At 39.4% G+C, this 247,560-nt stretch overlaps 9 protein-coding genes and 1 long non-coding RNA gene across 14 annotated transcripts; 4 read left to right on the top strand and 6 right to left on the bottom strand.

The window, feature by feature from the left end:
• Positions 1-442: 442 nt before the first annotated feature.
• Positions 443-38,777, bottom strand: fgf11b (fibroblast growth factor 11b). The gene is made up of 5 exons (XM_032577075.1): positions 37,770-38,777; positions 19,344-19,454; positions 17,055-17,158; positions 7,367-7,565; positions 443-7,281 (listed from the first exon to the last, which is right to left on the bottom strand). Exons 1-5 carry the CDS (start codon positions 37,960-37,962, stop codon positions 7,145-7,147), a joined length of 744 nt encoding a protein of 247 aa, XP_032432966.1. The 5' UTR covers positions 37,963-38,777; the 3' UTR covers positions 443-7,144.
• A 22,754-nt stretch (positions 38,778-61,531) lies between these two features.
• Positions 61,532-64,596, bottom strand: LOC116728347 (uncharacterized). Its single transcript, XR_004340982.1, has 2 exons — positions 64,491-64,596; positions 61,532-62,091 (listed from the first exon to the last, which is right to left on the bottom strand). It is a non-coding gene; the product is annotated as an uncharacterized LOC116728347 (long non-coding RNA).
• A 739-nt stretch (positions 64,597-65,335) lies between these two features.
• Positions 65,336-149,224, top strand: nlgn2b (neuroligin 2b). Of its 3 annotated transcripts, none has more exons than XM_032576391.1 (9): positions 65,336-65,566; positions 92,226-92,968; positions 108,992-109,045; positions 118,137-118,286; positions 132,808-132,993; positions 137,748-138,013; positions 138,131-138,284; positions 140,271-140,631; positions 142,715-149,224. In XM_032576391.1, the coding sequence occupies exons 2-9, from the start codon at positions 92,479-92,481 to the stop codon at positions 143,643-143,645; spliced, it is 2,592 nt and encodes an 863-aa protein (XP_032432282.1). In that variant the 5' UTR covers positions 65,336-65,566; positions 92,226-92,478; the 3' UTR covers positions 143,646-149,224. The 3 variants fall into 3 exon arrangements, with proteins under 3 accessions (XP_032432282.1, XP_032432280.1, XP_032432283.1); XM_032576389.1 differs by having other exon boundaries at positions 65,337-65,566; positions 140,265-140,631; XM_032576392.1 differs by lacking the exons at positions 65,336-65,566; positions 92,226-92,968 and adding an exon at positions 104,696-104,699 and having other exon boundaries at positions 140,265-140,631.
• A 2,624-nt stretch (positions 149,225-151,848) lies between these two features.
• LOC116727997 (endonuclease domain-containing 1 protein) lies at positions 151,849-152,992 on the bottom strand. The gene is made up of 2 exons (XM_032575707.1): positions 152,646-152,992; positions 151,849-152,528 (listed from the first exon to the last, which is right to left on the bottom strand). Exons 1-2 carry the CDS (start codon positions 152,940-152,942, stop codon positions 151,920-151,922), a joined length of 906 nt encoding a protein of 301 aa, XP_032431598.1. The 5' UTR covers positions 152,943-152,992; the 3' UTR covers positions 151,849-151,919.
• A 4,607-nt stretch (positions 152,993-157,599) lies between these two features.
• On the top strand, positions 157,600-185,038 carry LOC116728548 (lysine-specific demethylase 6B-like). 2 transcript variants are annotated; one of them, XM_032576753.1, is made up of 22 exons: positions 157,600-157,802; positions 161,919-162,035; positions 164,847-164,903; positions 166,378-166,501; positions 169,284-169,340; positions 169,566-169,764; positions 169,844-170,089; positions 170,220-170,357; positions 170,445-170,723; positions 170,821-173,348; positions 173,441-173,567; positions 173,929-174,034; positions 174,223-174,428; positions 175,485-175,663; positions 175,764-175,832; positions 175,931-176,079; positions 176,829-176,943; positions 177,023-177,210; positions 177,336-177,477; positions 177,555-177,681; positions 179,231-179,401; positions 181,600-185,038. In XM_032576753.1, the coding sequence occupies exons 4-22, from the start codon at positions 166,383-166,385 to the stop codon at positions 181,621-181,623; spliced, it is 5,169 nt and encodes a 1,722-aa protein (XP_032432644.1). In that variant the 5' UTR covers positions 157,600-157,802; positions 161,919-162,035; positions 164,847-164,903; positions 166,378-166,382; the 3' UTR covers positions 181,624-185,038. The 2 variants fall into 2 exon arrangements, with proteins under 2 accessions (XP_032432644.1, XP_032432646.1); XM_032576755.1 differs by lacking the exon at positions 157,600-157,802 and adding an exon at positions 158,153-158,437.
• Positions 185,039-187,621: 2,583 nt separating this feature from the next.
• On the top strand, positions 187,622-190,914 carry tmem88a (transmembrane protein 88 a). The gene is made up of 3 exons (XM_032575603.1): positions 187,622-187,989; positions 189,800-190,108; positions 190,427-190,914. The coding sequence occupies exons 2-3, from the start codon at positions 189,815-189,817 to the stop codon at positions 190,703-190,705; spliced, it is 573 nt and encodes a 190-aa protein (XP_032431494.1). The 5' UTR covers positions 187,622-187,989; positions 189,800-189,814; the 3' UTR covers positions 190,706-190,914.
• A 1,908-nt stretch (positions 190,915-192,822) lies between these two features.
• pcolcea (procollagen C-endopeptidase enhancer a) lies at positions 192,823-200,015 on the bottom strand. Its single transcript, XM_032577291.1, has 9 exons — positions 199,754-200,015; positions 196,242-196,350; positions 195,909-196,167; positions 195,343-195,467; positions 194,090-194,226; positions 193,708-194,003; positions 193,542-193,619; positions 193,237-193,407; positions 192,823-193,131 (listed from the first exon to the last, which is right to left on the bottom strand). The coding sequence occupies exons 1-9, from the start codon at positions 199,840-199,842 to the stop codon at positions 193,001-193,003; spliced, it is 1,395 nt and encodes a 464-aa protein (XP_032433182.1). The 5' UTR covers positions 199,843-200,015; the 3' UTR covers positions 192,823-193,000.
• A 3,238-nt stretch (positions 200,016-203,253) lies between these two features.
• On the bottom strand, positions 203,254-213,357 carry vamp2 (vesicle-associated membrane protein 2). The gene is made up of 5 exons (XM_032577292.1): positions 212,887-213,357; positions 208,771-208,876; positions 208,006-208,164; positions 207,810-207,861; positions 203,254-207,724 (listed from the first exon to the last, which is right to left on the bottom strand). Coding segments are annotated over exons 1-5 (336 nt in total). The 5' UTR covers positions 212,889-213,357; the 3' UTR covers positions 203,254-207,707.
• A 3,036-nt stretch (positions 213,358-216,393) lies between these two features.
• On the bottom strand, positions 216,394-226,515 carry mpp1 (MAGUK p55 scaffold protein 1). Its single transcript, XM_032577293.1, has 12 exons — positions 226,150-226,515; positions 222,789-222,917; positions 222,626-222,704; positions 222,347-222,432; positions 222,202-222,270; positions 220,643-220,839; positions 220,418-220,521; positions 220,259-220,339; positions 219,997-220,077; positions 219,679-219,881; positions 219,079-219,153; positions 216,394-217,076 (listed from the first exon to the last, which is right to left on the bottom strand). The coding sequence occupies exons 1-12, from the start codon at positions 226,270-226,272 to the stop codon at positions 216,900-216,902; spliced, it is 1,404 nt and encodes a 467-aa protein (XP_032433184.1). The 5' UTR covers positions 226,273-226,515; the 3' UTR covers positions 216,394-216,899.
• A 3,922-nt stretch (positions 226,516-230,437) lies between these two features.
• tmlhe (trimethyllysine hydroxylase, epsilon) lies at positions 230,438-237,280 on the top strand. Of its 2 annotated transcripts, none has more exons than XM_032577319.1 (7): positions 230,438-230,967; positions 231,051-231,227; positions 232,757-233,036; positions 233,163-233,282; positions 233,445-233,681; positions 233,766-233,904; positions 236,937-237,280. In XM_032577319.1, the coding sequence occupies exons 1-7, from the start codon at positions 230,829-230,831 to the stop codon at positions 236,979-236,981; spliced, it is 1,137 nt and encodes a 378-aa protein (XP_032433210.1). In that variant the 5' UTR covers positions 230,438-230,828; the 3' UTR covers positions 236,982-237,280. The 2 variants fall into 2 exon arrangements, with proteins under 2 accessions (XP_032433210.1, XP_032433209.1); XM_032577318.1 differs by having other exon boundaries at positions 230,489-230,967; positions 233,997-237,280.
• The last annotated feature ends 10,280 nt before the right edge of the window (positions 237,281-247,560 follow it).

Genomic DNA, 247,560 nt, shown 5'->3' on the forward strand with positions numbered 1-247,560 from the left:
TAAGTATATCATTCTCTAATGCATCAGTCACTCTTAAGAGCAATACTTATAAATATTTCTGTGTTTCTGTGTCCATTTAATGTTGCCTAACCTTCTACTGCAGTAGTTAAGCTTTTTAGAACCAGTTTTGTTAGCTCTGTATTACCCTGAAAAGGAGCAGAATCACATTAAAGTACCATTTTTGTAACTTTTGGAAAATTCAAACAATAATGCAATAACACATCCATCACAAATCAGCTGCACTATGCTTTGACAGGTGAAAGTGTTTCACCTGTCATCGGTCAGCCGGGATCTTCCACTGCTGTTACAGTTAAATCTCCCTTTTCTTTCCATTAGAAGTGTTAGACTCTTGGATTATCTTTTTTATTTCTTCAGCTGCAGGCAAAACTAATCAAATGTTAGGAAAGCCCCCAAAAATAAGACGAAAAGTGATCACAAAACGTTACAATCATACAAATATATGTTAATTTATTGATTAATATATCAGAATAATACATTTCCCTTTGATTCATGTAGAGGTGGTAGAAATGTACACAGGTCAAAGTGGAGAGAGGGTGAATCGAGGGCTTGTCTCTGTAGATACTGAGAGGGAGTCATCCTTAAAGAGCCAAAGTATGCATGCTTTAAAATAAAAAGAGTCTGGAAAATTGTTAGATGGCCTTATAGGTTTACTTGATCTCCTTGAGTGCAGGCTGGTAGTTCTTGTTGCATATTGCTGGTCTTCGGTTTTTGCTTCTCTTTCACTGAAGAGTGTTCAAGAAAGCCGGTACATGAGGACCGTTGGTGCGTCTTTGGGCTCTTGGCGAGAGCAGTCCAACATGTGGCTTAGTCCCTGGTTACACTCATGAAGCGTCTTCGAAGTCTGTCCTGCTCTCTAACCACAGCCAAGGCCTTTTAAAAAGGAACAAAAAAAAAATGTCATGGCTTTCTTTGTTGGTTTGTTGAATAGAAAAGTAGGAGTTAGTGCTTTTGGAAGACAACACGATTGGTCTGAGAGAGCGGGAGAGAAGTCAAACGTCTGTAAGAGCAAAGGGGGGCGGTGAGGGAAGGGGGCCATTAGGGCAAACACCCACAATGAGGCAAAGCATTGGCCCCACAACAATGCATCACTCATACACAGCTTACCCACGCGGCAGAATTAGCTTTGGATTCGTTTTCGCTCAGGATTTCATACAATTTTGGATACAACAGTGCTGACCGAACACATTAAACACGTTTATAAATGATATAGACACACCGAACAGGAGCAGCTTTTCTGCCTTCCGCTGAGAGATTTGCATTACCAGAGGCAAACAAACAACCAAACAAAAAAAACCTTTTAACAGAAATGGCAACACGGATAAGCTCATTTCAGAGAATTAAAAAAATAGACAGAGAAAAAATACGCCAGATATACAAACACTGTATTATTGGCAGAACAAGCAGCAGTCCATTCATTTTACACATTAGGACAGATGTTGTTGCCCCGAAGCACACTTTTTTTTTTTTTGTAATCTCAAACTGAGATTCCACACATTTTGAAAATTCCTAAGTACACTTACAAGAATAAGCAGAAGCAAACCTGCAGCAAAGTCTCATTTACAACTTTGAATATTTAAAATTTCCAATTATACCACCCGTGACAATGTGTCAGGACTGATTATTTCTTTGACATTCGGGTCATTTAATTGGCTTAATCTGCCCTCTAAATATTTTTGTGACCATACAATGCTGTCATTTTGCTGGGCATTTCTCCGCATTATCTTTCATTTCTTTCTTTCATAAAGTCTTTTCCTAAATTTCAGTAAATAACTGCTGTTTGTAGAATTAGTGACATTTTAGGGCGAAATCAAGTGGCTTTATAGGACAGATTTAAATTCAACATGACTTTCTGAATACAAATGCCATGATGTTATGCTGTCAAATTTGCTCTGATTGTGTGTAATTCCGATGACAGACATTTCTCAATGCAGCAAAAGACATGAACCCGTCCTTTCATAATTATGCCATTAGAGGGAGCTATAGTCGCACATAGTTTTACACGGTAACTGAACTGCGTGTGACAGAAGTTCTTGCAAAAGTCTAATGAAAGTGACTATTGGACCATGTGTCCACAGAGATGAGCTGCTTTTTAATCACAAGAGCCAGCGGTACAGCCGGGTATAATGGTTTCTCATGAGCTTTGAACAACTCACCCAAAAGATCCTTGAGAACATTAACAGTCTTTTTTTCAGTGCTTGAAATCAAAAACATGCATAGCTCACACCGGTTTCAGTAGGTGCACCAAAAGCACCGCGGTATTCTCACGCAACGTTGTTGTGTGATCATAACGTCGGGTTGATTGTTTACGATGGACTTCAAATCAAAGACCTGACTGTCTTTTAAAAAGGTTCCCTGGATGTTGGTTGTTCAGTGCAGTATAGCTTTGGGTTCTCAAACACCTCTGCTGAATCGACGCAGGTGTGGTGTTCATTATTGCCTGTTAGTCCCGTTGTATGGTGATGAAGTCAAAATGCTTTAAGAAGCCTGTCAACATGATGAGGTAAACCTCAAGATATCTTAAATAATTCCCATTTCTTCTAAGGTGCAATATGCTCCTATTGTGAAATCTTTAAAAAAAAAAATTTATTTGCAATAGATAAAGAAACTCACTTTTGATTAAATGTTTTTCTGCTTTTTGAGTTGGAGTTTATTCATTTCTTGCTTTATTCAATCTGTTGATGACTGTCTCACTCTTATGCTCCCTTTCTTTTTGTTTCGTCCTCCCATTACTCATTGACGCACGCAACCACGCAACCATACAGAGCTTTATAAAGAAGCTGTAAGTATACGCCTACACAGGCAACATAATGTTGAAGAGAGAGTTAATGGGGTGTAGATGCTGCTGTTCAGGAGATGAAAAGCTCATGTGTGGGCATACGAACTAAAGTGTTTTTGTTTTCCTTGTTAACACCTCACTGTTTGTTTTTGTCCAGTTCATGTATTTTCGCTGTCAGATCTCGTCAAACCAAAAATACCATCTTAATACTCCAGCTGTTTTTTGTTTCTTCTCACCTACAACACCATCCCATCTAACAACTTTCAACCTTTTCCCTCCTAAACTCTCTCTCTTACTTTCAGTTTCTTTTCATCATCCTGACATTCTTTGTTGCCGTCTGTCTACTTACAAAATCAAAAACAAACAACTTACTGCAGCATTCTTCACTCTTGCACAGTTAAGGACTCGCTGCTCTTTAGGGCTTGGCATGCTTCCCAGCAATTGCACGTCCAAACCGTCACCGCCTTAATGGCATGTTCACATACCTGTTTGCCTTGTTTTTAGGGTCAGCTGTGCCATTCAACTAACTTCACTTTCATTTCTTACCGACAGGTGGTGATAGTGTGCCAATTCAAAAGAAGAAGAAGAAACTTTGTGATTTCACACCATCAACATTGAAGTTTTTTGTGTGTTTTTGTCCTCAGTGTGACGAATCATAGGTGTTGCAAATATCCGAACGCATAATTTTTTTTAAAGCATGCAAGTTCTTTTGTGTTGGGAAAAACATTTAAACTAGGAGTTTTACAATTGTGTAGTCTGTGGAGTCCTTGAAATTGTTAGAAGACAGTAGGTATATCTACAGAAGACGAGTAAACTATGAAAAGGAATATACATTGAATTTAATCTTGTAATTCTGACCTGAATTACAGAATTACCTGAAAAAAGATTTTTTCCAGTACCCCTAATCTTCCTCCGTATAGATCACACAAGTTTTGTGGTGAGGCAGATATTTTAGTAACCATAAACCATGAAGCAAATACTTCATGCAGTATTCTAAATTCCTAAGTTGCAAGTCGTGAAAGTCAATTTCAACCTTTCTTGTAATTTGGACTTAAAATTATTCTTTAGGTCATTACCAACTTTGCCACCAAAATCCAATATGACTGGCCACACTTAGCCAATTACTGGGAAGAAAATGTGTAAATTTCTCCAGTTTTTCATAATTACAAGTGTAATAAAGTTGGGCATCATCACACCTTTCATCATGCTAATGTTACAATTTGTGTTTAGTGAGAACAGGGTGTGGTTTTGTCGTTGCTATAATCTTTTTATTCCTAATACAATTGGCAATTGTTCCCTTCTAAAGAGAAAATACAACCGTATTTGTTAGGTTTTTTTTTTTTAATTACCTCAAGTCAATTCACTCTTTTGCCAATTTTAAGGCTCATTTCCTACCTCCATCTTTTCCACTTCCTACCAGGAAAAAAACTATTTCATTAAAAAATATACCTATAAAATGCTCAACTTCCAAGCATAAGACAATGAGCTAAAAACATTCAGTTACTGGATATTAAACAGACTCCAATTTCTGTTTTGACCAGTTGACTTAAAATATTATGCCCCCTAATCAAATGAAACTGAATCAAAGTGAACTCCCTGTGGTAGATTATTGGAATCCTATGACCATATTTCTTTACAGGTAACTGGGAGTACACAACAAAAAAAAACCTTGTAAACTGCAAAAGTGGCAAAGGAGTGAAATGGCCAGCACCCATGCACTTCCACATATTTGCTGTGAGTCTGAAAGTTATATAACGTTATATGGAGAAAAACATATAACTTAACTTAAATGAAATTCATTTAATCATCCGACTCTGAGATCCATAATAACTCAAAGAGTTAATGTAAAAAAAAAAACCAGAAAAGAATTAGCTGGATGCTAACTACATCTTATCAAGCAAAGTAAATCGTAAACAACCCCCTACTCTTTGTATGTAATTATCATATTTATCATTGTAGTGATTCTGTATGCACGAAGAGTAAAATTTTGGCTCTAAAAGAATCTTTTGATGTCACTGCTTTGTGCCTCCAAATACTTTCATATCTTCAGCTTATGGGCATCTTAGAAATATACAACCGTGAGCTAACCGCTGTGCAAACACTTTGATATTATACAGTGGTTGGTGATGCACAGCTAGAACTCAGTTTGAGTATGCTAAATTCCCCAGAGAGAGGGAGCTGTGTTCAAAAATAGAGATTTGAAGGTCTGTGCTGCTGCTGTATTTTCCACATGGATAAAATATCCCAATGCTAAGCGAGGGACTGTTTTCCTGCAAACACTCCCAAAAATGCAAAGACTTAGCAAAGGGGGAGGGTTGAGTGAAGCCCTTCAACTAATTCTCTCCAACTACGCTCCATGTTATGAACTGAATGCAATGTCTCTCTGTCTCATTGTCATATCTACATGCTGCAAGTCGAACCTCTCCTGCTTCCTCTGCAGCACAACTTTCTTATCGACATTCCCCAAGAATACACCTGCTAATCCTTCACACTTCCCAACTAACCGCCAATGCATCTTTTGCATTTTCACTCTTTTATTCCAGACTTGCTTTCACCCTCTGTAGTGCACATTCATAAGTCTTCTATGTCACATTCTGTAACCCTTCCTCACATTAATTTACCACCTTAGACACATAATGAGCATATTTTCTTGTTTGTTCTCTGCACTTTCCACTCACTATTTTCCTGGCAAAACAAGGTTTTGTGTTAATATTGTGCTGATAAACACATATGCTGATGACTCTGCTTTTATAGCCTAAAGTTTCTAAAAAAAAAGAAAAGTTACTTAATTGAACGAAATACATTCTCAGTCCGATGCACTGAGGCGGCCCTGAAACAATGCTATTTTAAATCGTGCGTTGGACAAGAGTCACTGCGAATGGTTCACAAGACAGATGAAATATCACTTACTCACAGGAGCCGACGTATCGAAGACACGACGCTGAGCTTAGTGTGAAGGACACAGAAGATGCTACCCACATTTCCTCCATCTATCCCCCTGCACAGGCTCTCATTCACTCTAACTGTCCATCTACACACATCCACTCGCTGGGGTTAAAACACTGTCACACCAGGACATTCACTCAGACAACTCCATTTTTTTTTTCCTTTCCTTTTTTTTTTTAGGGCAATTCTTCCAAGGTGATTTGATAAAGTGAGTGAGTGGATAAGCTGCCAGACGTCCTCGGAATAACAAGTGCTCCGGCTCATAGGCTGCGTGGCTTTGATGTTGGGCTTCAAACCTGGATTTATGCTGACAGCAGATGCTGACTGAACTATACATTAGTGCACCTTTTTCCATGCGTCTGAACTCAGATCCGCCCCGGGTTTAACTTTGCGTCCGGGTTGCTCATTTGTTGTCTTTGATGAGCGCGCGCAGTAATTAGCGATGGTGTGGTAGCGATCACAGGAAGGACCGCGTTTTCCTCTTTTATTATTTCTCTGAATGTAATTTTTTTTTAACAATTTCCTTGAGAAATATTAATCAAATTGTTTAGAGTTTTGTCATGGCTTTAGTTGCTTTATTTTGTTTGCATTGTATTTTTTTGTTCTGTCTGACTGGGATTGTTATAGCACCTTTTTTGTTTTAACTCGAGTAATCAACAATTTTATCATCTTTCTTACATTTGACAGGCTGAAGTCATCATCACTTTGAACTTTTATAAGATACACAGGAACAACAAGAAAAAAAAAAACCAAAAAGAAAACCTTTTGACAACAGGTTTTAGTTTTTGATGTGATAAACTTGCTTTGCTTACGTTGGCGTGCTGGTATGACCTGACTCAGGCTCCCTGCTGATTGCTTTCCCCTCTGATCCGTTTCATCTCGATTTAAGCTTTAGAGGACCCTGGTTATTACTTTAGCTGGTGGGCAGATGGTGGGTGGAGAGCTTGGGTGAGGCAGAACCACGCTGTCACCAACTTTGAGGCTCAATAGGAGCTCCCCATGGGTTAGGATTATGACGCCGAGTCAGGAGGGAAATTTGTTAGGGTTGAACATTGAGTACAACAGAGCGAATAGAAAAAGAAGCTTGAGTCCGGCAGGAAAATAAAGGGACATGTGAATTATGACGTCACAGGAGACATAGTGAAAGAGGGAGAGAGATATATTTGAGGAAGTTGGGTGGGTTGTTACAAATCCGGGGCTTTCTTTCTGTGGCTTCAGGTGAGGGCGGGGACTCCTCTCTCTCAGGCCTTCTCCTGGCTCTTTAACTCTCAGCATCTGGAAGCGCAATTCTGGGTCACGGTGGCCGGCAGGAGCCGTTTCTTCAGCCACGCTCAATGCATTATGGGCAACCGAGTTCCCAGTGTCACTTCTGCCCTTTTGTCCCACCCTCAATCTCCTGTGCTATGAGGCGTCTGCCTGGGGAGACTCTTTCCGTCCATTCTTGAGCGTTGGCGAGTCTGACGTCTTCGCTGTCTTCCGAGGAGGACTCACCGGTTCGCTGGCGAGCTCATGCAGCGACGGCTCCTTGTACATTGCGACTGTATTAAGAAATAGCAATGTGTGTTAAAAACGCATACTTGAAAAAAAAAACAAACAAAAAAAAAAAACATCCAAGACACAAACCTTCTATGACTTTCGGTAAGAAATGTGCGGCCCCCTTGGTCTTCTTCACCCGATTGCCCTTCATGATGTGACCATCCCTGTTAATGCCGATATACCAGGAGCGTCCGGACTGGGTCTGGCGGTAGAGCATGGACGAGTACGTAACATAGTAGTTCTCAAACACGCTCTCCTTGAACTTACACTCGGGAGTGAAGTGTTCCTAAAAGAAAGCAGAAGGAAGGAAAATCGTGTGGAGAGATCATAAGAGATCCGGATGTTCTCTGAATTGTATTCTGTTCTTCGTGCACTAGCATTGAGTTCTTGTAGAGTAGTATTGTTCTTTTCAACTTGCTTTGTAGTTTCTTTGAGTCTCAGTTCGGCTGCTTGGTGTTAATTATTCATCTTCCGTTAGTCTACCTGTCTACCTTCTCGAGCAAAATTTTAAAATCATACACACTTCTCACACACAGCAGAAAAATACCCAATGGAAACTTTTCAGAAGCGAGAATCATCTGACATGGTCTGTTTGTCTGGCTGTACTCTACCTGCCCTGTACGTCTTGGTCCGGTTAGTTTTCCATTTTATCATTAAAACATTGTCATTATGCTCACTTTGAGCTTCTGTTTTCACTTTGGCCTCGTTTCAACTGCACATATTACAACAGAGTGGATCTTTATGAAGAAAATTGTTCACTATTCTTCTTTAACAAACCCCATAAACTTTGCTTCCTTCCCAATCTTATTTTCATTTCTGTTCACCTATTTAAACAGAGTGTGCTTTTAGAAGCAAGGACATGGAAAAGGGGAAACCAGACAAATACAAAATATAGAGCTTTAGAAAAACAATCTACAGCCGATAAATCTGGTCTGAAAGTCTTTATAAGTAGGCTGTAGCCCAGCAGAAAGCTGATCCAGAATCTGAGAGATGACCGTCTACTGTGTGCCAAGTTTTCAGCTAATGGTTCTTTGGAAACATCCTGCTGGTGATAGAATGCTATTTTGTGTTTGCCAAATTATGTAAGTCTACAAACCATTTTTTGGGATGGTTTGTGGATTTAATTAAAGAAATGGAAGCAATTGGTGTCTTTGTGACTAACACACTGCATACAAATCTAAATTAAAGCTGTTTTTTTAATACATTTTTTATTTTTTGCTACAGCTGCAGTTGTGTCAAGGTTAAAGAGCTTTTTGTTTATAAAGACTAAATAGTTTATAGGTCAGAGCTAGAATACTTTAATTTAGGTTCTGTTGGAACAATACATGGAGTTAATATGTGATCTGCAGTAGGTAGCTGTCACCACATTTTCATTTAATATAAACCCAGCTTAACTTATCCCAGAGGCTGAAGCTAACTGTTGGTAAAAAAAAAAAAATCCAAATAAGTTAAAGTAGTTGTTTATTAAAATAGAGATAGATTATATTTTTTGACACGTGCATGTCAAATTTTTATTTAAAATGTCCACATGTCCAATTTTTTGGACATTTCTTGATTTATTGAATCATGGCAAGTTTGGCTTTCCATACATGGTGTTGGTAAGGTATTTTAGGCTGCCGCTACTGTTTATGTGCTATTTTAAGGCGGACCAGCGTTCTCTGTTTTGGTCTACACCAGAGTTTGGTTACACCTTCACATCTTTTCAAACAAACCAGACTTTCTACTCAAATGAACCACAGTTCGATTAAAATGGACTAAACATGGCTGGAGCTGGAGGGCCCCGTTCTGAGCACCCTGCTACCAACATGAACCCCGCTAAATGTAAAGATATGAGGAGTAGCTTTACATTTCTGCACATTTTAGTGGTTTTATTTATATATTTTTGGATTAATTTAGTTAATCATTTTACTGAATAAGCTGTAGGTACATTATGCACCACAAATTATCTTCAGTGCAATTTTTAATCAGGTTAAAAAAAACCTGATTAACCTGAACTTGGCGCCTTGGACAGAATACACATGAGGCACAAAGTAGAAAATATTAATGAATAAGGCTACAATTAAATAATCGTTCCCGATACTCATAACATTTTCATCATATTGACATGCTTTCAATGACTCATGAAAAAGAAAACAAAGCAAACAGTTGAAGCTGGAAGTACGTTTCCTTACAATTGTGATTTACATATTTTGACATAATCATTTGGTTATAAAAAGTTGTTGCCAATTCAATTAGCTGATTAAGATGATCCATGAATCATATCCTAAGCTGTATCCTAGATTGGTCTTGGCTTGGATTGTCCCTTTTTAAGCAGCTTTGGACAGACGCCAGAACAGTAAATGTTGATGTAAATGACTGAAATTAAAACACTTGGCAGGTTGGTTTAAAACAAAGCCTGGTGGCTTGTGATTTTGGACTTTGGTTTAAATTAAAATGACTGTGAGCCGCTGCGTTTCCGTTGGTATTCAGAAACAAATTTTACTCCATTCACCATATATCTAATCCATTGTGGGGAGCACAGATGCGGCGGAAGGAAGCTGCTGTTGGGCAAGAGACATTTTCCATTTTGGAACCGTCGCTGACTCGCTGCATGCGCGGTCACACTCATGACCGCTTTAGAATACCCCGCACGTCTTCGGATCGCACCACCGACCACCACAGTCCAACTGAAATCCATCATTTTCCAGTCACCCAAAGGAGAAGTAATAGAAAACCCTCTTGGGTTCTGTCAGATTTTTTTATTATTTTTTTGCCTTACTGGCCAAATGTATAGAGGCAGAATAAAATCAAGTTAGCAGAACTTGGACCAAATCCAGTCACGGTAACTGATCACGTTCCAGCAGCCGTACCCTTCCCTTTCTGTCCTCAACATAACGGCTACGGTACCCTGCATAATGTTGACCGGTGATATTAACCAACAGAGACAGACATACATCTCTCTTAGCCTCCATCAGGGTCTCGACAGGGTCCTTCCTTTGTCAGGGAGCAAAGCCAATCTGCTGGATTGATTAAGTAAGAGCAGCAGGGCAGAAATGGCTGAGTACAGAATTTCTCGGAGAGTCGGGACAACACGGGAGGCCTGGAGGTTCACAGCTTGCTACAGACAAGCTTCAATAAAGAGCCGGAAGGAGAGCGAGATGCCAGTTTCACACCTATCACGGATCATCCCTTTCTCCTTCAAAAAGGAAGCATCCCTTTTCTTGGTCCGCTCTCCTGTTATTTCACAACTTTCCTCTCACTGAAGGGAAAAGATTAAAAAAAAAAACTACCCTTAACCCAACAAATGCCATCATTGCCCTCACATGGCAGAGCTATATTAAGATCCCCTGACAGGTTTGATATCTTCTGCTGCACTAACACAGAGGATGGGATCGATAGATGATCCGCTTCATTCATTATTAATCAGGCCAGAGCGAGAAAGAGGATTAGGAAGCGCAGGAGCCAGAGGGGAAAGGTAGGAGAAACAGGAAGGAGAGCAGAAGATCACTCAGAGGGGACTGAATGGGGTTTCTGGATAAGGAAGTGAATCAAAGTAAAGCGGGATCTCCTTCTATGCTGGGACTGAGAGCTGAAGTGCCGGTGCAATGAGGTCCTCAGGGGCCCTGGATCCAACACTTACGTGGATCTGTGGCAGAAAGACACTTTTTAAGCACAACCTATTTAAAAAAAAGAAGTTCTGGTTAGAACAGCTCTCCCAAGACACCATGTTGTAATGCTCTACAATCATTTCACTGAAAGAATAGAATAGAGTGAATTCAGTTTGACAAATTGTGTACAACTTACACCTTTTAAATTTGTAAGTGAACTAATTCTGTTACAACTTTGTGAAATATTTATAGACTAAATGGAATTAAGTGTGTTTGCAAAAGTAGCAGCTTATCTATTAATCGTTAGTTGATTGATAAGATCAGTCAACATTAGGTTAACTCACGAATCGATATCTTGCATCCCTAACTTATTTTGGTAAAATTCTTCAACTTATCTTCCTGCACGACCTGAAAGCACACAATGCAATCCTACTGCACTGTTGTTTTACCCGCTTTCCTAAGTATCACATTAAATTACCCATAGCAAGCAGAATAATTGTCCTTAAAGCACACGATGAGGATATCCCTCAAACTGGCTCAGATGAATTCCCGCTGACATTTTGTTAAGAGTTGCACTTTTTACAGATGAGGGATGAAGGAATAAATTAATGTAAATTCTGGCTGCTTGGAATAGAAATTAATCAAATACCTCTGTCTTCAAAGTGACTCAGGTAAGCCACTGTATTTCCTCCTGTATGCCCGGAGCTAAAAATGAACTTGAATGACAGCAGATGTGAAAGGTAATATCTGTTGTCCGTGCTGAGAATCCCTAAGACGGGAAGAACCTTTTTGTGATGCGGAGTATCGTCCCGACCGCCCTGCGCCCACACACACCACCTCCCTTTTCATCCCGTGTGTCTGATTACATCTATTCTGCTTTGGAAAGCTTTGCCGCCGTACAATGGAAAGTGTAGTTACCAACAAAGCGCCATTAGCAGAGAAGGACAGGGAACATTTCCAAAAATCTAACATCTTTTCCTAATTAGTGTATAATAAACAAGCGGGAGTGTGTTGCGTGTCACCGATGTTCTACATCTTGTTTACTTTAACTTCACCATGCACACGCTTGCATGAAATCAATGTAAATACACCCTGAAAATTGCAACTCGTGCTTCTCCAATTCAAAGGGACACACTTCTGCTTTCGTGATGAGCAGTTATTTGCAGTCCCCCGTGCGGACAGCAGGGGTCACAGGCTTTCTGTGTGGTGTTTGACTGTCCCGTCAGCTCCTCAAGTAATCTGGGAGCTGCTGTGAAATCTGCCCAGCTGCACCAAGCCGTCTCGTTTCTACTGCGGCGATCTCTTGCTTTCATGTAAAGCTTGTTGGGAGCAACCCCGCCCCGCTCCCCTATAACGCAGACACACGGCCAGAGAGGGACGCCACCAGAAGGGCATGTTGATGATGCTGTTGCCGTAGAGCCACATGTAGACGCACAATAACACGCCACGTTACATAAGTCAGTGGGGCTGAGATGTGCTTATTATGAGGACTTTGTAGAGGATGAAACTGGGAGCTAATACCATCTACGCATGTTTGCTCTGGTCCCTGGCGCTCCGTAAAACAAATTGTGCTCTCAAGACATGAGCCGAGTGGATGATAATGTGAGACTTATTGCTCAGCTTTGCAGATTGCTAGATGAAGATCCCTGTCGATACACTTCTGTTCAGAGCTGACAATGACTGATGTTACTCCTTACCCAAAAAAAAAGCTCCTCAGCTTTAAGTTTTCTGAAACTTTAGAGAATCCTGTCTATTTTTGGACAATTAGTTATTTCACGCCTCAGCAAATTGCATGCACCACTTTCCAATATAGCCCTGAGCAATTGTGGAAGTTAATACAAAAAAGATTATGACTGTACCATAAAGATTAAATCTTGCAATTCCTTAGGTCTATTCTTATATATATACGGTATCTTTCTTGATGTTTTTGTTACTCTAAAGAGATCTCAATTTGTTTTGTTCTCTCGTTCTGATCACAAATTGACCTAATGTTTCTTGCTCACATTTTCCCCTCTTTTGTTACAAAAGTAAATAGACATTGGAAATCAAAGAAAGGACCTCTTATACCCTTTTACTTCATTTCTTTTCATATTTCCCATTTTCTTCTTCTGCTTGAAACACCGCGTTTCCCAAACGCAGAAAACACCATTTGTTTTGGTCTCTTATCTTCCTCCGTTACAATGAAAGCAATTCAGCATGGTCATATAGCAAAATATTTTTTCTCCCCATGGACATGAGTTTTGTATAGCTGGCACTCAAAATATAAATGCTTCATTTTGAGTTGGTTGGAGGGCAGAAATTAACCTCAATAGTGAATCTGGGCTAGAAGAGTTTATCATCTATAAACTGCCTTTAAAAAGAAACCTTAAAACCGTTCCTAAGCGGCAGAGAACATTGACTTTGAGAGGAATTTGTTCTCTTTCACTTCAGTTTAAGGTGCAAGTTGCCAACTACAGGGAACAATCTGTACAAATATGATTTTGTCCTAAGTGGAATTAAAGCTCTTAATCATTGCTTGGCACATTTTAGAATTTTTAACGCTTTTATTCCTTGTTGATATGTTTGATTTTTATTAAGTGTGAAAATTGTGTTGACATGTGGATTATGCCTTGACTGTCTTTGATTGCTGCTGCACAGGACCACAGTTCCTTATTGCTCCCTAGTGGGAGGTTCCAGATTTGATCTTCATAAAATGTACAATCTCTGAAGTTGATATTAGTATATTAGAGTTATCACCAGCTAGCGGTTCAGCAGTTGCAGGATCCTCACCCTGTTTCCAAATTGTTTGTGTTTCGTGTGTCACTCTACTACAGACAAATGATTTTAAACTAGTAGTGGGTGCTTCTTCGGTGCTTCTGCTTTGTGTTGTTAAGTTTATTGAGAAGTCTTTGTTACGCCTACTTCACACGGCAAGATTTTTATGCTGGTTTTTGCAACTATCTTAAGGACACACCAATTATCAGGATGTGGTTTGAGATAATCTCATGAGATATGACTTTCAGTGTGTGGTGTGTTAAGAGCGATCGGGTCTGAATGGAAAAATGTCGACACCGCTCCGATGTAAAACTGGGCTGACAGAAGTTGTGGGCATGGTGGACCAGAAGGTTTGGTGGATGTGGGAAATGTCTTTCTACAAACCATCGCCATTGCATCTTCCCAGTCGGCCATGTTTGTTTAATCTACCCCCTGACCTTTCAGCATCAATTTGTGGTCTTCTCCCAATGAGCTTTTCAACTAACTTTGCAACATCTGTCAAGTTAATGGACTCACTTTTCTCTGAGTTCCCAAGCTTCTTTCTTTTCTTTATGGTTATCCTACTTGTCTTTTATAATATTCGCCTCAACAGTTTTACATATTCACTTTATTACACGGTTAGATTGAATAAATAGACATGTACGACAGCAGAACTGTGAACTCATTGTGGGCAGAGTGTATGACTTTGTTTGCTAAAAGCCATAAACTGCATGACTCAAAGTTCGAGTGCAACAACAAAACTGAGCCAAGCGCACGAGTCAGCAAAGAAAAACACACAATTAATAATAAGAAACATCTGTGTAGAATAAGGTAATTTCAAGAAGAAAAAAAAATACATGACTGAGTAAAACAAAGGGCTAAAAATACATCACCCAAGATGGAAAGCATGAAGACTGCAAACCAGACAAAACAAACATAGCAGCAAGGTGCTCGAAATCCTCCAGATCTAGGAATCAGTTTACAAGTTGCAAGGAGGCCTTCTTCACAGATCATGTGTGCAAAGGAAAGATTTCTGGAGCTGATAAAAAATGTGAACAAAGTGAATTTTTAGTTCATATTAATTAGATTCTAAAGGTTTAAATGACTCGGTATGAAAACTAATGTGGAGGAACTGATGATACATTACTAAGTGACAAACAAATGAATAACACTGCCCTTCATTAAGCTCGTCTTTTAGTCTCTCTGTAAGGATTTCCCACATCTGTTTCCGTTCTAGCCGTGATTGTCTTTGTTATTTTGACATCTCAGTTCTTTTTGGAGTTTTCTTTTTTTTTCTTTTCTTTTCTAGTTCTTGTTCACATTTTGCTAGGACTTCTTTAAGCTTTCTGTTTGAAACTGGTTTGTTGTCTCCGTTACCTGCATGTGTCTGCATCTATGATACCACATCTAACAGATGCAATTTCAGAAAGCATCTTTACCTTCAATGTCCCCTCGTTATCCCCCCCCCCTCTCTATGCGCAGTGTGTCAGTGTATGGAGTACTATTGATTGATTTCTTCTGCTTGTTTGAGGCTGAAATTTTTGGCCAGCAAATCTGCAAGCAATAGGCATGAAGGAGCAAAAAGTAAAAAATAATTTATTATAATTAGGTATACTAAGAAAAAAAAAATGTTGTCAGGTGTCCTTGTGTGCAAATAAATGTCAAATAAAAAAACAGATAAAAACAGTTACTGCCTCTGTTTGTCACTGAAATCACTGACAAATATATGGCTACATGAAATGAAACACGTAAAAATGTGCGTAAAGCGTGCTCTTTTTGTGGTGCCACGCCTATAAACTCAGCAGTGCGACTGTGCATGAGAGGAATTTCTTTGTTAAAGGTCAGTGCAGGACGCAGTTTAACTACTGATTGTTTCTGAGGAAATCCCTGTTCCAGTCGGTTCACAGGAGCAAGCAGCCACAGCCTATCCATGCTAAGCAGCTCGACACAAGATAAGGGAAGGTAGTGTGGTCTGTCCCATAATTCACAATTCACTGTACCTCAAACACACACACATACACACGCCTACCTCGATGTACACCGGGTGTCTTTTACACGGCAGGTTTATGTTTGTTAGTTTGTAAAATTTAAGGGTGGAAATGATCAGAATTAATTAGCTTGAAGATATTCTCCCCCTTAAGCTTGGTTATGTGTAGCTTAGTTGTGGAAACACCATTTAGGAACTCTGCCCCTGAAGTCTCTACCACTGGCATTTATTATTATTGTATTTTGATATCAATCATTTAATGAAAGAGGTTCTCAATTAGTTTTGTGCATCATTATGGAAATAGAATAACTAATCACGATTAATCACTGTGCTTAATTTTGTAAGCTTGAAATGTATATGCACGTTTGCAAAAAGTGCTTCACTGGTCTCAAACCAAATTTTCAGTTTTCCAGGTTTTTGTATTTAGAAAGGTTAAAAAGAAATCACTTTATTTTACATGTACTGTACATATTACCTTGGTCTTATTCAAATTTCCATCAGAATGTTTTTTTAAAGCAAAATTTGCCACCACTCTCCTTGCTTATCTTTTCACATGGGTTTGCGACTGTGTATTGTTGACCGCAGTGCAACACGGTTGCGCTGCTGTAAATTAGGTAACATTTTGAAACAGAGAGCCCTTCAGTTCAAATAGGTCCCAAACGTTCCAAATTAATCGCACGCGCTAACGGATAAACGCGTTAACGTTGACGGCCCTAATTTAAAGGGTTGCATCGTTTTCCTTCTATTTCACAGTCATGCTCCACTTTGTGTTGGTGTGTCTTAAAATCCTAACAAAATACAGGGAGTTTGTGATTGTAATGTGAGAAATTGGGAGAATGTGTGCTGTTGCCAATTGTGACACAAACGCTCCCCAAGGTTATAATGAAATCTGAAACATCCATGAAACAGCTGCTTCATGTTTATGTCATAAAGCATGTTTGGGTTGGCGTGATGTTTTTTTGTTTTTGCATAAGTTTAATCACACAGTGTACCCAGTACTGTATAATGAGTTGAAACTAATACTTTTTACATTAGTTTTTTTTCTTCTTCTTCTTAGAACAGTAAAGCATCATCTGACATCCATTTGTTTCACATTATCCTACATTTTTATTTTGTAATTTTGGATTAAGTGACATTATCCAGCCGCCTCATGACCACACACAACATCACAGTCATTTTAACTGAAAGTGTTTTAGTTCTTATCTGGCTTTTATTTCAACAACTGTCATCTATTAGACAATGAGGAATGCATCTCATGCTCTTGCTTAGTTGGGAACAATATTTTAGTGATTGCTAAAGTGTATGTACCACTTCAGCTTGGTTATAGCTTCTGTAATATGGCTAATGAATCAAGACTTGAGGACAAAAATGTGCATCATACTCAAAACAGTACTTTTACTGATCTAGCATCACGTTTGCATGCTTTACGGTGTTGTGTTGTGCTTAAAGATGTCCAGCCTGTGCTTACCGAGGTATAGAGGTATCCTTCGCTGTTCATGGCGAGGTACAACCCTGTTTTTGTCCCCTGAATTGCCACAATCCGCAGTCCCACCGGGATTAAGTTGAACTGTGCTAAATTAGGGAGTAAAGTATGAGCCAGAGAGAGAGAGAGAGCATGACAAAGGGAAACAGGAGAAAGTCAGAGGTTTGTGAAGGCAACCTGCAGTACCACGGAGCAACACATTCTGTGTTCACTGTTGGAGGCGGCGTGGCTCCAGTGTCACCGCTCTGTGCTGCATCTCTCCTATGCCCAAATGCTGTGACCTCTCAGAGTTCATGTTTATGGAAACAATACACCATGTCACCTTCATTGTGCTTTTCACATCCTCTAAACCTGGAAGAATAACTAAAATAGCAGCGACTAAAAATACAGCCGACACAGTAAGTGCACACAGTTACAGCAGCAGTAATTGAGCGGCTATTTAACCCAAAACCAAGACACATCTTATCATAAAATATAAAGTAAATAAATGTGCTTCCCTTTCATAGAATTGTTCCTATTTTGTCACGGGTTTTTTTTGTTTGTTTTGTTTTACATCATCTATAAAATTTAATATCAGACAAACATAACCTGAGTAAATATAAAACTAGGTTTTAAAAATAGATTTTCTTTTATTAAAGAAAAATATAGGGGCGGCACTCTCATGTTGTGGGGTTGTTTTCCTGCAGGAAGGACTGATGCACTTTATAATATGGATGGCATCATGAGGAGAGGACATATGTGGAAATATTGAAGCAACATCTCATGACATCAGACAGGAAGTTAACGCTTGGAGACAAATGGGTCTTCAAGATGAACAATGCTACGAAATTAATCACAAAATAGTTTGAGGAGAGCATAATCAGTGTTTTGGAGGGGCCAACACAAAGCCCTGATCTCAGTTCCATAGACAGTAGGTGGGCAAACATTTTAGCATGTCAAGATAAAATTAGTACCGGGCCACAGAAGCTTTTGTTTTATTCATAGAAAAACTAAAATGACTTAATTATTGAATTATTTGTTTTCATCTGGTCACTATATTTTAATGATCAAACAAAGTAGTTTAGTTTCTGTAGAAAATGAATCTGTAAATAATAAAAAAAAAGTATCTTGCATGCGTTCCTCTTTAAGTATGACAAAAGAAAAAGAAAAATATAGTACAATTTCCACAAATTGTATCAGAAAATGTTCCCAAATTGTGTGGAAGTTTTTATGGTTTTCAATTAGCTTCATCTAGATGTATTTTGTGGAGTCAACAAAACATTCAGTCCTTGTTCAAAAGTTGCCTGAGATTGAGAGTTTATAGTAATGGCTTTATTTTAGGAAGATCATAATTTGTCTAAATGGCCAGAGACACTTTTTGGGCAAAGCAGAAAAGGTGTGTGTAAGCACTTCAGCCTACAAACATAACTACACCAGTTGTGCCAGAAAGAATGGGGCAAAATTCCCAAAACGTTTGACCTAAGCTGTTCAGCTCAAAAGGAAAATCCACCAAATACTAAAGGAATCTAAATAAACTTCAGAATTTGAAGACATTAAGAGAAATGTTGCCATTAAGTTTGGCATTTAGCATAATAATTTTAGTAAGCGGAACTAAAAATTTCTATTTTATGCAATGTATATACATTGTGTATATATATATATATATATATATATATATATATATATATATATATATATATGTCTGATTCCATTTGTAAGTCCTGAAAGTCAGCAAATGCATGAAAGTTGTCCAGGAGTCAGACGAACGCTGTGCAGTTTTTGGTCTGTAAACCACACTTTCTTTGCAAAAGGTCAGGATCCGTGCTCACGCAATCTTGGCACTGACAATGCCACTGCCTTTTATTGTTAGCAGCTTTCAGCAAGAGAAATCCAGAGCCAGTGTGATTCACTGTCTGTAATCCATGCCTTTCAGAGCAAGGTAGCAGTAAATTGGCAAAGTTTGACAGCCACTTTTGGCAAGACGCTCCATTCTCATTCAAAGTAAAAAAAAAAACAACAGTATTAATTTAAACACATTTGTCAGTTGAGCTGTGAAAATCCAAAGTTTCTCCAAAGCTCTTGAGCCTCGAGGCCCCTGTCGCACGATCAGGCAGCTGCTGCAGCTATGTTTAGTTTGATGCACACAGTGCAGCAGGCTCCAAATGAGAGCCTGAGCTGTTCCACCTAATTACACCGATAGTCAAAAAGACAGTTACCTGAATTTTGTTTGCTGCGCTCACTTTTAATTCCTGTAACCGGCGCAAACGACCAAACAGGAAAATCTAGCACACTTACAAAATGCGCTGCTTTCGTCCTTCGTGCTGCCCAAGGTGCCGTCAGGCTGCATCTGCAGGTAGAAACCATGTTGGCTGTACAGTCGAGTAACAATGCCTTTTAGTTGCGGCTCTGCAACAGAACAAAAAGGGAAGCAGAGCATTAGACAGATGCTGCGGCCGCATGTTGACGGAAGAGAACGCATTCACAAAACGCATAAAATACACCCTTACAAAATGAAAGTTGTGATTCAAATGTCTCAGTGTTGATTAGAAGACTGGCACAGTTTGATTTTAGAGTGTGTCGTAACAATTAGCACACATTTTAAGATTATTTGATTATCTAAAACTGGTTACTTACTCACTAACTTTTCATCTGAAGATTGTGAGATTTCTGATTCAGTAATCCCAATCTTCATTGTCTTAAAAAAATGTAAGAAAGCCATGTCTGTGAAGGCAATGCCTTCTGGCATTTACAACTCCCTGATAAAGCTGAAAAACACATGTAGAAACATGGTTCAGTAATCTCACTATTTTCTTTGGATTCAAGACATACTGAGTGGAAAATGAGTATCTGTGGTAGCATGTGGTTCAATACTGAACACAATCTAATTTTCACATCTTGCCATGCACATTTGTAAAAGAACTGTGGGATGTAATTTGGTGGTACACATGCTTTACATATATTCTTTTAAAGAGAATATCTTAAAGAATATCGTTAAGATTACAATTCTGGTTTTAAGTAAGTTTTTCAGAAAGTATATCAAAGTTTTTCGGCTTTGATATAAATTTTGACCCCTGACAAACTATGATCCTATTTTCTTTCAAGCAAATCAATACACGATACGTTACAAAACAGACTAAACCAGGTTTCAACATGCATAGACACAATGTTTTCAAGATGCTGGTAACAGAAGTCCTGAAACAGTAACACATTTATGCAAAAGAAGCTTTTTCTAGAAATTGTGACAAATGTGTATATAAAAAATAGAAATCAGCTGTTGAAAGAAATAGGTTAGTCTTTAACATGTTGACAGAAGCTAACCAGTCAGACAAAAGATAACCATCCAATCTTTTTTCAGACACGCACTATGCTTATGGTTGTGCTAGCAACAATATCATTTGTGGATGTTTCTTTTTTCAGCATCAGTGAGGTGTTCAAAAGTAAAGCCAGAAGAAGGAAAATGATGTCAAACGAAATATAGAAGGAAAGGAAACTAAATTTCCTATGTAAATTTAAGACATATTTGCGATCTTCTTTTAAGCTGCAAGAGAAGGCAAAACTTAAAGCAGACAACAGGAAGACTGATTAGAGAGGAGCATCTGGTCAACTCCCTGTTTTAAAATTGTTTGGATTTGTAAATGTTGACAAACAAGGTAAGAATCTATATTCTCAACACAGATAAATTAAGAGGCTAGCAATGCTAGCAGCGACAACAAGATGCAAAAGCCAGTCAGAAAACACTGATTTGTGCGAATTTCAACATTAGCAACACAAAAGTGTTCCCTGGAATGTCCTAATCTAACCTTCAAACCACGAAATTTAGTAATTAAAAGCAGCCTAAAAAACTCTTCTGAAAAGAAGCACATCTATGGGATTGTTTCTGAAAGAATTCTATAAAATATGAGATTTCCCTGAGGCCACATAGCTAGGTCTGTGGTAATACATCTAGTTATCTAGACACAAATGTGTTGTGTCTCAGGCTTTACAGTGTATGAGACAGTCTGCAAATGATTGGAAGATTGGCTAATAAGTGAGATGTAAAATGTATTACAGGATCAAAAGAGAAAAACCAATCACCTTGAATTCAAACACTTGGGAGCACGCAGAAAATACAGAATTCTCTACAAACCTCAACACAAAAACACACTTTTCATGCAACAAAAAGTAGAAACATGAAAAAACTGTTTTTAACATCGACTTTAACAATCCTGGAAAATCCAAGCCCTCTGAAGAATTTAAATGTAATTAAAGACCTTTTTTTGTAAAAAATATAATAAAAACGGCTGTTTCTAGAAAGAAATATTACATCACAAAACAGACATGAGAGACTCATTACTCAGCAATCTCAAAGGTTTGAACCTCTCAAATTCAGTTTGGCATGATCCTGACTGACATCAAAAGAGCTGCCTCAGGCCTTCAAAAAAGAAAAAAAGGTAGTAGCCTATGTATTTGGTAAAAGATTCAGAAAGGTCTCAAGAGAATCTGAAAACAGCCGTTCTACTGCCTGGAAAACAGTCCCCACAGTAGAGGACATTCAAAACAGCTGACAACATACAAGGCTGTTCAAGAACGTTTACCCTAAAAGCAGACCAAAAGATGCTAAATGAAGTCCCCAAAATCCCCAGCATGTTGTCACAGGAGATATAGCCCTTCTCTCCACTGTTGATGTGAAAGTGTATGCCTTTACAATCAGGGAAAAAAAAAGGTGGGATAAGGTTAACTTTGAGGAGAAAAATTTTGCTCTCTAAAAAAAAAAATCGTCACAGGCTAGAAGGATGTTTCCATGTGAACACTTCCGGGAAGTTTGGAGTTATGGTGAAACATGGAAGTGTCAAGTTATGGGAATGCCTTGCTGCTACATGATCTAGCCAGCTTACCATCACATGGTAATATACCTTGTATCAACATATTTTTTTTTTCTGGAAAATGTGAAAGCATCTATTAAAATAAAAAAGTCAACTAAAGCTGAGCCAAACCACGTTAAATAATAATAACCCAAAACACATCAGAACATCCACCAAGAACCACAGGAGATTTAGGGAATGGAAAGTCCTAAACGGCTGCCCAAAACTGCTGCTCTTTACAAATTCAAATAGTGATGGGACAATGCAGGTGTGTTTTTCTCCCCAAAAACTGGACTTAACTTGGCCTATAGCTGCTAACGTAACACAATAAAGATTTTCTGATTTCCAGGAAACAAATAAGACCAAAAATACATAAAACAGGGAGTTTGCTTCTGAAGGGTAAAGCGGTTCCAGCTCTGCAGCAAGAAGACATAAACATCATCTGCAAGAATTCTTTCGAGACCTCTGACATGGCTCCGCACAATTTCATTTAGTCCGGCAAATGAAGTGACAAGTCATCTTTACTGCGGCTTTAACAAGGAAGTGTAAACACTGGGAGGAGGTTTAGGACACTGCAGTGAGTCATGCAGGAGTTTCCTCTCAATTAAACTCCTCCCATGTCTTCACACACACTCCCAGGAGAAATACCTACAGGGCACAGCTCAATCTACCAGTCTTCCTTGGACTAGCACAGTGAGGAGGGGTGGAGAAGAGTGGCAGGGGAGGAAATGATGAGATCTGTAGCACTATTTCTCAGAGGAACTGTGCCAGGGTTGATAACATCAGTGAAAGTGTGACCTACTCTCATTGTTTTTCTCTCAGCTCACACTCAACCTCTCTCTTTCAAAGGTGCATGTCGAAAAAAAACATTATCACTAATTTTTCACTGCCCTGGTCATACTCGTGTTCTTTTCTTCTTCTTTTTTTTGTTGAATCCATAACCTTTGAGTTATGTTCTTTTTCATCTCACCTAATAACACAATACATCATCCAATTAGACCACGCAAGCCTGTCATTACTCGTCCCCGAAGAGGCGAGCCATGGAGATGATAGAGTGAGACGGAAGGAGGAATGGGAGGATGAGGGGCGGAGAGACGGAGCAGAGGGGCCAGAGAGAGAGAGAGAAGAGAGAGAGAGACCATGCAGTCATTAAGAGTGGCAGCTGCGTGTGCGCAGGCATAGTCTGTTAAACTTTAGTAAGAAATGTAGTTGACAGTTTGTAATCAAGCCTTCAGAACATTGCAATAAAGGTAATAAACCAAAAGGGTTTCCCTGAAGCGGACAGGTCTTCCCTAACAGCATAGTTCATGTCTGTGGAAGCCAATTAAAAACTCAGTATCACATAATGACACGGTTATATGTGGAAATTATTTAAAAATCTGAAAGGTGTGACATGTATTTGCATTTAACATGCTTCACTTTGATACTCTTTAAAATTTTAGAGAAACCTTTCAGAACTCATAATATAGTCTACCTTGTTTTATTTAATCTCACTGCAAATCAGGCTAAGAGGGTTGCTTTTAAAATATTAGTGGAAAAAAACAGCATTATGAAGACAGAGGAGAACGGCAGACAAGCCAGGGGAAGTGATGGGGAGAGGTATACATCAGGGTCAGGTTATAAAACAACAGCCTGAGCACTAAAAAACTCAAGTTTTGTTCTCTGAACCCACCAAGATGGGGAAAGAGTAAGGAGGAGCTACCAAGATCAACAGCTCGGGTGGGAAAATTTGTCATCAGGATAACAATAAGTCATTCAGTCCACAATTATGAAAAAGATAAAAAAAAAATACTTTTAGAATCCATGGTAAGGCCTGAAAATTGATGTTCACAGATGCCCATTACAAACTGAATTAAATGAATCTCTTTCCTCAAAATTCTACACGCAAATTCCCTAATTACGACAATGTATGAAAAAGGTTTTTGAGATTTTTGCAAATTTATTAAAAATAGAAAACAAAGAAAATACATTTGCCATGAAGTTCAAAATTAAGTTGTTTCCACTGGTTATTTTAATTTGCTGCTCTTTAATACAGCCCACCTTCTGATATTTGAACATTTTATTAAACAGCAGATGTATCGCATATTTCACAGCTGTGTTCAGATTTGAACTCTTCTACCTTCCCAAACCCATTTTTCACAGTGTTTAGAGAAACATTCATAATTACAATGCTTGATTTTTCAGACCTTTTTTTAGTTCCAGGTGTGGCTCCGTTACAAAAAAAAATTGCTACATAAAAATGAAAACGTCACATATCTGAAAATGCAAAGAAACCCCTCTCGAGTCAGATCCACCTCTCCGTCTTACAGGAGTGAAGGCTCTATCGCTGGGTAGCGCTCCTTGCTGGATGTAAACTTAATTGCCTGAGTTAATCTGGAAGCAGAACGTTCCAAACTCGATGGTTTGTGACCAACCCCGAGCAGAGAGAACACAAATTATTCAGCAAGTCGACTTGTTTTCCTCATTATGCGCACTTAAGGAGCAAACTGTCAGATAGTGACACACTCTGACAGCAGTCTAACTCTGCCTGGATTAGCAGACACACTGAGTTGTTTGCATGAGCAAAAAGCCCTGGTTTTGCATCATGAGGGGCCGCACATGGAGTCTGCTCTGAGAGAGGAAACAGAGCTGGTGATGGAGATGATTTCGTAAAGGACCCATTTCTTTGCTTTGGTATGCTTGAAAACGGCTGATTTCAAGGTGGAGAATGTTTGATGTTTCAAGAGGCAAATGGAGTATCAAACATTTCTGTTATTTTAATTCGAACCTCTAATATTCATCTAAACATAACCAGATGTACCCACAATTATTAAGACTCCGTAGTTTTCATCAACTCCGAGGTTTTTTTGTTTTTTTTTAAGTTGCCCGACTCTATCTCATTTACTTACAATGGAACAGAACCAGTTGCACACTCTTGCATCAGCATTGCCAATTTAATGTGATAACTAAGATTGTGAAGTCATTGGGGATATTAATACATAATGCTTAAAGTCACTGGAAATTTTTTCTTGTTTATATTATTTATTTCCTTACTTGTATTTCTTTATGCTGTAGCAGCATGTGAATTCATTTTCTATCACAGCTTTAAGCAATTTAAACGTTTACAAAAATGATCCACCATTTGCTCTAACATATTTGGAAGGAAATTGTAGTTAGGAACCTCAAATACTTATACGCAACGCAACTTCACACACTACTCTATGGCGTTTGCAAAGCACCAATTCTTTCTGTGGAAGTGCTAAGATGCTACCCATTGTGTATATTAATAAATATTCTGGTATATTTGATGTTTGAATTACCAGAATAGGCAGTTATAGAGAATTTTTAAAGGGGGGAAAAGGGGTATGTTTTCTCAAATTTAAGCTATCCACTAGTGGTTGTGGTTCCAAACCTGTGAGAATACCAGGGGTACACTGTACATCAGATGATGTTCAAGAAATACAACATAAAGTTACATGTACAGTTGTATTACTTTTTTATTTATTGAAGGGAGTAGGAGTGTGCGGTTAGATTTACCATAATAAATCATGAATGCATCATCTTTTATATGAACATCACTATCATGTCATTAGATAGTAGAAATTTGCATTGATGTATAACAGCATTTTCAAAAGTAACTATTTACAAAAAGCTGAAGCCGCTACCCCCGCGACCCGACCCCAGCTAGGCTAGGCTAGGCTAGGCTAGGCTAGGCTGGCTGGCTGGCTTATTTACAAAATAGTTAAGTATACTTAAAGTTTAAGTCCTTTTAGCAGAAGAAGAAAAGCTACAAGCAGTAGCTTAATAAACAAGCTCATCTTTGTTTACTCTAATAGATTAGAACGGTCATTAATCAAGTTTGGGTCAAAATCTGATCAATATATAAATACAATAGATCATGTCAAGATCTGTATACCTGACCGCACCTAAGTTATAATTTTTTTTATGAAACACTTGCATCACTTCCTACTTGTTTTAGTGCAATGAATCTACTTGGCTAGCATGAAGTAAGGTTAAATTACTGGTAAAAAGATGCTATTCTGGAGCCTCCAGATGTTACCCGACTGAGTCTTAGGTTATATATTTTCATCTGGTTGTCATTCCCTTCATAAACGCACAACCCGTATGGTTTTTTTTTTTTTAGGAAAACACATGTTTGCCAGATACACAATGTGTGTCCACTTTATCTACCTTAGAGAGGTAAATCACTTCAGGGACATGTGTGTGTGTGTGTGTGTGTGTGTGTGTGTGTGTGTGTGTGGGCTTGAGTGACAGAAAACATTCGCTGATCCAGGTCAGCGGAGAGTGGGTCAAAGAGCTCAACGTCTGTTTATGTGCATTTGCACGCAGGTGTTGTCGCCGCTTCCGACAACATGTTGACTCATCAGCGGCTCGCATCCAAGTGACCTCTTCCCACACGAGGGAAAATGGGATTTGCAGCTTACATGCAGAAATGTGTGGGGTGTCATGCAGAAAGTGATGCGATTCCTAAAAGCGGTGTGGGTTGTACAGCAAATTATCATTTCACATAATATGACAATAAAATTTATATTTGTTCTTATGTCTTTGTAGAGATATACTACAATACTTAACTAGCCTCAGTGCTAAGATTTAAGAAATACATTTCCCTTTACAAATTCACTGTTTTACTTCTTTGTCATGTTTTAGTGTTTCACATCATCAAAATAAATTTTAATATAGGTGGAAAATAACTAAAGTAAATGCAAATGTTGTTTTCTGTTATGATTTCATTTATAGAAAAAAAAACAGCTGAAAAAAAACCCCATATTGACCCTAAGTAAAAGAAATAATGCTTCCCTTGTTAAATCAAAAATCACCTGTTATTAACCACACCTGATTTGAGTTTCTAGCCTGAGTTGCAGAATGAAAAAAATCACTTAAATAGAACCTATCAAACAACACGAAATAGGCAAAAAAAAAAATCTCTAAAAGCAACATCGTCCAACCCAAAGAAGCTCAACAATAAATGAGAAACAAAGTCATTACCATTTATTGCTGTGAAAAGGTTTGCTAAGCTATTTCCAGGGCTTTGGGATTCCAACAAATCATGCTAAGAGCCATTGTCCACAAATGGAGAAAACATGGAAGGGTGGGGAATCTTATGCCTGGACGTCACAAAACTAAATAATTTAAATCTTTACACATGCCCCAGTTAGGGGTAATATTCATAACATAAAAAGAAGAAAGCAAAACTTGGTCAAAGAGGCCAAAACTTCAGCTAAACACAAAGGCCCGTCTCACATTTGCCAAAAGTCATCTTGATGATTTTCAAAGGCGCGCCTCTTCTCATCCAATGACTGCTAGAGAAAACAAATGGACGGATTTCAAAAAACGGTGATCAAAATGATAGTCAAACGAGGTCATGTGATGGTCTAGGGCTGCTTTGCTTTTTCAGGACCTGACATGTTGTAATGAAAGGAATTTAAGTATCATGCCTGGTCATCAGTCTGTGGTCTTAAACTCAAGCACACATTGGTAAAAGAGCAGAACGATGATCTGAGTACACATGCATGTCCTTAAACATCAAAACAGGAAAAATGAAGATTTCAGAGTGGCCTAGTCAATGTCAAGATTGAAATCTGAGTGACAACAGGAAAAAAAAAACACATCAGTAAACACCGGTTACTAGGTTTGGGCATTCAGTCAAGGTATATTTGATATTAACAACTAATAAAAATCAGCAAGGGGGAACATATTATCATTAATGTCATTTCATTTCCAACTGACATAAACACTGAAGGAATTAGGTTTAGTTGAACACCGCAGGAGATCATATTTACGAGTGTGTTTTGTTTATTAAATTGTGAGTGCCTCTTATCCCTACAAACCAAACTCCAACAAGGTTTACAAAGGGATGCCCCCTTCATCCAATTTACATTTGGCATTAACGATCATCTTGAAAATCACCCGGGGTGGGGGGACGGTGCCTCGCCTCCCAGTATGACCCTTTCACACAGCAATTATGTGTGTCTCTGTTTAAATGAGGTCAGAGCACATAAGAACCCGATCTAATCGCCGTGTGGCTCACGGCTGCCATCAAGGACACTCAGACCCCTTCTCTGCAATGTAATTGCGCCGGTAAAAATAAGCAGCAGTCTTTACAGCTGGCTCAGTGTTGGTGTTGTTGTTTCGCTAAGGTATTTTATCTTACTTGATTCGAGCACCGTTTTTTATTTTGTTTTCTTTTTCACAGGAGATCTTTCTGTAACTGAGCTCCTCCTGGTAAAAGCTGGAGGTAATTACCAGTGGGGGGGCTGCATGACTGAGCAACCAAGGGCATTTCTTCTTCTCTCACTTTGACTGAACCAAACAACAGGGGTTTTCCTCGATTTGTGCAGTCAGGACTCCCACGACTCTCCCTTTGTGCTCTCACGGTTGCCTCTGTTTTAGCTGCACGCAGCTGGATCGGGTGCGCGTGTGCACATATGTTCGTTTGTCCTGCATGCTGCATGCAAAGGAGTGCGTCTCTCGTGTCATGTTTGATTCTGTGTCAAATAAAGTGAGGATCTGATTTCTCTCCCTCTTTTTTTTTTTCTCTTTTCTAAACTGGGCCACAAGCTCTTCTGTGCTGGCGTTAATTATCAACCTAATGGGGAGATGGAGCGAGGCTAGCAAACATCTTTGAGGAATGCTCCATGTTTGTCCAGCAGTAAAAGAGGGAAGGGCAGGGAAGAGGAAGGGTAAAGGCCAATGATGGAGTGCCAGAGTGCTATAAAGACACACAGCGTGACAAGCTTTAAAGGAAGTGCAGAAGAATGATGCAGGTAGAAGAAGAAGAAGAAGAAGAGAGCCAATGGGATGAGGCGAGGTTAAAAAAAGAATACGAACGGACTGGGTAGCAGCTTCAACAATGACCTCCTAATATGAATTCAAGGCCTCTTGAATCATTTAACGTGACGGTGGGAGCCGTTCTCAAACTTGGGCCGGAGCTACTGCAGCTTATTAATGCTGCTGACAAGAGCATGTCAAACACAGACGGGAGCAAATAGGACTCGCACTGACTCCCTGACACACATTCAATAATCACATATGCGCTTCATTAGCATTGTGACAAGACCATATCGGTGACGGCTAGCAATATGCTCCGACAGGCGCTGCAGCAGACTTTTAAATTAAACTTGGTGAAAATTTTTACAGATGCGAGGAAGAAAGTTGTTGGTGACAGAAACCAGACAAATTTTCTGTTTGATTTGTATTAACTTAATGTCCAACCAGTTAAAAACTCAGAAATTTTGTCATCAGGATAACATATATATATATATATATATATATATTTTTTTTTTTTTTCTTTTCAGGACCACAATGAGTGTTAGCTGGTCAACATTCCTCTGTGCCGAAATGCTTATGGAGGAAAGAGTCATGTCTGTGGTCCATTGAGAGAGTGAGATAGAGATAGAGAGAGATGTTTAGCAGATAACAGGAAGGCTTCTCTCTTTAATCCTGTTGAGCTTTAAAACTCTCTCAATCATTGAACTTGGTGGATTTGGAAATAATTGCATTTTGGAAAGCTCACAGGTAACATCAGCATCAACATTTGCTAAAATATACACATGGGCATCAATACTTTAGTTATGCTAGTAACTGCATTGACTGTGTTAGCTGACAATAATGTACTATTCTAAATCTACATTCAAATATCAATAATTTTTTTTCTTTTTTTAGAAAAGAATGACACCCTCTTTTACTGCTTCTGTTCCCTCATACACGCTTCTATCCTGACATAAACAGTTATGTATTTTAAAACATTTAGTAGCTCTTTGGCAGTAATTGGATTCAGTTGAAAACCACACCAGCATGTCAGGGCTTTACAAAAACTGAACTTGTGACTGATGCATCTCTAAAAATCATTGAGCAGTCTTTATGTGTTTGCTTTGAAATCTTTTTTCTCTTTTTTTTTTTCCACATGAACTACATATCACACAAGCACAAGAACCTGTCCGCCACGCCGCTACCCTCACACATCCCTTTGTTCCACGGAGCCTCCAGCAAAGACATAAATAGGCCCTTTAATGCATGCAGAACAAACAAATAGGAGCGTCATCAGCAGTGCTAAGGGCTTCGAACCTCTGTCAGAAAGTGTGACGATCACACTGTTGCAAACTCAACACGTTAACAAACCACAAACCGAATGACTTGTATTTGCTTCGATTTAGTCAGTCAGTCTAAAAAAAAGTATATAAACCTTCACTGACAACAGGTAGAGGCAACTTGTCACTGGAGGAGAAACACAAAATAAGTTAAATAAAATAAAAGCAGCAACCTGAGAAGACTAAGTTGACTGTTTCTTTGTTCAGCGCAGCCTCTTCTATCGACAGCGGTATTTTGACCTTTGCTTCAAGTTATAGCAGATGTTAATCATGTTTAAAGTCTAGATCCCACATTGTGTTAAATTTAGATTTATTGATTTTTGTTTAAACTGCGTTTTATTTAAATGACCTTGCGTGTAGTTATGAATACCAATACCAGAAACAAATCCATTAATATGCTATTCTAGATCCTATGTTACTCGGTGTTATATGTTCATCTGATTGTTATTCCTTCCATAAATATACAATCCATGTGTATTGTATTGTCATAAAAATTTACAGTTTAAATATTCAAATTGTCCATGTTGGAGTGAATAGGGCTTCAATGTTCAAAATGTAGTGCCATTAAGCTGCTTTGGCTTCCATTGTTTTTTCTTTTTTTTTTCTTAAATTTGTTTCACACTGCTTAAAATTTCTACTTAGGCTTAGAATCCTGTTGCATGACACAAATCTCAACCAAGCTTCAGCCTTTCCACACTTCGAGATAAAGTCCCTATCTACGCTAACAATTGTAATTAGCAAAATTGATATGTTATCCTATATTTGTGACTTTTGTCCATGCACAGAGATCTTAGTGAGAAAAAAAGGATAAAAAAGAAAACACTTCCAAAGAGATTTCTGAAACATTGTGCAGCAAATTGCACAAATATTTGAATGATCAGCTTAAATTTGGCTGTCAATGATGTTGACATTGTTACCGCCTGCTGGTGTGGTATAGATATCACGGCATTTTTTATTTTTTTTAAAATTATGTCCACGTCCCACACCAGCAAAAAAATGTAAGGGTTGTCCGAAAAAGTGTACCTCATCATTGTCTTAACTCAGCGACTGTGAGTTGGTCAGATCCTATCGCTGCAGAACAATTTGAAACCAGCAGGTGTTTCACACAGCGCCGTGCTAAAATCCAATCGGTTCCCGTTGAGCTATTTTTGCTGTTTCTCAAAGCATTACAGCACTACAGGCTTCACTTGAACTTGCTCTGCTTTTAGGAAATTTTTTAAAAGAAATTCTCCAGTTTATCTTTTAATAGTTTGAACTCAGTGACGTGCGGTGAGGTTCATGGCTGGTGAGGCACTGCATGCTATTGTTTATGTAGAGGGGTGAAAAACAAGTTGTTAGTAAACAAAACCAAGAAGTAAGAAAATAGGCACCCCAACATAATTTTTCATTTTGTATCTTTAATTTCTCATCGTAATAAGTTCTGTAGTGTTATTTCAGTTAGTCCGTGTAATTCTACACATGGCCGCTAGGGGCGCTGACGCGTTAGTGACCAAGAAAAGATTGAGCACGCCAGAAGAATAAATCTTCCTGTTGAAGTTAAAAGGAGCTCAGCGTGTGTCTCGTCTTTTCTATATCGCAGGTCAGTAAAAATGTATTTTGATGCATAAATGTGGTGTCCGTTAAGAGTTAAGAGGTTATGGACTCGAGAGTCAACTGGTGGGTCACTTTGTGCAGCTTTGGATTGACATTGTGTAGAAAACGGGACGTATTTCGGGAGGCTAACTAATGCTAATGCGAGCGAACATTGTACATACAGTATGTGTTGAGCTAGCTGAGAAACAGTTGAAGGACTAGAGATTGAGTTCATTTTGAACTTATTGTATTTTTCACTTTTGAAATGGTAAAAGACATTTTTCTGGTGTCTTTTCTTTATGGGTTATTTAAAAAAAACACAGAAACAATGTTGTTGTAAAACTCAATGAGTAAATGGTTGCATGAAGAGACAGTATTAACGGAGCAGTTTGTAGTTTTTTTGTGTAAGAGATAAAATACTGTAATGTTGTTAAAACAGTGGATACAGTTAAAAGCTACATTGCTTAAATATTAAAGTATATGTTGTGCAAAATAAAAATTGTAAAAGCTATTAAAATAGTTAAAAGCAAATCCATATATTTTTATTTTGACAGTTAAAAATACAAAAGGTCTGAGGAAAAGGGACAAGATATTTGAGTTGAAACAAAACTAATTGATTTGGAGAATTTATCTGCCATTATTTATCTATAATCCATTCCCTAACATTCTTGTATATTCTGTATAATCTGTGCATATAGCTCCCATATTTATATTTATACACAATATCTATATCTCTTGCTATAACCCCTTATAGTCCATACATACATAGTCTTGTACATCTGTAAATAAATATTTATATCTCGTAGAGCACTTCTGGATAGATGCAAACTACATCTCGTTGCTTGTACTTGTGACAGTGCAATGACAATAAAGTTGAATTCTATTCTATTCTATTCTAAAGCTATCTAAAATATTTTGTCATTCAATAAAATTCATGATGGAGCATGTTAAAATAATTCTCGTTCGGTTTAAAGGGATATTGCAGTCATTTGTAATGTACTGAATCGAAGGGTTATTTGTTGAAGTTATACAGTGATACATGAAGTATTGATATGAAGTATTGCATATGTAGTGTTGTATATGGAGTACGGTCATCACGAGAAGAATAAATCTTCCTGTTGAAGGTAAAAGGAGCTCAACGTGTGTGTCTTGTCTTTTCTATATCGCAGCATCACACGTTGAGGGAAGATCATCTACTACATTACCCTCAGCCATCCGAGGTTGTAGGGTAACATGTACAATTTCGAGCATGCGGACAACATTGAAGGGCAAAAAGACTATACTTTCACATGCCACCCATAGCCTTGCTGCCATGTTAGAAAAATTCCGTTAACTCAACGAAACTTGGAAATACAGATCTTATTAATTTAGTGCTATGCTGCACAGGAAAGGGAAACTCGTTGAAGTATAACTCAAAACCACCTTTTTCTCGCTCTCTGCATTGGTCAAGCTACACGTAGACTTGTTGCGTGTAGCTTCACTTATTTATTGTATGGCTAGCTCACTGTCTCTTACTCTGCAGTTGTGGAGTCACAATGTCTGGGATCATGAGCTCCCTTGTTACTCCACCTTGTAGATTGACTAACTTGGTCAGAAATGGTCTCTCTTCCCAGACTTATTAGCTGACACAAATTTAAAAATTAAGTGGAAATAAATGTTTCCTTTTACCTTTTTAATTCCAATTGAAACAATACCCTTTTTACACTTTTCAATCAAAGTAATTACTGATGTTCTAATAACTTCCGGATGTGTTTTTTTATATATATTTTCATCTAAATACTTACTGTGCCTTCCCTTCTTTATCCTCTCATCATTACCCCAACAGAGGTTCTCTATCCTCCTTCTCTCTCTCTCATGTTGGAGGTAAATTTAATCTAACTTTGTCAGCCTTAATGAAAGAATCCACATATCTCATTTAGTGGGTATGTGTGGGAGGTTAAAGTAGGGCCTTCGGGAGGATAACAAAACAACACAGTATTCATTTTATGCACATCTCTCATGCCCCTATTGCTCCGACTGGGATGTATTTTAGACAACAGGAATTATTTAGATTAAAAAAAAAAAAAAAATCACAGATCAACTCCAGAAATCTAAGTCCCATTTCCAGTTCGCTCCCACATGAGAAAACCGTAGATAAACAGTTGTGCAAAATTTTTTTAACCACATGGAGAATTCTGTTTATCGCTTATGTTTTTTTTTTCTTATGTAACAGAACACCGAAGGATTAAATTAACTTTAGCTTTCAGTGGGAATTTAATCTGATCGGTGTATCTCAGGCAAACATTTTGGAGATAAGCTACATCATCTGCTTTTCCCCATAAACAGCTGCAACCACAACATCTGTTTCCTGACAGTTTGGATCCCCATGGTGAGCTAAGGGTTGTCTAAAGCTGAAAAATCCTAAGAAGCTGGTGGCATGAGTTCAACAGTAATCAAGTGTTAATCTTTTGTTCGTCTTGATGTTAAATACTTCAAATTTGATGAACACTAGTCGCAAAGAGGCAGTTTAGCTTCATTGAGGCAAAAGAAATGTAATAACTTGCAAACAGGGAAATAAGAGAAATATTAAAGCTCTTTGTTCTTGTTAATATTCCATCAGTCTGCGCTACAGTCAAACAATAATGTGAATTGTTATTACAAAAACCATCATAATGCAGTTGCAGTGCTTTGTACAATGCAACGCCGTGTATTTCACAAGAAATGTAATTAATGTAAAGCTGCCCAAGAAAAGTTGTCTTTTTCTACAAGAGCAAATGATTTTAGATTTAAATTTTTTTTTTTTAAATTTAAAGTAATGTTTTATTTGGTTGTTTTAACATAGCTAAGTAGTTTCAGCTTTTGGAACTAATTTGGTCTCATTCCCAAGTTCTCAGAACAAGCTGTGGTTCTTGAACCTAAATGTTCACACTGCACTTTTGTGAAGAAGAAAAAAAGGTCAAAATTTCTGTTTTAAGAAGTACAACGATGGTAGCTACTTACTCCTAAATGCTAATTGGCGCAGCAAACTGTTGCTGTATAAAATATTTCCAGTGGGATGAATAAAAATGCTCAACACATTTTTCAAATTTTCATCAAAAACCACATTTCATTACACTACCACTTTAATGTTACGTACTATTTTCCCTTAGTTTATTGTAAAATGTCACCATAAAACATACATATGTTTTTTGCTGTAAGACACGACCGACTGTGAAAAAAGGTCAGAGTATTTTCACTTTTGCAGTTCACTGTAGAGTGATTTTGCTGAGCCCTTTACTTGTCTCAACATGAGCCTTGAAAGCCACCTGCACTTTCTTTGGACGAGGATTCCTCTAAAAATCAGTCAATCACTGTTTTTCTCCTTAGTCTGATATTTACCCCACAAAGATTTGTGTCTTTCCCCCCTGCACTCAGTCTATATCTCTGACCCCTGCCACAGTCAGTAAAGTTCTGATGGGAAGCTACATAACACTGCATTGTCTGATCAGGTGTTGTTGAGTAAGCAAGTTTGCCAGCCTGATCTCTTGGGGTCAGCTTAATCCTATCCTGTGCTGGATGTCTCCTTGTAACCCGGTCTGCTGTCCGCCAGCCGGGGCCTACGTTTGTGTTCCAACACTCGACTGGCCCCTCGGATGCTTACTCCTACAACATACTACTGCACCTCTCCATGCCAAACAGCTGCAAGATGTCTAGGTTAGCACAATGTTTGCATGCTCTGGTTTGTAATGACTCAGCTAACAGTTTTTGTTGTCCCTTTTGAGGTTTTGACACTGCAAGGCGTTTCAGCAGTCACTGCAAACATTTTTGTGTATATAAACCATGTCAAAACAAAGCGGTGGTGGTGACGCAGACGTTATAGTCTGATAAGCCAGCCAGAGTCCGCCTTGAGTAAAACGAGAGGTGGGTTATTGATAAATCGCTATACATTAATGAGCTGAATTGCTCGCAAAAGAGGGCAAGACCGCAGATCACTGACGGCGAAAGGGTCACCCCTTCAAAGGGCCCTTTTTCAAAGTACGGAGATCGCACTGGACCTCTGGTGGAGGTTGATGAGGAGGACAGAAGCATTTAAAATAAGGCTGGTGTTGTGCTTTGGCACTGATCTCGTTCCATCACAGATTTGTGCTAGGCTTGCAGCAGGTTTTATGGCTGTCCTTACAGTTGTGGAAGCCTGTTGCTTTATGGTAGTAGTAAATATGAGGGAGATTTTTTTTCTTCTTCTTTTAAAGATCAGGAGGGCACATTTCTGACGTGACACTAATATGACAGGTTAAACTCTGCTACTTAAAATGTAGGACCCTGCAAGTTGTTTGCTGCGTAAGAGAATACATTACCATATTTTCACTCTAAGAAGATGCTTGTGTAGTGACAAAATATCCCTTAATCTGTTTTTACTTTACCCTGTGTAAAGTTTCAAGCGTTCTTTCATTAATTGATGTTCCATTAAAAGTTAACCAGGTGCCGTGCTCTACCTGGTACTCTTAGTAAAAAAACCAAAAAACTAATAATACAAAAAAGACATAATGTCACACCAATAAGCATCTCACTCCCAATGTTAAGGATGGTAGATGATCCGTAAAAAGCCTTGGAAACCTTTATCTGAGTGCATTGCAAAGGGGACTCTTAAAAATCTGGTGGACTCTACCTATAAACTGAAACTGTTATTGATCAACATATTTGATGTGTATTGATGAGTTTACTGATGGCACTTGACAAAATGCAATGTCTATTACTTGCTTTTCAGGTGTTGACTATATGATGTGTTTTCATGATGTAAAGCACTTTGAGTTGCCTTGTTGCTCAAATGTGCTATACAAATTAACCTGATTGATTGATCAAAGAAAAATATGGCCAACACATAAACTGTTCATCAGTAAAATAATAAATATTTAATGTTTCCTAACAGTAAGAGTTCCCAAAGTCAATCAGGTACACAAACATGTGGATGACCTGTAGAAAAGAGAGCAGAGGAAAAGACCTAGGTTGAACTGAAGAGATGGTGGAAAGACATATTGTCAAAGATCCCTTGGTTTTTACAAAATAGGGCTGTGTACTAAATTAAATTTAACGTTTCAATTTTGGCACCAGTATCTCTTGCCTGATGCACATTTTAAACTTTTCAAAGTTGAAGCCACAAACTGAGGGTGTGAGGGTCGTCACGTATTCATGTCAGCTCAAGTGGAGATGACAGATAAGGAAAGGATGAGTGGCAGCAGCATCATTTGTCAATTTAACATGGAATTGTCTTTTATTGGCTTTGTTACCCATTTAATATTTATATATATATATGTATTCAAAAACAAAGACAATAAAACTTCCTGAAATGTAGTCTACTAAATTAGTTCGAGAATTTGCAAAAATTTGGTAATGAATCATTAATCCTGCAAATGATAAGGTTCAATATTACATGATAAAATATATTTGTGAAAATTCATCATGATTTGAATTGAACAGCATTTCTGAATGCAGCCTCAGTCTTCTCTTGAGTCTTTTCTGTCACAAATAAACTTCTAATGCTATTTACATAGACAGAAAATAGACACGAGCCGTAGCTGCAGCGTATTGTACCGAACCCTTTTTCATCCTTTATCCCACACACAATTGGGAATCTAAATCCACTCCCAAGGATCTCTCAGTATATCTGTACCCTTAAAAAGCTAATGCACCTCACATAACCCCAGCAGCTAGCACAGAGAGCGGGACATCCCAGGAAATGTTGACGTTTTCATGGAAGCATAATTATAATGCAGTAACTCTGTGTAGAGCTTAGAAGCATTTGATTCATGTCCACATGTCCCCTCCCCGCCTCTGCCGCCACCCCACCCTACCCCGCCTCTGTTGGCACCGCAATGCCAGCCAAACATCTGGTATGATTATGTAAACAGTCAGTTTTTTTCTGAAAGCCATGGATTTCTGAGTTTGTCTGAAAGGGAAGCAAAAAATGCTTATACTAAGAGAAATGACTGCCACATAATATAATTTTATAATTTTATGTCACATGGATAAGTCTGTTGTGGTGTTGTAACAACACAAATGAGTTATGGGGATTTTAATGGCGCAATGGCTTTTGATTGGCTGAAGATTATTACTGTATGCATAAGAGCTCTTTTTAAACTAGTAAAACCACAATAACCACAACAGACAAATCTATTAACTATGGCTTTTAAAGCAACTTTAAAAACTCTATCTCCAAATTTAAAAAGCAATTACCAAGAAAGACGAGAAAAACATGAGTAACTCACCTGGTCTTTTCTCGTTACGACCTTTCCGACCCCCGCATAGTCGAACCTTGGATATCAACACCAGAATCTGTTTCTGGCACAAGGACTTGTTGCTCTTGGGACAGGGCTTGCGCTTGTTGGCGACTGGTCGGTTGGCTTGGTCGTCCTTTACTGCCCGTTTCTGTCTGATGAGAGAGCTGGCGAGAGCTGCCATCTTCTGCCCCCCTCACACCTTTGGGAGGGGGGTGTCTTCTTTCCCTGTGCTCCCTGTGCTGATGTGTCTTTTTGCTTTCCTCAAGAAAACTAGAGTAGGACAGATGTTTGAAGGAAACCCCCAAAGGGGAGATTGGGCAACTAAGTGGGTTAACAGCAAAGAGTTTAACTTGACAGTTCCCTTGGAGAGGGAAGATCTGTAAAATCAGATGTAGTCCACCGTATAGAGTCCAGTCAAGGACAAAAGTAATAAAAATATATATGTATCGAAGAGCACAAAAATGTGCTACAGTCACATTTTTAGAACAAGGTTAGAACTGACTTCTGAGAGGGGGGGAGATGGAGACATGTTTCTAACCTTCTTCCCCACTCATCTTTCACATCAGGAGGTGCCTCACAAGCCAAGTTCAAAATGTTATATTCCCAAATAGCTAACCTACTTTTAAACAGACAAAAGCAAAAGAGAAGGCGCTCAATTTGTGTTACGTATAAAAACTCTTCGACTGAAGAAAAGTGAGGTCATCCTGGATGCTAGGAAACTCTGAAAAGCGCAAGAAAAGCCAAAGTGTTTGTCACCCATTGTGCAGTCCACAGAGGTCCAACTTTGCCTCCCATCCGAACGTGGCAGCGCGGAATGATGAGAGGATAGTCCCGGTGGTATTCCGGCCGACTTAAATCCAGAGGTTTGAGAACAGCAGCAGGCGGGACGCTGGAGGTCTTTGTCAGAACAAAGCGGAGACATGGACACAGACAGACAAGAGACTCCTCTTCTGCCTCCGGATGGCACGCTCCTTTCCCACAGCCCTCACAGATCCCCCCCTCCCCACCCTCGCCTCCTCCTCCTCTCTTCCCCCTCCCATTCAAAGTCAGCGAGCGCTTGCAAGAGTATGTGTGTGGATTTCGGCAGCCACCATCAGTAGAGGTGACATTCATGAGAAAGAGAGAGAGCAAAAGAGAGAGAGCGAGAGAAAGAGAGATGTGGGGTGTTGTGGCGGGGGGATATACGGGGGAAGCAAGGATGAGGGGAGGTTGTCATGTGTAGGAAAAGAGCTTGCCTAGAAAAGGGATAAAAATGAGGGAGGAAGACGGGAAACGGCGCAAAGAGCACAATTGTGTTATTTTACAGAAATGTACCCTTAGAAAAAAAAAAGGCTTAAATCATTTTGACTGCCAGACTGAAACAGAGGGGGTGGGGCGTACACGAGGAGGGAGGAGAGGATAGAGGAGCAGATTGTGACAATTTTCTGTCTCCTCAAGAGGAACAGCTTCACCCTGAGATACCTTTCCAACACGTTCCTGAATCAGAGGGCAGTATCATCATACAGATATCAATCTCCATCTCCATTTATTGTTTATCCTAAATTCTTTGACCCTTATTCCCACAGTGGTAGCCTTCCCTGCGCTCCATATCCCATTTTGAAGTTAGGGTTAGGATAAATCAAGTAATTTTGCTTCCTAATATTGATCGGTGATTTACCTTAACACTGACAACAGCACAAATTTGGACAGATCCAGTGTGACAGCTAAGAAAAACAAACGTACAAACTTAACACAGATCACCCCCTGATCAATGTAAGCAACTGGAGAGTAGCAAATTACCCACTCAAAAACAAATATTCACACAGAACGCAATGGAAGGTCCTCGTGTTAAATTCTCAAGACTTCGAGGTCAAATATAATAGATGATTTCGGAAATTCAACCAAAGACCCATCACAAACACCAGAACAACAAAAGGGTGGCCCAAGCCGTCCCACACCAGCCAGGAGTGGCAACATGGCGGCCAAGAAAACACAGCAGTCCGTTCTTGGTACATACGACAAAGAAAGCTCTGCAAGAATTACTAGAGCACGCACATAGTGCTTAATTGACATTTATTTAAGGATTTTTAAAGCAAATTCTGCTAAAAATTCTGTTAATATCTTACCTACATACCTAGATAGACCTCTTGGTGTCTTGATTAAATATAAATCCAGACTAGCTGAGGCTAAGAGCTAGTCTAGCAGGTGTCAAGATCCAAGGAGACCTATGTAAACTAAAATAACTACATAAAAAAAACCCACCAAAGCAGTTATATGCTTAAGCAGAATGTAAACAGAATTTAATTAACCATGCTGTCACATTTGTATTGGACTGTTATTTACAGAGAAGCTGTTGATTATTTACACAAAGGGGGAAAAAAGCAAGGCAGCAGTGTGCCAGCAATGATCTTTCTGTGAAATGTGCTTGGAACTGAACATGTAAATCTTTTCCTGTTAGAGCAACAAGCTAATAAAATGTAAAAAACAATTAAACACTGTTCACTTAAAAGCTATATTTTTGGGGGTGTTTTACACCACTTTCATTTATTTGAGAAAGTTACTCAGAATTTCCCCTTTTGTGGGACAATAAAGACAATTTCTATTCTACTCAAACCAATTTCTGAGCAGTCTTTTTATGCCAATCTTTAGTTTCCCTGTTTAATTGTCCTAAGCAAACAGGATTTATATTTTTTATTTCCACCAAACAATAGCTGACCAATCAAATGAAGCAACGACAATCTAGATTCCAAGTAAAAACTTAAATCTTTTGATGAAATAGTAAATGTAGTCATAGACACAATGCAAGTACCTCATTATGGAATCTGATACAGAGCTCAACACTGGAAAAAAATTTGCTCCTTCTTGTCTTAACCCTTAAACTACAACCCGATAAATCAGCTTAACGGAGGTCTAATCAATCCCATTTTATGTGGCTTGGGATCTCCTTCACAAGCCAATTTCCAGGGAAACCAGCAGCGGGCATGACTTAAAAAAGCAAGATCAATCGGAATAGTTTCTAACAATGCCAAACAAGGTCGCAGGCTGTCAACACTTGATTGGCAGGTGACAGTAGATGTTCCATTTCTTTGGGAGGACGAGGGTACGGTGGGGTTAGCGGAAAGGGAACCGCAGATGAAGGAATTTAATTTGTATTGATGTGGAAAAAGTAACTTTTTTTTTTCTCTCTCCCTTTCTAATGACGTCTCCACCCCTCCCTGCCACCATTCACCAACCGTCCCCCCAGTCACTCACTTGTCTTCCTGCTTTGGGTTGAGAATCAATCTCCTAATGGACATTGCTACGCACATTGCCAAAAGTTGTTCTCTGTCTTGATTGTTTCTGCTCGCAAGTACACGCCAAGTTACACCAAACGAAAGCTAAGTAGGGACTCTTCAGGCATCAGACTGTCTCAAGGGTAAGAAATGTTTCCATCATTCTAATGAAATTTTGTGACAAAAAGCAAGTGAACACATTGAGAATGAAACCATCTTGTACTTTTCCAAAAGATCAAGAGCCTCTCTGAGCACATTACACCTAACAGCTACAAACTCGCCATGTTGTGACTCTGTACAGTATAAATTATTTGATTTGACATCAAACTTAGACACGTAAATCTGCCTAAATACACATCTGGTCACTGATCCATGCTCTACAGCATCCCAAAACTTTGGATAATCATAATAGAAGTTTCTTTAAAATGGAGAAAATTCAGCAGACATCACTTTGAAAGTAAGAAATATAGCAAATGAATGTTACATCATGTGTCTCTATGAATTGTCTTCATCTAATATTAAAAGGCGATTAAATGAAGATGTTTTGCTAAAAACAACCCATTCCCCCAGCAAGCTCAGAGTATTAACAGCACATCCTCTTTTAAGGGGCTTAATAATGTCAAATCTGTTCCGTGTGGTCCATGTTACCTAACGCAGACATTCGTTATCTTTACTAAATGTCATAAACCAGATAGTATTTATTCTGAATGCTGAATTATTTTATTTCCAAATCCTAATGAGAAAATGTTTCTGTTTGTATTTATAGGAAGAAACACTTCCACATTCTTTTTTGTCTTTTTTTTGACTATGCTGAATGCCCCGAGAAATTAAACCAACACTTGATTTTCAAGATTCACAGATACAAAAAAAGAGGAAAGTTAGGCAATTAGTTCAATTTTGATTATGTGACGCCAAAAGGTCAAATGTTATCTAAGGAAACGCAGTTGTTCTCCATTAATTTGTCATCTAAACAAGATGTGGCGAGAGAGGAAAGGGATGACAATACATGATAGTACAAGATGGTTTTGTTCCTTTTACCAGAAAGAAACCTCCAGACCAGCAGAACCAGGTTCATTATGAGCCTTCATGTGTCATAACTGAATGTGGAAAAGTTTTGAGAGGAGCAGGGAACTGAGACAAATGAAGTGAAATAACAAAGCAAAATTAACACAAGAATATCTAAACTATGACCAACATATGTAAGCATTAAAGAAACACGGAGAGCCAAAGGACAAAATAATCTCAATACAAGACAGGAATCTTTCTCAAGAAGAGAAAACTAAACTCAGAAGTCCTATGGATCATGACACAATTGTGTAAATTTACAGTTCAATCTTTACTCAACGCTTGAAAACAAAAGTGCGTGGGTGCCCTTATATAACCATATTTAATTTTTAATATGCCCTACTAGAAGTTGTCCTGAGTGATTTTTAGAAATGGGAGGGGAGCCGAAGGGGACACACACAAGCACCCATTAAAGTGGTCTGAACAGGTTAGCCATTGCTTACATTCATGTGCGATCAGTCGGGGTTTGATACTCCAGAGTTATGATTAGACTACTTGCTGCTGGATTACAAACTTCCCCCAAAATCTTTCATAATTTCTGGTATTTTAACTGATTGGAGGAACAGTCAAGTAAGAGGCACCAACCCAGGGTTCCTTTCATGCAAGAGCCTCCGCCCTGAAGACAACCTTAAGACACCATGCTTACCCAAAAGGAAACCGTTGCCAATGTACAAGTACCAGCATTGCTGTCCAGAAGGTGTAAAAAGGCATTTTCTATCTGATGGGTAAGTGTTCCAGCATCACTTGACTTAACCCATTGTACTTAAAGATTTACATGATTCACCACCTCCCTGAAATCTTTGTACTGGCTGTTAGACAAAGACCTTAGAGAGCTCATTAGATCTCAACAGGGTTTTATTTCACATCTCAACAGCAGAGAGAATGCCAGGACATTAATTTCAACAGTTTAAGAAGATAAGTTACTTATTCTTTTCTAGGCCATTCACAATAATAAATTTTGGATGATAAATTGTCCCAGAACTTATGGTGATAAACAACAATATTGTTGTTTTGAGACCATTTTCAAGTAATATGATAGCAATAATGGCATAATAATGCAGGAACACATTCTCAAGGATCGATAAACTTTAAGCACTGGAACAGGAAGACATTTTAAAAATCCAAATTAAAGAAAAAAAAAACAACAGAATCAAAAAAATAAAATGAATCATGAAGTCTATGTAAACAAAATTATCTTTCAAACGAAGGGATAGTTGAGACCAAAGCACCAGACTGAAGACTTTTATCATTCAGTTTTTGATGGAAATAAAGACAAACAATAACTCAAGCAAGTGGAAATTATTGAGTTTCTTTTAAGATTTCATGTGATTAATTGATTTATTGTTTATTGTGACAGGCCTTGTTGTTACTCCTAAAAGAGGTATTCCTGCCCTTGAATGTTTTAAGCTAATACCTGTGTCTGGCAGGTATTAGCTTGCCAAACACATTAACTGGTTAATCAGTGTCCGGCTAACATTACAGCATGGAGCACAAAAGAGCACTTCAAGAAAATTGTGTTAGCACTTGATGATCAAATACATTTTGTTTCTCACATTGGATGAACTTGATACCGATTACGCTGCTCCATGAAGAGCCACGTTGTATGTTACGTAGCCCGGTGCTCCTGTGTGTGCGAAATATGCCGGCAAAGACACTCTAATGTCACATCGTTGTAATTTCGCGTCCACGTTGTCACACTTTACGGCACTTTTCTATTACATGGTACATTACAGTTCAGGGCTGATGGTTGTTCCGTGGTACATAGTACCACTTTACTGATACTTTGTGGCAGTTATTTTATGTATTTCCTCGGCCAAGTTTCTGAGAGCCAAACCAATGACACGGTGGGTGACATGAAAATACTGTAGAGCAATATTACTTGTGGGTGAGAATAGCATTTCAGCTGCGAATCACATAACTTCGCTGGTTGCCTCAGCCCCTAAAATAAAGCATAAATCATGGAACGTTTTATTTGTGCACACGGTTGGAATGTTGTGTGCATGACTAATGAGTGTAACGCTGTTGCGAGCTCATTTGGTGCAATAACTACGCCCCGCTCCTACAATCCTCAATCATAAATCGCTTTGGGTAAAACTGTAATTTAATGTAACAAATAGATGCACATACAGGGATGCTGTGTGTCTTACCTGAGCACATCTTTAAATGTGTTGTGATGAAGAAATGGTCCTTCCTAATGATACGGAAGGCAAACTGTCAGCTTAATAAGATGAACCCAGCAAGACTTGCGGAGTCCAATCATCAGATTGCAATGTAATGAAAAAACAGCTTTACATATTTGCTTGGAGTAAGGCATCTTCAATATAATGAGTCAGTGGCATGTTTAATTATTGCAGAGGTAAATGAGTTCTTTATGCAGACTTTTTTGTTTGTTTTTTTTGTATAGCAATAACAGATACAGCAAAACAGAACAATACTGTTTTGTAGTATTTTGAAGGAGGTTTGACCTGTTCAAATCTCAAACCCTCAGTTTCCCAATGAGGGGCAGACCTGATATCAATGTTAAAGCTACAGCCTGTGCAGACTCCATTTTGCAATGAGTAACTGGTAAATCTATTCATAGCCATAATTTCAACTTGGATATTTTGTGAAGGTTTAGAAGAGTAATATAGACTTTTAAGTAAGGTCTGTAAAAAAGACAGACCTAAAGAAGGCATCAACTGAATAGTAAAAATGGAAAAGTGCAAAGAAAGTATGTATTTTTTTTTCTCACTTATGGGATTACAATACAGAGATACATAGATGTGTACAGTACACATAAACAGCACTGACAGATGGAATCAAACATTTGCATTTTAAGAGTCATTTAACAATCAAGCTGCACAGGATGTGATCTAACAGCTAGATGCCTCCTCTGTACGAATGGCCAAATTTAAGTTTGTTGCCATAAGTCATATGTCAGTTCTACAACAGGAGACATAATGAACTCCAGTGATAAAGAATGACTGAATTTCTTCAAAGTAAATGATGAACAGAGTTTAAAAAAATTCTTAACAATGTCATCGTATCCATGATAAAAACTTACTATGTGTAAGATTAGAACATTATATATACCCGTATTTCTGAAGATGTGCGAAGAAGGCAGAGGAGCTCAATTTTTTTCACAGATTATCTATCATATTACACTATCAAGACATTGTGGCAGTTTTAGCAAACATGTAAAAAACATTTTGTTTTCAACGGACTTAAGTCGCACAGAAATGCTCAATTGAAGGCATTCATGCACAACGAGAATGGACACTAAGGCTGATAAAACAACCTATAAATTTGGTAACATTTCTTACATTTGCAAAAATATCTACAAATTGTTGGACACAAAGGAACAAAAGGGGAATTCCTTCACAAAAAAAGAACAGGCAGTTACAAGATGTTTAAGTCAGTCTGGTATGTAAAGTTTCCACTTAAAGGGGAACTATTTTCGACTGTGTTTACAGATAGATGAATATGCATGTGAAGCCAAAGGGAAAGTTAACTGCATTTAAAACAATTGGCCTAGTTCTGTCTGTTCCTCAATCCTCTCTTCATCACTCTCTCTCCTTCAATCCCCTCTCAGCTCATCATACTGTCCAGAGATGACAGGAGGTATTCTTTGTTAATCCTCCCTCTATTATGCGGCCATACGAAATCTGTATGCAAGAAAGGCTGGCTTCTTGAAATAATATTTCCTGTGACCGTGACCCTTGCTCGAGTTACTCATTAGTTTTTAGTGGAACACATTACCGGGTTTCATTTTTTATTAAGCCCTGTTCAGATCACACTCCGATAATTAGGTTTTATTCATTACTCAGTACTGGATGAGGATTCGCTCTCTTATTTTTTCCTTCATTGTGTAACACTTGACTAGGGCTCATTGTTGCACTGAGTGGCAGTAGATAACCATGTTAAAACTAGGATAGATGTTTTTCCTTTATTATTCAGCCTTTTTCCACATGTTGTAAAATGTTAATTAAATGGTAATTATTTGTCACTGTTTTGCTAATCTATTTAGAATAGTTTTTTTGTTTGATTTTTGTTTATTTTTTTGTTGACCTTGTGTTTTATGACATAACAGGCCAACTGGAAAGCTTATGTGGAACCACCTGCTCGGGCTCGCCAAAGCCAAACTAATCTCTAATATTTTGTCCAAGCCACAAAGCAAACTCATTCAGAGATGACACGGATGAAGAGAATGTAGGAAGACAGATGAAAACTAAGTAGGACTCATTTATTAAAGACGAAGTTTAACATTTGACTCTATAAACTATTTTTGATATTTACCTATCAACATTTAGATGCTGATAAATGTGGCAAACCTTCACTATCATACTATCATTTACATACCACTACGTTGTTTATGTTACGTTTGGGGAACTTCAGCCACAGACTTTAATAAATAGGTGAACAAGGACAGTCTTCCAGTCTCTCTGTATGAAGCAGAGCGTATAACAAGTGGGTGGTTTTTACCAATACAACATCTGGCTTTACAAAGGATGAGAAAAAGGGTCTAAAACTTTTTCATGTTTTATTTTTGGCAAAGTATCTTTTATCCAATTTCTGTCAAAAGTTTTACTTAAAGCATCTTTTCAGTAAATTGTAAAGACAGGTTTAGAGTACTTCTACATTTCCTTTGCACCTGTATGCAATCTTGTCTTACTTTTTCATCATTTGTTCTTGAGGTGAAGTCTTTGCAGTTAAACCTGTGAGATTAAACTTGCCTATTTTTTTTTCTTCTCTAGGATTAACGAAGATGCCTTGGTGAATATAGAGTGTCGGAAGCCCTGCTTTTTGGTGATTTTAAATCACACCTCTCACCTGACGAGTCTCTTGTCTGCTTTTTTCTGACTTCAGTTTGTTTTTGGGACCGCTACACTTTACCTGACAATTGCTCGATTTCAACAGTGCTCAATGCAAAGTTGATAAACAAAAATCATGTCTTAAGAATATGCTGTCTCTATCTCATATGTTTCTCTGCAAATTTCAACCCAACTCTTTTAGGGAAGGGAGTTTGGCTCTGCAGTGCACTACAGTGGATTTGTACAGTTTGCTGTATGACCAGAAAGCTATTTGACTGCTTCCCTTTTAGGATCTATTTGATCTCTACTGGACGTTTGAGGTTGAGTGTGGACAGGGAGGCGAGTTATCATATCTGGAACAAATTAGTAGAACCTACAGCTTCACTGGATCGAAGCGATTTTACCACTTAAGTACTGCAACCGTGTTTTGAGCTGGAAAATGATTTGAAGATGAGCTAAGGTAGTTTCAAGTTATTCCTTAACCACAAGGAAACAGTTAGTACTTAGTTTTTTGTTACCTTCATGTTTAGAAGCGACAAGTTAAGCTTGTAATTAACCTCCTTACTTCAAAAATAAATGTGGTCAGGAAAACACCACTGAATAAACAAAAATGAGACAAATAATATCAGTACATTTCACTTGCATTATAAAAATGGGTGAAAAACTACAATAAGACAAAGAAGTGAAAGTTGTGAGTTGTAAGCTACACACTTTGGACTCCGCAACTGTAGCTACATTGTCTGAATTGTCACATGATGATTGATAGGTTGGTTTCCTTGCTGTGAAAGTTCAATGTTATCTGTAATATGAGGGTAAAGGGGTGAAGGGTGTCGTTATTCTGGGTTAGATGAATATTTTTCTTATAAAATATAGAGGGTCTGCCATGAAGCTCAATAGTAGACCAATTCTAAAGATATTTTACCAATACCAACCCTTGTTTTGAGGGTGGCAATCCTTGCTGTCCTGGGTTTGATTCCTTCCTCTTCCTCTTCTCTCTCTGTCGTTCTTCCTGTCCAGCTGTTATTGAGTAAAGGTCACTAATGCCACAAAACCTTAAAAATAACCTCTGAAAAGGACTTGATGATTTTGCTTTTTTTTTTCCTTTTAAATAACAATTGATTGACTTATAAAGCACAATACACAAAATATGATACTCAGCACAGTATTATGTATCCACTTTTTTAGCTTGGTTTTGGATAGCATGAAACAATATAGATGACTACATTGTAAACCCTAATTAAAAGATTTTAAAAAAATAAATAAATACTGTTGTCTTTGCAGTACTTTAATGAGACCATTAGAGAACAGGGGAGCAGAGGCAAAGAACTGATTTAACCGTTCACATTTCATCTATGCATAGGTCACTTTAATCAAACCAGCTCTAATTGTGTCTATTGGTGAAGTCCAGTGACTCCTCTCCAGCTTGGTAGATAGCTGTGAGCCAAGAGCTCCTCGTTTCATTGCTACTCTTTAACAGAGCGCTCCCTTTGATGTTGCACAGTTCTGCTGCAAGACAGCTTTTGAATCTGTGGGAAACTGCAGTGGATTAATGGATATTGCAGTCAAGTCTTTTGCTGGGGGCTTTTGTGAGCCAACCATGCAGATCTTTCTTATCAGCTTACTATAAGTCACGTCTCGCATATGGCCCAGCCTGGAAAAATTAACATGGGGATCCCGGTGTTTGTTTTTCACTGGCTAAAGATTTGTTGCTAATTATTATGTGGCGTGGCTAAGCTGAGGGTCATTGTTAGCAACCTGAATTAAAATAAAAAAGACACATGGTTTTTTTTTTTCAAAATAAAAGTAGGAGAGCATTTGTAGGGTATTTTTGTACTGTACTCTGATACACCTGGATAAAATCCAGTGTAACCAACTATTGTGATCTGGTTAAACAAGACCAAATTTGAACTTGTTGGCCTTCACCCAAAACTCTATGTGTGGTGCACAAGGAACACGGCAAGAACATATTATCCCTGCCGTGAAACATGGTTCTGGCAGCATCATCCTTCTGCGGGGATGATTTTCTTTGCCAAAGACTGGGGAGCAGGTCAGAGGTCTTTGGAAGATCTGAGAACGGAAAAGGCGACAACTCCGGACATACAGCATGAGCTGCAATGAACAGCTTAAATCAAAACATCATGATCTGTTAGAATGGTCCAGTCATCATCTGGACCTGAATCTGATTGAGAATCGGTAAAAATAAATCTTGAGAATTGTTGTTCACTGGTGGTCCTCATCCAGTCTTTGCTAAAGTTTAACTAACTATGCATCAGTCATTGCAAAGATAGAAGACATACCCAAAATGACTTATAGGTTCAGCATTAAGTATTTCCCAGCCACATAAAATCACTTTGTAGTGCAATCAAGTGTCTATGTTACCTTCAGTTATAATACAAATGCTGTACATATCAAATATCACTTAAAAGAAATATGACTTTGTAATTTAACGCCTTGAAATTGGGCCTCTGTTTCTTTAAGAAAATGTTGCTCTTTCTGACACTTAAAACGTTGCTCCTCTGTTAACACTTTAACAACCTTGCACTGAGATGTAGCTCGTACAATGCGCACTTCCAGCAGGTGTTTGCTAATTGCTGCTGGCTAGACTGAAGGAGCTGAGTGGGGGATTTACAGACGAGGGCTGCTCTGTAAAGCGGAAACTTATCTGCAGCTCAGAGGAGCTGCAGATCGTCCTTGAAGGCGGTGCTCAGTCCCACCACGTGTTTTGCACAGTGGTGGGACTTATTTCTTTGATTACATCCAAGAAATAATCAAAGCAACACTGCAGGTATGGTCTTTGATGAGAGAAAAACATTAGCAAGAAGATGTAAAACTAAAAAAATATCAATTTTGCATAATACCCCTTTAACTCATTTCTCTACTTTGTCTATCATAAAATCCTTACAAAATTATTTAAACTTTGTGGTTGTAATGTGGCACAATGTGAAAATTTTTTTTTATTTAGGAGTAGATATGTTTTTGTAAGTGGCTATATTTGCATTTTAAATAATCCCCCTTTTCTCTAGATTGTCTTTCTGGCTGACGCCATCGGTCTTGCGTCTCTGCTTTGAAAAGTGAAAATATGGAACTGACTCTGAATGAAAAAGCACAATTTTGCTGCCATATGACAATTAGCCTCCTGCTGAGATATAAACACAAGCCACCCGCTGACCCACACACACACCCTCCTATCTACACACATACAAATCTCATCTCTTACAAAAACAGTTATTTATTTGCTGTGGAAGATGCACCCGCCCGGTGAAAACTCACTGTCCCATCTGTAGGGTCCACTGTGCAACGTTTCTAGTTTTTTTTCTAATGTGAAAATAACTGTCAGCTCCTAAAAACCATGCCTGGCTCTACCTGCTGTCTTGGGAGCCATAGTGCATTGAAGTGAGGTGTGCTATGTTTAATCTAGCGGTCAAAAGCTGCTGTTTTTGTCATGTGAGCCAACTTTAAATCCGGCACGCCAGGTCCAAGCTTGTATTTTTACACACCGCACACATATCCAGTAAAAGCTTGTGCCAATCGCTTATACGTAATTTAATTCCAACTTAGAAATTGGAGGATTCTGTCCAGGGTCAGCAAAGATCAAAGCATGATAAAGATTATGTAACAGATTAGTCTTTTTTTTTTTTAGAGACGTGTGTCCTTGTTAAACGCATTGTGTGACTAAAATAAGACAATGACATGCTTTATACTTACCTCGCAGAGGGCAGGAGCTTATCCCAGCATGCACTTGGCAGGCTAGCAGTCAATTACAAGGCTGGAACCGGTTAACGCCATCACGGTCATAGTCTCACCTCTGAGGAAACAGCATCTTCACGCTGCGAGGCAACAGAGCGAATCAGTGACCCACTAGAGTCTGTCACCACAGCTTAATTAGCACCTGTATATTGCCTGAAGATGGCAAAAAGAATAAACCTGTGAAGTGACAGGATTTCCCTTCACTCGTCCTGAAATCAGGATACATTATGTTCAGTTGTCGCCGTTTTATCAAGTAGGTTCCAATCAGTCTTTTAATATTTGCAGGCAAAGGTACCACAGAGCCAAAACTGTGTTTAAATCCACCAACTGTGTCCTCTCAATTCCTATGGAGGACAGCCAAATCCCTGTTTACCCCTAACCCTCATCTGTCACTGCAATAAGCTCGTCTCACACAGAAGCGCCAGAACAGTGGGTGATTAAAATATTAATATGATACCTTTTACTCCCACCATTAGACACGTCCCCACAGATGGGTCTCGCTGACATTGATATGAGCGGATTGTTTGATGGCAGCGTTCAATGTGCAGATGTTGCTGAATACCCACAGAAACTGATGCAGACCGAGTGGACGCATGTTAGAGAGAAAGAGGAGGCTGATTTCTTTGTAAGAGGAGGAAAATTTCATATTTTTTTAAAGGAATTAACAAATATATAGATTTATGACAGAGGGATATATTTCAGTCGTTTATTTTTCTTAATTTTGATAATTAGAGGTAACTAAAGCCAGCAGCAGTCATTGGAACCATCAGCAAAAGAAGGGTAAGAGAAACGATCGTTGCTGAAGAGATAGTGGCCGCATGAGTTTTTGTTACATAAATACTGGAAACCAAATGGCTTGCTCATAATAAACTAAAAAATTCAATACAAGTTGTCTCAACGCTATTTAAGTCAACTGACTAAATGCAATTTTACCATCATTTATTCAAGTTAAACTGTAATGACTGGGACATCATATGCAACGTTTAGTCTTCAGAGTCCTTGGAAATCATACTAATTAGAACTGACAAAGGTTTAGTAACATTACTTCCTATTGCTCTCAGCAGAAAAAGTATACTGTAATTAGGTTTCACATTGCATTGCAAAAGTGGTGGAAACATGTTTGAGAATGGGGATGTGTTGTTGTTTTTTTTTTTTCAGGGCCAGGTGCAGAGTTAGTTATCAATCATGTCTCATGTTGTTGTATTTCACATCTGCTACAGGCACCTTCTCCTAGGATATAAATGTCTATATTCTTGGAAAAACGCATTTTAATAGCAAGTAGATCAAAACTGACACAATCTTTATAAAGCAACAGAGTTGCCAATAGCCATGCTTATTATCCATGTGTCTGGCAAAATACAATATTTGTGGTGATATAAGAACGATTTCACATGTTTTCTGTGTTATAAGCGCTTCCATATCTTTCATTTAATTTTAAAAGGTAGGTTAGTAAAGGGTGAATCCACAGAAATTCTTCATCAAGTCATCCATCCATCCGTTTATCTTTGAGCTACTTTATTTTGACAAGTTTTCTAGGGTGATCCAGGCAGCACTAGAGAAAGCATGGAAGCAGAACATGCTGCTTTTGTACGACATACATAATCTGAGTTGATTCTTTACCTATCCAGTCTGATATTTTGTATATCATGCCGTCAGCTAATAATTCATATGTCTGTGATTTATTTCCAGCACATTCAGCAATTATTCACAAATATGGCAAAAACATCTGACAGTTGTTTGCATTCAAATAACTGTATTTTTTATTTTTTCAGTAAATAAAAAATTTACGTCTCTTAAAGTTAAGAGACGTTTAACATTTGGTAGGGAAAAAGTAATTCCACGATAAGAAATAATAAATTTAACAAACTCACGGCTCCCACACAGACTCCCAACTCTTATAAAATTAATGTAACTGAATCAGCTTTTAAATGTCATCCGAAATTTCTTGTAGTAAGAACATAGCGTTATCTTCCTAAAATAATGGTCTATGTCATTTTTTGCCAAAAGTGATATTTTTTGCCTATAACATCTTTTGAGAAGAAAGAGGTGGTGATTTTAGGCCAATTATTTTATTGTAGCAAAAATAAAATTTAACATTGTTTTTTTCCCCCCCCCTCTTCTGAATAAATGTTATCAAAATAAAAGTTTTATTTCAAATGTTTAGTGTAAAGTTAGACTATTATAATAATACAAGATGAATTTATTTTAAGGCTTTTTTTTCACACATCTAATTCAATGCTGTCAATAAGTGATGCTGTGTCCCTTGGCAGGGATACGACATCATAATGTAAACTGTGACTGCCTATTGCCATAATATGGCTATTGAATATCTAAAATATAGGAAACAAAGCAGAGACTAAAGAGCACTGGTAAGACAGCTCTACAGAGTGAAATAGATGACGCAAACAGAGAGAAAGTAAGAAAGAAGTCGAAAAAGTCTGAGAGCAAAAGTTGATATAGAAAGAAAAACTGATTACTTATTACCCCCTTGACTCTTAATCCAGTTTACAATGGTCGACTTCACCCAAGTAATTTTACTTCAAAGGTTCTGAGCCATGGCCAATTATGTTGCATCCAAAACTTCCTTTTTGAACTGAAAAAAAAAAAATCACAGTCAAATAGAATACTAATTAATCGAGCCAGAGCCAGAACACTATTTATTTCAGCTTGTTAGCAAACTTGAAAATATTCAACATTGGCCTTCAAAACAAGACTAGGAGATAAAGGCTGCCGGAGAGCTGCACACTTCATGGTATTGCTCTTTTAGAGGTTCATACTCTGGCTTTGTTCTACAGGGAGAAATGTATCACTACTGTCCTCTTTTGCTCCATTTACTATGGACTATGTTTAAAACTTTTTTTTTTTTTTAATTCTGCCTTATATTAGAAAAGTTGAATGTTTTCATCACCAATTTGTTTTTTGTCTACCCCTTAATTGGCATCTTTGAGTCAATACAGCCTACCTTCTCGTCATGGTTTTAAGTGTCATTCAGTTAGAAGCAAAAAATAGTCTCTGTAAATGTCACAGTCTACTCTTGCCAGAGAATCTATCTAGCATACCCAAACCCTGTTTGTTAGGTAAATCCTTCTCAGTCATTTCTGATTAGTTGGCATTAGCAATTCCAGTTTGATATGCCTAATGTTAACTCATCAAGAACGACAGATAAGTTAAACATGGCGGCTTTTTTGCGTCAGTTATTGCTGTACTCAAAAATATGCATCAGGTTTTTCTCATCCTATTTGATAAATACACTAATAAAACATATGGTAAACTATGAGTTCTATTCAACATCACTAGAAGGGAGGTTTGAAATGGCATGATTAGGCAAAAATCCAAATTCGTAAAGGAGTGATCTGAAACAAAGTTCTTTGATTTAGGTGGAATAAGTGCAACAAGATGTGGCTGAAAAGAAATGTGGGCAGGTGGAGTGAATGACAAATGTTCATTCATCCATTTTCTCCATTCCTTAGAGTGTCCTTTGGGGAAGCTGATGCCTATCTCAATGGTCAAGGGTCACTGAGCAAGAGGAATGGTACATTTTGGAGAGGTTGCCAGTTCATCATAAAGGCAAAAAAGAAACACAACACAGACAGGAGAATCTAGTGACCAACTAACCTAACAAGGATGTTTTTGGACCCTGAAAAGAAGGCAGTGTATCTTGAGAAACACTTGCACAGAGGCACAATGGAGACTCTACACAGAAACGCCCTGGTTGGGTTTTGATCCCGAGACCTTTTTTGGGACAAGGAAGTGCTGCCAGTGAATATTCCATATGAGCAAAATCCAAGTCATCACAAAATGTGTGCTTTTGGGATGACCTTGTCTCTGTGGAGGAGCTGAAATCCAGTCCAACGCTAGTTGTGTGGGCTGGTTAAGCAAATGGAACTTTTTGAGACCATTTGTGGCTGCGTTTGAATAAAAAAGGGCCCGTAATCTTGTACTGAGTGGGCATCGTAGGGTACACACGAAAGGGTGGGGCCATGCTTATGTAAGTTATAGAAGATCAGAGCTTCCCTGCCTGATTCCAAGGACTGCAGAAGAGACACATAGAGAGACAGACAGTGTTTTGTGCAAGTGGGGGTGGATGGGTGGTGCCAGTGAGGGGGTACAGCAGAGAACGTTCCAGGAAACTCAGAAGCATAATCTTCTTATCCATGGCAGATTGGTTCAATGTGTGATGTGCACATTTATGTGTGTGCATCCATGTAGGGTTTATGTTTAAGAGCTTTGATTTCCCTCCTTTATGTGAATGCCACTCCTTTATTTCCCCATCTTTCTTGTTTTTGTCACTCTTCTATGCAGTCTTCCCACTTCTTTGCATCACATACATCACCAAGCATCTAAGCATTCGCTGGTTTGTCCTACTCCTGCAACTGCTTCTCTTTAAAGTGACCCCAAACAGAGAGGAGATTTCTCACTGAAACCGCTGGGTTTTCCTCTAGCCCAGGCCAGCCAGCGGGGGTTTGAGGAATCGCGTGAGCGGCGGGACACGGGAGGAGGTCATGGAGTTAAAGACCATATTCTGCTGATTGTGGGAAATTATACCCCTTCCCCCCAAAATTTCACCTGCAACTCCAAGAGACAGAGAGAAAGGGATAAGGAGGTATTTCACAGGGTGATGAGGGGAAAACAGAGAACAGAGAGAGGGGGGAAGGAGGGAGAGGACAGAGATGGAGGGAGGGATGTAACAGTAGAGCAAGGTTTGGTCTGTAGCCAGCGAGGGAAGACAAGAAAAGAGAACAGAAAGAAGAGAGGCTGCCACTGAGAAGAAAAGTGGCTCAACTAAAGCAAACCATGTCCTTCAGAATCATTCATCCAACTTGAGAACACATACTCACACTTAAACAGGCCTGCACACACATCTGTGCACCCCCACAACACTTTTACACTCCATCACCCCGCTCCCTCCTTCATTTTAACACCTTGGTAAAGCACCATTTGCCTTGCCCGGTGCCCGTGTATCCTCCCATCTTCCTCGTCGATCCCGGTTTCCCTCTCCTCCTTGATAGTCTTACCCACAGACCGTGACTATCTCCTGCTTACAGAACTGCCATGGATTAGAGCGAGATGACGAGAGCGAAGCGCAGTCAGCCAGCACCGCCTGCTGCACAGGAAGTGCCAGTGACTCTCAGTGCCGCCTGCTGCACCCTTGAAGAGCGCAACAAGGGCATTCCTCCAATCAATAATTGGCTCGTTTGTTCATCAGTTTCTTGCAATTCACTACACGTGTCTCTATGGCATCATGGCACAGAGAGGGTGAAACAAACGTGAGAAAATTGGAATATTATTTCAAGGATCTCGTTGTTAATTGTTATTTACAATTTGCGAGTACAAAAACTAGTATAACCATGCAGCTTAATTACCAAGTGTATGGAAATATTTTGTGAAATTCAATGTGGCAAGATATGAAGGGTGTCTTAAAGTCACAAGCAGGTGAACGGAAGCAAGTAAATTCATCCAAAAATTAGCATAGTTTGTAAAATACACATGAATGACCCACATTGATAGCCACTCAAATATAACCCAAAACCTCAGGCGAGTTTTTTGCTTCCGCAGAACGGCACTTGTAACCCTTTTTATTGCCGTCTGACTGGATGCGAACTGATTCAAAAGGTCTTCTGCAAATGTGGACACAATGATGAAACTGGGACACGCCGGCACGCTTTGTTCCCTCTCTGTTTCACACTTCTGATTGCTCGGGATTGGCTTCTCAGAAGCAGGCAGTCGTTGCATTTTTTATTTCCTCCAAAGACCGATCCGTCAGAGTTTATGATTCTGTCTGAGACTGGTTAATTCGCTCGCTAGAGACCCTCATCATTGTATCTGTGGGTAAAAGACACACTGATACAAGGTTTGTAGTTGCTCTTTAGTTTAGCTGCAGTGTTTTTTTTTTTGTTTTGTTTTTTTTAGTCTGGATCAGTGGATTTGAACAGAGCTAGCCAATGCTAAGTAGTTCAGGGAGGAGAGAGACTGTTTCAGAGGTGGAGGGGGTTTAACGGGGGAATCACGAAATGAATGAGAGACTGAACGACACAGAGACATCTTGGCAAAGCTGCAGCTTCTCACTGCAGAGGTTTTAAATCCTTTAACATGATTTTCCCTCATCCTGTTAAAGACATAGCTATGGATGAGGAGAGAGTAAAGTGTTCCTTCAGAGGAAGGAGGGGGTTGTATGAGGAGAGGAAGAAAAAGAAGAGGAAAAAAACAGGAGGGGGAGAAAAAAAATAACCGAGTGTTAAATATAAGGAAGCATATTATCATTCCACTCACACCTCTCTGCTATCTCAGTTCTAAATGTTATCATATCATAGCGACCGGGTGGAAGGAACTTCAATTATTTGACTTTTTATTGCACAGACGTGAATACAGTCCCAAAGTTAATGTTTTAACAGACCAAAACATTCATAAACATCTAATTTATAACAACATTGGGAGCATTTTTTTTTTCTCAAAAGACTTGGCACATCTTGCTTAAATAGGTCAGGTCACTTCTGTTTTAAAGTAAATGGTTTGATTTGTATCTCAGTGATCTGATACTTTTTGTGACAGAAAAGCAAAGGGACTGTGACTGCATGTTGACAGATTTAAGATTTCTCACATGGCAGCCCATTCTCTGTTTAATCTGATGCGACTGCTTGTCTGAGCCTTAGTCAGACAGATGGCCTCACAGTGGTCTCAAAACTTTGTTTGACCCAATGAATATAAAATGCCCACGTTCTGTCGCTACGAATGAAGCCCAAGCAGCAGCTCCCTCTGTCACTTTTACTCCACAGTTGCGCAGAGTTGTGCAGAACATGGCAAATAAAACCCAAATAGGTCTAACCAGCCTAAGTAGTATTTTTCTTTTCGCCTTATGATTCGTTCAACATAGACATATGGGGTTTTTTTTACGAGGAAATGAGACAGGAATCTCTCAAAAATAGTAAAACGAGTAAACAACAAATTAAGAATGGATGGAAAAATATACATTGCAGAAATCAAACCCTTATCGCTTACAGGATTTATGCATGTTTCCACTGGTGATGTGACAATTTATCCTTGATAATTACCAGTCACTGAGCTTTTTAATTATATTGCCTTTAATTTAGAATTGTATTTATTTATTTATTTTGAATAAATAATAAGAAAGCAGTCAAGACAAAACCAAATAACTTGCATTGAACAGCAGTCTGGAACTAAACATAATGCAATTAATTTTTACATTGGATTGTGCTATCCATATTTCACACAGTAATAAAATTGGGGTGTTTTGCTTTGCACCTACTATAGCACCAAAATATTCTTTCTGCACATTTACATTGTTTACATTAACACACACTGCTTATTTAAAGCACTAATGTTGGATCTTTTTGTGGGATGAGGCTGGAAATGAATCAATTCATATTTCCCATTAGCACAGAGGGAAGCAGGAATCAATTTAAATCGTACCCACGGCGAGAAAAAAAAAATCAATTTTGAACCATTATCTAGAACTGATAGTTTTGATCAGGTAACATTTGGGATCGTTTTATCTGAAGAGGCTGATTTTTAACAGCTTTTGTTTGTGAAAAACAAACAAAACTTGAGCAAATTCATAATTAAACAACCACAATGTTTGGAGGAAAAAATGATAATAATAATAACAACATAAGGCTATGCTGTGTGTTTGTCCCAAAGTGACGTTTCTTTGCTAAATGAGTGAGACTGTTTCTCCATGCAACAATCTTTTTGAAGCAGAGCCAAATTCAGGAAGCTTTGAGAGTGCTGTTGTCAAGGCAACAAATCTGCATTTCATATGAAGAAAGAGTCGCTCTGCCTCAGCTTGTATTATGACTGCCATTTGAGATTTTCTGATTTTCCTTTTTTTTCACTGTCAGATGTCACAGACTAGAAAGACAACAACCATCAAATGTATAATTTATCCAGTCTGGTTTGGATCGCGGTAACATCATCTTCCCCTGATTCATTTTCTCTTTCAGACATAAAAAAAATAAAAAATAAAAAAAAAATAATTTCACTGGATTTTTTTCCTGCCTCGTGTACTTTGCATTGATTTGGCATGACTTTCCATGATTGTCACCTTGCTTTGGAATCCGTAGCAATGCAACATCAGCTTTGATCCACCAGAGTGAGCTATTCTCCAACACTTAGACCGTATTTCTCCCCTCAGCTCTGAGCTGGGAAATGTGGCCTCCTCTGTGTTTCCTTGATGCACATGAAGACTATCAGTTACAATAGCAACCCTCTCTTTGAACCCTAAGTGGTCTAATGGAAATAGAGACTGTATAACTGCTTCAGCTTGGTATTTTTATTTCAGGTATGGCTTTATATACTGGAAAAATAATATGTTAACCAGTGTAGGTCAAAGTATTGGTACCTGATAAGAACCATATGAAATTGTCATTGATGTAAAGTTAAATTTCACAATTTAAAGGCATGACTTCAAAGCAAACGTCTAAACTATTTGATAAATGCGACAATGTTTGGAGAGAAAGAATATGTCAAAGATTTAATTACGAATGTCTTTGAAATAAGATATTTACCTATAGAGGGAAATATAGGTAAATATAAACCTTTAAATATTTACCAGATATTTAGAGGTAAATATCTGATACTGATATTCAAATACCTATGTATGATTAATGTCTCTTTAAACAGTGAGGGAAAGCCCGGCTGATGATGTCATTGCTTTGGAAACTTCAGGTGCAAGTACAGACATGATGGGAATCTCCAGCCATCATAACACACAGGAAAGGAGACAGGCTCTGTGTCCCAGAGATGAACGTGTTGTGGTCTGAAATCCAAATCCAAATCCACCGCAGAGTAAAAGCCAGACGCCTCGTCAAAATGCTGCCAGGAGCCGGTATGAAGAACAGTATGCGAAAGTTTCGAAGAACCATCTAAATAGATCAGCCAGGAAGTTAAAGGTAAGGCACAAATGAGTCTTCCAAATGGACAGTGACCAATAAAATAAGCCAGTGTTTTAACCTGGCCATCACAAAGTCCTGATCTCAGTCTGAGAGATCCAAAAAGGTGTGTGTGTGTGAGCAAACCTTATTCAGTTAACCCAGTCCTGTCAGGAGGAAAGAGCCAGAACTCCAGCAAACGATCATCAGAAGCAAACCAAAAAATATTTGACCCAAGTCGTATAGTTGAAAGGCAAAAACCAACCAAATACTACTCCTTTACCTACTTCTTTTCGAGCATGTTAAGATTATTGTGGGACATAATTCATTTTTATTTATTTATTTTATTTATTTCGAACATGATGGCAGTATAAAATAAACACACATGAACAAGGAATGCAAAAGACATTATTATTTTCTAGGTCACTCTTGTTTGTGGCATAACCTTGCTGACCCCTCTGATCCAAAAACACAACCTCAACCCAACGACCTACACTCCCCACAGGGAACATCGAGCTGATTTCCAGGTACTCCATCATAAATGTTTTTTTTTTCACTCTTCCTCCATCTAAAACATGCTCTTGTGACTTATGGAGGAGAAGAAAAAAAAAAAAACACACACACACACACACAGCCCCTCCCCCCCCCACCCACACTCTCCCATTCAGTGACGGTTTACCTCCAGGCTGCTCAGATTCTCCTGAGCTGTTGTGCTCCAAGCCGACTAAAAAGAAGACGCTTTTGAAATCCGGGGCTCCTTTTAACCTCTCCGTGACCTCTGCTAAGTGGTCAGTTGCTTGGTGACCTTGCCCTGGTTTCCTGTACAGCCTCTTCCATCCCACTCTAACAGGACACATGAGATCTGCCCTCTGCACAAGGACCATTGAGACAATGTTCATCTTCCAGCTGAACTACCACGAGTTACGTGTCATTGAACAAATTTTGTGGAACATGAAAGCTTTTTAGCAGCTACATGACGAGGGGCTTTTTACATTTAGTTAACATACGAGTAATAATTCAAAGCAAAATTAACAAGATTGACTTCCGAATAACTGACTGAACTTGTTGTAATCTGACTTTCTCTATAGGGAAGCAATTAAAAAGTTAAAGAGCTCATGATGAGTCAGCTTACAGACTCTTAAAGCTGCTCATCAGGGATGAGAAAACATTATTATTCATCTTAGCGGAGTTTTAAAATGGAATATGATAATTAAAAAAAGATTTAGATTTCTGCAATAAGAAACATTAAAGCAGTTACAGCAATTGGGTTATAATTAATGGTATAAATATTTTTGTAAAACGAGGCAGAATTAAAGTTTCATAAAAACAGTTTCTAGGGTCGCAGTTTGAAATGGAACTGGTTCATGTTCATAGATCACCAGCTAAACATTATGAGTTAAATTCACAACCCTAATATGATATTGTTTGGAGGTTTTTTTCTAATAATGGTAATGGCTTCATGTGCCAGTTTGTACATTGCTTAAGTAATTACATAGGATGTGCAAACTCGGATTTCCAAGCTTATTTAAATCAGTTCAATTCTCTCCTGTCCTCTTTGCCCAAATGCTACAATTTAGTTGTGCGCTTAGAAAACTGTTAAAATTAACAAATGCTTGACTCTCAGAAAAAAACAAAAATTACTATAGTTTTGGCTGAAAATGGAACTTTGTAACACTTGCGCCGCTTTCAATGGACATTACCGATTTGCATCTTTATAAAAATCCTGACGGAGTCTCACGTCAGGTGACGAAATTCCATCTATCCATCCATTTTCTCACACCCTTGTCCCTGGTGGGGTCAGGAGGGGTTCTGGTGTCTATCTCCAGCTATAACGTTCCGGGCGAGAGGCGGGGTTCATCCTGGACATGTCGCCAGTCTGTCGCAGTGACGAAATTCCCACTTTGATAAAACATCAGGGCTATGATTTATGAGATTCTTCTTCTGCTTTTGCTTATTTGTCCCACCTACAAGCGTCAGATGAAACATAAAAATAACTTAAGTAAACACAAAAGGCAGTTTGCAAAGAAGCATTTACTGTAATTTGTAAAAGAAAACTGGTTACCCAAACCAACCTGGTCGCATTCGAAGACATAATTGTCCAATAAATCATTAAATTAACTATTCCTATCCTCATGGCTGAATAAGCTGAATTCAATTTCAATTCCCAAACCCATGACTGCTTATTGCAAGACTGGTATTATTCTTAAATCACATTAATATGACCTGTTTGATAACAAGAAGAGGTCTCAAAAAGCAACACATCATGTCCTGACTTAAAAGGTCAGTGTTCAGCATTCAGTATGAGAAAGAGACTGAGTAAAAATGGCTTCCACGGATGAGTTCCTAGAATCTGGAGGACTTGCTATTATTGATGAAGCCATGAATTCTTCTCTCTAGAAGAACAAGTCCCAAAAGAGAATGTTTGTGACCTTAAGCTCAAAGTACACGCTTGAGCTTAAGGTCACAAAAAACAGAAGAAAACCTGTGTTTAATTTCAGATGGTTGGAGAGACAAGTTGGAAGTGACTGAATGCTGTCGTTTCTTTCCCTTGCTCATCTCTGCTGTGCTGTACCTGCAGCGGACACAGACAGAGCACCAATAAAAAAAAAATTAAAAAAAACTGCATAATATATCAATTTCATAATTTTATATTTCTGCGGTTTAATAAAAAGAATTATTTCTAAATTTATCCATCCATCCATCCATCCATCCATCCATCCATCCATCCATCCATCCATCCATCAATCATGGTAGAAAGCCGTCAGTTTTTTTCTCCTCGGTCATATATATATTTTTTTTATTGATTTAACCAGCACTGCTCTCAGATCAAATGGGAAATCTGATTTCCCTCTTGAGTGCTCTCTGTTTTTTTTTTTGCTGTTGTTTTTTTGTCCAGTTCTCCTTCCTGCTAAAACCAGAGGAATACAGAGACTCCAGTGGCCAGCATCATTAGATCGCTAATTTGGCTGCACAGACTTTATTAAAGTTTATTATCTATATTGTACGTCTCTAATGAGTCAGTCATCCTTGGAACGGAGATTTTTTTTTTTTTTTTTATCTATCTGCCCCGTTCATTTTCTAGTGGCTAAAAGAGCTCAGAAGTAGGTGTGTACATTCAAAACAAAAGAAAAATACTACTTCTACAAAAAAGAAATATATACACCATCCAGCAGGTGTGCAAACAGGCATAGCAAGAATATTCATGCACTTTGAACCTTCTCATGTTTTGTCATATTAACCTCTATGTATTTTATTTGATTTTAGATGCAAATAATAAGATGAAGGGAAAATGATCCAAAATTTTCATTTTTATTTATTTATTTATTTTTTATACAAATGAAAATCTGAAAATGTATTGCTTGAAATCCACCTGCATGTACTTGTATCTGCATATAAACACAAGTGTTTTGCCAGAGATTTGTCTTAGAAGAATATTGAACAGAGTTAAGTGCCACACCAGAAAAGTCAGTGGTAGCGTTTTGAAGAAGCGTAAACCAGGGTCAAAGTGGAAGACAATATTAGAAAATGGACAACAAAAAAAAAATCTGCAAATCTGCAGAGACATGACAAATTGTCAGGCCAGACATAGAGAACAGAAGCTGGTTACTCTGGATGAGCAGCAGAGATTCACGCCTGAAGAGGTAGAATCTGTTGACAATAATAAAAAAAAACATGCCATTGATACATGTAGGTAACACTGCAGACATCTAGTCAAGTCAGATGAAGCCTAAGCTGAACTTTACGTGCAGAACACAAAGTGTTGCTAAAACCCAACGGTGCAACACCCTGAACACACCACCGCTAAGAAAAAAACATTTTTTGGAAGTATTATGCAACAGGGAATCGTTTTCTCTTTAGAAGGTTCAAGAATACTGAAGACAGTTGACGGAGCTACAAACAGGGCAATCCTCGAAGAAAACAGTTGCTGGAGTTTCACAGCAACCGAGAGCATACAGCCAGAGCTCTGTCCACATTCAGATTAAACGACATACAGGCAGAGATCAAAAGCTTAACCGGATGATAAAATAGCCCAGTCAAAGTCCAGAACAAAGTCCAATTGAGAAGCTATGGCCCATGAATGTTCACATGCTTTCCATTAAGCCTGACTGAGTCTGACCTCTTTTGTAAAAAGAAGTAAATAAATAAATAGGTTAAAATTTCAGTGTGTGGCTACTCAAAGCAAACAGAGACCTCTACCCCCCCCCCACCCCAAAAAAGACTTGCAGCTGTATCTGTTGTGAAAGGTGGTTCTGAAGTACCGGTTCAGAGTTCAGAGTATCTGGATACAAATGGATACCTGATTTTTCCTGATTTCTAGCATAAAAAGATGGTTTAAAACGTTGTAAATTATACACCACCTTGAGCTGTCTCATCTGTATATTCCAAAATAAAACACACTGAAAGTTGTGGCTGTAACAGGACAAAAGGTTAGCCAACATAGCCGCTTTCTTCAAATCTACTGATAAAAAGAGCAGCAGCGTTTGGCAGCCCTAAAAGCACCGAGATTTCCCGCAGGAGCCCGCGGAGCACAAACGGAATGTAATCGAGAGCAATTATCGGCCTCGGGGGTCATCAAAGAATCAATTGATAAGATGACTGATGGCTCGGCCGTCGGCTTGATTTTGCTGCCCTCAAGCGGCCAAATAGTTGAAAGTGAGCATTAGATTTATCTCAGGAAATGTTTATAATTATGAATATAGCTACAGCTGATGCAGCAGAGACATGCTTTAATAATTTATAATAATAACAATACAAATATTGTGCAGTTTGAGGTCGATAATAATAATAATAATAATAATAATAATAATAATAATAATAGTGAGCAGGTTGACACATGACGACCCAAAGCAACCAAATATAAATAAGAATAATGATATATATATATATATATATATATATATATATATATATATATATATATATATATATATAAGGTAAAAGCAGCAGCGTCTATCGCGTTATGCGTCGCACCTCGTCGTCACGAAGCCCACAGTAAGCCGTGAGGCTGAGATATTACACGCGTGTGTCCTATAAGCGAAGGGAGTCGATGAGACCGCACTGACGGAAGGGGGAGAGGTGGGCTCTTCAGAACGACGAGCCGTGGAGATCTGCGCCGGTGCGGGCATCGACGGACTTCACATCACTTTCCTGCCCGATTCCCCCCGAAACGTTTGATCGCGCCTCCTCTCTCTCTCTCTCTCTCTCTCTCTCTCTCTCTCTCTCTCTCTCGCGTTTTCTCTCTCACACACACACCATGAGGTCCAAGCGGAGGATGCCCGCTCTGTTTGTTGTTCCAGCCGAGAGAGAGCATCACGCAAGCTCGTAAAAGAAGAAGAAGATCGAACACCTTTTGGAGCGCTCTTTCATATTTCAGGACAAAACCCTCCGGTGTTTCTTTTATTTTTCTTTCTCTTTCTGTCTCTCTCCAAGGGCCGCAGCGAGTGCGCGCATCCCACCTTGGATTATCATCAGCGTGGACATATGGGGGAAAAGAGGACACATCAGTGCGTTCACTTTTGAAGCAAAGCTCAGGGTCTTGACGCTATTGCGTTACGCATCTGTTTCCCTGCGAGTCTCTTTTTTTTTCTCTCTCTCTCTCTCTCTCTCTCTCTCTCTACCCCTCAAGAGATCCCCGTTGAAATTGGGTTCTCTGCAGCATTTCTTTTTAGCCTCAGAAAAGTCAAATATCGGTGGTTAAATAGGGAGGTCGGGGGGGGGGGAAACAGACCGAGGTGTGTGTATAGTCTGAGAGGACCGACAGGAGCAGGAGCAAGAGGAGGAGGCGGTGGTGGTGGTGGAGGAGGAGGACGGAGGGGGTGCAGAATGAGGTGTGTTTTCTCTCTTTTTTGGGAAAAGCCGGAGAAAGACGGGAGAAGGTGTATAAGCCAGCTGCTCTCTTGAGAAATAACGGCGATCTGAGGAGGAAATGGCCTAGCTAAAGCAACAAAATAATAAAGAGCAGAGGACAGAAGAATCGTGCTGTGGATGGACGGGCCAGCGTCATCGACATCATCCTAAATCCCCGGCGCTCGCATCGCCTCTTTAAGGTAAACCCATATGTTGACCAGCGCATCCTAAACCCTCTCCCCTCGCCCTCCCCTTCCTAGATCTTCCTCCTCCTCTTCCTCCTTCTTCTTCCCCTTCTGTCTGTCATCGTTCTAATATGTGCGCAATATTGGTGACTTTGCACATTGCGCACCTTACTCATCTTGACGCACTGAGATGATGAGGTTTCAGTGGAAGTGGTTGCTACAGCACACATTTCCTTCCTTACAGGAGTGTAAAGGGGTGGTTGGGGTGGTGGTGGTGGAGGGGCGCCTTGGATTGGCCTTGCCTGTTGATAAGTTGTCACATCCCAACATGATCAGCTTACTTTGTATAAGCAGCGTGCGGCCACCAACAAGAAGACATCAGAGTGATTTAATTGGAATCAGCTCATCATCAGTCAGACCGGTTGCTCTTCTCAGCAGGACCCTCATTTCCCTCAGATGTGAGGGTATAGATCATTCTGATAGGGATTTTTATTGCGCCGAATGATGACAGCTTAATTAGACTCGCAATGCTCCTGAGCTGCAACATAACTAATCTTTAGCAGGGGTGTGTGTGTGTGTGCGTGTGTGTGTGTGTTTGTTTGTTGATTCAGAAGATACACCTCTGAAACCCACAGAAGCGTCCCCTTCCTTCTCCTCCGCCTCCCCTAAGACTAGAAGATGCAGATCGGGGTTTGTGAATTAAATGCACACACTCCCATTAATATTCAGCTGTGGTTGGGCAGCGCTCGGTTAATGGCAGACAACAGGACCTCTGTTCTGACAGGTCACGGATGAGAAATGGTGTCTTAGATTTGGTGGAAGGGCACTTTTAAAATATATATGTATATATATATATATGTATATTATTATCGTTATCATGATTATTTTTCATAGCTTCACTAAAAAGTAGCAGTAGAAAGTGGATTTTTTTTTCTCTTTTTTTTGTAGGACTGGGCAGAAGCTGAATAAGACTGAGGGGTCTGGAATACAAACAGACAAACAAACAATACATTCCAGAATGATTGCGTTTCCTTTTCCGAAAAAAACGTGGTGCCTTTAGCTTTACATGGAAGTGACATTTAAAATCCATCAAACAAAAAAAGCTATAATAAAGTACCTTTATAGACTTTGTGGAGGATTTCTCCTGGCGCTCTCGGTGAAGTGTTGAAAGAGCTGTGATTGCTCTCCGTAGGCCGTCATCATGTCAGGCTGGTGGATGGCGTTTGGCCTCTTACTCAGTTGCAAAGCGAGGATTGGTTTTTATATGTTAGAAAGAAAGATGAAGTAGAGTTTTAGTTCTTAATTGGGGTCCAAACAATTGCCATTAATGTACTTTCATTGGTATTTTGTTGTGACAGACTGACACATATTTTCAGAAAAAATCATAAATATCTTTTAGATGTTCTTTTATGGAAATGGAACAAGGGTGGCATGTGCTGGGATTCAGCCCCCTCTACTCAATTCAATTCAGTTTATTTATATGTTACCAGTTCATAGCAAATGTCTCGAGGCACTTTACCAAAAAAAAAACTATTTCAATTCACGCATACATTCTAAGTATCCCTTGATTTGCATCATTCTTTTCTTTAGCATTAGCATTTAGCGACAGTAGACAATGGCTTGCATTGTGTAGTTGACTTTATATAGCAATCCTTCATACAACGCATGCATGTAGCGATAGTGGAGAGGAAAATTCACCTTTAAAAGAAACCAACAGCAGAACCTGGTTCAGTACAAGCGTCCATTCGCCACGATGCTCCCAAATGAAAGCCAGTGCAAACTACTGCATCTAATTGTCACCTAATTGATAAAAAGGATACTTTTTGTGTGTAATTTAATATAATTATAAATCAAGGCGTGGAGGTTTGCAGGAGAACATTAGTGAACAAACAGGATCATGAAAACCAAGGAGCTCAGCAGATCAGGGATTAGGTCGTAGGGATGTTTTAATTAGGGCTATAAAGCCATTTCTAGAGCTGTGGATGATTGAGGGAAGTACTGTTCAATAAATCACCCAAAACAGGAAAGAATGTGGAAAGAATAAAACCATTAAAAGTTTGCAATAAGCAGAATAGCAGACAGGACATCGTAGAAGAAGGTGCTCCGGTGAGGTCAAGAAACTGTAAGTATTTTTTTAATGTTAACTCCCAAACTAATGTTGATCATGACCCTGAACACAACATCTCTACATAGATTCATTTGGGTTGTTGTATTGTAGCTTTTGGGATGCTCATGTTTATGGGAAGATAAAAACATAGAGGAGTCTTCTTGGAAGAAAACCTGTTGACTGCAGAGGACTGTGAGAGCTGAGCAGAAAGTCAGATCAGAGCGTTATTCAAGTGTAAGAGGTACCTAATCTTTTTTTTTTTTTTTACAAGTTTTTACCTCCTTCTAAAGAAGGAACTGGTAGCAAAAGAAAAATATCAACATCTGAGATTCTCTCCATCCAATCTGATGGAGCTTTTTTTTTGAGTTATTATGCAAAGAATAGAAAAATGTAAGTCTCTAGGTGTTCAGAGATGGTAGAGACATAAAAAAAATCAATAACTTTGAAGGACAGAATACAACTACAGGCCACACTTTAGCAGGTTTAGAATTATGAAACAATTTCAAAACCATGTATTGTTTCTTCTTTTTTGGTTCATTACATACAATCTCAACAAAATACTCTGTAGGTTTTTGGTTTTAATGTCTCAAAATGCAAACAACTCCAAGGGGCACGGAAACTTGTGCAAAGGGGATGCATATATCTGTGAAAAACAGCAATATTCGGAAACCGGTGTCATCCACTGTGCCTCAGGGAACATGTGCAAGTCCAGTGTTAGAACATAAAACCCTGTTCTTAGCCATTTTCCACTCACCCAGAAGAGAACACGGCGATCAGCATCGTTCTCAGACCACAGCAAAAACCCGGCAGAGCCACTATTGTGGCACGCACAGTGTCAGCCGGTTTCCAGAGAGCATACGGAGGTTAAGTGAAGATAGATGGAGAGAAAAAGAAAGAATGACTGTTTAATGGATTGGATGACAACATTAGGGGGAGACTTACAACCCAGAACAAAATGTGTCAACTTAATGAGGTATGTTTGGCTGATATGGCTGTGAGTAAGGTGAAGTGTTCAAAAGGGTAGTTTGCTCGCAAATGCAAAAGGGAGTTGATGCTTATTTGTTGGGCTGTTTGTGTAGTTTCTTTTCTTTTAATAGTCAGTTCCTTCGTAATACCTTTAATTTGTAGACAGGAATTCTGTTGATTTTTTATAAATATAAATTGCACTGTGCTATTTCTAAGTTTAGTTGAAAAGAAATATTTTTCCCACATATACAGTATTTTATGCTTAGCTAAAGAGAGGAATATCGAGATAAATAGGTAGGTAAGATGTATAACAGATGTCAGGTTAGCTTCCTGAGCCTGTAGACCTGCACACTGTAATTGAGAGGCTGCCAGCAGTAAAGCACCACAGCCATGAGTTGTAAATCCTAAAAGTTCACGTAACACGTGGTTGTAAATTTGACTGATTGACTGAAAATGTATCTGTTGGACACAAAACAAACTGAAAGAAAACATCACATTTGAGCGAGTGTGTTCGAAAGTCATAAAATGTTTGGATAACTAACAGCACCAGATTCTGCACCTATGCTGCTCAGGGTAGGATTGTTTCTTCGACAGTATTTTCGTAACTTGATTCTCAGGATGTTTTGGGTATTTTTCTATAACCTTCTCAAAGTAGTTTGTGAGAATTTTGGCCCATTCCTCCTGACAGAACTGCTGTAACTGAGTCCAGTTTGTAGGGGTTCTTGTTCACATTCAACTTTTCAGCTCATCCCACAAATTTTCTTTGGGGCTGAAATTTGAGGCTTTGTAATGGCCAAAACTTTGATTTTGTTGTCCTTAAAGCTGCAGTATGTAACTTTTATAAAAATGTTTTTTTTCAACACCAAAGTAATCTCCTTCCAGAAGAGTATGATGGCTGGTGTAAACATTCGAAGTGATGAACGTGGCCTTCAAACATCTAAGTAATTGCTCCCCCGGATGAACAGTACTTGTCGAGGTTCACTATTCTTTTTTTCATTATTTCTCGGCTGGTTTGATTTAGGCTTCCCATGATGCCGCACAAGTACCGGGTGTGTTTGGGTTTCCCTCATCCTTTCTGTTTGTATTTTATGTCACAATACAGTGAAATGTGAGCCGGTCCCAGAAGGACCGTCAGCATGATTGTGTCAGGAGTTGCTTCCGTGGTTTTTATGTTTGCATTGTCCAGCCTCTGGTGTCATGTTTTTTTTTTTTTTCATATATATATATATATATAAGTTCACTTACGTTTGTCTTAGTGTTGTTGGTGGTGTTTGCAATTTACCACTCCTCTGCGGTAGTTGTATCCTATTTCCATGCTCTGAAACCCAGTTACTTCCCTTTTAAGTGCCAGTTTATGTGCTTCTTGTAAAACCTCACACCTTAGCACTGTTCTGTTGCCTATCGCCAGCTGTGTGCGGGATTCTTTGTTTTCTATCTTTTTGTTTCTGGACGTCTGTGTTTGCCTTTTGCCTCTGTTCCTCTTCTGTTTTTTTTGTTTTTGTTTTTTTTTGGGGGGGGATTTATGTTTGTTTTCTGGGTTCCCTGCCCTGCGGTGTCTTTAGTTATTAAAGTTTCTGTGGTTATTTAATTTGCCAGGCTCCTGCTCTGCTACTCTGTGTTTGGGTCCTTCACTTCAACAAGGCTGCTTGACAGATTTCGAACTCACATGTATACGTGTCAATCCCATGCCTCTGAAAACCCACGAGAAACCACTCGTGAATAGAAGAAGGCTGTTGTGCATGTCTTGAGCTGTCAACAGATCATCTGAATAATTTTTGATTTGGAGGTTGAATATTTGGATTAAACTTTAACTGGTTTTTTTTTTTTTTACCCAAAACAATGCATCTGAATGTTTTTAGGTAGCCATTTATATTTATACATTCTCTTACATGACTGGCCTGGTTTCCACACAGAGCTTCCACATCTTTAAATGATTTATTTACTTCATACTGGGATGTAGTAGTCGTGCCAGCAAGGGCTCTGAGATTTTAATTTCAACATGAAGATGTCAAAAGGCAAGTTAAAGTGACCCAGCTCTCAGTCACGTCGCCATGGAGGAGAGGCGCAGGAGAATAGCTTGACCTGACCCATTATCCTTGAGCAAAGTAGAACCACAGAAACGCCCATTCAGACGCCATGGTAACCGCCTCGTGTAACCTCCTTCGTGCAGCGTCACATTTACAGTCGTCCATAAGAGAAACCAGGATAAGTGCCATCCTGTCCTCTTCATACTGGGAAGACTCACACCCAACCCCATTAAAGTATCACTAAATTTAATGTGCCTTTTGTTAGCACCGCAAGCGAAAGCTCATTAAACGTGGCACCAAGACAGAGTTCTCTTCTTCAGTTCTTTAAGCATGATCCATTAAGCGTGCCGTGCCATTTTATTCTGGGGATATTTTCGGCCAGTTATACAGGAGCTGGAGCCGGTGTTCAGACCTGGCATGGGTTCTTGGAAAAAATATTTATTCCTTACAAGCTGTGGTGGTGTGTCATTGAACTACACTTCCAAGGCAGCTGGTCCTCTTGTGAAAGGTGTGGGACGTTCTGCTGCTTTTACACCTCTCATCTCTATGCAAACTGTGCTTTTGCTTAGAAAAGGAGAGAGTTTTAGAAATCCCCTTCAAAATGGAAGGTTTTTTTTTTTCTTTTTAAAGTCTGTTGTTGGTTGACGTGTCCTTGGCACACAAAGGTTTAGAAGGAATCTAGGTCATCTTAGCCTAGTTACTGCATCGCTTGCTATGTTGCACAGGTACACCTTTAAAAAATCAGAGTATTAAGAAAAAGTTCAATATTTTTCATTACAAATAGAGTTACACATCTTGGAAACTCGTGGTGGCACAATAGACAGCGGAAAAACTCAAAACACCTGCAACGGATTTCCCCTGGGCTTTTATCATGGAAAATCATATTTTTTTAGCCCGTAAAACATTTTTTGTATACAGTTAGTACTTTTGGGGTCATATTTTTTAGTCTGTTCATTTTTCTCTATTCCCTGCTATGTTTTCTTGTCTATTATGTCACCACATTTGCTGTGGAACTGCTAAACAAGCTCTTGGACTTCCGACTAATCAGTTTTGTGAATCCAAATTTGTTTTTTCCTCGCTGCAGTGTTGAAGTCCAAGTTCAGATATGCCGAAGTTGCAAGTAGACAGGTCAAAATGTTTGGTTCGTGGGTGTCCTAACCCACACGATTCCTTACGTCATCAGAGCTCCTTTGAAGTGTCTGGTTAAATTTTGTTTTCCTTGGGAATGTAACCAGATCAGAGGGGAAAGCCAGTTGACGCGGTGCACTTATGGATGAGTGCTTCAGCAACCTCCACCAGTCTCAGGAGGAATTTTCCGAAATGCTTCGTCCAATTGAGGGTCAGCTCCTTCACTCTACGGAAACGAGAGACACAGCAAAGCAGTGAGAAGCTAGTAATGCTCAAATGACCTCAAAGCTTATTTTAGGCATGAATTTTGTGTGTTGATAATGACGTCCCGACCATTGGTTTGATGGCACTGAGCCTTCTGCTTCTGTTAGCGTTGTGTGCTAGCTTTTAGTTGAATTTAGTTGAATTCAGACCAAAGCATTGCAGTTCTATTTTATATAGATGCTAGTTGAATGATTTACATGTGAAAAGATAGGATTTAAATGCATGATACGTCCACTTTAAAGTGTTCTTCCAATCTCCGCCAATAGACTTCACAATCATGGGGAAAACTGCTGAGTCTGCAGATGTCCGGAAGACAGTTATTGACACCCTCCACAGAAGGGTAGGCCGCAAAGGTCATCGCTGAAGAAGCTGGTTGTTCACAGGGTAACACTTTAATGGAACGTTGAGTGGAAGGCAAAAGGACTTTGCACCTGCCTGCACTGCCAAAGTTGCCAAAAGCTGATTCAGTGAATATGGCATTACTGTGCTTGACTGCACATCAAACTTACTTGAATTGTCAAGAGGAAGATGAGAGATACCAGACCCAACAATGCAAGATGATCTGAAGCTATCAAAGCAATTTGAGCTTTTACTACAGCTTAGCAAAACCACAAGCTGATCACCTCCCTGCCATGCCAGTAATTTATCTAAAAGCGCACCCAACCAAGTTTTGAATGCATAAAAATGAATATGATTCTCAGAAACGTTCATTTCCCCCTGACCTTATATAATCTTCAAATTTTTTGAGACACTGCATTTTTCATTTTAATCAGTCATCTGTTGGCCATAGTCATGAAAATTACAAGAAATTGAGGCTTGAAAGATTTACTCTATGGATAATAAATTCATGGAATATATGAGTTTCACTTGCTGAAAGTGACATTTTTGTTTTTACTTTTTCACAATATTCTAATTCTTTTAAATGTAGCTGTGTGGACGATATGCAGGAAAACAAATCTGCATTTGTTCTGTTATTGCTGTTGTATTGCAGACCTTCCTAGATTTATCTAGACCTTGTTGTGGTTAAACTTTGGCCATGCACCTAAAGGCGCAGTCCTGCTGTTTTATGATGTTCTCTTAACATCTGAAAGCAGCTGACTCTTGGTCAAGTTGTTGAAGTTGTTTGGATCTATCTTAACCTGAATGCCCACATTCGATAATATTTTTAGGTTTGCTTTAGTCCAGTGTTTCACTCAGAAGTATGACGACTTTTTTCTGCAGCATCACAGAGCTGTGATGGAAGAAGGTTTTTTGATTGTCTTAGAGAAGAAAAAGAAAAAAAAAAACAGCCAAAAGAAGAACCCTAGAGTGAGAATTATAGTTAAGAGGTGGGTATACAGATGCATGCTAACAGTACAGATGGAGAAGTTTACATCACACAGGCTTAGAGTAAGAGTGAATGATATTAATACTGCCTTCCTTTTACCTTATCAAGTTGTTTCAGTTGCAAGTCAGAATTTCTGTAAGCTTTTCTTGATATTTTGCTCTGTCACAAAAATAACTGTTGTTCTTAAAGCAAGAATCAATTATGTATTTATCACAGTTTTGATGCATTCAAACACCGTAGCAGCATTTCTTCAAATAGTTGCTGTCCAGAACCATATGATCTGTAAATCAGACGCCATGTTGGATTTAGTGGTTTGGGGAGAAACCTTTGAGTTTTTAAATTTTATTTTATTTATTTATTTATTTATTTTATTTCAGGGAGGTTTAAGCCCCTCAAATGACCTGCTCCCAACTTTTACATTGGATGTTAGTTTACTTGATCTCACCCCAAGTCCCTGGCAAAAGTGATTCCTTGCTTTTAGGTGATTCTTTGCTATAGACGCAAAGACTTGATGCTTCGGTAGTTCCTGTTTTTAAAGCTAATTAATTTGGGGATCACTTAGGGAAAAAAATGCAACTAATACACTTGTCCAAATTAGAATGAAAAAGTGGAAAGACAAAAATATTAAGAAGTTTGAGTTTAATGCCAAATTCCTCCGTTCTTAGTAAAGTGGAGTCCAACCAAAGAGCCAAAACCTCTTATTAGTCGCAACCCGCATTGCTTGGCGTCCTCCAACCTCTTTGTTCATGACCTAAAGTGTCATTTAATGATCCAGCCAAAGAGTCACTCATCTAATTTATCAAGAACCTGGTCATGACCTCTTAAATTTGCGCATTTCCTAAAATATCTTTTATTGCACTCATGTTTTTCAGTCACATGTAACCTCCACATGGTCTCTTGAGCCATTTTTAAATGTCATTGAGAAAATTTGCTTCCTTGTAGCTTTTACCTCATTTTTGTGGTTAGTCTGTCTTCCTTCAACTCATTTTTTTTTTGTGTGTGTAATTTTTCCAATATTGTTGATTTTGGTATGGTTAGGTATTTAAAACTTTTCACATATTATGAAAATGAAATATTGAATGAATGAATGAATGAATGAATATAATTTATTAATCCCAGAGGGAAATTCACGTTAAGTGACTTGTTGGGAAAAAAAACGTACCACTGTTAGTTTCTTTATTTAGATATAAGACAAAGATGGCATTAAATGGGATTAACATTAATATACTTCCCTCCTGGTAGCCCTGTAGTTCCACCTGGTATTACTTTTTTTTGTATTTCTGTCTGCTGTTTTGTACTTACATCTGCTGTTGAAAACAGAGCAATGTAAGCCTATGTAACAGTTATAAATACTGTGCGTTAACAAGCTGAGCGTCGCCAAAGTGTCAAATTTTGAAACAGCTATTTTAAAAGCAGATTAGAATTGATTGACCAGAACAACAACAGGATGGAGTGCATCTAATATCTCCCCTACACTTCATCACAGTGACAGCGCAAATATCTTATATATATTGGCAGCCACGTGGAAACCGTGATGTCCGGATGAGGGACACTACAAGTCAATAAGAGTTACGGGGTGCTTAGAGAAACAATCTATATAAAGATGTCATGTGAAGGCTGTGTGACCCTCAATTTCGTTTGGCTGGAAATTGATAGATTTTGATCCAGTTTTGAAGCATTTTATAATTTAAGGCACAGAGATTAATCTCACCAAGACAGTGTGTGAAAAACACACAGAGAAAATATACAGTTTCATTATTCTGTTTTTTTATTATTATTATTAATATTATTGGATTGTGATGAAAAAAGAAAGCATATAAATAATGAAGAATGACATTAAGATGTACATCAGGAGAAAAAAAAAACAACAACAATCCAACTGTGAGCGAACGAAGCAGGACTAATATCCATCCTGGTGAACTCTTACAATACAAAGAGGGCGCGCATGCTGTGTTAGGTTTAGCAAAGTCTTCTTGAAGTGAAAATGGCTGCCCAATATTATAAATGTCTGTGCCAAAAAAATAGTATACATGCTCTCCTGTATTTTCAACATCATCCCTTCTTAGGATGTTGTCAAGGTTCGTATTCCCACATAAAAGTGTCAGCTCCTTCCTCACTCCAGCTGGGCTCTGACTTCAGCTATACTGTCTGAGATAAAAAGGGCTTTCTTTATTGCTGTGGGCCACAGCTATAATGTTGACTTGCTGTGTGTATTGACTGGTTTTCGTCAGAGTCGAACAGCTCTTCATCCGCAGTGCTGTATGTATTTTGTCTCCAGCAGTAAAGCCGATCCTATAGGCTGCTCGAGTTTATGAATTATAAATGTAAAAGCATACGACCGTGAGCTGTTGATGCGGGCAGAAGCATCGTCACTGTAAAACTCTGCTAAATCCTGAATCAGCTCCTGTTACTATGTGCTTCATAGTCCTGTGGGAAGGACTTCTGATGCTGCATTTAAACATGGAGACGGAGCTGTGCTAAGTGCAAAGCATTAATGTTAACTTAGCAGGGATGGCAGGTATTTTTAAAAACAGCATTTTTGAAAATAATAAACTGTCATATTGTTTTTTTTTGTTTTACTTTCCATCACATCACTTTTAATTTTAGCAGAGAACACGGAGAGCCAGTTAGCCGTTAGATGAAGAGCTGATTATGACAGATTGCATATTTGTAACTCCTCGCTGAGGTAACCTCCCGCTGCTGTGTAAAGACCTACTTGCACCGTGTGCGCCATTAAATCAGATCATGATTTTGCATTATTTTAAAAGGCAGCTTATTGTCTGGCATTTTTGATTAAAACAGCAGGGGTCCGTTGAGCCCGCTCTGTTAACACATTCGTCATTTTCTTTCCAGTTGCCTTAGGAAGTCTAAAACCACAAACGACGTTTATAAAGTAAGCACATTTGTTTGCTAATTAGGCGGTCCTGAATCTTAATAATTACAGCATTGATCTTAGACCGGGACTTTTGCTGCAGCATTCTGTTATACCGCTGGAGAATGTTTGCTTCAGTGGCTCTGATCTGTCAAATCAAGTGCTAACAACACAGCTAACTTTACAGCCTAAAGTTTTAGCTGTTTTAGTGTTTCAAATGAAGCCAGTTGAAACACAAAAGCTGTAAGGAGCTTGTAGAATGCAAACTGTTTTCTACAGAGGCTGTTTATTGAGAATGCTACAATAGGGAGTTAACAAGAAGCTAACAGTTTAGCAAAGTTGCTCAGTTTTATCCCTTTGTTGAATCCAATTCTATCTGTCATTGAAGACACTGGATTTGGAAATGTTGTCAGACCCTTTTGGACATGCCACAGTTAAAATAAGGGTCTGACGAATATAAAAAGAATACACAGTGTAATGTTAACTGTATTAAACTGGCTAATCCTAATCCTTAATGAACCTAAGATCTCAAAAATGTAATCTTTTTGTTTCTCAAAATAACAATAACATTTTATTTAACTGCAGAGCTGTGCAACATCGACAGTTCTCCCCTTCTCTCTCATAGATGACTATTTATAGTGACGTTGATAGAAAGCATTGATAGGGGATAAAATCAATTTTTTAATCCAAAGAGACCATGTCAGCACACCGTGAGTGATGATTATTTACAGATAAACTGAGGGGCTGTCATGGACAATTATTAACTTGTGAATATGGTCAGCTGTTCTGCTAGTTCAGGTCGTCCAAACGGTCCACCATCTACAATGCTGGTAGATGGGGTTTTATCCAGAAAGATTGCTTCTGTTACTAAATAATTCATCGAAATTTCTTCTTCTGAAATATTAGATGTTCAAAATAAGAGAAGAATGAAGTTAGTAAACTACAATCTTTCTTGTAAAGGAGTCTTGTATTTGTAGATTTTAACAAACACTTCATGCATCTTGTGAAAGGACATACTTGGAGGTCAGTTGTGTCTTTTACTCTCCTTACTCGGCATGCAAGTTAGTCACCGACCCACATCGGCTGACTTGTACAGAGCCAAACCAGCTTTGCATGTCAAAAGAGTGATGCAGTGATGATGTATAGTCTGTGTGACCAGCCAGCTGTACGATCTAAATATGAGTTCGTCTACCATTATTGTCGTGGAGAGAAGGGACCGGAGCGACTTCCAATGCAGATCCTCTGGATGGAGCCGACACCGAAAGAGCCGAAAACATCCAGTCATCCAACATTTCCGGCTTTATTTTGGAAATCTAACAGCTGTGTGGGATATTGTTGTATTCATTTCTGATTTCTGAATGGTAAGAGGCATCCTAGAGGTGGCTTGTTAGTGGAAAAAGGATAGTAATTCATGGGGAAATAGCTCTTGTCACTTCTGGTGGCTTTTGAGAAATCCATATTTTTCAATTGTAGACATTTCATTGTTAATGTAGTTAAAAGTTTTAATCATACAAAAGATGAAAAGGGTATTCATAGTTCATTAAAAAACTAGCTGAAATTGGAACTGGGAGGCCAGAGCTTTGCGCAGTTGCAATTGGCCACAGAATCTCTGATTGGTTCATCCACATTTAACCCCATTTTTTTTCTCTATTGTGTTAAAGTCAATCAACATATGAAGAACAATTTTAGCCACAATTCAGTTCCATGTGTTTTTGCTCATGCAGTCTACAAAATGCAACAACTTTTAGTTAGATTAGTACAGATAATATCCCAACTCTTGTATATAAACAGATGCATTGTATTTTTTTTTTCTTCTTGTTTACGAGACTGGTTTTGGAAGTGGGTCTCCCTTTATGAATAAGCAATGTTCGAAAAACAAACACACAAACAGCTTGTTTAGTTATTCTTAGGTTCCCCTGCCAATATTGCAAGGGTAACTGCATTCATACATGTAAAGCACTACTTCTACTTTTTATTTCCATCAGAAAATGGTTATGTGCTCCCAAGACAGACTACCAACTGTACGTGGGTTATTCCAGTCTTCTTGAACACTTGTGAATTATTAATTTGTTTGGATGCTCAGAACATAACTGGACCACAGTGCATTACCACAGTGGCTGGAGAGCCCCGTTTCATCAGTAGCGAAGAACACAAGCCTAACCAACAAAATCTTGCACGCCAAATGGATCCTATAAAGAAAGAACATATTCTGTCACAAAATGGGAGGCAGTGGGAGACCATGTGGTCAAAAGCAACCATCACTATCTGGGAAGATAAAAAAAAAAAAAAAATCAAGTTCATTGTATTTCCTCTAAAACTTGACCCAATACACTTATGTAAGTAAAATATTTGATCTAAATTATTTTGGCTTGTGTGGTGCTTCCCAAAAAAAGATGCTGTAATGGTCTGCTTTTTGTTAGACGCTAGTGTTCTCATGTATTTTTTAAACAATGCGATTTAAGCACCATCAATAGGCATGTTATCTTCTTATTTCTTTTTGAGACAATGTTTGAGTTTTAATGAGGTAGTAGAAGCAAAGGTTATGTCTTTAATAGTCAATGTATTTGCAAAGATGTTTCCTCTCTAATATATAAAAGCTTGTTTGGGTTGCTGGCTAATTTTTGCTTTCGATCCAGTTTAACAAACCCTAATCATTGTGATTTCAAACAAATTGAAGATAGGCTATTAAAAAAAAAAAAAAAAAAGACAAAAACAGCCCCGTTTCTCAATTTAATGCCAGTTTAATCATTTGACAGGCCACTGTGAATGTAATGGGAAGTACTGCTCTGTGTTCTGTTAATTGGGTAAGCTCACAAAAAACACGGAAGCTCCGAAATTCGGTGAGTTTTTAGCAGTCTGATGATGTGTGTTTTTGCGTGTGTGTGTGTGTTTGCGTGTCGCTCTGCACCCTCTCACCCAACCAGATGCAATGATCCAGCTACAGGACAAGAGTCAGAGAGCCTGTTCCGTTACTAAGAAGGTTCCACCTTAACATAAATGAGTCGGTACATCTCTGTTGCTAATGTTTTCCAACCCTAAGTATGAGATTTAACCCACAATTTTCAACCTTAGATTTGAATTATGTAATTATTTATCTCTTCCTGTCTCCGGTTGAGGCGGAGAAGCGTGTTAAACATGCGTACTGGCATTGATATTTATACACTAGGCTACTACACCTTTATGAGTTAGCAGCTATCATGCTAGTGCTAATTTGACCAATAGCTCGCTCACTTAATGGTAGCTAAGTATCAGCAGAAATAGCCGGTTCTTGCAGCATGATACACTATTGACTGATAAAAATGAAGCAGTTTTGTGTTACTCATGTTTGTGCTTATTTAGATAGAAGAATTATTTTGATAATCGTTTAGGAGCTGATATGTAATTTAGCCCCTAAAATACGCAAGGAAAATAGATTTGCTTTTAATTTGGTTACATCTGCTTTTTTTAATTGCGATTAATGGGTTTAATTTACTTGCTGCAGCTTGTGGTACAGTTCTGCATGTGTTGATTAACTGGATGGGCATCACATATGAAACAAAAGAGAAACATACTTATTTCGTCTGCAAGTAAATGACTTGGGAGCAAACTGTGTTTTTAGTGAGGTTATTTCAGTTGTTTTTTTGACAGGAAGTCCAGAGATTTGATGATTATTTGATGCTTGCTATTGAAGGAGTTTTGCAGGAAGTCTCTGAGTTGTGGTAGCTTTCTGCTTTTGTAAATGAATGCCCCTAAACACTTTACCTAATTTACTTTTGCCTTTAAATGTTTTCTGTCTCACGCTGCACATATGCAACTGTTTACCTGCTGTTGGTGTGCCTCACATTGTCATAACTTTGTCTTGCTTAAGATTTTTTAAATAAAATAATTCATTCTGCATATTATGTCTGGGAAGCAGATGTGGGGCTGTTACGTAGCAGTCTAGCATTTCTGTTGTGACTGAGCACAGACCTTTTTAAATGTTTAGTAATTTTTGCCCAAAGTAAGTGGTTCTCTGTCTAACATATGTCATATTTGAGACAGATTGGGCAAAATTAGTAGGATTAAGAGGGAGGGTTTTACTCCTGAAAGAACTGTTTGCTAAGTCTTAGGCTGTATACTACCAGAAACTAAATTGCTTAGTACTCTGGTGTCTAAAAATTCATCTACACATGTATATATGTGTCGAAATGAGCTGCAGTTAATTCAATTAAAAGTAAAACATTGCTTACCATCATCACATATATAAATAAATATATATTTTCCCTACTCTCTTCAGCAGGGGTGCTCGGTTAATTTTCCAAAGGGCCACATGTGTAACTATGATTGCTGCTGAGGCCTGGATCATTGACTTAACTAAATTATTCCGATAAGATATTTAACAATAATCTTATTATGATTTTAGCATATTTAAAATTGCAACTGAACAATGAAGGCTATACTTTAAACTGAAGTTTTTTTTGGTTTGTTGGGTTTAGAAAAGGCTAATCACGCTTTTCCGTCCCAACTTACACCTGAAAGTTGAGTAATTCTCTCTAAAAAACTTGTTACGTCTGGTTGATGTAGTACTTCACAATGCCACATTCCTGTCTGTCAAACCTCTGGATCCTTCATCTCCTCGACCTCCTGCGTGTATTTTCTGGCACATTTTGCAAGAAACCAAACTAATGGGGTTATATCAAGCAGAGGACGTCTGTATTGTCTATCCACTGACAACTATAACGACAGGAACAGGGCTTTGTAACGCTTGTTCATGACAGTGCAGCCTTGGCTGCCTGCAGCGAGACCTCTGTCCCCCATTTCTTTTTTGTTTTATGTAGGGCTGCATGATATCAGGATGGTATTTATTTATAATGCTATTGCTGAAAATTGCGTTAACAACACAGGTTCATGACCCAATTCCCCTATAGCTTTTACTACAATGTTCCCACCACTCTCCATGAACTTCCGAATATCACCGTTATGATGGATCTTGAGGCTTTGTACGCCGATATAGTTCTTGTTAACAGTACAGGCATCATGTTTTCAATTTAATTTTTCTACTTAACGAATATACTACATTTCAAAATGCGCATATATCATTTCATTAGGGCATCTCATCTGAATCCTATTTCACGTATTACACTCCACATGTGTTAAAAGAAACTTCTCTAAAAGTTTTTGTGTTTGTTTCTCAGAGCTATAGTTATTTAGCTTAGATGTAAAAGTACATTTTATTATTGGAGTGCAATTTTATCAGACGGTAGCTAAGATGTGTTATTTATAACGTGATATAAATCTTTTAAGAACATGCTTGTTACTGTGACAACAGAAACTGCTTTAAGTTCAGTTAACACATCAAATGAGGTTTTTTTTCAGTATTGGTACTCTTGATTAAAATGAAGGTTTTTGTAACATATAATAGTTTGTCACAAGAAAAAACTGCAATTTCTTTTGGATATTCAGTCTTTGGATGAAGGTTTTTGCCACAACTCACTCCACCATCCTCCTTTAAAACTTAAGAAGTTCATTTAAATTTCTATTATAAGTCTTAGGTCAAAGTCCTAAAATGATAGCCTAATTAAGGCAGACAAAATATTAAGTTGACTTTTTACAGTCCCTAAAGTTCTGTGGCTGAAAATATCGCATTTTAAAAAGTCTCATTACTGACTGTTTCATAAATCAATATTACTGCCTCTTAGGGGCTTATAATCCTTTTTACTAAGCGATATAAGTCTTATTTGGTGCTGTCGCTTCTGAAATGGTCTGAAAAAAGACGAGAGTTTGCATTAGATTTGGGGAGTGCGTGGTATTAAATCATTTATACGATTTGGGATGTGGTCATTGATGATGAAATGATAACCAGCATAAAAAACATGATTTTGATGTTAATCTGTAACCTTGCTTTGGGGAACGCAAACAGGGAACATGAATGCAGCTCGTATTCTGTACACTGAAAGGAAATGGAGTTGGAGAAGAGCCACGTCTGCAGGCGGTGTAAAACTACAGTGTAGTACACGACTTCACCCGGAGGGGAACAAAAACGAAAAAATGCTGTGGCAAGTATTTATTGAAGAGTGTAAGTTTTTCCTAGTAGTACTAATATTTTTTGATGGTTCTAAATATCCTAAGTTTGTGATCAATTACCAATCTCTGGACTTCCTACTGCGGACCTTTGATATTTATTTAAATTAGGAGCTGAGGGGCCATCACACTGCATATGTTGGAGAAAAGAATATGTGCACTGAAAGCAGCCCTTTAAACCATTCAGACTACAAACACAACAGACACAATCAAAACTGTCACATGACGTATCCGCAATAATAACTCAGAAATAGTCCAAATAGTTTGGATGTATTTTTATTTCTTTCCTACTTATGGAAAGTTTCTGTTTATATCATAGGTTTGTGGTGCATTTCTATACTAAAGAAAAAGATATAAAATGTCAGATATTTCACAAGGAGATATTAGCATACATGGAAAAACCTTACATAACCTTGTATTAAGGCAGTATTACAGTATTCAATTATGCCGCATAACTGATCAGTAGATTATTGCGAGGTAACGCAATAATTATTGAATTATTAATATTATGCTCTGTATTATTGAAATGTTTTTTACTGTCTGAGATGAGAAGCCTTTAGCTTGACGCCAGCTGACCTCATAAACACACAAGAAGGCTGGAGAAACATCAGTACAGACTCGCTGTATCTCCACTGTTGGGCCAACAAGTGTCACTGTGGTAGAACCTGTGACGGAAGCTTGAAATTTCAGTTCCACATGCCAAAGATTTGTAAACGTGACTCAAATGAGTGCTTTAAACGAGACACCTGCTTTAAACGTTTAACAAAACCGCTGGCTAGCAGTCGCACTGGCAAGCCGACAGCACGCTGCGCATTTACAAATCAAAATAAAAAATTTTTTGAAGGGCTTTCTCAAGCTATTACTTTCACATAATATTGGTGACCTAAATAACTGTCTATCCATTCCGCTTTGATGGCGTATTACTATGCAGACATTATTGAAATGAAGCGAGAGGCATTTGCTTGTCAGCTGGATGTGGTTGTCACAGACGGTAGTGAATCAGTCAGACAAAAATGTTCATAACCCACCCACATAGCCAACATGAGACGTGCATTGACAGCATGTTGCTGGGACTCCTCCATCATATGGGGGGAGGGGGCTACTTTGAGAGATGCTACAGTAAAGAGGGCTGTCGTTAGCATTACTCCCACGGAGGAAACTAGGCGACAGTAGGTGCAAGGACTTCAATTTTCAGAACCGTGTTTTCCTCTTGTTTTTGCTCGATTTATTTGTTTAGGCAGAACGAAGACTTTAACGAGGCCGCGGTGCCCTCTTGATTTTAACTTTGTGGGCTATCTCCTTCCAAAATTAGCCTTCGGCACGAGGCAAATCGTGCTGTCAGACTGCTCCCTCAAACTGTGTACTTCACCCGCAGACACCTCTAAACACGCTAGAACAGCTAGCATTTCACCTAGATCACTGCTAATTAGTCTGTCACCAGACTGTGCACTCTATCTGGTGTCGTTATGACACATCCTTTTTGTGTATAATTACCAAACAGGGTGAAAAAAAAAGAAGAAGAAGATGAAAAAAAAAAAAAAACCACAGCAGATAAATAGCAGCGCCCAAAGGCAGAGACATTCAGCCATAGCTAATTTTTTAAGGGTCTAAGGCAGCAGCTGTCAAGATAACTTCATCTGTTTCTGTGTTGGTGTGGAGAGGGTCCAGATAAAGGGGAATTCCCCATTATCCACAAGTGCTACATGAATACATGTTTTTTATATATACAGTACAGACCAAAAGTTTGGACACACCTTTTAATTCAATGAGTTTCCTTTATTTTCGTGACTATTGACATTGTAGATTCTCACTGAAGGCATCAAAACTATGAATAACACATGTGGAAATATGCACTAAACAAAAAAGTGTAAAACAACTGAAAATACCCCTTATATTCTAGTTTCTTCAAAGTAGCAACCTTTTGCTGTGATTACTGCTTTGCACACACTCTGCATTTTCTTGTTGAGCTTCAAGAGGTAGTCAGCTGAAATGGTTTTCACTTTATAGGTGTGCCCTGTCAGGTTAATAAGTGGGATTTCTTACCTTATAAATAGTCATGAAAATAAAGAAAACCCATTGAATTAGAATGGTGTGTCCAAACTTTTGGTCTGTACTGTATATATACAGAGCAGCTCCAACCGGTAGCAACATTGATTTACTGGAAATACTGTGACTGAGGGTATTTTCTTTTAACATCTCCTATCTGCTACTATTGCCTCCTGCTTTATGATCCCTGCCGCCGTTTTAATAACCTTCACTGATGCTTCATTAAGATCCCCTTAATTAACCTCTGCTTTATCAATGGGGAACTTTTTTTTTGTTTTTTGCCTTTCCTCACTCCTGGTATCTCGGGTGCCTATGCTCTTTTGTAGTGAGTGGGGAGGGGATGAAATAAGGACATTTAATTGGTTTTGACCTGATATTTAAATTGAGCTCAGCCTCTGCTGCGTGGTCACAATCTGTCCAGACGGATTTTATCCCCTTCGAACGAGGTGTGCACGGTCATTCGTTGCGTTAATTGCAAGTCTAATAACTTCTAAGAGACGCTTCCTCCTGAATATTGTTAGGGTCCTCCGGCTGCGGCGTGATGAAGGTGAAAACAGTGGCGTATTCAGTCCGACTGACTGAGCAACTCTTAAGAACTGGAGAGCTTCGAGTTTTATAGCTGTGCAGGTACAGTACCTCGTCAGCTAGAAAGAACATTAGCAGTGATAAATACTAGTTTAATATGTGGAAGAAATTATGGAGTAGCCTCTTTTAAAAGTACCTTGTCAAGAAAATATTCAGAGTCCATGAAGATCTATAATAATAATCCCAGGGGGAGAATAATGTGTTTTAAATGTCAAAATCATTAGCCTCTGGCCTTAAGTATGTATGAGCAATATATCAATTTTCTGCATGGTGAGGAAATGTCTGTATCATGAAAACCAGCCAGAATATAAAAAAAAGAATATTTTCAATTAAAAAATTTTCAAACTTTTCCAGTGAAAAGCAGGAGTACGCGTTCAAGCGGAAACTTCAGGAGTTTTGCTTGAGATCAAAAACTGGCAAAAAGTATTCCACCCCTTACATTTCTTTTGTTTTTGAGCTCAGTTACACCAGGCACATCCGGGCCTCATTTGTTTCTGTCATCTACAATCAGAAAGTATTTTAAGGAATTCCTGCCTGGTGATGCAAAGTAGGCTAAAAGGTCTCCGAAAGCAACCCATCAGGTCTTGATTTTAAGAAAATTGAAGAACAGATTAGAAAAATTATTATGTCATCTTTCAGTTTGGAATGGGTTGCGAAGCGCTGCGGGCCTCATTTGCTTTCAAAGCTCAGCATTCATTATTCAACCACACGAAAGAGACTGGGCAGAAATGGACCATAGAAGAGTGTTTCAACACCAAAACCACTGCTGACACAAAAAGTGCACAAAAGCCCAGCTCAGTTCCCCCCCGAAAAAACATCTCAATGACCCCAAAGTCGTTTGGAAAAGCGTTCTGTCTTGAAGTAGGACATCCGTCTACCAGTATAAGACCTTACATTTAAACTCACTTGGGTTATGCAGCAGGATAATAATCCAAAACACCTCTACAAGATCGTGTCTAAATGGCTAAAACGAGAGCTACAGGTTTTAGAGTGGCCCAGTAAAAGTCTGGATTTAAAGACAATGGAGATGCGGTGGCCTGACCTTCAAAAGGTCAAAATGTTAAAGCAGTGAGCAATATGAATACAATGTGATATAAAACTGTCCCTTCCATTTATGGCAAACACAGTTGTCATAAATGGTGGAACAATTGGGCATTAGTTTTAGGTGGCAAATGGTCAGATTGGTTTGGATTATATTCCAGAGGTAATAATAATTTTCTCTTACTAAATTAAATCATTATTTAAAAACTACATTTTGTTTTTACTCAGATTTTTTTTATTTTTTTGATGATGTGAAACATAAAGCAGAAAAATCAGAGGAAATCTGTAGGTGTAGGTTCATGGCTCGATAAAAAAAACAACACTTCTATTAAATACATTTCGAACTTTTTCAGTCATAGCCAGGGACGAGCAATTAAATGTCGGGAAAAAAAAAAAAATCTTCAGCACTTCAGTCTTTATTTATGAGATAAATCACACAATCAAGCCCATTGTTCTGGCCAAGTTGTTTTATTTAATTACCCGTCTGATTCAAAATCAGTTTGGCAGTTATTGTTGTTATTCCTCAGAGCACATTCAGATTCTGTGAACTAAAATTACGTGTTGGCTGCAGAGAATTATTTTAATAAGACTTAGCGCTGGTCTCAAAGCAGATGAATCAGCCGTGATGGTAGCTGACAAGAACTGCCTCAGACGGCCTATTAGGACTGTATTTTAAAATGGACCAATGTGTTCGAGACATTTTTTACATCTCTCACCCACACCCCGGGGCCGACTGCCCGCACTGTCAGTGCCTCATATGCCTGTTACAGGCCACAAAGCAGAGGGGCTCAGTTTTGTTGGTGGTAACTTTTGAGCAAATTAATTTTAATTCCCTGCTGCGCTTTCTAGGACTGGAATTTGTGCATGCACTGTTCTTAAATCAACCAGCGTACCTTAGCACTGGTTAGCAAGTCACACACACACACAGAAATTGAAGATTGTTTAGTGTGAAAAGAAGATAAAATAGTTTAACTATGCCTTCAATCCAGGATAAATCATCTCTGTCCTCATATTGGAAGGAATTCAATCAGTTTTCTGCATTTTAAAAAGAATGCATCTGTCGTTTTTCTACAAGACAAAAAAATCTATTTGTTGTAGCGTTGTAACCAGCTTGAATGACAAACGCATTATTGGCAGGATTACAACTTTAAAGATAACTAAGAACTTAATAATATTTAATAAAATGGAGGGAAAAAAAACCACTAAAAAAAATGAAAGCAAAATCAGAACATCCTGTTATAAAATGCTTTGTGACCCCTTTGGGAAAACAAGACCGCCTTCATGCAAAATACCAGTGCAAAACATTAAACTGATTGTTTAAAAAGCATGAAAATAAAGATTGATCTAACTTTACAAGAGCAGTTGAAAACATTGCACCTTTTAATATTTTAGCTGAACTGATTTATTCACAAATGCTGACCAAGATTTTTTTTTTAAAAAAAACACAAACAAAAACAACAAGTTAGTTTTTTAAAAAATGGCATCTTTACAAAAAAAAAGCACCAAGTGAACCTTTTAACGAACCACTCAGACCATGTTTTGTTTTTTTTTTGGCGTCCCCCTGTCTTACCTTCCCCACGCAGCCTCCTTTGATGTATGTATAATGCATTACATAAACCTGAAGAGGAACCAGCTTACATCAGACGGCTGATTTGTGTGCCAGTTTGTCCCGTTTTATGCGCATGGATGTGAGTTCAGTGCCGTTTCAGCTCATGGATGGTTGACAGGAACAGATGTTAGGGATGTTAAGGTACTACTATTCGCGAGGCACATGTTAGACGTTGAGAACAGACCCATTTGCGCTCACCGACGAGTCTCTACTGACGTGCAACATTTGATGCATCATTGGTCTTTGCGCATGTGCGTGTACATCATTGGGTGTCCGTGAGAGAAGGCGAGGAAAACGGAGAGCAATGTGACAGGCAGAAAACATTAAACCCAATATCGGCAGGAAGGACGTACCTCTGCAAAATCTCTCTCAGCTACTGCGCGTATTAAAGGTGCTCTGACCTTGGGCATGTGCCATATGTTCATTCAATTTTACCAGCAGAATACAAACACAGATGGCTCCTCTGAAATCCAAATGTGTACACAAATACACCCAATGCAGGCAATGAGCTGAAACAGCAGCTGTTGTGTGATTCAAGGCTGACTATTTGATCTCCCAAACGCTACTGTATACAGTATGCTGCGTAAATGCTGCATTTCATTAGTATCTGAGGCTGTGTGTTCTTGTGCTTTGAGAATTTCTGCTCGTATTCACTAGGTCTACATTAACATCGCCAGCTTCACAACAAATTTGCGGGATTCTCTTTGAATTACATGCTTAACCAATTCTGCACCTGGTTGCCATGATCTGCTTTTTTCTGTCATTTGTTCAGTGTTCCTATTTAGGGAGTTTGTATCAAAGTCTAAAGCTTTAACAAAAAAGGACAAAACAAACAAAAATGTTTTAATAAGCTTAAGCCCTAACAAGAGTTGGAATGGCTGTAGCTTTTATGCATTAAAGTCAGATTAGAAGCATACGTTAAGCATTTACTTAAGTCACTAAAGTAACTGGTTACTTCACTACAGCAGATGGAAGTCTTGGACCGGTTTGACATTTATTCACATAACCTTTATGTTGTTCTTAATGCAATTATTTCTCCACTATATATTTTTTTTTTACGTCAGCATCCACCCTTTTGGACAAACCCAAACTTCTTATCAAGGCATCTGGATGGAAAAACACAAAAAATACAAAGAGTTCATCAGGTCTGCCGTGACAATTTTCTGCTCCTAACACACTCTGCAGTGCCTCCAGTAACTGCAAAAACAACACTTCCCCCACCAAAAGAAAAATGAAATCAGTATTGCACTCAAACATCTGATTGTTCACAGTCGTCGTTGATCTCACTCTCCTTCTTCTTTGTTGGCTCTTGAACGACCTTAGCTCCATCCTAACCACACAATGTAGGAACCATTGGACCTACAACTGAAGGTGTTCCAGGAATGGTGTGGTTGCTGCTTTTGCAATGAAAACTGACAGAATAATGTGTTGAACCATATCGACCCCTGCCATACTGCTCAGTGAAAAATTCATTTGAATCATTTTAAAGAGTTTATTAGTTGCTTTTAAGGTTTTGTTCGGGTTAGGCTCCTCCTACGTTTCTGATCTTTTGAATTGGTACTTTCCCTCCAGGTCATTGAGATCTATAAACTAAAAGTGAGTTGCTGACACTTTTAGTCTTTGATTTTTAACCAGATTGACTTCTGACTTTGTCACATCTGTCAAATCTCCATTGTTTGTATCTTATTGAATATTTAATTGTACATCACCTTGGAAAACAGCTGTTGTTCTTAAATGTGCTTCATAAATATTTGACTTTGACCCACACTCCTTGAGGAAGGTGTAGATATCTGTCTGCTGGTCAACTGTCTGCTCAGCAGTCTGCCTATGATTTTGTAGGCCATAAAATAAATAAACCAGAATTTTGGTATTTAAAAACACTTTTTATATAATCCTATGTAATGCTCTTTAACATCTGACAAACTGAAATAAATTGAATTTACTTATAATCAAAATGGCCTGAAATGAGCGCCTATAATTTATCAGTGTTACAGGAGTCTGTTTAATAAAATTTGCTGCACTCTTTGTAAAGAGTGAGTAAAATAAATTAGCTTTCAAATAGCTTTTAATTTACTGAGATGTACCTGTACTAGCTAACTCCAATCACTGATCCATTATTGTGTCGTGGGCAAGAATCTCATTTACTGCAAATTCTGTCGAGCCAAATAATGTGTTAGGATTCAGTCTTGTTTCACACATTTGTCAAAGAAAATGGAAAGCGCAACTTAAAACTCATAATTTTTTTGATAGATTTCCTCAGAATGACTTATTAACTTCTAAGAAGAGGATTCAACATGTCTTGACACATATTTCATTCCCATGGAGTTACAGAGTCTCCTCTCTTGCTGGGTTCTTTCAAATGCCTTTCAATTAAACGCTTTTCGTAGAAAATCAGTCCTGGAGAAACCGAGAACCTCTGACATCACCAAACTTCACCGTTATCTGGCTGAAAATGGAGATGTTGGACACTACAGGGTCGAGGGACGATGGACCAACAGTTAGCACCACATAAAGCCTTTATCTCACCTAAACGGCTCCGACTCCCAAAGCCAGACTGCGATAAGCACAGTCCATTCATCTGTAATGACATGGAAGCAAGAGGCAGCTGAACTAACTTGAGCGAAAGGGTAACTCTGACAGTGTGGATGACTGGAAAAGATGCTGGGGCACTTGAGGGGGGTTTATTTATTCATTCTTTGGAGATTTATTATTTTGTTGTCAGTGTGCTGCTACAAATCTGATTTGACCTGATTGTGTTCTACCGCTAGAAAGAAAAAAAGGAAATGCACTGGACAAAAACGCAATACATTTTTTAAATTAGATATTTTATGGCTAGAAGCAGAAAAGATAAGCTGAAATTCCCAAACCAGCTGCACATTTAGAGCAAAAGTTGTTTATTTTTTTGCAGTTTTTTTTTTTTTTTTTTTTTAGGGTTTATGATTTTTGCTTTGCCGCATGACTTTTAGCTTTTTATTTTTCAGGAAACCGATATTGTTTTAAATAGTAAAAATAAAATCCCTTTTGATTTCTTTGCCAATTTGTAGTCCCAAAATATATCCGTTGGCTATTACAAGCAGTATTTAAGTTGTTTAATTAATTATCTAAATAAAATAAGGTCTTGGTCATGTTACACTTTCACCATTATGCATGCTTGTAGATTTCATGCCAGAATTGGTTTGGTCTATTATGGAGACATCCACCCAGGAACATTCCTTTTCAACCATTCAATACTTCTGGACTGGGGATGTCCATTTTAACAACCAATGTACTTTTCTACACTCCTATACCTAAAATTAAATACAATTAAATGACTCCAATAAATGTCTCTCAGCAGGAGGTTGCTTGAAGTAAACTTGGTTTGATCACAGGGTCCTATTTGTCATGTTTTATAAAAATAAGCTGGTCCAAATATACCTAAGTATTGTGTAATTGAAAGTTTTCAGAAAGTAAGAATCAGTAAACTAGCTACTAGTGAGATTTGAAAGTTTTTACGACCAACCTCCATAACATGTGTGGACCTCTATGTAGCTCCATAATTGATGAAAATATTTTTTCTAAGAAGAAATCCAATCTGATGCACAATGCTTAAGCACAGGTTATGTGTTTGAATGCTGGTTCAAGTTGGAAGTATGAGGCAAAAAATTAAGAAATATTCAAATTAAATGGGATACAAAAAGACAAAGAGATAGCCTGATGCAGATTTGTGAAAATAAAGATAAAAAATATACTGAACTGCATGTTATTTTCTCCGGATTCTATGCTATTTTTTTTTTACTGATTATGGTTCTGATTGTTACTCCAGCCCATTAAATCTTGTACATATAACTTTGATCAACTCAAGCTGTAACATCTCTGAGTCACTACCTGCTTTTAGATATGATTTTAAGAAAAATGCAATGCACCATTTCCTTACACAAAATTTTGACAAGACTGTGGGAAATTACTTTTAATCACTCGCTGTCAAAGCAGGTAATAAAGATGTCAAAATTTGGTTGAGATTGATGTATGGATGCTTTTAAAAGCTTCTTTTAAAAAGATTGTGGAAAGGACCAGTATTCCTTAAGACAGGGGTGTCCAAAGTCAGTCTTCAAGGGCCAGCCTCCTGCAGGTATTAGGTCTCCCTGGTGGTAGTTATTAGTTTCTCTGAATGTCAATGGTTTTTCAGAGCTCTGCTGCTAATGAGCCATCGCTTCATCCAGGTGTGTTAAACTAAAGATAGAGCTAAAACATGCAAGATACCGGCCCTGAAGGCCTGACATTGGACATCTTTGCCATAAAGTAGCATCTTATCAAAAATAAGATGCATTTGTTGCATTTTCCGTTTCATTATGCACTAAATGTTTCCATGCAGTATTTCAGGCAGTGTCTGTTTGCCTGCATCAGTTGTTCCAAAAATCTGCAGAAATTATTGCATCTCATGTATCTCATCATTTGGACTCAAAGTTGCACTGCCTCGTCTATTAGTTATAATAGCATATTTTACTATTAGACCATATGAAGATACAAATATCTTTGTGATGTTTAGACTGTGTCTCCATCTCTTTGGCCCTCTATGGTCTGGCTTATATAATCCTAACCGCAACCTTTCAACATGATAAGATTTCTGAGAGCAGAATTTTTCAAGCCTGCTTACTGCAATCTGCAACTTGTCTGTGTCTTTCAGGTTTAATTGGTGTCCTTGACTGCAGCGCTGGACTTAGTCTGAAAGAGCAAGACGGATGAACCCACAGAGTCTAACTGAGAATGTGCCCCACCCCGTCACCTCACCATGTCTCCATAGAAACAGTATTAACTGCCCCCTTTCCACGATTCCTCCTTTTGCCTTTGTCATGTCCCGATAACCCCGTGGGTCTCTGATCCTCCCTATGTCCTAACCACAGTCCCTGTGATCTGAGTCCAATAGTGTTACTTTGGAAATGTCCATTTTTCCGTTCAATGCTGCCAGCCACCACGGCTACGGTGGGAAGCGTCTGAATCCTTCTCAGCAGGCCCCCAAACCCTGTCTGATGTGGCTCCTGGGACTAGTGCTGCACCTGACTCTTTCTTCTTCTCAGCGTATTGACCTGAAACATCCCATAGTTTCTACTAGCTATGGAAAGGTGCGTGGTATCCGGAAGGAGCTGAACAATGAGATCTTAGGCCCAGTGGAACAGTTCCTAGGCGTGCCGTACGCCACCGCACCCATCGGCGAGCGGCGCTTCCAGCCCCCCGAAGCCCCGGGCTCCTGGCAGGAGATACGCAATGCCACCCAGTTTGCATCTGTGTGCCCCCAGAATGTGCACGGCGTTTTGCCCGAGATCATGCTGCCGGTGTGGTTCACCGACAACTTGGATGCAGCGGCGACGTATGTTCAGAACCAGAGCGAGGACTGCCTTTACCTCAACATTTACGTGCCCACTGAAGATGGTGAGTCTGACGCGTAACACAAATCTCTCCAAGCAGGGGTGGGAAGGGTTGAATTGGATAAATCAGCCAGCTGAGAAAATAATCACCAAATTAATGAAAACAATAATGAGCCATGTTAGCTCCACCCATATTAATTAAAACTATAAAATCACTTTTTATTAGATTTGTATTGTCTTTTGCATAATTTAATGACATACGGGTTATTCTGTCATTAACAGGTGTTGTACAGAAACAATTATGTGCAAAAACTGTCTCTCTTTTTGCAAAATGCTCTTAGTTTTCTTACATTAAGATTAGTTCAGTCAGCAATCAAGTGGGTTTAAGGCGAAAGCTAGTTGTTGCTTCTGAAGTGGAACCTTATTCAAGCTTGTCCTGATATTTATTAAAGCGCTAGTTCAGAATTTCTGAAACAAGGTTAGCTTTCAATAGGGTTTTACACGGAAGCCAATTGTAGTTCGCATAGAAAATGGGAGTTGGAGGCTGTACATCCCTATTTATCTTTCTGTGTGAAACACATATTGGTCGTCAAATATGTCAGGATATGTCCTGGTCAGAGTAACTAAAAGTAAAATATTGTAAAAATAAAAAAGATTCCAACTTTATATCAAGTAATTATGAACTGCACTGAACATTTTAAATGCATTTTGTCTATGAACAGACAATCACATACAAAAAAAATTTAATAAAATGTGAGCTTCCGTTTCAAATTGTTATTCCAACATGTTGAGGATGTTTAATTTTTTTTACCTTGTGGAGGAAACAGTCGTAAATCTTCAAGGGATTCAATCGAAAACTGTGGTCCTGTCAGAAATCATGGTCCCTTTTGGCATACAGTTTTTAGCTGAGCTGTTGAAAAGTCCTCTAGATTTGGCCCTGTTAGCCTGAAACGTTTCTGGACCTTATGAGTAGCTTGAATCCCAGAGAACCAGCTCCCAGATCGAAAATGTGTAAAACACTGTTGTGTTTTTAAGTTCTGGTTGTTTTTTTTGTTTTTTTTAACTTTTCTATCAAAGGGATCCACAATTAGTCAAAGGTGTTGGCCTAAATATGCTGTAATTTTTTCATCAACTAAAAATGTGATGTTTGTTATATGTAAAAACTCCTAATTACTCCAAAAATGTTATATCTTTTGTTATATGTTTCACCCATGGAAGTTGCCATTTTGTTCACCTGCGCAATACAGAATGTCTGCAAAAGTGTCCATCACCAAAACTCACAGCCAAAGCAAGTCAAACGCATCATGTTTAAAAAAAGAAACAAAACATTTAATTTAATGGGTTTTTGTTCTAGATATTTAAAAATTGATTTTAATAATAGATAGAAATAATAAACAATAAATGCAAAAAATAGAAATGAAGAATTTGCCATTTTATTTTAGTAGATATGATTAGATCATATGGCACATTTTTATTTTAAATCTTTATTTAAAACTGAGATACTGTGAAACTGTTTTTTTTTTTTTTATTCTGTGGGGAATCTTAACTGTGCATTACTGACTAATATATTGGAGAAATAAACTTCTGATGGTGTAAATAACAAACACTTATACTACTTCACCATAATTGCAAAACACTCAACAATTCATATGAATCTGTTCTTTTCTGCATTCATGATCTGCATTGAGACAAAGTCATATGTGCCGACTGAGTGGCAGCAAGTCCGACTTTTATTATTTTTGTGCTAGTTGGAGAAAATAACTTCCTTGTGGGGATCGATAAAGTAATCTTGAATCTTACTGAGAGCATTTGTGAAAGTAAATAGGCAGAAGAAAGGACAGAAGCATACGAAATGCAAATCGTAATGATGATTATAGGTAGCATCAGTGATAAAAATTTAATAAGCATGTGATTAATGGGCTCACCTGGGAGTTGCCCGGCGGTGTTCATGAAATCACATGTTTATGCATCACTTGCTGCTGGAAATGAAGAGCAACACAGAGAGCAGTCTGGAGCTGTGTACGGCACTGTGCTATTTCAACATAACATCTAAAATGATAAAACCTTGCAAAAGTAATCATGCCTTGTGAGCTCTTTTCCATCTTGTTACCACATTATAACCAAAAAAGTTAAACGTATTCTAGTTGGATTTTATTCGGTAGACCTACAAAAGAATATGTCACTTTGCAGTAGCAGGAAATGAGATATGTGGTTTAACTTTTTTGGAAAACAACAATTATAAAAGGGTGATATTATTTGTGTTCATGTCCTTCTATTTTGATACCCTTTAATCAGACTCAGGGCATCCAATTGGACCCAGTTAGTAAATTGAGTACACCTATGTGTAATTTAACCAGAGGTTATACTATTTCTGACATACAGGTCAGTGGTATAGGTGTGAAGAAGATTTAAGCACATTAAACATTACCCATCAATTAAAAATAAAGTATATAACCAACTTTGGCTTAACCAACTATATTGCATCTAATGCAACTGAAGTTGTACATTTTCCTCAACTTAATTAGATCTAATTATGTTTCTGTAACCCAATGTATTTTTATCAGTAATGTGTGATGGTCTTGAGTTTCCAATAAGTTCTACAACTCTTATTTTTCTGTGATAGAGTGATCGGAACACATACCTGTTTGTCACAAAAAACAGTCATAAAGTTTGGTTCTTTCATAAATTTATTATGGGTCTGCTGAAAATGTCACCAAATCTGCTGGGTCAAAAATATACATACAGCAACATAAATTGTCAATTTTGGTGATGTAGAGAGTTGTGTCAATCAAATTAGCTTCATGTCATGGCCTCTTCACTTCTTGTAAGTGATTCTGATTGACTACAGCTGTTGACTTCTCATGAGCCCATTTAAATAGGGCTCATTTGACCCAGTGATTAGACTCAGCCACAAAAGCTACAATGGGAAAGTCAAAGGAACTCGGTGTGGATCTGAAAAAGCGAATTATTGACTTGAACAAGTCAGGGAAGTCACTTGGAGCCATTTCAAAGCAGCTACAGGTCCCAAGAGCAACTGTGCAGACAATTATTCGCAAGTATAAAGTGCATGGAACAGTTGTGTCACTGCCACGATCAGGAAGAAAACGCAAGCTATCACATGCTGCCGAGAGGAGATTGGTCAGGATGGTCAAGAGTCAACCAAGAATCACCAAAAAGCAGGTCTGCAAGGATTTGGAAGCTGATGGAACACAGGTGTCAGTCTCCACAGTCAAGCGTGTTTTACATCGCCATGGACTGAGAGGCTGCCGTGCAAGAAAGAAGCCCTTGCTACAGAAAAGGCACCTTAAGACTCGGCTGAAGTTTGCTGCTGATCACATGAACAAAGATAAAACCTTCTGGAGGAAAGTTCTGTGGTCAGACGAAACAAAAATTGAGCTGTTTGGCCACAACACCCAGCAATATGTTTGGAGGAGAAAAGGTGAGGCCTTTAATCCCAGGAACACCATGCCTACTGTCAAGCATGGTGGTGGTAGTATTATGCTCTGGGGCTGTTTTGCTGCCAGTGGAACTGGTTCTTTGCAGAAAGTAAATGGGATAATGAAGAAGGAGGATTACCTCCAAATTCTGCAGGAAAACTTAAAACCATCAGCCCGAAGGTTGGGTCTTGGGCGCAGTTGGGTGTTCCAACAGGACAATGACCCAAAACACACATCAAAAGTGGTAAAGGAATGGCTAAACCAGGCTAGAATTAAGGTTTTAGAATGGCCTTCCCAAAGTCCTGACTTAAACCCCATTGAGAACATGTGGACAGTGCTAAAGAAACAGGTTCATGCAAGAAAACCATCACATTTAGCTGAACTGCACCAATTCTGTCAAGAAGAGTGGTCAAACATTCGACCTGAAGCTTGCCAGGAGCTTGTGGATGGCTACCAAAAGCGCCTAGTTGCCGTGAAAATGGCCAAGGGACATGCAACCAAATACTAATGTTGCTGTATGTATATTTTTGACCCAGCAGATTTGGTGACATTTTCAGCAGACCCATAATAAATTTATGAAAGAACCAAACTTTATGACTGTTTTTTGTGACAAACAGGTATGTGTTCCGATCACTCCATCACAGAAAAATAATGGACTGTGGACCCGTCCAAGGCACCCCACCTGGGGATCACCCGCCCCTTCCCACAAGGATGTTAGCTTATTGATTTTATGGATATATGGATATTCATTGACCTTATGCAATTCATTATTTTCTTTCCAAAATCTAAGTTACATGATTTGTAATATATTTTTCATAATCTTCCCAAATAATAATAACTTAAGTGGTTTATCAGAAATTGTTCAACTTAATACCCCACAAAATGTACATGAAACAAAACGTAGAAAAAATGTATACTGCAAGAAAACTGTTTGCTCACAACATGCACCAACGATATGCACTATTTCTCTTACAGCTGCCTCAGATGTTGTCAAACAGGGTCAATCAAGAAATCCTAAGGGGCCTTTCCAAAGCGCCACATGTGGAACAACAGCTAGCGTGGGTGTAATAAAAATCCCCTGAGATGGCACATATACCAACATCATATGTCAACACACACCAATGTACTAATAAAAAACAATATGTGACATTCAAGTGCAACGTGATTCACACAATGACCAGCGTTTTGGCAAATAAATTAGAAATCCAGTCCAGTTTAACTGAACACATTTGGGGTGAAGGAGAAGGTTTATGCAATGAAAATGATTTGAGGGTGGAGTCAGACATCCACGCCCGCCCCATTCTGACGTGTGCAGCTGGAACCTTCTCAGTTGTTTTAGATTACTTTGTGTCACAGATAAATGCTTAGATGTTTTCTGTTACCTCAATGAGATATTTTTAAATAGTTTTTTTTTTAACCAATTAATTTTGACACGTTAAATGATAATACAATTTGTCACCTCTGGGAGTAGCTGGAATCTATTGTATGAGTCCATAAATTAGCACTGAGCAAAGGTTGCAAAACAAATCAGCTATGAATGTGCACCACACTTTTCAGATGTTCATTTGTGTAACAAAAGCGTAATCCTTAGATCACTAGAAAGACGAAAGCAGCATATGCATGGCCGCAAGTTCTTAAACGGCAATGCGCAAGAGTCGAGAGAGACAAAACCGACTTCCTGTAATCATATTAGAAAGTGAAGTTAATGAGCAGTTCTGGCTGTGCTGCGTGTAAACTGTGTGCTGCATATGTCCCACACCCAAGGACAAGATGATGTTTAGTCTCCGGGCTTATTCCCTTGGGAAAAGGTGTGCAAATGAGTGAGACAGATTTTACATGTAGCCCTGTCTGCTTGTCAGATACTGTCACTTATTGTCAGAGGTCACTGCTTACACAGGGCGGATGTTGTCTCCAAGGACATGTTTTACCTTGTGTGTGAGAGAATTTGAGAAGCAGGGTGGATAACTCCTGGAATAAAATAGATGTTGTACTTTGTATCGTAGTCACAGTCCCTGAAATTGTTTACAGTCGTTGGAGGTAGAGAGAGGTCAACAAGCTGTATTCCAAAGAAAGTCTGTGAAAACTCGGCTGAGTTAAGATGTGATTCAGAATGAGTTATGTACTTTCTCTTTAGTGGGTTGAGAATTTGGAGAGTAAATCTCACATAAATGAGCAATTCGTGCTCATGAAACTATTTTAGACTCAGCTTAAACGGATTCCCTTTGTCATTCTCTCATCAGTCTACACATTGTAATTACAAAGGATGGGGACATTTCTTTCAGATTTCTAATGGAAAAACACTCAAATATTAAAGTTAAAAAAACCTTTTCAGAACAGCTTTTATGGCACTTGAAACAGAATGTCTGCACTTCCTGCCTCCCGCCCATCTCACATGTACGAAGGGCAAATTCTGCGTGTGAAAGTGAATATGCCTCTTTTTTTTTGTTGTTGTTGCTTTGAAAGCAGTGTCTTTAGTTTCTTATGTGAGATCCTTGCACCAGTAGTTCAGCAGTGCAGCCTTTGATTGCAGGTTTGCTCTGGTTAAAAGAGAAATGTGAGCTAGAAATGTCAGATCAACCTAAAAAGATTTTTATTTATATTTCTTTGTGGAAATAAAAACTTTATTGGACTATAAAAAATAAAAATAAATACTTTGGATCACTAAACAAGCATTTTTGGGATTACCAGTCCATTATAATTCATTACATTAATTAAAAATTAGCTGATGCAAAAAATAAAAGGTATAACCTCACAATGTCTAAAATACTTTTATTGTCAGCAATTTGGATTTGGATTATGAAATGAATACTAGGCACATAACACTCTGTAAAACATTGCCTGGCTATATTGACCGTTAGCGGAAAGTCCAGCTGTTTAACTCTCAACTTGGTTTACTTGCAGTATCTACATAGCAGTGTGGGTACCATTACGGTAGTTACAATAAGCATGTAGTCAAATATTACTACTAAACTAGATTGTTTTTGGAGTCTGTGTAAGTAAATCAAAAATATGTCAAATTAAATGTTTTAGAGCCGTGTATTATTAACAGTATAGAAGTGGCTCATGATGCACGATGCTGTTGTTTTTGAACCTTTGTGTAAATTTTTTATGTGAAGCTCACCTTTACACAAAATAACTGTTTTCTACTGTTTTTAGTTCTTCTTCAGAGTACTAGGCAAGGTTAGACATTTAGAGTATTTCTTTAATATTACGTAATACAGAATGTTAGAAAAACACTGCAGCTTGGGTGACGCGCAATCATACATTGGTGCAATTGTATGAAATCCTCATGCAAGTGCAACCCCTTGGGATAACAAGTAAAATAGATTAGACAAAGGGGCCAAACCTCTTGATAATTTTGAAAGTTAACATTAGGGTTCTTGTGTCTGTATGACATGCTTTCATGAGCCCCCAGTTGGTTCTGCAGAGAAAAGTTGCATTTCCAACAACATCGGTAATGAATTGGCAGGACACATTCCTACGTACCCTCCATAAGTGCTTTGGTGCCAGATCTGTTTGGCATTTCGTGACCTTCCTATTCTGATTTGAGGCCTGCGTGTGTCTATTTCATGCCCAGAAAGATGCTTGCTGATCATGTTCTTGATGTTACTCTTTAGATGAAAAGAAATTCAAAGCCTCCTTTTCTTTCCGCATCTGTTCACCCCTCCTGTTCTGTCCTCGCTGGAAACGATTCCTGCCTCTTCTCCTTTCCACTCTCCTCACTCCTCCATCTTTATGCGGATGGCAGTGGAAGGGGCCCCTGCTCTGAATGCAGATGAGCTCGGTGCCCTTCCCCAACCAGGCCAACACGAAGCCCACTTGACTAGAATGAAACTCAAACAAATTCTTCGCATAATGTAAATAACACAAATATTCTCTTGAACTGAAAAGTGAGCCCCCCCTCCTCCTCCCCTTTCCTTTCATCTCTCTTCCTCATTCCCTCATGTGTGGATGGGTTGTTAGGAGAGGGAAGCGTCTCACCGCTTTTCTATTTCCTCAAGACACTCCCCAGGCAAAGGCCTAAGATCCTTCATTTTTATTACCACTAGAGCAGCCATTTACCGTGCACTTTATTAAAAACCATATTTCAGGGGACATGACTGCAGGCGGAGTGTGCAAAGATGGAGGTGGGTGCACTAGAAGAGATGGAGAGCAAAAAGGATGGAGCCGCTTGTGCAGCATGTTCTGTGCGTCTTATTGTATGTGTTTCTATATGTGCAGAAGAGGAGGAATATGAAGGGTGGCGGTGGTGGTCGGGGTGGGGGGGTGGCGGGATTGTCGAAACCGCATCTGACACGTTGTCAAGAAGACAGGCCAACTACAGTCTTGACGTAGTGCAGCTTCATCCCATTTACTGGTCTGAAGAAATGGAGAGGGACAGGAGACAGCTTGCATTCCGGCCACTAGCTCAATGAAGCGAAAAGAAGTGCTGTTGACGGAGCAATGGAGCTGCTCTAGGTCAAACAGTACAGTCCTGGGACGGCCAGAGCTAAACGTCCCACCACAGGCCACTGACTTTTACTGACCGTTCACCCATTACATGATGCGGCAGTCAGCATAATAACAAGACTCTGTTCTGGGACTGATAGGAAAGATGCTTTTGACCCCAAATGAATATGTTTGTTTCTTAAACAACATAGAGAGGTTATAAAAACTGGCTGTGAGAGGATCTCGTGTGCACAGCCCTCTTGTGTAGCCCAGACATATTTTCAGTCTGGGTCTTCAGTCAGGCTGGCATCTTTTCTTCTTGATTTGGATTCATGCTTTGGGTTTTTATCATGCTTAAAGATGAAGTGTCTCTTTATCTTCACCCCTCTTGTAGAAGCCTGAAGAGTTTGTGCCAACAATGACTAGTTACTATCCATTACCTTGACAAAATACCCAGTTCCATCCGAAGAAAAGCAATACAATAACATAATACTGCCATCGCCATGCTTCGCTACTTTTGAAGTGTTCTATTCCGTTGCTATATGCAGTGTTGCTTTAGCACCATGTATTTCCCATAATAGCTACACCAGATAATAACTCAAATTTCCACACGTCTTAGAAGGACTTCAAATGTGTTTCACAAAATTCAGCTGGCCTTGTTCTTCTTTACAAAAGGCTTTCATCTTGCAGGCCTCCTTCATAGCCCAGACATATGAAGAACATTGGAGATTACTGTTAAATGTGCTACACAGAAATCCCTGCAAGTCATTTTCTAAATGCCACAGTAGGCCTCTTGGCAGCTGTAACAACTAGCTCTGATATCGGCTTTTACCCAGTTTCATAGGGAGCTCCAGTTCTTGGTACTGTCTTAGTTGTCATTCCTTCTTTCTGATAACCGTGTTCCATAGTCTATCAAATAAATTTTATTTTTTTATTTTTTTTGCATCTTCTTCATGAGTTCTCTCTGCAGATGATGGCATTTGTGCAAGTTGTCCAAAACTCGAACATCTTACTTTATTTGGGATTAATTATGTATCATTCCAATGTAGGGATGTCAATTGTCCACTTGTTATTTGGAAAATGTATATATCCGTATACTATTCAGCCATCAATCATCTACATCAATTCATATTTTGATTTTTCAAAGGTGGACTGGTACCCATCTCCAGTAATCATTTGGCGAAAGGGTATTCCCTGGATAAAGGACAAAACCACACACACACATGCATTCACACCCAGGGAAGTTTAGAATAACCAATTTATCATGTTTTTGGACTCTTAGAGGGAGCTGGAGTACCCAGAGGGAGCTCATGCATGCATGTGGAGACCATGCAAACTCCGTACACAACAAGCACAGACTAAGATTTTTGCTTTAAGGCAACAGTTCCAACCACTGCTCCACTATGCAGTGATAATATGACGTGGCATTTTTTATTTGACTTTTGCTGTTACAGCATTTTTTTCATGGCAGTATTTAACAATGTATTTGAAAATATTAATAAATCAAATTATTGTGTGCTACTGTACAGTTGTTCTACTTAAAGTGATTGGTTTCCTGAGGTAGCCAATCTGATAATGGGTAATTTTATCGTTTATTGTTGTTGCAGTTTTTGTGGCCTCTGATTGTGTTCTGCTAACAACACTGCTGTTGCCACTTTTGTTGTTATACCAATTAATATTAATATTAATATTATTGGATTTTTTTCAATCAATATCAACCATCACTACTTTAAATGTAGTGATATCAGAGGTATTTGTTTTTTATGTGAGCTCCAATGCACTGTAAATGTTATACAGATATGGATAGTATATTGAGCCGATCCTTAAAGTCATAGTCAACAAATGTATCTGTATTATAGCTTAACCTGAAAACAATTAGATGTTTTTCCCAGTTGCTTGAACAGTTTTTTTAGAACATCTTTGACCTTTTTGTGAAAGCTGTCAAGCTTCTGTTTGAAGCAAGAACGTGTTACCCTAGAAACCAAGGTAATGGAGGTGGAGGTTTACTTTCCACAGGAGAGCAAAGTAATTTCAACACATCATGTGGCTCCACCCGAATGATTAGAGATTGTGGTCAATTCATAAATTTCTGTGAGACCAGAGTGATATTGAAAAGGGTTATATACAACCTCGGGAACCTCAGTGGCAGCAAACCAGAGGAGAGAGAAAAGGAAAAAAAGCAAAAACTTGCTCAACCCTACCAGTCACATCTGGAAATAAATCCAAATTTTTTATATCTAAAAGTGAATAATGAATAGGAGTATCTAAAAGTGAATACAAAAATGGTTTATTACCAATCTTTCATTGGCAATAAGTGTACATATTTGTTTTTGGAAAATATGTGCACGTATGTTTTATGTACCAGAAGACAGATCCACCTGATCTATTTTAGATAATCAGCTTCTGTTAAAGATTACATTTCAACAGTTTAGATGACTTGTACAGGTCAAAGAAGTACTGATTAGTTTTTCCCAGCTAGTCCAATTGGTGCATGGAGATAATAGAGAATTTATATCATCTTAAAACTATACCAACCTTTCTATCTTTACATTATCATACCATTACTGATATAGTGATCTAGTTATTCACAATTTATTTACAGACCATGGTTCTCTATCCTTTATAATGATGTTAATGTGTTGAAGACAGACTGAAATTTAAAAAAAATAAAATAACATTCAGTGTTTTCAGTCAGAGTCACTTTCTGCTATCATAAAAAATATGATAAAATGTTATCTGGTTGAGTTTTAGTTTTAGGTATTCACTCTGGGCACAAGGTCACAGATTTATGTGCATCTAACCACTCACCCAAAACAAATTTACTGATGATGCTTACATGAAATGCTACTACATTTTTGTAAAACAGGAAGATCCTCCTCAGCGTAGTAGTTTGCTAAAGCCTTAGGGAAAATCTAGTCCTGTACTTGTTACAGAAAGAAAACCAAAAGAGAGTTATCGTTTGCAGTTAAAATATCAACTGCTTTGTACGCTCTGTAGTCAGAACTTTATTTTAGAAGGTCCCAAACATGGGGCGCGGGGTGGTAACCATTTCATCCGCTGTTTATATTCCAGGTTTACTCACTTGTAAAGGAAAAAATTATCAGATTTGTGTAGTAGTTTGATTTTATTGAGGATATACCCATTACATGGAAATTAAAAATTGATTTGCCTGTCATTTTGCAAAGAAATTAGTCATTGTCCTACAACCCAGTCAGTTTTGACTCCCACAGATTGGTTATCTTCACAAAAATCAATCACTCAATCTGTTGCAGATACTTTTTACCTCAATCTGTTTTGTTTATTAAGCACAATTGTGCGGGAAATCAATGTCTTCCCTTACAACCTCTCCGACAACAGAGGCAAAACCCAAGAGCTGTCAAAGCTTGACAAGAGGGAGAAAGTGACAACTGTTGCTAATACTATTTAAAATTGGAGAAATGTAAAATGAAAACCAGGCAGTCTCACTCAGCCTGGAGCTTCACGTAAGATCCATCCTCGTGGGGTGAGGACGATGTGGAGGAAAGGAAGAGATCAGGCCACAACTAACTAGGAGGAGCTTGTTAATGGTCTGAAGGCACCTAGGAGCGCATTAATCAAAGGCACAATTAGTAACACACTGAACTGTAGTGGATTGAAATAGAAGCTATTTCTACAGACTCGCCTTAGGTTTACCAGTGAACATTTAAATGATTCAAAGGATTGGGAGAATGTGATAGGCATCTAGTTAACCTGCTATTTCTGGAGGAATAGAAATGCTGATAGACTTGAAGGACACTATCCCAATACGCTCAGATGTGGGAACATTATGCTTTTCAACTGTTGTTTTCAGCTAAGTGTACGGGGTTAGGGTTAGCACAACAATCATCCAATAGATGGGGGGGGTTGAATATCTTGAGTGAGAATCTTCCCTCATCCAGAATACTGAAGATGGTCTGTGAATGGGTCTCGCAATGTGAATGTTACCTAAAACACCATGGCAACAAGGAAATGGGTAAAGAAGAGTCACATTAAGGTTGTGGAGTGGTTTAGGCATATGTTTTCAATATGGCGGCCAAGCAGCAGCTAAGAAACTTAAATTATTGAGAGAATTCTTGAAAAAGAGTTAGCCAAAAATCCATCATGAGATGTGTGACGAACTGCTCAATGGGTTTGCCAGTTTTAAATCCCATTTCTCTTCAGTATCAAATGTTTATTTCACTCAGTTAATTGCTATTTTTGGTTTGGTTGCTATTTTGTCTCTTATAAAGAAGTGAACAGTATTAATTTTAGTTTGATTTTTAATGTGGAGTATGCAAACTTGCAAAACAGCAGGCAATCAAATATTTTTGGGGGGAGCAAATCTGATATCATGTAATTACTTCAATTTAAGGGCGGTTTGCTACAAAAATATTCCCAAAACTTTGCGGAAAATCTTGGCTTGGGTCGCATCTCTACTTGCCCCATTCATGAAGTCCTACAATTTGATCTCATTCTCCGTTACAGGATGTGACTAGCTGAGTGGTGCTCCATCCTGAGATATAGTTTCCCTCCTTAAGAAGGAATGGGAACTGAACTGTAACCAGAGTCGTCTCCATTAAGCAGATAGGTGTGGTTTTAGAGTGGTGCTAAGTAGTGAGCGATCGCTGGGAATCCAGTGGACTAATGGGCCTTTCTATCCATTACCAGGCCGTCGTAACAGTTTTTTCTTGCCTGGGACCTATGGCTGTACCATCTCCTGCTATGGCAGTAAGTGCTGTCTGGTTCAGGCGCCTGCATGGTGGTGCTGAGAGGATGCAGCTAATCTGCTCAGCATTGATCTGTACCCATTATGAAGGAAGATAAACACTTTATATCAGGAAACCATATTCATACAGATGGATGAGTGAGAATGCAGGGATACAGTGGCGGAAGGGGGTGAAGTCTCGCAACTCCCTTGTCAATAGATGCACAACACTGTGAAAAGGGTACATGCCAACGCCTCACTGTGAAGTTTCCTGCAATGGGGTAGAAGCAGAGATGTCAGCAGCTCTTTGAACGAATGATAAACCTCTTGGTAACCGAAATACAAAGTGTTATCTTTTTTAAGCAAAAGATTTCAAATCTCCCCCAATGGAGAGAAGGTGACATGCTTTAATTTGTGGGTTTGAGGATGACATAAACACATGGTAGCACCTTGCAAAAGCATTCATATCCCTTAAACTTTCCAAAATGAGACTTATTACAGTTACAAACCTAAATTGTGTGCTGGATATTTTACTTTCAGGTGACACTTCAGGAGTGACTGCACTACAATCTTGAAAGGCAAACTTAATGTAACCTTTTCAAAATTTTTGAATGCGCATGTCTAACTGTTCAATATTTCATCAGTACTTTTTGCACAACTTACTGCTTTCTAACAAGAAGCTTAAAGACAAAATTTACAAAAGAAAAAACAACCTTGAGTGGAACAAAGCAGAAATACAAAGAGCTTGGTGGAGCTTGTATTGTGCTCAGGTCAAAGTTGTAATTTGTTAAGCCTTTAACCGTGGTGCCCTGTGACGGATACTTGTTCAACCAATGGAGACAGGATATCTATCAAACTGCTCTAGAATAAGCCAAAGGCAGCTATTCAATGTGGAAGCAGAGCGCCTTGAAACATTTGATCTCATCAAAATTTCCACTCAGTTTTTTTTCCGTTCCTCTCTGTCTCACCATATCAGACCTACTTCTGTTGTTGGTTTATAGTGCAAGAAAAAAATTGCAAGTTTGCAAATAAAACATAGCTGTCAACCACTTATTTAAAAAAAAAAAAAAAAAACACTTTGTATTTCGGTTACCAAGAGGTTTATCATTTGCACTACTCAGCTGTGGATGATTAGAGTGTAGCGCCATCTGTATTGTTGTTTTTTTTGTTTGTTTTTTTAGTTTATTTCCCCAGGGTGGACAGCAAACTCCTAGCAAGCTCAGTGAATGCTGTTTTTGGAGTGGAAGCCCTTTAAGTCTTTAGCCACACAGACCATTTCCATGTAGGTTTAAGAGCTCTTCTGGCTTTTCTCTGTTCTCTTTGTGGCTCTTGGCAAATTGGAAACGGGACTTCATATGGTTTTCTTTCAACAATGGCTTTCTTCTTGCCACCCATCCATAAAAGTGAGATTTTAGACTTTATGGCATTGTGGCGCCATAGTCCCTGATCTGTCTGCCATGTTCCTTAGCATTCATGACGCTGCCTGCTCATGAATGTTCTCTAACACACCTCTTCATAGTTATGTACTACTTTGTGTTGCTCTGTCGCATAAAATCCCAACAAAATACATTGAAGTTGTGTTTTCTTGAGTGATAAAAGTTCAAATGGTGTGAATACTTTTTGCCAGGTACTTTATATATTCTGATCACATCCGCAGGTCCACCATGTCGCGCATTCCCATTCGCAGTTGTGTCAACATTAGATGTGTAGGAAGTATACATGGGTTTAATGAGCTTTTCATGTCATGTGGACAGTAGCTGAGCATGGCACAAAACACAGTGGCTTAATTGTTTGCTGATGGAAATCGCCTCTGACTGAAACCAACCAAAAAAACAAAAAAAAGAAACTAATAGGATCTTTATCACTTTGAGCTAACAGAGGTTGACACAGCAGGGCATTGGTTGGTCACTGCGATAAATGCTTGTTACTGGCTTTGCCCTATGGAGCAGTTAACTGTTGTTACCATTAAAGCTTAATTCGAGGCTCCTCTTTGACCTTGATGTGGGAAATCTTGTCAAAAGGCTTAGCCGGGTGTGTTCATATCAAAACCATCCCACTGTTCGGCGGATCCCTCGCAATTTCTCAAAGTTCCCTTCCAGGATAGCATTTGTTGGAGCACAAAATTAAGCTATCCAATATGTTCGGCATTTATTGATTTTAGTCAGAGGAGTGTTTTGGTTTAAGTCAGTGTGGAATGTGTAGCACCTTAGCAGGTGTTTGCTTCTTCCCGAGATGGCTTGCTTCTGCCAATTGTTTTGTTCCTTTTATTTGGAGGGGGTGGGTTATACAAAAAAGCCATGACTCTAGACTGATTGAGGAAAAAGGTTAACAAGAAGGAGCCTCATTTACTAAGCAGTTAAAGCAAATGAGAGCGAGTTCATGACAGGAATGGATGGTGTCATAAGTGAGACTCTTATCCATCCCAATTCAGTCCACCACCAACCCAAGCAAAAATAAAGTAAAATAAAATGAAATAAAAATACTAAGTAGACTAAAAACTACCATTCTGCAAAAATCAGAAAGTACATACAGCAGAGTTTCATCAGAATAACCAAGCACAGGTTTGGTCAGCTTAACACTTAAAAAAAGGGTATTTTGTAAAATTGACTCTTTTGGGCTTTCTGTCATGTTACTGTGTTATTCCTTCATTAAAACATACCTGGAGTGTTTGAGTGCTTTCATTCTTTCCAGCATGTTTGAGAAAATCTTGACTCTCCAGTGGCAGCCATATTGGGGTTTGCTTAAACACTTGCTTTCACAAAGCGCTGCCTATTTCCACCAAGGCTTCTCTTTGGCGCTGCAGCCTCCAGCTGAATTTCACGCACAATTCCTCCAGACTGGCATGACAGCAATTAGCAAACACCTGATAGAACTGAGCATGTGTTGTAAGGAGAAGCATTGTGTAGGGAAAAAGAGTATGAGTTTCTTAAAGAGACAGAAGCCCAATTTCAATGCTTTAAATTACACATTCAAAGCATTGAAATTTAAAGCACATGCCTTAAAACTTTTTTTAAGGGATATTTATATATACAGCATTTTTTATAACAGCTGAAGGCAACATAGTTACTTGATTGTGCCATAAAAATATACTACTGGCCCTTTAAATTCTCAGCTAGAACTCAAAACTAGTGATTTAGGTTTAGAGAAATGCTTATTAATTTTGCACCTGCAACAAATTTGATAAGTTTATATTACCCAGCTGTAGTGAATGTGCAGAATTGTCTTGACATACTTACAATATGCACAACATAAAGGAGCATCCAATAAACTAAACATGAAATAAAAGAACTGAAAGCTGTTTTAGGGCAAATGATCATGTTTTTTTTCCTATTATTTGTGCCGCCCCTGAGGCAGTGCCACCCTGGCACAGTGTCGTACTGCCTAGAAGCAACATTGGGTCTTGTTTTAGGGAAAAGTCATTCATGTTTGTACACAGCAACTGGGGTGAATTTAGATCACACTGCTTTTCCTGCTTGTCTTTTTAAAATGTTGTCTTTTGTCTCCTTTTTCCAAACCTCAGGTCCGCTCACAAAAAAAAATGATGAGTCCACCATGAACAGACCAAGGGATGAAGGTATTTTATTTGCATGTTTCCTTCTCCTTATGCTCTATTATTTATTTTTTTTAACAGGGCCATGGGAAATGTGGCGTTTGCATCTGTTTCATTAATCATCAGTCTATGTGCACATCACATTGTCCACCCTTAACTGCCTTGATTAGGACGCAAATCGGCCATTCACTGTGACAAGCACGCATTCGGATAAATAAAAGCTACCCACAAAACAGTTGTTCATCATTCCCTGCTCGTCACAACTGCTGCTTTTTGGGCACTTGCACAGGAAGCTAATTTACTCTCCTTTCTCGGTTGCTATGTGGCTGATCAGCCACACGCTGATGTTCTTGCTGCTGTGATGCATCTCTCAAAAATCTATATTCGCTCCTTATTCACCTGCGCTTTTACTCTGCCACCAAAGTTTTCATGAAATGTTCCGCTCAATTATTGTCCTCCATGTTGTCTTCGCCCAAACCGACATTTACGTGGGATAGTAAATCCATTTTTGTTTGCTGCTTTATGCTTTCAAGTCTAATGTTGTCTGCTTTTCATTGATGCAGCAAAAATCTCTCCATGTGTCACTGTTTCTATGCAACTGCATGGAAACAAAGGCCCTCTACCTTTGTTGTTGTTTTCATTCCTCAGCAATAAAGTGCCTTGTTTTTTTTCGTAATCTTTTCCACTTTTTCCTTGTCGCAGTCATAAATTCGTTGGCAAAAACTAGCATAAATCAGTGGAAGTGTGAGCAAAGTTTACACCTAGATTTCAAAGTTTCTTAAAAAAAATACAAATCTTAAAATTCAACCAAACCAAATTCAATCAACGCTTTACTGAGCCGCCTTTCGGTGCAAAGACGGCTGCAAATCTTTTGGTGGTATGTCTGCATCAGGTCTGCATCACTGCACACTAAAATGTTCTCCATTACTTTTTGCTAAGTCGTTCAAGCCTGATCAGACTGAATGGAGCAAACAGTAATTTTATGGTCTTGCAACAGATTCAGGATGTGACTTTGACTTGGCCATTTTAGCACGTGGAAATGCTTTCAATTAAGTCGCGCCGCTTCAGCCACTGTCCAGCTTTAAGGTGAACCTCTGCCCCAATCTTAAAGCTTTTTCAGCATTTAATGCGTTTTCATTCAGGATTTCTTCTTTATTTTTGTTTCATCTATCTTCCCATAAAGTGACTGGCTTCTCTGTAACTGCTGAAGAAAGGCGTCCCAACAGCACGATGCTGCCACCGCCATTTTTCATGTTGGGCATGGTGCTTGCACACATTTTTTTTCTGCACCTATGAAAACTTAAACACATTGCTTGTTCTTCTCTAGACACGTTCTTTACTTTTCGTATCGTCGTCCGGTTTCATCTGTGCCGCGCTTCTTCTATTTGGGTGTCGAACTGTCTTTTTTCCAGGAATCGCTAACCGCCGTGCTTTGAAAGGAGACAAAAAGGAGCCAGCGCGAGCTAATCCAATTTTGCGATTCCGTAACGGCGGAAAAAAGAGAGAGAGGGATTCACGAAGAACTGTAGAGAAAAGGGATGGGATGATGAGAAAGTGGGGTGAGAGGGGTTGGAAGAGAAAAAGGGAAAATCTGAACACTGGGGAGGGCAACAAAGAAGGGAGAGAGGTGAAAAAGCACTCATAATGAAGACAAGTGCATGATGAAATGACATTTATAGAGCTTTGAAAGTGAGAGGGATGTGGAGAAACAGAGAGTGAGAGGGTGGATGGAGAAGGACACCGGTGAAGCTTGACATTTATGCCCGCAGCTGACGGATCTTGACGGGATCACGAGGTGCCGGGCCGCAGTTGAGCTCTTACTTAATTGCCCGAGCGTTGGATGGCCCAAACATTGTTTTAAAGGCATCTTATTTGAAAGGGGTTTGTAGGAAGCCGCACTGCTTATGTGTGGGTTTGGGTGCTGAGAGAAAAGTGCTAATTCAGCCTTCAGTCTTTTACACCCGGATCAATGGAAATTACCATAAGGAAATGAATGAGAGAGGAGCCGCGGAATGGAAAAGAAGAAAGTGGGCACTTTGAGTAGGAAGGTAAGACATTACTATTAAGAATGGGAGTTAAGGAGGGTAGTGTCAGGCTAGGTGGTATGAACAGGTGGGAATAATCTGTCAGTGTTTTTTAAGCAGGCAGGAAAGACACTGAGCTCGTTGTTGGCTATAAAGGTCTCAGACTGGGCCCGCTTCTCCTTCCAGTTACCTCACATTTTCTGCCTCAGTCATTCAACCACTTTCACGTCTGAAGCGCAAATAAAGATTAAAACTAACGAAGCCTTAAGCAAAGCATGTAATATCTTCTGCTTAGCATTACTGTATTGCCAGATGTTAATGGTTTGGGCTCATCTGTGTGGCCTTGAATTAAAACCCCTCTACTGACACATTTACGTAAATTTATAGGATGAAAAATAAAAAATTAACTTTTGGTGAGAGTTAAAATTTCTCATTCTCAGCACCATTCAACACCTTGATTGCTACCACCAAAGGAATAGTTCAAATATTTCTGTTGAGACTCCCTTGCAGATTTGTTTTTGTTTTTTAGGTAAGATCACAGCTGAAACTCTTACTGCTCTTTCAAAAAAAAAAAAAAGCCATAAATTTAATTCTGGTTTGTAGGCCTTTCTCCTGCTGCCATTTTGTTTCTGACTGTATGCTGTCGCGTTAGTTGGTGTAGCTAATAATGTGTTTTGCTGTGTAAATGGGAAGAAATTGAGTGCATTTTGTGAAACATCAAGCTAGACATTGCATTGCAAAAACACACAAGTATGTTTGGTCTAGTTTCTAGTTCAAATATCTTAGTACACTTGAAATAAGACCAAATTATCTCACAAGTAATATTTCAGCAAGACATAGGAGCTTGTTTTAAGTAAATAATTCCTTAATATTGATGAAAATTTTGTTTCTAGTTCTACTGGTTGATTATTTCACTTAAAGAAAAATATCTTGTTAAGTTTACTAAGATATTTGCATTAGAAACGAGACCCGTGTGTGTAGTACATGCAAGCACACATACAAGTACTTATAGACTTGGCAGAGAGATGTTTTTTTGCCTTTTAAACTATTATAACACAGTCACAAAACCGCCTGCAAAACTGAATAACTGCCAAATACTGAAAGTTTAAGCAGCCTATAACAAAGGCATTCACTCAATGCACATTTTGTTTGATCCTTTCTGGGCTGTCGACGTTAACGCACGCAATTAATCTGAAAAGTTTAAAGCGTTAATATTACATGATGCAGATTAATCATATTACCTATTTTGATCTTTAAGCCTCTCTCCCGTGAAGCGTTGCCTGGTTCACAGCAGTTACAGATTGACACACGGGGAGCGACGAAAGCGAAAGTTTTCCGCCACTCAGGATTAACCCAACAAATGGGACGTTAATAACTAATACCTTCCACTATGTGTTCTGTAATGTTTATTAAGGTTTGTGCTAAAAACACTTTTAGAAAGTCTTTATCTTTTCGAAACACATTTATGTCATGTACAAGAGAGTAGCATCAAAATGCAGACAAGAACTTAGCATAAGCATAGTAAAGTTTTATTCATGATAATAGAAACTTTACTGATCTGACATGAGGAGGCCAGAAAATGGTGCATGGGCAGAGTACCTAGTATGAGCAATGAAAACCAGCAAGCTTGTAATGAAGGAAGACTGAAGATTTACATTGGATCCGGGTGAGCTGTATTAGGGGAATGTGGAACAGCTGTGCTGGAAAACAAACATGGAAACTGAGGGAAAGTGAATAATTAAACAATAGAAACAACAAACCATTAAAAAAAGAGACTAATGTTAACATAAGAGAGCAAACCAAGAAATGGAAGAACACAAGAAATAAGTAAGCAAAAAAAAATGTATTAACCTATATGGCAAGATTTTTCTGAAAATAAACTGAGTACAGTAATACCATTAAAACATAAATAGACAACAAGGACATGATCAAAAACCAAAACCCAGACTTATTAAAATCCTTCCTCATTTAGAAAATTTAAAAAATATGTCTTGAGAAAAACATTAAGAAAAACTTTCATTTTCCAACAGCTTCTAAATGAGTCTCAGTACCGCTCAGTAAAAGCGTGCTGTTACTCTTTAACTTGCCAACTGGCCTTAAGGGGAAAATTTGGAATATTTAACTGCAAAATGGATTTAAAACAATGAAAATACAACAAAAAATGTGGAAATAAGTTTGTTTCCAGAGTTTAAAGAGTTGAATAATGTCCTTTTTTTTTAAATCATTTTGTGGCAGTGGCGGCCTTTATTTGACCGTTTTCATACAGGAATTACGGCATAAGGAGAAAGAAAATGCATGCGTGTACGGGACTGGGCGAGGAGAACTAGCACTTTCAGTATCGGGTAAAACCTCCTTAAATACCATTTAAATATGAAAATTTCAAGTTCAGAAATTCCTCCCCAGGTTTCTTTCAGAAGATGTGAGTTAATCAGACATTTCTAACCTGATCTTGTCCTTTGCTTGAGGCTTCTCAGGGCTGATGCAGTTTATGCATAACCAGCTCAGTTATTTAAGCTGACTGTGATCATTTTGATAATCTTTTAGATCAAATGAAATGAATCATGTCCACCTTCAGCTTTTCAACTGTTTCACGACTACACATTTCCCCTGATTGATTACCTGCTTTTTGCCTCTGCACTGGAGCACCTTGATACTCTACAGGAGGAGCTCAAAAGCTGTAATATCTACAACAATGGAAGCTTTTCCTCTTCATATCAGTGGAAATCTCAGGTCCAGCAGCACCTGACCCCACAAAGTTTTTTTTTTTTGTTTGATTTTTTTCTAATAGTTGCATTTTTTTGTAGGTGAAGCAGTGTTTTTTTTTTTATTTTATAGATTTTGGCGCTTGCTTTGACTCACTGAATTGCTGAAAAAATTTGACTTCCTCGTCAGATTTGAGTCAAAGCTTCCTGGTGTTTGGAACTTTTAATAGTTTCATTAACCGGGCACCAAACAGCCCCACCAACACGTTTCTCAGTGGGCTCGGCGTTCTCTTTGCTGACACAAGGCGACTTTTCTGGGCCAAGCATAACTTTTTTGACTCAAGTTTGGTTTCGACACACGAGCACACATCCTTCCAGCAGCTTTTAGAATTTGCTAATCAGGGCTGGATGCTTGAGTCAAATTAAAAAATGGAAAGTGATTTAGGATATTTCAGCCAAGCAGTGGGGGAACAGCAGCTGTTAGGGTGCAGGGTGTCCTTACTTCTTCATGAATTAATACACTATAGAACTGTTTGGTTTAACGAGTAAAACAAGATGAGGACGGGTATGGCCACTTCTTGAAAAATGTTGTTCCCCTCCAGAGAATCAGGCATACAGAGGCATCTTCTTCAATGAGTGCATTAAATTAAAACCCAATACATAAATACTAAATAAATGGATGGATAAATAAAATCACATACTGCATGACAGCTACCACTTCTTAGCTAGCAAAGAACATGAGTGAAGGAAGAAAACTGTACAGGTGAGCTGCAACAGAAAGTTTCTGTTTCCTGTGGGGGAACAGTGGACACACGGCCTTGAAAGTTGGCATAGCTTTGCGGAGACAAAAAAATAAATAAATAAATTATGCTCACTTGTCGGAAGCACAAACTGAATGGAAAAAGACAGCTGAAACATTCAGTGGAGTTACTTACAAAGATAGAAAAATAAAATAATTATTGCTAGTTTACAGTTTTGTCAAATCACATCTCCAAGCTTTATATAAGTTTCTTACTTCTTCCTTACTCCTTTTCGAGCATGTTAAGATTACTGTGGCACAAATAGTATGTCTTTTGCATTCCTTATTCTTGTGCATGATTTTATACTACTATCATGTTCGAAATAAAGTTTCATTTGATTTTATTATATATATATATATATTGTCAGCGTAAAGGGGTCTGTAAAAGCCTTCTTTTACAATTCTTATTGAACCGGAACGCGATTTGTTATTGAACCAGAAAGCTCAATGAATTATCCCTCATTTTTATTTATATATATATATATATATATATATATATATATATATATATATACAGTACAGACCAAAAGTTTGGACACACCTTCTAATTCAATGGGTTTTCTTTATTTTCATGACTATTTATAAGGCAAGAAATCCCACTTATTAACCTGACAGGGCACACCTATGAAGTGAAAACCATTTCAGGTGACTACCTCTTGAAGCTCACCAAGAAAATGCAGAGTGTGTGCAAAGCAGTAATCACAGCAAAAGGTTGCTACTTTGAAGAAACTAGAATATAAGGGGTATTTTCAGTTGTTTTACACTTTTTTTGTTTAGTGCATATTTCCACATGTGTTATTCATAGTTTTGATGCCTTCAGTGTGAATCTACAATGTCAATAGTCATGAAAATAAAGGAAACTCATTGAATTAAAAGGTGTGTCCAAACTTTTGGTCTGTACTGTATATATACCGGAAATATAGATACCGGAAAGCTCAATGAATTATTCCTCATTTTGAAATGAGGGATAATTCATTGAGCTTTCCGGTTCAATAACGAATCGCCAGAGAAGGCTTTTACAGACCGCTTTACGCTGACAAAAGCCTGACAGTCCAGTGGTCTTTAGGAGGCTGATCATTTGCTCTTTAAGATGTGGAGGCACAGGCCACTGCTATGGTTCCCTTCCTCTCCGGGTTTGATTTACATTCTGAGCGTCTCTCTGAATGAGGCTGATGACGGCCAGCTAATACGTCACTCCTCCATACTGTCTTAGTAACGTCAAGATAATTGAACTTGTTTACATATCCTCTGGGAAATCAGCCGACGCTCAGAATACACCAAAGAGAAGAAGAACACGAGCTGCACGCGCTGGGCTGTGTGACTTGAAATATTTTTGTGTGTGCGCAGGGGGGGGGATGTGTGTGTGTACTTTATGTCCAGCCGGCTCGTGTCACACATATATGTTCTAACAGAAGACGCGCAATAATTTATGGGGGAAAAAAACTATGCATGTGCGTGTGTCCGTGCGTCGCCCCCTCTCCATTTCCCTCAACACTGATACACACGCGCGTGCCCATCCGCCGCTGCTGCGAGTGACGCGCCGCCGGTGCATGTGTAACCTGAGATTCAGGTGGTGATGCAGGCGGGTGTGCAAATACGTGAGTGGAATTTGTTACCACGGCAACAGTCGGTGCGATGGAATGGCTGGTGCAGTTCTATTAGCGAGAAGCAGTTTCCATAGCGACTCAACATCGCAGCTGCCTATGCAAGAGTGTGTGTGTGTGTGGCTTTGTATGAATACGGTGTGAATCCTGTGTGAATTTCGGCGTTCATTAGCGTACCTTGCCATGTGTGTCTTGATTTGTGCCTCTTTTTTTTTTCATCCGTGATATCTTCAGGGGGTTTTTTTCCCCCCATGTTTGTGAATCTCCAATTCCATTTCTTTACCCATCACTTCTCTCATGCTGCCCTATTTTCATCTTTTCCTCTCTGTTTCTATCTTACGACCCTCCTCCCCCCACCCCCTCTCTCTTCTTCCAACCCAGCTCTCTCTCTTTCTTTCTCTCCTGTTATCTTCCCATCTCCCTCCCTTCTTTGAGCACTGAAGCTCATCAGGGTAAACAGATGCTGTGGCTGTTATTTATGTTTCCACTTGGTCTGCCTTTCATACAAATTATCCACAGGGCCTGCACAGTGCAGACGCTCAGCCTAACTGGGGTGCTCTGGCAGCTCTCTCAGCCTCGTCCACGCTCAGACGCTCTGAACATACCACAGACGCTCCGATGGGGTGGAGGTGGGGCTGGGATGGGGGGGCAGGAATGGCGGAGTAGTGGCAGGTGGGTTGGGGGAGGTGGAGGGGGTGCACACAGGCTGACTGAGTAAACCATAGCAACATACTGATGGCCGCAAAGACACCACTAACAGATAAGGCATCGGAACTGCCTGCACCATTCGCTCCACACGTGGAGGGGAATAAGAGTGCGGGAAGATACCATCGCTGCAGAGGACGGGATGAACAGGCAATCGCAGAAGGAGGCATAGTAGAATGGGACATACACTAAATAGTTTCATCCAGCCAATTAGAAAAGTGTTTACAACCCACTCACAGGTCAGACATTTGTAGTAAATTCGACCTTGTCCTGTAGCCGATTCCCTTTTTTTTTTTTTTTTTCCTTTAAGACATAAAACATATCGGAACGATACTGAAAATAATGAATAATTTACACCAGGAGAGGAGGAGATGTCACGCCGCTGTCTGAAAAGGCAGACTGTGCTGTTATTTTAAAAGCAAAGCTAGATGGATTGCAGACTTTGCTTTCTGCACTGGGTTTAGTGTCTTTTATCAGCGATTAGCATTGGCAGGCAGCACAAAAACTGAAAAGACCCAAAAAGGATGAAGTGCAGCAATGTTGCTCTGCTTCATTCAGCCCTTATGTTTTCTGCACAGGGTCTGGTAAGGACTCCGGCACAAATTATGAAAAAGCCGCCCAATTAGCAGACCAGTTCATTTCGGCCTTGATGAAAGCCACAAGCTGAAACACGTTTGTCTACAAATAAAGTTGGTTTCTCACTATTTCAAGTGTTTGCTGAAGTCTTCACCTCTCGTTACTTTCCTTTCGCCTTGGGAAGTGAGGTGCGGTTGTGCCAGAACATTTTGGATATTGGTTTGAAAATCTAAATAAATCACAGTTTTGTCTCAACATAGCCTTGAATATTTTGGAAAAAGGAGAGAAAGAGCTTCTTATATGTCTGTTTTTCATCTGATTTCATTTTAAACACCTTAGGGATACAGATAATGACTAAACTTGACTCTTCTTCATTCTGTAACAAACATTAAAAAGTGTTGTAGACATTAACAAATAGCATTCGATCAATAAAAAAGGACAGATAATCGTCTGAATTTTGTCACCAATCAGTTTTTCCATATTGTTCTCTCCTTTCATATTCTGATTGTGGCAGGAATGTTCTCGATTGTTTCTTTTTCCCTCATTAAGATCATAAAAAATCTTTACCACTCCTCTAGAGTTGGCTTAACTGTGTGGGGTAATTGCATACTTACGTATATGTTTGCATGTGAAAACTGTTGAATTTGAATCATGTTTTACAAGTAACGCATATCTTTTTATTTTTGAAAAATCCGTATTTTGCAGATATTCGGGATCGCCGAAAGAAGCCAGTCATGCTCTTTATCCACGGAGGCTCCTACATGGAGGGCTCAGGGAACATGTTTGATGGGAGCGTCCTTGCTGCCTACGGAAACGTCATCGTTGTAACCATGAACTATCGCCTTGGCGTGCTCGGTGAGTTCGAGGCATCACATTATGCCATATTTGCCATGTGTCTGGCATGAAGTGACAGAAGCGGGGCATCGTAACTCTTAAGACTTTAACTCACATCAGAGAGCGGCGTTGAGTTAAAGTCGTTTAGAAACTGTGGTATATTTACTAAGGCGAAAATAAACATTTTAAAGGGTAATTTTCCCTTTAAATTGTTGATTTCAAAGGAGAAAATATGAACTCATTTTTGTAGTTGAAAATTGCTCCAACAGTTTCTCTTTGAACTAATTACTGTAGGGTTTATGAACATATGTTTGTAGCCTTTGGTTTCACATTTTAGAATACAGAAGCCATCTTATAATAATTTAAAAATTCTTTAATTATGCCAAAGAGAAACTACATTTCATATCAGACAAGTATCTTCAGAGTTGCTGATGATAATGCAGTGAGCAGGAATGGGTCTGCAGCAGCAGTAGGTCTTGCAATGAATCTGAAGAGGCCTCTGACTGAAGACTATCGCTGTAATAAATGTAGTCTTATGACAGTCATATCATGCTTAAATCTCAATTTCCAGGCAGCAGATACAATGTTCCACAGTAACATGACCCGGATGACAGCATCGGTCATTGGCAAGAGTTGCTAATCCACCTCACTTGCTTTTGCTGCTCCTCTTTAAATCTCTGTTTTAGTCGTCCATTATGTTATTTACTTGATAAACAATCTTTGTGCAATAACCTCCAGACATTTTACCGTATAAACAGAAGCAGAATAGGCTCAGAAAAGGGGCTTCTTTATCGTCATCGGTGCCCATGTAAAATTTACATGCCAACATATTACTGTGCATGTACAACTTGAGGCACTGTCTCTCCTTATCATCATCATCTCCACAAAGATCACTACTTAAGATATGACCTAAGTATTTCACTTTGCTAAATAGACGGAAGATTTAGTTTGTGGTCTTCCTTAGCCGTAGTAATCACGCAAACTCTCTTTTGGGAGCAAACAACCTCTAACGCTGCAAACCAGCACTGTAAATAAGACGAACTCATTTCCAATTTCTACCGTGCCATGCAGCATTTATTTAATTTATTTAATTCTGAAGCTATCCAGGACTTTACAAACAGCACTGCCGACACGAGACATACGCTACTACTGCAATTGGAATTTATAAAGTCCACCTGAATTATGAAGCAGGATAAATGGCTTATCAAGGTAACGTCTGGTTTAATGCGGGATTTTATGTCGCACAAAGTTGGTTGACTCCTTACCTGGGTCTATCGCCGTGGTAATTATATGTGATGTCGAGGAGCGTCGCGTTATGCGCATTCATCAGATTCTTTTATCTGTGTTCAGATTTCTTCCTGCCTTTTCAGGGGGATTGATCCACTTATTCCCACCTGTTATTTTTATTTTTTTAATTTTTTTATGTGAGCTTGTGCATATCCTGAGTCGGTAACCCTGAATTTGAGATTTAGAAACCAAAATATTTCAGTTTGAATTCATGCGTGTGCTGAGTATTGAGTAGATATGCTGATTGGGCACCTTGGAACTACAGAGTGGCCCCAAAAATACCACTACGTTCCCCCAACTTTTCACTTTTATTACTACGTGGAAAGCTAGGCGGACCTAAATACAGGTCGATAGTGGGGGAAAAAAATAACTGCTTATGATTGTGTGATAGCTTGTGTTGGTATATAACACAAAACCCAATAAGATAGATTAAAGTTTGCTGTTCTTATCTGATGAAATGATAAAAAGGTGAATGGTCTTGCAAGGGAGTATTTCCTTCTAAAGAGAAAACCCAATAGGATTCAACAGCAGAAAACTATTTCCTTTAATCGTTTCTAAACATTTTAAATACTTTTAGAATCTTTCATTCCACTGGATTATTTTTTTTTTTTTTGCTGTGTGAACACGGCCTGGGAGTGTTCGGCTGAGCGTGTGCACAGTCCTCCGTGCTGCTGGATATCAGGAAAGTCAAGTATTTACATTCGCCATCGTCTTCCGGAGGTGTTTGCACAAAGACTATTTGTGGTGGTCTTTGTTGTTGCCAGGTTGTGTAATCAGATCTTGTTTATTGCATCAGGCCTGTTTCAACATATCACAATAATGATAAACAGAGAAACCGGAGTAGTTTAGGAGAGAGTCCAAGAGATGCAGTGAGTATTAACAGAGGGCAACATAATCCACACTGTTATTGACAGTGCCGAAGGAGAGGCACGGGGACAAGGACAAACTGGGAGCCCTTGGAAAGGAGCTGCATATCAATGTGCTGATCGTTTTCAGTGGGTATTTGATTTTAAAGGAACATTTCAGGATTGTTAATTGTTTCAAATTAAACTTACACCAATACCATCTTGCCTTCGGAAATTCTTCGCGACAATGCTGAGCTGCTGCAGATTTGTGTGTCAGAAGATGGGTAGACTATAGGACATGGTCAGCAGAAATGTTCGGCTAAGATCAAGTTTATTTTTAATAGCAATGTATATTAATGAACATTTACATGGAGATATATGACATTATAACCAGGTGGCTAATTTCTATCTCTCGTTCCATTGGCAGGTTGTTGTTACAGCAAAATAATACATTTAGGGATAAAACAATACCAAATAACACTAGGGAATAAACAAACTTAACGTCTGTATATCTTTATATACTCAATGTTGACATTTTTGGCTTTCCAAGAGCCAGTTGTTAGGATGTTTTTTCTTTTTCTTTTTTTTTTTAAATGAGATGAGAAGTGAAAGGTTCCTCGTGTTTGTTGGAATTATGTTCAAGTGGGAGAAACATTTCAGGAAAAAGCAGTTCCAAAGCAGTTTTCCTACTTGGAACTGAACAGTCACCCCAAGAACCTGCCCTTGTTGCCTTGCTGGTATTCTTTTGAATAAACTGTTGTAAAAGCAATGGAGCATAATCATGAAACATTTTATAAACCAAGAAGGAATCTGGACATTTTACTATGTCGCCCCAACTTAGTCACTTGTATTTCTGGAGTATCTGGCAATAATGATACAATTTGAGTTTAACTATCCTCAGTCAGTACTAAGTGGCCAAGAAAATATCCCCCATACTACTACAACACCACCAGGCAATGTTTTTACAATCTGTAATTGTTCAACTTAGGTGAGTCAACATAAAGTAGACTCAGTTTCTTTGTTCTTGGCAATCTGGTGTAGTCTTCTGCTGCTGTAGCCCACCTTCATTGAGGTTCAACGTCTAAAAGAGTAAACATTTGAGACACATTAGCCTTTTTAAGACATCACCTCTTCTGAATCCTGATGTCATCACACTCACTTGCAACTTACTGCATATTTCTGCTTTTTTTAGAGCAAACTTGAGAGCTCAGAGCTGGTCATCCACGTTCAAAGTCAACATCGCCTTTCTTAATCATTCCCAATCATAGTTTGAACTTAACAAGTCATCTCCAGATGCCTAAATGCATCGAGTTGCTGTCATGTGATTGAATTGGTTGATATTTCTTTCAACCAGCAATTGCCCAGGTGTACCTAATGAAGCACCTGGTACGTGGAAAACTCTGAGGTCCTTTCCAAGGGCTCCCAGTTTGTCCTTGTCCCCGTGCCTCTCCTTCGGCACTGTCAAACGTCTTCGTTTGCTCCAGTCGCAAAGACCTTGACCTTGTGTCCAGGGTGTAAATGTGACAGACTTACTCTGACACCTGGGCTGTGATTCATTCCTGAGCTCTTTAAGGTGCACTCAGGCATTTTAAAGTTAGCAGCCCTGAAGTTCCTGGGAAGACCATCGAAATTGAGACAAGGCACAGGAATACAGAGGTGGATATAGATCCGGTCGAGTTATTATGAGGGATGATGCAGTGTCCTCAATTCTGTAAAGATTGTTAAAAATTTCGATATGTGGGCGACTGCGAGCTCTCCCCCTCTCACTCACACTCTCAGATATGCTTTAAATGGGTTACTGTACTAAGGCGATTATCCTAGTGAGTGTGTGTTGCATAGGCACGCATGTTGGCCTGTGTACATGTCAATTGCTAAATGTGCAACGCAGCAGCAGCATGTATGTGTGTGTGCATGTTCGTGCGCCGTAATTAGTTGCGTGCCGCGCGTAAAACACACACATGAATAATGCACCATCCATCTGAATTTTTAATATCCCTCCTCTCTGACACTGTGCATTTGAGTCAAAGTGAGAAACAGAGGTACACAAAATCTTAATGGTTTTATGTCCTAATCTTTAGTATTATCCTGTACTTACACTCGCAGGAGCTTACACATGCCAGCCTCGCTTCATGCGACGCCTGCGCCTTTAAGGGAGTGATAGAGAGTCAGGGGTAAAAGGGAAGAAGGGAGAGCGGGGAATAGAGACGGATGAGCGGGGGAGAATCATAGAGAGACAGTGAGGGAAGAGGAAACAGAAGGGGAGAGACGGGGGCAGGCTAAAAATAAACCTACAGAAATGCTTTTTAAATCTGCAGCAAAGCAAAGTATTCATTGGAATAAATGCTCCATGCGGTGGGACCGAGGCTCCCTTCTATACGGCTTTAGTGCTTTGTGCTGTCACCCGCGACCCCCTCACACATATGTGTTTAACAAATGATCACCTCTAAAGGATTTTCTCATCAATTTATGATACACTGAGCGGTAAAGTGATAAAATGGGTGGAATGCAAAGAAAATGTCTGCTGCACACAGCCGAGGCCCCGGAGCTTTTGGAGACTGTTGTGGTTTAAGAAGCGCTTCTCGCCTCACCTTCTCCTACCTTCCTCCCGCTCCAGGCTCACGGAGAACCCTGATTTGTGCAGCACAGCCATCTGCTCAGACTAATTAACTAATTAACTAATTAATGAACTCTGGGGAAAGGCCCACCACCATCGTTTGGCTCCGGGAACATTTTTAACCTCGGGAAGAGAGATGAAACGCATCTTCTGAAAACATTTCGCTTTACTTTTTTTTTTTTTTTTTTTTCAAAATTCAGCTTATTACTTGAAAGTAGACAAGTTCTCTATTTGAAGCCAATTTTCATGATGGTAAACAACAAAAACTTGCGTGGCTCGCGTAATAACTAAATCCATGGTTATTTGGTTATTGTTCTGACAACTGAATACTTTTCAGGAAATTTACTTTACGTTTAAAACCCCTAAACCTAACAAACCCACCGAAAAAAATCTTTCTAAAAGTCCCGAAAGTGTTTATAGTTATAGACTGTTAATTAGTCTCGGTTACAGAGATCTTAAACTTTCTGTTCAAAAGTCCAGATGTGATTTCCAGACATGCCCAAAAGTCTGGGACAATTTGCAAAGAAAAAAATCCCTTCTATTAAATCAGCTTAACCTTTTCAAAACAATTGTAGTATTATGCCAAAAACTGGTTGGTTGTGACCCTGAGTGCTCAATTTTTTTTATTTATGAAGAATGAGTATCAAAACTTTGCATTGAATTCTAACTTAAAGTTGATCAACGTTAGTGCTTCAACCAACAAAATCCATATTTCTTTGTACACAGGAATAAACAAAATGCATAAAATGCACTGCAAAATGAAGAAAGGAGTTAAAACAGAGACATGGATACTGTACATGATTTACTTCTTGGGAAAATTGTCACTGTTCACTTTCAAGGAGATTGGTAATTAGCTTCATTTATTTGATTTTTTATATTTTCCAAATTCATTTTTTTCTGAAATTTCATCTTTTTTATCCTCTTATTTTTCATTATTGTGTGCCATTAAAATAAACACATTCAATAATCAAAAACGAATCTAAGTAAACGTCTCATTAGTAATTTTATGTTTTTGTAAAACTCTTAAGAATCTACATGTCGGTTATGTATGTTTTCTTTTATTTTAGAAAAGTAAAACATTGCATTTTTCATATGAAAATAAAAAACAACAGTAAAAAAAAAAATCTGCAATTTTACATTCTTTGCTCCATCTAACTCACCAACCAGTTACCAGGATTCTTTGCTTTGTGTTGCATCATTCTTATATTATTGGACCCCCCTGTTCCACCCTGTTAGCCTAATGAGCTTAGAAATATAAGCCAGCGAATAAAGTTGGATTTAAACAATTATAAAAATTTTATTTTTCATTTTTAATAGAAACAATTTTTAATATTTTCTTTTTAATCCAGTTAAATATTAAACTGTTTATTAAGTATTTTTTCTCTGCTTTTGCTTACAGACAGACATTACATCAAACATCGTCTTTGCAAAGTTAAAGACTGATGCAATGATACAGACCTTCATTTGATTGACCTGGCTTTACATCCATTGTCTTTAATGATATCTTTATTGTATCCATGGGCACTTTTAGCCATCAGTCTATAAAGTTTAATGGTTGCCCACTCTGGCTCCAAGAATAGATTTGTCTAAAATCCCTCACGCTTCCTGTGTCCTGTTTCCGATGAGCCATAGTCTGTGAAACACCGTTGCAATAATGACTGCATCAGTGTTGCAGTCATTGACTTGATGCCAGTCAAGAAATTGACTGGCATCAAGAAATTAACATAATAATTATAAACAAAAAACAAATTACTAGTGTCTATTTGTTTTTATTTAAAGTGGACATATCTGACTATCAAATTCTTCGGAGGTTGTTGAAGCACTCGTCCCTGGATTGCTTTGCGCCAACTAAAGGGATTTTAGTCAAATCAATTCTTGGAGCCAGAGTGGGCAACCATTAAACTTTGTATGACTCAATGAAGTAAACTGGTTTTTACCTGATTTTCAGTCTAAAACTGACAGTTATCAAAGTATCTTGCTGCAGTTGGAGTTTTGATAAGGCTGAAAAGTTGACTGCATTAGTTATCAGTGAATCAGAGACTTTAATGTTACCCTATGAATGTTACCCATGAAATATCATTTAGCTGCTCTGACGCCTAAAGTCACAGGAACAGTTTGAGATCTGCTTCCTGTCTTAGAAATGAAGCTAAATACTAGCTAGCTAACAGGATCTGAGTAGTTTATCTCCTTCAGTTCTATAACATGCCTACATTTGCTATAGATATGTGCGTAACTATAGGAAAAAAATAGATAAATATATGAAGTGGATAAAGTGTGAAACAATGTGTAAATCCATCGACTTTGCATAGAATAATTTAACAACACGTCTCCACGCACCCAAATATCACAAGAAAGAAAGTGGGTGATAAGAGTTTAAAAAAAAAACATGGTTGTGGGTTGAAGGGTGAAATGTGCCACCAGGAGAAGGAATTTAATGGTATTCAATGAGCCAGTGAAGGCAAACGGTTTAATAGTGCATCAGCATGGCAGGAAGTTATATCTTTCTCCTTACCCACAGACGTCAGCCACAGTTAAGCATATTATTATATTATGATTCAAAGCTTTGAAAATGTGCAGCACATGTCCCTTAGGGGAGAAAAGGAGCTGTGAAGAGAGAAATATGTGGGTTAAATTAGAGAGAGAGAAGAAGAGAGAGAGGGAGAGAAAATCAAACCTAGTGGGATTCATAACAAAGGCAGGTCTTTACATGAAGACATGGAGCACTTGAGAATGATGTTGAGATTAAGAATGTTACAATCATTTATTGTGGTTAGCATTTTCAGAGAAAAATCTCATGAATATATTCAGTATTTAAAGCAAGTATGGAGCATAACATTAGAGACGTGTGGCAGGCATCAACCATAAGTACATCTTTACCTTGAAAGTTAACTAAATAGTGTATTATTAAAGCTAGATCCAAGGTTTGTAAAGCTGATTACAAACCGTGGATCTGCTTTTGTTGTTTGACAAATGTTTCTAGAATGCCACCAATCATTATCGAACTAGAGCTTTTGAAAGAACAGATATAGTTATGTGGAAACGTCTGAAAGTTTGACAAAAAAATAAATAAAAAAATCGGAATTTTATTGTACCAGACAGACCGAGGCCTGGTTACAGGAAGACATGTCGAGTTAAGAAATCACTTAAATGATTTGTCTGAAATCAAAAAGTAGGTTAAAAAAAAATCTCAAAAAGCAGGAGCTCAATCTAAGGGAGTATAAGGTCAAAACTCAATGACTTCTGAGCCGGGTTTCTGCGCCATTTACACAGCTATTCTCCACAATAAATACGTAAGGGCCACAACATTTTTCTCACTCCACTTAGTCATGTTCCCAATTTTCTACACATATGGCGTAGCGATACGTGGTAAAAGTAATCTTATTTCTCGGCATGCCTGGTCATAGTTTGTTATGCATAATTGAAATAAATCTGTCAGCTGGTCTTCTGACTGGACCTTAAGCTTCATTGAGACTTACAGTGGTAGATTTCCTCTATAACACTCCAACAATGCTACATGTAGATATCATGGATACTCCCTCAATTGTTTTTGCATGTGTTCTGGAGTCATATATGTTTCTTCTTCTTTGACTTTTTACAAAATCTTCACCCGAGCTTGTGTTTAACTTCATGTGCACATTTTAATCACCTTTTCTCCCTGCATTAAAAAAAAAAAAGAAGAAGAATTTTGAAGCCTCTGATCACACCTGTGATGTCATGGGGAAATTATATAACGTGTCCTTCATCATGTTCCTTTCACCTCTGTCAGTCAGTATCTGATAATAGCTCTAGGCAATATTCCCTTTAATACCTGTTTTATGTCTGTGGATTTTTTTTTTTTTTAATCATTTCCCTGGAGTCCACACCAGCCCCTCCCCTCCACACTGTCCTGTGCAGACAGTTTTCAGTGACCAAAAGGCAGGTGCTCCGTTCAGATTACTCTGCAGATGTCTCTGAGAGCGGCTGAATGACAGTTCCGCATCTCCGAGGCTCACGATTAAGACTCCAGAATCACGGCGGCGCCACGAAAGAGAATAAATCTGTCACACAGAGAGAGAGACGGGGGGGGAATAAATGTATGAATATGAAGAGGAATAAATGAAAGAATAAATAGTGCCGCCAAAGAGAATAAATATGTCAAAAGCCATCAAAATAAATGCGGGAAATATAAAAAAGATTATTCGTTTTTGAAAGAAGATAGAAGTCGGTGGGAAATGTGGCAGTGAAAATAGATCTTGGAATCATCGCAACTAAAAAATGTGCAGCAACGTAGGAATCATAAAAGAATAAGCATGTTTATTTCAGATAAATATACATTAAAGACAGAAGAAAAACTAAATAAACATATTATTGTACAGTGCTCGTCACTAATTTTTTTAATTAATTTTCCCATTTAATTTCTCATTTCGTCTTTTTGTTTTATTCCTCAACAGATTTAATCCTCTCACTCCACTGCTCTACTCTGAGGATTTAGTGAATAAATCTGGTTATTATGGACCATTCAATGCGCCGAACCGTATCAAATATTGTAAGGAGTCATGTAAAGTAGAGCTGCATTTTTGTGACACGTCATATTTGGAGCAAAGATGACATTATGCCATGTTTTGGTAGTGAGCAATCCATGTTGCACAGCTCTGCAGTTTTTACATTAGCATTTAGCATGATAGGTTAGCATTGCTAACTGTAATTAGCAATCTCTGTTGCTTTCCCCTGTGAAATAAGAAGATCCATACCTTAACAAACGTCTGCCAAAGACATTTCCAAATCGAAAGTAGCCTGGAAAAGAATTGACCTGCTAACATTGCTCTCCTGTTTAGGTTAAGTGTCTGAGAAAAAAAAAGAAAACTGATCATTTTTTCTGCTTTTGGAACTATTAGTTTGATTATGCTAGTTTTGATGGATCTGGGAGACGAGAACAACGAGCAACAGGTAGAAAATATCTTGTTTCTCAACACTATCCACAAGTTTATTTCCATCCACAGGCGAGTGCCAGCAAAACAGAAAATCATCTATGACTAGAATTTTAAAAACTCCAATTTAAATTTGGATTTAAATCCAAATTTAAATCCAATTTACCAAACTCAAAATAAGCGTCTTCTAAACATTATGTGTGTAATTATAAAGATTATGTCTTACACTACCCGCACTAGGAATAGTTGTTTTTACTACAAGCGCCCTAATGTCATAAAACTCTTTTGGCTCAGAATTATCACATCATTTTGGTAAACATCCCAGGTTTAAAACTCCCCCCTTCACTTGCGCACTACTCCTGTGTTCCCTCGGAGATTCATCACTTTTCCCTCAACCTGTGTCTTTACTTAAAGGCTGATGACTCTTCTCACACGGTTCCTTTGCTCTTACCTAAAGCAAGAGTTGAATATGCATGAGCTCAGCCTCACAAACTGCTGCTCTCAGCGCTAAAGTCAGGAGGAAGACCAGCTCAGCAGAAGGGGGTGGTGTGGGTTCAGAAAGAAAACTTATTGTAAGAGGAAAAAGGGAAGAAAACGGTGGTGGCGAGAGGAGGTTGTGTGTGTGTGTGTGTGTCCACTGAAGACAAACCAAACACGTAAAACGAAGCAAGCTTCCAGACTCAGTAGCTAGCTCTGACATTACCCTCTGAGTTCATGCAGCTGCTGTGTACTTGATCGAGGAAGCGCTCGGATATGTGCATGCAAGTGCTTTTGTGAGTGTCTGTCCATATAATTTTGCCAGAAGCCCTGGACAGTTGCCAGGCAACTGTGGCATGCTGCTCAGCACTCGACTGGGCAGCAGACGCCCGTATGCTCGTGGTTTTGATAAGTAGCATGGGTCGGCGCTGATGCACGACCAGGTCAGAGTCGAGCCAGACAATCGCTGGGATCTGACAACGACTCGGTAAAGTAGGGGAGTGTAAACAATATCTTAATTGCGCGGATTGCTCCTTACGTTCCAGCAGCAACAGTGATGTGATCGGAAGTAACGAGAGATTTCTATTTTTAACAGCCTATTCAACACTACGCAGGGCTTCGTGGAAGCTGGAAGCAGCTGTGGTTTTTCATGAATTAGGTAGTCCTATTATCTCCTCATCCCAATTTAATCATGCTTTGTTTTGTTTTGTTTTTTTTTGTTTTTTTCCCTGATCGCTGCCTCATTATCATTTTGGTTGAGGACATTGCTGAATCACTGCAGATTTTCTACTTAGCAAATTTGCAAGATATTAAAAGAACAGTCATTTTTCTTGAAAATGAAAACGTGAAGGACTTTGAAAAGAAAAAGGGATTTATTTGATTAACATGTGACCAAAGTTGTTCAGGGTTAAAATGCGAAACTAAAATGGGGATAGGGGGAAAAAAAGAATTAATAAAATGTTTAGTCCATCAGGACTAAACATTATCATCACTTACAATAATCATTAATAATAAAACCCACTTCCTGCTGCTCTTCCTTTGTCATTCAAGCATGCTGATTGAACCATCTGTGCCCGTGTACTGTACTTTGCTGCTGTCCTACATTTTTTTTTTCAACTGCCCTTTAGAACATACTGTTTAATTCAGTCACTTGAGCTATCTGTGTCATCCCTAATTCCCAAACAAGAAAACTGCACTAGGAAAGAGGCATGTCATTTTTCTTTTTCTTTATGTTTTATTAAAGGTTTTAAACCGAGTCGTAACTGGCGTTACATTTAATAAAACACTCAAGAGCGCAGACAGAAGTGTGTATGCATCTTAGAAATGAGTTGTTTATTCTATTCTCTTTGCTAAATGCTAGAATAGTGAGATATATATTTTAAAAAGCTTTCTTTGAAGTCAGAAGTTTGCATATGCTAAAAATGGTGTTCCATTAAACCAATTGGAAAACTCACCCGTCATCTTCGTCATCATCCACTTGTTGCCTGACATTCCACATCGTGAATGAGACTTGTGTTTGAGTGATTAGACATGAACGTTTTTCTTATTCCTATTGAGTTAGAGTTGAAGACGCCATCATACATATTTTTCAAAAACCAGCCATCCTCCGGACAAAGGAAGCATCATATTCTCTGATTTCTCCAGCGCGTTTAACACAAGTCAGCCTGATTTTCTTTGTCAGAAAATCCAGAAGACATAGAGGGAGGCCTCAACAGCAATGTCCCCTAGATCGATTACCACCTAACAAACAAACCACAGTTTGTAAGACTGATGAGTTGCTTGTTTAACTAGGCGGCCAGCAGCACAAAAGCATCAACAGTTAGACTATTAAACATAAAGGAAATTTTAGATGTAGTTTTGCCAGCGACAAATATTTCTGATTTGATTTAATTCATAAAATGGAACAAGCAAAAAACTGACACCCCTAGGACGAGGCAGAGATCAAGCCAAAACCAGCTGGTCAGTGTCAAAGAAACACTGTATTTATATTTGTTGTCAGTTTTGCACACTCCCACACATGTGCATGCTCTTAGAGTTATATTTATACAGCTCTGACTCATGGGTCCTGTTTTTAGACTTTTTTTTTTACACATGTTAAGCAACTCTGTATTTTTGGCATCAGCACCAGAGTCTGCTGTTGGCTTATAAATCAATTATGTTTTCATCTCTTTAAAAATGGAAGCGATGATATCAGTCTTCTTCCTACAGCGTCAAGCGTAGAGTCTGATAATCAATGTTCTTTCATTAAACTGCCTTAAATATACAGAAACAGTTTTTAAGACAATTATATGATTCATAAAAAGGAGCCTAAATTTACCCCTGAGTCCTGGAAACCGTCAGAGGGCTTAGGTTAAATGCTGAGACCCCCAAAAATCAGCTCAGGCAGGCTGTGAGAATGACATTTGTTCATATAATTGGAGTTTGCCAATAAATTTAAATGAGATTTTCATTTATTATATTTTTTAACTAAAGGAATCTTCCAAGACGATGAAATTCATCTGCAAATAAGTCATTGCGCTCCATGGATCACGGCATTTTCAGGTTTTAAACACTCTAAATGTTATGTAGCTGCCTTCAACAGGGACAAACACCTGACACACCGTATAATTCTGTGTTAGTAAAAATGCTAATGGTGCATAACTTGACTTTATTATGTCATATAACAGGTAATTGTTTTTGATTATTTCTTTCTTAATCAAGTGGGAAAAAATTGTCCAAATGGCCTAAATAAGGTATTGCCAGAGCATCTCAATCAGATTTAAGTCTGGGCTTTGACTAGACCTGTCCAAAACACTTTTTGGAGTCATTGAGAGGTGGAGTTGCTGTCATGCTTTGGATCATTTTCCTGCTGCATATAACCCACTTCTTTTTAGGCGTGATCATCAAAAACTGATGACTGATGGGTATTCTGTTGTAGAGCATGTGATGAATTTGAACCTGTGATAAGAGAAAAAAAAATATCCAGGCTCTGATGCTGATCTATCTGTTTTCTCTAAAATTCTGTTAAGTTTTTTTGCCAGACATAAAAGGAGGGACACCTATGAAAAAGATCCTCCAGATACAATTTTATACCAAATTTAGGACAGGCTGTTTGCTGTCAATTTCCTCATTTGTTTTTGAATTTCTTTTGATCATGTTACTTTTTTTTATGTTTTGCCCCAATTTGTCTTGTTTGGCCATTCCTATTAGAGTGACTTCTTGACTCACAGTTGATCACGCTTTTATGAATAAGGAACATTGATAAACTATATTTGTTATGTCCTCCATGTTTTAACAATAACTAATGGATGCTAACAGCAACAACAAAAAAAGACTTATATGTCTTCCGATTGATAATTCTGTTAACATTGTAGTGGAAGCAATGAGTAATGAGAGCTATCACAGTAAGCCGTTGGCAGGACGAAAACCGTTGGGACATCATTAGCCATTCACCCAAGGCCACTGACTGAATTGACATAAATTCATATTACCCCTTAAATTATGACCAGATTACTCTTGCCGCACATAATGAAGATCAGGACTCGCCGTGCTATTTGTGATGAGATATTAGATCCAAATCAAAGCTAAAATCTTGTGTCACTTCGCTTGCCCCTGGCATCAGTCATGGTCAATGCTGTGAGACCGAAGACCCTCACAGGAAGTGGCACAATTAATACAGCTCATCAGCAACTGCCAGGACAGGAAGCGGCCAAATCAAACATGGTATTTTCTCATTATTGCCGCTACCGCTCTGAGGAGAATTCCCATCCAGTTTGGAGAAATAATTTTCCATGTGTTACTGTCAGCGAATAGTAAATAGGCTTTGGAAAAAAACAACAACAACAAAAAAAAAAAACGGCACATTTGTCACTGCATGGGCAAAATAACTTTGAACCCATGCGAAGTACTGTAATGTACTCGGGAAAAGAACGAGGCATTCTGTTTGTGTGCTCGTCTCTCATTATGTTCGGTTTATTTTTCTCTTGTTGTGGGTGTGCACCTGCTGCGTAAATGTGTGCCCAGGAAGAAGGTGAAACACGCCTTCTGTTTCTCTCCTCCCCTCACTGCTAATATATATATATATATATATATATATATATATATATATATATATATATATATATATATATATATATATATATATATATATATATATATATATATATATACATTTTTAATTTCAAACTGTGCCGTGTTTTCAGAGACATTTGGTAATTTTGCAAGGTTTTTCGTGTGAAGTCTCTTCAGAGAGGCAGTGGTGGTGTTGTCCGTGAAAATGACAGGCGCAGCCTCCTGTTTGTATGGGATCATTCAGAAAATAAATGAATAATAAAAAATTTGTCTAACTTGTGTGTGACTGAATTTCCAACACACTCCTCCATTCACACATAACCTGCGTCTTCTGTCTCTGTTTCTTCTTGTTTACCCTGCAGGATTTCTGAGCACAGGGGACCAATCTGCTAAGGGGAACTATGGTTTGTTGGACCAGATCCAAGCTCTGCGCTGGCTCAATGAAAACATTGAGCACTTTGGAGGAGACCCAGAGAGAATCACGATCTTTGGCTCCGGAGCCGGTGCTGCCTGTGTAAACCTTCTCATCCTGTCCCATCATTCTGAGGGTAAATTTCTTTTAGCATCACGGCCATGCTGCTTGTCAAAGGATGTTAGCGTTTTGGGAGAGGGTTTCGTTTCTGGGTGTCGTAATTGTTTTATTTAACGCCCGGCGTACAACCGATCAACATATTTGTCAATGGTATAAAATGGATGTGATTTTGTCTGGATAGTGTTTTATTTTAAGCCCCACCACTCCTCTATCAAACCTTTTTTTTTTTTTTTTTGCTGCAGTGACAGCTGGAGGTATTTTTGGGTGCATGTCTCTCCCAGCTTTGCACGTTCACAAACTGAACGTTTCGTCAGCTCATCTTTTCGAGAAATAGCCCAAAGATCAGTCAGAGTGCGCAGATGTCTGGTCAGTGTTCAAATCTCGCGACAGAATCTCAAATTAATTTAGGCCTAGACGTAGACCGGACCGCTTTGATGTGTTAATAATAACTCATTTTATTTTTAGGCGCCTTTGTAGACACTCAAGGACGCCGAACAAGAACAAGAAGTTAAAGACAAGAAGTGCATAGAGAGAAAACAGGGAAGCTGAATAATGCAATAAAAATAAAATAAAACGCAGGGTGACGTGTAGCTAGTTTTCTGCCATGTGCAGTTCTCTTTGGTCACATCCGAGAAGGGCACCTTTTAGCACATATTCGCCGTGTCCTTTCGATGGCCCGTGATAAACTGCAAATAAAACATTCTCTCACTCCTACTCTTCCATAAAAGCTAGCTTTGTGGAGTGTGTGATTGAAAGTTGTCCTTGCAACAGGCTTTCCCGCCTTATTTCTGCAGCTCTCCAAAGTTACCATGAGCCTCTTCGCTGCTTCCTCCTCTACTTTCCCAGATAGTTAGCTTAGATAGATGACTATGTCTTTGTTGGTTTGCAGTTATGTGGCGCTCTTTAAATATTCCAGTGATTAAACAAAGCCCTGTGAGAAAGGCAGTGGCTCAGGAGGCAGCAATTTGTCCTGTAAGTTCAAACCTCGCTCGTTTCAGTTTTTTTTTTTTTATTTGCTCAACAATGTTGAAATTAAGCATCATTCTGTATTGGTCTAGTCAGTGAAATCTGCACATGGAAAAGATCAACAGGTATAAACTTTAGTTGTTTTTTTTCTTATAAGCATCTAAGATATCTAAAAATTACTTTCAAGTTTTGCTGGACAGCTAAGGTTCTCCCCTTTTCAGATTCAACAGACCAATCTGCAGTTTAATCTCATCCGTTTGTTAGTGGGCGACATTTAGAATGATGTGTTTTATTCCGTGGAGGGAAAGCTAGATCTCTGCTCTCTTGGTGACGAAGTCACAAGCTCACACACAAACACACACACAGCTACCATATCTACATAGCATGAGAAGGAAACACAAGAAAGACAGATATCTAGTTAAGATTATCACTCTGATTACTTCCCGTAGAGCAAATAGGCAAAACAGCATTTACTTCCTTTAAATTCAATTTGCTGACACATATTCTGAATTAATCTATTCTTTGAAACACTTTGTTCATCCTGAACTCAAACAAGCTCTGAACGCAGTGACCCATGACATGACTGAGATGCCGTGCTTTAGCAGATTCTGCGCAGCCTGAAGATTCACTGGGAGTCGTTGTCATATATGCTGCCTGATAAATATTTATCTGAAAACATAATACAGCTGAATAAAGCGATATCCATGTCGGCTCAACGTGACTAAGTTCGACTGTGGACCAAAACACCCTTAAGCCATCTCTGTTGCTCCCGAGTGCTTTGTGATGGGGCGTTTACACTCAGGAGTTCTGCTTTTATCTCTTCTACAACAAACAGACACACGAGGTTTTTGAAGCCAAAATCTGAAACTTTTATGCGTTTACTCAAAAGAATCAGTTAGTCCAAGTCGCATTCAGTTCATTTTTTGTTGTTGTTGTTGCTTTAAAGTAGACAGGCTTTCCTATGATCATTTTAAAGGTAAGAAGTAATTTCACATTTAATCTAAAACTCTTTGATTTTACATTTAAAGTTATGAGTTTGAGTAGGATGAACATTTTGTGGGTATTTTTATAAAGTACAACGTTTCCAATGGTTACTATAAACATGCAATTTTTAAGAAATTTTTGCAGTGGTCTTAATTTTTTAATTTTTTTTCAAAGCTGTTTATTACTCTGTACACTGAGAGTGCAGGACTCAAGTCAAATTCTTTAAATGAGTGCACTTCATTGGCCAATAAAGCAGAAGTATAGTAGATGTACAGTATATGATGGACTGAAATAAAGTTTCTCATTTCATAAACTGATGAAGCACAATCTTCCTTTGAGTTATTAGGTAATCAGATACCCAAGGAGGGGAGGCGTGTCTGTAACAGCTGCAGGAAATTACTTGGTCAGCAATGTCTGTCCAACAAATTACGTTCAATCTTCTTGGTAACCCATAAAACATGTAACATCTTAACTTTTATTGTCAGATGAAAAGTCAGAGTATCCACTGGGTTTCAACCCATATTCAACACAGCATCCTTGTATCACTTAGGATGAAGGACGTTCAGCTTGGTTATTGGTAACTGCTTCTCCTCCACAATATATTTTATGTATTATTGTTATAGAAAGTTGTAGCTCAGACTGTCTAAAGCTATTTTTTTTCCAACCAAAAGTTGAAAAGTGAAAATAGTAACCCGTCATTTTTGCACTATATGGTTCCAAGTTGAGGAATAAGTCCATTCAAAAAGACAAACTTTACGGGAAAAAAAAAGTTTAAAAAAATTACAAGGAATTTGAAGCAAAATATAAAGAAATCTTGTGTTATCAAGATGATAACACAAGATGTGTCATCATCTTGTGTTAGGGATGACACAAGACAAACATTCTTGCTAGCGCTCGGTCCACTTTGAGTTGTGTTATTCAGAAAAGTCCGCCACGTGAGCCGGCAATCGCAAACTAAACTCATCATTTCTCGCCATGCTATTACTTGTCTGTAAACTGACAATAAAATAAACTATAAAACTGGGCTTTGTTGAGTAAATTTATACTCTTGAAGTGGATAAATGAAAATTATGGAATGAAACTGACAGCTTCTCGTCTCTAAAACACCCACCAGATGTTTGTCCACTAATCCTCTCATGTGACAGTGTTTGCTGGAGCTGAGAGGAGAGTCAGAGAGAGAGAGAGAGAGAGAGAGAATGGTGCTCTAAACTTTCAGATTATTACTACTTTACTGTTAACCTTCACACTGACTCAGTGACCCAGGACAGATTAATAAAATTTATCTGCAAAAAGAAGCGAGTCCTCTGTGCGGTCAAGAGGGAAGAAATGCTCACAATAATCTTAAAATAAAACTTTTTTTTTTATGTTACATTGGCTATCACACATGTAGTTAAAAAAATGTTTTCACCCATGCTTTGATCTATACCATTCGAGTGTAGCTCTGGTTCTTTAGGATTGCGAACATTAATGCGAACATTTAGCTGCTTCTGACTAGTTTTTTGGTTTGCCTTGTATTTAACTCCATTTATCTTCCCATCAACTTTGACCAGCCTCCTTTAAAAAATGGCCTTCCTGCAGCATGATGCTGCCACCATCTGGTCTTACAGTAAGAATGGCGTGTTCAGGATGATGTACAGGGTTTGGGTTTTTTTCCCCCCCATAAAAGCCTTCCACATCTTTGCTGTCACATAAAATTTAAAACTTTAGATCTGTGGTCTGTAACTTTACATCACCGTGCCTCTTAAAAACATTGGTCAAAAGCAGTGAGTTTTTTTCCCTAATTTTATTGAGTGGAATCAGAGTAAAAGAGGGCTGAATATCAATGAATGTAGCATTTCTTTTAAAAAAAGATTTTTAGTTTTGTCAAACTGACAGTTGTATTTGCTTTTACTTTACAAGTATGGATTACTTTCTTCGCCTGTCACATAAAATCCTGATCAAATTCGGTAAAGATGAAAGCTGCTGCTTGAAAAACGTCTGTGAGCGTTCGCATAGACACACTTTTGCAAGCTCAAGTTTGTTTTTTCATGTCAAAATGCCAGTGGTAATTTACCTTAAACCTGCGCAGCTTCGGAAAACGTCAGCGCTAGTTTTTACGGTTCTGGCTTTGCACAAACAAATGAAAGGAGTACCGCATGAATTTGCTCGTTTGAACGTCAGCCGTAACAGCGCAGAGTGCGGCAAAGAGTTTTTCTCTTCTTTATTTTTATTTTTTTTAAGAAGTACAGCATGATACGTGTTTGCAGAGGAGAGACGAGATAAAGGAGCGGGGTTGGAGCTGCAGCTGAGAGGCTTTCTTAATTGATTTCACAGGGAGAGGAGCGGGGGTGGGGCACATGCAGAATATGAGGGTGGGGTGTGGGGGGCTTAATTATTAATGACAGAATCTGCAGATAAAACAGAGGGACAGCAAGTCTTTTTACATAACAGTGCATCGGTGCAACAGTGCGAGGAGTTCTCGCTTCCTTTCAGTCTTTCTCGCTTCATCCAACCAGCCCACAGCTGGGTACGGAGTTTGTCACTGTTTTTCCCGCTGCCGACTCTTGCTGTATGTAATGGAAAACACTCCTTTTTTTTTTTCCTCACTAATGTTCATAATGATCTTCCCCAGCTGTTAAAAGCAGCACGTTATGCGTCTCAGCCCGCTTTGTACATTATAGTCTTCAATTCCTTCTCCAGGATGTGCATTATTTAAAGCACTCACACTGGAAGGCCTTAAAGGCCTCCTTAGTTGCCGAACAAAAGGAAGGGGGAAAAAAATGCTACTCAGAAGAGCATACATGTTGCATGTGTATTAATTTGTGGTTTTGCTTTGTGCAGGCCTGTTCCAGAGGGCCATCGCTCAGAGCGGCTCAGCCATTTCCAGCTGGTCAGTCAACTACCGACCTCTGACCTACACCAAGATTCTGGCCAAGAAGGTGGGCTGCACTCTGGGGGACATGGCAGAGCTGGTTGACTGTCTGCGGCGGAAGAGTTTCCGGGAGCTAGTGGATCAAGACATTCAGCCCGCCCGCTACCACATCGCTTTCGGGCCCGTGGTGGACGGGGACGTGGTGCCGGACGACCCGGAGATCCTCATGCAGCAGGTTGACGATGACTTGCTAATATCTGAAAAGATCCTGCAGAACCGTGGCAGATTCTTGTCGTTCCTTTAGCAAGCGGTGTGTTTACATTTCTATCCTCTCCTGGTGTGTGTTCTTCAGGGCGAGTTCCTCAACTATGACATACTGCTGGGCGTCAACCAGGGAGAAGGCTTGAAGTTTGTGGATGACAGTGAAGGAGAAGATGGGATCTCTGCAGCTTCGTTCGACTACACGATTTCAAACTTCGTGGACAACCTGTATGGATACCCTGATGGTCAGATCACAATCTCTCTTACCTTATCATGGCTAACTAGTCCCACGCTGATAACTGTATCTTTTCCTCTTTTGCAGTTTTTTTGTAGTTTCCATTTATATCAAATATTGGAATCAAAATGCAGAGAAGGTCTATGAAAAACTTGTCATATTGTAGCAGAAATAATTTGAATGAATTTCCTTCAGCAGCATCTTATCAGTCTCTCGTAATCAGAGAAATGTTGACTCCAATAACAGTTCCTGAGTTCAGTTGTTTATGCTCACCTCCATATAGATCGCCATCAAAGTATCCTGATCTCTGGTGTTACTGTTCTTTTTCAGATATTCTGCAGGAGATTTGCTTTAGTCCTTGAGATCATTGTCCTTTTGTTAACCTTCTCCACCCCAGTGGTTCTAGGGCTGGTGCTTATTCTGCTGACTAAGTATCCAAGTGTTTTAATTCATCTCTACAATTTTTCTTCCTAAGAAGGCAGTTTCCTTGTTTAGTTTTGTCACAATGCACCTTTTTTTTTTAATTTGTGCATACCACAATATTAACACGTCAACTTGAAGTGAAGGTTATGTACAGTACAGACCAAAAGTTTGGACACACCTTCTAATTCAATGGGTTTTCTTTATTTCCATGACTATTTATAAGGCAAGAAATCCCACTTATTAACCTGACAGGGCACACCTATGAAGTGAAAACCATTTCAGGTGACTACCTCTTGAAGCTCATCAAGAAAATGCAGAGTGTGTGCAAAGCAGTAATCACAGCAAAAGGTTGCTACTTTGAAGAAACTAGAATATAAGGGGTATTTTCAGTTGTTTTACACTTTTTTGTTTAGTGCATATTTCCACATGTGTTATTCATAGTTTTGATGCCTTCAGTGTGAATCTACAATGTCAATAGTCATGAAAATAAAGGAAACTCATTGAATTAAAAGGTGTGTCCAAACTTTTGGTCTGTACTGTATGTAAAATGCCAGCTCTTGCGAGACAAAATGAAATAAAACGATTTATGCATGTATGTACAGTAGAGTAGAGTATGTACATGAGTCGTTTAACTGGCGCAGTGCCAATAAAAAATATTTTTGGGTTGAATTTGTTAGAGCAGCTTTAAACAACAAGTGATGTTTTGAAACTTCAGAAAACTGATCAGATCAGCAACAGCAGAACCGTTAGACGGTTGTTACACACACTTGAAGCTGGACTTATTAACCCCATTTGACAATGTTAAAAGACTGATGCTGTTAAAGACCTGGGTCAAAAATGGCATTTCTGGACTGAATCGCCCAATTTTTTTTTTTTTACCCCTCCAGGGGGTCTTTTGTGGGCTCTAGTGTCCCTTATATGATAGTAGGCTGACAGGAAACAGGGAAGGAGAGGAGGGAAGACATGCGGCAAATGTCGTCGGGTCCGGGAGTCGAACCCGCGACGGCCGCGTCGAGGACTCAAGGCCTCCAAATACTGGTCGCGCTAACCACTACGCCACTACGCCACGCCCCCGAATCGCCCAATTTTGTTACTGAACGGACGGCCTGACATTTAATGTTAGGAAATACAGAGGAGTTATCTTTTGCAAAGTAAGCTCAAATCATCAACTATCCACCACCGTGTTTAATTTTTAATAGGCTGGATGGTTCCCAAATGTCTCGACTCTTTTCCTGTCACAGCAAAATACATTTTTTCATAAGTTTTGTGGTTTGTTTCAATCCAGCGCTGTACTGCCACCAACTTTTTAAAAAGAAAAGGTTTTCTCTTGCCTATTATTTCAACTTTTGAGCAACTTCACCATAATCTTTCAGTGTTTTGTTCACAATCCTTACCCTTTAACAAGCTAATTAAGATCAATACATTTACTGCATATTTGATACCTTTCCTTAGTATTATTTATTTGCCTCCATTTTACAATGAGAAACATGTTGTTACAGCTGTATTAAATTACCACGCCCTCTGGTATTAAATGATTGCTTACATTGAATTTTGTTTTCTTTCCAAGGTAAAGATATTCTAAGGGAAACCATAAAGTTCATGTACACAGACTGGGCCGACAGGGACAACAGCGACATGCGCAGGAAGACCCTCCTGGCTTTGTTCACAGACCACCAGTGGGTGGCCCCGGCCGTCGCCACAGCCAAGCTTCACGCAGAGTTCCAGTCGCCCGTCTACTTCTATACGTTTCACCACCACTGTCAGACGGAGGCACGGCCGGACTGGGCGGACGCCGCTCATGGAGACGAGATCCCCTATGTGTTCGGGATTCCCATGGTGGGAGCCACTGATCTTTTCCCCTGTAACTTCTCCAAGAACGATGTAATGCTCAGCGCTGTGGTCATGACCTACTGGACCAACTTCGCAAAGACAGGGTAGGTAAAAGACCAAAATGTAGAAAGATTGAAGTACATAGTGCCATGTTTATAGCTTATTGACTCACCAGGTAAAGGTGTGTATAGAGTCAGGGCAATGAAATTACTGATTAGATGTTTAGGAATCATTTCTGTGACGATTTGGTCACATGTCACTGATTTTGGGGATTTTCTTTTTACCCGCAATATTAAACTCTTTGCAAGAGCAAGTGTTGGAGATGTTTTTATCATCGTCTTCATGAAGGCCCTTAACATGCTTAGTGATAGATTACACATCAACCTTCACTAGGCTTTTTGTTTGCAGTTCCACTTGTTTGAAACTTGTTATTTGCTGCTCTCACTTTAAATATGGATATGTTTAGGTGCTAATATTAATGAATGGTGCTGCGTGTTACACCAGTGTGATGTTGGTGGAAGACGAGCTTAGCTGCAAAACTGATATTCTGTCTGATCTCATGAGGAAGAGAACCTCTTTATGATTAAACACTTTGCATTAACTCTGGCTTGCATGGATTTTATTAATGTTTCCCACTCACTTTTTTATAATCGACTTTTCCCATGGTGTTCGTTTCTTTCTAATCACTTTAGCAACACAAGCGAACATGAACAAGCATCAATGTACTTGATACCCTAAAAAGCGTGGAACAGCTGTTTCCTGGAATACTTCATAATTATGCAGATAACACTTTGCGGCACTTCCCTTTGAAGTCAAGTCTTGTTCAAATTCTGAGCATTTCATTTGTGTAACACTTTAATCAGTTAATCGTGTGGCAGGACTACAGCAGATGACATCATGAATGTACAGACACATAAGCAGGAGCTTCTGTTAAGATTCTTGTCAGAACGAGGCATGAATGATCAGATCTGCCACTGCTTACTGTGTTACTCAAAGATTTACAACATATTGATATCTAATTAGTTCTCAATCAGGTCTTAAACCCAAATAAAAAATATTAAAACAGATTTTTTTATATATTTAATCTAAAAGAGGACTTAATTAGCATACAACTTGCTGGATGTGCAGATCTGGCAAGACGTTTTCATCCAAAATCACTTTTGTGAACTTTTAACTGGCTCGTTTTAACCATTCCTTTTCCATAGTGGAATAGCTACACCACTTGCATCCTTTTCTAAAATGATTTTCTAAATCAAGAATTGGTTGCCAACGTTTTAGTTCATTCTGGCTGTTCTGGAAGTCACACTGGGTCAAAGCTATGCATACTACTCTGCAAGTTTTAATATTTGCTTAAATGTATCACATCAACTTGTAAACCTCTGAATCACATTTAGCCTCTTCATGAAATGTAAACGAAAATGGTGTGGCTTGAGATTTTAGCAGTTTGATTTCTCTTTTGTTCGTTCATCAAAGACTATGAACCATTTTAGCCGCAGGTGTGAGACTCACACGTTTATCTTGGTTGCATTTAACCAGAAAGCCCTTCACTACATTCTGATGCTTTTGGAGGTATCTCGGGTCTATTTGCATTCACTTATACATTTGAATTGCACCAGAGTTCACTTCAGCCTAACTGAGACCCATGTTTTTAGTTGGAACAGAGTTTGCATCAGAGTTCGATGGGTCATTCACGCCTCCTGAATTCCTAGGCAAACAAACTAGAATGTGCTTAAACTGGACTAAACAGGGCTGGTGGGACTGTACCCTACATTTCTGTTTTAATCAGGCTAACATTGAGCTTATGGAATAACCCAAATGTCAATGCTGTTAAAAATGTATTGACATAGGTGAAAAGCCAGGCAAGTAACTGAAGACCATGCAATTTGTATGATCTCTACCAATTCTGTCAAGGAGAGTTGTCAAATATCCAGCAAGAATAACACCAGAAGCTTGTTAACTGCTACAAAAGTGTGTGGTTTCTGCAGTCCGTCCATGTCTCAGGAAGCAACAAATTCCATAACAGCAAAACAAAATGTTCTCCAAAAAAAAACTGGCATGAATTTCAACTTCTTTGATAGAGCGCTGTGTTTTAACACCGGACGTCTATCTGTTTAGAAACAGTGAATGATAGCAACTGTCATCTAACACAAAAAAACAACCCTTGAATCTCTTCTTTTTCTGTTCCAGGGATCCTAATCTGCCTGTTCCTCAGGACACAACATTCATTCACACTAAGCCTAACCGTTTCGAGGAGGTGATTTGGACCAAATTCAGCTCCAAAGATAAGCAGTACTTGCATATTGGCCTGAAGCCACGTGTCAGAGATAACTACCGTGCCAACAAGGTTGCTTTTTGGCTTGAGCTTGTGCCGCATCTCCACAGCCTGCACGAAGAACTCTTAAACGCAGTCACAACTCGACTGCCGACTGGAGGCACCGGCCGACGCAAGGTGCCTCCTCCCGTCAACTCTTCGCCCCAAAAACCACCGGTGTCCACCTACCCGTCGGAACCTGACCCCGACAGCTCAGAGAGACCCCGCCCCACTCCCTTCCCAAGTGAAACGAGGGACTACTCCACTGAGCTGAGCGTGACAGTGGCCGTGGGCGCGTCGCTTCTCTTCCTGAACGTGCTGGCTTTTGCCGCACTTTACTACAAACGGGATAAGCGCCACGAACTCATGCAGAGGCGTCACCGCCGGCTCTCCCCGCAACGTGGCACAACAATGGGCATGGGGGTCGGCATGGGAGTTGTGGGCGCCCCACCGCACAACGACCTAGTGCTCAGTCAGGAGGAGGAGCTGATGTCACTGCAGATGAAGCAGCAGAGGGTGGAGCTGGAGCACGGGACACCCCTCCCTTCCCGTGCCCTCCACGGTGACCTGGAACCTCTTCGTCCTCCCGTGTGTCCCCCTGACTACACGCTGGCGCTGAGGCGGGCACCGGAGGACGTGCCACTGATGACCGCCAACACCATCACCATGATCCCCAGTACCATCAGCAGCATCCAACCGCTCCACCCATTTAACACTTACCCTCCTGTCCCGGCCCCTTCGTCAACACCTGTTCCCAGCCACAGCAACAATGCCCTGCCTCACCAACACTCTACTACCCGCGTATAGGACCAGGCACAAGCTCCGCTACTCCTTTGGGCTCACCAAGATGCACCACACAAACTGCTCCATTCCAACTTCACCTGTTTTACCCCCAACCTTCTTTGCCGTCTTCACATCTTCGCCCTCATCAAGCCCTCAGATAAAGCTGCAGTTTGTAAGATTTGAAGCGGTGAAATACCTCTAAGCTATTATCACATCTTAACGGGGACCGGATGGAGAAAGCACCCTTGTCATCACGCTTATTCGTGTAATAGCTCAGTGAAAATTCGGTGCTTAGGAAAGGTTGCTCGGTCACGCCGCTTTAGACCCGTAGCTCCCTCGAAGAGGGGTCGTAATCAGTCAGACGTTTAACGTGGAGTTCGGTACACGCGTTTCCTTTCGTGTCAGTGTGGAGCAATGTTTAACAAAGAGTACAAACACACATTGTCATTCATTTAGGGAGAAGATCATACAGTAGCAAACAGCTTTGTGCGAGGCAGCATATGTCCCAGCAAGCTGTCTGTCATAAAGCGCTGGTTTCTTGAAGCTTACAAATTGCAGCTTTAAAAAGGCCCAATCTGGAAGGGGGATTTGGCACCCCATACAGAGCACAGTGCTCCAGCAGCTGTCTCTGCATTGTGATTTTAGAGATTACTGTATAGTGTGAAATATACTGCCGAGGCTGGGAATAGAACTGACGTTTGACAGCCACATATGACTAAATCTACTTTGGATTCATTTACAATATTCACAGTGGTTTGGAAAAGTGTCTGTACCCCTTGATCGTTTTTACGTTTTGTCACGACCACAAACTTTAACGGTTTCTATTAAGATTTCATTTGATAGACCAACATAAAGTAATACCTAATTGTGGGTGGAAGAAAAATAATGCACGGTTATAAAAATCTAAGAAGTGTGCTGAAAATTTTTTTTTTTAATTCTTGCCAGGGATTGACAATTTGTGCCACATACCTTAATTTTGGAACAAGTACCACATTAGCATCATCATTTAGTATTATAATCTTATCAGATTTTTTTACAGAACTTTAAAACAGTAATACAATTGTATTTTTCATGTGTTTGTTGTGTTAGGTCATTGGCATTGCATGATTTATAAATTTGTACGTTGAAATATTAACAAAAAGGAGTCAGTGAATTACAAGAGGAGTAGAGGAAAGTCCAGTCTTTCTCACCAGTCTTGATCTGAAAATCCAAAATGCCTGCGGTGCATAAAAAGATTATTCCTGTCAAAAATTTTTTTTTAAATAATAATAATTTGTACTTCTATATTGAATCTCTGCACTCAGTCACAGACACACAGCATGTTCCCTACAATCTCCTTTAGGGAACAAGTTGCTGCAGTGAAATATGACTTTAGCTTGTATTATTACTGCTATTATTAATAGCAGTTTTTGTGCTTAATTCCTGGGTTATTATTCGATTACCAAATAACTGGAAAAGCTGTAAAACGTTTTGACTTCAGCAGGTTAAACAGCACAAGTTGTGAGAAAGGTACCACCAGTGGTGGTTGTATTGTGCATTATTAGATATCCTCCACATGCAGCACTTTCAGACTTTTCTTCTTTTTTTTAAAAAAAATAATGGAACACCATGTACAATTTGCCTTCCACTCTATAACAGAGGCTACTTTGTGTTGGTCCGTAAAACAAAAATCCCACAATGTGGAAATACTTCTGCCAAAAGTATATAAGCTTTTTCTTGTTAGTTTTTTTTTTTTTTTTTTTTAAGATTGACTTAATTTGGGGGTTTTATTGATAGTTAACAAAAAGAAAAGACTTACAGAGAGAAAAGGAGAAGATAGTAGCTGTACATGTTCATGCCAGGTCTACCGCGGCGGCAGGCAAAGACCCACAATGCATTTTAAATTCAGTTTAACAACAGTGAAACCTTTCCATTTTGGCGGGGGGGCATAGGGGTGCACATGTCTACAGATTTCCAGATTGGGACTTGACCTGTCAGGCCTCGCTGAAAGTAGCTGAACCCCATTCAGCAGGACGCGGCCTGGAATCCAGGCTGCCCATAAGAACTCACCGCATCCAAACTTCCCAGGCTCCACTCACGTCCATCACTTTCCTTGTTCCTCACTCATCATCTCTGTCTCTTTCCTCCACCTCAGATCAAGTGAGTCCTCCCCACGCTTTGGCCGCCGTTCCGTCCTCCTGCCCATGCATCCACTCTTGTAGCTCTTTTTTTTTTTTTCGCGTCCTCCTTCTCTCAGTCACTTCTAGACTCTTTTTTCCTTTTAGAGTCTTTTATACAAAAAAAAAAGAAAAACAGAAATGTAAATGATGTATTATTAATAAATTGTAAGGATATGAATGAAAAAAAAAAAAAGATATTCTGATATCTCGTTTTTACCAGCATTCTTGGTGCCAAGTACTGTGATGAAGTTCCTTTTTGGCCGGCGTCCGGTGGACCGCTTGCCGAGGTCCGTCCTGACTGTATCTCATGAAGAAAAAAAAACAAAAAACAAGGAGTCCCCATCAAAAGAAAGTGCCAACCCCTTTATCTTTCATTTCAAACCACACACACACACACCCACACACTTTGTGTTTTATTTACACTCAATGTTGCACTGTGTGCTGGTCTCTTCTATAAAGGGAAATCAGATTCAATATATCCTCATTTAGAAGAAGAAAATATATGAAGTTTTATTAACTACTTTGCTGTGTGGGATAGTTGCATGATTTATTTATTTTTTTTTGTGTGTGGGGCAGAGTTTTCATTTCAATAATTTCGATTGCCTTGTTTGGTTATTTTCCATTGAATTGTTTTGCTTTTGGAAATATTTCATTTTCTATTTTAATATCAGCTGCACTTTGTGGTACTTCGGAAAGTATTAAAGTATTAAAGAGATGAATATTGTGTAAAGCTATGATTATAACAAAGAGAGTAAATATTCCCTCTTTATTTTATTCTTCTTCTTTTTTTTCCATTTACTAACACCGCGGCTGTGCCACAAGACTACCAGAGACTGATGAAAGCCTTGTTTTATTTTTTATCCCCCCATTTTTTTCTTTTTCTTTTAAAGCTGTCAAGTTTGCACAGTCACTGTCTCTCAGCCTCTTACGAGGAAAGCACTTTTTACGTTACAAAAAGAAAAACAGAGACATGACTTCTTCACATGAATAATCCAAGCAAGGGTCATGTATGTGACTGATATTAAGTTAATGCTTCAAGCATCTGAGGACGACTCAATTGTTCTTTTTTTTTTTGTCGTCGTCTCATGGTTTTTGCTTCGGCACGGCGGGTGAAAAGAAAATATATATTTATGGTAAAACAAAAAAACAAAACAAACAAAAACAAAACGATGAGAGCCTTGTATGATTGTGTCACTTGTTTCGCACAACTGATCACAAGGATGGGTCGTACCCCGGACAATATTTGGGGGGGGATGGAAAAAAAAAGGAGAAAAGACAAAAAGGAAAAACTGTGACATTAGAACAACACTGAAGCGGTGAGAAGCAGTGACTCACTGGCGACGACGACGAAACAGTCTGTGTGATCCGTCAAATGCGCAGAGGATGCGTTGGGGGCCGGGGGTTGGGTGGTGGTGGTGGTGGGGAAAATCCTGATTAAACAAGACGTTACTCACACCTTGTTCCAGAAAAGGCGAGGCGACTGGGATTAGCATCTGTAACGCTCCCGGATCCAGACTGCCATCCCTCACGCTGGGCTGGAGCGAGCTGGGAGGACGAAAAACCAACAAAGAGAACCACACAAACTGAACTTTATTTTTTATTTTTAAGTGTACGAGAACAAACTGGAATTTGTAAATATTATGTTTTGTCGTTTGGTTTGGAGTGATTGGCCCGGAATTTTTTTCTTTGAGACAACAGGTGCAAGTTTAGATGTCTTAACATGATTTCAACGCTCACGCACGCATAGCCGGTTTGATCAGCTGTTGTTTACAATGTCTTGCGAAACTATTCGTAGGGCTACCCCTCCGCTCCCTCCCCCCCCGAACTTACTTGTCACATTGCAGCCACAAGTTTCCATGCAGGGATCTCGCTCAATACACCAACACAAACTAAAATTGTGAAGTGGAAAGGAAAATTATAAATGATTTACAATTTTTTTTTTTCACAATTGTGAATTTTGGCATGCGTTTGTATTCAGCCTCCAATGATTCAGGTTATTGTAGAACCAGTTTTTTTTAGATATTCTCTACCAGTTTTGCACAGATTTACAATAACATTCAGATCTGGGTTTTTTATTATTTTTTAATTAATTCTTTAAAACTAAGTAATGCCGACATAGTTCTTGGTTTTTATTGAACCTTCACCCCAGTTTCATGTCTTCTGCAGCCTCAAGCAGGTTCGACCAACTTTTACTAACTATGTGTCTTCTGGGCACTGCTGGTTAGTCTGGATTTTATTTGGAGTAAATTATTTAGAGCATCAGAGTAAAGGCTGGATACCACCATTTGGTCTATTTTTCGGATTCTTGTTGGTTAATACCATTAATCATTTAGCTTGATGGTGTTCCATCGCAATAAATCCCAATCAGATGCATCGAAGTTTGTGACTGTAATGTAGCAAAAGGTGAGTATTTTTGCAAGGCGCTGTAACTGAGTTCATGATCAAATCTTATAAGGTGGGCACATGAGAATATCTATCAGCATACATGAATGATTTAAAGAAAAAAAAAAAGCAAAAGCATGGTTGAGGTAAACAAACAGAAAAAGGAATGCTTTCTGGCTCCGAGCGGCCCAGGTCTCGTGATTATCTACGGTAGTCTAAAGCATTACACCGTGCACACTTGGCACCGTCCCATCAATCATACAAGGCAGCTTTTGAATGAAATGAGTTCTCTCATTGGTGAAGAAGCCAAAGAACAGCTGCAGAGAACAGATGAAGGAAGGGGAAACAGGAAGGATTTGAGTAATGAGACAGAAGAAAGAAAAAAAACCCCAGATTTTGTTACAAATTGGCTCAAAGCGAGCCGTAAATCAAGAAATTCAATTTGTGACGCTGGTGTACTTGGTTGTTATTGTCTCACGTCGTCTTGAGCATACGGTATATACCCACGTAACTGGAAGGTTGTGAAATCCTTTGTGCTCTTTTGGTCTTATTTCGAACTATATTCATAGTGGTTGTTTTTGCTAACTTGCAGTTTTTGTCTGCACATCCTGTCAACGGGATTGTTGACCCAGCTGTTTGATGTGAGTTTCAGTTACCCTCGCTTCTGCAGTAATCATAGCGAAATACTTTGTTTTTATCCCGTCGCCTTCTTTTGGAAACAAGGGTTGAAACCAGCCAACAGAAAACGGAAGCACACTCACCAAGTCTACATGTTTACACTACAGTTCTGACGTTGGCTGACAATTGGCATTACACAGACTCAAATATCCTATTCTTGAAACTTTTGATGCCAGATGGTACAGTGAAGGCTTGCACCTGTTTGTCTGTTTCATTTAGTCTGACTCAGTAACCTGCTTGAGGCGCAAAATACACAGAGGGAGCATATTTGACAACGAGGAGTTGAGAGAATTAAAGTTAATATTTCTATTTCAAATAGAGGCTATTACACACTGTCTGTTGTGTATCTGAACTGGAAAACATTAAAAGACATTCTTAAACAAATGCTTTGCCATCATTTTTATGGCCAAAGTCCTGTTGAAGCTGCAATGCTTCGTTTGGCCACTTGAGGGCAGAACGACAATTAAATAAAGAGTCTACAGCAGCTATTTTGCTTTCAGTCCCTGCGTATTTAGACCTGTTATAAGTTCTTTGGTGCTTAATAAATCACTTGCTTTCAGGCTTTAATGTAGCACTAGCCCAGATGACCCAAAGTGATGCGAAAAAGTATTTAACCCACTGACAGATTTATTTATGGTTTCAGACAAATTTAAAAAATATACAATTTAATAAGCAGCTATCACTAGACACGCCCAGGCAGGATTAATGTCAGACATTCAGAATCAAGACATCAACTCAACAGAGCCTGTTTGACAACATGAAGTAGACTAGACATCACAGCAAAACATCATCCCGTGGTCTTCAGAAATTCAAAAACGTGGAAATCAGCATCTGTAAGCATGTTATGAAACCATTCCTAAAACTTTTGTACCGCAGTAAAACGCAGAGAGACCCATCATTTGTCATAAACCAGGATTTTATTGCTAAAAAGGGTGGCACAACCAGTTATTAGATTTAAGAGGCAGTGATTTTTTTTTCTCATAGTGCATTGAAAAATTGGTTCAATAGCTTTTCCCCTCATCATATGAAATCATATTAAATTATTTTTTTCTTTTTCTTTTACATAGGTTTGACATTGTTATCTATTATTTATTGTCCCACCATGAAGCTCATGAGAAGCACATACATACATACATACATACATACATACATACAGTATATGAGCGCTAGAAGTGGTGTTCAGTCCTAAAAGTGGAATTAAAAGTCTTCCTATTTTTGTTTAAAACATAGAAGGGCATCACATACTACCGTAACTAAATGCTAAATGTACAAAGTGGTTTGTGTTTTGCATAGAGTTGATCATTTTCACAAACACCAGCACTAATACTACAGAGAAAGTAAAATCACCCAGAAGTCCTCAAATCTGGGTCGTCTGCCACTCTAAACATTTTAACACAAAATGCTAACGTTAGAGCATGTATGATTTTACATTTGTAGATTTTTATTGGAGCATCCCAAACAATGAGTTAAATAAGATCCTTTCCTAATTTCATGTTTGAGGCTGTGTTTTTCCTCCACATTGCAGTGCACAAGCCAAGGATAAACCGATCTAACTCTCGTTTAGTATTGTGGAACATAATATGCTTTCAAGCTTCCACTGGTACATATACGACCGCGTATGAAAATTCCTCTTTTGGCCATAGATTACTTGGTAATGTACCATTTTAATAAATAACCACTCACGCAATTTCTGGGCCTACTGCCTCTTGTTCAGAGAAGGCTCTGCCATCCCACCAGTATTAGCCAGCACTGAGACATGCAAGACAAACAACTATGCACACTCACATCCTTTACTGTCTTTTCTATTTTGGAGTTGCTAATTAGCCTAATATGCCTGTGTTTTGGACTGTGGGAGGAAGGAGTACCTGGGGAAAACCCACACATGCACAGATGGAAGGAGCTTTTTTACTGAATATTCATGAGACTATTTATATATATATATATATATGTCTGTGCGTGTGGGGGTGGGTGCGTGTGTGTGTGTATGGTGATGTTTATTATTACTTTTGTTTTCCCCATCAAGAATCAGTAGCTTTATTGTACTATTTTCTTATTCAAAACAATTCTTTGTAAGTCTGCCCTTTACTTTAATGTCCTCTCAGCTCCTTATGTGTCCACACAGACATTTACACAAACTGAAGTCTGACTTTAATTCCATTCATTCACGTTGAAATGACTTTCGTTTCAAACTCCAAAATATCTTGGCAGCATTTGTTTCACAATGATGACCGTCCCATCCTCTGATCCATGTTTATTCAACTATATATATTGGGCAAAATATATATTTTCAACATACACCACTATCACTACTGTTGCTCCCACACTAGATGGCAGTGTGACTAAACTAGCAGTGGAAAATTTCTGCTGCAAACATAAAGGGGTTTTCTATTTGAGAGGTCTGACAGCTCACATTGTGTCTTGGAAAATAGAATATCTGTTTGTGTCTTTTTGACAATCAGGTTGAGAGATTATATTTGTGAGTATATTTAATTTCCTCTGACAAGCTTGAATATTTATATGACTTTCCTACCACATATAAAAACCGTTTTTTGCTTTTAGTGGAAAAAATGTGACAAACTCAAACTGAATATAGATCCATAGAAGTCTCCGGAAGAGTTTAATTAAGAAAAACTATTCCTATCCTTCCCAAAGTTTAACAGAAAGGGGTTGTCAATATTTTCTTCATGCTTTGTTAGAAGGTTGAAATTTTACCCCCAGACTCACTAATTCATATCTATTGTCACTGCAAATACAACACCTCTGGATTTATTGAAAGTTTAATGTTCTAATTGGTCAAAGATTTTGGTTTGAGAAACACAAACACAAAAAGGGTTTATTATTGTTGATTGTGATATTTTTATCAAATTAATTTGCGTCACCTCCCACACAACAGTGTAATCATGTCGATCTCAAGAAAATACAGCAAAACAAAGTCACTTTCAAATTTTGATACAATCAAAACATTATCTATTTTTTTTACTGGAATATATTATTGACCTTCCTTACTAGGAGAAACTTTTGAAGCTAGCACCATCATACACATGTCTAACAGATCAACACGTGGTAAATGGGATGTCCCTCAGATGGTATGCTGCAGGTACAGCGGGAGAGGTGAGGGAGAGACGCAGTTGTCATAGAAGATCTGAAGGTTCTGGTCAACATCCATGTGGTTTTTCAGAAATATCTCCAGCTCCTGCACCGTCATCTCATGAACACTGTTCCCCTCTTTGGCGTTCTTGGCCAAGGCCGCATGGGACGGGAAGAGGATGCGCACGTCGTGGGGAGAGTTGCGGTCGTACTCGGTGCAACAGTACGCGGACCATATGTCTTCGGGGATGGCCACCCGGTCCTGGTTGTTGCGACGAATCATGTTCCCCCTGGTGGTCACTCCGGTGACGATGTAGGCAGTGCCACGGCAGAAGTTGTTGAGGCGTACTCGGATTCGCTCCTCATACTCACGCCACGGTCCGATGTTGAACTCCCGGATCTCTGGGACCACGTTAGTCAGTGTGTAGGTGGCAGCGCGGTCATGTGGAGTGGACTGGTGCTGGTCTGGGTTCAAGTGACCTCTTTCATAAAGCACAACGTCAGAGTAGTCGTTTAGCACTGCCTGGCTGTCCTCGAACTTCATGTGGAGGTAGCCAGTGGGGAACGGCAACATGTTCCCATTTCCATCGATTTCTGCCAGCTGGGAGGACATGAAAAATAAATTATTCTCTTTTACGTCCTACCAAAGAATTTTTTTTTGTTGTAAAAAATAGAAACTTTTAATGAACATATGTATTTAAATCTAAAAGACTCTAACCTGTGGTTCGTACATCCAAGGGTAGTCCACACGCCTGTCTCCCTCTGTTTTCTTGAAGGTATAAGCCGAGTAAACCGGGATCCGTTTGTGAGGGTCGTACAGCGTCACGTATCGAGGTTTGTCTGCGTAGCGTTGGCAGATCTTCTTTAGCCGGAAATCGACAATCCCACGTGGCGGCGTTCCCATGTACAGCGAGTCCTTGCATCTCTCCACATGATTGAAGTCTTGCACAACTGTTGCTAATGAAAGGTAAGGTAACGCTGTAAGAGCAAGAAACAAAAGAGTGAACATCCCCATGTTTGTGCCTGTCTCCTCAATGACTCGTTCCTTTGCCCTTGTGCAAAATGAGACTCTTGGCCGTTATAATTTAAATGTCACACAGCTGATATGCAAAGTTGGGCGTGTACTTCCAGAGAGTAGGCCTTGAATCAATGTAGGCGTTAAGGGCATGTCACTGCCCCGTGAACTCAACTGTTGAAAACTTCGAAGAAAAACCTGTAGTTTGCAACAAACTGACTTTTGGGGGTAGCATTAGGTAGCTTCTTCATCTCTGAAGTGAATATTACCCTCTAACCCAGATACCAGTCTTATATGATTGATGTCATGAAACTTATGGCATTAAATTCATTGCTCAGAATATTTTTTATGCCCATCCACTGGTATTTGAAACAAGACACAAGTTCTTCAGTTCTACTCGGTTCATAATTGCAGAGTCAGGGGGTGATATCTTTCTCTAGTGGTAATGGTGCAAAAAATAGGGTACATCCTGGATTGGTCGCCACAGTGACACAAGGCAAACAACCATGCATGTACATATCCAAGGATAATTTAATTAGCCCATTTACCCTAACGTGCATGCTTTTGCACTCTGGGACAAAGTCCACACACTGGGAAAACAGGTAAACACCATGCGGAACAGCCCCAACTGGGATTAAAACCTTGGACCTTTTTGCTGCAGGGCAACAGTCCTATGCTGTGTCACTGTGCAGCCCAGTGTTTCTTGTGTAATTGTAAAATGCAAACCTGACTAATCTGACTCAGTGGTGAACAAAAGGCCCAAGGTTCCCAGCGTGACTCAAGATACTCTGCGTCTTGGTTTGAATGGTGGATAAGCCACTTGGTAAAGAGAGATAACGCATGAAAGTTTGAATACCAAGTGGCAAAGATTGTGAGCGAGTACAAGAGAGGTCTAGCAGTCCTTACACATTGCTAGGTCCAGTATCTAGTAGTTCAACTCAATAAACAATTAAATATTTTGACAGGTATTTATGATCATAGATTTTGACAAGTATTTATGATCATAGAGACTTTTCTTAGACTGGGAATAGAAATTGTCCAGTAGCAGAAGAAACATGATATTGAAGCAAAACTCTTAATGTTCACCTCTAAATGCATCTTCATGTATCCACCGCTTTTTGAAGTCTTTCATAACAACCTCCATATTGCAAATTTTAACAATCCCTGCTCATTAGCCTTGTCTTTGTGAACAAAATGCTGTTCCAAAGTGACCCGAACCAGACATTATTTTCATACTTTGAAGGGCTGGATAGCTAGAAGTCAATGGTAAAAATGGTGAAATATTTTTATATAACCACAACTGTATTTGAGTTTAGCTGATAAAAGTTGCAGAGGAACATTTGTCTTGATTGGTTTGACATGTTAAGCACACAAAAAGTAATGCAGTTCCAATGACTTGGAGTGTCTGCTGCTGCTGTGCTGCCCTCTGCTAAAGTCTGCTTTATGCAAATGTAAACTGTCAGATTAGCCCTGGATACAATCCTTCACTGCCCTAATAAGTCAATTTGAGTGACTGAGTGTTGTTAGGAGTAGCTTGCCTCTCTGATCTAATCTTGAGTTATGACAATCATAACTTATGCGACCGGGGCTGATGATGCAGTTATGTGGACAGACATTTTTCAACTGTCAGCATTTTTTACCAATTAGAATTATAAATTCGGACCAAGTATAGATCCGGCTCGGCTGCCCACTGCTGCTCCTCGGTGCAGGGAGGAAGACGGGCTGTGACGCAGCCACTCAGACTGCTGCTATCGCTCAGTTCTTCATTAGCAAAAGGCAACAGCTGGTAGGTCTTAGTTGCCTCCATGTAGTAATTTTCAGTGTGAATGATGGAAGCAAGAGTCGATAATACAATTTTGAAATAGCTGTTGAAATCACTTTAGCGATGACGTATCATGTGAACTTGATGATACATCAAGTTCAAAGCCTCGTCTGCTTTGAATGTGATCGGTAAGTAATCTAGTAGAGAAGTTGCTCCGACACATGGTCTGTCCATCTGCCTGACTACCGAGGTGCTTTACAAACCAAAAAGGTAACCTAAATGATAAGATGTTGAAACAGATTATTTTAAAGGCCTATCAGCAAAGCATTAATGCAGAAGCCCGAACTGTGCCAAGCTGTGGAATCATTTAAGGAAATATTTTATGGTATTAGTAATAAAACAAATGCTTAACAAATGCTTAATGCTTAAATATTTAATTCTAGGATTAAATATTTCTTATTGTATCGCATTGTATTACTCTGTACCGCAGGTTTGAAAAATGTTTTCATAAAAATTGACATAGACGTAATTACCAAATAGTTTATCACGTTAAAGACAGAAAACAAAGAAAGCAACTGTTATCCAATGGAACTGCATCATTTGTTGAAAGAGCTTAAAAGTAATTGCCAAACCCATGTTCTGATGTGTGAGACAAATTCAGAAATTGCTGTCAGCATTTCTTCATGGTATGGTGTGGACATCTTCAGTTTGAACCTGGAGTTCTAAACTTTTCTTCACATTTGACAAATTTCTAATGAAGCTAAAATCACACTACTTGAGCTATACTCTTCCTTTTAGCTGCTTGTGTGTTTTTTTTTTGTTTTTTTTTAGCTCTGAGTTACGGTTCATTTCAGTGTGTGCCATCAAACACACACCTACTACCACCAGCTCCACAGTTTGAGAGCCACGGTGTTGAACATGTGCAACATTTCAATCATCTTCAGATTATCAATCTCCATCAATATGCAGTACCTATCTTTGTCCACATAGAGGCAGTATATACTTTTAACTGAACTAGATACTACTTCAAACTCATTAGTCTCCCCCTTCCAAATAACAAGGTTGATTCCTAATTATTATCGTTCTTGAATAAATAAAATTCATACATATATTATTATTAATGTGATGAATAAATAGAATAATCAAGAGCTTTACATCCGCCCCTAAATAATCATTTTTGGCAAAAGTTTTTCTTAGTTTATACAGCTATTTAGCTCTTGAGTAGACTATTTAGCAATTTGGCACATTTCCTTTTTAATTTAGGGCCAATAAGTGTATATTATTTTTAATTGTTCTTACTTTATTGCGATATTGTATCATATTTTATCAAATATCACATTTATCAGCATTAAAAAATATAAAAGTATAAAACCAACTAGCAAATAATGGTTAAATGTAAACGTAGTGTTCGTTTAAATCGGAAAACTCAGTTTCTAATCATTCATTGCATTTGATTCCAAGGCGAACATGTATGGAGAGCCATTTCAGTGCCACTCACAATATGGCAGACAATTATGTGGGGCAGTGAAGGCAGCACGGTTTTGTGTTTCTTTGCTTGAATACACATTGAAAGGAGTTTGTTCTAATTAGACTTTCTTGCTTTTTTTTCAACCTTTCCTACTTCAGGTTGAAACAACGCATAAGATGCTGTTTTTTCTCAGCACCTTAAATAATTTATCAATTGAAATCAAATTTGTCTTTCTTTTCTTTTCAGTTTTCATGATATTTGTTGCAGTATGAAAGTGGAGTGCTTTTTACTTAAACTTTGACTGCTAGAGTTGCCTAGAACAAATTTTGCAGATCCCAAAAAGTTGAAATAGTTGGACGAACGTTTCTGTTGAAAACTACCGTGTGCGGGTCATTCCAGGCTTCGCCTGAGTCCGCCAGGGGGGGTGATTTAGCAGCCTGTCTGCCATATGAAGATGTAGGAGCCTGCTCATTGGTCTGAATACCCACATGGGGCTGAAGGCCAACCAATAAGAGTTCAGACTGATCCGGGTGCTGTTGCTATGGCACTTCAGAGGTATAAAAATAAATAAATAAATAATAATAAAAGTCTAAGCTAACATAAAAAAAATATATATACATATAAAAATCCAACACCGGTTTGCTTCTATCATTTCGCCAGCTCGTCTTCAGATCTCCATCTTTCTCGACCTCTCGAAGTGATTCCAGGGCTCCCTGAGAGCTATACCTGCTTTTTATTGGCCAGTGAAGGGTGAAATGAGCAGAAGAGCGAGTGCTGGTCTCGTATTGTGTTGCCATAAAGACTTTAGACCCTCCCTCACGAAGGGAGAACCGAGGCCCCTCCTCCGCCGGTTGTCCTGTCACTTGACATTTGAGCTGGCAGCCCATCTTGTCACCATTTTTACTCTGCTACACACACACACACACACACACACACACACAGATTTCACAAAGTTTGCATCATTTGGAATAAAATGCATGATGGATGATCATTTTAAAACACAATTGCTGCTGCTGCAAAAAAGGAAAAGTCTCAGTTTTCAACAAACACTCACAGAAAAAAATGAGAAAACAACAGCGTATATTTCAAATCTAAGATAGATTTGTGACAGATGTAAAGATAAAAAGCATTTCAAATATCTCCTCTACTGTACTGGCTGGGTTCCAGCTCCCTCATATCCACATTCATACTGTACACAGACGCACGTAGGCACACAGGAAGAGAATTAAAGATCCCCCCCCCTTTCCCCTTCCATCCACTCCAACCACCCTCTTTATTGCTCTCTGTCTGCTCCTCTCCCCTCCTCCTGTGACAGATGAGAGGGGCCCCCGGCCTCCTGACTGGCTCCGGCCCTTCTGACTGGCAGCTCGTGGGCCCGCCCCACCATCCCTCTGTGCACGTGGATCAGTCTGTGCTGCTATGAGAGCCCCAGCATCAGAGAGTAGAGTGGAAACAGGAAGAGGAGGCGAGGGGGGAAAGAAAGGAGACAGAGAGGAGAGGATCGGGTGAGACAAGGTGGCGAGGAGTGAAAGAAAGGGAGGAAAAAGGGGAGAGAAGGGCTGCCTGGACCAAAGACCCTGAAGGAAAAAAAAAAAAAAAAAACTACAGAAAAAAAAAAAACCCAAGAGAGGTAAATGAGGAATGAGGAGGAGGAACTTGATGTGCTTATTTTATGGTGGTGAATGGAAATCTACTGCATGCATTGTGTGTTGGGGTAGAAGCGTGTGTGTGTGTGTGTCGGTCTGTCTGTGTGTGTTTTTCTATTGTTTCCATCTCAGTTCTCGGATCGTTCGGGGTGTTTTATGTTGTGCCCTGTCAATGATTTGTCTCTCGGTGACTGTACTGCAGTGTACGTCTGCAGACTGCTGCACATCCATGCATGAAGCTTACACACACACACACACACACACACGCAAAAACACACCAACACGCTCACGTGCAGACCCACACTGAGAGGAGGAATGTGAAATGATGAATGTAGTGAAGGAAAACTGTTGCGGTTACACTTGTGGTTCGATTTTTTTTTCTTTTTTCTTTTTTTTTTTTTTTTTTTTTTGCAAACCGGAACATCGAGCTGTTGAATGCGAGTTTGTGTTTGTGTACAAACTGGAGTAGGAAGAGCAAGGATTAGATCCTAATTTAGAATAACGAGGAAAGTGTCTCATGTTGCACAGGTCTCCCAACAACGTTCTTCAAACGGATTTTGCTGCTTCCAGCAGAAATGTCACATTTAGATGGTTGCCATGCTCACCCAGGAGGTCAAAGGTAAGGCGACTGCCGCCAGGATCAACCTGTTTTATATATATTTATGCCTTCAGTTGATTACCGGCTTTGATAACCACCTGGACAGCCATTTCTAGGTTACCATTCACCACGCAGACCAGCTGTGCATCTCACACACACACACACTCACACCCACACACATGCCGTCTCTCTCTCTCACGTGCACACACAGTCTTTCGTCACACCTGCCAGCATGCTTTACAGTCTTTGTTCCCCCCCAAAAAGCTGCACATTTTGTATTCTTTGCAACTACAACACAACACACGCGCACACACACACACTTGCAACAAACCCCTCTCTGGTGTTTCTGACCTTGCCTTGGTACATTCCAGCACCCCCTCGGAGGGGCTGAGCTTTATGGAGCGTATGCCGGCAGAAGCTGCTGTTAACTGGAAAAGGGAGAAGGGGGGGGGGATACAAGCAGGGGGCTGTAATGCAAGCAAGCAGGCAAGCAGAGATTTTATTTTTAGAAAAAAAAACAAAAAAAAACTAAATGATTGATATTCGGCTCGTACTGTACGTTTGCTATGTGAGCATTTGAGCCCGGCTCATGTCTGCGTCTGGTTGGAACTGTGAATGTAGCCAGCGAGGCTATAGGGGAGGTGGCGCTGCTGGTGTTGGTAGGGGGGGTCCAGTCGGCGTCCAGTCTGCCTGTATACCTTGTTGCTTCCGCTCGGTCTGATCTCTGCCTGTCCTCTCCTTGCTAAGAAACCACCGGAGGCAAATATGGTGTGTTTGTGTGTGTGTGTGGCAGACCTTCCTTCCCTTTTATGGTATACGAGCATGATCCACTGCATAAAACACGCATGCACACGCTGCAAAAGATGCACATCTGCAGGGGTTTTGCTGCAGCTAGCTTAGATTATGCATGATTGTGGTGTTTCTAATGTCATTCTGCTTAAAAATGAAAGCTTAGCTCTCCACGTTCTTTGAATATTGCTGCTCACCTATCAGTCATCGCCTTGGGCAGGCTACAGGCATCAAAGCTAGACTCAGGGTTTTAAAAGTTATGATTTCATAAACACAAAGATTTTCCATCATATCTACTGTAAAGATCACAAAGAAACCCCTAGAGTGCCCTCGGTTTTCCCCAACTTCATGAAGAGTAGATGGTTTCCCCTCCCCCACGTCGTTGGATGCTGTTGGTCAGCTGGCTTCCATAAGAGTCCAGTACTTTTGATCGCTTGCAAGGAAACTTGAAAAAACTTGGCTCTGTCAGTAATAATGCAGTGCCAGTTAATAGCAAATAGTTCTAATTCAGTTGAAGTAGGTCGCATAGATAAATTCAAATTGACATTTAAATTCCAGCCTAGATATAATGCAGTACACTTAAATTCAGTTCATAATGTCAGCTGAGGAAAAAGAACTAAGTCTATATGAGGGTACCCAGCTGACTGCATTGAGTTGGTGACTTTGCAGCAATCCCTCTTTCTGAACTTGCTGGTTAATGCTTCCAAACGCAGGCATCGTTGGGAAACGAAAGACGCTTAAAAACTAAAACATAACGCTTAAAAGCTACAGCTGTGAAACTAATAGGTATGTGTTTGCTGAAGTGTTTGTGTTTATATATTATAAAAATAACAATAAGTAAATCTGATTGGTACAAGTATGGCAACAAGAGATGCAGAAATCAATCGACCAGACATCAGAATCGGCCAATTTTTCCTTGATCAGCTCTAATTGGCGATTCCATTAAATGGGTGCTTTGTAGCATTTTTACATCCTGCGTGCGGTACATTACAGTACAGTACAGTGTAAATCAAAATATCATGCACGAGATACAGTGCTGTAGATGGCTACATACTGAAAAATCAGGTTTTTCCTTTCCTGTCCATTAAATTGCTTATAAGAACTCCCACCTTTAGAGGTCTGTCAATGAAGCAATGTAATGTCGTTGATTCAAGTCTACTCAAAGAACGTGCGACACATTTTTCTCCTCTGCGTGGTAGAATCCTTATACTGATGTCACGCTGTCGTTCATCAGCCTTTCGTTTGAGTTGGAAGACATGATGCCCACATCACCTACCTTAAAATTTAACCCTGCAGCATATTCCAGGCAGTGCACTTCACTGCTCATGGACAGAATCAATGCAACTCCTGCACAGGGATCGCAGCAGTGAGCCGTAATATAATCCAAAATTACTTAATTTCATGCTGTGTTATCCAGATAGTTTACTCACCTCCAGGCACCAGATGCTTGAAAATGAAAGTGAAACTGAATGCCTCCCAAACTTACTGTCTGATAGACTTGGGTAGTCAATACTTGACCACTTGTCCCCAGGTGATCCGGAAATATGAAAAGTCAAATACTTAACAGAAAAGTAATGAACCGGGTCACGGTGTAGCAGAATACTGTGAATTCAACACCACCGATCTCCACGTACATGCCCTGTTCAGAATGGGCATGACAGAACTTGCTGACCCATACAGTCCTATTAATTTCCTTCATTCGCCTCTTTGCAACCCATGTCATATGGGTTTGTTTTTAATGCAAGCACACAAGGCAAGATAGGGAACAGTGTGACAGCAGCTTAGGAAGAAAAGGGAAATATGAGTCAGGTTAGACCGCAAAGAAAATCCAAATTGGTACTGATAAGGGAAAACTTGATCGGCACATCCGTTCTGTACTTGAACTAACAGATTATTCTAGAAGCATTCTACAGATAATTGGGGGTTTCCTATTTAAAATAAAGCAATTGGATAATATTACATATTTTTCTTTGTGTTTTTGAGGGAATACTCTGAAACTGTGCTATGTTTATGCAAAGCACTTTCATATCAGCCTATCCCTTATAAGTACTGCTGTGCAAATGCGAGGAATAAAAAAAAAAGCTGAAGCTGAAGTTTAAAAACCCCACAGACGGTCTCCTGCCCCCACCGTCGACACAACCTCTCCTTTCTCTGTCAAAAATCGCACACAAACGCAAACACTCCCCTCCTCGCTGGAGGCCTTCCTCCCAGCTCTGGACTAAATGATATCATCGGTTGCCAGGGATACAGGGGCACAGCGTGCCGAGAGAAGGGAGGGTGGAGACACAGGCAGAGCCGTTCGCGTTGCCAGAAAGAGAAAGCAGGAGGCTGGGGATATTGGGTATCAAGATAAAAAGAGGGAGCCTTGTTGAAACAAGTAGTAAAGCAGAAATGCTGTGCCATCAGGAGGAAAGGCAGGTAGTAAAAAAAAAAATAAATTGCCTGGACGCCCTCCAAAGGTTGCTTATTTTTTTCTTTCTTTGCCCTGCAGGGTCACATATGTTAAAGTGTACATGTTGTTGGGATGACTTAGATAGGAATAAAACAGGAAGGGAGTTACAGGTGTACCCAAGGGACTCCCTTTGATTTGAAACAATAAAACCTTCCTGTAATGTACATCTGTGCACCAACTGTCTATGGTATTTCCTACAGCTTCTTACTATTTGTGTTTGTGTGCTTTTCTTTTTTTTCTCTCTTTCTCCCCCCCTACAAGCTCGCAGCTATTTAAAGGGATCTGAAGCCGCACTGGTCTGGAGTCTTTCTAATCCTGTCCTGAAAGCAACATCAACATTTGGACCTGAAAGTCTTGTCTCTCGGAGGTCACTGTAAGGTAGGACTGCCTCACACAAGCACCCTGATGTTTAGAGTTCAAATAAATGCTTCCTATTTACACTCAGCAAACAGGAAGCGTGCGGCTAGCAAGTGTTTGGTGACAACATGGGAGGGAGGAAGCCTAGGCCTTTTGCGTGAAACAAAAGGTGTTTCTGCAGTGCACTCCTACGGGGTGAAACTGTTTGTCCTGCACATTCTTTCCTAAAGGTTGCCTCACCGTGAAGGAGAGCGTTTACCCAACAGCAACTTCACCCATTTTGCACATGAGATCATTTGGCCTGAAGGCCGGATTCCAGATGTCTTGAATTAACCCCGGCGCATATGGCTTTAATATTGGACGCACAGAGCTGCTGTTGTGCGGAGTCGAGCTTAAGCTGCCGACTGACGGCTCCACGGACGGCGCGGCAAATAAAAGTGTGTGTACCGGCGTGCGGCGACGGGGCGGGCTGGCGACAGATGGTCGGTCTGCTGCTGGTGCAGCTAAGCAGCTCTGGGTCCCAGGCTCGCAGTTGCTTGCGAGTCTTTGTCTCAAAGTGCCGCAAAACTGCTCACACAGTTTCGCAAGTAAAAATGGCATGCGTTCAGCTCACAGCCACCTTCTTTGTGGCCGGGACAGCTGGATGTTGAAGTGAATCGCCCGTCGTCTTGAAAGTCCTGCAGCTGGGATTTCGATCCGTGGATGCTGTGTTTAGAAAAGGCCAAACCAAAATGCTGGTTTCTGGATCAGCAGATTGTAGGTTGTGTGTGGGTAACATCACAATCGCAAAGGACTCCTTGAGTGTGATATTTGGGTTGATGCTATATTTTAAGTGTCATGCATTCATTCTCCGGACATCTGGGATGTATTTGACTAGTTGGACGGGTGCCAAGTGTCCCTGAGCGCCACATTGTATGTATAGGTAAAGCAGCTCAAATGCTACAGGTTTGATAGGGTGAAGTGGGGATGTTATGTAAAGATAAAGGAAGAAAATTGTCCAGAGGATGTAGATTAATTGCAATCTAAATTGTAATTGCAGTTTTCAGCTCAGGAGAAGCATCTGCACAAACATGACACTGTCACCACGCAAGGTCTGAACGTCTCACAGGACACTGTCCAGACCATTATTGTAAATATGCGGAAATTATATGGTTCACCTGCAAACCTACAAAGACATGGCTGTCCGCCTCAACCAACATGCAAAAATGTTAATACTGCATCTCACTGTTCCCACTGTGGCGGCAGCATCATCCCCCATCGAACAAGAATGAACAATCTGATCAGCGTTAATGGGGAAAAATGTTATTGGCCTAGTTACCAAGTTACCAAAAAAGGTAACTGGACCCAAAACATCAAGCCAGGGAGACAATGGAATAATGTGTTAGAATGGTTCAATCAAAGTCCCGACCTAAATCCAATTGACTGCAATGCGATTTAAAAACTTCATAATCCTATCTGAAGTCAGTTTGCGTTGCTAAGTGAAGAGGATTGGACAAAGGGAGAGTCTCTTGATTTGCAAAGCCGGTGGAGACATACGCCTGAAGTCTTGAGTGAATGCAAGTGCGTTTAACACTTATTAGAGTTTTCTGAACTCTAATAAGTGTTCAGAAAACACTTATTAGAGTGTTTTCTGAACACTCTAATGCTGAATATTGTACAATTTCCTTTCCACTTCATAGTTGCGCGCTACTCGTGCATAAAAATGTGCAAAAGTTCTACAATTTGCTAACCGCCTTTTCGGAAGAGTATTTGTGGCCTCGTCTTACTACATGTTCACAAAATAAGCTCTGCATGCAAATATTGACTCATTGTGTTTTCTCCTTCTTTCTGAACGTACATCTGAATCGAGCAATCGACCCAAAAAAAGCCCGAAGCAACGGGCAAGAAGAAGCGTCTGGCTTCTGTTGCTCTGGCAACGGGTTGGGCTATTGCTTGCTTAATTTCATTCAGCGCTCACAGAAAGGTTAACACAGTGGAGCAGCTGCATCAGTCACACCACAAGCAAACCTGTGGAGCGAAAACATGTAGTACAACTGAACGCGCCGTGAGGGAAGTGGTGAAACGTTCTTCATGTGTGTTATAAATAGCCACGGGGGAGCATCTGCATACAGAGGTGCAGCCTTATCACAACATCAGCAGTGTGATTCTCAGCACAAGACTTCCTCATGGAAAAAAAAAAAAACTGTCTGTCTCATTTAAACAACAATATTGAGTCCATTAAAGTGCAAAAACTGGGTAAATTAAAAAAAGGGACAGAAAGAAGCTGAAATAGCAGCCAGTCTTAACACCTGTGTGTGTGTGTGTGTGTACATTAGTGGTTTCTAGGCAGCGAAAGAGCTCACTGTGTCACAGGAAATAGGTATACTTAAATCAGTTTGCAAGACAGGAAGTACAGATCCACAGAATTAGCAGCTGATTAAAAGTAGTGAAACTGAACGGCCTGGATGAACCCAAACATAGGTTGTCTCCCGCAGCATCTCCATTTTCCTTCTTTGCCCTTAAAGTGAGGTTGCCATGGAGCGTGTCTTGTTTTTTTTTTCTTTCTCTGAATGGCCACCGGCTGTGGTGACTGCCGGGCGCCGCTGATTAGAGAAAGCCCGAGTTCACAGCGGTGCTGCTGTTGCTCGCTGGTGATATGACCGCTGCACAGATACAGAGCAGCTGAAAATACAGCATGAGAAAGACGCAAGAACAAAAACCCCCGTTGGTGTGCATCGGTCACAGCAGCACATGATGAGACTTGAAGCGTAAAGTTCTGTGTCTTTTAAATGACGGGCCCTGAGGAGATGTTTCCTGAGTGATTCTCTCTCGTGTGTGTGTTTTTGTTTGCAGACCGTCTCTTGCGCTCACGTGGGAAGTGGAGAGACCGCTACACACCGACCAAGACTGGTAACTGCGGAACATTTGTTCTTGTTTCAGCTGTCTCAAAAATACATGCAGGGCAAAAAAAAAAATGTTTTTTTTTTTCACTGCAGCACCGTACACATATTTCATGGTAATCCTGGTAAAAAAAAAAAAAAAAAGTGTCAAAAGTTATTAAATAAATGTTTCAGTGCAGTTACATAATCTTGGATTAAAAAAAAAACGTTATTATTATTTAGTGAGACAAAACTCCAGAATTAGAAACTAATTGTTTTTATCAGAGTCACTGGTGATAAAATTCTTGACTCCCCAGCTGTTGATACTTTGTCCGTTCTCCTCCTGCCAATATGACAACATTTAGTTTTCCACTATAAACACAAGGTCAGAGTTTACACAGAGAGACATAATTAACCATTCCTCTCTCAACAATGTGTCTAGATCATCCAGATAATGTTTGCAGCTTAACCCTGAGGGTTTTTTTTTTTTTAATAGGATAAAGGCCTGGAAACTAAGCTAGCCATAGAAGAAGGATATTTGTTATTTAAAATGCCCTCATATTTCAAAACATTTGTGACTCTATATGGTGCAATAAGGTCCCCATGACCTTTGGAAAAGAAACAAGGCCTCGGTATCACAGATCCGTCACTGTACTCAATAGGAAGAATAAGGTGTTTTCTCCTGAGTTTGTTGTGTTTCAAACAAGACCCAGCTGTAAAAGTTCAGTCTTCCACACTTTTCCAGTAGAGTTTTGTAAACCTTACAAGGACAGAAGAGGCCCTGTTTGTTTGTTTGTTTGATTGTTTGTTAAAATGGAGATTTGTCGACCTCCAAGATGCCACTCTTTGCTGCAGCTTTGAAGATTTTCATTTACCAGGGTTCCTTTACCACCCTGGTCACTGTGTGTTCTGCTGAGGTAAACTCGGTTCCTTGTTCAGCCTGGTGCACGGCAGTTAACAGAAATGTTATATTTACACCCCTGGGAAACAACAGAAATGTTACTGCAGTTAGTATCTCACAGTGAAAATCTTGCTGCAGTTCTCTAGCAGCAAAGTTTAGAGGGTTTTTTTAAATCATCCTTTTATAGGAATAGATCAGTTTACCTTTTTTCACAGACCCAGTTATTTAAAAATACTGTAAAGTCGAGATTCCAGACGACTGAACACAATTTTGTGCAACTTGAATGGATCGTCCCGTTCATCACCAAGAACAAATTAAGAAATTAGTTGCAATTAAATGTTTTTTGCACATCTTTAACAGTAGTGTTAGTAATTGTTCAGGCTGCTGTATCTCTAAACACTCAGTTCAATTCAGTTCAATTCAAAAACACTTTGTTGATCCCAAAAGGAAATAAAATATTGTTGTAACTTTTATTAACTTAGGGCTCTTAAAAGACCTGTTGCAGATTGTGACCGCCGTGGGCAGGAAGAATCTCCTGTAGCGGTCTGTATTACAGCGAAGTTGAAGAAACCTCTGACTGAATTCGGCAACATCTGTCCTGCAGGCTGCATGTATCACCCGGCGGAGCTCTACTCTGGCCGCAACACATGGGACCCCTACCCAGCTGGAGGGCCTAACAGAGGACAATGGGCGCCTGTCAACGGTCGCCCCTGGAGCCACCCACAAAGGTCAGCTGCACAACACTTGCACGAAATGGTTATGTTTTAACATTTTATCCTTGAATCAATAAGTTTATAGATACAGTATGCAGTGTGCTAAAAGGTACCTAGCAAATGTGTGTGTTTAAAGGTGCGACAGGTCGGTCTCAGCAGACAAACCTACGGAAACTGATATCCACTCACAAGTGAAGAAGTGAGATTCTGTGCGTTGCATGTGAATTGCCATGGTGTCGCACACCACTCTTCTGGATTATGCTGCTGTGGTTCTGCTAATTTCAAAACGTCTAAAAAGACTAAAATGCAAGCGAGCACAAACCGTTTCCTCACAGCAGCCGCACCATGTCATCGCAAAACAAGGTGTCCTTGTTGAGCTTATTCAGAATGTATTTACTATTGACACTTTGTCACTGCTGCATGAACTGAATGATAGCGGTAGATTACTGTGGAAACATTTACTGTATTTAACAAAGACTCTTGTCTCCAGTGTGTTTGAAATTGCCTTCTTCACACTTGATAAAGACCACACCATAACTTTCATATTCCCCCAAGATTAAGGGTTAAACAGGGCCTTCCTGTAGGGATAACACTCCTCATTATGTATAATAGTGCATGACAATTTCCCGACTTTATTTGAGCATGCTTAACACTTCCAAAGCGTCATTGTCTGTAATGTTTTTCACAATGTTAGTGGAGGTTACTCACCTGCTTAAACAAAAGAATAAGTCATGCAGCTGCAAAGAACAATCAATGATCTCCAAAAAAAAAAAAACACACCTAAAAATACAGAAACCACCATGCTGTGTCCCTGGCACATAGAGATAAGTATATGCTTACTGTGGCTACTAGGGTGAAGAGACAGAGAGAAGTGCGCTCATCTTCATCTTGTTGCTAGGAGTGGAGGAAATTATGAGGTGTTCAGGTGCAGTTGGAATGCAAAATATATTTAGCAAGCTATCAACGGGAAGCCCTGGCATCATATTTAGCAATGAGGATGATGGAGAATAAGCTCAAGGAGAAACTTGTGAAGTTGTCATGATTAAAAAAAGGAGTCACAGCTATACTAATTTAAAAAAAAAAAGTTGAAGCTTGAAAGACTTTGTTGAACGTCTAATTGGAAGAAAGCAGTAGGGGTTTCCAGTACTGAAAGCGCAGTAGCGTCATGCTTGCCTTCTCAATGAAGTTAGGTGTTCAGCATTCTCAACAATCCAGCGATCGCCTGAAAGCCTCGGAAATCCTGGAGGTCGTAGGTCAGTTTCGAGTGGGATCAAGCTCAAAATCAGAGAACACCTTTAATATTGGAATCAAAATGAAACTAATTGAACCATAAATTAAATCAATATAATATAAGGAATATAAGTTCAGCGAAATCTTCAAGCTGGACCATCTGACAGAGGGACATTCAATGGAAATCAGTCTAGGGTGTACAAGGGTGCATTTATATTTTGTTGTTCAAAATGTTCATTAATTCACAATGTTCCCTTTAAGTAAATACACAAAGAAAGGCAAAGGTAAAAGGTGAGGGAATTGTGAGAAAACCATTACTGTGCTGTACAACACCATGCTTTTAATGTGTTGTACTGCATGCTTATTTTGTATATTCGTACATAAATTATCTTCTTTTCTGTCTCACATGTCATCATGCAACATGAATCTTTAATTCAACACCTATCTGTTCTTAGTCTGTGTTTATGACTTCGTCTGCTACTTGCTCAGAAGTATATCAACATGGAGACACCATTAAATGTTTGGATTTGCCTTTTGGATTGCATGGAAATACCCAGGCAAGGTTTGGATAGCTGTGCTGATTGAAAGGGAGCCAAGAGCAACCCTCATTGTCACAGTGTCACCGTTGCTTTAAAAGTTAAAAAGTACGAATTCAGAGTAAATAGAAGCTGATGATGGGATGCATTTTACCTGAACCAGCATTCAAGGCCAATTTTAGATAAGTACCACTTCAACGTGGCTGACTCATTAACTGAAACTCTGATGAGCATATTCAGGGAAATCTCTCATTCCGGCAGCAGCTGTGATAATAAACTCGATGTCATGTTCAAAAGGCAGAATTGATGAAGGAGACGGTAGCATCGTCAACTGGCTGCTGCATCAGTAAAAAGAAGCTGAGGTGGAAACTGGCAAATATAGTGAGAGCTATGGAGTGTTTCTTTAAGACGTTCAGTGGGATCACTGTGTCAACGGAAGTATCCTTTGATGCATTCATTTAAGGTACTGTACCTTTAAAAACTGAACTTAAAGACTGTTGTTTTGATCTGACAAGCCAATTCAACAAACCAGAACTCTAATTTGTCGAATATGTCTATGTGATTGTAAATTCATTGCAAAGCCACAAAAAATTACTACGTTTTTTGGGTCTAGTTTCTAGTGCAAATGACTTGGTACATTTGCACAATAAAAAAAAGAGAGTAAACAGAAGGCAGGAGTGGCCTATGTAAAGATCTGTTTAAAAAGGAAGGTCTTCAGATGCTTTTTAAACTATATCCAGCGTCTAGACAGTAAGGACAGGAGAAGGGCATTTCACAGAAAGGGTGCTACACTGTAAAAAGGATCCCCCCCCCCCATAAAACAAGTTTTTGGAACCACACAATACAACTGCAATGTATTTTGATTGATAGGTTGTAAAGCTGTTAAAGGTTATATTAGTCTTAAGAGGGGCATAACCATAAACAGCTTTAATAGTCAATGTCAGAAATGCAAAGGAAGTTTTAAAATTCACCTTTTTCAAGTAAGCTAAGTCGCTATACTATGATTGATTTTCTGTGTTTTCACTCTACAGATACCAAGAAGAACGTAACCAGTCACATCATTCACTATCAAGTCATCTGTATAACAGGTGAGTGAAACAATGTATCAATAACTCCACTGATGAATATTGATGATAATGGAGTGGTGTGTATCTTACAAAAGCTTAATGATGAGGCAGCTTTTTCCTTTTTTGTAATCAACAGTTGAAAATGCAATGCCAACATCTGGTTTGAACTCACATTTATGTAGCAGAACTGTAAAATAACTATCTGCCACTTGTTGACTTCAGCTCTGTTTGGTTGTTTTTTCTTAGGGGGAACAGAACAGTCAACCATGTCCAGGATAAGGGCATCTCAAAGGGCCATAGACATCCGCAAAGAATTTGGGATGGTAAAGAGCAGCAATTTGAGGCCCAGAGCTGGCATCACAACTCTTCACGCTTATTCCCCAACCAAAGCGGTAACAGTTATCTAACTGGCCCTGGACAACGCTATGTCGACTGGCAGAACAATGTCAGCAACAATCTGGTGAGCACCGACGACTGGGGAAAGCCTTGTTTTGTATTTACACTTCTTTTCCTATTTCTGTTAGCAAGGGCATCCTCGCTTGAATCGCGGCAGCAGAGAGTTGCAGTCCCCGATGGATAGATGGGGTGCGTCAGACCACCACAGAGGCTTCACAGGCAGAATGGCCAACAACAGGCATGGACCTTGGAAACGTCCCACCCTTCACCAACGGAGAGAGCAGCTGCCTCATCACAGTCCACCCCCTCAGCACCATCTATCTTCAAGGAATGGATGTCCGGCTAAAAGGAAAAGGGACTCTGACCCAGATCAAGTAATGAGAACAAACTTTTTTTGTTGACTAATGTCTCCCATTCATGAGTTCCTTTATTTATGAGAAACATTACCCCCTATTGGTGAAATCCAGTATTGTATGACAGGGGAAATTATGTCTCTTTGTACAGTCATCTCATCTTGGATTGAGGCATTTATCTCCACCTCCTCATGCCCCATCATCGCCTAGCCACTACCGTTGCAACCAAGATGACAGAGCGGGTCCCTGCCATCGCTCTGAACACAGGACCTCAGCATCTCATCAACAGGTAAACCAGCTCAGTCAAGAAAAAAAAATACAACTAAACCTAGAACTAGTGCCACTGAAATCGAGTACCTTTTCTGAAACGCTCTAGGAAACCTCTGAACCGCGAACGGGAGGCCATGGCGCTGGTGACTCGGAACCTCCCAACCAGAGTCTCATCAGCAGACCACCACATTATGGTAACAAAGGGAAGGTCGAAGGGAAAATCTCAGTTTCACCAGCAGACCACACCCGTGTGCCTTACAGCCAGCAAAATCATCACTACCACCATCAGCGGCACACAAGCCACCAGAAAGTTCCACAGCACAACAAACCACCACGCCCCCTAGAGGAAAAGGACTTGCAGAGCCATCATCACAAGCAAAGCACAGTAAGAGATAAACATTTAAAATCCACCTTACAGTTCTGAGAATGTAGCGCATAATTTACTCAGTAATTAACGTGGAATCTGAACGTTTACGTTTCAGGAACAGAAGCGGTCTCATTCAAGGTTCAATTCAAGGGATTCAACCCTGTGCAAAAATTCTGCTGCAGAGTTTTCCCCCAGTTCGACCCCTCTCTGCAGTCCTAAAGATGGTCGTTCCACTTCCAGCAGTCCTGGAGCTCCCTCCAGTCCCTCCTCATTCGCCGTGTCCAGTTGCAGGAGAGATTCAGCAGACATTCACCCACGCCTTCCGACTCTCAGTGAACAGCAGAAGTCTCTAGCAGGCCCCGGTCACGTCCAGAGACCTAGCCTGACATCCACATGCCATACGTCTGACTCTGGCTCAAAATCCAGGTTTTCAGACCCCAAACACAGGAAAACCTCAGTCTGTTCACGACAATCTCCTGTTGCCAGGCCGAGGACGAGCAAGCCCGAGAAGGGGCTGGAGGAGCTCAGAAAAACTGAGATCAAACGGAAGGATAAGCTTATTAAAAAACAGAAAATGAGTGATTTTGCAAATGGAAATAACGAGGAAAGGAAAAGAAGGAAGAAAAAAGAAGAGAAAAGCGTAGATGAAAGGAATAGGAAGAGAGATAAAGCAATTAAGAAAGACAGAAAATTGCGCTTGAAATTAAAAAAAATGAAGAAGGAAAAGCTTTCTTCCGTCGATGCTTTCTCCTGTCCAGGAGAGGCCAAACTGGACGAAATGGAGACGCCATCTTTGTCAGGAATTAATCAAAGCCAGTCACTCCGAAGACACAAAACCCGGAAAAGAGGTGAACAGGTCAAAAGAACATTGGACAAGCCAACCACTTCCAATGCCAACGCTACTTCCCAGTCCCCAACTTCAAAGTCCAAGCAAATCCCTAAAGGGAGCAGCATTCCCACAGAGCTACCAGTAAATAAACACCCCATAGAATCTATAGCCGACCCTGAAAGTCTCCATCAGAGCAGCAATGTTACATTGCATTCAGGAGATGGAACAAATATCAACTCTGGTAAAACATTCCTTTCAATCTTCCATAAAGCCTCAACACCTCTCAGTACCACGTGCTCGGCTGGGTCAGACCAGGTGGTCCATGGCAAAGACGAGAAGAAGGTGGGAGTTCTCAATGCGCCAGACCTTCAGCCTGAGGCTGTGCTGGGAAATCTCAGTGACACGGGAGAAAACCATGCAAACACTCCTCCTGTGCTCAGTTGGCAGGGCTCCCCCGTTTCGGATTTTGAAGAAGATGAGGAAGAGCTGAAAAAGGGCGTAATCAGTAGACCGGTTCTCCAGCCCAGTCCCACTCAGTGCTTATCTCCTCTCCCTGCAGATAGTGAAAGCACTGGCGAACCGGATGGCTACTCTCTCAACAGCCCAACTGAGTTCTGCGAGCCACCTCATGCAGTCGAAGAAGATATTGAAGAAGACAAAGAAGAGCAGGAGAATACAAGTAGGAAAGAAACGGGCTTGCTCCTTAATGACTTTGATCAACATAAAGCAGGTTTGGATGATGTCTTCAAGAGCCTGGCCACCTTCCTTGAAGGCCAGAGAGCATCATGTCGCGGGGGTCCTTTTGGTGGGGCCACTTCAAGAGGGGTAAAGCATTCATCATCTCTCACAGTGGCACCCCAGATTCACTGTGATGAGAATCCGAATCTTTGCCATAAATCATCCCCCACAGCCTTCTTGGAGCCTAATAGTCCTGATTCTACCTCAGACTCACTTTTGAAATCCCAAAGTCTGCCATTTCGAAAAGATTCAGCCCCTCATCCCAAGGCGCAGGAGAATCAGGAAGAAACTGAGAGTTGTTCAGATGATAACGGGGTGGGAAAGAATAAAGAGAACCTTCTGGAGCGAACGGATTCCTCACTTCTGGAGGGATCGTTGAGTGCGGAACTGAGAGTGACCACAACTCATACTGCCTCTTTCACTGGTGTCATTACCGTCTCCACCAAGGACAGGAGAGAAAACAGGAAAGAATCCAAGCGGACTGCTACAAAAAGGAAGAGAAAGCATAAAGATGGCGGAAGAGAGGACATCGTAAAGATAAAGGTCAAAAAAGATAGCCAATGCAAAACTAAAGCTAATCCTTCAAAGGATGCGCACAAGAGGGGTATTTCATCCTCTGTATCCGTCATCTCCAAAAGCTCCACCAGACCTCTTGCAGACAGCATGAAGGGCCAGATTCCTCAGGAAAATCAAACGCCATATGGTAAAGACATCAAGAGAGTCAAACTGGACACTGGGGACGCTGATGTGAAGGTGGAGGTTGGTATGTTAGGAAAGAAGATAACCCCAGATACCAACACCTCAAACACAGGAACCTCAGCTGCAAGAATCAAAGCATCACGTCAGTCAGGTGCTATCACACCAGCAAGCAAATCTCCCTTCTCCAAAGGTCCAGTGGATCCCTTGAAACTGAAAGCATTGTCCATGGGCTTGTCCAAGGAGCTGAAGGTCGTGCTGATTAAAATGGACAGTGCCGGGAGACAAACGTTTAACATATCGGAGCTGGAGGAACCCAGGATCCCAATGTCGAAGCTCAGCATCGACAACACAGCAGCTGAAGTGGTCAGAGCATGCAGGTGAGTGGTTTCACAAAGATCTAAATGTGCTGTTGACAATTTCCCATCGCTGTCACTTGTGGATATCTGATGTTCTACTGTGCTTACTTTAGGGGAGATAGAGTGAAGGGGAAATTCAAGGAGTCATTCCTGCTTCCCTTGTTCTGTGTCAAACCCAAAATTGCCATTGACACCCCCATTCCACGGGAAAAGCTCAACCCACCCACACCAAGCATCTATGTGAGTGCTCAGTAATGCCTTGTGGCATTGTCTTCTTCGACTCCAGAAATTGAAGGAAAAATGTAGGACCCACAAGCATGTTGTTTGAGTTAAACGCAGCCTTGGAATAGCTATGCTTTTTCGTTTCATGTTTTCTGTCACTCAGTGTTGGATTTTGAGTTGACTCATTCTTTGGTCAGGTTTAGGAATCACACATATTGTTTTAGCCTTCACTTTTTAGCTGTGATAAAGTACAAAAGTGTCCCCGTTAGGTCTAGAAAATAACTCTGTTGAAAACATGTCATGATGCACAAAAACACACTTTTAATTGTTTACATGTGTGGTTTCCAGCATTTATAGTTGTACTCTTTTGCTTCTGCAGTTGGAGAGCAAGAGGGATGCCTTCTCTCCAGTTCTGCTTCAGTTCTGCACAGATTCCAAAAATGCTGTAACTGTCATCCGGGGCTTGGCCGGCTCCCTCCGCCTTAGTAAGTTTCAGCTCATGCTCTGTTGCATTCCATTCTTTTTAAGTTGTAATTCAACAAGTACAGATTGATGGGAGATACTGCAGGCTTAAAACTCAGTAGTTTGAGGATTACTATTGCTTGAATATTTGTGTATCTTTGGTAATTAACCATGTTTTCCCCCCCCCACCCCTCTATTTGTTTTCTGTAAGATCTCGGTCTGTTCTCCACCAAGTCGCTGGTGGAGGCCAATTCAGACCACGCCGTGGAAGTGAGAACTCAGGTTCAACAGCCTGCTGATGAGAACTGGAACCTAAATGGCTCTGCACAAACCTGGCCCTGTGAAAGCAGTCGATCGCACACCACCATTGCCAAATATGCCCAGTACCAGGCCTCCAGTTTCCAAGAGAGCCTGGAGGTAGATATTGTCTTCTGTAGTATTAAGCTGTTATTTCAGTACAGTTAGAAAAACATGCTCAGCTACTGTGCTGAGCATGTAGGAGTTTAAAAAGTTACCAGTGAGTTTTCTTGATTTTAAAAGCCAGTCCTTGTCTTTCTGAGAGTGTGGCAACAGTTGCGACAAGTCTTCCTAAGCAAGCATATGCTGCTGCATATGATAAACAAGCCAGAAGGAGATTTCCCTCTTCTGTTATATATGTCATTTCTGTCCTTCCAAAGATATAACCCACGCTGACACCAGAGAGCTTAATTTTGGTCTCTTCTGAACCAAAATTTCAGTCTTTCGAAGTCTACATTTTCACTCAAAAGCCAAAATGGACATGTGTCCTCTGTAGAAGAGGGGAGCAAGATTTAAATTGCTGTATGATGTGGCCAATGGTTTCCTCGCGGACCGGTCCCAGTTGCCTTCGGACCTTTAACAGGTAGTTGTGGGCTTGTTCCTTACCCTTGCATGAGCTCCAGGCTGATGCTGATTGATGGTCATTTAACATTTTTCCATTGCAATTCTTGCCTTCACACCAAGGTTCTTGGTGATGGTCTTTTAGCCCATTCCAACCTTGCTTACCTCTACTGAAAGACCAGGAGTTGTACTTTTAATAGCTCGTTGGTGTTATCCATGGTGAACGGACGTTTAGAGTGAAGGAAAGTTAACCGTAGCCCATAATATACAGAATGAGGAGAATGTAAGAGTGAATAAAATCTGTGTGTCACTTAAGCACATAAAAAAACTGAGGAAGCCCCAGTTCTGCCGGGTTTTTAGTCGATCAAATAAGTTTTGGACTTTGTGACTGAATGTGAATCAATTGGTTACTTTTCTATAATTTTTTTTTTCAGGCTGATTTTCTGTTTCTACACGAAGCAACTATTAGATGCCGTTTGTTTAATTTAACATAGAAATAAGAAATTATGAGCCTGATTTAGTTAGAAACGTTGTTCCTCTGCAAAACAAACATTTTCAAGCTATTTGTGAAATCCTTCCCTAATCTCTAAGTCGTTTTTTGTTGATGTTATAAAGGAGGAGAAAGAAAGTGAGAATGAGGAGGAAGAAGAAGATAAGACATCAGACACATTAGCGACCACAAAAGCTGCCCTGACTTTACCCAGTAGTAAAGTCAGTCCCACTTCAATGACAAATAAAGCCAACTCCACTTCTTCTAGTAAAGCCCAGTTGGCTAATTCCCCCAGCACTCCCAGGTAAGCAAACAGTTCTGGTCTGTCTGTATAAAGAAATCCCTGCTCAGCTGAGTAAACAGTCATCTCAGATTTCCCTATTCCTCCCCCCCTCCACCCACAGCCCAGAGCAGAAAACAGTGGGAAAGATCATTAAATTCGGGACCAACATTGATCTCTCTGACCCTAAAAGGTGAGGAAGAGTTTTCAAATCCAGCCAATCTCCTGGTGGATTGGTGCTACATCAAACTATTAACCGTGATTGCATATTTAAATCATTTCTAAACCAAGGTGGAAGCCCCAGCTGCAGGAGCTTCTGAAGCTCCCAGCTTTCATGCGAGTGGAATCCAGCAACAACATGCTCAGTCTCGTTGGTCACACCATCCTGGGGATGAACTCCGTGCAGCTGTACATGAAGGTTCCCGGCAGCCGAACTCCCGGTCAGTGTGTGTCAGACCTGAAAGTCAGTTCTGATTTTAACAGATGAATCAAGACATTCACTGATTGACTTGGACTTTTAATGCTTGACCGGCTCTAGCCGCTGTTTGAAAACTCAAAACATTGATCAGTGAATCCGATATACTGTATAACTCCACAAACAAATTGAAAGCAAAACTCCTCAGTGTGGAAGTTGTTGATGTGTGAAGAAGACTCAGCTGTTCAGTCTGTATCAACAATACAGATCAATTTATAGAAAGAACAAACAATGAAGGAAGCTTCAAGAAAAGAAAACGACTTTGGCTTACAAATGAATAAATAATTTTACAACCTACATGGTAAATCTGTTTTTTTTTTTTAAATATTAAAATGAGCAGATCTCCTATTTATTTTGAGCAGAACTTGCAAAAAGACGGCAAGGAAACATTAATGAGCTGTAACCCGCCTTGTAAAGGAGAAAAATGTGTCATTTTTAGTTGGGTTTCATTGATGCAAAGATAGAGCTTGCCTGTTGTTTCACAAGTCTTTTACTTGTTTATTAAGACGGCTACTTTTTAATTTTGTTTGCAAACTAGACAAAAATTACCTGCTGCATGTTTGTATTCACAAACTTGAAAGATAATTCATAATGTGCTTGAATCAAAATCGCCAGGTCAGAACCCTACGAAGCTATTGATTGAAAATTGGCCGCTGCATTTCTGGATTTTAGATATTATTACTGAGTCAATAAATGGCTTTTGCTTTTCACCAGGGCATCAAGAGAACAACAACTTCTGCTCTGTCAACATTAATATCGGGCCTGGAGATTGTGAGTGGTTTGCAGTACACGAGCACTACTGGGACGCCATAAACCAATTCTGCGACAAGTGAGTATAAAATTCAATCAGCAGATGCAGCAACACTATCAGAAGTCTAATTTTCTGTCTTGTTGACTTCTTCCCACAGACACGGAGTAGACTATCTTACGGGGTCCTGGTGGCCAGTGCTGGAGGATCTCTACAGCTCCAACATCCCTGTGTACCGCTTCATCCAGAGACCAGGAGATCTGGTGTGGATCAACGCCGGGACCGTTCACTGGGTTCAAGCCGTTGGCTGGTGCAACAACATAGCCTGGAATGTGGGACCGCTCAATGGTAATTTAAATTTTTGTTGTTTTTTTTAAGGAAGAATTTGCTAAACTTGATGATTCGGTTCATTTTTACCATCTTCTGTCCACTGCACAACGGCTAACATTGTTTTTTTTTTTGGGTCTTTGCAGCATACCAGTATCAGCTAGCTCTGGAGCGCTTTGAGTGGAACGAGGTGAAGAAAGTGAAGTCGATCGTGCCCATGATCCACGTTTCGTGGAACGTGGCTCGTACCCTCAAGATCACGGACAAGGACACCTACAAGATGATCAAGTAAAATGTTTGCCACTGTGGATCTATCTGGAGGTGGGTGAGCGTTTCTTCATCGTCCACTCCTTCTTTCTGCTCAGGCACTGCCTCATGCAGTCTATGAAGCACATCCAGATTCTGAGAGACCAGTTGGTGGCTGCAGGAAAGAAAATCTTTTACCAGAGCCGCATGAAGGATGAGCCCGCCTACTACTGCAACGAGTGTGATGTGAGTCCCTGTTGTAGTTGTTTCTTGTAAAGGGATAGCTGAAGGTTTTTGAAGTGATGTTCTGCTAAAAAAGTCATTTAAGTCTTACCTATGGTGTGGAACTTTCTTTGCATCTTCGGTTTGTATAAATTCATATTTTTTTAGTCTTTGAGGCTGACTGTCCATAACCAACAGTCCTAAAACAATGCTAATCTCAAACATGTCATCGGATTGACGCAAATGCTTTTTAATGAGCGTTCAAACCGTCGTCATGTTTGCATTAGACAACTCAAACTACTCTGTAACTACTCATTATGTGCATAGGAAAGGTTCCTGTGTGAAACTATCAAGTTATGAGAACTAACAAAGCCCAAATTCAGAAAATCATGATATATGGAAGTACAATTAATGAAGCACTTAAAGCAAACACAGGAGGAAAGTGATGTAAAGAAAGCAAGTCATGCAAGGGAATGTCAACAACCCGTGGCAATGAAATGAAGGATGGCAAGGGTTTAGCTGAACAGTGAAGCTTAAATTCGGGGGGAGGTTGATCACTGGAATGCAAAACAGGGGAGGATTTACTAACAGATTGCAGCTGTGGGAGAAAGTACGCAGTGAGGGGGGGTGAACTGAGGAGTTTGGCTCAGGAATGACACTAACTAAACATAAAACTCGAGACAGGCTGTAAGGAAACGCAAAAGCACTGGGAAAACAATGACCCAATACAAAAGAATAACACAAAAAAATAAAGGGACTGACTAGAGTCTATAAGGACCATGCCAGAAAGGTTGATCTGAAACCATAGCATGTCCCATGTTTCCGATCATCATATCTAACCTGATAAAAAAGTAGACTATGTAAAAAAAAAAAAAACAAATAAAATTATTATTATTATTATTATTATTATTATTATTAGTGAAAACTGTTTTACGAAATTTGACCATTTTTAGGTGGTGACCTTGAATAAAAAATATTTACAGTGTGTTCACAATGCATGTTCAACACATTGTTGACACGTTCCTTCCTAGCCCGGATTTCCAGGTAGACAGTCATTAGTTAGCATTAGCACAAACTGCAATGATGTTTTCAAGACTGGAGTTGTTTTAAGGTGGCACTGGTTTGGCGAGCTGATAGCTTTACAGAATACTGAACCACAAATACAGTATATCAACTATTGTCTCCACTACCAACTAATTAGTCAGCTTATGCAAAAGAAAGTAGTCTTAAGCCGGTACAAGTCTGCTTTGGCTTTGAACTAGCAATTAGCTGAAGGAGCAACGAAACAACCAACCAATATTGGTTATTTAGTTGCTCCCAGCAGTAAACCTGCTGGTTTATTATTCACATAAACCACCAGGATATTTCAGAATAGCCCTTTTTATGGTAGAAGTCTGCATTTTACTTGGTTCTTCACCAACTAGCTTTTAGCTTTAGCATCTGGGACCACTAATCTGGATTCATACCTGAGATATTAATGCCTCACTTTAACTATTCTTTGAATATTGTGCACATAGATATATATATATATATATAAGAAATACACCTGAGTGCCACTCCCGTCCCTGTGTAGGTGGAGGTGTTTAATCTGCTGTTAGTAACCAGTGAGAACAGCACTAAGAAGACCTACGTGGTGCACTGTGAGGACTGCGCTCGAGCTAAGAGCTCCTCTCTGGCGGGGGTGGTGGTGCTGGAACAGTATCGGATGGAGGAGCTGATGAAGATCTACGACAGTTTCATGCTGGTCAGTATATAAGAAAAAAAGGAAATAATGGAATTCCTCGTGACATTGATACAATCTCAGATAAGTATCATTGTCATGATATCGATACATTTCTGTGGTCATTTATAAATTTAATTACGACTGTCAAAAAAGTTGGCAAATGGAGATAGGACCACTTTGGAACAATGTTGTTCTAAACATTTGGATATTATCAGAGTTTCTTTCATAAATGCAGCTACGGGTTATGGGTCAATTCTGACCCGCCTGCAAACTTCAAACATAAACACAACTCTCATTTACTCGTCTTCAGTTTTGGCAGCAGCGTTACGCAAAATCTCCAGTGTGATCTTTCAGATCAGTGTTTTCTTTGGCCAACTAACAATTTCAATGTCCAACTGGAGTCTTGTTCCTTGTCATTCTCCAATCTCTCTCCCATCGTTTCCTGTCATGTCTCAGGATGCATAATGAAAGCATTGAATACCAGCCCGAAACAGTCTCAGCTGACAGCGATGCCATGATTATCAAACTTTCATAAAGCGCCAGTTCACGCTAATTGTCCACAGTGGTGGAGTACTGACATTCTGGGGCAAATCTCAAGAGTCGGCACAATGATTTTCATTTTGCCACTTTGCAGTAAACTCCAGGGAAATTTACCAGCGGTTATGTAAAGATATTGTTGCAACTAGGCACACTGCCAAAAATGAGAAACAGGATTTTTAAAATCAAGATAAAAATATTCCTTAGAAGCTAGAAAAAGGAATTTGCATTATATTCTCTATCCATCCATTCACTAATTAGTTACAAATTCTCTCAATTTCTAGTCGTCTCCTACATTTTTAAATCCCACACAATTCTTCTCATCAAAGCTTTCCACCACCTCAGATAAGACCGAAGACCTTTCAAATCCAGTCTGAGACAAAAATGAGCTTGTTAATGACTTGAAGGCAGTTGGGACTGCAGACACCAAGATGACCACTGGTAACAGCCTATCCTGTAATGAAGTGAAATCTTGCAGAGCCTTCAAGCTCCCTCTGGTTAAAAAGGCACATGTACCAGCCTGTCTTATTATCTGTTGGTTTCTATAAAGGAATCAGAAAATACCTGGGAGTGAGGGCCGTGATTAGTGGAGATCAGATTGAGCTTTTTGCCATCAACTTGACCCGCTGTGCTTGTAAGAAGAGAAACGCACCATCTCTGTTGTTAAGGACAGAAGCTGAAACAAAATATTTCAGTTCTTTCCGTTTTCCTGATAAAAGTGAATACAGATTTGGATGCATTGAGGGCCCAGTGCGTGCATATTGTGAAACGTTTGAGAACTTTCTTTCCTCAGCCAGATAAATAAGGACAGGTTAGGCCTCTTCATCAGGACGTTGACCCAAAACGTATCATCAGTGCAAATGATCTATTCCTGAAGAAGATACAAGTTAAATTCATGAAGCGGCAATGTCTTCTTCGCAATACTTTGAGTAAATGTTAAGGAATGTGCCTCTTACCCAGTGGTCACTGGAGGTAGGCATCAACCCTTCAAGGATAAGCAGCTATCAACAGTGGAAGAGCTCATTAGCAATCTGTAGGCAGCTGTGGCGACAGTAACTACAAACATAAACTGTAAAGGGGTCTTCTAGCATCCCAAAAGACACTGTCCAAGTAACAGAGGAGTGTGTAAAGAAGAGTCACATCAAAGTGCATCGTTTTAGCTGGTCATCAGAACTCGGTGAGGGAGAAAAGTCAGTAGAAAAAGCTGAAGTGTTACATCACCAAGAAGCAGCCAAGACAGCTAAAGGATTCACTAAGTTTCTGTAGAGAGAATTTGGTTAAAATTAGTTCTGAGATGTGTGCAAACCTGGTAATCAACTTTAAATACATGTTACTGATGTCCTGTCAACAAAGGTTTCTCCATCAAGTCATGTTTTACTTTGAAATCACAGGCTGACTTCGTTTGACGACATGCAAATCATTTTTGCAGCTTTAAAGCGACATCCTTTGTCTGAGTTGTTGCTTGATGTGGCATCTCTCTCCATATAAAGTGAGACAGAGACTCGTAATTTCACTGAAGTTAACCGACTTACGCAATCAGCAGTGGATCAAACTTTTTACCCGCTAATGCTCAACAAACAAATGTGTACCATTGCAGTTTGAAACACAATTCATGCAGAACAGTCTCTTGTCTTGGTTCTTCCATCTGACCTCTCGTCTTTCCTCTGTTCTCCCCCACTCAGACCCCTCCACCTCCGTCAAAGTGAGGCCTCCTCCGCGTCGCACGTCTCTCAGCCATAACCAAAACTCTAACGGCAGCACAAAAGTTGTCTCCAAGGTGGCCAGCTTCAGCAAACGCTCTCTCAATCAGCCAATCACGTTTACTCAGTATTGTTTACATTACACAATAAGGTATGGATATTCAGCCAATCCATCTCGAGCTCACCGTCTTCCCCATACCAGCTGCAGATTGGACGTGTGTTTTGAAATAGAATGACTAGACTGGTTCTTCTCACAAAAAGCATTTAACATAAGTAAAAAAACTAACAAAAAAAAAAAAAAAAGCAAACGGAAAAAAAACAAACAATGTGAGCACTGATACCACTGAAAATCAGGTTATGTATGTTCAACGGACACTGCTGTGATTCAAAAGCGTCTAGTAGCCGGTTCTGTGTAATGATTCAGGTACTTTTATGCAAATTCAGTAGAACTTTTGTACACCAATCTAGTTATTCTATGTGTCCATGAATTTGCTGTGATTCTATTGTACCAGCAGGGGAAGTAGCTGATTGTCATGTTCGGCATGGTCTTGGTTTCTGTTTTTTTTTGTTTAATTGTTTTGTTCCGGTATTCAGGTAAACTGATATTTGTAATTCTTGTCTGTAAACTCTTTGAGGTGCTATACCAATCCTATTTATTCTCATTAGATACTTAACAAAGTGTTACCAGCCTAGAAGTACACCACATTGGCCTTGTGAACTGTATTTAGAGGTAATTAGCTTATAAAACACACACAAATTAGGTTTTTACGTAAGTACTAGCTCAAATTTAAATTTTTTTCTCAGTTTCTCTAAAATACGGGTTTACTGGAGGACTAATATGGTTTCATTCTTAGTTGGAAATTGACTGTGTTGAGGAGGGGAAAAAATGTACTTTTTATTGTGTCCACTTTTTAACAAGTCTAGCAAAGATGATGGTTAACGTGATTTGTACAAAACATGCAGAGAAAACCGACGTACAGTTGTCATTTTTACTTTTGGAATGGGGAATTTAAGAGTCCCGGTTTTATACCTCTTTTGTTGAAATCTTATTGTTTGTAGGTAACAGAGAAAATAAAGAATTGTAAATTGTGAATGAACTTATGGGAGACACAGTGGTGTGCATAGACAGAGACAAAGAGCGGGAGGAGGGATGGGTATTAAACACTGATGTTTACGTCAGCGAAATGCAACATAAAATAGCATGTGCAAAGATATAAATAATCATAGTCTTCTAATGCAAAAACCAGTGATGCCAAACAGATGAACAGATCCTGTGTCTCCGTCCTAGTGCAATTCAGCTCCACACACTGCCAAAGGCTAGAACTGCGCCGATGTAATTATTTAATTAACGATAATTCACTGCTCTCTTTTGATCTAAAATTTCTGACTTCAAAAATTATTGCCATGCCATCAGTATCGGTTCGGAAAAATAGATGCGGATTTTTCTCCTCAAGCATCAGCTAAACGAGATGCAGACGATGCCAAATTAGACCTGGTGGTCAACAAATTCAGGATTTTGACCAAAGGAAGATTCTCCATACTAAATGACATCTGTTGTTGGGAAATGTTAATCTTTTTCTAACTTTGACAACTATAGTGAATAGTAAAAACAATGTCGCATTTCTCTTACACAGAAACGTGACAATCTCCTATTGGTAATCTCTAGATTAAGATTATTTTTTTTTATGCTTAATAATATTAGGATTTTGCTGATACCATGAGTTCCAACTCAATATTGCAGTTTCTCTGGTCAGTTTGTCTTGGCAGTGACAGATTTTTTTGACCCAACTTGCGTTTCCACTGAGCGACTTCAATGCAAATCTCCAACATGGGTCAGCTAGCCAAAAGATACTACGGTGTTCTGAAAACATGTTCCCTAAAACTTGTATGGCTTCATCGTTTGTTTCTCAAGATATGACCTAACACGTTCACTTGCTGTCTTCAACAAACCTCCCCTGCTGACGATGTTCTTTCGCGTCGCAGTTTGTTGACGTGCTAAGCTAACGTTAGCATACTTACTGTGTGTTTTTAAATGGGCCATGCCCAGGACATCCCTGTCAAAACTAGCTTATAAATATCAAAATAGTGCAGCTCATTATGACTTCAAGATAAAACACTACTTGTTTTATGAAAATAAAATGTAAATGCAACATCAGCAATCCTTCAGAGATATTTAAGCAAAACAGTTTCCACGGGAAACTCAATTTGCTGGTGCTATCTGACAGTGTTTGTACATGCGCTCAAGTGGTCAGTATTTTTTGCAAAGACCTAATTGTAGGATGATTGATTTACTCACGGAACTGGAACTATTATATTGAAATGGAGGTGTGGTATCACTGGCGTAAAAACGATTATAATGACTTGCCCACAAATGGCAAGCTTCAGGGCTCGGCTCTGGTCTCACCGGTCTGTGCACACCATTTTCTGTACATACTGTATCCGCTTCAGGTTTATTAAAACATGTGTAATTTTGTTCTCAATCAAAAAAAAAAAAAAGGCTTTTGTTGCTGTCATTTGTTTCAGTTTTCCTTTGTTGTCGTTGGTATATTCTAAATACACGCTGAAAGTATCCTGTTTCCTTCTAGTTTAAATTACTGCAATGGGAAAATTCGTCCCAACTTTTATACCTCTTTTTTGTTGTCAGTTATTCTGTTTATTTTTCTCTTTCTTTTTTTTTCTTTTTTGGATAATGGAGAAAATGATAAATTGTAAATGGTGACATTATTTATACTGTAAATGGTGGTTTGCTTATATATTTATTGCATATCAAAGGATACTTCACTTGATAAGGGGCTACAAGGTATTTTAAAAGCGTAGTATGGTCATAGTGTGTGGATAGGGGATGTGCAATCAGGGGGGCAGTTTAATATTCATGGTGCTAGACCCCTACTTGCCTCGGTGCCCCCTCATCAAACAGCATATATTGATGTATGGACATAAGATTCAGCTCAATTCAACCATCTGGTGCTTAGAACCATTTCAACACAGTTTACTAGAAATGGAATGATGTCTTTGTACTGTAACTAAGAGAACAATACAAGATTTTTTTTTTCTTTTGTACCTTTCTTCCATTGTATGAAATGCATAATCTCGTGTGGCATTAGTGGTTTTATGATAAGCATTAACTGTAGTTGTTAACTCTTGACACTTTTGCAGAGACTCTTAGGGATGTGACTTTTTATTGGCGTCGAGGTTCCTGGTGTCTTGTCCTCATTAGTACTATTTGGAGGATGTAACGATGCTCTTCTTTTCCCCTAACCCCCTTCTATTTTCACTTGATTGATTTATGCTGCACTCACTGTTTCCAAAAGAAGTCACTTAGAAGAAAAGCTGAGCCAGACCTGTCTTAATTCCTCTGTGATTTTTCTGTGACATACTGTATTGTTGTTCAAGAAATTAAAATGTTTTGATAAACCATGCAGCAGCGACTCTATGCATTTTGTCGCCGGTTACGTTCTTCCACCGAGTCACTTCTTGCTTTTTTAAAAAAGTGCTGATTATTTGAGGCCTTCCCTTTTGTTATCTTGGGATACAGTTTTCAGAAATGGTTATTGTTTTATTTGAATGCCGACATTTAGTATGCATGTTTTTTTTTTCTAATTTACATCACACAGGCAAAGGTTGAAGGTTCTCTCAGAAACCAAGTTTATATTCAAACCAACATATTCTTTCAAGTCTTGAACAAGCCTTTTTGTATTGTAACTCAAGACAAATGATTCTCATGGTTGGGTCATATTGTGGTTTTAGAAAAAAACTTGAAATTGTACAATTTAAGGAACATGTAGTACCTCTGCGTACCTTAGACTTTATTTTTCTCTTTAGCTAAATCTGCATCTACATTGGCATAACATGGTAATAACTGATGTGGCACCAGGTGGAGATAATGTTAACAACATCAAAATTCAGAAGAACTTCTTGAGCACTTGTGTATCTAGATTGGTGCTACTGCATGACACCCTAATATAATGTATTGCCTCCCAAAGAAAATAAAAAAAGACATAGATTTATCTCACATTTTCAGGTTCAAATTTCTTATGTCCCTCTGCACTGAATGCATCCCGACAATTTTGTCCCTCAACTTTAGTCAAGTCTCTCTTTATTTCAATATGCAAACCAGGCAAAGTGAAGAAACAGAACAGCTTAGAGTAGCCTGTTACTCTCAATAATTATATGATATGTAATGAAGAGTATGACAGCATTTTATTAGTATGAATGGCCCTATAAAGTTAATTAAAGCATGGACGTTTAGCGGAGCACATTTAGGTGGACAAATCAAAATAAAACTTGTTCTTAGCTTCACATTTCTATGATCAAATTTCATCTCATAAGCAAATAATCTTAAACCATAAAATGCCAACCTAAAAAATTTCCCCACCCTCCCATCTCTCCCTCTTTCCATTGTTGTAGTTTCTAGTTCAGAAACTACAACACAAAATCATTTTGAAATTATCTCCTGTCTCTGTGGTAGAATATTATCTAGAACCTGTTCTAAGGAGGTAAACTAATAAAGACATAAAAAACTAATGAGTAGTTTTTCTTTCTTTCATTTATTCATTCATGTGCTTACAGTAATTATCTGCTACTGAAATCAAACCAACTCATATTGCCACTGTTCAAAGGTTTAGAATTCAGGGAAAATAGAAAACATCATCTTTGGATATTAAGTCTTATTTATTATTATTATATCCTAGATTAACATTTGAGCCGAATTTTCGCAAATAAATATTTTCATGTCTCTGTATTGTACTTCTCTCCTGTTCTGTTCTGTTCATCCAATGACCACTAGATGGCTCCACTGGAGCGGCCAGAAACTAACACAGTTCGAGAATTTTCCAATATTTTACAGTTCCAGATTATCCGTTTGGTTAAGAAATATTTTCCAAGTAAAACTGAGAATGTGATGAAAAATTCTAATCACTGACTCAAACGGTTTCCATATGCACTGCCTTAAAGTTGCTAATCAGTATAGGGCCTGCAACAAAAATAGCAACTGTTATGGGTTAGAAATCACCCATAATAACCTTTATAGGTGGGGGTCACTTCTTCCTGTCTCAAAATTCCACGTAAGAGGACGTGACTTTACCGAACCTGCAGACCCATCAGCATTGCAAAGTGGATATAACGTGAGGACAAAGCGGCGGATATCCCGACTCCAAGGACAGGAAGACTTCTCTTCCTCGACCAGCTCACTCAGAGACTGACATCCTCACACAAACAGCACACACTGTGGCATTGTTGACAGCCAGTACACAGACAGTTGACTGCTCCCACATCCCGACCCTGGAGCCTTGGTCATGGTCACTTTTGATCATCGCTCTCTGTACCATTAAAGCACCTACTCTTATTCTCTCCAGGGTCTTTACATAACTCTCCATGTGGTAAATAAATAAACTTAGATCTCTAAAATTAAGATGAAAAAAGAAACGTACCACTTTTACGCTTTGAACTGAGCCCATCTGATTTCTTATCAGTCACAAGACGGCTTTCTTCCCCCCTCCAGCCCCTCCGTAATTAGCCAGAGTACTCCCCCCATCCTCATTTCCTTATATTTGCTGAAAGCTGAGATCTGTTTTTCATCACAGGGTCAGGGGCCAAATCTCTGCCATGCCTGCCTGTGAAACACATCTGAAGCCAGTCTGGCATATAGCCTCTGCCCTCTTCTTTCTTTCCACAGAGCAGGATGTAGTTGCAAATCCTTTGATCATTGCATCGCTGCAATCAGAAATGTGCACTTCTTAATGCCTTGGCATGAAAGAGCAAAGTGAAAATCCTGCACAGTTGTTGCATTTCCACAGCAGCCTTATCAGCATCTGACAAGAGGAAAATGAGAAAGTGCTCAAGGAAAGTGTAAATGGTCATGTATTGGACAGCCTACTCTGGACTTCTCTATCCAAATAAACACTGTTACTCCCCAGGCCCCCTCCGGTACCAGGGGTTATCACAGACCCCCCCACTGCCAACCCACCCCACCTGAGCTCCTACTGCTGCCATTAGTACAGCCCCAGCCTGGTCTCACGCTGCATTTGCACTGAAGGCAACACAGGATACAGGCTGCCCGACTCGTATCGTATCTTAAACTGGAGGCAGAGTGAGGAAACAGCATGTCAGGGAAGGAAGCGCTGAAGCTGCTGGGAAAGCACATTTTGCTCCAACTATTCAGAGCTTGTTTCTGAGTCACTCTGTAGCAGGTCTGAGGCAGAATATAGACATTTTCTAACAACTGGTCAACATATGTGTAAGAAAAAACAACAACAAAGAGTCAGGGATTAGAAACCCAACTTTCGTTTGTTGAACACCCTGGAGATCTGCAGCGAGAAGGTGTAGATCAGGAGGAAATTCTTGAAATTTCTCTACGGCTGAGCTTCTCAAACGGTGAGTACAGAGGGGATGGGATGCTTTCTGTGTTCTGAGTTTGTTATGGAGATGAACGATGGCACCAAAAGACAAGCGGGAAAGCTTCTCGGTGGAGAGAAATGTGGACGTTCAAGACGAACACTGGGATCTAATGCTTTTTAGGTTTGTGGATTGTCAGATTTTATGTCAGTACAAAGACTAAAACCCAAGTGTTCAATGACTGATTTAACTCTAAACCAAATGAAGAAAGCAGAGTTAGGCAGTTTATTAAACACAAGCTTGAAATTATTAAACATAGTAAAATGGTTAAAATTTGTTTCACTCTTGTTTTTTTATTTTGAGACATAAAATGTGTGCAAACTGTATCTGAACAGAGAAATACTAAAATATAAAGGTTGAATGTAACAGTTGTGGCCGTTAGCACAGCTCTGGTGATGGGCGGCATGTTCCATTATTGTTGCTTGCGGCTCATTGTTCCTGGGTTGATGGTCATCCTGAAGTTTTGCGGTGGGTGGAGTCATCGAAGCCCATTTCCTTCCCACGAAGCGTCACGCATTTATCTGTGTTAACGTTTCATCACGCTATTTAAGAAGCCATTACTTAATGGCTCGGGCCCTTCATCAGCGCTTTGTACGTGTGTGCAGGAGATCAGCCGGAGAAGACTTTTTTTTTTTTATCAAACGAAAATGGACACGATTATCTATTGGGACTTCATTGGGAAACACAAGAGGAAACCGTGCAGGGCCTAAAGTTTCCACTTTAACGGCAACAGCTTCAGTGTATTTCATTGGGATTTTTAAGTGGTAGACAAACACATGCTGGGACTCAATTATGATTGGAAGAAAAATAATACAGTGGAGGAATGTGTTAGCTTAGGGACTCCCTGAGTGGCTAAAATCAACAAAGATTTGAGAGACCTTCTAAAAGGCCTTTTAACTGCCTATGTTAATAGTTTAAACACCAAATATACCTTAATATGCATTAATGTGCACACTGGATACTGTTTTCGTACTCCAGCAGAAACTAACATCCACGGTCTTTCTTATTTCCCTCTTGGTGGTTCAGCCAATCAGACTCGAGGGTACAAAAAAAAAAAAAAAAGCAATCCTGGATTGGCTGCTTTGCTAAGCGCCTGCACATAGTGTTGTAAAGTAGATTTACACCTAATTGTTTCAGCTTAGCAAGATGTATTTTCTTTCTGGAGAGTGAAAAAAAAATTCAACTAGCCAAATTTTCTGCCAATATTTGGAGTTACATTACACAGAAAAATCTGCAAATAGATGAATCTGCAAATAACTTAAGAGAAAAAGTAGAATCATTCCACATTTCAATATTACAATAACAACCTGAAAGGTGTGGTGTATATTTCCAGTCCCTTACTCTTATACATCCAGCTAACATCCAGTGCAACCAATTTCTTTTAGCAGTGACCTGTGTGTATATTAATCTCAAGATTAGCTCTCCTATGTGTCCTGCAATTTTTTATTCTATAGAGTCCAACTGACGATTATTTATACATCTAAAAGTCTGCAGTTTCAGACCCTCTGATCTGGAAGAAGGCACTTTGGTACGAAATGACATTGTTTGGGAAAACTAACACTGCACATCACCCTGAACACATCACCCCTGCTACAAAACATGGTACTTGCAGCATCATGCAGTGGGCTTTTATTCAAATTTTATTGCAATTATTTGAAAAAAATCAGAGGGTGTAAATACTTTTTTGGCAGGGACTCACATTTTAAAAAAGGCTGATTTCCAACGGTGATACAATGTGGATCATTTTTTTACACTTCCGGGCTGATGTGGTGACACCGTTTTCCTGCAGGACACAGCAGAGACGATGAGTCTGTCACGGAACGGGACGCTGGAAAAGACGATGTCTGAAGCCCGGCCCGCCTCCAGAGCGGGGTCGGCGCTCGTGGTGCCGCCCCCTTACTCCCTGGGTGGTGGCGAGGCCCCGGGTGGCCCCCTGGAGCTGAGGGGGTCTCTGGACTGCTGGGCCTGCTCTGTGCTGGTGACCGCGCAGAACCTCATCATCGCGCTCATCAACGGCGGACTGGCCAGCATCATTTTCGGCGTCATCCTGACCCCCGCTCTGGTCATGATCACATTCGGATTCCTCTGCCACTCCACAGTAAGGACTTGAACTTAAATCATGCAGTGACTTGTTTTGATAGAAAAGAAGAAGATGTTTTCAGTTTTTCCAGGGATTTGATATTGTTTTCTCAGATCTCGCTGGAACTTTCTGGAGCTGAACTTTTACCGTCTTGCAGCTGTGACATGCAGCTCAAGCTTCTTTGCTCAGTGCATTATTGAGTGTCAAATTACACTAAAAACAATGCAGAAATTCCAGCGGATTCCCTTGCATGTTGTATTGACAGAGTGGGAGATTTCTCATCTACTTTTCTTCTTGTACCTTCATCTATTCCTCATCTCTCCCCCCGTTCTCCAGGTGCAGCCCCATGGAACGTCCTTGTACTGCTCAGACCTGCTGGACGACACCAGCTGCGTGGCTCTCCTGGTGGTGGGCTTCCTGTTGCTGACCCCTCTGCTGGTTTTGGCGCTCGCCGCCTACTGCCGCCTGGCTCGGCACCTCCAGCTTGGCATGTGCTTCATTCCCTACAGCCGCGCCGTCTACAAGAACCTGCCCACCTCACGCCAACAAGCAGGAGGCTGCTGTGGCCAAAAGGAAGGAAAGGAAAGGGATAGAAAAGGCAGCGTTTGGGTTTAGGAGTAGAAGATGGATGGGCAGTGTAGTTGTGAGCAAAAGCCTAATTAAATACCCCCCAAATATCTCATCTTTTGTATTGATTGTTTGTTTTTGTTTTGTTTTGTTTTTTTTGCTTTTGTATTGTATTTTTATTGTCATTGTTGCGTTAGTATACTGTTCATGGAAAGTGTTTTGTACCTGTTTTACAATAAAATGAGCATTTATCTGCAGAGCTTTGAGTTTGTACAGAAGTGTGAGCAGATTGAATGAGAATGCATAGAGTTGGCTAAATACACCAGGGTGTTAAAGCAAAACAACAGATGGAAGGGGCTGACGTTAAGGCTAAAATGGAGTGAGAATTTCAACCATCCACCCTTGTCCCTAGTGGGGTCAGGAGCTGGTGCCTATCTCCAGCTAACGTTCCGGGCAAGAGGCGGGGTTCACCCTGGACAGGTTGCCTGTCTGTCGCAGGGCAACACAGAGACAGGACAAACAATTTAGAGAGGAGACCAATTAACCTGAAATGTTTTGGGACTGTGGGATGAAGCCAGAGCACACGGAGAGAACATGCAAACTCCATGCAGAAAGACCCCGGGCCGGGAATCGAACCCAGGACCTTCTTGCTGCAAGGCAACAGTGCTACCAACTGCTCCACTGCTCCTCGTGAATTTCAACCATTTTGGTGAAGTTAGTGCTGGGCAATAAAACGATTTCATCAATTAATTTAAGTTTTGATTTATGAAGATTCAACTTTTGGAAGGTCTGGATTTCTTTTTACACCTGTTGGGTTTCCATAGCCACTCAAAGTGGCGTCATCAAGCCCAAGATATATCATCTTTTTTGACAAGCACATTTTACAGCTTCTATTTATTTTGACTTTGAATTCTGGTCAAATTTATGACTGGACCTTATGGAAAGGCTGCAATTTTGAAAATATTTTCTGTTATTTATAATTTCTTCTTTAGAAGTAGGGGGGAAAAAAATCAATTACAAAATGGACTGAACTTAAATAAGTCTTTTCCAATTATTTTCACCACTCAAAGCGCTTTCCACTACAGTCACATCCACAAACGCACACTGAAATCAAACCTTTCACAGGGCGTGCCGTGGTGGCGTAGGGGTTAGCGCGACCCGTATTTGGAGGCCTTGAGTCCTCGACGCGGGTTCGACTCCCGGACCCGACGACATTTGCCGCATGTCTTTCCCCCTCTCTTTCCCCATTTCCTGTCAGCCTACTATCATATAAGGGACACTAGAGCCCACAAAAAGACCCCCTGGAGGGGTAAAAAAAAAAAAACAACTTTCACAAGACAACTACTCTACCAAAAGAGTCACGTTATGAAGAATTTTGAGTCGTATCGAGCAGCCCTAGGTGAAATACATATTCAGATTTCAGCAACATAATCAGGGTCATGAGTAAATTTCATATTTTGTCAAGACACAACCCCAAAATTTGAATGTAACACCAATACTGGTGGAAAGCTGAATTTGTCAATGTATTTCTGGTTTGCAGTAAAATATATGCATTACCTCCATTAAAAAAAAAAAAAAAAAGTCATAACCTTTCTGCTAATACCGCATAACTTTTTTATAGAAGTAGTGTGATGACATAGGAAAACAATCTGGGTTTCAACCCATATACTCAACTACTCATCACAAAAATGCATTTTTCCTATGTATGTAAAGGATTTTTGCCAGGAATTATTGTTACACCACAGAAAAAAAAATGACCAAACAAACATTTTCTCACTTTTGTTGCAATGTTAGCATCTGGTGGTGTCCAAGAAAGTTTAGTCCTGGGTTATTTAGGTCTCCATGGAGTGTTTTTTTTTTTTTTTCTTATGAATTTTCACCACATTCTTACTATTTTTGATCTAAATTTAAACTTCTTGACATCATTAGCCAAGGCTGATCACAGACTATCATTAACAGGTTACATTAGCAATTATAAGACGCAACATAAGGACAAATTATTTTGAAGCAATACTGTTCCCTCCCACCCACTTGTTTCACGTTGAGTACGATGAAAAATCTTTTAGTATTACTAAAACAATTACATTACACCGGATGTCCACAAGGTGGAGACAAAGTAAACGCCTAAGCAAACACATTACGGACACGGAGCACTCAGAAGTGTTAAACGTGATTTAAAACCTTTATTTATAAATATATGCATATGCATTACAAATACAAGGTTCAGTAGGTGTTTGTACAAAATAATATATATATTTTAAGGTTGTATATAAAATAAAGTTCGACTGTTTTGTTATATTGTGTCTTTATAGTTCACTCTGAACTGTCGGAACATTTTTGGTCTTAACATGGCTGGTTGTTGATATTCATCAGTAGTTTGTGGTGAGCAACTTTGTATGGAGCAGTGAATGCACCAGGCGCCAAGGTGCCACGTCCCTCTTCATCCACCTGACCCATGAGGATGTAGTTGACGCCTAACAGAACAGGTGAGACAAAATATCCAGATTCATGATTTCTCATCATTTTCAGGCAAAAAACGCAGAGGAATGTTCATGTAAATGAATTTGAGCGGTTCGTACCTCGGCGAACCAAAGGACACCTCTTGCACTGTGACACCAGCTTCACCGACATGGTCTCTCCAGCCTGCGTGATGGTCAGTCTCCCTGATTTGTAGGCCTTAATGAGGGAGATGTTCATTGAAACGCTCCCTCGGGGTCCAGGGCCCAAAGAGGTGATGGTTCCAGTTATCACTGAAAAACAACAGAGTTCAATTAAAACACATCATCTTAGAAAAAAATGAAACTTTTAATTCAAGTAAAGGTATTCAATCATGAATACGTTTACCAGGAGTGGAAATAACTTATGACACCGACAGGAAACATACCAAATTCACTAGAGCAGAAACTGTTCTTGATGGTTCCAGCTCTCTTACAGACTCTGGGACACAGTGGCTTCTGAGGACCTAGAAATTCAAAAAATACACATGAAAAAAATTGAATTAGATCTAGTACTGGGAGCCTTCTGAAATGTGTGCACACATCTTCACCCACCTGGCCTATTCCGATTTGGCACTCGCCTTGTGGGTGAGACAGGGGGAGGTGGCACATATTTGGGGGCGGCGGTGGTGGTGGGGATGGGAACCCGTGCAGTGATGGCTGGTCGCTCAGGTCGGGCAGGTTTGACTGGACGCCTTGAGGGGGCAGAACCGACACGGGGCCTTGACTTGTCGATTGGGGGCTCAGAACCTCGGGGGATGCTGGTATAGTAGGCGAAGAATCCATCGGATGTCACGCTGAGGTCAGACACGAACTGGACCAGCAGCTCGTTGCCACTGGTGATGATGGGTCTGAATAGGAGACGAAGCAAAGATTTTGAATAAAGCAGCAAAGTTTTACAGCGTCGTAGTCCAGGCTTTGAAGTACTTCGCCTTACTGAGGTGTCTGATCGCCACAGTATTTTCCAATCAGGCGAGAATCATCTCTCTCTCCACCGTTAAAAAAGGCCACATAGTCAAACCGGCAGTAGGTGTCAGCCTCCAGAACAAATTTGTCAAACTTCACCTGGATCACCTGTAGCCACAAAACAAACATAAACATGGAGGTGATCTGTGTATCTGGGGGTGAACATGTGTGTGTTTGTGAGAGGGAATGTGATTCTAGTATAAAGTGCTTTCATGGTTTAGTCCAGTGCTTCTCAATTCCGGTCCTCAGGCCCCCCTGCCCTGCATGTTTTAGGTGTTTCCCTGCTGCCACACACCTGGATTGAATCTATGAGTGATTAACAGGCTTCTGCAGTACTTGATGGCTGCAGAACAGGTAATGCAATCATTTGGATCAGCTGTTCTGAAATAGGGGTACAGCTAAAACATGCAGAGCAGGGGGGCCTGAGGACTGGAATTGAGAAGCACTGGTTTAGTCTAACAAGAAAAGCCCAAAAATAAATTCAGTCAATTTACCGCGAAACTTATAGCCTGAATTATCACAGAATACGTGTATATGCTGGGTTCAATATACTACAGAACTAGGATCTATGCCTGAACTTGCATCCTCGACTCAACTGTGTCAGAAAAGTTGTGCGATGTGCCAGTTGTTGCCCTGGAACGCTAACCGGCAAGGCCAAATGAAGAGGATGCTAATAGCAATACCAGCTAATGCAATCATACAGTATTTCTCAATGTTTTAGCATTTCAACACGAAAGTCACATTTTCACAGATGTTCTACCATGTGTTGTGTTTTGCCAATTTCACTGCAGAAATACTTAATCTTACAAAGGACTTTTTCTCCAGTTTCTAGTGCAAAAAACTTGGTACACATGAAATAATGCAAAACAAACTTAGAAAGTAACTTTTCAGCAAGATAAGTTACTTATAAGGGTAAAACAAATTCCAGTTCCACTGGCAGACCTTTTCACTTCTAACATGGGTCATGTTGTACTACAAACTAGAAAACAAAACTAAAAAATTGGCAAGATTTTCTGTTTTTGCTGTGTTAATGATGCAGAAATATCCAGAATATACAAAATTAGACCAAATTAGAATTTTAGGTTGCAGTTGGTGGAAAACTGGCTAATATCACAAGTTGATAACATTTTCTTCTCCATCACCATGGGTAGCTGCCCCCAGCCTCTCTTATATGTATGCTCGCTCAAACAGTAATTACATGCGGTGAATGAGTGTGCCACTAACTCTGTCGGGTTCCACAGTGATGAGCCAGGAGCAGGTGGTTCCTGGTGGGTACTTCCCGTCTGGCCAGTTGGGTGTTTTGATCTCTCCTTGGGATTTTGTCATCTTCCCCCCACAGGACTGCTCCCCTGAGACGATGAGTTGCAGGTTAGGCCTGGAACCAGGCTGACTGCGTGTCATGTGCTAATTAAAACCATGTCTGCCTTAAAGATAAGTATCTGTTATGCAACTGGGTTAAAACACAACTTTTCTGGAGGAATGTTGGAGCTTTCTCCCAAACTAGCTTACTTCATGTGAGTAAAGTTTGCAGTCAGTTGTTGATGCATCTCCTTCCATCATCATGCTAAACCTTTAGCAGAAGGTGTTTAGTAAAATTCATAAGTCTTTCAGTTTTCTCAAGAGCTACTCGTCATTTTTGCTTGGTGTGTCTTTGCTAAGGTCCTAAAAATTGTGTCTTTATCTTGACTTTCATTTTCCGCAATAACCCTATCCCTAAAAAAATATGTTTTTTAAATTAAAAGTGGAAAAAAAAAGAATCCTCATTCCTTCCAAAAAATGTGACTACATACCATTTACGTAAGGTTTTGTTCCACTGAAATGAGCCAAAAACCCTCTGGCCTGGTTCCCCTCATCAGTCACCATCTCCAGCATCATGGTGTTTGTGGTCGATACCTGAGTGCCGGGCCGGAAGGTTCCACAGAACCGACCTAGTTTTTGCACCAAGTTGGAGTGGCCGTTGTAAATATCCAGATAGTCGTAGCGACACTGAGAGTCAGCCTCCAGGTCAAAGATGCGGAAGGAGAGCGAGACCACGTTTCCCTCTGGGACCTGGAAACCAGATGAAGCATTTGTGAGTAAGAGGAGCTGGCTGTGAGAGAGCCAGTATTCAGAGAGTGACTCACAGTGATGCGCCAGGTGCATTTGCTGTTGGGTTTGTAGAAGCTGGGGAAGCCCTCACTGCCAACAAAGCCTGAATCAGCAACCAGGTCTCCTCCACAGTAGAACACAGGCCTGCAATAAGGGAATCGGTGAGACTTTATTTTATTTATGCTTTTTATCCCCCCCAATAAAATCTTAATTGGCTTGATAAGACAAAGAAGCATCCAAGTTTAAGAGAAGATAAGTTCTGTTAACACTGATTTCCTCACACTTCTACACCTAGTTTTTGTTTTTAAAATTCTTTTAGAAACAGGTCAGCGCCTTCTGTCATTGAGGAATTGCTGATTCTGTAACTTACGATGTTTGGAGAGAATTTTCCCATAACTGATGTAGAACAAAAAGAGATTGATTTTGATTGATTTGCATGGATGTGGAAGCCCACAACACTTACATTCCTAAACACATACTAACATTTATTTTATTGGAGACTCAAAAACAATTTTAGCAGTCTGTCCAACATGTGTTACCTAAAATGAATCCTTTATTCTTGTTGAGTTTTACTTTATTTTTCTGCAGCTGTTAGGAATGTAAAGAAGTGACATGTGAAACAGTTGCAGATTTTATGTTTATTGTGTCTCTATACATACTTCTATATAAAGCGACTTTTGAATTTGTACACATTCTGTCACAATTTCCAATATATTCTATTGGGATTTTATATGGTAGACCAACAAAAAGAAGCAAACAACTGTGAAGCAATAGGAAGTTTAAACATTTTTAATTAATCAAATTCTGAAAAGTGTGGTGTGCAAAAGGAGGGTCAGGATAGACGGATGTAAATATAAGACGATCTTGAAGAAAAACTCCTAGTAGAGGCAGTGAAAGACTTGAGATTGGGGCAGTCCAGTCAATTTGAATAAACTTTAGGTATTTATCTCAATTAAATACCTAAAGTTGCAAAGTAACACTTTATAGTTAGTCTGCAAAGTGTCACTAGAGTTACTCTACAAAGTGCTGAGTACCAAAGGAAGCCATACTTCTCAGATTAAACATTTTGGAAACCATGAATCTTTTCCTTTCACTTTATGATTAGAAGCTATTGTGTGTTACTTTACTGACTCAGATTTTCCAGTATTATTTGTATATTATGTGCTAGCATATTTCCTTGAATCTCCAAAGGTGGATATAATATTTTGTGGTTTGTGTTCCAAAGTGTGTTTTCTGCTAATAATTGTTCGAAGTGACACTGTAAGAACATTTGTTGTTCTTTTATTCAGCAGCAAAAATAAAGTCACAAATAAAGTCACAAATATTGCATAAAAAAAACATTTTATTTAACAGCTGAACATTCTACCTTTGCCAAATATAGCTTGAAAAAAACACAATAGGAAGATATCATTTAAAATTTTGTCCAAGTAAAAACAAAAACAGAATTAATACAGTGATCCAAGGCATTATTTCAGGATGATAACACATCTGTTACTATTGATCTTCAAGACTTTTCTTGTTGGAACCTGACTGGTGCAGAATTTTTTTCCTAAAAAGCAAGAGAATGTGGAACAAGGTAATGTTTATAAGTGTTTATTTTTTTGTTTGTGTGTTTTGGCAGAGGGGTTAATGCATTTTTTCTTCTTCAGTAATAAGCAATTTGTATTTGAATTTTTTCCCCACTATAAAACTATCAATTTTTGGCATTAATCAGGACTACGGAATAACATTTTTGAAGCCATTTTTCACCGAACCAGAAATTTCCATCACTAAATAAAACTGTTTTATTTCGTCTATCTTCTTTTTGCGATCAAAACAAACAACTGACTGATCATCCGCCAAGAGTTGGGATGGCTTATCTTTTGCCTCGGATTGTTGGGCGTCTCTGTTTAAAAAGCTAGCTGTGTGTGGGAAATGGGGCAGAGAGGAATGACACAGAGCAAACTAAACAAGTCTGGACTTGAATTCGGACTCACTGCAGCAGCAGGGCTTTCATCCTCTGTGGGGGTGTTACTCACAACATCCTATTGAAAAACCTTGCATAGACATTGGTTAAATTAAGCACTATGTGCATTAAACTATAGAAAATCAAAAAGATTTACAAAAATGTTAATAAACTCTTGCTTACAATTTACGTCTGCAATAAATCTTTTATTAAATGGTAAATGGACTGAACTTATATAGCGCTTTTCCAGTCATTTTGACCACTCAAAGCGCTTTACACTAGAGTCACATTCACCCAGTCGCACTCACAAACACACACACATTTATACACCGATACGCAGATCGGTAGTCATAAACTTTATTTGTCCCCTTCTGCATTGTTAAGGGATTTTATGGAATTGAGCAACACCAATGCATTATGCAAAATATTTACAAAGTTTTTAACAGCTTTGTGGAGTCTAAACATTTTGTCCATTCTTCTTTGCAAATTAGCTCCAGCTTCTTCAGATTGGATAGACAGCAGCATCAAGTCTTGACTAGGGCCATTCTAACATGTGCTCTGCTTTAGCTTTGTAACTTTGGCTGTATGTTTAGGGTCTCTGTCCTGCTTAGAGACGACCCTCTTTCAACAGTTTCAAGTCTTTTGCAGCGTCCAGCAGGTTTTCTTCCAGGATTGCCCTGTTTTAAGAATCACCATCAGCTCTGACCAGTTTCTCTGTTTCTCCTGAAAAAGATCCCCCATATCGTTTTACATCCTAAACCAGCTTTTTCATGACTTTATCCCTGTCCCATCTGCTGTGTTCTTTAGTATTTGTGATGTTTTTGTTGGCCAGATTCCACTGAGAACCTCTGAGACTTGATTCAGTGATTTGATCTTCAGTTATGTGTATGGAGTCCTTAGTAAACTTTCTTGCAACTCTTAATTAGAAGCTCATCGGAATGATGCCATGGAAAATATGTGTTGCAATCAAAGCTAGACAGTGATTCATTAGTTTTTTGTTGTTTTTTTATGGCCAGCTGGCATGGTCTGGTGACACAGAAACAGCAGTCACTACATCTTGAGAAGCAGGAGTCTTTAGAGTGAGCACACAAGGAAGTAATTGGCATCTACTTTAAAACTGACGATCCACTTTTACAGCCGACTGACAATTCACAACATCTAGAGCTGATCTTGTTAATTAGCTGCATTCCACACAGACAGAGCTCCAAGGAGGTCAAGAGAATGTTTCTGCGTAGATGAAGTCATGTTGCATAGCAGCATGTCTCTGCTCAGTTCTGGCTCAAACTTCGGACCCCCAGTGAAGTACTCTGGCTGCTGAGTAAATCCCTATTTTCCAAAGCAAGTGCCAAGTTTATTTGATTTGACCCCCTCCGACAAAGGCATAAGCATTAGCATCCGAGCTAGTCCAAACTCTACTTATCTCCCGATGTGCCTCAAAATCCATCAATGAAACCCTTAAAAATACTTGAAAAAGCAAGTCTGAGATCACTTATTTTATCTTTTCTCTCATATGATTCCTCAAATGAACACACAATCGTTCAAATAATTACACATGACTGCAAATCTTTTTCAGTGCCTTTCAGACCAGATGCCAAGCCTTACCTGGTGTAATTGGTCTCCTGAGCCTTTGTCCATCCCAAACTAAGAGACAGGAGCAAGAGGAGCCCCCAGATGCAGTCCACACGCATCATGATACACAGCTTGTACAGAAAGCAGAGCAGACTGTAGCAGCAACGAAAGAGTGGAACGGGACACGGGAGGTGAGGAAAGAGGGGAGGAGGTAGAAGGAAGCTGTTTGGTCGGAGTAGGCGGAGAGAATGAGCGGAGTGGACTCAGAAAAAGGTGGGTGGGGGATTCAAGAAAGGATAGAGATATAAGCAAAGATTCTGAAAGGAAACTTAATAGTAGAGGGGGGATGATGTTAGCAGCTTGTGGAGGAGGAGGTTTTAATGGGAGCCAGATGTGTCTCTTAGAAAAACCCTGGGCTCTGTGTCTGGAGTGGACATCTAAGAAAAGACTCTCTCTTCCCTGCAGATAATGTCTAGTTCTACTACTACTTTTAACGAAGGTTTATAACCAAATTGAAGAGTAGTGTAGCCACTCACTTAAGAAGGGTGGGACGTCATTAGAAGGGTGGAAAAAGTATAGATGGAGCCAGAGGCTGAGCGCGGGTTCTTAACAAGGAGGGCCGTAAATCTTTGCATTCCACAGCAGACCAGGGGTGGGATCTTCCATCTATGAGCCAGGGTGCTACTTATCCATAAAATCAATTGCTGCAACCATTGGCAACACATAACTCCCACACAGAATCTAAAGAAATGGTCTAAATGAGCAGTTAGCTGTGTTTCCTGAACTCCGTGGGGTCCTTTGGCTCCACAATCCACCAAGACAAAAAGTAACACTGAAGAGGGGTGGGATATTCTTTCTTTTTCTGTGTGGGAATGGGCCAAACCTCTGACCGAAATTACTGAGGCCAGTACAAGGGATATTATTTTTAAGGATTCTTAATAAAAGTCCCTTTTACAGACTGGATCAAGCACCGCAGTGGATCAGATGGGATAAAATGGAAACACAAAGCGGCTTCAAACCAAGCAAATTCTTTGCAAATTACTGCCAACTGGAAAAACTTAGAAGTCTTTTTCTGATTTTTTTTTTTTTTTTTTTTCTGAAAATTAGAATTTCCTTATCCAGCTGTGTTTGTGTTGACCCCAAAATCTTGACAGGCATCAACAGGAGCAGGAATGCAAGAGGTTGCTCAGCTGCTGCTATGATGTGGGGGAGCAGTGATGGCAGCCAATACTGTAGGTTTCCCACACAAACTCTGAATGAACCCTTCAAGTGGGACTAGCATTCCTTCAGGAGAATCCAAAGGGAATGGATGTGGGAGTGCAAGACCAGTGTGGGAGCAGATGATTGTGGTGAAGGCATGGGTAAGGGAGGAGAGGCAGGAGGGGACTGGTAATCAGACAAATGGAAAACAAGCCTAAAGCGATCTGACAGAGAGACAGATTAACGAGGAGAGGGGCTGCTTTCGACTGAACCCTGGGGTGAGGTCATGTTAAATGTCTCTGTGAAGTAACAAGCAACTGATTTTACTCAACACGTTTTCAAGTCAATGAAGCTTCCCTGTCATAACCCATCCTTGTTAGCAAAAAATACATTGGATAAAGGAAAATGGTTGAGTGGAACTTGTGGTATACGAGGGTTAAAAAAAAAAATCCGAACAACTCATGGGGTTCTGCGAAACCATCAGACACCGACAGACTCTGGTGGTTTCACAGAGGTCATTTTATTACAGTTGTTTTCGCTTCTGCTTTCTCCAGATGTGGTTTGTCTTACATCTACTGTCTGCAGTTCCAGAAAGAGAAACTATCCAATTATGGTTTGTGGCAGAGCAGGACAAGTCTCACCAGTGAGAGCAAATAGAAGCATTGTTTGAAGAGAATCAATTAAAGGCTGAACTTTTATTTAGGCTTTGGTTGTGTTCTTCTCCCAGACTCGAAGGATGGTCTAGCCTACAACTTAACAACTTCAATCATTAGATGCATATTTGAATTTATTGAGGATCTTTTACTAATCTTATTAATACAGGTTCAGCTTTATGCATACACATTCGGTAATATTTTGGTTGGCAAGTTTCTGAGAAATCACACGCTTCTTGCCGCTATTGATGAAGTTCTGGCATAATAAAGATTTACTTGCTCCAAATTCAACATTGTTGGTTTTGGAACAAACAAAGCGAGTTAACATGAAAACCTTCTCTTTGTGACCTCAACCCACTTGAAAATGTGTAAAAATACAAGTAGAATATGTTGCCAGAAATTTACAGGGACCTTATCGAGGGCTACAAAATCTGTATGGTTTATGCAACCTCTTAAGATATCTTAAGTTAAATAAATGTCTTTGGTGTTCCTCCGTACTGTCCGTCTCAACAACAGGTTGAAATGTAAAGCATGTTTATCCACATTAAACCCACCTACGGCCACATTATGTCAGCGGATCCACAATCCATGTCATGCTTAGTAGACAGGGTGACACCTGGTGGTGAAGATTTAAAACTGCATCTCACGAAGTGGTTACCTGCTTGCGTTCAAATCGGTCCGTTTGTATTAACAGGAACGTTATTGTAATAAGGGGCTCTTAACCTATGTAACGCTTTCCATTCGTCTTGTGCTTAAATCCGGTCTGCTCTGACTAGAAGAAGTCATAGCAGCTCAACGTAAGAAAGAGAATAAACGAAAAAAAAAAAAAAACTAAGCTTGATAGGACTTATTCTGTATCTGACGTGCCTATTGGCATCTCCACAGTCTCTTCGTACATATTTTCATCGAATGAATCAGGTACAAAATGTAGAGACGAGGAGACGCGGAAGTCTGAATGTCAGCGGCCTACGTCACGTGGGTTTCAAAATAAAAGCCTCACACTGCACTATTTAACAGTACACTGTACTACATACTGCATTACATTGGTGTGTACTGCTGTAGAGAGCAACTTATATTGTTTGCTCTCCATTATAAATCACGAGCAAATCAAGTTTATCTGCCACCTGTTTGAGCAAATACAGCGTTTGGCTTTAACTAGACGACATTATTTAAACTCCTACACACTAAAGCTACATGAGTGATGTGACTCTCACGTGGAATAAAAAAGAAACAAGCTAATGAGAGTTGGTAATAAAAATAAGTGTTCAATAATCATAAAAATTGTATGTCTTCCTCTGGTGGCTCCAATCAAGGTATATCTAAATGATCTCTTTGTGCCATTTTACTCAGCCAGTTTTTAAGTGCACGGCTTCCAAAACTACTTAAGGCTGTTTTTTTTTTTGTTTTGTTTGTTTGTTTGTTTTTTTATAATTAAGCTAATGAATGTGTTTTCCCTCAACATCTTTTCCAGTGACATCCATTGTGAAAGAAACTGTCTCATTTGACCTGTTCTATGTCAGTGTGTTAAAAAATTAATTATAGGAAATATGACAGCAGGTAGTACAATATTTTTTTTTTGTTTGTTATCATTTGCTTATCTGGTCCTAAGTCTTGTGTGTGCATGTGTGCTGTGTGATGGTAACACACTGTACACAAGGACTCTGGGCGAATGCAGAAACGTGCAGTTTATGGCTCCAGGTCTCCATGTATTTGTTTTGGCACACTTAACACATAATAGGAATCAATTAGAGAAAAGGTCCATCTCTGTATTGGTAGTAAATTTATGCTTATTCACACAGGTCCCAGAATGGCAGACCAAATGACATTATCCCCTTGCTGCACACCCACAAAAGCACATGAAACACACACAAAAGTACAATTTGTCATAGATACTGTCTTTTTTCCAATATACATATATTTCATGATGTTCATCAATATAATAAGACATTGATAGATTTACACTACAATTATTTCATGTACTTTTCCCCAACTAAGCCTCCTCTCCTTTTGCGTTGAATCGACCTTGTTTAAACTCTAATCCAAAACCAAAGGACGGCACAATAAATCTAAACAAGAGCGTAAAGAGTAAAGAAAAGAAAATCACACCGAGCACATTGCCCGTGATCCTCCAGTCCTGTCCCTCCTGTAAGGCCAGATGAGCAAGGGCAATGTGTGCTTTCATCCCTGTGGTCCTGCCTCTAAAGGAGGTAAAAGGAAAGAATCCATCCCTTACAAGTGAACTGATTTAAACAGAAAAATCATATATCTCGTCGATACAAACAGCGATCTGATGTAAACTGTAGAATCCTTCACACAAAAATACTTCTTCTCTCAGCTACTTGCCATTTTCTTTAGCTTGACCCATCAGTGCTGACAAACAAACAATTCAGTGACATCTGGAGTTGTTACTTAACAGACTCAAAACAAACAATCAGAAAAAAAAGAACATTTGGTTCAGAAAAAAACCCCCCAACATATTCTAAAGCCACCCAGGAAACATTCAGTGACTCAATAAGGTTCCCTCCTGTTGCTGCGTTCAGCTCGTTCTGGGATTCGGGGTTTTTTTTTCTTTCCTATGGCTTTCCGACAACATTCACCGAACGCTCCGCAAACGGCCTGTACGCAGCATTGAGATCACTGAACTTTCCCGGTGGCTGGCGAAAGATCGTGTTCTCCACTCCCGCCGAAACCAAGGAATTACACACACACACACACACACCCACACACAAAAAAAAAGGAGAAAAAAGTGCCACGGTTAAAAGCATTTGCACACATTGGTTTTCATATAGACAATAAAGCAATAAAAACAAACAGAAGAAAAGAGATAGAGAGAGAGAGCACTCACTTCATTTTCACCATTGTGACCAAACCGGTTGAGCACTCACTGGACGCAACTGGACAGTTTGATTTATGGAGAACACACAAATCCTACCCCAATCAGTAGTGTTATTTCACCTCAGAGCCCACTGTCTGTTTATGTCCTGTACAAATGGCTAAAAGGACAACATTGTAACCCTTAAATCACTTAATATTGCCAAAGGAATCCAATTTTACAGTTTGCTAGGTTTTTTTTTTTGTCCTCTTATGTATTTTGGTAAATTGCAAACAACTTAAACCTGAGGATATAGGACCCCCTACCCCCCATAACAACCCCCCAATATTACAACACTAAACAATGCAGGTTTTTCTTCTTTTGTTTTTTGGGAAAACATTTCTCAGTTTTCTGTTATCTATAGTTAGTTTACACATTTCCAAACCTGGCAGCACTATGCAGACAGAAAAAAAAGAAAGAAAAAAGAAGACTTGTGCTATAATTAGTTACAAGATTGTGTGTCTACTAACTTTGTACAGATTAAAAGAAGCTCCTCGGACCTGGATCCACACGGCAGAGGGCGGGGTCGGGTGGGAGTTTCTGTTCGACATTTAAGTTGCATATCATGTCAGGGTGGCACACTCACAAAGCCAAACTTGACTCCATAGATAGTGTATGATAAGCTAATATGTCCCTAAAACAGTAGGAATTTAAATCTGAGCCGGACAGCTCGGGTAGTAACCTGTTTGCGATGAGTATTGGCAGCGTTAGCTCGGAAATTTGGTCTTTGGTTTTTTAACTTTTGAAGGAGCATCGAGAAGTGGGACTTTCTTCTGCTGAGGCTGACAGATCTGCAGCCTCGTGTTGCTCGTGTACTTCAGAGGCGAAGGAAAACTGACATGTCCTCACTCTGAGAGTTAAGCGGCCTAAATCCGTCGGGATAAACGGAAGGAGGGATGGAGGTGGGAGGGATTGGGGGATATTCCAAAGGCGGAGCTATTCTAATACATACATGCACACACACACACACACACACACACACACACACCAAATACACAGTAGGAGTTAGAGAAGGTGGCAGGTTTCTTTGTGTAGCTGGCTGGAGAGTAAAAGAGGCAGAGTCACAAAGGCTGTCTTTGGAATAAGCTCCGAATGCAGAACAGCACTTAAAAAACAAAAAATTTTAACAGATTTAACCAGCAACTGTTTCATCTTTGATTTCACTCCAAACCACATGGAAATTCTTGGAAGCGACATTCTACTGTGGTTGGATGTTTTTTGTTGTTTTTCTAAGCCCCCCACCCCCACCAATAGTTAGCTTCACGAAGTCCTGATGCATTGCCTCTGAGGAACATGTGCAACTCTTTATCTCGGAGAGTGCTTTGTACCCTGCTCTTTTACTGACCAAGTAGCAACAATCATGCACACATGAATAATAATAATAGTAATAATAATAATTTAAAAAAAGGTGGTTTGAAAGTACTTCAAGACCAAACCAGTGAGTGCACAAATGAAAGAAATAACCGCAATAAGGAAAATAACTGTTTTCCTTTAATGCTTGGCAGTGTGTAACGCGGAGCTGAACTACAAAAACACACCAGACAGAAACAAAGAGGACGCTTAGCGTCCTCTTTGCTTCTTCTGCTTCACACAAAAATATACTATGATTAAAAAATAGAGTCTATTATATTTAAAAAAAAGAAAAAGAAAGGCATTAACTAGAAGAAGAAACACGAAGACAGAACCACGGAGCTAGCAAAACACTCGTCTTAGGAATGCTACGATTATTTATATATATTTTTTGAGTTACTGCTTCTTTTCTTCTTAGGCGTTACTCGCTTCATTTGTCTGGCGATCCATCTAATTTTACTTTTTTTTTAAATGTGCTCTTAATGTGAAGAGGTTCTGCTGCACTGGCAGTCCGTTTAAACAGCCGGGCGGCACTGTCAAAAACACGGACGTCTGCGCAGGTTTTGAACGGATTCAAAATCTGCACAAACCATTGCAGCAGAAGCATTTTACCCCCTCCCCTCCCTCCTCACTCCCCCGATGCTAGAATCAATTTCTAACCCAAAATCACCCATTTTATCATAAGTGTAATGTTAAAGCAAAATTGTAGTAAAAAAAAATCATCAGGTCAATCCAGTCTATGCAAAAAAAAAAGTAACTTTATACCTAGTCACTATTCCTCCTATCGTTATTCCTGACACAAGGTTCATCGCTTGTATTTTTTTTAAGGTACTCACACTTACATGTGCTACAGTAAGAGCATCTGCACTAGACTGCAATGAAGGAATGTTTTCGAAATAAGACACTAAGTAATGTTTAAATAATAATAATAATAAAAAAACAAAGACACCTACAGACATTGGTCCGACCGTACTATGGCAGTTTAAAGTTGTCCGAGGGAAGCATGCTGCTAAGAAACAAGACGGTGCCAGAAGACACGTAAGACGGTTGTTGTTTAAGAATCCCTCTCAGAAAACAGGAAGGAGAGTTGGATAGGGTCGGAGGTGATGAACGCTAAGGATTTGTTGCACAATTCATGCATTATTTCACTAACATCAGTGAGTGAGCATTAGCTGTAGAAAAAAAAAAAAAGAGAAGCAAAAACTTTTTTTTTTTTGGCGAAAAAGTGTCGGTAAGATGGTGAATTTCAGTCTGCCTTCAAGAGAAACACTGGTGGATTTTTTTTTACGGAGGCTAATTGGACAACAAAATAATCAGAGGGGGGTGTAGAGCACATGCAAGATGCACACTTTCATTAATAGGCAGTAGTCAACGCTAAAGCATACATCAAATTAATACAAAAAATAAAAAGTACAAAATGCACACACGCACGCACGCGCCTGCACACACACCTACAAAACAGTATATTAGATATATATCAGAATAAAACTCTACAAAGAACTCTATATATCAGCTATGTAACAATTATCGCCAATTGTTGTACCGGTTTCTGTTGTTGCATCGTCACGGGGGGAGGGGGAGGTCAAAGGTAGAGGGAAGGGGTTTGGTTCCCAGTATGGCAGGGTTCTAAAAGCCAAGAGTACTCAGAAAGAAGACAGGCTCACACACTCACAGAACAAATATCGACAGGGATCCAGAGGCGAGGCTGTGGAAGTAAGGAGCACGGGGCTGAGGAGAGCCACGGGGGCCCTGAAGGGTTTAGGGGTGTTATATCGAGGCTAGTTGGGGGCAGAGATATACGTACATACAATAAATTAATTCATCTGTGGTTAATTTTGTCATCAATTAGAGGTTTTTCTTTTTCTTCTGTAGTAAGGAAGCTTGGATCAGACTGGGGTAGGAGCGACTCTTCTTAGGTGCTGAAGTACACTGTGGAAAGACAGAGCGGTACAAAGTGTTACAAGATTTTAAAAAGACTCTACAAGTCCACAGAAGGAACGAAAGGGCTTCTTACCAATAATGACAATGAGGACAATCACACATATCACACCCAGGATAATCATCATCTGCAGTCAGCAAATTTTGGGGGAAAGAAACACATATTAGAAAAGCAGAACAATTTTCAACACACCATAATCTAATCTTGTTAATATTACTTGACATCATCAATACGGCATTCTAACTGAGCAAGCACACCGCCGTTTCCTCACCTTGGCATTCTTCCACCAGTATTTATTCTTCAGTTTTGCAGCGCTAGTCTCAAACTGAGAGGCTCCAGCCTGCAGGGCATCGGCCCGGTCGTCCAGCTCTGACAGCTTCTGATCACGCTCCAGAACCTTGTCCACGTTTACGCGCATGATATCCACCACCTGAGGAAAGAGACGTGGCACAGCTTTACTCAGAGATCCAGACTGGACCTCTGACGACGATACATGTCGTCAAACTGATCCACAGGCGGGTAGGGTACTTAAAAAGTGTACTAAAGTAAGAAACCAACAAATCACCCAAGTAAGAGTAAAAAAAAGTGTTTGGTAAAAACGCGACTGAAGTAGTAGAGCAAAACATCAATCATTAAAAATGTAAAAATTACATCATCAAACGAATAAAAATACAACATTTTGTGGAAATGTTGGTATTTTAAAGACCAAAATGAAAATAATTGACGTAAAGAACGTAATTATAACATATAAATCACATTTTTGCAAATAAATATAAAATCTTAACAAAAACTACAAGTGTCTGTGTCTAGTAACTTTCTGGTTAGAGAATCCAGAAATTTGACTCAAGTAAGAGTAGTGACACTTCATCTTTAAGTTACTCAGGTGAAAGTAAAAAATAAACAGCTTAGTAAACATACTACCAAAAGTATTTTTTCCCCCAAAAGTTTACTCAAGTGACTGTTACTAACCAACTCTGACCTGATCTGACTATTCTTCTTGTGTGTGTGTGTGTGTGTGGTTTTTATTTTCACTTACCTCATCCACCTGTGCCTGAGTCTGCTGCAGACGGCGGTTGCTGGTGAGGTTGGGAGGTTGCTGACTTCCTCCCTCTGGCGCAGGGGCTCCAGCTGCTGGGGCAGACCTGATGGTTGAAAAACACAAACGTCGAGAAATACATCAAGTACATCTTTTAAGTTCAAAGTCAACTTACTGTGATTTATTACAGCTGGAGCACAAATACTGGCATTTATGCTCTGTAGAAAAATACTAAAATGAGAACAAATCTAATTTTTGAGTGCTTAATTCATTTAATTAAAAGTTACTGTAAGTTATTGGTAGTTCCATCCATTACAGAAGACCCGACGCGATCGGGATCTGAGAGCACAATTGCAGGCTTATGCAAAAGTGAAGCTCGTTTGGCCAATTCTGTTGAACGTCCACAGATGATGGCTGCAGTGACTGACAGAAAGTTAAAGCAAAAGTGTCATTTTATCACCGAAAAGTGAGAGCGTCAAGGGAAATGCCTCCCATGGTAACATGTAACAGCTACTTTGCACCCTGTTCTGTACAGCAAAGTGATTGGGACTGCAAATGCTTTTTTTTTAAAAGCATCCACTGCTGTGCTGATTTAGGCGTCATATGTTACGCTCTTTCATTGCGCGTTTGGTACAATGATGAAGAATGGAAGACTGTGGAGCTCAATGATGGAAAACAAAATAAAGCAAAGTAAACCATAACACTGACACTTCACAGGTAGCGATTTCTCTCAATTGGCACTGAAAGGTAATTAACAAGTCAAACAAGAAAAATGTTCCTTTTCTTTCCCTTTCATTGAATTCATGCAACTGAAAATGTTTTTTAGTCTGCCTGTTCTTTCATGCAGTCTGTTTTGATCTTACTAAAAAGCTGACAAATGTGCTTTGACGTATAAATTGGGATAGAGTAGACCTTTTATCAAGGAATGTGGAGCATGTTTATCTTTCACGGTATATAAATTAGTTTCAAATATTGACATTTGACCTAAAATCATATCAAAACTTGGCATTGCCCAGTAAAGCCATATCAGCGCACTTTTGCTCATAGGCTTTGTTTTTATTCATTTGCACAGGTTGGAGTTTTAAAGAGTTGACTTTGTACAACCCTGTCTAAAGGTCAACCCTTTATGTTCATACATTACTAATCCGTTAACAACAAACAAATCCTTCAGAACAGTTGGCCTATCGGTGCTTGAGGTCAATGCCATCCCAAGCAGTCAGAGACACAGTACTCTAAGGTACGTTTATTTTTAGAATTGTCCCATTAGAACTGAAATTTGTCCAAATCAAAAAATACATTTGAGCTAATTTACTGCTTAAAAATCATGCTTTAACATGTGTTGTTGCTGTGTGTGTGTGTGTGTGTGTGTGTGTATTTTTGTCCCTCCTATGAGCACCATGACAAAGGCACAATGTGTGTAGAGGTTCACGCTGTCATCACCTCCCAACTAACGCCGGGAAGACTTGCCAGTGCAGCGGCGAGGTTTCTCGTCACCTTCCGCATCCTGTGAAAAACCGCCAGCTGTGTTTCAATCCAGCCGGCTGGATTGACTGTACCCGATCTGTGCCACTCTAGTGTTCTGTCTGAACATGCTAAGTGCAGGGGAGTCTTCTTATATTTCTAAAACTAAAGCTTAGTTAGAATATACTGTAGATGCAGCTTGACAAGCAAATGATTGTTGTGTCTGTTATAACATGGCTCTGAAAACAAACAAAAAAACAGGATGATGAAGGAAATGTGATCTGGCAAAGGCAGCTGAAATGACAAACGGGGAAGGTGAGGGTTCGCATGACTCTACAGGCTACTGCTGATGTGAGATTTGCTGTGAAAGCTAAATATATTCAACCCTGTTTTGAGACAGTGCTTATTAATATAGTTTTTCCCTGTGGCTTATAAAGCAGGCTGCTGAAACACTGATGGACTCTTAAAGTAGGTAGGTAGGTAGGTAGGTAGGTAGGTAGGTAGGTAGGTAGGTAGGTAGGTAGGTAGGTAGGAAGATAGATAGATAGATAGATAGATAGATAGATAGATAGATAGATAGATAGATAGATAGATAGATAGATAGATAGATAGATAGATAGATAGATAGATAGATAGATAGATAGATAGAAAGAACGTTTCCAATTTCAAGTAACTAGCAACTATTAAGTTATTACTAGCAAAACTCCTTAAAACACTTGTTTTAATGAAAAACAATGAAAAACTTTTCAAAATCTTTTTCGAAAAGTTTTTCCTTTGTTTGAATATTACGTACTATTTTATCATTTAGTTTGATTATGTAAATATTCCATTCCCTTTTTTTATATATATATTTTTGGTTCTTTATTTTCTTCAATTACATCTTTAAATTTATTGCTTATCCAGTAGTTTATTTCAATCGGAAAACATGTAACATTTATAGCCTAAGCTCATTTTCAATACCAGCAACCATATAGGCTTTTGGTTACATAAAGCAAAATCAATCTTATGCAAGGTTTCAAATGCAAATGCAATTCAAAGTGAAACCTTATCACTCCTTAAGACTCCAACTATATTGCCAAATAATTCTTATAACAAAACACAATTAGTTTAAATAAACTATGGTTTGTGATCATCACATGAACCTTAAGACATTCTTCTAGTTCACAAACATTTTTTGTGGTTTAGAATTCTCCGCTACTTCAGTTTTATCGAAGTTGTTTGTGACTATGCTTTATAAATAATTTATTAAATAAAATGTGGTGACTGGAAATGCATGCTGTTTGATTTTCAGTACTGGACAGTGACATTTCAGCACTGGACAGCGCCTCAGCATCCCACATCAGCAGCCGTCTGATCTAAGCCTCTCTGTCTCCTTCTGTTTGATGTTACATGACTTTGCTCATACATTAAGGTCCACCATTACGTCCTATGGAGCTACAATAAGGCCATGTGTGACTATTACAACTGTTAAATCTTATAACACTGACGAGGTTGTGGTTCGTTCTTATGGGTGCATTCTCAGTGCCTTTATGTGGATGTTTTCTATTCTGGTCACAAATGTAAGCGAAAGCTCACAGAGAAAAAAAACTTATACAGCGTGATGCCACGGGTGGGTGATATGTTGCTGGCACGAGGCAATTTAAACGTCATATAAAGACCGGCAGACTGAACTATAATGCTGCCTTTTTCTTAGCTTTTAAAAACAAAATCCATCGAAATGATACAGCAGATAACAAAATGCATCAGTAAATATATTTAGTTTGTATTGTTTAACCGAGATATCACGACCAAGAAGAAATGTGGACAGATATGTAGCCGACCGCCCTCGCATGACAATCGACGACATACAGTAGGAGGCTAGGCTATCCCCACCCCCCGCTGTAGGTTACAAATATCACGGGAACTAGGCCTAAACCAAATTGAAGCCTAATATTTCTGCCAAAAAATAATAACATATTGGAATATTCGGCAATTACTGTCGACGCATTGAAGCCTCAAAAGACTGAAACAGTCGGGGTTTGTTGAGCTTTGTGTCCTTTGCTGTTTCTGGAATTAGCTTAATTCGTCACCTGCTGTTCGGTGACACCAAAACGAAGCCCGGACTGTGTTCACTAAAAAAAAAAAAATCCCATGTTAGGCAACACGTTATTATATACTTTTAATTGACGCGGTGTGTGGTTTCATAGAGTGGTGTCCTTTTCATTTCAAACCAGTCCAAACTGGAAAAATATATATATATATGCGTGCGTGAGAACAGGCGCGAGCGAGAATTCACCGGACGACCAACTGAAAGCAAGAAAGAAAATAAAAAGGATAAAAACAGCCAGCCTCGTTTGTTTAAACAGAGAACATTATACGGCTAATAATGGAGAGATAAACCCGATGCCTCCATCTGCTCCAAGGTTAGGCCGATTCGTTAGCGTCTGTGTTCACGTTCGGCTCACGTTATCAGACGGAGAGACGGCTCCTAAAATTAAATTCATCCGACAATCTTCGACTATTAATATCGTGACAGTTGAGAAAAGCTGCGTGATACGGCGGAGAAGACGCTGCAAATCCCCCCAAAACAGCTGATCAATTTCCGTCGTCAGTGCGAAATTGTATCAACCCGGGATTTTATTTTCAAATTAGCATTACAAGGGGTGTTGTACTTACATTTTCCTGGTTGTATTAGCTCGACAGCTGCGCTGAAATCCGCACCGGAGATGTTAGCGCGCACTAAGTGGCTGGCAGATGGATGTGAATTGCCTTCTGCGCTCCTCTCTACCCTCTGGCAGCCTTTGGTTGGTTATTGTGGCGTTTCCCTGCCTATATATTCTACGAGGAGCACTGAATTGTCTCCCTACACTACAAAGCGGTTCTCTTTCTGTTTTCCTCCTTGTTTGTGACGATGAGGCACCTGCAGGCTGTCAGAAGAGCCCGGGTCTGTGTGGTAATGAAGGTGTAATAAACAGCCGCCTGGATTAGGTGCACAAAGATGGCTCGGTGACGTCAGCAGCGGCGAGTTTCATGTTGAAAATGGGTGGCTTACACTTCAGACACACCGCTTTACCTCCCCGGAGAGGGCTGTTTTTATCCTCGGATACAGTAGCTGGATGTCTCCTTGGGCGCTCTTCAAAGACCATACATGTACTGTGCAGAACAGAGTTTTAAGCTCCTTAAATAGAGCTAATATTGATTTCAAGACTGTATGTCAACAAAATGGCGTTCTTGGAAAGGGGGTGTGGCGAGGCTCACACTGGGTGCCTGTTATCATTCATAGTAAACATGAATGTTGGATATGCTGGGGCATAAGACTACCTGAGACTAAATTGTCTAACATGTCCCTTATAGCTTTAGGTAGCTTATATTTTTAGACTGATGCTTTACATTTAACACTTTATTTTGGATATGTTTAATTCATGTAATGACAGATGTTTCAAGTTTGGTTCCTTCCTCATCCTTCGGTGTTTTGATACAATTGTCGTGAAATATGAATTAATGAATATTAAGTGACAAGATATAATGTATGTTAATTTTAATAGCACTTTTCTCAAATAGTTTCTTCTTTCAGAGTTGGACTACAATGAAAATTACACAAATATACACTGTTGAACTCTCTCTTAATAGGTGCTCAGTGTGTTGGCTTCAGAAATAACTGAAGACATAATCGGAGGAAAATCATGAGACAGAATTTGAATTTTGATATTCACATAAAACAAAAAAAAAAAAATCCTTTTGTTGCCTGCAACAAAGCTATGGCATAATTTTGTCCACATTTACTACTCGTCTTATTGGGAATAGTAAGGTTCATCGAAATTATTTGGCTTTAAATCTGATTCAAAAACATCAGCTTTGCTTATTTTTCTACAAAAATTCACACATTTTTGAATTTGTGAATTTGTGAGTTGCTGCTCATGGTAGTAGCATCTATAGTAACTCTACGGTAGTTATGTGTTTCTTTTATATTTTCATTCAAAATGTTTTTGGGTAGTTCAGGTCTTGAATCTCTCGAGATTTCTAGCCATATGTTCAGAAATTTAGTGGAGAGCAGCAAAAGCAAATGAGGTGGATTAGCTGTGCTTACCAGCAACTGATGGGGGTCATTAAGGACATAATACTGTGAAATATCATCTTTTTTGGCTGAGTTGTTAGAATGTCATGACAGTCATGAGAAGGTCACAGCAACCGTCTTCAGTTGTAGGTCTCTCCAGATTTGTTGCAACACTGACTGCTACTGGAAGATCTTTCCACCCAAAAAGTCACCATTCAAAATGGTGCTTTGAAGACACTTGGATGATATGAGTTGCGTCATATTGACGTAACTCATATCATGGACTGAACGACACAGAGACTGATATAAAAACTCTGAATACCAGAATGTACTGTATTAAGCCACCTTCAGTTGTAGTGTCACACCATGATCATGTCACAAGGTCAACAAAACTTTGGAACAGAAGAAGTTCTTGTCTCTTTGTTCGCCTTCAAGGACACTATCGGGGAGGAAAATCACATGACATCCTTCTTTGCTGGCAAGAATAGGTCCTACATTTTCCAAAAAAAACAAAAACCCTAGATCAAAAGTTGATCAGTTTCCAGTTTACTAGCTGGCAACGGTATGGTTCTGGAAGAAGGATGATCTTTTTATTATAGTGTTCGTATTGGTTTTCTAACACCTTCTGGATCAAAATGTTGGTTCTTTGCACCAAGAAGTTTTATCAAATGTCCAGCCAGGAGAAAGAATAAAAAAGGGAAGAAAAAAATGTTACAGGAATTTGAATGTGTGTCTTCAGTTTTCTAAAACTACTTTTAAAAAAACAGCAGTTTCCTATAACCATAAACGTCTTATCCTTTAATCTGTGCTAACTGTTCCAGAAATATCAAGTTGCTTAAAATAAAATATGGTTTCATTTCCACTTAGATGTTTATTCACCATTCATTTGGCTCATTATGATATTATGTTATATATATAATTTAGCTGTTATTTCACACTCAAAACCGACATTTCCTGTTATCGATTTTGTATACACTGAATAGCTTTACTTCCTGAGAGGAAGGACAACGTTGATAACTAAAAACTATTTGATCTGTAACGTAAAGCAATCTTTTAGGTACGCGTCGTACCTGCAGTATTTGGTTTCACCACATGGTGGTACCAGAGGACAGCTTTGCGACACTAAGTGTAACTCGAAAAGACAGTGAATGTGTTGCCTTAGTAACCATCTCTGTCACAATGTCATGGTCATTTGGCACAATACTCCAACATGAGATGCTCTCCCAACTTTAACCCAGAAGATTAGCAAACGGAATGCAGCAGGAACAGAAGAAGTTTCTCTCTCTTTGGCTACAGACAAAATGTAAATAAATTGGACCGTCTTTGTAAATGTCCCATCAATTTACAAAAATAGAACTTAAAAAAAGGTACATCTATTTTTTTAAACAACCTAAAATGCCTTTTCTTCACTTTTTATAGACTGTCAGCGTATAAAAAGTGATTTGATCAATTGTTCTTAAATGGATTTATTTTTTGTTTATGTTGAAACGTTGCATGTTTGGACATTTATTCCCTCTGGTTTTGGATGCTGTGCTGCTGGAAGGATTTTTGCTCTTACTTTTGGACATTTATGATACACAAGTGTGGAAACAAGGCTCTATTTTTACATCTCAAAAGCAGAAGTAATACCTGAACTACAACTATAAATTCCAGAGAAGTGGGCAAGGATCATATCCTCAACATCTCTCTGCTCCGCTTTGATTTTTAACCATAAAGCCAGAAAGTAACAGTCTTCAGTCAGAGGCCTCTTGAGAATTTATTTTTTCTTTTGCTACCAGAGATCCTTCCTGTCCACAACATCACCATCCACAATGACTGGTTGAAGATACTTAGATATTAAATGTTACAGCATTTAATTCCCATTTGGGATAAAGCAAGCATTGTTGAACGTTTTACTTTAGAATAGAATGTGAAGACTTCCCAATGCATTTGCTTATATCGGCAGTAGCAGTTATTCTGAGGAATTTTAACTTTAAATTATTTTTTTTAAACGTACCATTATTATTCAACACAATGAGCTGAGACGTAAATCAAAGTGTGTATATTTTTTTTTCTTCACTTCAGTATATCTAAATTTATTTACAGCAGGTTTTGAGAGAGAGAAAAAAAAATATGACAAACAACATTGCAACAGAGCTAGGAGTTGTTTATTTTTTATTTTGCTGAAAAGTGCCTTTACTTCCAAAAGGAATGCAGTTTGGAGAAAATCCAGTGTCAAACCCTGCGAGGTTGTCAGTGGTTGACTAGAAGGTTTTGTGCTGAGGGTGTTGTATGGAGTTACACAGACAGAACAAGCAGTCTGAGAATTTTCATGTCATGGCTCGATCTAATGGGATCAGAAAAGAGGATCATTCAAGGTGACGTGTCAATTTCGGTTTTATTTTAAAGCATTTATATCTTTCACAGTTGAGGTCCTGTTTTGCATTTGATAATCTGTCAGCAATCATAAAAGGCGTGCAGCACCTAAAGCCGAACACCCTCTCGAGATTATCCTGTCTACATATTGCTTTATTGTGCAAACAACAGTGCAGAGAAATCAATCGCGCCGCTAACTCAGAGGTTTAGTGGAAGGAGTGATGTATTGCACCACGTTTGGAAACGCGGCTCTGAATCAAACGGGCGCCAGACGGCCCTTTCAGTAGACCCACGATATAGGCACCCACTGCGGGGTGGAGGTGGCCTGCTCCATGGCCTCCTCCACGCCTTTCACGCTTTCATCTACGTCGTTGTTGACGAGAACCACGTCAAAGTAGTGTCCATATGTGCTCAAAATGGCGTCCGACTCTTTCTGGATCATCTGAAGGTTTTCAGTCTGCAAAAAAAAAAAGAAATATCAGATCATTGTTTTTTGAGGTTTTTTACATAATGTTCCAAATTATTATGAAAGTGATATTTTCTCTGATTTTCTTAAATGGTCAACGCAAATGATGGTCAGTATAATTTTCAAGTCATGAACTATTACAGTATAAATCGAATTTTACTGAACAAAGCTCCCCATGAGAACAGTATTTTGTTCAAAAAGTAAAAAGCTCAAAATGCACTGTTCCAAATTATTATGCACAGCAGATTTTCTAAACATTTTATGGATTATAAAAACTGCAAACGGTCATTCTTTGAATGTGCAGCATTAAGTGGTCACATTTACTAAAATCAAAAGCCATTTCAATCAAAAACATCTTAACAGACCGAGTTACATGTTAACATAGAACCTTCTTTGATATCACCTGCACAATTCTTGCATCCATTGAACTTGTGAGTTTGTGGAAAGTTTCTGCTTGAATTTCTTTGCAGGATGTCAGAAAACCTTCCCAGAGCTGCTGTTTTGATATGAACTGCATTCAGATCTTCTGCTTGAGGAAACTCCAAAGGTTCTCAATAGGGTTGAGGTCAGAGGAGGATGGTGACCACACCATGAGTTTCTCCCCTTTTATGCCCATAGCAGCCAATGATACAGTGGTATTCCTTGCAGCATGAGATGGTGCATTGTCATGCATGAAGATGATTTTGCTACTAAAGGTACGGCTCTTCTTTTTGACCCATGAAAGAAAGTGATCAGTCAGAAAGTCCATATACTTTGCTGAGGTCATTTTCACACCTTCAGGGACTCTGAAGGAGCCGACCAATGATTCTCTCCCCATGATTTCAGCCCAAAGCATGACTCCACCACCTCCTTGCTGACATCACAGCCGTGTTGGGATGCAGTGGTCATCCACCACCAATCCACTACTGCGTCCATCTGGACCATCCAGGGTTGCACAGCAGTCATCAGTGAACAAGTCTGTTTGAAAATTAATCTTCATGTACAGCTGGACCCACTGCGACCATTTCTGCTTGTGAGCAGAATAGTACGTAGGTTCATGCACCGCAAGCCTCTGGAGGATCCTCCACCTTGAGGTTCCAGAGGCACCAGCAGCTTCAAATAACTGTTTGTTGCTTTGTAAGGGCATTTTAACAGCTGCTCTCTTTATCCGATGAATTTGTCTAACAGAAACCTTCCTCATTATGCCTTTATCTGTACAAACCCATCTTTGTTCTGAATCAGCCACAAATCTCTTCACAGTACGATAACGCTTCAGTTTTCGTTAAATATTTAATGTTTTCATACCTTGTCATAAGGCTCTACACTATCTGATGATTTTCGTCAGCAGAGAGATCCTTCCTCTTTCCCATATTGCTTGAAACCTGTGGCCTGCTTAATAATGTGGAACATCCTTCTTAAGTAGATTTCCTTTAATTGAGCTCAACAGGCAAACTAATCAACCCAGCTCTCTGAAATTAATTATAGTGATTCAAAGAGCCCTGACACACAATACCATCTATAAATTTAATAGCACAACAAAAAATTAAATCTTTATGACACTTAAATTCAATTTGCATAATAATTTGGAACACGGTGTATTATTATTACTTTGTTCAGTTTTCCAAACAATTCTAAGGTGCTTTGTAAAAGTATTCATAGTTATAGGATTTGGCCAGGACTCTCATGCAAAAGAGATCTTTGAACACAATGGGATTTTTCTGGTCAAATAATATAAAATATAGTAAAAAATATTAAAATAAAATTATTTTCTAAATCAGAGTTACCCCTACACTCCAATACCCGAAAGCAAAATACATCAAAAAACAAGTACTTTACAACTATGAACAGGTTTATGATGGTCTACCAAATAAAAGTCCAATAAAACATTGGCCTTTGTGGTTGTAATAAGAGAAAAAGTGGAAAAAAAAAGCACATAAAAAAAAAATTACTTAATTATTTTTAGAGGCACTGTTTTGTATTATTATTGTTCTTTTTTTTTTTTTGCATGTAGCACCTGTGCAGCTGTGTTGGTAGGAGCGATGAACACCACCAGTGGAGCAAAATCCGCAGTCCGAACAAGTTTCAGGGTCTGGAAGAGGAATGATCATTCAATAAACTGGTAGTTAGAAACAATATTATTAGTTTTATTAAATAAAAATCACCATCTAGTGTAGAAATCAAATCGCAGTTTCTCTTCTACCTTTTAAATGTCCTTAAATGAGGCTCTTTTGAAATGTGAGGATGTTTTCAAAATGCTTCAGTTGGAAATGTGCTAATGTAAAGTGTAAATGTTGGAATTATTACAACAGTGTGACACAAGGTCATCCAAAATGTACAGGCAGCCCTGATTGAGATTTAAAATGAATTTAGCATGTGTGTTTTTTTCTCATTAATATAACCTCAACCTTGAAATATAATATAACCTTGAAAATCCAATATCCAGATCCAACTGCTCAAAGCACATAATTCCTACAGTTTTTTTCTTTTTTAAGTTATAGCTATGCAATGAGATGAATGTTTCTAGGAGCTTAACAATTTACCGTGAGACATTTGTGAGTATCTTTAGAAGGTATATCTGTCAGATCTAAAAAAGTTAGGAGTCTAAAACGCTGACCTGTGGTTCTATGTCCAGCACAGCAATTTTGCCTTGATCGTGGATCTTGTGGATGGTCTCGAACTTGGTTCCAAACATGAATCCCTGAAAGCTGCCGTACTCCAGCAGCTCGTTTTTAGAGATGCACTTGGTCATGTCTTCGTTTGAGATGAAGTAATACTCCTGTCCGTTCTCCTCGTCCTTTCGCTGGGGTCTGGTGGTGTCTGCGCACATTCAACGTTATAGAGTAAACTGAAACTGCTCTACGAGATGAGCAAAAAAAACTCAAAACAAAACAAACAAACAACAAAAAAAAAAGTAACCAGTCTTTCTACTCACGTGGTGCAGGGTAAGTGAATTTCTCAGGGTATTTTGTTAAAAGAGAATTTTTGATGTGGCTTCTCCCAACACCAGGCGCCCCTAGAAAGGAGCGAAATTCTCTAAACATCACCTTTAGAAAGACATTGTAGCTCAAAATGTACTTAAATATATCACATTTTTTAGAAGAAGTGCAGTTTTAGGTACAAATATGTGTTTTATATTTCAAAATTTGGAATGAAGTTCTTGCAAATTTCCCCTTTATTCTAACAACAAAGCTTACCAATGAGCACAAGAGTTTTCCTTTTAAAAGCAGGGAGCCTCACAACCTCCTCATAAGAGATCACGTCCAGCTGGTCGAAAACTGCAGGAGGACAGTTTAGTTTGTTTAGACAAACTCGCAGCACGGAGTTGGTGACAACATGTGCAAAACTACACTCACTGGAGCTGTGTTTGGCTAGGTACTTGTCTTTGCACTTCTTTTTCTTTCCGAACGGGCTGCAGGACTGCCTGCCCTGTTTGCCCTTGCTTTTGCTGGCCACCCTCCTGCAAAGAAAAACACACACAGATCGAGCCGGGAATCCGTGGAATGTGGCGGCGCGCGTCCGTCACGCCGCAGGGTTTTGTTTCAGGCTGCGTCGGAGAATGGCAAACGTCAATCTTTTACCACTCTTGGAGTTCTGGAGAGGGTATCAGTCCGGCGAAGTCGATGGCGCTGCTCTCCACTCGGCCCTGCCACCAGTTTGGGTCCTGCTTGTTGATGATGTGGATGATGTCGCCCGTCTGGAACTTCAAACCGGCCTCTTTGCAAGGAATGAGGTCGTCCGTGGAAGGGTCGTAGTCGAACTGAGCCCTCATGTACATCTGCAGATTACACAGCAAATTTTGCAGGGTTAAATCAACACTATGCCGAGTCTATTTGGTCCTTGTCAGAATTGGTGTCAATTTAACTCTTTTCAGAGTTATTTCAGCAAGAAATTGAGTCATTTTAACACTTGAAAAAGTTATAACTACTCAAACTATTTTTGAAATAACTCTAAGAGTTAAATTAACACCAATTCTGAAAAGGACCAAATGGACTCATCATAGTGTTGATTTAACTCTGCAGAATTATATACATATTCAATAACTCTAGAGCTTTTGCAAATAATCTTTAAAAAGGTATTAAACATCCTATTAATAAGTCCAGATTTTTGTATATGCAAGTGGATGTTCCAGGTGTCTGTTTAATTTGGCCATTTAAACCTTAAATAAATCTGAGTAAGTATGTAAAAAAGAAAACGACATATATTTTTATATAAATTAATGATTTTCATTTTGCTTTGTTTTTTTTCTTTTAAGTGTCCAACAGTATTTTTAAAACACATGTCTTCCTTGCTTTTTGACACCCCAGAAACAGATGTGTAAAAAGACAAAAAAAAACAAATGTCATCTTTCATTTTTAATCGCAAAATCTACCAACAATAGATTTAGAAAAAGACAACTTTTAATGAGGGTATATTTACTTAAATGGGGGAAAAATACATATTAAAGAAATAATAGAAGTGTGTTTGCTTTACATTCTTTACCAAGGGTGTCAATAAGTTTGGATGGGACTGGAGATTTGTAGCATTCCAAAACACTCCACTGGTAACTTTCCCGGCACACAGACACTTTTTTTCCACTGATCTGCATAAAAGTGCAGTGGAGTGTGCTGGATCACTAAATTGATGTTCTTAATAGATAAAGTAAGCAGAGAATGTTCATCTACACCAACTAATAATGGTCTACAAACTGGAAGCTAGGTTTGCCATCACTGATCACAGCAAATATAAAGTCTTAAACATTGGGAAACAAAAATCACTTTTACAGTTTAGTCATTAAAAATCATTAAATTCCTCTTCTAGTTAGATTTGTCTGCAGCATGTCACAAGCTGCGGGTTCAGAGTATTTTGAATCAAGAGCAGCCATTTTCCCGGCATGAAAATGGATGCCTGAATGAGCACGCTGTGTCCAGCAGATGGCAGTATGAAACCCACTAATAGTGCGTTTCATGCTAAAAAAAAAAATAAAAAATCTACTGCTAACGGTTGGGAATATCCTTCAACGTAAACTAATTTCATAGTCACCTGATTAAGAGAAGAGTCACCTAAACAAAATCATTTCAAACGGGAAAAAGTGATGAAAACATGATTACAGCAGTAATAATCACGCTAAGGCTAGTGGGCAGCGTGACGGCGGTGTTACCTCACACACTCTGGGTCGACCCTGCATCTTGGGGATGATCTTCATCGTTACTATGCCAGTGGTCTCTTTCTGCGGGACAAGTTTTTAATTTGAGGAATCAGGAGAAACAAAAGATGAATTTAAAAGCTTAAGACTTCCAACTCACTAGAATTTTTTGTAGCTGATCCACAGTGTGGTTTGTCACACTTTTTCCATTGATTTCTGCTATTTCATCCCCTTCATGTATGGAGCCTGAAAAGAAGAATCCAAATGGGTTTTTTTTTTTTAGGACTTCTGCCTAGTTTTTGGGCTGTACATAAAATTAAATATTTAACAGACCTGAAAGATGTTTGAAAAAAATCTTCTTAGCCCTCTTCCGGCTTTTAAGCACACGTCATGCATTCCAAAGTCTGAATAGTATACCAAAGAAAAGATAAAAAGTCACCTTGTCTGTGGATCATTCCCCCGTGCAATATCCTGGCCACCGCGCAGCGCTGCTTTTCGTTTAATTTCAGCGTGACGCCCTGCAGGCGAGCAACACAAAACAACAGTCAGCAACTCATATCCAGACGCGAAGCAACTGGCGGCCTGAGCGGCGGAGAGCATACCATCGGCTCGGAGGGATTCTTCTCAAACTCGACTTCTTTCATCCTGGTCGGCTCTGATCCGTTCATGTGTCCGGCGCAACCGTTGGCGTAGGACTCAGCTCCTCTGTCCTCCAAGGTCTGCATAGCCAACTGGGGGGATAAAGACAAGAAAATGAGGCACTCGCATAAAGACGGATCAAAATATGAACTTTCACACTCTAATCCAACGGTTTTAATAATAATATTTACACTCGTGTGCATCCAAAAAAAGAAAACTGTGTGTCATTTGCAGCTTCGTTGTGTGTTCAAGGTTGAATATTAACCTGGTGTTTTAACACCCGATTAAGCACCTCCTGTCATCTGCTCCCCCAGCTTCATGTAGTCATGGATACAACGACCCACATCAGGTGATGAAAAGATTTTTTTTTTTTTTTTTTAAATCGTCTTCTGACTTTTTATTGAAATTTAACACTGAAATAAAGCTGCTTCATGCTATAGATAATCCACAACATTCTTCCAGGAAAGGCTGAGGGATCGCATTAAATGTCAAGATCAGATGGTTTGCAGTATCAAACACTTTTCTAAGTGAATCACTGAGCTATGACCTGAGAGGCCTGCATCATCAGCACAAAGTTCCTGCATTAAAAACGACGCATCAGCGCCACCTCAGCAGAAAGGGATGTTATCCGTATCCATCTTCAGCACAACAATAAACCAATAAATATCATCATCGCTCTGCTGCGCCTCCTCCGGATGCGCCGCATTTCTCCCCAGTCTCACTTCTGGTTTCTGTATCGTGGAGTAAACAGCGGCCAGGGACGGTGACAGTTATTTATACCGGCCTGGTGCCGTCGCCACTGAGCAGGAAGAGATCCGACGCTTAGCTGATGAAGTTACATCCTCTGTGTTGCCGTAAACATCCTGAGGGGGCTAAACTCCAAAGTCCTCCCTGCTCACTTTGTTTAGCCTCAAAGAGCTAAAACAATTGGCGCTAAACAAGTTGCACAACCCGAGTCCGTTCTCACTCGCATATCGGCTTGATTGGTGCACCAGGACTTTTTAATGACCTCAAATTAGACAGGATGCGTTCAAAACGCTATCATAACGTCCGCATTCTTTAAAGGCTTTTCACGAGAGAGCGTTGGAGCAATTCAAATTTCCACTGATTGTGCGGAGGAGAGTAACGTGACGCTGTCCCTCCCCGACCTGTTGCTCAGCTCATTATAAACAACCACACTTTTCCCTCGCTTTCAAAAAACAAAAATCTAGTTCTGCTTTTAGGTCATGGTGTGGAAACTAAAAGTCAAAAGGTTTTAAAACTGTAGTTGATAAGCTACGAGCGACTGTTAAGCAGCTGACTGCTGTCTAGCTGGCTAAGCAGAGAGACTGACTAATTATCCTAATAATATTAGCAAAAAAAAACAATAATATTCATGGGAAGAAGCATTTTGCAGGGTGTTTATTTTGTACTTTTGCTTAAGTCCATGTGTCAGAATTCAAATTTGACATAGTTTTGTTTTAAATGGAACATTTGGTTCATGTTCTAGATTTTTTGATTCAAAGGTTCCTATATGTTTTGTGGAAGCATTAGCTTTTACGGAAGCATTTAACTGCCAGAGCTTGGAAATAAATTCAGGAGCAACATTTCATTTAAACGAGAATATTTTCTTATTATAACGAAAAGCAAAACTCATTAAAACGAGAAAACATTAAAGAGTTTGTTTTAACAGGATTTATAACTCAGCTAAACCAAAATATCTTCTCTTAATGAGAAAGGTCATAACAGAGAAACAGCAACACATCTTGGGATTTTTCAATGTCATCTAGAAGACATAGGGTGAGGAGGAGAGTCATAGTGACAAGTTGCAATCAGTCAGAGGAGTGTATTTTTATCACAGATAACAGAAACAACCTTCCTGTTATCTGCTATAAGTCTTGCTCTCTCTTGCTGTTTGGCAGCTAAACTGACATCTCTGTGCCCCCTCATAATTCAATTTAAAAAGCTCACTGATGCGGTTTCATCAGGATGTGGTAGTAGGTTAGATCAGATTTTTCATTTTCCGACTAGACAGTCAGGACCGAAAAGTTTTGATCTAGAAACTGCTTTAATCTGGATCTATTTACCTCATTTGCTGCCAAGAGTGGAACCGTTTCCCACTGATTCCTTGAAGTGTCACTTTAGGGTCACTAAAGTTTAAACTGTTATGACACCAATAACAGTTTAAACAAAATAACCAAAATTATAGTTCCTTGGAACAAACACACACAAACAGCAGCGGCCTCAAGGGTTATTGATGTTCAAACAGGGCGTTCAGTTCTCACTTTGTTCTGCTTGACGGCCATCTTTCCTTTAACCATGTGATTTAAAGGATTTGTGATAGAGCTGAAAGCAAACACCACCGGTGGACATACTGACAAAATCACAGAAAAAAAGAGCAAGACAGGACATGTCCTCAACAAGAAACGCAAGATATAGACAGTTCCCCTTTTTATTAAACAGGCATCTCCACTGTTAAGATAATGTGACCTCAATGGGAGACAGTGATTTAACAAATCTGCACTGGGCCCAAGGACAAAATGGTGTGATTGGAGTGGCAAACTGCTGATACGAGGAAAGAAGTTTCCTCCTTTCCCCTCACTATCTCACTAGTGCTGACCTTTCAAATTTTTAGGAGATATTCTGCGACAATGACCTGTTCAGTACATTGTCCAAATCCCCTCCATTTTGCTCGCTGGACATTTGATTTAAGTCAAAATTCTTGTTTTTACAACAGAAAAACGGACTGGAGCAGCTTGATGGAGTAAACAACCTGACAGCCTGGCTTCAGCTGACTGCTGACGCTAATTCCTGATCCAAGGCTGTGGGAACGTTTACGCAACAAACTGGGCCAAACAAAGAGCTACTGGGCAGCAAAATGTAAAATGTAAACAACTAATAAAATACAAGGGGCCTGTTGGTGATCATTTGAAATGTTCAGCATGCAACAGTTTATTACAACCTCAACTGCGTACTTAGTGTCCTATGATCACAGCCAGAAATACACACTTGTCAGCTGTATATGGACGTAGTTTGGCGCAAAATGCAGAAGTGAAATTGCCAATCAAGTGTCTTCTGGAGTCTAAAATAAGGTTGACAGACTGGAAAAGTGCAGCGGTTGCTGACAAAGACCTGCTGATTTGACAAAAAGACACTTGAAGATCTTATTTAAAAAATGATGGTGTTTGTAACCAACCCCGCGGTTATAAGGACAGCTAGAAAGACCATGTTGTGATTTTACAAAGTTACAGGCAACAATGAGCACCCCGTAAATCTGCTACCCGGAAGTAAACACTTAAAAAAAAAATAGAGGGGGAGACGCAATAAATAAGGCAGACGTCTTACCTTGTCAGACTTTGGTTTGTTTTGCAGGAGCTGCTCCAGGTACAGATCAGAAAGGGCTGTCCGGACGCTGTTCACCGGCTCTAGAGTGAGGGCAGGTTCGTTTTTATTGGATTCTAACGTCATTTTCTTCTGTTAGCTTAAAAAAAAAAAGAAGCTGTGAACCCGACTTGCCCCCAGACCAAGGTCCACGGGAGTCTTGATGAAACTGCTGATAAGGACTCTTGACTACAGGATAAGTTGCCGTCTGAGGTAAAAGTCCGAGGTTTTAATCAGCAGCAGGTGATGACCAGGAGATAACTATAGCGGGGACACCGCTGACGAAGCAAGTAAACACACAACTGCTGCTGCTGCTGCTGCGCTCAGAGCGTCAGGCTCGTGCTGCGTTCAAGTGCCACTTCTTAGCTCCGAACATACACTACTTTAGTCTATTACTGTGATTTGAGTACAGTTGCGTGAAAAGGTTTCAAAACGGCTTGCACTAGTTTAAATACTGGCTTTGCAAGTACCGTTAAACTTTCAAAACTGGTATTTCAAACCCATTTGTTAGGTTAAGTAGAAAAAAAAAAAAAAACAAGAATAGCTGTTTTTACCATTTTAAAATTAAAACAAAAATCAATGAGGATTACAACCCATTTTCACCCGGAAGTTGGAATTTCCAAGTTTTAAGTTGGAAGTCTGAGGTTTGTTCCGCAAAATGTATAATCTTGAGTATAAAACTTCCCAGATAACATTTATGTATGGGGCCCACTTGAGTAAGTAATTCAAATGTTACTGCACGTAGATTTTTTTTTTTGTTTGTTTTTGCATAATGACCCCAATATTAATTGTCTACCTACACCTGATCCAGGGATGGTCTTGGCATGGCACACCCAAACCAAAATACAAAATACATTTTTAGGAGTTTTATTATATTGGTATTATACAAGGGGATGGATGCAGAACCTGGATTGAGTGATAGATAAAGAAAGTTCATGTGCATATGAGAATTTGTTTTAATAGGCTTGGATTAAACCGCTAAAGTAACAACCACGCACACTAAGTCCTTGAACGCGTTGGATAGGTCTTTATTGAGATAAGCAAATTTCCAACGGTTTTGAATGCGCCACCACCGCAGCGTTTTCAGAAAGACTGCGCTAACGGAGCAAGAGGAAGCAAAACAACGCCGTCCTTAAGAACACGGTGATCCCAGAAAGCGCACCCAGCTGCAACGGGGAGCTTACACAACACTCTCACAGCTGTCATCGGGACGTACAGCGCCCTGCAGGGCCGAGTTTAAAAACCCGACTGTCCTTGAATGAGCATTATTTCCTTTGCCAAGGTTCACGAAGTTGCAAAACTGGACTGAAGAGAGTTTGTACAGTACACCACGCCCATTTAATGTGACATTACACTCTGGGGGACAATAAAATATGGACACCTACGTATGAACTCGTTGACTTTATCTTAACAAGACCCAAATACAAGACCACTACAGTAGACTGCTTATATCTTTCAAGTTTTTAATATTTTTGCTCATTACAACCACACACTTCCAATGTTATACTGTTACAGACCAACAAACTGTACGATTGGAAAATGAAAAGTAAAGAATACCATGTTTTACAACGAAACCCCATTTATGCTGCCGATGCGCTTAAAATGGAGTTGGGAATGTCTGTGTCGGCTGAAGATTCTTTGATTTGTCTTCATTGATTCTTGGAAACGGTTCGAGTTCAGTCAGAATGGATGGATAGAGAAAACCTTCACTTCTCGGCACAGGTTGCCTGTTGAAGTTAAGTCTAAACTTTGACTGAGCCATTCTAAAACAAAAAGATAAACCATTCTATTAACTCTGAATTGCTCTAAATTTAGAGCTGGTGTCCTTTTGGATCACTTATGCTGAAGTCTCCAGTCTTTTAGAGCCTCCCATCTTTGTATCAACACCAACTTACTACCCTGTCCCACTTAATAATGTTGCCACCACCATGTTTCAGCATTGGGTTTGGAGATTAAAATATTAATGATTGCCCTACAACTTGGTCGTCTTTTCAAATCATTAAGCGTATATGTTTAATAACATTTGGTGAAAAACAATGCCTGAGAAGAGATGGACAGAAAACCGATTAGGGGTAACGTTCTTGTTTTTTTATTTCTAAACCGTTTGTCCAGCTGAGAGGTCAGTTTGTCAACCTCTACAACGAACTGCAGAGGGAGCCACTGAGTACGTGGGGCGTATAGCCACAAGCCTGCTGATTTATTGATTGACAAATCAAATTATCTGCTGTGACTCCATCTATATGTGCACATCATGAAATCTAACCTAACCTCACATTCCTCCCTCATGAGCCACTTTACATCTCCAGCCTCGACTTAAGTGGTTCGTTTTTGCTGCTTGCGTATGAAATTGAGTTCATACGCAAGTTATGAACTCAATTTCATAGCCTGAAACTACAGAGCTCATAATCCTGACAGAAGGTAATTGTGAGGAATCTATCTCTAATGTTGAATTGCATAAATGTAATAAGGGGGAAAAAAACGTAACAACAAGTAAGTATTAGGGAAAATGAACTATCAGTATATTGCGCTTATTAACAGGCCTGATGTTTTAATCATTTATGATATATTTTAATGGGCATAGAGGTGTATCTTAATAAATTAGATTATTATTTGTTTTAAAAAATTGATTTCAGTCAATTCAAAATCAAGGGAAGTCAAAATTATAACTTTGTGTGTCATAATTCGAAAAATAAAGGTTCCATGTGACATTTCCTTGCCTCGGGGAGTTTTCCTGCCAAAAGTTCAAAGCTTTTTTCCATTCTTATTATTTTTTGTAACTTTTGTCCGGTGACACGGTCCTCTGGCATGCTTGAAAAATCCTGTCCAAATTATGTTTCAATTGATGGCAGAAGTTTTTCATGGAAGATACATTGACCCAGCTCTCAAATTATATCATTGGACAGAACTGCGACGAAGCTCCATCTGCTTTTACCTCCATGGTATTTTCAAATGCAGTCATGAAAGCATTTACATTTCAAGCATAAACTCGTTCTACACTGTGACAGCTGTCCCTACTGTCACACAGTGACAGAATTGGTAATGGTTTTCTGTTCTTCCTTAATATTACTTTACATATTGATTAGTGAGTAGTTTAGATTTGTATCTTTAAAATTGTTTTCATTAGTCTGACTCTTTAGTTAACTATTTGCTGTGCACCCATTTAGTTAACTTTATGTGTCAGTTCTTAAATGCAACAAATTAATTTCTTTCTTTTGAGTTACCAGTTTCCTCTGGACCTGTTGCTGAAAATCATACAGATGAGCTCCAGCTGATTGGTGTCCATATATGGGTGTCAAACTTCCCCAGCGGGCCGTTCCATTTGTTCACCAGGGGAAGGGGAAATTTGGTCTTTAGTTTAATTTTACCATTTATTTAATGTTTCTTCTTTTTGAAAGTTAGTTCAATTCTAATATTTATTTAATTTACAGATTTAGTAATATGCTTACCAGTATTTGTTTAAGTTCTTGTGTGTTTAATTACCCCCTTGTGTGTGTTAATGGTCTGATCAGCCACTATTTTAAGTTCCCCTTATGTCTTGTTTGTGAGGTCAGTTTGTGCTTGAGTTTATTAAGTTACTACCTGAGTTGTACTTTGTTATGTTGACTTCAGTTTGGGCCCAATTTATCATTTTTGAATTAATTTTGGGGGGTTTTGTAATAAATTAAGATTATATTTCGAAATTTCTTTAACATCTCTCTGGCTGGTCTATGCAAAACCTTCACATACACTTATGTCCATTCTTTTGAATAAACTACAATAAAGATGTGCGATACTGCACATATTTTGGTATCAATCCAATACCAAGTACATGCTGTGTATCGCCGATACAAATGCTGATACCGATACTTTTCATTTAAGTTTTATCATCAAACTTCTGACTTTCAAATGTTTTTGTGTCCTTTCTTTTGAATTATTTTGTTCAAACCTTGGACAGAATTTGGACAAAGTGAAAAAGTGTCTACATAGTTTATTATTTTGATGTTTTTCCTAAATAAACAAAATGGGGGGGATAGCATTTGAGAGCAAATCAAAAGAAAATTCTTCTTGAGGTCGAGTTGTGAAACTACAAAACAAACATTTCAAGAGGAACTCGCAGACGGTGATTCTAATCTGTTGTGCTATTATCAATATTTTTGGATTGATTCCGGCCACCACTAACATGCAACAGTTTTTTGGTCAAGTAAGAAGTGGAATTTCCTTGGAAATCACAATGTTTATTTACTGTACAGTATGTCACAATTCAGATGTATCTTGGTAAAACATAAATCTGTGCTCAGTTTCAGTGATGTCACCAACAACAGTTTGTGAGGTTCTAATTTGTGTTCCGTAAATATCTCCCTTTCTAATATGGCGGCGGCGTTGACGTAGTCACACATCCCGGCTGGGCGAAATACGCATGCCTGAACTGAATAAGCGGTTTTTTTTTGTGTGTGAAAGCGACAAAATTTAAATCCGACATGTGTTTAATGATTAAGCTTTTATTGCCTTTTTACGTCAGTCTGAGATGTTTTAGGAGATTAACGATTTATCTGCGAGGACGGGATTAACCAGGCAGTTCAGTCCGTCAGGAAACTGCAAGGTGTCGGATTAACAGTGTTTTGCAGATTTATATATAGGCATACTCAGTTGTGCTTTCAGCCGGGATGTTCAGTGTGCTTCCCAGAGCAGCTGGCTCTGCCCTGAGGCAGACTCGGCTGCTGTTTGCCCGCACAGAACCCCGCGTGGCCCTGCAGCTCCGCTTTGCAGCCTCTGCGACTCTCCGCTTGCTCCAAGACTGCCTCGGTGAGTTTAACAACAGCCCCGCTCCTTTTAGTGCACATCAACTTCCATAATGAACTCGTGCAATCTGCATGTGGAACCGCCAGAGGTCAGCTACGGAGGGACGCTGATGCGTTTCAACTACGTGTGGCTGCGGGACCACTGCCGCTCAGCGTCCTCTTACAACTCCGCAACCCACCAGAGGAGCCTGGACACCGGGAGCATAGAGCTCACTCTGCGCCCTGAGAGCTCCGCGGTGGAAGACGGTCAGCTCGTCCTCACCTGTGAGTCAGCTGTGAAACCTGAATGAGGTTAAACACAGTACAACCCCGTTTGACTGCGTTTATTAAGAAGGGTTTTCCCAATTGAATTTGCTCTCATGCCCATCTAATACAGCCGTACCTAGAAATAATCTGCTTTAACACTGTGATACTTCACAGTATAGCAGAACAATTTACTATAATTTAAAGCATATCTGCTGTTTTATAAAATAGGGAACATGCATTTGGAGTATAAAATAACAACAACTCTTTATTTCAGCAGGATAAACTGGGGTTAAGATTGGATCCTATGGGAAGATACGCCAGTACTTACAGTATATGAAGATCTTTACCCTTTGTCTCCATAAAGTGACTGACAATATATTGCTTTATTGTCAGGTGACACCAAGAATCCTTTAGCTTTAACTATTTTTTAAATAAAACAATTGGTTTTCATGTGTTGATTTTTTTTTTCAACAATAACTTGGATGCAAAACAGGCCCAAAAAATGTTGCAAAAGAAACTAAGAGAAATTAGCTGCATGGAATTTAGAAAAAACACGCTTCCCTCATCCTATAATAAAATGTTTCATTGGTAAGAAGTTAGCAGGTCAAGAATGAATATGTTTTAGATAGGCTAAACATTTATTTTGCGTCCAGATTATCTGATACCTTATTGAGACGAACCAGTAATAGTCTGGTCACCATAACTGGCATCTCAGAAAGACGTTTTTCTTCTTTTTCGGCCGTTGAAACCTACTTTAATAAACAGCTTAATTGCTCTAAGGATGACTTCTATCTAATTAAACCTCTGTGTGTGAGTAGCATGTTTATTTTAATATCTAAATTAATAAAATGCAAAGTGATAATATTGTCATTCTTAACATGTAATTCTCACAGTAATTAGCCTGGTCATTCCTCATTAACCCCTCACATTAGTTAATGTGTGGAGTTTGAATGTTCTCCCTGTGCTTCCTCCCACATTTAATTGGTGTCTGAAATAAATTGCCCCTTGGTTTGTTTGTCTTGTGTGTCTCTGTGGATGATTTTTAGGCCTTGACTGAGGTAGATAAAACTGGCTTCACATGTAGGTACAGTAAGTATCGGCCGGTCACCGATCTCCCGACCTGATTTTTATTTCCAGACCTTTAGTTTTTTAAAACACATGTTTAGACAAATACATTCCCTGGAATCATCTTAAGACCAAACGATGGGATTGGATCTGCCGTAGTGTTAGTATGCATCAAAACTTACGTGAAGTGACAAATGAGGAGGTGGTCGCCTCGAGACAGACGATGTTGATGTACATGCTCTTATAAAGGCGTACAGAATAATGTGGCGCTTCATGTTAGCTGTTCAAGGTCAGCTGCGCGTGTTGATTCACGAGCGCCGCTTCTGACACCTTCATTTCAGTAAAAGCTCAATCTTCTAACCCCATGTAGGTAGGGCTTGAGAAAAGGGACGATCACAAAAGAAAGTCCTACAAATACAAACCAAATAAGAAACAAACTTCAGTTTAGTTCAGAAGTGATTGTAATGTCGCTCTGCTTACAGGGCCTGGTGGCCACGTGTCAAAGTTCAGCCTCAGTTGGTTGGCTGAGAACAGCTATGAAGGAAGGAAGACGGTCATGGAGCAGCCGTGCGTCCTGTGGAACGCTAACATCTACCAAAACGCTTGCATATCAGCAGCCAAATGGGACAAGTTCATGAGCTGCGACAGCGAGTTGAAGAAGTTCCTTCAGAACTACCTCTGGTATGGAATTGCCTTTGTGGACGACGTTCCGACGACAGTGGAAGCCACTGAGGAAGTCATCAGGAGAGTCAGTCTGATCAGGTAGCACTTTTTTTTTTGTTTCGGATTGTTTTGTTTCTAGTGCAGCTATATTCGTCATAGATTGCATTACCACTTGAGCAACATTAACTGACCATTTGATCTCTTTTTTTGTGTGATTCTTCAAAGAGAGACTATTTATGGGAGAATGTGGAGTTTTACATCCGATTTTTCGAGAGGCGACACTGCTTACAGTCAGCTGGCCCTGGACCGTCACACTGACACTTCTTACTTTCAGGAGCCATGTGGGTAGGTACAGTAGAATATGCCAATCGTTTTCAAGCTTTTCCAGACTCTGGGGACTTTGTACGCAAGACTCTGACTCATATCAGGTAGATCCTTTGCCCCATTGGGCCTTTATGTAGAATAAGCTGTTGCTTTATAACTAAGAAGTGTTGGCCGCTGTTGCAGAATCCAGGTGTTTCATTGTCTCCGACACGAGGGTACTGGAGGGAAGACGCTGCTGGTGGATGGATTCTATGCTGCGGAGAAGCTCCGCCAGCACTTCCCAGAGAACTTCGAGCTGCTGTGCCGCGTCCCCATCAGGCACGAGTACATTGAAAACACAGAAAATCACCAAAACCACATGATGGGCATTGGCCCCGTGCTCAACGTCTACCCTTGGAACAATGAACTCTACATGATCCGGTAGGCTGATGTTGAAATCCGATAGATTTTGGGCCATAGATATTGATCAGTAATGCTAACTGTTTGCTGTCCTAACGACTCCAGATATAACAACTATGACCGGTCAGTGATGAACACGATCCCCCACGACACCATCCGACGATGGTATGTAGCACATCGAGAGCTCACCACAGAGCTACGGCGGCCGGAGAACGAGCTGTGGGTGAAACTCAGTCCAGGGAAGGTAAGTAAGTTTAATCAAGAATGTGAAAGCTGCGTGACTGAAGTTCAAAGCTTAAATGTAACGTAGATATCCTCTTTCTCTTGTCCCCTAAGGTGATTTTTATTGACAACTGGAGGGTCCTACATGGGAGGGAATCTTTCACCGGCTTGAGGCAGCTTTGTGGATGTTATCTGACCCGAGACGACGTCCTCAGTGCTGCACGCCGCTTTGGACTACAAGCCTAAACATACAGATTCTGTCATTTCAGTGCCTTAATCGTTTGCCTCTGTCACACAGATTTCATCACGTTGGACTCGGAGTCCAGTCCAGGAGGATGTTCTGCTTTGCTCATATACATTTTGTAATATTGCTTTGTTTTTAAAGATTTTTTTTTAAAATTTTATTTCACCTGAAAAATATTCTCAGGTGATAATTTGAGCAGTGCTGTGTGAGAAGCTTAACGTTTTTGGGATATTGTGTTAGAACCTAATCCTTAAGATTCTCCATTACCTGACCTGTGTCGTTCTAGCTGACCTCTGAGGCCTTCAGAAAACTTATAGATTCACACTGAGATTAAATAAAAAAAACACACAAATGGACTTTTGGTGACCTCTGAAGGCAATTGACTGCGCTGAATTCTGTGTATCAGAGTAAATATGAAGTATGACATTCTTCATATTTTTCCTATCTCTGAAAGAACTTTGTTAAATAAAAAAACAAATGAAATGTGTTGTAGTAATATCATAAAATGTGGAAAAGTTGAAAGGATATAAATATTTTATTCTGGTAGTGATTGACCTATAGCCTGACCCCTACAGTAAATGCAGTGAGCATACTACATGGGCAAGCTTGACATAATTAAGTGGATCAGTAAGTAATTTTACAGTAATCATGTTAGTGAAGTTTATTTATTCTAATTAAACCAGACACTTTTCTATCAGTAGAAAGATCCAAAGATTTTTCTAAATGTTTAGAAACTGAATGAAAGAAAATCTGATGCGGTGTACTTACAGTGCCTTGCTAAAGTATTCATCCCCTTTACACTTGCTCCAGTTTGGTTTTGTGGCAGGCAAAAGCTTTAGTGTAGTTTATTGGGATTCTCTCAGATAGACCAAAACAAAGCTGTGCATATTTGTGAGACTGAGGAACAAAATATGGATGATTTTCAATATTTCTTTAACAAATTAAAATCACAAAACTGCGGCATGCATTTGTATTTAGCCTCCTTTACTCTGGTTACCTGCAGAAATCACCAAATCAGTCATTTTATTAGTACTTTTGGGTTCTCAATATGACTCCCTGATGATAAATATAAAGTACCGGTATATATCTAAAAGGAGTTGCAGGAATTTCAAGATGTCCTGCAACATGAAGTCTTAGGAGGAGAATATTAGAGATTCACATTAATCAGGGCCTGGGACATTTGTGTCTACCTCAGTATGAGTTGGATGGAAAAGTAGTAAATGTAATAGAAAGCTAATAGAAAATGAAGACGATGAGTTTCATCATTTGAAGTGAAATCTGATCGTGATTCATGTTAAACAGTCATTCCAAATGGTCCGTCATTTAACCCGTGCCGTCCTTCCAGTTGTTCTCAGTCGACCCTTTCTCTTCAGCAAGGAGGTTGCTAAATGTAGTTGCTATAGAAACCTTACCCAAGGAATCCGTGGCTCCCTCTAGTGGAAAAATAAAGTGTTTATCTTCCACTTTTTAGGCTAAAGTCTTAATAATAAAATGACATAAGATATATATGTCTATAGTCTGAACCTGTGCACACACTCTAAAGAAACAAGAGTGACTGTGCCAGGAAAACAATGTTGCGTGTGAAGAATCTGGTTGCCAGTGGAAGTCACCAAACACAAACGGCTGACCTTAGTCATTGTAATATAAATGCACACACATGCAATTCTAATCAGAACTCTCTGTACAGTCATCCTGACCATGACCAGTCTGTTCATTTTGGACTGCTCTCTTTTACAGGAGAAATGATTATTCAACTATAATAAGCTTTAAAAACAACAACAAACTAATCACATTTTAATTAATTTACTCTGGATTTTATCCTGTTTTTTGTTGTTGATGTTTTGTTTTCTGTTTTTGCAGCCATCAGCAAGTTTCTGGTGTAATTCCGGTTGGAAATTTCACTCTAACTCTTAACTAAATGAATTTGTATGATTCGTTTGAATTTGTTGGCCTCTACATGGTTAGCAGCCTTTAAGCATAATCCGTGCATTTTCAGTTTCTACAGTTTAGCTGTTGCTTTAAGCTGAGGGGGAGAGTTTGAAGGCGGCTGCATTTCTTTTTCGCTCCATCCACTTTTGAAATGAACCGGTACAATTGGCAGACCTTCAGCATGACACAGCCACCACCATGCTTGACTGTTGTTACAGTGTTCTAAGGCTTGAAAGCCTCCATGCAGTTAGAATGTGTATGTGGGCAAACGTCAGCTGTGCTTAATGTTCACCATATTCCAGATCCTGGAGGGCAGGATTAAGACTGCGGGAGTTGCTGGGTTGCCTGTTGACCATCCAAACCGATATCCTTAAAACGCTGAGAAATTTATTGTCGAACAGAAAAATGATCCCTTAATACACATGAAATATGATTTTAAAGTTGATAAAGTGGGCCAGCACTATATATTTCTTTTTTAATTATTGACCTCGGATAAAAGCTTTAAAGCCAGTGCTGTGCCAGAAAGCAGTCATTTTAAAGGAGCTATTCTGCCAGCTGCTTTTTAATTGGCCACATAAGCTCATGCTGAAAATCGAAATCGCTATAAAAAATGTACGGTAATCAAATAACACTTGCCGTGCAAATACATATTAGACAGCACATTTTGTTGTTGTTGAAGTTCAGTTGCATAACTGACAATGGTTCAAATGCATCAAAGTGTAGCTCAACACCCAAACAGTAATAAGCGATGAATTTCTCTGACAGACCGTAAGTCTAATGTAATGTAATGCAAAGGCTTAAAACGTGCAGATTCAGAAATAATTTATCAATATCTGTGAGTGTATTTATCTTCTTCTTCTTGTGTGTCCTTTTCACTTCAGGTGCCTTCGATACAGCGAGTGTCGGCCCCACACCTCACTGGCTGATTTTGACCTGAGTGAACAAATCACGAAGCAGAGGTGTGTACAAAAAACCCCCCACAAAAAAACAAATGTGTAAGGATCCCCTGTTCTGTCTGTGTGAGTTGCTGAGACAAAACCTGTGAGGTGGGTTCAAACGCAGGATGTTTTAATCAAGCAAACCCCTTATGAAGGACTAATTTATGTGCATTTCATGTGTAAACCAGTCATTATTAGTCTCAAAATGTAACCTTACAACTCTGCCAGTGAACTGAAAGCAACTGTACACTCCCACTAAAATTTTTATTAAAGCCTATCTTACTTTACTTTCACCTGCTTTTCATTTTCAGATAAAAGATCGATGATTTTGCCGGAAACGGATATCCACGTTTGTTATTCATGATATGCCGCTCATTATCTGACATATCATCATAATTGCATGCAAGAGTACGTGGGTGAAACCATGTAAATCAGCACTATGCATATTTACAGCGTGCACGCTTGAACTGGCCCCCTCCGAATGGGCCGTCGCTCGGCGTCGTTTACATGCAGCAGACATGGTTATGTATTCTGTATGCGGTACAAAGATGCAGTCACAGTCCTCTTCTAATTTCCACTGACAATGAGGAGACTGCTGCGGTATCCATGGAAACTACAGAGGATACGGAGGCCTGCCCACCAAGTTGTCCTGGTAACTGGGTGAATGAGACGATTCTGGCTGAATGTAATTCCCGGTATTCAGGGCCAGTAGTTTTGATAAGTTTGGTAATGTGACAAACACAGAAAGGAGAATACAAATCACTGAAACAGTTGTGTAAATGTGTGTGGGCGTGTGTGGGGGTTTGTGTGTGTGTGTGGGTGGGTGTTTATGTATTTCATTAGCGAACTGCTTACAAGCCGTTGTCTGCAGTCATTCTCTGAATGAATGTGGTCCAGTAGCAAAAATCACATCTTTTTTTCTTGTCCCCGATGTGACTGTGTATAACATTCACTGGCAAAACTGCAAATGAATGTGATTAATTTTTCAACATGTTTATTATATTCCATCATTGTTTTTAAATTACCTAGATTCTTGCAAGTGGAGAAGTGTACAAACAGCAACGAGACATCGATGAAACACAAAGCACAGACAAACAGAAAAATAAAAACTTGGCTTGTTGCATTTAGCTCATCAAGGACATTGGTCATGTTATTGGTCTGGGGTCGTCCAATCAAAAAAAAGCTCTCATGGATGTAGTCTCCATCGTCACCTGCTTAAATGTTCCTTTTGAAAGTGACCCACAAAGTGTCCCAGCTGCAATCTGGGCCGTACAGTGTCAATCTTTTCTGAGAAATAGCAATGGATCCAGGAATGATTGAGTTTCTTCAGACAAGTATCATAATTTCTGGCTAGTTGGCAAATAATATGCCTTTAAAAAAAAAGAAAAGACTGTAGGGCATTAAAGAGTGGAATTGTTGGAGGCAGGGATAAGGAAGGACAATGTCATGAATTTACTTTGTGTTTTAGATAAACTTTCTTGACCTGTCCAGGGTGAACCCCGCCTCTCGCCCGGAACGTTAGCTGGAGATAGGCAACAGCACCACTCCCGACCCCATTAGGGACAAGGGTGTTAGAAAATGGATGGATGGATAAACTTTCTTTTCCAATAGTGCACTTTTGCTCAGAATACACACATTATGAGTTTTGGAAACAGAATCATCTAGGGATAAAAGACTATAAATTCTTTAAAAAGGGATGAGGAGGATAGGTGGGATGAAATGGATCATGAAACTTGAGTGGGATAAGAATGGGTCATAAACACAGATGAGGAGAAGGATGAGGGAAGAAGGAAAGTTGTAAAGAGATGTGGAGGAAATAAAGGGGATGAAAGGGAGCCATTAAAAGTTGTAACAAGGATGGGTGGGGTGAGAAAGTATAAAGAGAGGAGGAGATGAAAATGTCAATAAAGACAAGTAAGGAATTTGGGTTGATTGAAAAAGATAAAGGAAACCAATGACGATCCCAAAGTAAAAAAGGATGAAGAAAAAGAAATGAGTGGTAGAGATTATCTGATGAGCAGAATAACGTAAAGGTTTTTAAAAATGAATAGGGCCGATGAGTGGGATAAAGAAAATGTCTTCAAAGTGAAGAAAAGGATGAAATGAGATGAGACAAAAGGTGGAAGAGAAAATATTGCGGATGTGTGAGAAACCTCATTGCCTTTCACATAGTCATTAAAATTATAGCATTCATTCATAATAAAAAGTAGACTTTTAATCATAATTTGTGAAGGGAATAATCTGTCCTAGAATTCTTTTCTTTTTTTTTATCTGACAGTCGAAAACATGAAGTGGCATTCCCATTATTTTACCTTTCCTTTACATTCAGAGTCATGATAAGATTTCATCGTTCTGGGATTTATTCTGACATAAAACCCACCGGCCTCACAATGAGTAGCTATAATATAAGACATTATATCATAATAACGCTTCTGCAGGGAGTTGATGTTTTCTGAAAGTAGAAGAAACTTCTACTTAACTCTCTTCCTGCCTTCCCAGTGAACAGAGCGGAGAAAATTCTTTTAAAAAGTGTCATTTCCCGTTTGCTACGTCTGGTGTCCACCTTTCTTGAAAAACAACATTGAGTACTTTTGAAAAAATTTTTTAAATAAGAGACGATGAATCATACATGATTAATTGTCTGTAATTACCAGAAGCTGACAAAAGTGATTAAGGATGTGAAGAATGTTGATCAGGGGTGACTGGAAGGGCGAGGGAGGAGAAGAGGGAGGTGACAGGATCTTGTAGTAAAGGGGAGGGAAGTGTGTGGAGCTCATTATCCAGAAGACACTTGTAGGTTGGGAAGAGAAGACGACCTTGGTGTCTTCAGACTCTGATCAAAACAACATGTGTTGGCAGCTGTGTGTTTGGGTACACGGATGTGACTGAGGGTGGTGGTGTGTGTGTGTGTGTGGAGGGGATCTACAAATAAACCTAACAGCATAACTCATGACCAGCCGATGACACTTCAGGAGGTTTTTCCCACGATGACAGACGTGAAAACCACATTCAGGATGAAGATATTTACGTGAAAGCAATAGTTTTGTTCTTTTAGTCCAATATAAACTGAGATGAAAAATAGCCTGTAGACCACAAATTATTCATCCGCCAGACAATTCAAGGGAAATGACTCAAGCTGTGTAGAAAATGTACGTTTGGAGCGCAACTTTCATAGCTGCATTATGAAAATTACAAGCTTCATTTCAATGCGTGGCTTGGTTTCCTATTTTTGTGCAACCTTTTTTATTTAACTCTCACTATTAAGAAATGAGGGTTAAAACACAACTGATTGGCCTCTCAGCAAAGACTGAACCATTTTTCATTATGTGTGTGTATATATATATATATATATATAAACACCACACTAAAGCCAAAGACCATAAATATGTGCAACTTTAAAATCTTCTTTCTTGCCATTAAGCACTATATAAGTAATAAATTAAAAATTAAGATGATTAAATGGGTAAATGATGTTATTGTTATTACAAAGTCATGCATTTGTGTCTTATTTGGGCCAGACTTATGCACAGAGATAGCCACTTTGGGGTATGTTACATCCCCAAGGCAGTCCAGGGAGGGGGGGGGCTGTAACAATAGATAAACGAGGGAAAATGAAGAGACAAAACCAGGAGGGTAAAGTTAAAGTTCTATTCTTCAAGAATAATCTGAAGAAATCTTAAAGGCGAAAATGAGAACTTAAAAGGAAAGAAAGGGGAGAGTAACAACAAAAACCAGGGTTTCTGGCAAACAACAAATCCTCCATCACAGAACCACAAAGCTGCAGCACACATGCTGCCCAATTGGCCAAGAGGCCCTGAAATCACTTTCCCAGCTAGCTTTATATTCTGCTAATCAAGAGGCAGAGTGAAACCAGCTGGGCCTGCTTAACCTGCCAGAGCTCAGCAGCAACCTGATATAGGGTGGCAGCCACCACTGCATGTAACAGAGTACATGATTACACAAGCACGTTAGCATTCATAATATTAATGTCAACATTCTTCTTTCTTTTTACAGTTAAGTAACTGAAACAAGTTGAAATGCTAAAATTGACTTCAACAATTTTTACTGTGTTGTGAAGAAAACGTGTGATTTTATGGCTTCAGATATCAGAACAGAAATGAAATGATAAGATTAGCAAATAATCATTCATCTGCTCAACACCATTTGTTCTTCTCCGTCTTTTATGAAAACTTAAAATAAGTCAGCCTTTGCCTTTATCTCATGAAATATAAGCAATTAAACACTTTAATAAAGCACTTCAATGCTTTAAAGTGCTTTTATAAGTAACATTTTTAGAAAGGGGTCAAATTTGTGAACCGGTGCGGCACAGAAATTAATTTAGCTACATGCTAATGCTAGCATTTCTTCAGACAACACCATCATTTCTCTTTTTATCCTATCAAAGCTTTACGATCATTCCTCAGTGTACGCTGTCCTTCTCGGCAATGTCTGGAATCTTTGATTTTTGCTCAAATCTCCAGAGAGGAACGCTCTATGACCAGCATGAGCATTTGCTGCCTTCAACCTCAAATAAGTGTCAAAAACACAAATGACTCCTTCGATGAACATTCCCAACATTTAATAAAAAAATGAATTTACAAAGAATCAGTAGCATCAGCGTTGTACATGTTGTATCCGTTGGTTACCCGCCATGCAGAATTAAAATTTATGCCAAAAACAGTGATTTATCTGGCTAGTGTTGTGCTGCTATCACAGCTGTAGAGTTTCTGGGAAGACTGAGGTGTAAATCAGACAAAAGCCACAAGATGGCAGGACAGGCTGTCACATGCTTGGGATTTATTTTGTATGTAGGCGGGGGTGAGAATGTGTGTGTTATAGAGCGTTTAATGCTGCTGATGGCAATAGAGCCACGGGCAGCACAGTTCGGATTCAGCTCTGCCCTCCTCCCCAACTTGGGAAAAATAAATATAGGGCAGGCATTTAGAATGACTTCACATAATGTCCCTACAGCTACCAAGCAAAGCACAGCACTCATAAGAGAGGGGCGGGAATCAAATCCAAATCGTATGCAGAAACAAGAACACACAGCGGCAAAACACTGTGGTGTAAAACATCGTCTGACTCGCTCTGAGGAAAAGGTCTCATCCGCATTCCGTTTGCTTCTCCACTCCAAAAGCCAAACCCAGTGACACCGAACAATCATTTCACATCGGCGTCAAATCCAAGTGTGACACAGTGTGCCTGCACAAAGATTGACACGATTGCACAAGCAAACCGAGAGCAAATGGGACACTGGCACTCGGAGGCCCCGTTTCCTTTTAATTTTGTCTTTGAATTTCAAAGTGTAACGCTTGAAAAGGTGACCTATCGCGAATTGGCAGAGGAAGAGGGAGAAAAAAAAGGGGGAGAAATAGAGGATGGAAGTGCATCAGGTTGCAGCTTCATCGACAGCCTGTCAGTGTTGCACTTAGGCTATAACTTCCACAAAGTGCAGACAGTAAAAAAAAAAAAAAAGGAGCAATCACACAGATGACCCGGACAGGCTCAAGGAAACGTTTTGCTTTTCCAGACATTTGGTTTTATACCCATCGGGACTAAGGATGTTTTGCTCCCTAAAATCGGATCTTTCTCAGCACAGAAACGCCAAAATATGATGAAAGGCAGGCTGCTAAAAAACCTTGACCTGATATTGTTTCAGGAAAAGATCGTACCTTAATGTTTTAGAGCTCTTTCCATGTGTTAAGCATAATACAGTGTTTTGAGGTTCGCTTACGATCATAGTACCTGCAGCAAAAAACTCTCTAAGCATTGTCATTAATCCAAAATAGTCTGAAAATAACAGCTATTCTGAGAGGGCCCCAAAAACCAATGGTGACTTCTATGTTGTTAAAACAATTTCAATTTGAAATGGTCATGTTTTATGAATTTATTATAACTGACCTAAAATGTTCATAAAAATCCTAGCTTAAACAATTGACATTTTTAGGGTCGGAGTGGAATTCTGAGAATCTTTGCCCTTTTCCCCCCTCTCTTAATGCTGGTTAGCTAAAGTCTCTAGAACGAACTAATCTTGAATTATGCAAAACAAAGATGCCAATAAAGGTATCTACTATAGGTAAAAATATTGCCTGCTTATGAACTTTGAGCAGAACTTCACTTGGAAAATTCCAATCAAAGCCCTTTTAAGAATGAGAACCGTTTACTACTGCTAATCCTGGCAGGTGTTGACAGGCTGAAGCCTAGCTGGTGTTAGCCACATGATATCAGATATGCTTTCCACTCCTCCATGTTTACATATCCTGCCCCTACTGTGCAAACTGTACACCTCAGGTCTTACAGCAGCTTCCTTTTGTTTTCTTATTCCCTCGGATTTTAGAGGACTTTGAGTTTGCGCTTCAGTTGTGGCCACACTACATAAAAGCTCTGAATATTTTATTGGACACATGCTGCGGATTTTCTTTTAAAGCCCAAAGCAAGCGGTCTGGAACAACGCCAATGAAAATTCTGAAACAATAAAAAAAAAATGTTGATGATAGTCTGTTTGATGTTATTTGGGATAATCTCCGCCAATAAATGTTTATTAACTGAATAATGCATTGTTTTAGATTATGTAAGTGAACACAGTATGCATCCTGCTATTTAAGCAAGAAATGACACTAAGTACCTTATTTTCTTCTTCAACTGGATGTTCTAAAGAATCCATAATACCCAATTTGCACTCTGGAACATAGCCTAATAAAATGCAGAGTACAGAAAGTGAGCAGTCCCGGTTATAGACAAGACTTATTGATGGGGTTTAGGTGCCACAGTTGTTGTCTACTGTAAGTTTTTACTGTGACAACCATGTTGATTGTAATAAAAATAGTTAGTTGGTATTCCCAAAATGATTTGTACATGCTGATATCCAGAATAGCAATGTTGATTTTTAAACTATATGGCTTTGGTGAAATGTATTTTGTATGGCCCATGACCATGACAAATATTGATTTCTGAACTCTTCCTGAGTTAAAACATCAGTATTGTTGTTTCTAAATGAATATGAACTTGGTTTTTTTTGTGGTTTTTTTTGCATTATTTGAGGTCTGAAAGCACTGCGTCTTTGACCATTTCTCATTTTCTGAAAATAAATATTAAATTTTTGCTTGGAATTTCAGAGACATGTCAGTATTTCATCAAATTAAAGAGCAATGTTCATTTTACTCAAACTTATACCTAGAAAAAGTAAAATCAGAGAAACTGATCATTTTAAGGGGTCTCTTAATTTTATCCAGAGCTGTAAAGTAGCCTCTACTTCTTCATATAGGTGTTTCATTTGACTGTTCCAGTTGAGGTTGGTGTGAAACAAGGAGCTAATATATCCAAAAATGCATCTGCAAGTTATTAATAACTCCACTCCACTGTTAGCCATGGTGGAGGAAGTGTAATGATATGGAAGCTCTTTAGTTATAAAGATGTTTGAAGCAAAAATATTTTTGCTTTTCTTTCTTTTAACAGAACTATGGTGCAAAATTATATGGACAAATCAACACAAAACTAGTTCCCCATACACAAAACAAACCTTTTTTTTCATGGTTTTCTCAGTCCACAGACCAAAACCCAACAGAAAACAGTTAGAGTGAACTAAAACTAAGACAGCATAAGGCTATGTTACTCATCCCGATAACTCTGCCCTGTCAATCTGCTCCAACCTTGTAAAATGTTATAGGAAAAGACTAAATGTTGCTCTGGATTGACTCATATTGGTGGCGCAGCTGCTTGTATGAAAATGTTGATCATTCCTTAACATGGGATTGTTTCTATGAATGTGAAGAATGCTTGACGGTTAATAAAATACCTTTCTACAAGCTTGTTGGACTTTAACTCGAAATCAGTTCTAGTTAAAGTCACTTCAATCAGTTTAATGATTTTTTTTTTCTTCTACTTTTATTGTTTCATGATATATCGCCTTACATCCTACAAAACAAAACCAAGCAATTCAGCTCACATTTTGTCCCCCTCCACCATGCAACATTCCTCCCGGCATACACACACACACACACACACACCCACACGCGCACACCCCAACAAGCATACTGGAAAAGCCATCAATTCCTGACCCATGTTAATGCACCCTTTCAATATTTTATGTTTTTATATGGAGTGCTGACAATAGACCATGGAAATGGAGGGAACATTTTGCTGAGCTGCTCCACCTGCTCTGAATCTGCCCTCTCAGCGTAGCCGTGCACTTCAGCGCATACGGAGGCCGTGTGTCGAAAAGTAAACAAAAAAAAAAAAGAACAGAAAATCCTCGCAAGCACAAAATGCATCATTCCTTTAAAGGGTTCATTTAATACCTTCCTTCCGCCAAACAGTGTTGTTGTTTTCCCAAGGACTTAAATATGCTCTGATGAGCTCGATGAGGTCATATGTTAATCTTGGCTTCATAGAGGTGAACTCTCTACATCATCGCATATTGGACATTATTTATAAACCTCCCCACTGCCCCTCTCTCAAGGTGAGCTCAACGCAATTAGCGGCTGGAGTGGCTGTGGAGTCGACTGAAAGTAAATTAAAAGAAATCAATTAGAAAAGACCAGTGCATTAAATCTGCGCCGTGTCTGAGGGAGGGACAGGTCAGCGTAAGGTCACCGTGACTGGTGGAGGCCAAGCATGACGGAGATGGATGCACGCGGCGGCCACAGCGAACCGTCCGAGACAAACCGCATGTGACGGTTACACAGTCAGATCACAACTGAGAATGTGAAAGATGAAGGTCATTTGCTTTTCTGTGCCTAAGCAACAAGTGGTAAACAATAGAGAGAGAGAGCGGTGAGATTTGACTAAACCCCCTGCAATTTAATGAACTTAAGCAACAATATTTAAATCAGTTTGAACAATTAAGAGAATGAGGTCGCCCTCGTCAGTCTAATAACTGACTGATATAAGATGAGTTGTAGTCAAAGTTGCAAAGGTTTTAAGCCAGTTTTCATTTTCAGCTGTTTCTTCCACGTAGAGCCCATTTCAAGTCACTCAACAGCGTTTCAATAAGTTTAAGATCTGAGCTTCGGCTTGTCTTTTTCTTAACTCTCAGCAGGTAACTGTATTAATTTATTAGTTTTTATTGGGTCATTCTCATATAGTAAGCTCCTATACTACTTTCACTCTTTTTATAGATGATCTGTCGTTTTCCTGCCATAGGATTCTTAGTGGATTCTGTGATGGTGAGCTGCCCAAGTCCTACTGCAGAAAAACATTCTGAAACCATGACACTTCCACTTCTACACTATGATTTGCGTGAAGTTGTTTGTCTGGAATGCCAAAATAATTCAATTTTAGACTCGTCTGTTGTAGCAAACACAAGGATGGGCCTTGAAACCATATACATTTCACGTGTCAGTTTATGACTGTGATCATAACTATGGTTCGTAACGTAAAGGAAGTAGCCCACAGCTGGTCATGTGATTTTCTGAACCTGAGCCCTCGACTGACTTTAGTAACTTGGACACAAGTCGCATTGTGTAATAATTGATATGGGATACTAGCTTAAAACATTACTGCAGTTACTGTTAAAAAGAAAAAAAGAAAGAAAGATGATATGAGCTGATTAATCATGTCTGTTTCTTAGTAATCTGAATATTGTGTCTGCCATTTCTGAAAAACTCTTGACATCTGCTGTGGCTGAGGCTGCCACTTACCTCAGTGATCCAGGTTGAGTGTCAAACAAGTAAGGCTGATCAGTCTTGTCTTGGTTCTGTTGTTGAGGCCCGTGGGGTCCAAATTAAGTCCACCTCCAAATTTAAATAGCGTAACCCTAACCGTAAAAATATACTTCTTTATTATCTCTCCTTCAGTCGTCCCTCCCCTTAATAAATTGCCTTTCTTCGGGGGTAATTTGTGTTACCATGTCATTTAGAAACATATATTACAATGTTTTTATCCTTGCTTATGAAGTCAATGGGATTTCATTTTAAATTAAGAAGCTATTAGGGTATCGATATTGTATTTTTGCAGATAATCAAATACAGCATGTATAAAAAATTGTGGGTTCAGTTGTTTTTGTTTTTTTTTCTTTAGAATGAGATTCTAATCATGTTGGCACTTCAAATCAGACAAAAACTGTGAAGCGCCCAAATAACCTCAGTTTCTTTACTCAGAGGCAAACTGCGCAATAAAATCTTTAAATGTAGTTTTTCATGTAGAAAGGGTCATATATAGCACATAATCTTGTTATTAATGCTTTGCTGCTGCGGGAGCTTGAGTTAGAGGTTGTTAGAGCCACCTTTAGCTTCTAAACATAATCAACATCGGAAAGATAGAAATAAAGGTCCAAATGTACAACCATTTACAGCGGTGCACGTCCTGAATCGGAGGACAACGAGTCCTGGCAAAGAGTTTTAGTGTCCTGACCAAACAGATAAATAATAGAGTCGTTTGAAGATTAAAATAAATAAAATTGCCCCGAGCCTGCCTTTCTGGACTAAAAAAAAAAAAATTTAAAAATACAGTTTTATATCCTAACAGCAAAAAAATGTTCCAAAGTTGAAAAAGTTCCCAAGCTGAAAAAGGGGCAAACGTCAGCAGGAGTCACTTTTTTTTATTCAGAAAATAGGTATATTTTCATAAA

This window comes from Xiphophorus hellerii, chromosome 11 (genome assembly GCF_003331165.1).
Source record: "Xiphophorus hellerii strain 12219 chromosome 11, Xiphophorus_hellerii-4.1, whole genome shotgun sequence".
NCBI lineage: Eukaryota > Metazoa > Chordata > Actinopteri > Cyprinodontiformes > Poeciliidae > Xiphophorus > Xiphophorus hellerii.

What these genes read in the sequence shown, in the direction of transcription:
- nlgn2b (XM_032576389.1), top strand. Translation starts at nt 92,479, where the DNA reads ATGTCCATTTTTCCGTTCAATGCTGCCAGCCACCACGGCTACGGTGGG. An exon ending in CCTGTATGGATACCCTGATG is followed by an intron (nt 138,285 to 140,264) that starts GTCAGATCACAA and finishes TTTCTTTCCAAG; the next exon opens with GTAAAGATATTCTAAGGGAA. An exon ending in ACCAACTTCGCAAAGACAGG is followed by an intron (nt 140,632 to 142,714) that starts GTAGGTAAAAGA and finishes TTTCTGTTCCAG; the next exon opens with GGATCCTAATCTGCCTGTTC.
- tmem88a (XM_032575603.1), top strand. Translation starts at nt 189,815, where the DNA reads ATGAGTCTGTCACGGAACGGGACGCTGGAAAAGACGATGTCTGAAGCC. An exon ending in GATTCCTCTGCCACTCCACA is followed by an intron (nt 190,109 to 190,426) that starts GTAAGGACTTGA and finishes CCCGTTCTCCAG; the next exon opens with GTGCAGCCCCATGGAACGTC.
- vamp2 (XM_032577292.1), bottom strand. An exon ending in CTCAGGCACAGGTGGATGAG is followed by an intron (nt 208,165 to 208,770) that starts GTAAGTGAAAAT and finishes CTCTTTCCTCAG; the next exon opens with GTGGTGGATATCATGCGCGT. An exon ending in ACTGGTGGAAGAATGCCAAG is followed by an intron (nt 207,862 to 208,005) that starts GTGAGGAAACGG and finishes TGCTGACTGCAG; the next exon opens with ATGATGATTATCCTGGGTGT.
- fgf11b (XM_032577075.1), bottom strand. Translation starts at nt 37,962, where the DNA reads ATGGCAGCTCTCGCCAGCTCTCTCATCAGACAGAAACGGGCAGTAAAG. An exon ending in TCGTAACGAGAAAAGACCAG is followed by an intron (nt 19,455 to 37,769) that starts GTGAGTTACTCA and finishes GTTCTGTTGCAG; the next exon opens with AGCCGCAACTAAAAGGCATT. An exon ending in CTTACCGAAAGTCATAGAAG is followed by an intron (nt 7,282 to 7,366) that starts GTTTGTGTCTTG and finishes TTCTTAATACAG; the next exon opens with TCGCAATGTACAAGGAGCCG.
- tmlhe (XM_032577318.1), top strand. Translation starts at nt 230,829, where the DNA reads ATGTTCAGTGTGCTTCCCAGAGCAGCTGGCTCTGCCCTGAGGCAGACT. An exon ending in CGGTCAGCTCGTCCTCACCT is followed by an intron (nt 231,228 to 232,756) that starts GTGAGTCAGCTG and finishes CTCTGCTTACAG; the next exon opens with GGCCTGGTGGCCACGTGTCA. An exon ending in AATGAACTCTACATGATCCG is followed by an intron (nt 233,682 to 233,765) that starts GTAGGCTGATGT and finishes TAACGACTCCAG; the next exon opens with ATATAACAACTATGACCGGT.
- mpp1 (XM_032577293.1), bottom strand. Translation starts at nt 226,272, where the DNA reads ATGACGTTAGAATCCAATAAAAACGAACCTGCCCTCACTCTAGAGCCG. An exon ending in AGAATCCCTCCGAGCCGATG is followed by an intron (nt 222,705 to 222,788) that starts GTATGCTCTCCG and finishes GCTCGCCTGCAG; the next exon opens with GGCGTCACGCTGAAATTAAA. An exon ending in CCTAGCCAAACACAGCTCCA is followed by an intron (nt 220,340 to 220,417) that starts GTGAGTGTAGTT and finishes GTCCTCCTGCAG; the next exon opens with TTTTCGACCAGCTGGACGTG.
- LOC116728548 (XM_032576753.1), top strand. Translation starts at nt 166,383, where the DNA reads ATGTATCACCCGGCGGAGCTCTACTCTGGCCGCAACACATGGGACCCC. An exon ending in GAAGTGGTCAGAGCATGCAG is followed by an intron (nt 173,349 to 173,440) that starts GTGAGTGGTTTC and finishes TGCTTACTTTAG; the next exon opens with GGGAGATAGAGTGAAGGGGA. An exon ending in ACTACTGCAACGAGTGTGAT is followed by an intron (nt 177,682 to 179,230) that starts GTGAGTCCCTGT and finishes GTCCCTGTGTAG; the next exon opens with GTGGAGGTGTTTAATCTGCT.
- LOC116727997 (XM_032575707.1), bottom strand. Translation starts at nt 152,942, where the DNA reads ATGGGGATGTTCACTCTTTTGTTTCTTGCTCTTACAGCGTTACCTTAC. An exon ending in CTTGGATGTACGAACCACAG is followed by an intron (nt 152,529 to 152,645) that starts GTTAGAGTCTTT and finishes ATGTCCTCCCAG; the next exon opens with CTGGCAGAAATCGATGGAAA.
- pcolcea (XM_032577291.1), bottom strand. Translation starts at nt 199,842, where the DNA reads ATGATGCGTGTGGACTGCATCTGGGGGCTCCTCTTGCTCCTGTCTCTT. An exon ending in AATGCACCTGGCGCATCACT is followed by an intron (nt 196,168 to 196,241) that starts GTGAGTCACTCT and finishes TCTGGTTTCCAG; the next exon opens with GTCCCAGAGGGAAACGTGGT. An exon ending in AACAAAACCTTACGTAAATG is followed by an intron (nt 195,468 to 195,908) that starts GTATGTAGTCAC and finishes TCATCGTCTCAG; the next exon opens with GGGAGCAGTCCTGTGGGGGG.